The sequence below is a fragment of the Amphiprion ocellaris genome, chromosome 22, assembly GCF_022539595.1.
Source record: "Amphiprion ocellaris isolate individual 3 ecotype Okinawa chromosome 22, ASM2253959v1, whole genome shotgun sequence".
NCBI classification, from domain to species: domain Eukaryota; kingdom Metazoa; phylum Chordata; class Actinopteri; family Pomacentridae; genus Amphiprion; species Amphiprion ocellaris.
In genome coordinates this window covers 13,467,003-13,755,360 of record NC_072787.1, presented here as the reverse complement: position 1 = coordinate 13,755,360, position 288,358 = coordinate 13,467,003, and the positions used below count along the sequence as shown (strand labels likewise).

The following is a 288,358-nucleotide window of genomic DNA, read 5'->3' as shown; positions in this document are numbered from 1 at the left end:
TTCTTGTGCAAGCTGCTCATTTGTGATTTCACACTCGGTTTAAATGACGATACGCTGTGTAAACTGTGTTTCAGCGTTACGAACACGGCGCTGCAGTGCACAGCTGATCTCTGCTCATTGTGGTCCATGTCCCTGTCTTGTTTAATAAATGCAGCGTGCGGTCCTGCCTCCCTCCTGTCCGCATTGTTTTGCCAGCAGTGCCGTGTCGCTCCGACTGAAATGTGCATCTGCATCACCTGTCACTCACAGGGAGGCATGCCATGTGCTGCTTGATTGACGTCTGGATCTGCTTGAGGAGAAGGGACTGTCTCTCACACGGTTCAGTGCGCCAAAATATGTGTGAACAGAAATGAGGACATTTAGAGAGAATAAGAAACTGTGAAGACGAGAGAAGAAAAAAAAATGAAAAGGAGATAAAATTATATGAGTAGAATTCAGGTCCCCTGTGTGTTTTGGGGGGAGGGTGTTTATTTGACGGAGCGCGAGTGGCTGCTTATGTGTGCGTTTGCGTGTATTCCTGAGTGTATTCCTGTATGCAAAGCTGTGAGTGCAGGCGAGACTGTGAGATCTTTTTCTTTTGTGCCCGATCTAATGCTTCCAAGCCAGGAAGAAAATGACAGGTGTGGTTTGACAGGGCTCATCTGCAGGCCTTACATGCTCCGTGAGGCCACGGGGTACATTTACACCCTTAGGTCCGACCGAGGAGCACCGAGACACACACGTCTTCTCTCTACAAAGGGCTAGTATGTGCTCAGGCTTTGATGTTCTTCAATCCTTCACTGTCCTCTGTGGTCACATTTACCTTGTTGCAGGGCAGTGGCTCTTAAACCAGAGCACAAATCAAAGCACTGTGTGCTGCACTGATGTCAGTGAAGGTCGGCATGGCAATCTCTTTTGAAAAAAAAAAAAAATCTGATTTTGGGCAGTCTTCTGCACGGCATGCAATGAACGCACGTGCTCATGTTTTGGGTGAATGGTGAACATATCCGTTTGCAGCTAAAGAACAGGAACATGAGCGTTGTAGGGTGAACGTGAGCAGCAAAGGCTTTGTTCGCTCGATTTTTGGAATATCGACCATTTCAACCCTGTCAAAATAATTACGTCCCCATACAGCTAAACTGAATTCACAATTTTGCTTTGAAAGAAACTTATTTTCTCCCAGTAAGGCAACAGGATGGAAATGTTTCCACTTTCAAAGAGCCACATAGTCTGTGTCAGGAGGTCGGAGGTGTGCTGGTGTTTAAAGTCCGCCACACGACTTTCACTGGGTTTTGTGTCTCGTGTTATTTTTAGACTTTCATTTTCACTTGCTGTTTGGTTGGGTTAAAGTACCAAACAGACTGGTTAGGTTAACAAATACATCATGCTTTGGGTTAACATACAACCTTTCACAACATATTTGTAGCTTGTCTTAAATTTTTGGGTTAACAAGGTCTAGAGTACAGCCCTATATACAGTAATATATGATTGGAAAAACAATACAAAAAATGGCATGTTGGTTAGAAATGTTAATATTTTACAAAGAAATGTAATTTGGGAAAGCATACTGGTATGTTTCCATCAAAATGTAATTGAGAATCTAGTTTGCTTTTATAGAAATGTAATTGTTTGGACAGAGGTCTCCTTTTTCAAACATTTGTCATCATTATTCACTTCAACAATGCATCACCTCACAAAAACTGAGTTAATATTCTGTGACATGTAAAATAAGAGACCCGTTTCTTGAGTCAAACTAAAGCGAGCAGCTAGTATTATTAAACTGCACAACAACCACTGAGAGGTGACAACAGTTACAAGCTGGAGATGAATGGGAGCAAAAAGGTTGTATATTAATAAAAGAGAAACTAGTATTTTTTTAAAAAGAGAGAAATGGCCATGACCTCAGTTCAAACTTCAGAAATGTAAACCACAAATGTAAACTAGCTCATTTCAATCTGTGTGATGTGAACTTTGAGCTTTTTCTTGTGAAGTGTGAGTTTGCAAGTCACTGGTTTTGTGCAAGAGGCCAGTTGTGTTGCATCAAGAATGAAAGAGAAAATTATGTTTCTTGTGATCTCATCCATAAAGAAGAAGTTCCATCACTGTCAGAACAGTTCAGTCCATTTATCTGTCTTAGAAAGCCGCCACTTCTTAGCAGATTTACTTTACTGACATTTTAATTCGGATGGTTTGTGTTTCCATCTGTAGGACCGTTTAACAGTCACATTCTGCAGTGTAAGGCATAGAAAGCTTTCCAGAAAGCCGAGCGACAACTTAACAACTACTCAGCTGCTTATGTGCTTTATTTATTCAACAATCGGTGCGTTGGCATTCTTCGACACAGTGAGGCTGTGTGTTTTGATAAAAGGATTCACAAACTGGCTGAATTCACCGAAAATGAGAGGCTCACCTTTGAAAGAAACGATGTGCCGTTTGAAAATGTGTCTCTGACAGTTGCAGAACACCCCCCACAAGATTTTTGAAAGAGTGGAAACTTGACAGTTTTGTGACTGTCTCCATGGAAACGGTGAGAGGGTCTCATTAGGGTAGAACCAGAAAAATCTGTTTCGAAGGAACAGAACCCCTGACAAAAAAAAGCTGAGACGGGCATGATTTTTAAAGAAGTTAAACGACAAAAAAAAAAAAAAAGCTAAGAAAAAAACAAATTTTGCTTGGAAATCTAAAAAAAAAAAGTCAAACTTCAAAAACAGAAGACAGCAGAGGACTGCAGTTATTAAACATATTTGCTGAGCTGCAGATTCAAAATGGCTCTTGACACTATTACATCAGACAAAGCTAGTTTTCAAGGGCAATCTCTCTTACATATCTGATGGGGCTTGCCAGCTTCTTCACTGGCATCACCATCATCTACAGTATTTTATCCGCACGTCTCTCTCCTTCAGCCTCGCAATGTATTTTACCACACTTAAATTTTACACCTCATAATAATTTCACGCCCACATACAGATGTAACTGGCATAGAGACTTTTTTTTTTTTTTTTTTGCTTTATGCAGATAATAAATATCACTGCATTGCACTTTCCCTGCACGAATTTGGTTAGAAATTCATATTCTTCTCAGCAAACACGTTTAAGTCTTAAGCACATTTTGCTGAAGCGCTTAAAAAGACATCCAACGACAGCATGATGCAAGCTGTGGCGTTCACAGTAAGATTTAGTGCAGATTGGGCAGAATAAACTCATCACTAAGTATTCACTCTTATATTCTGCCCCTTTATTTATTCTCAGATAATGAAAAGACAAAATCATAAAGAATGAGTGGCTCTGTCTTCAGTGGCTTTTGGCTTCTGGTAATTAATGATGCTTGCATTTGATATGCAATCTTATGCAAATCACATCAGGATTTTAATTTTTTTTTGTATTTATATAATTATCACCATACAATAATATGTATTGCAGTTGAGGAGTCAGTGTTACTAAATAATGGAATGAAATTCAACTTGCATTGCATATTTCTTTTTTATCTCTGTGAAATGCCCCCAGGATGTAGCATAATGTAAAATAATGACAAAACTATGCCAGAGGAGGATGTGTGGGGCCACACAGAATGACTTAGACTCATCATTAGTTATGAAATATTGAACTTGCTTAATTTATGAAAGTTAGGGGCAACTTTTCACCCAGTTTTAGTGGAGCAGATGGACTTTATGAGTAAACGTTGGACAAAACAAATGCATCTAAAGGGCTCTGCTATTATCGCTTTGTGCAGTAGAAGTAGCATATAGAATCCCATTCAAACCAGCAACAACAAAAAGATTATATAAGATCATATCTTGTTTTTGAATGAGATAAATAACAAATACCGAAGGTCCAGACGACTACAGGGACTAGTGTGCTTATATCCTGGGAGAAAAAAACAGTAGGATGTTGAGATGCTTCCTGTGTCTTCGGCCTTGTATGCAAATGACCACTGGGTTTGCATTTTGATTTGGCCCCATTTTTATTTGCCTAATGGATAATAATGGCAACATGTATAACCATTATGTTTACTGCATATCGTAAAAATCAATAATATGAAAGTGACAGCACTGCTAATGTCGCTTCTCAAATATTTTTAGTGAACACACAAAGGCTATTTATGAGCACTCATTAAAGGCTGCTTTCCACGCATCTTTCATCTTCATAACTCTATGTAAAATCATTAATGTTCAATTGAAAGCAAGTCAAAGGTTTGCGTTTTTGCATCCGGCTCAGGAAGCTTACCACAGCTAAGCACGGAGCCGGCAAAAGGGCCACAGCATGCCTCGTGGAAAGCTGGGAATTAAGATGTATTATGCCAGGAAGAGAGGTCTTTATTTATGGGAGCATCCGGAATAAGCAGAAGGAAATATGGTAGCAATACCTGGGGACACTGCTAAATAGCGTGAGACCGTTCCCAGGACAGGGATACTGCAGAAAAAAACCAGGGGAAGAGCTGGATAATGAGAGCAAAGCAGGATCCAGTATGCAGAGACTTTATGCAAATGCTGCAAAACAACTGACTAAAATAAATGAAAAGTTAATGGTTACAGTCCGCCTTGTCACATCATCATGCACCTTTAAGCTGCGTGTTTATACATCAGCTGGCAGCATGTGTGTACCTCACATATGATATTAATTACTGTTCGCGCCTAAGCAGTGGAGCTTCCATCTCATTATCAACACACTACTCGCACCGTGGTTCACCGCAGGAGCTCGGAGGACGGTGTCTGTACTGTATGTGTGATTAAGTGCGCGTACATCTGCATTTTGTGTACGTGTGAATAAGTGTTGTGCTTTTAAGTGTGTGTGTGTTTGTGTGCATTTATCACATGGCACTATTTCTGGAAGGGGATGACGCAGTGTGTGTGTTTGGCAGGTATCCACTGATTTAACGGTGAAAAGAGAGTGAGCGCTGAGAGCCAAGTGAGGGGAGGGTGACAGGAGAGGGGGGGGCAGTGAAGGCATGGAAAGGCGACTGTGAGGCGAGTCCAAGAAAGAAAAGAAGCCTTCCCAATTTGGAGACCCACTCTTGTCTCTTTCTTTCTCGGCTTTTGACGTGGCCTTCACCCCCGTGTGTCGGCCCTGATGGCCTGCAGTGTGCAGGGAGCAGGCGAGCTTGTTCTAACCCCCCCATCCTCACCCATCCTCAGCCTCTCCTGAGAAAACATGACAGAGAGCATCGAGCAAAAGCAGCTAGCCTTCTAGAGCGAAATTCCCCAGCCTGCTAGGGCCCACCCTCGCCGCTGTCTACTTTGGAATATTTACAATCAGCAGAGAGAAGGACAAAATATTTAGTAATCTCCACAGCTGAAGTGTAAAAGCAGGGAAAGTAGAGTATGAGGCTTGACAGCAAATTAGTGCCCTGCCCTGACACGTGTGGTGGTGTGGCTCGACAGGTCCCCTCTTTTTCCATTTTTATTATCATCCATGCTTGAATTATTCAGTGGCATCCATTAGCATAACAGCAGCCATTTTATATTTAGTTCCCCCTATGTTGACTGCGTCAACATTTCACTCCAAATATTCCGCTAACATGCTTGACGCAGGGAAAGAGGCAGTGGCTCAGAACCAAGTGCAATTAGTGACCAAGAAGAAGAGGAAAAGCCTGATTTCCTTTTTCTTGGTCTTTCGATTCTGAAATCACAGGCCTAATGTCCTTTCAGTTTCTAACAGGAAAAAAAAAAAAAAAAACAGCCCATAATTTTGATTAGCATGGCAAAACTGGCAGATTCTAATGGCATTTGCCAAAAAGAAACTGCCACACATTTATAGATGTGCTGTAGCTATCACCCAGTCTCATTTGTCACTATTAGCTGTAATATGAAAGATCCCTCATCTCATCTTGGAGGTCTAATTTGTTGGCTTGCAATGGGAGCCGGACTGAGCAGACCGGAGCTACAATGATGAAAGCGCTCAATGCTCTTCTCCCTTACTGAGTGTGAAATTAAAACCTTTGCATAGCAGTTAAGGTTGATCTGTATGAGTCACTCTGCACTGTTAAAGGAGATTTAATTGAATAGCATTTAATTTCTGGATGTGGTATGTGCAGGAAGACGGTCATGCAGAGACAGTTTTAACTTGGGTGTACGTGCGAATGTGACTGCTTGTGTGCGACTGTATGTCCACAATATGCTTGTGACTGGCATGTGATTCCGTCCCTTTGCTGCGTTTTGTGCTCTCCTCATCCCCACCAGCTGTACACTTTGACCTCCCACTCATCTTTGATCCACTGTCAAAGAGCTCGCTCTCTACCGTCGCTCAGCTTCACTCTGCAAACCTTCACTTCTTGCTCCAGATTTGGGCCTGGAGTCACTCAGTGTGAGCTTCTGACAGTCTGTTTGAGGCAGCTCCCTGGCTAAGCCCTTTAGAAGAGAGAAGATCCATTTGTAATTCACTCAAAGCAGAGAAACCGGCTCATGCAGCAGCCGAGGCATCACAATATATGCAGTTTGTTAACTTAATTAAACTGCAAAATGTTATGGAATCAAGGGAAATAAAGCTGTCACTTCCACTGCGCAGCTGCTTTGACAGAACTGAAGCCCGCAGTGATTGTTTCTCATAAATCTTTTCATATAGTGTCGTATCCTCTGTCTTAAAGTCGGCATATTGATCAAATACATTCAGAAATTATAGTTTATTTTTAATGATCTTTGACTCAGAGCTTCCTGATCTCCATCTATACATTAGTGAAGGAATTTCTGATCATGAGAATGTATATATGGTTAAATTGTTGAAAAAAAATATGGTGTTTATGTTATTTATGTGCTGTCTGAATGCGTAATTTATCACTCATGCTGAGACTGTTGATTTTACATTAATCACAATGCAATGCAGTGAGCAGCCTGGCCTTCTGAGAAGAAAACATTCAAATCTTTCTCTTCTCTTGTGTTTTTTTGTTGGGTACATGTACAAAAAAGAAAGCTGGGACAGGATAGGACCAGAGTAAATTAAAGAATATACATGTTGCCGACCTTTTTCACACTTTTAAACAGCTTAATTGGATGCATTCATGTTCATTTTCAGCTTTTTTTTCTTTTTTTGTCATCCAGGATCAAACACCTTTCAGTTTGAATAGGAAATAACACAACACAATGTAAATTTTTCATAAATAATTACTGTTTTTTAAAAAAAGACCTTGTAATCATAAAAGCACAAGTGCCGCAGACGCGCACTGAAGCTTTGCATGATTTAAAAGGATGGGTGGAGGAGCTGTTCATGTCCGTTACTGTAGCTGCCTGATGCAGCTGAATGTTTTTTGAAATACTGTTCAAGGGAAATATTTAACAAAACCCACCATGAAGCAAATTAATCCCAGTCTGTGGCTTTACCAATTAATAAAATATGGATAACTTCACTTTTTTAAAAAACCCTAGTCAGCAAATCTGCCATTTGGAAGCTAACTTCATAAAAATGGCCTCTAACATAAAAGTAAAAGAACAATAAAATAAAACCCTCCTCCTCCTGATCAGGAATTCAGCGGTGACTGTCACACCGAGGCCTCTGTGCAAATTTGGACAGCGACAATACCCACTGATCTCACACTGATCCCGCCGTATATATTAGCGAGCATTTTCCCTTCTCCTCAGGACAAAGCTGTGTCTTTCTTTGAACTTTCAGAATTTGATTTACAGTGCACTCAATACCGGCGCAGGACCTGATTTTCACTCCCCTTCCCCGCTATCTGCATTAGCATAGAAAAGTACTGCATAAGGATTCTCACTTCCTGTGCTCGCTCTGCAATGTACACTAAAAGTTTGCCTTAAACTTTTTAACACCTGTGCCACGCTGTTACAGGATCATTGTTTTCTAAGTGTCTGACATTCTTTGCTGCAGATTGTATGCGGCACACATATTTATGTGCTGGAGGTGAGGGAGGTGGGGGGGACGGGATAAGCAGAACATGCAGCTTAATACTGACAGTCAGTCCCATCCTGAATCTGATGAAACGTCGCCGGTGCTGGAGATTGAGGCGATGCATGTCACTGCTCCTCAGGCTGTGACACATGCCTTGTTGGGCAGGCAAAAGCTCCTCTCTGTCTCCCGCTCTCACTGTATTTCACAGTGTCGGAGAAGGAACATGCTCTCTTTCTATGCGCTCCACAGCCTCCTTGTTCTCTCCTCTCACTGTAACACTGCAGTATTGCAGCATACCAATAACAGGGACTCGGGAGGGGATCCTCTCCTGCACACTGTGCTGCCAACCACCCAGGTGTGACTACATGTCAGGGAACAGTCTCACTATAGCCACAATTACACCCTCCTCCTCCTGACTTTGCAATGCTGCCCCCTCTTATTAAACCACGACCCACAGAAAGTGTTGTGCATACATTTACTTCCTTGTACTAAGCATTACTGTCCCTGTAGGTAGATAATATATGCGTTTAAGTATGCCAGTTTTGGCTGTAAAGTTAACAGAAGTGTAGCGGTTGCATCTGTAGCGACACACAGAGGGATTAGGTGCACATGTGAAGGTGAGGACACGTTTGATGGACGGAGAAAAAATAGGTTTAAATGAGAATATTGGTGCCATTTACAGTCACGGCCCATTTACAGACTGCACTTTGTTTCTGCTTTGACACATGCAATATTCATTTTTCAGCATTTCCTTGTTTCCTTTTGTCATTTTTAATACACAGACTTTACACTGTCAAATCCATCTTCAAATTACCTGCTGACAAGCCTTCCAAAATACAAAGATCTGATAATAAACTTTGCAAGTTTGTGAGTGTTTTTTTTTTGTTTTTTTTTTGTGAGGGATTATTTCCTGGTGGAGACTGAAGTGGGTGTCAGGTGATTGACAGTGAGCAGAGTGTAATGTAATGTGCGCACTGACATGAAAACATTCCTCTCAGTCACAACACAATAACAATAAAACAGAGATGAGATGAAATTATGACTTCATACAGACTGATGGATTATCTCACCAGGGGGAAAAAAAATTCAAAGTTTGAGGCTGCTTTTTTTTTGTTGTTGTTTTTTTCTACATGCACAAAAATGAATGGCAGCAAATGGCAGCTTCTATATTTAGGCATGTCAGCCCTGACACCACCAACTATGAGGTGGGTGGTAACCTAGATGACTATGTGGTACAAACACACAAACACACACAAAACTTTGAACTAATGAATTCAATATTCAAGCAGCCTGTGTGTAAACATGGAAAAAGGTAAAACCCAGTCTGAATTGGACGTTACCAAAATATACTGTAAAGTCATTTTGCATTAAAACAGTTTCATGACACTTAGACTCAAACAGTTATCCAGGAATGTATGCTGGGATTCTTATGCAGTTCATGCTTCATGTTATATAGTATTGTTACTGTCCTGTGAGAACCATCATCAACACAGATGAGCAAATAAAAAAAGCAGTTTTTACTTTGGTGATGCCTCTTTTTTTTAAAGCATAAAAAAGGAATTGTCTTAATCCTTTAAGGAACGCTTAATCCTTTTATTTATCTAACTCACTAAATTTAGATGTACGTGATTTTCAAAGGTACGTGACAACATGCTACATTTAATTCATTGCTGTAATGTTTTATACTAACGGAAAATGATATCATACGTGTACTGATGGATACCATTCGCAACAGTGACAGTTAGTGTCCATAATGACTAATTTCTTACCTTATTTTGTATCTTTTCCACTGCGCATGCAACCAAAACCTGCTTTAAATTAATGTGGAATTGGGTCACTATGTTTGTGCATCAATGATAAACTGTGTGCCACCTACAGCACTTGTGTAATCCCCTCCCTTTTTACCCAGAGTTCATTTCTGTCACACCAGAGCTGCGGTCATTCTCAAACTGCAGGTGTCACACACGATTCAGTAGGTCAACAATGCATGAGATGTACAGTGTAGAGTGAGCAAATGCGTTTTCTTTTTACAACGTTCATCGGATGAATATCAAACTCTGCTGTGATTGGGCCAAAAATCTCATTTTGTAATTTATAATAATTCAAGAGATAATAAGTTTCCTTCCCTTTTTTGGATGGTTATTGGTATATGCTTAAAACACAGACCACCTAGGCCCGGTAGGATTTGTTAAGCTGCTGGTGGGGAGTATAAAAAAAACACTCTTCAATTAGATGAGTTTTACCAGGAGAATTAGTTCTCCAGTCTCTTTGATTCCACCATAGTTAATAGCAGCAAAAGGAGCTACAGTCGGGATAATGATGCTCAGCTCCTTCAGTCATCCCGGGAATTTCTCTGGAAGCGAGAGCAGGTAGGCAGTCGGTGGCTTGCTGAAGGGCACAACAGTAGGGTGGATGCCTGCTCACCCAGAAGTGAAGGGTGGTCCCCGTTGCTCACGCATAATTTTTGGAGAAAAGGTGAGAGAGTAGCAAGGAAAAAAAAACAATGGGGGAGGTTAAAATGCAAATGAGGGGGAACATAAATCAGGAAAAAAAAGGGAAGAGGATGGGGAGGAGGGAGACGAGGGGGCTGCCTTCTGGGGGATGAGGTGAGGGTGGTGAGGGGTGAGGGTGTGGTGGGGGGTAGGGTGTCTGACATCGCCCCCACGGTCATAACAGCAAGGTCTGCATACGGGAGCAGCTGCTGTGCCCTCTGCTTCCTCCCTGGAAAATATGGCCGGAATATTAATTGCGCCGCTAATTCTGCTTATCGGAGCTTTTCGTGATGCTCAGAAGGTCCAGCGAGCCCTGTTATGTTTGTCTATTAGCAGCGATGACTGTCTCGCCCAAGCGTGAGTGGGACTACCTGAAAATCAAAGCTTTGTGTCTGGAATAATTTGGTGGATTAGACTCTACAATGAACAGTGACAACTTAAAAAAAAAGAGTGAGAGAGATCAGCTTGTTATTTGGGGGGAGTATTTAGCAATTTGTTTCACTGTTGGCTCCTATCTGTGCAGAATTTATTTTAAAATAACAGGAGAAAGGGGAAAAAAAAGGCTCTCCTCACTTCACTTTGATGCAACCTGTTTCGGTTTCTACCTTTGGCATCACCTCCGTTTGTGTCTCACGGTGTCAGCTCATTGTCTGACAGCTTGATTGGCTGCGATGCACTTATACAGGAGTTGGGCTAATTTGAAGTAAACTCTGCACAAGTGGCTGAGTCGTTGTTTTGTGACCCTGTTTGTGTTGGATGAGCGCACCGTGTCTCTCTTGGGAGCAGCCTACAGGCATCCCACAGATCTGACACGCAGCTCCGCACACTCACAGAGAAAGGGAGAGGAAGGGAGAAAAAAAAAGGAAAAAAAATACAGTTCCCCAAGAATCTTGGCTGAATACATTACAGAGAAATAAAAACTAACTTTATGAAGTTTTTTTCCTCCAAAGCTGAGGTCAGAATAAGTAAAGATGAAACATGCAATATGCTCGAGAGCATGGCAAAGGAGCTGCAAGGTTTCCCGAGATCGTAAATTTACACCTTCTGTATTTCAAATGCTTTTCACGCCATGTTGCGTCTGTGCACATAATCTTGTGAAGAAAACAGAACCTGAGAAAAATCCACAAGCCAGCGTTTTGTGATTTTCATGAGCGGAGAAAATTTAAACTCCCCTTCTCAGGGACAACACAGGGATGTGTTTGCAAGATCAGAAAATATTCAGAACCTTTGTGAATGTACACATAAGGGTCTACAGGGATTTTTTTTTTTTTTGGGCTCCCCCTCCTCATGCTGCTGAAGCACCTCATCACTCAGCGGGACCTCTTAGATGGCAGAGGGAGCTGAAATGTCAAAAGAAGGATAGAAGGCGAGGCGTTGGCGAAGTAGGAGAAGGGAGGGTATGTGGATCCTGGAGATCCTGGAGTGGGGTGGTGTGTGGAGGGGAGGGGCGGGCAGGTCAGAATCAGTGAGTGCCAGTTTAATCTGATATGAGTTCATCCATGCAGAGCAGCAACAGTGATCTGCGCAAATTATACACCGGCTAGAGGAGGAAGACAGACAGGGGGAGAATATATGGACGTGTGTGTGGAATTTAGATGATTTGTGACAGGGGAGGCAAGACGGAGGAAAAAGAGGCATCATAAGGTGCTTTGAAAACATGACAGCTGGAGTCATGCGCAGGTAAATGTGCGAGGTATATCGCAGCTGCTTAACACAACTACACGTTCAATGTATAGCAACAGAATGTGGTGTCAGCCGAGGAAGAGGAGGAAGGAGTGTGACAGGCGGAGATAAAATGGTTGATGATTTGTGATCCATACAGGTGAGCACACTCCTCCTCCTTCCTCCTTCCTCGTCAAACAGCGTGGGTCGCCCCTACTTTCTTCTCTCCTTCCGCTCCACCGCATCCCCTCGTCATGCACTGTAATTAAAACCACAGGTGGGACGCGTAACACTGCCTGGCTGCTCCCAGCATGCAACAGGCACCATCTGGTTCAGAGGAGGGCTGGCATTTTTTTTTTTTTTAAACTCCAAACAGCCAGGGGTTAAAACATCAAAGGCTCGGATCTTTGATCGGACCTCAGCGGGGTCTGGAGCACAGGGAATAATATCCACTGTCTCTTGAATCATTCTGCAACACAAAGCATGAAATGGGAACGCGAGTTTGAGCTTGTAAGCCACCAGGTCAGCTACCTGCTATTCCTACAGGGACCTTTTGCCGTCACCTATACCTCCTTTCTTGGTATCATGTCCTCTTAAAATGTCGGCCTGCAAACCCGTTAGAGAGTATTCTCCAAAGACTCCCGCAGTGCTGATTACTTTTGCTTCGGTGCATGCTTCGCTAAGGCGAACATGCTCACTACACCTTGAAACATGGCAGAAGTCGTGAGAAAACATGCACCGTCCAGGTCACAGCACATCACAGAGCTTTGAATATGATGAAATCTCGTGTGTATTTGTATGTTTGCAATGTTTTTTTGAGCATTTTTTTTCCCCCAGCAATTGTCAGATGTGGTATTCATTTGTTTTATAACGTGTGACTGCAAGCTAGGCTCCGGTTAAAAGAATCTTGCTTTCAGATCAATACTTGAAAAGTTACGAGGAAGACAAAAATCACCTCTCAAAGCCTTCACTCTTCCTGCCAGAGTAATCGAGCCTTTAAACAAAGCATTATACAGCTGTCTCCACACACGGGATGACAGACCAGTTTTTGAATTATTTTCACTGACAGGAAAGTGTTACAGCACTGGATGAAAAAGCTCATTTGAGATGAGCATAGAGGAGGACAGAGTTTTACCTGGGGCGTTGGCAGATTGCAGATGTCTGCCTCTGCTTGTTCCAGTATGCTTGGTGTGAGCACTGTTCATAGAACAGCCCCCCTGGTAGCGAAATTCACTTAAAGTTTGGTCTCTGAGGAACAATAAAGACCCCAGACAGCGTGCCTAAATTTAAGCTAGTGTGAAATCCCCCCTGCTGCTCCTGGGTGGCTGGTTTGCTTCCTTCCCTTTTTTCTTTCAGTGATTTTGACACGACGTTTCACATGTCGCACTGCAATTTGTATTTGCATGTTAGTTTTATGTACTGGGAGGCTTAGAGCAGCCGAAGTGCCATCCGTCAGTGTGTGTGTGTGTGTGTGTGTGTGTGTGTGTGTGTGTGTGTGTGTGTGTGTGTGTGTGTGTCCTGACGATCTGTTGTAGAAAAAGATTTAATGGAGGTGGGTTTAGAGCTGATTGAAAACAAGAGCAGCATCAGTACATAATATAGCATGCTGGACGTTTGCAGCAGCAGTGACTGAAAAGACTTGTGACACAGTTTATTCGAGTGATGTATGATAAAAGAAGGTGGCACCAGCATAAAAGCCAGTTTAAAAAACATTATCAAGAGACAACTTCTTTCAGCGACTCCTGCCTTGAACAGTGATCGTCAGTCAGCAACAGTAACAAGGCCCAAAAAAACGTAAATGTCATTCAGTCAGCATCAATGCAGACTTACAGCACTAAAAATCAACTCCCCCTCTTTGCATCTTCTTCAAAATGTGGGATTACTTGTTTTGTTTTCCACTGGAACGCTGCATCCCCATGTCAGTGCCATTAACGGCATCATTAGTTTCTGTTAGCAAGCAATAATATCAACCCACCACCCACTCGTGCTTTGCAGGGCTTAAAACAAGCTCACAGGTAGACTCTCAGTGCTGCTGGAGCTGCTTTCATAGCCTGCATGTGACATCTTCATTAAAAATAGTAGCCTGTAAAATGAAAGACTACATGGGGAAAGTAAATGATTTAAGGTTTAAAGGGAAGATGAAGGAAAAATAAGACAGAAACTGATTCAGAACCAGGCAAGATAGCAGACGATAGAGAACCATGTAGGCTATAAACTCTGACAGGGCAGAAACACTGTTATGGTTGAACTTATTGATCTGTTAAGTCATAACAAAAGACTGGAACCTGATAAAAGTGACATATCTTTTAATACAGGCACTAACACGTAATTGAATGTTTTCGTGTATTGTTTAAGGAATGTATACATTAAGGTTTGTAGAGACAGGAGCAAAATGTTTAAATAATTTGATCTGTTCTTATCAAAAGGACAAACTTTTCAGTCAGTTTAAACAAATGACTTCCCCATCAGTGTGTTTTGTTATTTCACTATATGCCAGACACTGATCATCATGTCCTATAAGTGAGTACCTAAGGTAAGAAACTGCTTTCTCATCCTTGGTATGAACACTACAGCCCTGATAGTAACCTAAACCATCATTATTTACAAGACCAGGATCATTTTATGGTCTGTAAAAAAATATTTTTTTTATTTAGTTTTTCCATTATCTATTTCCCTTTTATATCAATAAAATTGCAAGAAATAAACCATGAATTAAATGTCTAATGCACAATATTTTAAAAACTGAATTTTGTTGATAGTTGAAAAGACTACTAATATATCTTCTTTATCGTATTATTATCATATTTCACAAATATTTCATTTTTGTTTGTTAGATTAGAATGTTAAATTTAAGTTTAATAGTATAAATACATTTCTAAAATCAAATACAATTTGTGTCAATCAACAGAATAAAAGGTAGTGGTTCTCTATTTGTCATTGATTTATTTATTAAATGTCCTATATCTTGTATAATGATAGTTTTCACAACAAAAATGTTGAATGAATGTTCTTCATTAGTGTATAATATCAGTAAGCATTGGTAATCAGTCATAATTATCTCTCTCCATCTGTCTCAAAAAGCTTCAAAGTCAAAAATATGAACACGATCTTATGTAAAATTCAGATTACAAAATGTATTTTAGTTATAGATATTTACTGTATTTTTATGAGATAGTTATTTACTCTACAACATTTTTTTTGGCAACCAGGTGCCAGAACATTACTGTTTTTACAGTTACTTTAAGCTACATACATAGGCTGTATTTTAAAAAAAACAAGTCTCTGGGTGTGAAAAGAGAAACAAATGTGTAACTGTCTTTAACCAGCATTCTTTCTTTGTAACGGCCTGCAGGGGGCGACTCCATTTAGTTCCAGAAAGAAGTCAGATTGTATGAAAAAAATAACAATAAAAATAATTAATTGCTCACTTTTATTACTTCAGTAAACATTTTCCTAATTACTTTTTGGTCTCAATTGCTAGTTTCAACGGTCCATCAATGCAGCACAGTTTTCACTTTGTAAACGATGTCGCAATTTAGAGTGAAATAGACAATAAAGCAGAGACTACATTGTGATAAACACATCTCTACTGTGTGTGCGTGCATCGTGCTTTTGGGATCCAGAACAGGACCCCTCGCTTATCACATCGAGTTCCAAAGAAATAATATAAATAACAAGGTGGTGAATGCCAAAATTTAGAACTTATGGCTTCAAAAGTGTAGTCAACACAAAGTGGGTGACATCACTGTAGTGACGTCCATCTTTCATACTACATTAACCGGTGGGTTTACTGGTTACATAGAAAGAAAAAGAAGCCCTGTGCCGTATTTCATCACTGTGTGGAAACCAGTCTTTGATGTTATGATATCAAAGTGAGGGCTAATGTTAGCTCTGTTCTCCTTTTTACTGGATTTGAGGAGGCTTTCATTCCAACAGTTGATCTTTCAAGATAGCATGAAGTCGCCAGAAACACTGGCCATCCTCTCTTGTGATGTTAAAAATGAAACATACCAACAAAACATACATCTTTGCTCTGTTTTTATTGCCGTGTATATTCTAATCAGCTAATCACAGCTATGTTAGTATACAACACCAGTATGGTCATACACTTTTCTCCAGATGACTAATACCAGCTAGGTACAAAGTTGCTCCACTGTAAAACCAGATTACTTTTTTCACTTCTATGCTTTATGGATCATGAGTTGGTGAGGATTGTGACTGTTTGCTACTGACCCATACTCTTCTTTTAGCACAACACCCATCAAAATCATAAAAAGGTTCTTGTTTTGCAGCTTCAACTTTAAGCAGTCAGCAATAAAGAGCATTTTTAACCAACTCATGACGCTATAATTATTAACGAGCTAAGTAAAGCTATAGCACATGACATCAAGTGGGGGCGGGCCTTTGCAAATGGTCAGTTACAAAGCTGCTGCTGAATTAATGCACCGTATATGCTGTGTTTAAAGAGATGCAGGGACATACTGAGTATGTAAGCAAAGAGACTGCCTTTCCCAAGGCAAAGTTCTTGTTAATATGGAAGTGAAATAAGTTGCGATTTAGCCTAAGGAATTTTGAATTATGGAAAGCATGCTACACCTGTGGGAAATCTGTGAAAATTATTTAGAAAGAGCAAGCTTTTCTGTTTCACCAGGCGCTTAGACAGAGCATATGTATATGGAAAGTGAGGGCCACTATTACTTTTTATGTGATCGCTGACCTTGATCCAGGTCTCTTTGTGGAGTGGGACCCATTCTCTCTGGTATTTCAGGGGAAGAGTAAAAGTGACGCATTCAACGGCACACTATCCATTAAGGCCAGGAGCAGCAGGGGTATTTTTATCAAAATGCAGCGCTTATTGATGGATTGAGATTCATGTCCCGCAGTTCAGATATGATAACCCACGCTACTTGGCCTTCTATTCACATCTTTTTTTTTTTTTTGCCTTGCAATTCATCCCTCTCCTCTCCCTTCACTTGTTCCCCCTCCACACTTTCACCCTCACTCCATCATCCCCCATCTGTTCTTTACCCCATGTGTCATATCTCTTTCCCCCCACCCATCACCTCCACCGCCCTCCTCTCTTGCTATTCTCCTCCTTCTCCTCTGTCTCCACCATTTCTTCACCTCTCCTTCTGTGCTCAGCGAGAAACTGTTGGAGCTAGCAGCTCCAGAATTCTGATCAGCCACTTTGTGGTCTAAGAAGCCTCGCCAAACTGCCTTTCCGATTAATCAATACTTCCATTGGCTGCGGTTAACACCTGTAACCTCTGCATTACATGGAGGGAAATGTTCAGTCCTGGAGCAGAATAGCAAACATCTAACTTATCCCGGCTCCAGCTAAAACCTGGCTTATTGCAAAACATTTTACCCACTGAGCAGATAAGTTTGGCAGGATTAGAAACATGGAGGTGTCTCTCTCTTTCTATCTTTCCTCTCTCTCATTTATTTTGAACGAGCGGGTGAACAAGTGAGTGAGTGAAGGAGTGAGCGACTAAATGCTGATCAAAAAAAAAAAAAAAAAAGGTAAGCGTACCTGTGGGCTGTTTTTGTATCCGCTCCAGCTCTATGGTTGCCATATGGATGCGTAAGGAAAGTGAGGTACACTTAGATGCTGTGATAGAGGTAAATGAAATTCATACTCAAGTATCTAGGTCATTTGTAAGGCCCAAAGCAACATCTCCTTCCCTGCCTGCCTGCCTTTCCCGTGTGCTGCTTGAGTCTGTGGAACATCAAGGAGATGAAAACACTGCACATCCTGTATATGCAACAGCTCACACAAGAATTGTGTGCTGCAAGCATGCCAGCATGGCCCTTGGAGTTTCTTTTGACAGATTATAGATAGAATAAGCTATTATTGTATCACTGATTGCATCAATGTACATTTGCTGGAATGAGCTGCGTAAATATATCAGCCTCCTCACGCTGAGGTAATCAAAGAAGTTTCTCAACAAATCAAGAAGTAAATAAACTTTCATCTTGTTAAATTAAATTGCTAAATTGTTAAATTCAACTAACTTGTTAACGTGACTGAAGCTACTTCACTCATTTTCTTGTGAATGTCTCTGAGAAAAATATCCTGATTTGATTTTGTTGTTAGCAAACAACATAATGTGTGCAAAAATATTCACAGCAGAAAAAGACGCTGATATTTAATTATTGTAGATGAAATGCAATATATAAAGAATGAAAGGAAATCAACTTTTGCACATTAAATTAAGACATGGGGTAGGATTATCCAACTAAAAATAAGCATCATTTGGCAGATACAAACTATAACACTTACACATTATTATCTTTATATGCTGATATAATGATTTTTTTTTTTTTTTTTTTTTAGAAAAATGGTGGCTTATTCACACATGCAGAATATAAGATTTCATTGCAGAGACACTTTTGAACATTTGACAACTCAAATAGATGTTCCTTTTCTACACTACCTCCAAAAGGAAATATCTGCAGCTGCTAAATGCTTCACTGTGTTCATCAAGCCCAGTCTCACTCCCATCTCGTCACTTGGCAGGACTCACTTTGGCAGGACTCACATTTAAAGACCCTGAGTTACCCTTTAGCATTGTTTTTCAACATGCGACGTGGTCCGATAGACCTATAAAACTCCCTGAACATCAGAGAGAGACGGCATGAGTGTGTAGCCAAATTTTGTCAGCTGGTGCCATCACTGTTACTCCTTTAAAGGCAGCAAGAAGTTTGTAACATGCTTGACATTGTGAAAGGGTGCAAACCATGATCTTTTTGGAAACCTTACCAAATAATCTTGTTGTCTAAACTTGAGCAGATAGCGGGTAAAATTCTAATAAATGAAAAAATACTAGTTCAACACAGGCCCTCCGTCTCTTGGAGTAAAGTCCAATTACTTATGTCATCAGCAAACCAAAGTTCTGATAATGCTCTTTAAAGTTTAAAAATTTCTGTGTGTCTATCATCACTGGATATTGATGGGGGTGGCACATATACCAAAAAAGAAAAAAACTTTGAGCATATTGCTTCAACAAAACAGCAGTTTTTGACACTCTGGAAATGACAGCGAGCTGGTTCAACAGCTGGTTGTTAACTTTGTCTGGATGGTGCTGGGTAGGTGGCACACAGTGGGCTTTTAAGAGCTTTTTCACTGAAATATCTGCCTGCTGTGGTAAGTTACAGCCAGAAAACCAAAAATATTAAATGAACTAGAAAGGTAAAACTCTCTCTATACAGAGAGCTGAGGAGGACTGCACAGCACCACCATTCACACATCCACTGTTAACAGTAAAGGCCCTCCATCAATGATTAAACCCCTAGAAACTCATCAGAGTTACATTATGAGACATTTTCTTTATGGAAACAATCAATCCCTGCCTTGGACTGGCTTAGATATAATTCTAACTCTTCCTCTAGAACAGGGGTCTACAGTCCAATTTGATCTCAAGTGGGATGGACCAGTAAAATCATAGCATATAACCTATAAATAACAACAACTCTAACATGTTCTCTTTGTTTACATGCAAAAAAAAGTACAATCTGAAAATCTTCACATTAAATGAACTACCCTTTTACCAAACATTGTGAACAACCTGAAATTTCTGAAGAAAAATTTGTGCAATTTCAACAATATCATGCCTCAGTTTGTCATTTACACATTACAACTTACAGGTCACAGTGTACCTACAAAGGCACGAAACATGCAGTCACAGGAATCTGGAGCTCAACAATGTGATATTTTACTTTATGATCAAAACAACTTGTCAAGATCTTCAAATTATATTAAATTTACATTCATTTCTACCTCTGCGTAGTAATCCTGACCACCTGAACTGACACAGCAGACAAACCTAAATGGGAACTATTCATGAAGTAGGTTAAGTTATCCCCCTGCCTTGTAAATGTAGAAAATTTTGACAAAAAATGTTGTGGCAGTACATAAACAACAGGGTTCCACCAAACCAAACCCTATGCCACTGAAGCGGCTGACTGATATTACATTGCACAATGTTAAATGTCTTTAAATATTTCCACACTAAGTATTCATTCTCACACAAATATATTCTTCAGAGTGCAAAAGTATCTGAAGGTTCCTCACTGTTCAGTTTGCTCCTGAAACTTGCCATCTTTATTTTTTCACATTTGCAAAATCATCTGCGGGCCAGATCGGACCCTCTGGGGGCTCAGTTTTGGCCCGTGGGCCGTATGTTTGACACCCCTGCTCGAGAAGGTGCAAACCAATGAAGTCTCTGACTTTCGCTCGAGCACACCAGTTCACCTTCACCTGTAATTCAGACATTCATGTTCAAACCAGAAACCAATTCTGGAGAGGAATAATGATGCAGAAAGCTACACCCTGTAAATTAACAGGAATCATTGCTTAGGTTTGTGACATATGAAACCCCAGATGTCTAAATTTGTGCTTTGGAAAACATCTTTACACTGCAGTTCCATGGTGAAAAATCCCAGTCATGGCTTGAACGTCTTAATTTGCGCATGTTATGTCCTCTAGCACATACAAAAACATCACATGGATATGTTAAGAATGCTAAAAAACTTTCCACTGCTGCTATCGGTCTTTAAAATGTTGATTATTGCAGCTCTGTAGCAAAACCACTATAAACCACTTTAAGGCAAACATTTCTCCCTGCTGTTATCCTTTCCATTGATGTATGGCACTACACCATGATGTGTATGAGTTCAAATGTTGCGGCGATTCTGAGGAAATATCATAAATTTTCTAAAAATGAATTGTAGATCAGTGTGTTCCAGCAACTACTTCTGTGCAATTGTGTTTATAAAACCAAATTCACAAGCTGTGAGTATTCAAACCCAAAGAACTCAGATCCATCATAGCTTTCCACTACTCCTTCCCACCTATTCAGGAGACATTTGTGTATCTTCTTTAAATTTATGATTTTACCTCTTTCCTTGGCTCCCTTTGGACTTTTTTCTGCCTCTGTGAGGATGGAAAGGGAGCTGGTGGGGGAACAATTGGAAAGAAATGTATCAATTAGAACAATGTTTAAACAGCATAAAGATCACAGGGTTGTCAAGGAAGGTTGTTTAGGAGCTCTTCTGTTATTAAAGTCACAGCTACATAGGCTACAGTTTATTTTTCAGCTTGTTACTGTTAATAGACCAACGGTTTTTTGAATTAATTTTAACTACAGTGAAGTAAATCGAATTTTGGCATGTGAGAAGACAGTAATTTGTCAATGCGAAAACTGAACCAGGGGATGATCTCTTGTTTGTTGATCTGCAGCCTCAATAGTCCACAATGCATTGCAGCCATAAACATGTTTTACCTTCCGTTATTGCCTCTTTCTCTGATGTGTAAATTTTACTGGAATGCAACAAGTCCATGCAAGTTTCTTTAATAAAAGCCAAGCAGGGAAAGTTATAGGGTAGTTGATGCGAGTGCGTACAGCATCAAGTTAAATTATGGTACTTTATCATAAAGATGCTCCGAGTATCGCCGGCTGATGATGTATAGTGTGAGTGAATCTCAGGGCGGAATTCTCCTTTAATGTCAGTGGCATAAACCTTGTGGTTCTCATCCATTTAACCGCATCTGGGCTGCTTTCGCTGCTTTCGCTGCTCATAGATCACGGTTGCCTTTCTGCATGGCTCCTCTGCCTGGATGAATTCCTATCAGATTAAAGGTTTCAGTGCTCCACCCCCCACCCCAACCTCCTCCATATTACTCCTCCTCCTCCGTCTCCACTCTCACCTTCCATATTCTCACATCGGTCCTCACTTCATCCTGAATCTCCAGGCCTACACTTCCCTACTCCCCTCACAGCTCAGCGCTCATAAATAAATACAAACATCCTCCACATACGCATATTTTACACCCCAAAAAAATGGACCATGACCCGGTTGCCGTTCATGTCTCAATCACACCTCAGCAGTAATTAGTCCTTGGTTGGTTGATTACGACGCCATGAGGCTGACTTTGATGAAGGACACAACATGATAAGCATTGAGCTTACAGTTCTTCATTTCACTCGTTACAGTGTATACATTATTAATATGCATGCAATCCACCATAATGGCCACTAATTATGTTAAACAGTACAAGGCGCCACACTGGAGGTTGAAGGATCACGCCGTGTTTGTATCACGTCCTCTGCGGTGACTTTATTCCGACAGAATCACTTCCCCACTTCTGATGTTATTTTTACTTGCATTCAGTGAATAATGCAACACCACGAAAATCACAACCGAAAGTTACTTCACAGTGTTTTCCATTTCCCAAACATACCTGACAATAGCTCAGTAGCAGGTAGCTCAGCCTGGGAAGCAGATTTCCAGCCCAGACAGCGATGGTAGCTGGAAATAAAAACAGATTGTGGCAGTTGACAGGTGGAATGAAAAGTGGGTAGTTTCCTTGATGTGGGAAAGGCTTAGAAGAACCCAGATCAAAGTTTGAAGTGACTTTTAATATTTATCCAAGAAAAATATTTCTGAAAAACATCAGTAGTTGTTTTTCCCCTTTCATTGTAACTGTTTACTTTGCTAAGAGGCCAGAAAGTGTAGTATAATTTTAAACTGTGTTGACTAACACTGGTTCTTCTGAGCCAGTCAGCTCCCACTTCAGGAGATTTCAATTTTTATATATTTAATACTCTATCTAGAGATTTTTTTCTGGCAGATTGTAAAATTATGTACATGTCAGTTTATTGGTTAAGTAAAATGCTATGTCTTTCAGTAAATGTATATACCTAAAACATAAATATATAAAAATAAATACTTAAAAAATGCTGATATGTGTACCAGTATAAACAATATATATGGTAGATGATGGATACAAGCTAAAATAATTCCTGCAGACAGTCTATTGACTTTCTGAACTTCGATTATGGCTGCGATGGGGTTGAGCGGGAGGTGTTGGTGGTGAAGTGAAACTTCATAACATTTACATTTTTCCCTCATTAGTCACGCATTTTATCCAAACCTTGAGAATAAATTATGCTGCCAACTAAATCTCATTGATTTCCTCCCTTTCCGCTGAAATGATATAAATTGTATCACTCAAGCATAATGCAGCGGCATACAGCTCTCAGCAGATGTGGATTCACAATGCATATTTCAGAGTGTGTATGCACACAGGAGAGGAAGGAGGAGGTGTGTGTTTGTGAGCGAGATCGATAGTTTCGTTTGGCTGTGGTTTAGATTCTGCCACTGTGAAAAATCTGGGATTTGCTTTCCGACAGACCCTTAATGTTTTAATGTTGTAAAATTTATGATCGCTACACATTTGAATGAGCATGCTCCAATTATAACTAATTGATGATCCATCTATAATCAGAAGGAAAAAATACTCTGCAGTATACTCTTACTCTAGCATTAGGTGGGGAGTAAACTGATGATGAGATGTGTAATACAGAGCAGATACATGTCATGTTTGTGTGTCAATAATTCAAATTAAAGCGTGAAATCTTTGGTTTTATTCTCCGCTCTAGCAGTGCATTTTCTCCTTTTTCTACTTTCTCTCACTGCTTTCCATTTCACATCGCAGGTGATATTCCCTTGTTCCCGGCTGGATTGTCATCAACTGTCATCAACTGCAGCGGACCTTGAACCAGATACAAGATGAGGGATTTCTCTGCCCGGCCTAAGCGTGTGCGTGGCAGCCAGATTGAGAACGTGTCTGGGCTGCGGACGGGAAGCACTGAGCACCGTGTCTGAGGCCTACCAGGAGACCTCCGATAGCCAGCACACCGTGTCTTAAATCTTTACCCCGGTGTCATCTGCCCTCATGTTCCCACATGCAGCCTGGTCCAAACAACAGCCCATGCAGACACAGAGGGCCGAGAAGCAGCTAGTAGGCTGTGGAGGGAAATATTGCGCTCTATGCTTCATTGGCATCAGTGGTTTGCTTCAGTTGTGGCTCATTTTATTTTATATTTATAGGTTTTAACACCATTTTTTCACCCAAACAATACATTTTATTGGAAGAAATGTCTTTGAACCTTCATGTTCTGTTTGTGCTTCTGGGACACCAGGCCCTCAACATAGTTTTTCATTTTATCATCTTGTACTGTACTGACTTTGCAAGTTTCTTTTTGCTTTTCTTCTTTTTATATAAGGAATTGATGCAAACGCGAATTTGACATGACTACAATCAAAATCAGAATTACTAAAAAAAAAAAAGATAAACTTTTGTTGTTGCCTATGGTTGCTTGTTTTTGGTTGTTTCCCCATCAGAAAAGCCCAGAGCTAAAAAAATATGGTTGGAAAAACCAAATGGGGGGTTTCTCACTTGAAGTGTGAATGACAGACTGCCCACTCCTGCTCAGTGATTGGCCAATTAGTTCACATTTTAAAGCTATAAACAAGAGCAACACTATGAATATCTTCCATGGTGTCATCTCCATATTTAAACAATATAACCTCTCTCTCTCTTCCCTGTGATGGACGTTTTTTTTATCCCGCCTTCATGTGCCATGTGGAATGGCTATAAAAGCTTTTGATTTCTGCCACGATCAAATAATATGTTGTATCAACCACATCTCAAGACCTTTATGTAGTCAAATTTAGCTGAAATGTAAGTAACATCACTATGTAAAGTAATAATAATAATAATAATAAATTTTATTTATAAAGCGCTTTTCCAAAAACTCAAAGACGCTGTACATAAAATACAATAAGATAAAACAAAACTGTTAATTAAAATCAATAGATAGTAAAACAAGTTCAAGATAAAATACAGAATCACTTAAGGAAAGCAGATCTAAAAAGGTGAGTCTTTAAAAGGGATTTAAATGTGGTGAGGTTGGTGCAGTCACGGAGGGCATGGGGGAGTGAGTTCCAGAGTGTGGGGGCGGCAATGGCGAAGGCTCTGTCCCCCCAATGTCGCCGGCTGGTCCTGTGCGGGATGGAAAGGAGGTTTGTGTGGGAGGAGCGGAGATTCCTGGGGGGGGTGTAGGGGAGGAGCAAATCGGTAAGGTAAGAGGGGGCAAGATTATGGATGGACTTGAAGGTGAGGAGAAGCAGTTTGTACTGGATGCGGTGTGAAACGGGGAGCCAATGGAGGTTCTGCAGGACGGGGGTGATATGGTCGTGAGAACAGGTTCGGGTGAGGAGTCGGGCAGCAGAGTTTTGAATGAGTTGAAGTTTATTGAGAACTTTGGAGGTGGAGCCGAAGAGAATGCTATTGCAGTAGTCAAGGCGGGAAGTGACGAAGGCATGAATGAGGGTTTCAGCGGCTGAGAAGGAGAGGAAGGGGCGGAGACGGGCGATGTTGCGGAGATGGAAATAGGCAGTTTTGGTGATCTGATTAATGTGGGGTTCAAAAGTGAGGTTGCTGTCAAATATCACACCGAGGTTGCGGATGTGAGCAGAAGGAGATAGGGTGGTGTTATCAATGGTAATGGGGGGGGTGGGGAAATGGTGTGAGTGATTTAGGTCCAATAAAGATGAGATCAGTCTTGTCGCAGTTTAGCAGGAGAAAATTTTTCCTCATCCAGGATTTAATGTCGGCCAAGCAGCTGGAGAGAGAGGGGAGGGTGGTGGTGGCGGTGGTGTTGGTGGAGATGTAGAGTTGGATATCGTCGGCGTAGCAATGGAAGTGTAGGTTGTGGCGGCGGATGATGTTGCCGAGGGGGAGGAGGTACAGGATAAAGAGGAGGGGGCCAAGGACTGATCCTTGAGGGACACCATGGGACAGGGGGGCGGTGGCGGATGTGCAGTTGTTTACCTTGATGAATTGTTGTCGATTTGTGAGATATGATGTGAACCAGGTGAGGGCGGTGCCGGTGATGTTAATGGAGGATTGAAGGCGGGACAGGAGGATGGAGTGATTGATTGTGTCAAATGCTGCAGAGAGGTCGAGAAGAATGAGGATGGTGACTTGTCCAGAGTCTGAGGAGAGGAGGAGATCATTGGTGACCTTGAGGAGAGCAGTTTCAGTGCTGTGATGAGAGCGGAATCCGGATTGAAAGGTTTCATAAAGTAGCGTACAGTTATTTGTCTGTGAATTTCTGGCAAACAAAGGGATGTATTTGTTTATGCAGAGCCCAAAATAACATAAAAAACATGACATATTTGGTATTTTAGTCGGTGTAATAACAATTCTGTATGGTCATTTTCTTATTTTATTACCTTCAAATGTGCAGCCCTAGTTTGTGGCTGCAATTTATGCACTTATTGGATTTTAATAGCATTAACATTTCATTGTGGTAGATTTTGCAATTATATTTTCAGTATAATTACAAAGCCACTGTCAACAAAACATAAGTCTTATCCAAATATTTATCCAAACTGTACTGAAAATGTCACTGAACTGAAGTCCACACGAAATTCTGAAAGTCCCAATGCAATCACAGCGAAGTATGTAAAAGCTGCAGGATGGCCTCTCAGGCAAAAGCATGAGGTGGCGTCCTCTGTCCGGAAGGTGATGACAGAAGTCTGGGATGTGTTCATCAGTGTCTGTGTTTCCACTGCCGGCTTTCCCTGCACCTTGCAGCCTCTGTCTGTGCTCAGCCTGTTCCCTGAGCGCTGCACAGCTGTGGGTGTCGATGGTGACAGGTCAGCTAATTAGAGCAGCGCTGTGTCTGTCTGAGGCTGCTGCAGGGAGCTGCTGGGCACATGAGTCTCAGCGTACTCATCCAAGCCTCTGGGCTGTGTGGAGGCACCCATGCATACACGTACACACACAGACTAATGCATGCAGAAGTGTTCAGACACATGTGCGTCGACTTTGCATCAAATACAGTGGACATAAAGCAACATCTTCTGTAGCTTTTCAAGATTTCTTAAGGTGGATTCACTGGGTTGATAGTAAAGATTCATAACTTTTCCTCACATTAAATTTAGCACACAGCACATATAACAATGTGAGCTAGAAAGTTGTGTTTTTTTTTTTATTATTTTAACTTTTACTGTGGAATACTGAGGGGATTTTTCTAAAGCTCAATGTATTTTGAACAAAAATTTCATTTAAAGATGACATAGTCACAAAAATACACACAAAACAACAACTTTAATTGTAATTGTGCAAATTACAAACCTCATATTCCCATAATTGCTCACTTTATTATAAAGCTATATGTATCATGAATGAATAATGATTCCCCATTTTGACCTTCAGGGATGCAACCACAATCACAACCACCGCGAACCCTTCAATCTCTCGGAGCTCATCTGACCTCCCCGAGCTACGAACCTTCGTCATAACCTGACACCTCCCCATGTCACACAGTTTGACCTTTATCCCCAAGCAATGACCATACTGTAGAAACAGATGGAAGCAAGTACACACTGACACATACAAACAGAGTTCTTTAGGTAGTGACACACTCCAGAAGCATGTATGTGGCTATCTCTTGGGGGCAAAAAAGGCATATACACACATTGCCCTTTACTGTATTTTCGAATATAAACTGTCAAGCTGTGCAAAGTTAAACAGATTCCAGATGCCTAGATTAAAATTTCAGAGTATGTACTATCAGATCTGTACAAGCTCTACTTGGTGGGAACTATCGCCTTAATATTGTCAGATATGCCATTGAACATGGTCCATATGACAGTGGCGTATCTATATTGCTGCAGTATCCAGCTCTTTCTGAGTTGCTGCCAAGGGAGGTCTTAGAGGTGAGCTTCCTTTCTCTCGAATAAATTGCTTATTTTTCCTCCTTCTTCCTCCATGAAGTGGACCTTTTGGCCCGGTCGGCCCTTTGGTGACTCCGGAGTCATCTACTTTTATTGCAGTTAATGCTCCTAGGTACAAAACAGCAGTGACACACAGGGAGCTTCTAGCCCTGGCACCCAATGTAAGTGCCAATCAATTTTTAATCACACTTAAATCAATAGTAGCAACTTATTTTTTTAATAAGAAAAAGCAAAGATGGAAAAATGGAAAGCAAATATAAGAATTGACGCATTGTCTGTAATTGAATTTAGCCAACGAATATCTGCATACCCCAGATACCAGATCGGTCTAAATTGGGTCGTATAGCAAACAACCCAAAACGCATTTAATGGCCACCTTAGGTGAAATATTTAAATATTCATTTGCACATTTTCATTTGATATATGCAGCAGTAATAAAGTGAGATTAAAAGGTCTATTTGAGAGGGTTTTTTTCATTTGTGTTTAATGGATTGGAGAAATTTTTATGGCCTGCACTTTGTCCCTGTTGTAATAATAGCAGTGCTGCCTATTTTTTATTCACCATTTCATAAAATCTTGTTTGAATGCTCAATAGAGCAAAGCCTGAATGGACGGAAACCCCGATAGTTGTGTTATTATAACATGCATGTGCGAATACACATCCTGCTATAGGATAAACCCTCATCTCAATGGCATCTGTGCATGTTTTCCACTTTTAATCCTGACTCCCCAAGAGTGTTGTTGCTCCTTACAAAAGGTGTGTTGTGTTGATATACGACGTAATCGACCGTTTGTCTTGCATGCAAATATGTAAATGACAAGTCTGCATCTAAGTGGCTGATTGTGCGGGGGGGAAAAAACACTGCAATAAATGAGTGGCATATGGTTCCAGTCATCTCTTTGTTGGCAATTCCGATACACAAGGCAATATATATAGGTGGAACTGCAGAGGCAGCAGAAAGCTTAACTGGAGCCTTATGCTGCCTCCCCTGTAATGACAAAATGAAGTTTTGAGTTTGGGAGTTTTGCTCTGCTGCTTTTTTTTTGTTGTTGTTGACAGGAACAAAAAAAAGGTTGCTCTGTAAATAATGATAATCTGTGTTTAATGTGCTGTACTATGCTCCTCAGCCTGCAACTTCAAATTAATGGAATTCTTATTTTGTTTGTCTACTTAAGTGTACTAAGCTCTACTATTACTGTACCTCGACTGTAACCTTGTGAGGCTGCGGCCCACTGAGTGCCAAGATGTAAAAGCTGTCCGATGAGTCTCAACGATATGCAAAGCTCCACTGTTAATAATTCATGTCTGAGTTTACAAATGGCACTGTTGCGCAGAGACGAATCAGTCGAGTCGTTGAAATGCTGTTTGGAGGAGATGAAAGTTTAATTCCTGTCCTAGATTACTCCTCCTCGTATCTAAGCAGGCCCATTATTTTGCCTCCACCAATGTTTTCCCACCCGCTGTAATGGGAAATGAAGGCAGACGTAGGCTGCAGTGGTGGGACACGATGGGTTATGTACTCACCGTGGATCCTCCCTGATAGGTGACAGCTGGGGCGGCTATTTGCATCACTGTTTGAGGAGAGCATCCTGTTAGGCCACAAGCTGCTGGAGGGAAAGCAGGGCCAGAGTACTGTAAATGTAGCACTGTACAATGAGTGTGTGTGTGTGTGTGTGTGTGTGTGTGCAATGTATGTAATGTAGGGAGGAGACAGAAGGAAAAGAAGAAGGAGTCCTGTTGAGGGACAGAATTATAAGACATACACTGAAAAAAATGACACCTTCTTCACTTATAAATCACAAGAAGTGATCAGTTGCTTACAGTTACTGTTGTTACACCTCAGACACTTTCCTCTGTAACACAGCACATATGATAAAAAGATACTTGAAACTCTTATTAATTTATAAGGCAATTGCACCTTCATCTTTAAAACCATTTTTTTTTTTTTTTTTGCTGGCAGCCTCCAGTTTGGCAGGTTTTTATTTATTTACACACACCTTCTATTTCTTTCATCAGCTATAGCTATGTAATTAATAAGCTTAATGAGGCACTGAGAGCTGCAGCTGACTTTTTAATGTTTCCAGGTGACTGCTGAATAAAAAGAACTTTATAAAACAGGTCTTAAATATGCACATCCCAGGCATTGTATTGTTATAACACAACCCTGTTTGGCTGCTTTCATTTTAACACAACAACTAAAGGTCTGTACGATGAAGACCTTCAAGTGATGAATGTAACAAGTAGCAAGCTGAGTTTTGGAAGTTGGATAGACTAAAGAACTTTATAAGAATTTTGACACTTGACAGAATTTTTGAAATCGACTTAGCAATTGATTGATTAATCTGAAATGCTATCTGTTTTTTTCATTTTTTTCAGCTAACTTTAGTGGCAGCCCTGCTCCCCAGTATACTAGATAAACTGTTTTTACAGTACCAAAGAGCTCTGTTGGGCATTACACACATCATCCAAACCTTGAAGAGATTTCTGTGTGCCTGTGCGTGGGCTCCTGTAGATCAGTATGCTGCTGTTGCGAGTGAGGAAGCGTTGTCAAAGGCTCTGAAAAGCTCTTTGATAAACGCTGAGGGCCACCACCCCAACTCTCTCTATCTCGCTCCTGGTTCCTCTCTCTCTCTCTCAACCTGCAGACTTTCGAGAACTGAATCAGATGTGATCAAAGGTTTATTTGAATTGTTTCTTTGCCTCGAGGTCTGGGGTCAAAACATTTATAGTGATACCTGTGTTGCTGATAAGAGAGGGTAAGGTGAGAGTCTCAGCACTCCAACCCCCATAACTGACCATTTTTCTTCTAATACTCTGTGATACTGGATTTTTGGATACATAATCTCTACTTCAAATAAGTGTTAAAGTGAAACTTTAAAGCAAATCCAAGGCATCACTTCACACATAGAAGTGCAAATGCACACATGCCACTTGGCTGCACAGCCACGTACACACTCACACTTACACAGGGGGATCTATTTTGGGGAAATCATTTAAATTGCAGGGTTTAATATCACAGGATTCTGAAAGCAATTTATTCATCTGGTATATATCATAAGTGATAATCCATTAACACATGGGTGTATTCTTAGCCAGGTTTCATACTTGATAATGTCATTCCAGTCTGGGCCAGCTGACAGCAGGTCCATCAACTGATTACATTAAACTGAATAGGACAGGTTTGATGTAATTCACCTCGATGCAGATAAATAAATTGATGTATAATGATTCATAGTACATTGATACTTTTCAATATTATGTTTACACATGTTAGATGTATTAAATACAGACACAGTAAAACAGCACAACTGCTGTACGCTGAATTTGTCTTAACACATTCCGAGACAGAAAACAAAGTGTTCACACTGCAGCTGCTGAATAAATGCAAAGCAAGCTTATCTACAGAAAAGTGTTAACGGTAAATAATGTGTTATTATAGATTTAAAAACAAACATATTCCCACCAAGACATAGCACATTGTATTATATTCTGTTCAGCAAATAAATTCCTCCTATTCTGTTCCATGTTTTATCTCACTGCCTATGTGTTGCGTTGTATTTTTCCTCAACAAGAGGTGCAAGGGGTTACAATTTAAAATGTACTACTATCACAGCTACTATCACAGCTTTAAGATGAGCTCTTCTGCTTGCTGCCTTCAATGGAACTCATTGCGATTACAACATGGGTAGTTGTGTGCACAAAATGTTTGGCCTTCAAATTGTGAGACTGGCCTTAAATTGTAACATGACGGGCATCAAAAGATTCTTTCCATACATGAACCCATTTAAAGCCCTCTGCTGTGTTAAAATTGGTTTCATAGAGGGTTGGCATTCATTTCTTTTCTTTGCATTCAGCGGATAAACTGGTTTGACATGCATACATTTAGCACAATGGCAAATGTGTGGCAAAGTGGTTACCCTTGGAAATAATGCCCCTTCAAACCTTTAAAAATTACCCTACTTCTATATTGTGTCTACTTAGGTGGTAGCCAACGACCAGCTTTGAACCAATGTGAAGCTAACAGCTGAGCTTTACTGTTAATGGTCAGTAATAGTCCAGCTTTAGTTCCCCACTTTAAATAGGCCATCACTGTGGGCTGCACATTATTTTCACAGTAAGAGTCCAATCAACAAAAGGTTTCCAAGCTGTTATTACTCCACCAAGGAACACGGCAAATTTATGTGACGATTGGCGTACGTTTGTTTGTCTGCGCGCAACATTACTCCAAAATGGAAGAAAGGATTTGGATGAAATTTTCAGGGAAGGTCAGAAATGACACATGGACCACCTCATTAGATTTTGGCAGTGATGCGGCTTATAGTCTGGATCCACAGATTTATTAAAGATTTCTGTAGCATTGTGAGATAATAGGCGTCACTGTCACTATGACAACAAGTGAACACTATGTCAGCTGCCTGCTGACGATCACATGATTGAGATTCTACTACAAATCCACCGCTGCAGACTTATCGGGATTTATCCATCGGAAATGATACAATGACTGAGTAGTCTTGGCAGAGTGCTGCGCTCTCTGAGTGCTTCTCGTTTTTTTAAGTTTTTCCTTTTTAAGTTTTTTTTAAGGCATCTTAGATGCTGTGTCATGGAAGTAACAAGGAAAGCACTAATTACTTCTGTTGCTAGGTAATCAGTAGTGTAGAAATTCGAAAAAATATATAAAGATTAAATAAATACATAATATTTTTCACACTGTTGGATTATTATTTTGTGCTTCATTCCAGTCTCATAATGTGCAAAGAAGCTGTATATCAACAGCAAACAAGCTGTTTGATTTGTATTCTACCGTATTTTATTTTAATTACTTACTGGCATTACAAAAACTCAATTTACCAAGGAAGCTAACAGGAAGCACATTCCCTATTATTTTATCTGCCTAAGGGTTTCAACACGGCAGCGTTCCCATTCTGTGGGAGCGGCCCTTTATTACCAGACACTTGCCACTGGATCTTTGGAAGCCTTACATATGGACACTTCAGGAGCAGTTGTTAAAGGGAGGAGAGAGTGTTGTTCACTTGCATCCCCCATCTGAGATATTCCCAGATGGTCTGGGGAGTCAAACTGGCAACCTTGCAGCCACAAACCCTTCTCACAAGCCTTCAGGCCACAGCTGCCTTCCTTGCTGATTGGTAATTTTTTCCTGTGGAAAACTGGATGCTTCAAAACATAAAGAGCACTCCAGATGTTTGAAGTGTCATAACATAACAATGCAGGTGGTAGACTGACAGCGAGGTAGATTTTGCTGCTCACCGCTGCCAATAACTATCATACCAAAAAAGGAGGCATTTTTTCATTTGGTTATTTAGTTGTTTAAAAAAAATCACAAGAAGAACTTGTGTTTCTGCACATATCCACTTTATTTTCTCATACATTTTCAATTTTTATGCTTTTAATGGCCTGCCACAGTTGTCATAGAGACCACATATTTTACAGGCCTCATGCCATTATATGATTTTGCAAATCTTCCACAAAGCTGTAACTGAGAGTGACCTCTGAAAAGGCCGATAAACTGCTCAAATACATTAAGTACTACAGCACTTTTTTTTTCCATCAGTGAAAGAACTCTTTATTGACTTTTTTTTAATTATTTTTTTTTATTTTTTATTTTTTATTTTATTTTATTTTTTTTTAATTGTGATTTCACAGGTCCATACATTTAATGAAAACATAAATCATACATCTCATTTAGATATCTCATATCCTACTACAGAGTACTACAGCACTTTTAAAGCCATGGCTCACTTCTCACCTCGCCCTTTCCTTACCATTTGTCATGACTCAGCCAGTATTGTATGTTCATTGAACACTGTGCACTTAAAGGTTCTCTGTGCAACATTCAGAACCACTGGCAAAAACACAAGCATTTCAGAGGAAAAAAAATAGGCGCATAACTTCCAGAAAGGTTGTGTACACATGACAACAAAATATACCTCTAGCCCACAATAACAGTGTTGTTGTCAGCTCAGGTAACAATAACTTCACTTCACCTGCCTCTCCTTTGCTTTGCTTCTGTCTGTTCCATTCCATATATGTCTGTTTCCACACAGTCTGCTAAACTGGATCAGACCCATGAATGGACTGAATCTTGTTGTGGATTAAATGGAGCGACCCTGTAGACAGACCACATCTGCTCATGACTGGACTGGAGCTTATCGGTGTGTGGAAATAGATACACCAAGACCGGAGTGGAACAGACGCAAACAGAGAAAAGGGTAATGGAGAACCTCAGAAACAACACCAGAGATTCTGGCATTGAATTGAGATAAAATAAGTGCACATAAATTAGGTTGAAGATATAAATAAAATGCTTCTTAGAAACATCTTTGGATTTTTGAGTCACCAGCTGAACACTGGTCTTCGTTTTAGCTTTTGCAGTGCTGTGTGGGAGGTTCCACTCAGTCTCTTTATAAGTGCGAGGAGGGCAGTTTCAGAGGGAGGGGCTCACATGCACTAACAGAGAATCTCAGATTCACACAGAGGGGGTGTAACTTCATTATCTGCTAAAGATGCCATTACTCTGCTGTGTACATAACAGATAGTTGTCTGCTGCATTTATATATTTAAAATCTTGCATATTACCCTTTAAATGTTATAGCAAATTAGTGCGCTCATGCACTGAATCAACACGTCAGGTTGTTCCATGTCAAATGTGGCCATTGTCAGTGTCAGAGAGATAGCCAGGGGGAATAAAAGACATTTATCTCGCCTCTATGTAAGTCTCTCACAATTAACCAAAGGCTCAGACAGACTATCACGTCTCCATCTATCTCCCTGCAAAACATTAACCCCTCTGGACCATAAATTACTACAAAATTAATCCACTTAAATTGGCAAATTTACATTTATTGCCATGTGGGAATTCGGGTAATGAACACAAACAACTTGCTAATTGATCACTACTTTTTGTTTGCACAAGAAAATATCGAGTCACACACTTGCATATTTCATTTGGTATCTCATTTGCTTCACACGCTTATTGTGATCGTAGTGGCAAAGCACTGAAGAGGTTCTCATTTTTTACTTGCTGTGAAGCTGTCCTCCTCACCTCCTTTTTATAAAGTTTTATTTCACATAATGAAGTGGTCCTTGAGCCGCTAAATAAGATGTTACATTGCTTTCAGGGAGGTCTGATGACTGCTGATGGATGGCAAATATCTAATAATGCACTTGACACAATGATCAAAAACAAATGATTGTACTGTGTGCCGGTGTTGAAACTGTAATTGGACCACTAGTACAGAACTCTCTTTCATCATAGAGGGATCAATAATCCTGTGGAGGAAACTCAAGAAATTATCCTGGAGATCAGCCTGTAAGTTTCAGTGCCGATGATGCCACAGGCGAACGCCGGAGAAACACCAGAGCCTTGAATTTAATGAAAAGATTTCACTCAGACCACAAATACTCCTGCATTTTAGCATATAACGAGCCCTTGAAAGACAGTGCGCCCTCGGTATGCTAGAGGAATACACAGCTTTGTCTAGACATGTTAAAATTTTATGCTTCAAAATAAAATTCATGCTCTGTTCTGGAAATAAATATTCTTCTTGTTTGAGTAAAAGAGAGAGAAAGAGATGAGAAAAAGGAGGAAAAACCACAGATTGTTTGAGAGTGTTTAAAGAATAACTGCCAAGCCATATAATTTTTATGATTTTGTTTTCATTAATATCCACGAGGAAACATTAAATTTAGGGTTTGACTATGAAATGTAAACTTTGGAGAACTTGTGGGACTCTGGGCAACTCACTGTTTAGGTTATATTAGCAGCCATATGTCGTGATGTTGTGCTGTGTGGGGGTTATTTCTTTTTATTAGTGTCTGCAATCATGTTTAAACTGCTCCACCGGTCAGTTTCACAAAGTTGGATTACAGTAAATCCAAGGCCTAAGCCATATTTATGATCCGGGACACATAACAGTTCCCTTAAACATGCCTAACATGCCTTTAGAAGCACGTGAATCGTCCTCTAACTGCAAAGTGCTAACCACCAAGCCCTCCAGAGACCAGTAGTCTCATATTGTACGTACCACTTCGTCTTTGTTTCTGATGAAAGTTCTTGTCTAAACACCCGAGCACCCCTGTTATATGAATTTTGGTGATTGATAACAGGTGAATTGGCTCTACGGTTGAGTTTTCCGCCCACTTTTTCACAGCAGAAATACTTCTCCAATAAAATCCTGCAAAGACCAAGTTGTTGAAGGAAGTAATTCCATTGGTTCAGGTGGAGGAAATTGATATAGTCACACTGTATGTGGATTCTAATCGAACAAAGTGGACATGACAAAACTGAAATTACAAAAACGGGGAGATTGATGGCATGAAAAGAAATGAAACGATCCTTTAATAGGCTTCAGGAGCTTGTTTCTGACACAAACACCAAACATTTAAAATCATTTATTCAATATGTTATCGGTATTAAATATCCTGCCCTGAGGTTGTGCCTTATTTTGTGTTAATTTAAAAAGCAATTTTTCATGTCGTCATCAGACCTTAAGTTTTGGTTGAAATTATTAAAACGTCAAAAATATCTACCAGAGCTTGTTTTGGGGGGAAAATATTAGGTTGCAAATCTGTTTTGCAAAAGAGAGATTGAAATGGACTCAAGTAATCTTGTCTTCAACCTAAGGTGAAATGCTGACTATGATGCATGACTTGACAGTTTCCTCATCCCTCAAATCTATTGTTTTAAATCGACTGTGCTTTCACACGATTCAATTATACAGTCAGTATTGCAGGGTTGGCTTTCTACTGCAAAAATATTTGACGATATGAGAGCCTTGTGTGACCCATTTATTTTGATTTGGGAATACAGTTGTATCTCATCCCTAATGTCTGTCGTGGGCAGGGTTCATAAATCACTCTGCCGGCTGTGTACAAATGTATGATAGGTGCCGTAAATTCAGACGTATCAAAGGAGAGAAATTAACACAGATTATGTCATGTATTCATCAGTGATATGTTTAAAATGAAGCAGCTACACAGACTGTGCCTCATGTGCCACCCCCTTTTTTTGATATTTTCACCATAGCAGGAGTTGAACGTTCCTTTACACAGTAATGCTTTCAAATCAGTATAAATTCCTCAGAAGATCTTTGAAGTTATTTTTTTCTCTCTAAAGAGTCACACACCGTGTCACTCGGTACATGTTTTATGCAAAACAGCAGAGAATAAGGGCATGAGCTTTAACACTGACGATAGATCAAACCTCTCAGTGTTACCAATACACTGCCTACTATTTTCTTGCACTGTTGTCTTTCCTTCCCATGAAAGAGAATTATAAAAAAGACCTCCACGACTGCAAGAGCGCAAGAGAAAGTGAGTGCAGGGAAGAAAGTGAGAGGCTGCGGAGAGATAGTGTTTATTGCTTGTGGGAGGTGAATGATGGCGCAGCATAAAAACCCGACCAAACCGAGCAGATGGAGCCTATGTGACAGTAAAACCTCAAACGTCCGCTGAAGGTTTCTACCAGTGACTTATGAACGCTATCTGTCAAAACAAAGGCAAGAGTTAGCAGGATGATATGCTAATGAAGCAGCGTTGCTCTGGTGACAAATTATGTTCAAAAAGTAAATTGTTTCTCATAAGAGCCCTCAGTGTGAGCAAGGACAGCAGTGAGTGAGAGATTATTGGTCCGGGAGGAGACAAGTGGTTAGTGAAGTTCACGGTGAAACGGAAACAATAAATTCTTGCTTTTTAAGGGAGGGCGTGCTACAATAAACTGGATGAGACGGATATAAAGCAAATTAATGAAAAATGAATAGTGTTAAAGTGCTGTTAAATCTTCTGAAAATTAGCAACAAGATAACTTCTTCACACATTGCTGCAATTTTTACATCCAGGCTTAGATGGAACAACTTATTTCAGTACTGAGACAATGGTGGAAGTAAAAAAACTTCACTACTTTTTAAGTAACTGAATATTTATATTTCATGCTAAGTTATTACTGTTACTCTGACAATGGTATTCAAAGGAACAAATGCATATAAAAGTTATGAAACTAAAAAAAACCTATGTGGAAAAAAATCTCTCATAATATTTAGAATCCAGAAAAACAAAACAGACAGCAAGTTTCTTTTCTGTGATCAGGGCTGACAAGAAAACTAATTATTGCCAAACTGAAAACATGTAGAGACATTCTTATTAAAGCATCATGACAAATACACCAGGTTTTGGCAATGACTGACATTTTAAGGTTGCGATTACGTTACATTTTTGGGTCATTGTATTTTTTGGCATGCTGATTTATATTGCTCATTAATTTATGCATCATTATTTTGGGATTATTACATTAGATTAGTTTAGTTTATCATGAAGTCTATTATTTTGTTCACTTTACTATTTCATATGTGTATTTAAATGTGTAACATTTGAGTAACTAATTTACTACCTACTTGGCTCAGAGTTACTTTGTTTCCCACCTGCCATTGTTGATGGTAGGACAGGTTTAAGTGTCGGAGTAGCATGTGCTGCAGAGGTTAAGGTGAAGTGTAAACCATCTTGCCTGGCTGGTATTGATTAAAGAAGATTATTTCAAAAGAGCGTATAGACTGTTTTATCACAGAGTCTAGATAGAGAAAGACTCACAGAAATCAATGTTTCAATATTGTTTCTTTTTGTTTTGTCTCGACTGCATTTTTCTAAAAAATACAATTAAATTATTATTATTATTTTTAGAATATTGTGATAAACTAGTGGTTACTGTTTTTTTTTTTTTTAAACCATGAAAATACTACAATTTTCTCCCAATACTTATGTAATTATGACCATTCGGTGGGTTCTGACTACTAGGTCCTCTGTGCTACATTTAACTACAAATGAAGTAGTAGCTTTAGCTTGACCAAACCTGTCAAAACGGTATAAGATGCATCAGAATGCAACAATTCAATGCTATTAAACAGAACTAATACTTTACCAGTGAAATCAATTCAAGTCAAGTCCTATTTGTCTTTCCAGATGTAGAAATGAGAACAATGAGAATAAAATGTTGTTTCACCAGCTCTGCAGTGCGGCTTAAACAAGAATAAAAAGAAAATTGATACTATAACAGCAACTTTACGTAGTACAGATACCTAATAAATACTACTATACTAATAGTTTACTAAGACATATAAAGAATATTACTAAACAAGATAAAAATTAACCAGAAGACATAGAATTTTTTGAAAATCCATGGGAATAAGGTAAACAAATAGTGTACACAGTTCTCAATCCAGAAAATAGTTTTATACAGTAATAATGTAAAGCCTATCTGCTGTGTCGCTGCATGCTGCCATGTTAAATCATACTTTCAAACATATTTTGTTAATAATACCTTTAATAATATTTATACTTGAAAGCATTCCTTACGTGACTTTTATTACTTTTCTCTTTCAGTTTTAAATCACAGGACAATAGGTGAGCAACTGCATTACAAAACTGCAAGAGAAGTTGACAAAGTAGGTTACACCTTTAGGAAAACACGTTTCAAGTAAAAGTAAAGTTTAGAGGAAAAAAAATGAGGTAGCAATGAACAGAGGGGGCATTGTGTCTGCAGCCAAAGCCTATGAAGGTAAGAAAAGGGCAAACCTGCAGGAGGTTTTATGACTGAGTTATTGTCAATGTTTACATGCCAGGTGTCAATGGTGTCACAGATTGCCATCCCAGTGTTCTCAGCAAGGCTTCGGCTTGGTAAACAGACTTCAAAGGAGACGGCTCTGTGCTGAAACAGAGACACATATGCATGCATGCACGAGCTCACAAGCGCACATCCACATACACACACACACACGGTATGCAACAAAGCACACATTCTCTCACATATATGAATTGTGCTGCACTGCAACCAACCATAAGACCAGTGTCAACATTAGACATCCTGCTGGCTTGGATACAGAAAAATCACATAGAAGCTGCACAATGCTGCAGAAAGAGTCACTTGAAATGTCATGTTGTGCTGAAGTACAGTGACAGGGTAGATGATTTGCTGTGTGCATGTGTGCCTCTAAGGGTACATGTGAGGTTTTTTGTGTGCTGCGTGTGATGTTATGTGTGTGTGCAAGGCAAATATGCGAGCTTGTGTACACAGCCACAGTATTTGTTTATGAGGTATACCCAACTGGATTGTAGGGATTGTGTACGGTGCTGCATGCACTATTTAATTAGGATGAACTTTTCAAATATTCCATTATTAGCAAGAGTGGATCATAAACAGGAAAAAAAAGATGAGGATAAGTTTTATTATTTTCCTCTTGCCTCAAAATTTCTGCTTCTTTAAATTTAGATTCTATTTTATTATTGTTTACACTGAGAAGTTGCTTTCCTAAATAGGCAACAGAGCAAATAGTACAACATTGCATAGCATTGCAACAGTTTCTAAATTATTAATAAGCTCAAATGACTTTGAATTCTGTGCTGTCTTAGTACACTATAGGCCAATTGGCGCTCCAGTAGTATGCAATCTTTTATGAATGATGACGCCGATAGCTACTGGTGAGATATTTTCCACATCATAAAGGATCTGATCATATATTCACAGCAGTGGTGAGGACAAAGCTGAAGAATTTGGTGAAGCTGTAAAAGCTTGATGTTTTAGGGGGTTTGAAGGTTTGCAAATCAAAAAAAGGAAGAAAAGGAAAGAAAGAGGGAAAAAAAAACACCTCTCATCTCTTATGCAGCCAGAGTGGATGTGCCTTGAGATATGCGTTTTGCTGAGCCACTGTGGAGTGTTTGATTTCAAACCAATTTTTAGCTGATCATTATATTTTATTAAAAGCATCTCAGTTCATTATATGAAAGCCCTCTCCAGTGTTGGGGAAGGGGGGAAAAAGAGCCTTGTACCAAAAGCCACCCACGGAACTGGGGAGAGTAAGCATTTAATAGGAATCGGAGTTTACACATTTATGAACCAAACAAATAAATGTTACCACAAGAGCTGCTGTAGCTGTCAGACTAAATGTATTATCACTGTGATATTACCCAGTCAGAGATTTACTCTTTCTCTTCAGATATTACACTCTATTCTACTCCTGCTTAGGTAGCTCTTCAGTTTGTGGCTCCTTTTCGCCGATGGATGAACACTGAACGTGGAATTTATTTATTTTCATCTTGAATTATGTTCTTTGTTTTGAGAGAAAGACCTCAAAACACTGATTGCCTTCTCGCCGTAAAGCCTATCAGAATTCAACTTGCACCTCACCAATGTGTCCCATGAGGCCATGCATTCTGAGGGGGACACTGTTATCTACACGTCTTTAATATTTAATCATGACAACACAGCAGCAAATCACATCAGAGGCAATGCATGTGAGATCACATTGTCTGATCCAATAGCATGCTCCTTCCTTGCTATCAATTACAACTTTGGCACCCAACTAATTTGTTTGAGGGCTGGATTGGTAATTTGATTCTGGGCTCACTCACTTGATTTCCCTCACCCATTAATTTCATTTGCACTTGCCCATCAGCGGCACCAGCACATGTTGAGTCACCCACGTCCCAGAGCTCATCTTAGCCCAATCTTATTAATACCACCAGTTGTGGCAAGTGCCAGCCTGACAGTCACGCAGCATGCAGCCGCCGCTCTCATTCCAAGCCATCACGGCCTGCATCTCTCCTTCAGTGGCTTGGAACCTCTTAACCTGTCCACTCCTCACCTCAGCAGCAGGCTCGCGTTCGTGGCTCTGCTGAATATGAATTTGAAGCCTGAGCCACCCTTTTTCTTTGCAGCACCTGCCAAATAATGCCAGCTTAAAATCATGTTTTATTCTGGGCAATGAATTCCAATTAAATTGCTGCCTTCTTAAGAAAAAAAAAACAAAACTATTTTTAGACTGAGTCGTGCATGTACAGCTAGATTTAAAGTAAAGAATAACCAACTGTGTGATTTTAGGGTTAAGTAAAGAGGTTTTAATCTGTTTATGAATGCAGGATGATCAAGGAGATGACAGGGAGATAATGTCATTATTGTAATGAGTCTGTTTGAGACATCAAGATAAATTATAGGCGACATATTTGTGTTATAATTTATATTTTGAGAAAACAGTGTAACCAATTAACCTTTTATGACACTGCCATCAGAGTAATCCAATACTGCCTTTAGCTTTCTGTATGGTGTGAAAATGAATTAACTAGAGTGGGAAAAAGGCACTATTTTGATAGCTTGTTAATCAAGAATGAAACACACACATAAGGAAAGCCTTAAAAAATGAATGGTATATTAGGGTAATATTCCCTGAACAGTTAAACTCACACAAATCCCATTTGTATTGATAATCCCACTGAAAAGTATAATGTGCGAGAGACTTGTGTTATTGAAATTTTAACGAGGATAAATGGCAGCGACACAGTGGCACCCTCTGGGGAATCTTCCACTCGTTCAACGCTGGTGTTACAAGGATGTCTTCTGTCGTAATGCGTAAATGAACTGGGCTCTAATTTGAGTCCTTCTCTATATTTCATATCTCATAACATGTCTTTGAGTGAGCGTAATTTCTCTTCCATATGGGTGCTCAGTGCTAAAGAGTGAATAATAAAGGAAACTCAAACAATTATGCGGCTTTAGTCACACATCGCTGGCCTTGGTAATGTCACTTGTCTGTGAGGGGAAGTGTTCTGTCTTAGTTAGATGCTCTGTCACCTCAGGCCTTTGGATATCTGAGGAAATTGTTGCTATATGGCCCTTGCGGTTTCTATTCTTTTTTTTATTTCTTTTGACACCATGCAGATGCATTCTTTTGGTCTCCAGGTCTCATGAGGTAAGACAGTCACAAGAAAATATTGCGAGCACACATCTGTCGACAAGAGGCAGGCAGCGCTGAAACACACAACCTGCACTCTTGTTTTGTTTGTGTCACATATAGCAACACGTAAAACAGAAATACAGAAAAAAGAGCACTTTGCAAGCTCTTCTTCCCCTCTGTTTTCACTGCCGTGGCCGAACTGGGTTGTGTGCAATGCCGTTGCCAATTCCCTAACTACCCGCCCCTCCTGGTAAATTATCAGGCCCTCTTTCATAAATAAGAATGAACAAAAACACATTTGTGGTGTATAATAAGATGCAGTAATTAATGTCATCGATTCACATCTGTAAGGATACTGACTGGGAGAAATGTGATTACTTTTATCACATTTCAAAACTTGGAGTTAGTTTCAGAGCCCTGTAACTCAGTTAGCGTATGACTGTGGAGAGAGCGAGAAGGCTGCTCTTGCTCTGTGATTGATGAATGCACACCGGGCAGGCTATTAAAAAAGCTGCAGCGTATTCCATAGACAATGGCAATAAAAATATTCAGGGTGCTGAATTCAAAATGACTTATTTAGGGAAAGAAAATGCAATTTTTGCACCACCCATAACCATAAACCTCGGATTAATGGGGAATGCCGTATGCACATTTAAATGCGTTACTTCACAAACACACACACAGGTACGAGTGCACTTGTTTGTATTTGCTCCTTTGTATACTATAAGTTACCCATTGCGATTATAATCAACAAGACTTCAAGATAATGCGAGTAATCATGTTTTTCAGGCACATTTTAATAAGATAGCCTGACATTTTGGGAAACAAATTTATTTGATTTAGAGATGAAGTTGCAATCATCAGCTGGTTAGCTTAGCTTAGCACAAAGACTGGAAACAGGATGCTGTCGAGTGGTGCCTACCAACACTGCCAGAGCCCACTATTTATCTCATACAGCTAACTAAAACTCATCTGTTCAAGACTATTTGTTCTTTCTAACCGTCTCTTTCTTTATGTATTTTTTTTAATCTCTATGTATGTTTTTTTTTTTTTTTTAAATCTTTTTGTTTGGTTTTTATCTGTTCTGTTGTATTTGTTTTTCCTGTAAAATGACCTTGGGTGTCAAGAAAGGCACTTACAAATAAAATGCATTATTATTTTTATTTTTATTATAACTACAGTTAGCCGGGATGGTTAGCTTAGCTTAGCTTTTCCCACAGAGTAGTCCACAAAGATATTTTAGGCCTTTTGTTTCCACACTTTATGCTAAGCTATGCTAAGCTAAGCTAGGCAAACCATCCCAGTTAGCTGCAGTCTCACATAACCAGATCATTCTCTAATGGTGACACAGCACTGTGTAGAATGGTCTGACTTGCATCCCATCATCCTTCTACAAGAAGGGGGAAATAAAGCTCTGGTGTATCTCATGAAACCAATCACAATTGTATTGGGCGGAGCTAAAGCGATGCCATTTACTCAATAAAGTGAGCTAATTCACTGAAAGAACCAAACAGGCCTCCCTCGAAACTCTTATCAAAACTTGCCATTTTCAGCATACATGTTGCTGCTCAGAGGTTGTTGCTGTCGTTTCCTGTTGTAAAGGAAACGGTAGCATGCAGATAGCAGAAGAGAAGGAGAAAGTCACATGAAATTTGCAGTCAGTAGCATGTTTATACCTGCAATCTACTCTCTAGTGAGTCACATTAAGCTAGCTGCAACCTAATATTTACATACAAACATGCAAGAAAGTGAAATCACTGTTCATTAGAAAGCAAAAGTCTCATTGCAGTTTATATTTAACACCAAAATATCTGTTACAGTCTCCCAGAGACTTTGAAATCATCCGGCAGCCATTGCAGACTTGCACCTATCTGTAAAAAGGTTCAGATTAAACCGGTGCTGAGCAGAGGATGATATAATAGCCTCTTATTCACAAAGAAATATCTTTGCATAGATCGAGCAGAGCAGGTGATTAGCAGTAATGTAGATGCAAAATGGGGAAGCTGCCGGGTGGCGGGAGAAAGAGACAGAGAGAAATCCACATTGTTACAAATGGATCATTTATAAATGTGCCGTTCATGGTGATATCTCCAGAGATGACAGAGTACATACGTCTGCAAATTGTAGTAGATGAGAGTTTAATAGCAAAGTAATGAGTGTTTTTGCTCTACTTATAATATGCAGCTCAAACAGTCAGAAACCTTCAGTAAACATCTAAAGTTCTGTGTGCGTTTGGTCTTGTCCCACAGTCGTATGACTTCACCAAACACAGAGATACACCTACTGTACACACGCACATATGTGGCTGGAGGTGTGCATGCATGTGCACTGATAGTGGGTACAGGTGCTCTATTATTCAAAGTATCTCCTTGGGCTTTAGAGCTCTGACAGAGAAGCAGACAAGGCTTCTCTGAACACACTCCCCCTCCCTGCAACACCCCTCCCCACCGCAAAAATATTACCAGAGCTTCCCTGGGGAGAAGCAGAGGGGAAACGTGATCTGGAAGAGAGGGGCGAATCCACCACAACAACAGCTGTTTCCAAATCACAACAACCTGGGGAAGGGTTGTGGGTTATATTTTATGGGTGGAGAGGGACCACGGATGTTCATTTATTTATCTCCACAGTCAGCATCGAGGTGTGTGTGCATGTGTGGGTTTGTGATGCGATACCTCATAGCGCACTTCTTACTTTTACAGGAATATGCCTAAGGTCACTCGTCATTCTGCGGAGAGCCGAGACCCGTGCCACCGAGACTCATGTGCGCAAATGAAGAATATGTAAAAATAATCAATTTCATGCGACAAAATATTATAATGAATGTATGGAACGTAGAAAATCTTATTGAGTCGGTCAGACGCCATTTACTTTCCTCTTCTCTCGCTTTCATGGATGCCACTTTTCCACGGGTACAATTATGTTGAGAGCAATTTCATATTTCAAGTATGCAAATATCGATGTGGTGTGGCCACAAACAGTCCATATGAAGAAAATATGTAGGCTGCGGCATGGTAATCCGTCTGAAGTGTCGAGCTAGCTTATTATTTAAAGTCTAAATTAACTTGCATGTGCATTTGAACACATTCATGCTCGCACACACACACACACACACACACATACACACACAGACACAGACACACACACACAGAGTGAAATTAGTCTAATGGTTCTCGGCGGACCTAACTCCAAACACAAATGCCTCTGGTGGGGTAAACTGTGGGGCATGTACTGCAGCTGAATCCAAACATAACCATTAGCAGGTGGAGCAGGCCAATATATGGCAATGACCTTGCACATGTGTTGCTACCTGCTCTCTCCTTTGCTACATGCAGTTATTAATTGGATTATCTCCTTTTCTACATGCAGAACAATGGCTCATCTGCTATTAGAGGCGTCCAAACCAGGTGTTGTGACGCTAAATCACCAGGAATAAGTGATCAGAACCAGCCTGGATGAGATGTCAGTGAGGAGAGACACCTGCCACCTAAATATTGTGTTCATGTACAACTACTTGCTTTGCTGCAAATCTAATGCTGCTTATTTCTAATAGTTTTGTTCATCTCAGCAGAATGATTTGTAGTCATCGACTGTGCAGTTTATCCGCTTATTTCACAAGCTAAGCAGTTACGTCACTGTTTATACCCCTGCAACATTTGGCGCTGATTTTTGGCTGTCATTCAGTGGTATGTTCAGTATTTGTTGCCCGTTCCATCTGTTTTTTAGGTAACACTTTGTAGTGCAGCCCATGATTTACAGTGCATTTACAGTGTATGCAATGCATCCTTAAATATACTAACTAAAGGTTCATATACTGGATGTATCTGCAGATGTACCACTGCCAGCGTAAATTCTCAAACTTATCAACTCGTGAGTCTCTCTGTCAGCTCATTTCTTTTCCCAAAAATATCCATTGAGGTTCTTCAGATGCCACTGGTTAGTTATCTTTAAGGCCAATTCATGGCTTCTGCATTCCTGTGCACCTACTCATGCACACGCAAATCTATTCCTACTACATGAGGTACATGCCAGTCTGCAACACAGATGGTTGCATTGCTTCTCACATTGAATAAAGAAAATAAACCTACAGGGCTCCAGTGGATGTTTCTGAAAGGCTGGCTGTCACTTTTGCACTTTTTATAGGATACAGAAGCTAATTACTGTTTGGACTGTAGCACTGTGTCAGTGATTATTCCTGAGGTGTGCCGAGCACAGTGGGCGGACATAGCACAGGATTTGTGGTGAATTTAGAACTTCCTACTGTGTTTTGGCACTAGAGCCAAAAATCCATGTCTCGCCAAAGTCCGACAGCAACTACTTCCCTTACAACTCTTTACATCATGAATTTAAACATTTCTTTAGTTTTCTTGGCACATGTGTGGTTGGTATACTTGGAGTGTGTACAGTCCACATGGTTATCAGTATGTAGACATCCACAAAGGGGTCTGCACAAACCCTTGCAGATATTTTCAGATGAAGAAGGGTATTAACAATTCATTCTGAAAGCATGAACTGACCTTGAAGCAGGGATATCCCAAGATGATTTCAAGGATCAGGATCAATTACATCAGTTTAACACAGTGTACATAATACACTGAGATGCCCTATTTAACACATTGCAGCTCTGGCCAGAGAACATTAACTCCTTGACACCTATTGTCGCAAATTCGTAACATACCGCTTTCATTCAGACTGTAGCCGAGATTACATATTCAGCATGTACCTCGAAACCTTTTGCAAGCACTGATTTCTCGTGGGACCTAATTATTATATATCTGTTATTATTATTATATACTTGTTCTATGTGTAATAGACAAATTAACAATCTCTACTCATTTTAACATCACTTGGAAAGCAAAAACACAGAAGTTTTTTTTTAAAATTGTAAATAAATTCAGGCGTCAAGGGGTTAAGTGTCACAGATGTCACTGTCAGGGTGTCAGTTAACTATTTAAACTCCCACAATCCTCTCTGCTCAGATTACTACAGTCTTAAACGTTAGGAAGCTTCACATGGTGGTGCAAACATGTACTACAGCTAATGTATATAACATGTTTTGGCATGCATGTGGAGGATAGAGGGTTTTGCTGTCTTTTGGAGTTTGTGGAGCAGGTGCAGAATTGCAGATTTTTTTTCTTTATGCATTGCAGAGGTAAACATATACAGTGGGTTGATTTTAATAACTTGAATGTACTTAAAGTATGTATTATCTGGGGAAAATGGTTTTGGATTAGGACTTATTGTTGGCAGAGACTAAATACTAAGTGACTCAGATTGGATCAGGCAAATAAACTTGATCGGGACATGCCTACTTTTCAGAGAAAATGAGGATTAATCTCTGTGACCTGAATGTTAATACATGGGTAGTACAATCTCTGGCATTTTTTTTATGTCAGGATTTTGTGTGTTTAGCATTGTATTTTGAGCTACACTTAGATGTCTGTATGGATTTACATCAAATGGCCCCATGGAAGATAAAAGGGAGTCGTTTTCTAAACACTTCCTGCTTATGTGTGCTGTGATCAATAATGGCACAGGTTTTACCAACTATGGGGATTAGGATTAGATTTAGTATGCTATGTTGATTAGCTGATAACAATTGTTTTAAGATTTGTAATGATTAGAGTTTTTGCCAAATGGTTCATGTTTAATTTTCAGTTTTCTTCTGACAATGCGAGATTCACTCTAAAGGGTTATTTGTGTGCTCTGTGAGATGGGACGACGTGGTTCTGACTTGGGCATTGTTGTCTTGCAAGCTGCATTTAAGTCGTAGGCAAACATCCAGATGGATAAACTGCGTGTATGTGATGTTAGCTTAGGTTTGATGAGTTCAGTTAAATCAAAGATTTTGTTGTTTTTTTCTTTATTGCACATTTGTTCCCTCGTTAAACATGTCTCAGGCCTCATCATCAGGGTTTCCCATCAGGCAAAGCAGACCTGGCATCAAAGATCTTTGCATCATGGACATGCAACATTTTGGAGACACTTTCAACTATAACAAATGCAGCAAGTGTACAGCTCACTAGTCTAGCTCACTAGAGAGAGTTTACAGATGTCACGGCATCTCTGTAGTTAATGCCTTAAATCTTTGTTGAAGTCATCGGTTGAAGTCTCCAGAGTTTCCATAACATCCTGCCATCATAGATTACTGATGAAAAATGTACTGCATATCAAGAGGTCTATGTTTCCCCTTTCCTGTTCTGAATCACAACTTTTTAACCCCACCGAGGGGGGGTGGTAAATTTGATGACAGATCAGGATAATGACAGTTTCCAACATTTGGAGACTGTCGTTTGCTGCTATTCCTGCTATATTTGAAGATGTTTTCTGGATGAGAGATCTGAGAACTGTGGTGCACAACAACTTTTCACCAGGGGGATTCTCTGCCATTCTTTCTCTCTGATGTGGGCCTTCTCACTCTTATTACCTTTTTTGTTTTCCCTTTTTTCCTTCTCCCTGTGTTTTTGTTTCGCTACACCATCTGTCTGTCCTGCGCTTGTTAAATCAGTTTGCCCATTCACGGCGCCCTCTGCCTCGATTTCACCCCTGGCACTTTCCATTTACTCTCCAAAACGACAGAATGATATGCAAGTCTGAGTCAATCTACCCCAAGTTCTTGGATATTTGTCAAACAATGCTAGAACAACAGCATGATTTGTTCTCAACCCAAATCTCAACAGTCTATACCCTCTTGGCATTGTTAAGGGAAGGCAGCAAAGGCAGAGACAGACATGGAGAAAATATCCTATCAATCTACAGGATATTAGCTGCGAGGCACCAGTTCATACTGCCAATGATGTAACCCTCTGTGCCAGTATGAGCAAGTGCCACAGTAAATTACTTCACATCATCCAATGCTTTTATCAGATGATAGCGCTCTGTGTGGGTTGTGTGATTTCGAGCTTAAGATTTTGTTGTTGTGGCAGTGGTAGCGTGGTGATTAAGAGTGTGTGAGGGGGAGAGGGAATCAGAAAACAAAACTGAGTACAACACTGTAATTGTACAGGGTTTATAATTTATGCAAAGGATAATGTTTGAATCCCAAAGCCTGGAGACCCCAGCCAATACTCCCCCAACATGTCTTATTGTTAAAATAATACACTTATTCATCTGACATCCTTTTTAAGCCCAATTGGCTGCGTTTAGTCTTTTTTTTTTTTTTTTTTTTTTACTTGGCCAGAATCATGTGTTGTTCATTTGTAAAGGGTCATTTTGCTCACAAGGGGAAAATGCTCTTGTTAAATTATGAATGCGGCTCCCAAACACACAACAGACACACACACACATTAAAAAAAAATGCTGTTTATATTTACTTTGTCAGTTTAGTGGCTGTATTTGTTCAGACTTTAACCCGTCTCAGACACTAGTTTGCTTTGCAAATATTTACTGTGAATTCCACTTACTATTCCACCATAAATTCAAGCTCTTGCCTCATTACAGAAAGCATCTTTTTAGATTTAAAATTTTTTTTTTTACCTTCCTACCTGTACCTTCAGGCTTGTATTAGTGAAGTAACAGCAGTTTCATTGCATCCAAGCAGAGTTGGCGAAGGATAAGAGGAACGCGTGGGTGGTGGGCACCTTGGCGTACCTGTGCAACCCTGAACTAGGTGGGCCAGTGGGTGACTGTGCCAGACTGCAGACCTGTTGGCAAAGGCACCCTCACTTCAGGTTTCTGTGCTCATGTGAAATTCTTCAGCAATATCATAAGAAAACAAAACAGAGGATGATATTCTCTTTGGTTACAATGAGGAAAAAAATATGTATAGATGATAAATCTAACTATATGAGAGGGCGTGAGAGACACGGGGAGGTGGGAGTGTTGAGGGCTACAGTATCTGGTTGCTGACTAGGATCAGCCACTGTCTGGCTGCCAACATCCAAAAACAAGTATTTGCCAAAGAGATGTGAATACCAGGCAGCGCATCCATCTCTGTCCCCCAACATAAATCTGCAATGCAATCCTCCAGCAACATTTAACAATAAAACTCTTGCTAAACTATCCATTTACTGGCTACTAATTTTCTGTCGTCATGGCCCATTAACCTTAAATTTATCACTAATCTCACATTACAGGCAGACAGCTACGCAAACAGATGCTACACTAAATAACTTGATTATTTACCAGCAATTACTGATTTGTTTACTTGTAACGTAAATGAGACAGTGACAAGTAGATGCTTGTGTTAAGGAGGAGATGAGACATTATTCTGAATCCGTGCTGGAAAAAGAAAGATTGAATTATTTAGCATAGTCTTATTAAAATTGCAGGGCCTATTTAGGTCAGTAATGATAATCACTTATTTGCATATACAGGGGCTGCATACAATTAGAAAACAACAGTGAAATATAATGCAATCCCAATTACAGAAATAGCCCTGCAGTAGTTGTAGTGGTGGTAAACAGAAAGATGGGATCATTCTTTAACTGCTCATCTCTTTCTGCGTGATCTTTAAATTTAGGGTAACCCTTCAATTTCTTTCGTTTGATTGTTAGTTTAGTATTTATTTATTAATTTTTAAAAACGTTCTTAATATTTCTAATTTGGGCCTACATTAGCACCAGAAGGTTTCGAGCCATTTTCCCTCTGTAGAGAGTCTTAATGTCTAAATGTATATGAGTATTTTGAGTTTTGTATTGAACTGGATATAAACAATGCACTTCATTATTCTCTCAAATATGACTCTGTGGGCTACATAAAACTTATGGAATCATTTTATGTTTAAGCTCAGCCCACTGTCATCATGCAATGTGTTTTTGCAGTTAAAAAAAAAAAGTTTACTAACTCATAATGCACATGTTGTATCACTAGAGTAGCAGAAATAAAATCAGACCTGAAGACATTTAACCTGCTTAAACTAAATTGCAAAGTAATGCTTAACACAAACTGGCACTAAAAGTATTTTAAAGGACTAGTGTGATGAATTTAGGTGGATGTATTTGCAAAAGAATGGTATATAGTACTCAAAATTATGTTTATGTTCATGTAATATGTCTTATTTCAGTGTGAGAGGTAGGGTTAATTAACTCATTTGGACATTTCTCTGAGGAAACAGATGACAATTGGACTAGACATAGTAGTTTTTTTGTTTGTTTGTTTGCTTAGAATGAGACCTTTCATATCTACACAGGGAGCAGATCTACTTTCACGGATCCTGCTGTGCTGCATTGGCATGTTTCTACAGTAGCCCAGAAGGGAAAAACCAAACACTGGCTCTAGAGAGGGTCCTTTTTGTTTTTATGTTGAAGTGTGGGCCACTGTACTTTCTCCTACACACTTGGAGAGGAGGGGTTGAGGGATTGGTGTCCACGAGGCTGTAATTTGCAGTTTCACTGCTAGATGCCACTAAATCCTGCACACTGGTCCGTTAACCAAACTGCAGCAGTGAGTCAGTCCAACGTGCAAGTGACAGATAGAATTAGCCATGATCAGTAATAATAGCCACAGGTTAATGAGCTAATAGTCTAGAGCTAGTTATATAAATAAAGCTGATCTGATCTGAAAGTATGGGACTTATGAGACTGAGGATGTGGCTATTTCCTGGAGGCAGTATATTTACCATTATCGGCTTGATTTGTATAGAAAAAAAGAACTAATCAACATCATCCCCTGTGATGTCTTTTTTTTCTGCTTGCGGAATATAAGGGAATAGTCATTCTCTTTAACTATATGGCATATCTCATTCTTTTGCCGCAAAAAGATTAATTTTGTCACCAGTCAGTGTCTTACTCTATCTGTTTGCTGTTTGATGCCTAGCAGTGGGTAGTCGATAATGTACAGTGGGTTATTAGAGCTTCTTCACCAAAAACAGCTGCCTGCTGCAGGTGGAAACTATGAGAACAGTGAGAGGAAATCAAAACAGTAAATCTGAGAGCTGGAAAGCCAAACAATGAGATGTAACTCACAATAAAGCCGTGTAAAGACAAGGGAAGCTGTAGATTTAGGTGATAATTGCATGCATTTCCTGCAGAAAATTCATAGACACCATTCATCCTGCATCATGCTTTTGCCAGGCATATATAGTATTTATGTATGCAAACTACATTTCAACTATACTGAAAAATTCAAAAGACTAATTACTACATTACTCTGTGTAGCATTGCTTAATGAGTAGCTAACCACTACTATCTGCAGGTTTGATAATATGAAGACAAGCTTTAAATAACGTGAGTGTGGACTTCAAATAATTACTTTTAGGCTCATACTTAATGTGAGGATAACATGTTAATGTTAAACAAAAACTACTACTGGGTCATTTTGACATGCACACATGGAAAACTACAGTTTCATGTGATCTGTTTTTTTCTTTTTTACATTTTTGGTTAAGTTATGTCAAGCCACGGATGGAAAGCAATTTACAGGACCTAGGAGGAATTCATGCAGCTCTCTGCAGTGACTCTTTTGCAATAAAAATGCCAAGCATTATTATGACAACTGTCAACGATGTTGTTAATACAAAAGACAGGGTAATTTTGCCTAATTATGTTAAAATATGCAACAAATCTGAAATGGAAAGCGTGTTGGCATGTTTGACATGCTTTCACTGTGTTAAAAGCTGATGTATTATACTGGTGCTTTCTCTAAATTTGTGAACAGGCAGAAAAATAAAAAAGCTGAGTCAGGAATTCAAGCCTGTTGAAACAGAAAAATAGAAAATAAAAAAGGACAAATACGTTAAAAAATAGTGTTATCAGCTTCAGCCTAACATATATAAAAAGACATGCAGCTCAAACAATAGAAAACAGATTAGTGCTCCATTTAACTATGATTTTTAGTTAGGTTAACAATGATGTATAATAAAGATAACATATGAACAAACACATGGTTATAAAACATAAAACACTGGCTGAATATACTAGATGAAAAGAAATCAAAGCATGCATTAAACCTCCAATTTGTTTTCTGCTTGCTGCTGTTTCATCTCGAGCAACACCATGTTTACTGACCTGGCAACATGTCATGTTGTGTCAAGTCCTCAGTCCTAAGAAGACTCGCTGAACAGAAAGGTCAGAAAAGCATGCTCATAAAGGGATGTGGACAGCTTTTAGCCTGTGGCATTGCTTTAATCAAAGCCAAATGCGGTTGCAGTCAGAAAACACTTCTGATTTACTCAAGCAACAGTGAACACTGGCTCTGAGTAAGACCTGTAGGATTTGAGGCAGCGAGGGCATTGACTAAGAAATCCTAACATTTCCTCAGAGGTATGAGGTGCGCATGTGTGTGCCTGTTTGTGTGTGTGTGTGTGTGTGTGCGTGTGTGTGTGTGTGTGTGTGTGTGTGTGTGTGTGTGTGTGTGTGTGTGTGTGTGTGTGTGTGTGTGTGTGTGTGCGCAGGCTGTCCTTGTGGCCAGTCTGCGCCCTGGGCTGTTTTTCCCCGACTTTGTCAGAAACATGTTGCATGAAGCAATACACCTGCAAGTCATGGTGTTAAGTCATTGGTGCTGTGCACTTCACAGTCCTTGGGCCAGTCCATGGTTAACCAGATTTATTCCTTATCTCACAGAGAACAGCTTCATAACAAAAAATAACCTCCAATAAAGTCCGAGATGCATTTCAAAACCTCTCACTTTATTCAAAATTACTGCAAAAACAACCCAACAAGTCTTGTCTACACCTATTATTATTATTTTTTTCTCATCTAATTACGCAGACGAAGGCAATTTTCTAGGACTCTGACTATAACTGCACCACTGCTCCTATGGCAACAAACACATTGAGTAAGATTGTATGTTTTGAGGGATAGCATTGTGGTGTGTGTGTGAGCAGCAAGCGGCCCATTTGTGAACAGCTCTTCCATCACGATGAGAGACAGCCCACACGGCTTCAAATTGCTGATGAGCTTATTTTTAGTCGAGGGGCTGCCCCGGTGTCTGGTTTACATGTGGGACTGACAGAAAATGTAGAGCAGATTTCCCAGTTAATACTTGTATAGCAAGCCTTCCTGCTCCGTAATTAACCAATTAACAAGCAACACGCCCCACCAACACCATACCTGATTCAGTTTGCAATCAGGAATGCTCGTCTGCAAAGTTTTAATTGTGCCCGAGGCAATAACTTACTGTTTGTAATCACATTCTCTCTCTCCCTATATTGCACCATGGTGCGTTTGGGAGGAAAAAACTTACTGGCGCAAGCTAATTCGACAAACCTCCATGTTGGAGGTGAGCACAGCGCACATTACCAGCAGTGCTTCGGGTTTTGCTGAACAACAGAATGAGAGTTAATATGCTTCCCAAATTATTTACACATTGTGCATTTATAGCCTCAGATGAAGGGTGAGAGGCAGGCAGGGGAGCTTTCATTCAACATGTCCCCCTTACGGCAAGGCTGTGTTGAGACCACAGAATGCAGACACATGCAAAGAAGAAACTCCCTGCCTACATATTTCAAAATGAGATATTAGGTTAATAGTCGTTTTTTTTGAGACAACATCACAGTCTTCGACTCAGGAACCCGCACAGGGTGCTTGTGTGGTTGAGGCAAGCCCTGTGCCAGAGCCAATCATCATTCGGGAGGCAGACATGGTGCACGGACTAAATGAATCACTAAGCTGTCATGTGTCTGTTTCACATTCTGACTGTTGGAAAGAAAATTATAGGTGACTTAATGTTCCTTTTTTCTCTGCTTTCTGGTGCTCTGCCAGGCCATACACTGAGCTAAAAGGCAGAAATATGGTCTGTCAGATGGAAGCTGCCACTAATTGTTCAGCTCAAATCCCTCCATTTTCTTTAAGGAGACCACAGCCACCCACCACTTTTAAAAATACATGGTTGATGCTACTGGCTACAATAGACTTCAAGCAATTACAAGAGTCATGCATTCTAATATGATAGACAGAGGAGAGACTGGGATTAGCTTTGCACTCTTGATGTTACGTACACACACCCTAACTGCAAAACACAAACAATCTAGGGCAGCGATTCCAAATCCAATTGTTGTGAACATGAAGCCAGCTAGTTTCAGGCAGTGGGGTGAGTTTGGCCCACACATACCAATTAGGCCCGTTTCCAAAGCAATACTGCACAATGCTGCCCAGAGGACTGCAGCAGAACAAGACTTTGATTTCCCTCAATGTGATAGTAATTTCATATTCCTCTGAAAAGCAACATGGCTACTGAGGCTTGAGTCTCGAGATGAGCAATGAAGAGCAGTTCACAAGAAGATGCTCGTCTGGTCATTTACATGCAATTTCTCAGACAAATACGCAAATGTGCCGCCACTAGTTCGGCGGTGCGGTGGCATCGGAAGACTCTCGTGTAAACACAGCAGCCTCTGATACATCCTCAGACCAGGAGGAGGCCTCTTTTATTGGACCCGTAGCGTTCCCCCAGTAGCTTTGTTAACCGCTCGCGTTTGATCAGTAATTGTCTCTCGCTGCCCTCCCACACGTCTGAGAGTAATGCTTGCATGTGAGATCAAAAAATCAAGGCCATAACTAAGAATGCAAGCCTGTGGTCTTCACGACGACTAAACGCCGTTGAGCCCGAGTCCCACCAGGGCGCATCAGACAGATTGAAGAATAGAGAGGGAGGAGGCATGTAATGAGAGCCAGGAGAATTACTACACTCTATTTATAGGGAGTGCAGGATTGTTTACCTACTTGTTTTGACGGGCAGTGAACTGCTAATGAGGGGAGGTATCTTTTCTTATGCTGTATTAATATCTTTTTTTTTTCCTGATGTTGGTTTTCACCTCCGAGAGCTTTTTCCATGATAAATCTTTAGGGTCCTCCTCATTCAATTCTGCTCTCTTTTCCTGTCATAAAATACTTTTTGGAGTAGCAGCAGGAGCAGCGCAGATAGTTGGGTGATTTCAATGTAAGACGGTGTGGGAGAACCCTATTGTTAGAATAAATCTTCACCCTCTCATTTGAATCACTGGGAATACTCGACCATTTGTCACGGGGGAGGAGAGGAAACCAAAGTACTCCAAAGAGAGCAGAGGTGTAACTGCATGGAGGCGGCCATATTAGCAGAGATATTCTTCAGGATTATGTGCCCCTTCAACCCAGGCCAGGAATTTGTCAGCAGAAGTGCAGATATGGCTCTATCAATAATCCATGGCATTGTGTATTTCCCAACTGATGCCATTATATGGCTGGGAGATGACAGCACTCACCAACTCCATCATCTTATCCACGGGGACCAGGATCTCATAAAGCGCTCTCAACATAGACATCTCATATAACGGGTAATAACTCCAGCCAGTTAATACAGGGGAATTATCAGGGAGAGGAGCGATGAACCCAGCAAAAAAAACCAGGGCGGGCCACCACTGTGTTACAGTCGTGGAGCGAGCAGAGAGGGGAAGGTGTAAAAGGAGGGGGAGGGATTAAAAAAAAGAGAGAGAGAGGTATGAAATAGAGAGGGGCAACGGCAGAGCATGTGAGATAAGAGGGGGAGGGCTGGCGAAAGATAAGAGATGGAGGAGGAGAGAGAAAAAGGTGGCGGGAGGGAGCGAGGCTGTCGTGTTAAACAGATGAGCAAAAGTTAGAGAGCAGGAAGAGAAATGAGTAAGGGGGTAAAGAGGAGTAAGAGAGACAAATGAAGTAATGATTTAACACAATGCAGCATGAATGTAGAGCTTCAGCAAAGCATTTAAGTCCTTTTTTTCCCCCCTAAAAAACTCCCCACGGTCGAAAAATCCTCCCACAGTTTAAAGATCCCTCTTTCATACTACTGCAGTGAAATAGAATGTACCTTTGCTAAAGACTCAATAATGAAGAGCTTAAACTAGTAATCCTCCTAATCCAAATCAAAGCTGCCTTTAATTGTTTTTATTATAGTATCATTTAGAGATGACTTCACTGACTATACCAAAAGCACAGGATTGTGACACCACAGACTGTATTTCACATTGAGTATTGGATATTGTTGTAAAATTAACGAATCTCGTGCTTTAAATCAGTGAATTTTTAAAGACCTCCTATGGTGAAAATCTTTTTTTTTGTTTTTTTTTAACCTTAATGTGTCCATCTGGTGTTTTTTTTTTTTTTTTCATGCTTTAAAATATCTCATGAGCGAAGTAAGCAGGAAGTCTTGGAACTGCAGTGCATTGAAGACATTCTCAGAAATACAGATTCAGACTTACGAGGTTTCAGTTGGAGTCGTGGGTATTCGAGCTGCCATGAGTGGTCAGATCTGCACATCTAAGCCATTTTAGGGACAGTAAAAGATTAAATGTCTAATGTCTAAAACCGTAATTTCAGATGTAGAGTTTTCGGGAGTTAAATCAATGACCAGAGAGGGACTTTAAATATTTGGCCATCTGAAACCAAGTGCTTTGAGCACAAAAAACATTAGTCAAGCTCAAGCTTTGTTGGCTTCCACCTTAGAGAAAACAAATTAAGAGATCACATTGCAGCTTTGTGCATACATTAATTCATATTATCTAATTTTATTGACTAAATAAACTAAACCTGGGCAGTGCTACATCTATTCTTCTTGTAGCAGATAAGCAGTATTGAGCATAATTTCAAGGAGGCAGGCTTGAAATTCCCTAAGAGTGTGAACCATATTGCGTGATGTCAGTGTAGAGTGCTAATTGTAATTGTCTTGAGGGTGTAAAAATTGAACTTTCATTCCCTGAACACGAGGTAGCCGGGCCTGGTGAGCTTGTTTGCAAATTCATCCCCGTGGACAAGTGAAGTTCTTTCACTGTGACCATGAAAGATATGCTTTTAAATGTGTTCGGTGACAGCGTTTTGTTTATACACCCGGTTTATGGATTTTAGCGCTTGCAGTGATTGAACCAGATTCAAAAAATCATAATAGACTGAGAACACAATCGGGAGGTTTTTAATTTTGTCAGATGCATCCTGTCAGCAGCTTTCTGTGTCCTAGGTGGATACTGGGTAAACAAAAAACTTGTGTCTACAGCACAGAATTTTGTAGCAGCTCAAACATAAATGTGGTGTTAATAAGAACTTAATATGAGGGGAAAAATGCTTTTCTGAAGCCAAACGTCACTTATAGATTAAAGCCTGATGTCTTTGCCGTGTCTCAGCCTCATTCACATCCCTCCATCATTAGCTTAAATGACAAGAAGGGAATTAAGAATTTGGACATGCAGCATCACCATAATCTTTCAGCCAGTGTTTTGGGTAGCAAACAGCAAGAGATTTTGGACAAATTCACGCTGTGATGTTTTGCTGTTGTGCGTTTTGCATATGCATGCCCTATGTGTAGCACACACTTATCCAACAGCTTGGACGTTCGTGCCACCCCTTGTCATCTTTGTTCTGTGTCACTGCCCATTAAATCTTAAGCAACCAATAATAAGCATCTGGCTCCAACCCCTTTATCAGGCCTTTTAGTCTTAAATGTGGGTGGGTGCCAGCCACCAGTGCTATTAGCGGGGAGAGGGACAGGAGGGAGAAAATAAATATATAATGATGCCACCCACCAAGCAAAGATATTCAGTGTTTGCATTTCAGGGGACAATAAAGAAGGCCATCTGTTCCTGTCATTCGTGCTTTATTGTTTTCCTCGGCGGGCCACTCACTTTGGAACACCACATCAAGCCCTCCCCACCTCGCATTCTTCGTAGTCCAGACCCCTCCGACGTACACGGACTACAGTCAAACTGCGCAATGGCACATAAACACTCAGATGCATACATGCCGCTTACTTTTAGCCCCGTACAGCTGTAAGACAAGGAACTGGTACAAAAGGCCATTTTGCATTTTGTATCTTTGGTAGGAAAATCATGACAAATTTAAAAAAAAAAAAAATGTTAAGAAGATGCTGAGGGGGGGCATGGCTTTGAATAAATTCTCTGTCCTTGTCCCTCGTATTGGCACCAGTGGTAGTACGGCAAACATTGCCAAATGTTTTCCTTTCATTCAGAGGAGGGGAGAGGAGAGGAGAGGAGACTAGAGGAGAGGAGAAGAGAGGAGAGGAGAGGAGAGGAGAGGGAGATACAAGCCACACTTTTCTTCTTTGTTTTCCTCCTGGTTAGAGTTTACCAAGGAGAAAGTCTGCAATATGGGCTTAGGAAATGAATGGCTCTTAGGGGACATTTCTACAGAGCTCCCAGTTTCTCCTCATAGCACGTCTGCGATGACTCAAAACAAGATGACTACACAGGATGAAGGTCTTTTCTAGTCAGGTTATGAACAACACGTTTCTGAAAATGGTAAAAAAAAAAGAAAAAAAAAGACCATTATACATTAAAATTTAAAGATATAGTATGGCATTTGTGAACATGTGCTTATTCCCCTGCTTACTACAGAATAAATAAAGGTTGATGCAGCGCTAGCGTCTGTGCAGTAAATATCTACCTAGAATCAGCGGCTGGTTAGCTTATAGCTTAGCCTAGCATAAAGATTAAAAACAGGAGGGAACCACCAACCCACCGCTGTCAGGTTAATATTTCCTGAGTGGGACCAGTTGCCAGGCAACCACTGGAAATTGTAGGATGTTACTGGTCCCAGCCAGGAAGCTGTAGAGCACATGACCCCTGTAAAATTGTGAACTGTCAGTTTTACACTTGTACAGATTAAACAAGAAAGATATAGCATGTTAATTACAGTGAACTTTCGAGGTCCTGGTCCAAGGATTTTTGCCAGTTTGGACAGGCTCACCGTTCCAACCTTTCTCTGTTCTTTATTTAAAGCTATGCAAACCAGCTGTGGGTTTTAACGTCATGTTTTGCATACACATAGATCAATCAAGTGTATTCCTTTGACATTTTTGAAATGTTTTTAGGATAATCACATCCTATGTCATTTACGAAGCAGTAAAGTCAAACTTGCAGGACAGATGTAGACCAACAAATCCTGCCAATATTTTTCACAAGGCTGAGCAATAAACATGTAAATGATTTTTTCGTTCACCACATCACACCATGCAGATACAATGACAGCACGTTAGTAAATTATGTATTAAACTTGAAACATTAATTCTTAACACTGAATAATATGCATGTATCACAATTATGAATTAGTTATACCCAGAGATTGATGAAATATTTTTCATGCTTTTGAGACAATGACATTACACATTTATATTATTAACATATATGTAATATGATTATAAATATATCATATGTAAACGCCTTCCATGGATATACATAATATCACAGACTCTACAAGAAAGAAAACACTCACGAGCTGTGTTTTCTCACTGGTGATCTGGCTGAATGTAAGATTCGCAGGTGCTTTTCCATCACAGTCAGCAAGGTTAAACTCCAGAGAAATTAAACAAATTGCTCCTCTAATGCAGAGTAAAACAAATGGAGAACTTTAGTGCACATGTGGAACCCTCTTGGGTTCTAATTATGTAAAACTATAGACATCAGAAGACACTGAATTCTTTAATGAGCACTTGAGAGAACAAAGGGAATTTAAGTGCATGTTAATAAGAGAGGCAAGACAACAGGAGGAGGCAAAATGCCACAGAAAGAATCCCTACACATTACCACATCTTACCACCATCCAGCAGCTTCCGACAGTTACACAGGGTGCCATAGAATAGTTGAGAGGAATCTATTTCTCACTGTGATTTGTGGCGTTTGGAATGAGCACACAGCTAATGTACTAATAGGTTCTCCATGGAAACAACATACTATAAATTGAGATGAATTGAGTGTCAAGGAATTGAGATTTTGCTATTAGTGCAGGAGAGGATGAGCCCATTAGAGATTTCTCTCCACAACCTGCAATCAGTGAACTGATGACTTCTGTCTGACCAGTGTGCCGCAAGTAGGCACAAAATTACAGGTTAAACTCTCTTGTCAGATCTTGGGACTGCCGGTGGCTACAACAGTGCCAGAGGAATGGTACCATTTGGATTCACTCAATAACAAACAAGGCGTGATGTGCTAGGGAAGCTGTGTTCCACTTCGTCGGTCGGTACGGCGGCCAATTAGCATTAACAAAGACTCCCGTGTGTATAGGCAGGCAGAACGCCACCCAGATAGCACATTTCTGTTGTGGAGCCAACATGGATCACACTGTTGGGGGTCTTTTAAATCCTAATATTCCATTAAATAATGTCTTAAATCAAGACACAGCAGGGCAGGTTCCCACCTTCATGGTATGGATGCTCTCTAGTTACCATTGCACAACTTGCTAGATTACCAAGTATGCAAATTTGGATGCATAAGCTACTGTGGGGACTTTATATTGTGAGAGAGAATGCATGAAAATTCCTGACACCAAGGAACTCATTGTCAATTAATTAAGAGCAAATGATTAACTAAGAAGTAGTTCCCGAAAAACTAAATAAGGATTATAGATAATGGTGATGCTGATGATGAATAACACAGATTATATAGTAAATGATGACATTTTTCAGTATTTCAAAGCCGTGAATGTGAATACAGAGCACGTTTTAAAAGCTGAAAACAATTTTCAGTTAAAATACTAAAAAAAACTGCATGGTCCAGTGCCGGTATACATTATATTGGCCCATTTAGCATATCTTTGACGCCGCTTGTCACAATCTCCTTCAAAAGTTAACATCATAATGAATGTTTTCACCAGGTGTTTCAATTTAAACGCAAAACACGGATGTGAAATGAAAGGAGCAATTTACCGTTTCATGATCCTGACATGCACATGGATTTTACTGTTTCATGAAAATGGCTGTAGTGTGTTGATTGAATGCACTTCCATGTGTGCAAATACAACTTACCGGCTGACTGACAGGTTGAACTCATTGGCCAGATGTTTTCTTTTGCATGGATTGCTCACCCAGTGGGCATCTAGTCTTTATTATAGTCTCTCTTGTCATCTTTTGAAATTTCAGTTGAAGCCAGACGCCAACACGAAGACCAGAGATCTGACTATGACAGGAAAACAGTTCATCTGTAAGAAGTGAAAACAAAAACAATTATTGAAAACCATGGCACAGGAAGTGAATATATCAAGTACATCAGTGTGAAAAGTTCTGAGGAAAAAAAACAAGCAAGTGGTGGACTCCAAAATAAAACAAAGCGCAGGTTGCCCATGGAAAACAACTGCAGCTGATGATGGAAAAATCCTCCGAGCTGTGAAGACAAGCCACAAAACAACAGTCATTGACTCCAGTCTAGAGAGTGTGGGTGTGAAAGTGTCTCAAGCCAGAGTTTCTAGGAGACTTCAGCAGCAGAATTGCAGAGGCTATACTGCACAATACAAACCTCTTATCAGCGGTAAGAATCAAAGGCTACACTTGCCAAAAAGTACAAAGACAAACAAAAAAGGTTGGGGAACAAAGCAGTGTGGGCAAATGGGACCAAAATGGTATTTAACAAAAGTGATGCAAAGCCAGAAACGTGGAGAAGTACAGGACTGGCCCACGATCGAAAACATTCCAGTACAAGTGAAACATGGAGGAAGTCTTGTCATGGCCTGGACACATATGGTCATCTTTTTATGGATGATGTAATGGAAGCAGGAAGAATTCAGAATGTGCAGACAAATTTTGCCTGGCTACGTTCAAATATGAATGCTTTGACCCTCAAGCTGCCATATGTCAAGGACCTTAACCCTTTCAGACCTGATTTATTTCTGTTGAGCCAAAAAAAAAACCAAAATTACCCAGTTGCTTTTTACTCCTCTCCAATATAGAAATGCAGGGTAAAAAAGACATTTTTCCCAAGTCAGTTTTTTTTATTAGTATTTTTACATGCCCATTACAAGGACACCGCAACTGAATGGGTGTGAAATGTCATTAAAACTTAAGAAAAACAGGATGTGTTTTTAACATTTGGAAGTGAATGACAGCATGTGTGTTTATGTCTGTGTGCAGGTCTGATCTTGAACAACTTTACAAGTGTATGGTTTTGGGTAACATAAATCAAGACATCAGTTTTGATGTCTTCGTCAGTAAAACATCATGAACATATTGCCATATTTTTTAACATTTGAGGCTACATAATTGATCACAAAAACAACTGGAACAGACATCCGCTTGTGGATACTTTTCTCGAGTCACTCATTTTCAATGAGTGGCTTTGAAGCAGTTTCTGTGTGGCACAAAGTACAGGTGGCTGCTGCATTTGTCACAAAAGACGTGTATTTCCCGTGCAGTAGGGCCTCTAGCATCTGGCGGTCTCTTTCTTCATCATAATTTGGCATGTGGTCAACCATGTCAAACTGCATGTTAAAAAAAAAAAGTGTCAATGTTTAGCTCAGATACTCCATTACTTTGCATACTGACACTAAATAATGTTGGCTAATATCACCCAACACCTGATATTCACACTGATGGACACTGAACTTTGAAAAATCCTGTACTTTACAGTTATGAAATATATTCAGAATAACTTAAAATGTCATCACTTTGAATTGTTAGAACTATACTGAGTGCAAATCGATAAGGCTACAATCAACATAAATGAATATTTACAAGGAAAAAAGATGCTTATGCCTCCTCATTTCAAGTTTCAGAGCCATGCTTGTCTTGTCTTGTGATGTCTGCAGCTCTCTCAGATTGGTCATAACTTCATTGTGACTGGATAATCAGGAACCAATTAGTAAAAAAGCATTATTTAAATGACGTAATCAAAGATTTTTATTGGTCTATGTCATGTCCATTCCAGTGGATGCGAGGTCTGAAGGCGCTAAGCTTCAAATCTCAACTATTTTGAGTATTTTGTTTTACTTTCTCACACACACACACACACACACACACACACACACACACACACACACATATATATATATATATATATATATATATATATATATATATATATATAAGCTTCTTAGGTTTGTTACTTAGATTAAAGTAATCATATTCAAACCACCTTTACTTTGATTTGGACACCCATATGTTGCATTCTTTTCTAAGCTGCTTGGTGATAGTTCAAGGCATTTGTGTACTTTATTGCCAAGTGTTACTAATACATGCACTTATATAGTCACAGCTCCTCTGTCTACATATGTATGAGTCTCTCTAGTACGTAAATGTTTCAAGTAATTGGAGTGAAGGGTGCCATACGAGAGCAAAGTGATTCAAAGTCTGTGATCCAAACTTGTGCTCTCTGTGGTTCTGCAGTTCAGTCAAACTACGGGTCTGTGTTTGGCATGAATAGTGCCAGATCAGTTATGTATTGTACAGAAGCCTGAGCAGCACGATGGCACTAACACTCCAAGGATACCACAGAGATGCAGAAAGATTCTGAACCGCAAACTCATGGCAATCCTCAAAAGGCGCATTCAAAAAGGCTTTCTCCCCAAAAGAAAGGAAAAAAAGTCCTCCTCTGCAATATTCTAAAAACATTTCAGTCGAGTTCATCCCTAAAGTTAAAGGGCATGTGAATTATCATGATTTTTTACTCCCCCAAACCCACATTTGGCCACCTGTGTTACATCTGACAACGCCATCTCCTCATTTACGCAAATTTCAGTTTTATTTACACTCACAAACCTCAAAAACACACTGTGAAGTGTCCTGGCCCTCACTCGCTGATTAATCATTACCACTTCAAAATGCTCTAAGCTTTTTTTTTTTTTTTTTTTTTTTACCTCTCTTCCAACAGCAGAATTAATACTGAACAAAGAAAAAACCAACGTGACTATTTCATCTTATTCTATTCAAATTTCACAGCACCATCTTTGATTTCTGCGGTCCAAAGTAAGGCAAGCCCCAGGGCGGTGATGGACTGTCATCCCTCCCCCGGGGGCAGGAACTGCACTCTTCAGCTCCCTAATGATGTGGCTGTCTTTTGAACGAAGAAGCCCATGCCACAGCCTATCACTTAGCAAGCTTAACTAAGCAGGGGGTGGTGGGTTAGACAGAGACAGAGACAAAGACAGAAACAGAGGGAGACAGAGGTGGGATGGTGTAGGTTTGACTTTTGGCAGATGAAAGCTGCCACTTTCAGAATTTCAAGCAGAAATGAAACAGGTACATAGCAGGATCTCCCTGACAAATACAGTATTACACCTCGACTCGCTGCAGCAATGTGGCACGCGGGTCAATTAGTTTGCCACTCAGAGAAAAATGAGCCAAATCAAACAGAAAACGATAAATGACAACGGTGCTCCTCCTGAAAAAGCCCTCAATCTATCAGGTTCAGCAGCCACAATTCACTGCATTGTGCTCCTTATAAGAATTAGGTAACTGGAGACATGCTGCAATGAAATACATATTGCATAAATGACAGCTGTTGTTGTCCCAGTGTCACACTGTAAATATGAACATTTTCAATCTGGAGGGCTCGGCATAATCACTGTTTATCCATTATATCCTCCTCTATCCTGCTAAATGGCAGCACACACAGTCGGATTGCCCTCAATCATTCGGTAATTGATGCTGTGGCATTTCACGCTGGTCTTACCCAAAACAGCATTGGTTAACGCTCATCCCCCATCACCGCCACCCTCCACCCTCCCTGTCAAGATCTTCCTCCTCTCTCCAAATATCCTAAGGCTTCTTTCTCTGCAGTGTTAACTTTAGATTGATTTAAGCTCTCCTTGAAGCCAATTTGGTCCGTTATGAATGTTCTTATAATCTCCTGATTTGATTCACCAGGGGACTGTTGTTGGTTGAACAGAGAGCAGCCCATACAGCAGAGAAGTAAAGAATAGCATCACACACATTGTGCAGCAAAGGAAGTACAATCTGCGATAAAAGAAGAGCCGCCTGAGGGTACGGGGAGTGGCCGCGAGGACTCCCTTTCTTCCTAGGCATTTTTTTGAATTATTAAATCAAATAAACGCACAAACACCTGGGATAGCCCATGAAGGAAGATGCAGATGAGTGGAGGAGAAGAAGAGGTGCGAGTGGTTGAAGCACCGCCCTAAACATCCTGCTATTCTGAAGAGGATGTGAATATAACAGGATTCTTGTATAGTCTGTAGCAAGGATTAAATGCAGCCCACACTGTCGAAACATGGATCAAGCGCTCTTTTTTATTCTTTCTGCCCACTGCTAACTGAACAGTTTTGCTGTGTTCTAAGAAACGAAGGGGTTCCACGCAGAGAGAAGGAGCAGATCTTTTGATGCAGGACATGTTTTAAGGTTCATGGATGGTGTCTTGTCGCCCCTCCTCCCTTTATTCCCCAGCATATGAGGTTTAAAGGAGGTTAGAAGTGACAAAAGCAAGGCTGCCTGTCCTTTGTCAAAGAATGCCAGAAATATGCTGCTGGAGAGTTGTTTTTTTTTTTCTTTTTCGATTGGCTTTGCATACATGTGCATATGTCCTGTGTATCCGTAGGTTCAGGTAATGTTTGACGGCTGTTCATTGCGAGGCTTTTTTGCTGTTTCAATGAACAGAAGCTCCGACTGAGCAGCTGCCTGCATCCTCCTCATGCACATTCACTTTAAAGACAGGAAAAGGTAGAACCACTTGCCTTAACGCCTCTTTGAAGTAAGTCAGAACCCAAAAAATTATGTGTGCCGGGGTGGGGAGGAGGGAAGAAAAGAACGACGAGGCAGTGGTATCATCTGGTGAACCTGTGGGAGACAGAAGTGTGGGGTGAAAGAGGACAGAGAGAGAGAGCGTTGGGTGAGGGGAGGGAGGGAGGGAGGGAGGCGGCGGAGGAAGACACAGATACAGAAAGTGTTTTGGGATGGGAATGCACTTGGGGAGTAGAAAAAGCACACCACCTTTGCATTTAAAAACACTCCAAAACTTTGCAGTATAAAAGGGAGGAGTAGGAAGGCAGGACACAAAAGAATATTCACAATGCCTCTGCAAAAAAAAAAAAAAAAGAGAGAACGCTGTCTCTTCTGCTTCCTCGCCTCTCTGCCTGGGTAGAGTCTCTCTACGTTGATCACGATTTACCGTCTGAAGATGCATTGGCAGTTGTTGACAGAGACAGAGTTTGTGATGGTAGTCACAGTTATTCCATAGAGATAGACAAGGGAGGGGCGATGAGGGGGAGTCGACTCCCCTCTCTTGTTTTCTTGCTGACTCTCTTAACTGTGTTTACTCTTTCAACACTGACATCCAAAGGTATGCAGAGCTGATAAAACTTTCCTGCCACTGGAATTTAACACAGTTTTTATTTTGGTGCATTAACGTGTTATTCATTTGGCATTATATCCAGCCCAATAGCAAACAGGCAAAATGAACAGCTGGCATGGCTAATTCATCAGTTTCATCCAGTGTTTCTGACTCATGGTATCAAAAAAGAGGAGATTTAAACTGCTCCCCTTTTAAAGAGGCTACCTTGTCACTCACTATTCAACAGAACAATAAACTCCATCTGTATTTCAGAGAAAAATAGATAACATGGAATAAAAAAAAGAATACATCTTCTATCTCCTAAAAAGATCTACAAGACCATTAGACAGACTAATGGTCTTGTGAGATGAAGGAGAAAAAGCAGCCTGAAAAAAAAAAAGATTTTTAAAAATTAACAGATGGTAAAACAGCTCCTTTTTCTTTTTTTTTTTTTTTTTTTACAGCCGCATGGAGACCTACCACTTCAATTTCCATCTCAATATACTCAGAGTCCTATTTTAGGTGAAATTTAAGGGATCCTATTGTACAAGGCCCAACTCCCTCAGGGTTGGTGAGCAATGCGAGGCACTGGTGGCGATGCTGGAGAGGCTGTGATCATGCCCAAGTTTCATCTGAAGCGTCTGAGCCATGATCGCAGGGAAGCTTCAAGTAAAAACTGCAAGAGCAGCGAGTGGAGATGAGAGAGGAGAAAAAACAACTGATTTCCATCAAAACAGATTGTCAAACCAGATGGGGACTATTCGAGAACTGGGGCAGAGTGGATGGGGAGGGAATCTGATTGGGCAAATCTCAACACAAACCAGACAGCAGAATCAGAACAAAATGGATTTTCTAAGCACTCGGCTGCTACGCTGTCATGTAACTCTAAATGGTTCTAAATAATTCCGAATTAAGTTTTTATTCAATATACTCAGTATTAAAGCACTCAAAAAGAGGATTCTAAATTGAACTGTACACACTGTAGCCCGCACAGTTGTGTTTGTGATTTGTGGAGAAGATTCAGCTCTTTGGAGTTGCAATCTCAGGGTCAGCCATGATGGCTGCGTTTAATTTCCTGGACAAAGAAGGTGTCCCTGACCTCCCACCTGTGAGTATGACGTCTCTGTGTTACCAATGATGAGCTTGAGCACCGTGTAAGTTTGTGTGGTTTGGTGTGTATTTCATTAATTCCTCCTGAGCTATCAGTGCTCCTGCAGTGATTCTGCATGCTCTGACCATTATCATGCTGCCTCTGGCAACACCTGAGCAAAGCTCATCAGCATGCCAGTGTTGATCCCACACAAGGTTTTCCCCAAAGTGGATTGGCTCGTACGTATCCTTTAAACATGTTATCTGAGCCAGCGCACGCTTGAGCCTCCAACAAGAGGCTCTTTCTGTCAGCCACAGAGTAAACACACAAGCTCATTCTCAGGTCAAAGGACAAATGCGCTACACATTGTGGGATATCAGTGTTCAAACGACCAAAATGTGATTTTGAATCAATTGCGTTAAGAAAAGCAGCACTCTGACTAAACAGACATGAGGACAGCAGGCAAAATTTTGTACAAAGAGTCATATTTAAACACAAATATATTGGTTTAATCCATTTTGGAGTGGGGGAATGTACTAGGCTATTTCTTCCTAAAGTCTCCATTGTTGTCAAGAAACAACTCCCTGACAGAAAGTAGTCCAGCACATAGCCTCCAATAAAATGCCAAATTGCAGGTATTAGCCCCTAATGTTTTGCAAGAAATAGACAAACAAGCTTATTCACTGCTTGCTGTTAATTAGTGAGCTTGCTGGAAACCAGATTGTTACCTTTGAACAAAGTCAGGTTAGCCGTTTCCCCATGATTCCAGTCTTTATGCTGAGCAAAGCAAATTGGTTGCTAACTTTAGCCACACATTTGCAGTATAGACATGAGAGTGCTGTTAATCTTCTCATCTAACTCAACAAGAAAGCAAAGTACACTCACTGGCCACTTTATTAGGTACACCTTGCTAGTAAAAGGCCCAATTTTGCCTTCAGAACTGCCTTTATTTTTCATGGCATACTTTTAACAAGGTGTTGGAAACATTCCTCAGAAATTTTGGTCCACATTGACATGAGAGCATCACATAGTTGTTGCAGATTTGTGGGCTGCACATCCATGATGCGAATCTCCCATTCCACCACATCCCAAAGGTGCTCTATTGGATTGAGATCTACTGACTGTGGGGGCTATTGAAGTACAGTGAACTCATTGTCATGTTCAAGAAACCGGTTTGACATGATTTGAGCTTTGTGACATGGTGCATTATCCTGCTGGAAGTAGCCAATAGAAGATGGGTACACTGTGATCATAAAGCGATGGACATGGTTAGCAACAATACTCAGATAGGCTGTGGCGTTTACACGATGCTCAAATGGTACTAAGGGGGTGCAAAGTGTGCCAAGAAAATATCTCCCACACCATTGCACCACCAGTATCCTGAACCATTGATACAAGGCAGGATGGATCCATGCTTTCATGTTTTTTACGCCAAATTCTGACCCTACTATCTGAATGCCACAGCTGAAATTGAGATTTACCAGACCAGGGGATGTTTTTCCAGTCTCCTATTGTCCAGTTTTGGTGAGCCTGTGTGAATTGTAGCCTCAGTTTCCTGTTCTTAGCTAACAGAAGTGGCACCCGGTGTTGTCTTCTGCTACTGTAGCCATCTTCTACAAGGCTGGACATGTTGGGCATTCAGAGATGGTATTCTGCATTCCTTTGTTGTAACCAGTGGTTATTTGAGTTACTGTTGTCGTTCTATCATCTTGAACCAGTCTGCCCATTCTCCTCTGTCCTCTCACATCAATAAGGCATTTTTGTCCACACAACTGCCGCTCACTGCATGTTTTCTCTTTTTCAGACCATTCTCTGTGAACCCTAGAGATGGTTAAGCATGAAAATCCCAGTAGATCAGCAGTTTCTGAAATACTCAGACCAGCCAACAACCATGCCACATTCAAAGTCACTTAAATCCCCTTTCTTCCCCATTCTGATGCTCTGTTTGAACTTCAGCAAGTTGTCTTGACCATGTCTACATGCATAAATGCATTGTAGACATGGTCACATTGCTAATCAGTCAATCAGCAATGTGATTGACTGATTAGCTATTTGTGTTAACAAGCAATTGAACAGGTGTACCTAATAAAATGACCGGTTAGTGTATATTTCCCAAAATACCAAGCAATTCCATCCATCAATCCATTATTTATATATCACTTAACCCTCTGTAGGGTCACAGAGAGGCTGGAGCCTATCCCAACTGACTTAAAGCGAAGGCAGGGGACACCTGGACAGGTTGCCAGTCTATCGCAGGGCTGCATATAGAGACAAACAACCAAGCACACTCACATTCACACCTATGGGCAATTTAGAGTCATTAAGTAACCTCAACATGTTTTTGGACTATGGGAGGAAACCGGAGAGTCCAGTGAAGACCCATGTTGCACAGGGAGAACATGCAAACTCCACACAGCCAGGGATCTAAGCTGTGAGGCGATGATGCTAACAACGGTGCAATTCCTGCCAAGCATGGAATTCCTTTATATTTAATTGTTGATTTACAGTAATTACATATAGCTCATGTATTTGGAGTGAGTGAGTTTGAATGCACCTATGAATAATATCCTGTTAAACAGGTGTTCTATCATCAAAATGACCTTCCTTTTCCTGCGTATTCCCTCCTTGAGCTCCTCATGTCAAGAGGGAGGAAATGAATGTGATTATTGACAGTGAGGCGAATTTCCTTTTCTGCCACATTGGTCTGATCACAGACCAGCTTCCACTTTCCAGCCTACCAACTTTGCTATCTTTTTTCACCCTTAAACACGCCTGTAGCATTCCTCAAGGTCGCCCGCGATGCCTGAGGCGGTGGAGAAACTCCGATGAACACAGGCTCAATTCAATCTCTCCACGAAGCCGCTCTACCCATATGTTTATGATAAGATGAGATTGACATGCTCAGGTTATTTTTTCCTTTTCCGTGGAGACATTGATCTAACCTGCAGCAACATGCAATTTGTCAATACTGAATTTTTAAAAGGTATATAGGCAAAAAATAATGACACAAATTCAGTCCGTTGAAAAGATGTGACACTTACCCTCTTGAAATGTATATTTCCCCTATAAAACCTTTTATTGAAAGACACAGGAGCTCCTTAATTCCATCCTATTTCTCTCGCCACTAACAATCCCTCTGAGTATAGTGTAATGTACTGCACTGTGAAAGGAGCACTGTGGGTTAGGAGCTAAAATCTGCCAACAAATGGGTTTCTGCAAAAAAATAAAAAACAAAAGCACTTGTATATTTAACAAGTTCCAGTCCCAGGACATGGTTAAAATTTCTAACTTTGCAGGAGAATCGCTGTGACATTTTGAAGAAATATTTCATAACAGTGTCTAAAATATTGCATATAGCTGTGGCTGTCATTGTGTCCAAAACAATCCCGAAGCAGCAAGTGGAAGCAGTGTATAGTGAACACTATGAGATGTTATCATTATTAAAAGGCAGCATCATCCAGGACTCCAAGACAACAGCTTATTAAGGAAAGAAATAATGATGCCCGAGTCTTTTCACATGTATGAGGACATATTTTTTCTGCCCTGTTCCTGGTCACAATATTGGTGTGTTACCGTGAACCGGCAATCCACTGTTGTCTTTATTTTCTTGTTAGCTGCTGAACAATAATTATGCAAATATGCAGTCTGCTTAGTTTTGTCACCATAACAGTGTTCAAACAGCAAAACAGTGTTCAAATACAGTTCTGTCATCAGAGCTGGACAGTCTAAAACAATGAACTGGCATCTTTCCACATAAGAACTTTTCACTGTTTGCTTTACTTTATATCTTTGCCACTAATGGGAGCCGGTTCTTCATTCTAATGATGAAAATGCGATGCTTAATTGCTTCCCCCTCTCTACCAGCATTTTTTTTAAAATTTACTGTCAGATATTCGGATATTTACGCAGAGTTTGCTTGCAAACCTTTGGTTCATTCTAAATGATCATAAAAATGTTTTTATGGTAAGAAATAAAAGTCCCTCGCCTTCCTAGCACCATAAATAAAGCAATAATGAAAACAATGCTTTTCAGCGAATATTTGAACGTGTTTATGACAAACTGATGTAAAGCCCTGTTGTCTAAAATATTTACCTTAAAAGTTAAAGTCAACACTTCACATCCAATACAGTGATTGCCAAATTTAATTCTGACTTTGTAAATGGGAAACAAAGTGGCTTGAAGCGATCCACACAACACCTTTCCAGCTTGCATGTGCAATTCAAGCTTGCACAGAAGACAGAGGATAAAGGAAGGGAAGATGGGTGCAAAGGGGTTCAGCAAATCTAATAAGCTAAGCTAAATACCAACAATCTTTCTTCAGAGTCATTAATTGCACCTTTAATCTATAAAATCAACTTTGACACCATAGTATAATACATGTGGACAAAGGACATTAGACATGTAACAGTTTGTTTATGAGGTAAATGTAGTGTAAAATGTATGCAGAGAGTTTGTCCAGGTTTTTATTGAGTGCATTAGCTATAGCTGTATTTAAACTCTATGAACTAGGTGCCCCCCCTATAATAACTATGACTCATCATAGGGTGAGAAATCTCCTTTTCACAGACTGATAGAGTGATCTAAGCTTGGCTCCACATGAACACTTCCAAAGTCGAGAGAATAGCAACTTTTATATTTGCATAAATATATACAATTTCCATTATTTAATGATGAAGTTCTCTCAGATTTTCATGCATGAGTCCAGACGACATCAAACTTGAAAAAACAGCCAACTCCATCCAAAGGGATAAAATCAGTATTGATCCCATACCGTGTACGCTTGTTACACTAATTCTCCAGATACTTATTATCACTGCTCTGTGTGTTTTATGAAAAGGCTCTGTTATTGGTTGTATCATGCAACCTAGATAGCTGGTGTCTGTCTGCTCTGTGTATAAAGCACTACAAGAGAGTCATAAATAAACAGCTCACGCCTCTGTCAGAACAAGAGAGCAGAAAAAAAAACAGGTCTGGGGTAGTTGTGGATACTCCACATGCCATCACAGAGCTGGGCAAATGCAATAATCTACAGGAAAGTGTGCTATTAACATTTGTAGGGTGACAGGAATCACTGAAAGGCTTTATAGCATCGTTTGGCATGCTTTTGATGGTTTGACTTTTCAGATCTCTTAGTGATTGTGTTTTTATTTATCTTGTTTTTTCTTCTTTTTTGTTACGGTGGATTTAAAAGCACACTCACTATTTTTATAAAGCTGCGTGCGTAAAAATAAAACAGACAAAAAAAGACTAACAGGTGACATCTGATTGGTGGTTTCTCTCTGCTGGTCTTATCTGCTTAGAAAAAAAAAAAGAACTGTGGGAGCCTGAAATTCTGAAGGTATGTGTGACTTTAAATTAGCAGTAATATGTACTGGTCTCTTTGCTGTGGTTGGTGATAGTCTGTTTCCATTTACAGGGGCAAGAAATGTAACCTTATTAAACCAGTTACTATATCCCGTCCAAATTATGTATAAAATTACCATAACCACAATCCACACCTACACCTGTAAATATAGTCTCTCTGCCGCTGCGGTGTTGTCACGTTTGTCACTTTGCACATGAGCACCACACAAGTGTGTGTATCTCTGCGCCTGATCCAGGGGATCAACAACTCACAGTGTGCTTTGTCTAGTTGTGCTGAGGCACAGCTTTTCCCATTCTAATGAATGTAGTTAAACTGGTTAGGTGCTGGGTCCAGGATACTCTCTCTCAGGCATGCTGCGCCTGAATCTAATGTGTAGACAGATGATATATTGGAACCATCACATCAAGGAGTTGCTCATATGAGCCGGGGATGCCTGGCTCTGCGCTGCCTACTGCCTGTGCAGTGGTGGTGGTGAGGGTGGGGGGTGTAAGTGGGGGAAGTGGGTGGGATGCCGAGGGGGTGGGCTTGGACGAGGTTGTATTTTCTTTGGGGAATTGCATGTTTCAGCAGTATGGATATTGCAGGCTGTGGCAGAAGGAATAAACAGACTTTCTCTGTACCCCCCCACCACCCACCACCGCCGCCCCCTTTTCTTCAGGGATGGGCCTGTTCACAGCAGCGGTTCGGTGACTGATGTTTGTCTGCGTTGTACGTCTATTTATTTGTTTGGCAAACAAATGCATTATTAACAAGCCACTGCCACATGTTATCCTTTCAGCGTATTCTCCGTTTGCATCAGTGTCTCTCCATTCAAGTGCAAATTAGGTAGGTCACCATGCAACTGCAATAGCAAAGCCTGAGGTGAAAGTTCTGACTCAACAGGACGTGTGACTTCAGTGCATCCATATAGGATCTGATGTCATTCATTATTAGGGCTAAAAAATATCCCAATCTATACAAATGTGCCTGAGTAGAAGAGGGCACAGGTGGTTTTATCTCTCATGCAGGTTATGTCTCCATGCTTTGCTGACAAAATGTGGCCATTATTGTGACCCATGAAATTGGCAGGGCTCATTTGGAAGGAAACCTATGGAAAGAGGTTTTAAAAATGATATAAAGCGGTCTGGACCATTAAAACTGGTGATAAATCCTGACATTCAGTATGCATTTCCCCTTAACTCGGAGTCCCATTAGATATTAGACTGAGTGGGCCCCTAAGCGTCATTTCAGACCCGAAAGGAACTGCCTGTAGGTTTGCCTGGGAACAGCTTGAATAAAAATAATGCTGTGAAAGGCTTATTCACACTCACAATCACACTTAAGGCAGTTTCACCCATAACAGGGACTAGGACTGGGAGAAAATGAGTCTATGGCAAAAGACACGTTTTTCTGAAGGCCTTTTTTCCTCCATGCATACCAATGCATTTAGCTCATCTGCAATCAAAAGGAAAGGTTGAAAATCTTGTTAGGGTCTCTCTCCTTTGGCAGTGTGAGTCTACAGAAAGGTACAATTCACATCCACACACCGGAGGACAGAAGAATGAGGCATAGAAATCCAGGAAATATCCAAACACAAACTGGGCATCAAACTTGGCCTCTGTGGTCAGAAATGCGGAGATAATTATCAGAAAACTGTTGATACGTATACGCACTACAGAGCACAGCTTCTTCTTATATTGCTTTCTGCTGCTTTCAGAGGAGAGGAGGGAAGCAAAGTGCTCAACTCCTCTGCTGTTAAACCATGGGTTGGGATTCAAGATGGGTCAGGAAGCCATTTCTTAAGGGTCTCACAGTGTGCCAACAGTATCAACATGTTTTCTTGACCTTGGGTCTCTGAAAGGAAAAGTAAATGTTGGATCTGAAGAAGGCAGCTTTTCACTGCAAGAGGAAAAAAAACTCGAGCCGAGGTTAAACTTACGCTCAAAATGTGCTTTTACAAGAATCTGTTAATACGGAACTCTACAGAGGAGTGAAGAGATGTTTCAGGGTGAAAGCACCAGAATTATTTATACAACTGGATTCTGAAAAAAAAAAAAAAATCAAAAAATGACGAACAAATCTCAAATCAGTCACTGTATCAGTTGTTTTTTAGTATATTTAGCTCTGAACATGATACTAAATAGTGTGTTATATATATAGCATTTTTGATGTGCAAAAGAAAAGTATCAATGATGTGCAGCTGATAAAAAGAACGGTGTGCATAGCAACAGTGTTGTGATCCAAATGGTGCATTATATCAGAGTAGAGGAAGAGTTGGAATTGGTTTATGCTGCGAGCGAGGTTGGGGAAGGGTTTGTGCTTCAAGCAAGGGCAAGGTTTCATTTTAACAGCTTTTCTCAATAAAAGATTTTGGAACTTCGTCATTCACTACAGATAAATAATTTGTGGGAATGTTTTGATGCGATGAGGAGGAGGAGGTGGAGGGTGGCATTCATCTTGTTTGCACAAATGATGCATTAATTTTTCTTGTTAACATGTTTTTTTTGTTTTTTTTTTAAAAATGAAAAACAACCTGACAGATGACATTTCGCCTGCCAACTATCATTCTTGTTAAGATCGAACAAATCACCCGCTTAAGATATGCAAAGGCAATGTAATTAAATGTTTAGACACTACAAGAGGTGCCGAAATGAATGTCAAAGCCATCTTGATCTTCAGAGGACTTCTGCCTGAGACAACTTTAATTCTTATTTCTAAAACGGTTTTAATGTTGCTTCTCTACAGTGGATTGAAGATATGTTTAGATGTTTCCAAATAGGAGCCACTTTGTTCAAGGCTGAATGAGCAGAAATTAAACTCTGTGATGTGTGTGTGTGTGTGTGTGTGTGTGTGTGTGTGTGTGTGTGTGTGTGTGTGTGTGTGTGTGTGCACGCATGTTCAGAATGCTTATAAGTGTAAAAGGTGAGTGTGTGTGTTTGTTGTGTGGGTGTTTACTCATTAAAAGCACCTCATTAGGAATAACTGACATTACATAATTTAAATTCCAATGCATAGAGCCTTGCTGCACCTCTCCAGTGCGAGGGGCCCACGGTGCAGCCGGTCTTACTGCGTGTGTTCTAGAGTCAATTTTAAGAGCCTGTCCTCAAAGGATGTGTGCCAATGAGGACATATTGTAAAGACACCACAGAAGAAGAAATAAAAAGCTAAAAAAGGTCATCTGAGTTCAGGACGTTTTAACGGCATATGCAAGTTTTGCAGTTATCTGCATGTGTCTTGCAAAGCACAGTAAAATGCCATCTGTTCTTCAATAAAAAGCAGACCCAAGTCTGTCGTACAATGAGTGCGGACCGTCTGATAATGTGGCAGACTGTATTTACTGCTAGAAACAAAAAATGCAGTCACGATGAGCTATATTTTGCAGTTATGGTAGCATTATGTAGCATTTATCCTTCATTTTGGGTGCAATGTGCCTTCTAAGTTGAAAACTAAAAAAGGATTTCAACAAATATGACTACACTTTAGTTATCACATCTATCGAAATTATTAACATGAGAGCAGTGATTCAGTCGGACTTATTTGATAGTATGCAATAACCAAAAAAGGTTTTTGTTTTCCTTTCTCATTAGCTATGTCCAAGCTTAATTATCTAAGAGGGACATTTGGATACAGACTTTTCATTCCAGTATGGGCACAATTATCACTTTATAGGCCAGTTTAATATGCTCTCCAAATCACAATGATTTGCTGGCAGTTTCTGCTGCTTTGTGCAGTGCTATTGCTGGCATCAGCAGGCTATCAGCAGGTCTTTTTTCTTTGTTCTCAGCTGTTGTTCTGTTATACACAAGATGAAGGTATGTTAAAAAACAAACAAACAAACAAACAAGAAAGCAGACATCCACATAGAAGAAGCAAGAAAGCAAACTTAAGATTCCAGCTGCTCACGTGTGTGATATTGCCAGCTATAAATACTAATGTTTTCCAGGCCCAGACCCAGCAGCTGCTGGTGCTCGTTCTTAACCTCAGTTGAACAAACAGTTTGCTTTATGCTTTCTTATGTTTGTGTTTGAGGCAGAACAACAGTGGTGTGTCAATATGTTTAAACAAGCTCAGGATTATCACAAAGTGCCGCAATGTGGCGCTTAACTCTTCTGGCAGGTTTTCTGCATTACTCATAGATGAAAGATTTTTTTTCCTGCCAATGTCATGCTGGCTTTATTATAAATGGACATTTCCTCGACAGAATAGCTCTCACTGTAACGATGAAGACTGGATTTATGATGCTCAACCAATCAGACAGGTTTCACCTAATCACTTGAGAATCTTGTGGATTCAAAGTCTGAAAAAATAAATAAATATGGGGGTTTGTGAAGCTTTACAGCTTTAATTCTTAGCTGTTACAATGAACAGATATGTCCTTATAATTACAGACGCTCCAGCAGTGTAACCTTCTCCCCACTTTCTTTTTCATGCTTTTTTCAGATCTTTCTTGTTGACCTTTATAGATCATCACACGTTGTGCTTCTCCACTTAAACCAATATAAATGCTGCTTTGAGGAAGATTGTTTAAAGGTAGAACCAATGTTACCCTCCATAAGAAGTAAACGTTTACGTTTACTTGCAGAGTATCCATATTATCCATGACTGACAAATCTAAGCAAATGGACGAGGTGTGACAACCATATGTGCTATTTCTTGCAAAATAATAATAATAGAAGAAATATATGTTTTGTCTTCACCAGTGATTGTCCTTTAGGGTTTTCTAGCCCAATGTCCTCCAACAGATGCACTTGTTTCAGTAGGGACATACTACATGTGAACACACCACAGCTCAGCTTCCATACAGGATGTTTCAAGGTGTGTCTCTACTGAGTGAACACAGCAACCTCTACAACACAACCGCACTAAAAAAATAAATGTCAGCTTTCCCAAAATATGCTTAACAAACTTTTACCCAATGGATTCACACCAGTGAGATCAGTTATCCCGACCTGCAAAATTAAACACTCAGGGCGACTTGCAACTTCTAAGATAGTTTAAAACAGCAGCGACACCTTTGAGCTGCAGCGCTCTCCCTCAGTCCACAGCTCATCTGCAATTGGCACAGATTTAACAAAGAAAATCAATAACGGATAAAGGCTTTCACCTGGGTTCACCTAATACACTGTACATCATTTTAAAAAACAGCACGGCTCCTCATTTTTGTACATTTGTCATATGTCTCTACTAGAAAGTTTCTTTAGTCTTTTCAGAGCTCTATGGTAAAATACTAAAATGTGTCTGTTGAATACATTATCACTGGTAAATTGCTCTCAACCTTCCCAGGGGGGAAAACAGGCATTTTTCTCTTCAGCTGTATTGTTTGATTAGAGGACAGATTACAATTTTTAAAATCACTCATTTAGAAAAAGCTGATTTTTTTTTGCACTTTGCTTTGATTAGTCTGAATCACCTGGATCATTTTGGTCTTAAAGTTTAGAGAAGAAGGAGGAGTGGGAGAATGATATGACTGGAAGTATGTGTGTGAGAGGGAGAGAGAGAGGGAGGGTGAGAGAAACAAGTGTGTGTGTGTGTGTGTGTGTGTGTGTGTGTGTGTGTGTGTGTGTGTGTGTGTGTGTGTGTGTGTGTGTGTGTGTGTGTGTGTGTGTGTGTGTGTGTGTGTGTGTGTGAGCGCGTGCCAAAAAATATCCAAAACGGTGGACTTTCCAAACAAGATGGCATCCAATTAAGTGAAAAAAGCCAGACTTGCATCACAGGATGAGGAAACTTTGCGCACGTTAAATACACTTTACTTCGAGTGATGCTTTAGTAGTAGTAATTCATATCAAAACGAGTGTCTCTTTGGAGAAAAGACATTGAGTAGTGCGTAAAGGCGCACCAACATCCAGCCGCGCTGTGCTGCAACTTTGTGTTCAGGGGTGCGTAATAATGAAGTTCCAGTAATTACATCACAGTTTCCAATCAGCAACAACAAGAAACTGTGTCTCAGTATAATAATATTAAAGTCGGTTTGCATTTTCTATTTCCTTTCCAGTTGTGTGGATTCATTTTTTAAACTTTTAACCAATTCGGCTGCGTTACTTTTGGATAAGAAGCTCGTTGCTGTATTTCAGCACCTCGGACAGCGACTCTGCTCACAGTGAACTCTTGTTTCCTTCTTTAGGCCTCTGCACTTGCCTGACTGCATTTACAAACATGTTTTCTTGTATAAAAGCCACATGAATAAAAAAAGTGATAAATGCGCTTAGCCTATACAATACAATATCTTTTATTAAGCGGGACATATAGGGATTCTTCTATTATTTCCACAATGTACATTTGGTGAGCAACGTCACTGAACATTAAATCAGTCAAAGCTACGCAGATTCTGAACACACAATAATGTGAATATGTACTTTATAAATGATATAATTTTTTTTTTCTTTTTTAATAAAAGGGCTCTAAGTCGTCTCTGGTGGCTGAAATATGTCGCCTTTTTTTTCTCTTTTAATAAACTCGTCGGAGGCCTACATTTGGCTTATTTTCAATATGTTCAGCATCCAAACGCAACACCACTGACAGCACAAAACATAAAAAAAGAAAAAAAAACTTCCATTCGTGCAAAAAAAATGCCTTGGGCGTGAAAGCACTTCTTCTCTGGTTGTCCATAATTCCATATACTTCACTTGGACGGAAACCATATATTCTTTAAGGCTATACAAACATAAAATAGAGCATAACACACTCGGCCTGTCCAGGACATCAGTTCCTCCACTCCACATCTTCTCCTTTGTCCATTTTTGCCCACGTACACCCGTTTGTCTGTCGGCAAAGATTGTTTTCCAAGTAAGGAAAAATCCACGTCCCCGACAAGCACACGCCATTGGCCGATCAATACGTTTAATCATCCAGATTGCGTAAAAGTTGATTGATGGATGTGAATATATGAAACTCCAAGGAAACGTTCATATTTGACTAGATAGTGGACGAGTGTAGGTATACAGATATTCGTCGGCTTCCTTGGCTAACAGTTATTTAAGTTAAAAATAAATGGCATGTGTTTTTTTGTTCCTCAACATATGCAGAGTCCCGTGCGACGTGGATCATCGCCGATTAGATTATAGAGGAAACACTAGAAAGCCTGAGAAGGTGGAGTATTTCCATCCGCCCATTAGGGTGCCCCGTTCCAGCTTCAGATAGACACGGTCCTCCCGCTCAACCATCAGCAGTACTCCGTTGCTGGCCGCCTCCCTCGTAACGTCCTGGTCACCGGCGAATGCTGATATAACCGGATAATCATTCTGCATCAGGTTCACCTGCGGGGAAAGAGCGCAAACAACCTTGGAGTTGAGTCTCATGTCCGGTCACTGAAATGCCATGCCCATTAAATGCAGATCAACCATCTCCTAATTGCTTACCTGTATGGTTTGTCTGTTGTAGACTTTGACCACGTGAAAGCTGAAACTATATATCCCCCTTCTTGGTGCCTGGAAAACACTTGCTTTGAGATCGAAATGGTTGCCGATGTTCACTAAAACCTGTGATCACAAAAGGCGCACACTGAGACGGTGCACTATTTTTCCATTTGCATGCTTCACTCAACACAACAGCTGGTTTTGTTGTAATGCATTGTTTGTGTCTGCGATGCAGTGACTGCAGAGAGGCGTATCAGAGAGCGTTGTTCTGTTTTTTTGTCAAACGTTTCGGCTGCGCTTCAGTAGCAGTTTGGGAAGGTTCCCAGTTTGATGCGTAGCTTGTAACAGGCCGCTGTCCAAAGACCTCAGCCGTGAAAACTTACTGGAACATCTAATCAAAAGCTACACAAGGCATATGTAAATGCGACCGAGGCCTAGGACGCATATGTGATAAATGATCCTGCATGGATGATCATTCGTTTTGGCGGCGCTTCTCCAAATCACGCCAATTACGCACAGTATTAGATGAATCCCTTTCAAAGGAGAAACAACACTGTGCTCTTTAATTCAGACATACTCGTCACTCAGACCACACAAAGCGTCAACAGTGAGAGAAAATCAAGAAAAACGTGACCTTAAACAAGTTCTGCACACCAACGGCACATAGAATGCACCAGGAGAACATAGTAATTAAGAACACAGTGTTTGGGAAAATCAGAGGTAATTTAGATTTTTGGTGGACTGTGGTGGTGCTAGATTCAGTGAACATCTGACCTGGTCAAAATAGATGGTCATAGACGTGTTGCTCATCTCTGACGGCTCGTGGTTGGTTCCACGTACGGCAGAAAAAGCCACCTTTGCCCCAGCGGAGCGGACTGATATGCCAAGTGAGGAGGTGACTGCTCCATCCGAAGAAGGGTTCGAGTCGCACACCACAAGACACTTCCCTTCGAGAACGATGGGCTCCGTGTCGTTCTGGCCGAGGCAGAAAGCCACGCCGCATCCCAAGAGGAGGGCCAGTGCCAGGCTGGCACAGGGTCCCGGGCAGCGCGCTGGCACCATGGTTGGATCGCTGATCCCGCGCACACTGATGCAACCCAGCAGCCCCTTGGAGGTTTGTTAGTACTCGATCACCTGGTCCAGACTTAGTCCCTTCTCTCTTCCCCTCTCTCTTCCTCTATCTGTGATGCTCCCTCACTCTCCCAAACTGACACACAGACGCACTCAGACTCTCTCCGGCTGAGACTCCCCTCCCTCCTGTGCGTCTTAGTTGATTTTTGGAGAGTATTCAGACAACTGTTGTGGTAAATCCTGATGATATGAGAGAAAATAGTGGAGTTTTCAGATGAGACAGTAACAGTAATGGTATTTTACACAGTTTAATCACTAAATTTGACAGGGTACATAATCTAATGTGTGCGTAAAATGACTATTGTGCGTAAAATGGAAAGCAGTCACTACCAGCAAATGGCTTAATATAAACAAAAATGTTGCAGAGATTAGGACTCGCTTTCTTCTCGTTCGTTTTTAATCAAACCAACTATTTGCGAAACTGCGCAGTGTTTACTGATAGAACTGTGCACCGCAGCACTTTCCATCAAATTAAAATGTCCAAAATTGTGTTATCGACTTCTATTCTCGTTCAAGCGAATAAATACGATAAAACAAGCACTTTACCGGCATTTCTTTAGAGGAAGAAGGTAAAGCACGACCTACCTGTGCTATCCATCCCGCTGGTGTGCTCACTGTCTCTCCCAGACTGTGAACTGAGCGCTCAGATCGCTGATGCAAAAAAAGCAAGAGTCTCTGGGCTCCCTTTCGAGGGACAACTCACGCCCATTCTTTATGTGTAGCCTCTGCAACAAGAATCCTTAGAAGTGTCCCGCAATTAAGAGCACACGTGTGGACTAATGGTCTTGTTTACATATTAATCAGCTCAATGCTGTGAGCTCAGGGGCCCCTAAGGACGCAAAGATCAGCAGCTCTCAGTGTCTGTCATTTATATGCTGTGGTTTTCTCATGTCTCTCCTTGATTAATCCGAAATGAAAGGGCTGCAGCGGATAACCTTGCTGTTGCATGGTACATTCAGCATGCATGTATATGTTACGAGTTTGAGACTTAAACAAGCTTTTTATGAGTCCAATAAAGATACTTGTGCGCCATCCAGTGGCAGATTATAAATTTGCAGTATGGGTTCCTGCTTACAGTATAAGAGGTACATAGAAAAATCAATGTGCAAGACTGACCAAAACAAACAAACAAAAAATGTTTGGTATCCTGCTTGTTAGATATGTGAACTGGCATATCAGCAAATTCTTTTACTTTACAAATCAACAAAGAGTTCATGATCACGTTGAAAGCAGTTAACACTTCAGAAAATGCTCACTTCACAGAGAATAACCTGCACCTCTCTGTCCTACCCTTAGCCTTTTTCTTTTCAATTCCTGACATGTCATCATCCTTTGAAGAGCTGTGTAGAGGGTCCCTATCTCTGCTTCACACCTCTGAAGGGTTTGAGAGTGGGCTTCACAAGTGACGAACCCTCACGTCAGACCTTTAATGAGCTGTCATTTTCCTACTTAAAGATATGCTAACTGGCCACATTATAGAGGGCACTCACATTTACACAGGGAGGTGCTGTATAGAGTGTCTTTATCTGTGCAAGAAAACAGTGGCAGGAAAAATAATGTATTTCTTTCAGTTTAACAGGAATGGACTTTGTATTTTGAATACATGCAAGCTCATCGATGGGATGAAGAGACAGAAGAGATGCAAAAGGTACAGAATGTCATGAATTTGCATTAATAGCTCTGACACACATAAAATCTGTGAATTTGAAGTGTTTTTGATATTCTCGTATATATGTAATATATGTATAATCTTCTACCAAAAAGAAAAGACATTATTTTAAATCATACTTAATGTTTCCCTTCATTCTCAGTGTGATTTGACAAACATAGCACTGTCAGAGCTGACTGACAAACCATGCGGAAGAGTGACATCAGGTATCCAAGAGCTACAACTGTCCCCAGGCATTCAGAAGGACACATAGCTACAGAAAACATCAAATGTCAAGTACGGGGAACATGCAAGGAAAAGGGATGTGGCCTACATGGCATTACCATACCAGGGGCTGCTGTTGCCCTGAAAGGGACTTCACTTCCATCAGGCAAGCTGATCGGCTAGACTGACAACAGTGTTATGGTTATTTTCCCTGACAGCTAGCAGAGCCTACTGGCTTCCAGGAACGGGGAGGTCGATTTTGTGATGGGTCTTAAAGAGAGCCATCTGCTTTTGCAAAGCCAAGGACTGCTTTGTTAAATGCCTTTCTTCACACACCAGACATGTATTTCTTTTAGCACAATCCCTCTAATGACTGAGATGATGGAATTTCTTTAATGGCTTTTCTGTCACACGAAAGTAGGTCCACGTACCTACATAGCTGTTTAATATCTCTGCAACATAATTCATAATATCAAATATGATTAGAGGAGAACCACTGTGTGCTCACACCGCCATATGCTTCATCAGGTCTAAAATATCCACTTTAAAATAAATATTTGCATGTCCATCTGTCTGCCAGTCCATCTGTCTGTTTGCAGCTATTAATGAGTCTGTATCTTCAAATTTGAAATGAGGTCAGACACTCAAACTGCTTGATTTGAGACTTCTCTCTCACTGCAGGACTGACAAAAAAATCTGAAGAGAGAAAGAGAGAGGGGGAGACTGTGTTTTGTCTTTCTTGTCTTACATCAGTAAGATGTGACCTCTATTTTAACATGTGTGAGAAGACAAATAGCATCAATCTAGCCTGTCCCTCCCCTGCTAGTGCTGGGCTAGCAACCTGATGAGGAGTTATATGTAACCTAGAGAAAGGTGATAGCAGTGTGTACTGTGCCTCCTAAAGCTTACAGTAGCAGGTTTGTGTATGTCAGCATAGTGGGGATAAAAATCTGTCTATTCTATTTAACTTTTTGACAAAACCGGCTTCTCATCAGATAAGCCGCATGATTCACAGAGGTACGTTTTGAACCATGGTTTTTGGTGTAAGGTTTAGATGCATGAGGTTATAGGTAAGTCAGGAATCAGGAATTCAAAGTCAGACGGTGTACAAATCTGTACATATCCATATCGTTCAACAATGTATTTCACCCTTCTGCAGAACCTTGTTTTCTGACTGATTTCAAAAATAATCAATCAAAAGTTGCACTGTGTAGTTGGCTAACGAGTCATGAAAATTCCAAGCTATGTGGTCGATGGCTATTGAAATGAGCTGCAACTTTCACGCAGAGTTATTTTGAAAGAGCAATGGCCAGTGGGAAAAGTCCAGCACTCATCACTCACTCAGTCAAGAAGGGTCCAGACAAACCACCTACACAACACTTCCTTACGCTGGACTTAACCACATTCATGACTGTGCTGTAGATGCATCTGAGTATATTAGACTCAGACAGACAGGGACAGACATGTGTTTATATGACTGGCCACACACAGTTGAAGTCCAGCCAAAAATGATGAGCTGTTCTACTGAAGCGCTCTTGGAAAGGAAAGGAACCATAAGTAAGATCTGGCTTCCTTTAAATAGCTGTAGTGACCTGTCAATTACAAGGTAGCCATTGCCTCATACATACCCCGCTTTATTGTCTATTTCACTTTAAATGAGATGACACTTTAGGAAATTAACATCACGCTGCTTTAAAAAGGTCTTGAAATGAGCAATTGAGTCCATCGACTTATTTGGAAAAGGTTTACTGGATAACAGATCAAATGAAATGTAACATAATTTTTTCATACAGTTCTATACAATCAGACTTCTTTTTGCAGCCAGAGGAGTCGCCCCCTGCTGGCAGTTAGAAAGAATGGAGGTTTAAGGCAGTTTCACACTGGTTTCACTGTGTCCACCTCTTACACACAATCTATAGTTAGTTGTGAATTCCTCCCACCTTTTTGGAAGCATAATTCTAAATTCATTGAGTGTTCCTTTCAAGGTCCCATATTCTGCCCCTTTTCAGCAAACTGATAAGAATCTTGCCTGTCATTCGATTTTCAGCTCAAATTTTGAGCTGGATGACTATGGGTTCATTGTGATGTGTAGCACTTTAGTCAAATTCTTCCTGGCTTGAGAAGCTTGAAAGCTATCTAGTTGTGGGGGATCTTGAGGAATGGAAGAAATATCTTAACAGCTTTTAGTTTATACCTCCAAGCCTATCACAATTTCAAAACACCACACAGGACCTTTAATTCAATGCCCTTTAAATCCAAGCTAAGCATACATAAAGCTGAACTTGTCATTGAAAGAACAGCAAACTAATTAATCATGATAATCTTTTTTTTTAAGTGTGAAAATACAGAATGTATACTGAGGAAATATAAAATTAAACCATCATATACCGTCTTCGATTTGAATAATGCTTTTCTCCGCTTATATTGCGATGGCCCATGTGCAGCTCCTCGAAACGGTTATTGATGTCACCATGGCAACAGGACGCGGAAGTTAGGAAGGCGACTACAGGCTTCGGCACAGAAATGGCTACAAAAAAGAGAAGACACGATATTAATAGAGTTAACTTGTTGAGCTTTTGGATATCTAACGTTAGACTGATGGCCTGTTTGTAAAAACGCTGTCAAACAAACGTGTTTTTTTTAACGGTACATGGCCTAAAAACTTTCTCCCAAGTATGAATTATCCGGCATCTGTCACAGAGTTGACACGACAAGCGAAACGAATGGCGACATCGAAAGCAGCCGTTTCCAGATTGCCAGCAGTAAGGACGTCTAGAAGAGCTAACAAATCACTTCCAGCGTCCACTCGGAGCTTTATGGAAAGGTAATCTGTCAGAACAAGCTCTTTTTTCCCCTTTTTTGGCATTTCTGGGATTCAGGACCTCAGCCAGCCTGTGTGCAAGTCAAGGCTTTATAGCTCTCTAAGTAAAAAAGATTTATAGCAGCAAAACACAACATCAGCAGAACACAAATCAATGCAGGTGGAAGATACTTCACCACATGTTCAAATTAGGCAATTTGATTCTTTCCAATTGAATGTAGGCAGCAATACAGCAGCGAAACACCAGCAGCAAACTGTTGCACTCCTTATTACAGAAACAATTTCATTATTTCCACATCTATCTATCTATCTATCTATCTATCTATCTATCTATCTATCTATCTATCTATCTATCTATCTATCTATCTATCTATCTATCTATCTATCTATCTATCTATCTATCTATCTATCTATCTATCTATCCATCCATCCATCCATCCATCCATCCATCCATCCATCCATCCATCCATCCATCCATCCATCCATCCATCCATAGATATATACAAAGAGCCTAAGAGCAGGGTTTATGGGTCTTCCTGCAGGAAATTTTGAGTGTCAAGCTCTGCATTTCCTGTGCTCTGGTAATTTTTTAGGCACCAATTTGTTGGCGACAGTTCAAAATATAATGGAGTATAATGCACTCAGGCTCGCAGGCATTCTGTATTGATTTCTAACATTTATTCTCCTGTAGAGGAGAATAAATGCTTTCTCATTTGCTATTATCCCTGCTGAGTCAACACTCATTTAGAAAGGAATTTCTCCTCTGCTCTCTTTTTGTGTCATTTATTTGGGGAAGCAACCTCTTTGAACATGCACGTGGCAACTATTAGGGTCAGTGATGAATTTATCTTAACTAATTTATAATTATATACTGAGGTGCACGTATCCCCTGGATACCACTCTGAAATGTGGGTATGGACACAACATCAAGCATACTGCAGTGTATCAATCCAGACCTCAGTGGCTACATAACTAAGAAACTTAAGGAACGAATCCTGACAACCTGCAACGGTGGACTTTCCATATCATTGTTTGTTTTCCGGTTTGAGCATGTATGACTGAATTAGCCCATATTACAACTTGTCATTTTGTCACATAGGGTAGTGTTGCAGTATATGAAAAGAGTTATGGAAGAGCTGGTGTGCTTGAGCTGCAGTAAACGTTAGAGATTCACATATTCTTGATTAAGCAATGGTGTATATCTAAGGCATTTTTTTTAAGCAGGAGGGGATTATTTTCATGAAAAAATAATAAATAAATAAAATTGAAAATGTAACTGTGATAAGCAGGCAAACAAGTAAGCTACATATTCATATTCACCAACATATTAATTTATTATTGAAATGTTTTTTTCAATTTTTTTTTTTAGAAACTGTCTTACACAGTTGTTCTAAAAGTGCATGGCATATTGCTGTAATATATGGTTTAGACTACAGTTAGAGGTGTAACATATTTCCACCACAGGATCTCAAACTCCAGTGATCCCTCCCTAGTTTTCTAGTATTATCATTTCATCAAAATTTCAGTTTCATCCTGCTGATTTATCATTAAATACTGGTTCAACATTCCCTTTGGCCTCAGGTGCACTTTGTGTTTACTGCTAATCAGCAAACATTAGCATGCTAACACTCTAAATTCAAATGCTGGACAGAGTATACCTACTTAGCATCAGCTTGTTAGCATTGGCATTTCAATGCATACTGATGTTAGAATGCAGCTTTAAGCACCATTGTGCCTAAGTAGTGTCTCAAAGAAGTACTGCCACATCTGTAAACTCAACACTTTTGTGATTGGTAAAAAAAAAAAAAAAAAAAAACAACTATCATCAAATTACCGCTGATGAGTAATTGATATTATGAGGCCTGCACTTTCAACATAGTGGGTCCACTTATGACTTGTGTTATCACCCCTCCTCTTTCTACACTATTCTAAATGCCAGAATTTACAAAAAAAAAAAAAAACAACACCTCTGCATGTTTGCAGCTTCATGTGTCAGTGAGAAATCAATTAATTGAATCATTTGAACTTTAAAGCTGGAATATTTATCGTTCCCCTTGTTAAAACATCAACAAATATGATTTATTCACTCGGTATCTCGTTCTTGGAGAAGCTTCATCTGATTTTTGACATGTCAGTGATAGACCAAGCAGCTAATTAGAACAGGAATATTGCTCACTCAAGTGGTTTAATTGGGCAGCAGTGGCATCATTAACCAGGACAGGTGCAATCAGACAGACCTGATCAATATTTCTCATTAGCAGAAATGGATGGCATCTCCAAATTGAAAACAATGTATTTTTTTTTCAAAATAATTTTTATTGTGATTTGCAGAGTGCTTTGAAAAACCAGTTATTCATACTTTGTTTTACGATATCTACCAAATGATGAACATAGGTAATTTCATTTTATCACCAGAAGTGTATGATAAGATTGCCAAGTAGCTTGTTTAGAACACATTTGTCTCATAGACCGCAAACTGAACAACAGGAGGTGTGAAGACACTGGTGTCACTTCCTTGTACTGATGTCTAATTACCTTTTCCGTAGACTGCCATCTGAGATCCTGATTAAGATTCTGTCATACCTGGATGCCTCCACACTTTTCAGCATCAGCCACATCAATAAACTTTTCCATCAGCTTGCCAATGATAAGTAAGTATCAACCAGGGCTTGTCGGTGCAAGAGAAGCATAAGCAGTATTTTAAAAACATGAGTATGTGTACAATGTCAGAGACAGCGATTATTTTGTTATAGATTGATCAATAATTAATTGTTTTCATCTGAAAAATAAAAATTGTAACATATTACTATTCACATCTTCCGAGAGCCGAAGTTGACCCTTTTAAATTGATTGCTTTGTCTGACTAACAATGATAAACCCAAATGTCTTCCATTTACTATCAAAGAAAACAAAAATTCGACATTTGAAGAAGTTTTCACATTTTAGTGACCAATGTTCTGTCAACTAACAAATCAGTTGTCCACAAATTGTTCTACCTCTATTGAAGTAAGTTTATTTATATACATTTAATGATATACCACTGACCATGATTAAACATTTAAGACCCTTTCCAAGGAAAATAAAGTTTTCTACCTTGTTAAAATCTCTTATATGGCATTTTTATATGCAATAAGATATCATGAGGAAAATAAGTGGTCAGGTGGCAATGATGTAGTTACATTGCAGCTATTCTAATGCACAAAGGGATTGTTTTCATGGGGGAAAACTATCTTAAAGAACATGCCCATTCAAGAGCAACTTTTTTTTGTGGTCTTGTCTACTTGAATGGCAGACCAGTAACAAATAAGCATAACAGACATATTTAAAGACATCCCCTAGTGAAAATCAAATCTTTTTACCTTGGTAACATGTCCATATAGCATTTTAAAAGTAAAATAAGCATCCAATACCGTGGCATGTCCCAATGACAATCTCAAAAACACAGATTCAAACAGCCGGGGTTTCATATGTAACACATCTAAGGAACTGATCCTGTCAACTTGCAGTTTGGGGCTTTCTATACCATTATTCATCTTCAGAATCTGGTCAAAAATCTATGGCTGAATTACTCCAATATTACAACTTGCAATTGTAGAGCATAAAGTAGTTTAACAGCATTTGAAAGAGGAGGGATGGGTGAAGAGAGAGGCAGGAAGGATTCAGTGGTGTACAGTTACATGTAAGACAATTTAGGACAGGAAAGGGTTAAATTTGTGGAAAACTTCTAAATGTGCAACTTTGAAACACTGCTATGAGTTTTTAGGGATTTAATCAATGACCGAGGGACTTTTGTATAATTTAGTCACTTGATAATTACCTTTTGCAGTTGCGTTCACTAACCACAATCTGTCACTCTTTTCTCTGCTTTCCAATACCATCAATGCAGTTCTCTGTGGAAAAGGATATACATAGTGAAGTTTGGCAAGGATAAACAGTGGAAACTCAAGTGTACTGATGAGCTGCTGCTGAAGATGGAGGATCGAGCTGCAGGCAGCTGGAAATGGCTGTACTTCAAGTCTGTAGCTGCACGTGACATGGACATGTGGAAAAGACATCTCAGACACACGAGCCGTTACACCGGGTTACCCTGCCAAACGGAAAAGGTCCTAAGGTGCAGTAAGAGATTGGGCAAGGCCAAAGTCGTTTTTGAAATCCAGTTGAGATGAAGTACATGACGTGTTTTATTTGCTTAACGTACCTGCCACTTGACTTCGCCTACCTCACACTTGAGTGAATTAAGTGTTGCTTGTTAGTGAAGCTAATCAAGTGCTTAGCGTGTCATTTTTCAAGCATTTGAACCTCTTAGCTACTGAATTCAGAAAAAAAGTCTCCTTTTTTCTTAGGATATCCTACTCTAAATATATTATATTGTCCACGTGGCTCTATGTATCATACTGTGATGTGCATTTGCCATCTGTTCAGCATGTCTAGCCTCTTTTTCAGCTGGGAGGCGCTCTGTGAGGCATCCATCCACTGTTTGTGGTTGGCAAACAGTAAAACTTTGGAGATCTGCCCTCACTGTCGAGAAAGTTCAAGGGTAGAGACTAGAGGACAGTTCAAGCTGCTGGCAATCAAAAGCAAAGTATGGTTTGTTTTTCATATCGCACGTAATGACACTTTCTTATTAAAGGTGAGCGAGGAGGTCTCTGTCTGAACGTGATGTCTGCTCAGGGGGCTGCCAGCACGCGTAGGAAAGCTCCCTCACCACCTCCACGGCGGTTTCTGCTGTGTTTTTATAACCTCTGATTAGAGACTGTGCAGCACTCAATTTTGAGTTCTGTGGCAGTCGCTGTGGTACAGAGGGGGAAGTAGAAATAATTGTGTTCCTTGCAGAGGCTGTCTGAATTGTTGAAATAAATTGCTTAGCCCCCCAACCCCTCATCCACAGCGCACACACACTTGCACACATGCACACCTTCCCCTTCCTCCCTCCTACCACCAGCTCAGACAATTCCCTATGGGGGGGTTTGTCTGTTCGAGACACTGAGGGGCATGCGATTTACCTTGGTAATAATCATTTCACAAGACATCACACATAGAGACGGTGCAGAGTAAAATCCCCTGGGTCATCTGAGGCCTCCTGGGCTGCTCCAGTTTTTAGCTTTGTTCCTCCACTTAATTGATATTGGATGGTGCCTCAGCGAGACACCGGCTGCATCACAGTAGGGGCAGCCCTGAATCACAGTTTAGACAGAATTGGATCAAGAGATTCATCACAACAGCTGCGGTTTCATTTCATTCGTTGCATATCATTTCATTAGCAAGAATGGCTTAAATGGAGCCATACTACTCCCTACTGCTGACAAATAAATCCAACAGCCATTAAACTCATAATTTTCCTGATTTAAAAAGCAACAGTCAGCTTTTCCAAATGCTGCCCAATTATTTCTGTTCTATTAAATTCAAATAAATGGATAGAAGATTAGATATTTGTTCAGTAATTCAATTGTTGTCTTCACATGGCTATTAAGGAGCATAAACAGAGCCATTTCCCACTCAAAGTGGAGAGCCTGTTAATTTCAGCCTTGTTTCAACCAGCAGCTAACCTCTGAAGCGCTCTCTCCTCCCCACCACAACACAGCTAACACGCTTTTATTGCAACCTCACCCCCCAAGCAAATCGTATTGCTATAATTCAGCTTTGTGTTTTCTTACTGTAGAAACTTGAACATCACCTGGGAGCTGACGGTCACCGATAAGTCAGGGCATCAGAACACTTTGGAGCTGAGCTGGTCCCAGTTCTTTGAGACTTCTGTGACACTGTGCTGGAGCGCAGGAGGCTACTTGCCCAGCTACCAGCAGATTTCCACCCTTGAACTCCACGGTGTCAGGAGGATAGCCCTCAACTGCCCCGGCCTAAAGAAGTATAGACAGCCAGCATGCCCCCCTACACCCTCTCTCTGTGTCTCTGTCTCCTCTTTTCTCAGAAAAACCAACAGTTTTCCTTGCTTTGCTCCATCAGACCTGGCTGGAGGTCCCTCATGGCAAAGTTAGACATGCAGACTCTAACTAAAAACGCGCAGGTCATCGGCCAGGACAGAATGGTGCAGCTGAAGTTGCTACCACCTGGCATCATCATCGGTGTCTGGAGGGTAATTACTTCACCAGCAACCATGGCATTTTAAAATTATTATTCATTAGCTTATTGCAGCTGAGCAAGTGTGATGGGTACTTAAAAAAAAAAAAATCTCATAATAAGTGATTCAGCAGGAGAAATTACATGGAATTTAAATGATGGCTCTTTTTGCAGGACCAGCGCTCCGTTGCCTTCATCATGTTCACCCTTCACTTCCACAAGCTGGTGGAAAGAAGCACTCAGGGATCCTCTGTTTGGTAGGTGACTCTTACTCACATGTTCACATGGTGTGCAGTGTATCACCATCAGATGGTTATGTCTCAAATTGAAAGGACATGATAACTGACAGGATTCACTCGATGCTCCTATTGTGACCCATGTATGAAGCACTGCAGGGTGAGATTTGACACGTCAGCATCACCGGCACTTGTGTTTCTTTAGAACTGTGAATAATGCGACTCTGTCAGGGTTTAATGTAAAGAAGGCTATTCTTGTCCTGTGTCAGGACTAGTTAGACCAGTGAGTTTTCTTCAGTAATTTCCCATGAGGAAGCAGCAAAATGCGGGTTTGAATTCTAGCCAGACACAACAGCAATTGAATTTACTCATTCACAGACGTTAAAACAGCGAGCAGGTAAATAAGCATTTGAAGATATTTACTTTTGCATTAAAATTCATTGATTCCAAACCTATAAAAGCTTGAGATTAAAAAGACACTTTCAACTGAACTGCTCGCAACCTTGTGTTACATTCAGGCCATGAGTAGGGTCACCATTAGATCAAATTTTAAAGGCTCATAAGGAATAAAGATCCGAGACCTCTGGCCCAAACCGTTCAGTATTTTAGTTTCCATCTATCTGAACATAAGAACTAATCCAGGTTATGTGATAGTGTTTTCTTGGAAGTGCTTCATAGATAATCCAACAAAAGATTTATCAGATCACACAATATTCTTGATAGTGCCATATCTATCGCCTCAGCACAGTGTGACTATAGCTCCCTCTCCTGGTCTCTAATGAGAACACAATAGAGTTACAGTATATTATGACTGCGGTCCACAAAAGTAAATTAACCTGTGAATGCCTTTGTAATGAAATGTTCTTTTTCTTATTATTCTTGCCACTCACTGCAGTTTAATTTACTCTTACTTTCTTTTTTCCTTCTGCAGTCCCTTTGTGGAGCCAATGGACAAACCCCCTTTTGATGACATAGACCCTGAATACGGTCTCCATGGTTACCAATTACACATTGTTCTCCACAGCACTGTATGCAAGCTCATGTCTGAAAGCTTCTCTCAGCTATTCTGCCATAGAGGTAATGTATTTATACTCAAAATCACTCAGTCACAGAGTGAATGATGCTGACAAGATATGAACTCAGTAGAGGATGTGTGGACCATTTAAAAATCTGGTCTCTGTGGATAGAGTATGGTTCATGCATAATAACTTTTAGGTGAGTACAGAAAAGGTTGAAAAATATAAAGTGTTCATTTGTTTTATTTATTTATTTCTCATCCTGCAAATTTAGAATATAAAGCCTCTGTAGCCATATTTGTATATTTGCACTTAAGCATATAGAAAATGTTTTTGTATTGTTTGCCTATTATCTGTGACAAACTGTATGCACATTTAGCATTTTTATACAGCAAAAAAATTATCAACTCACCTCACACTGGGATACTATATACTCCAACATGTCTATACTAAATATTACATATATTTGTAATTTCTCTTTTTCCTCCATTTATTAACCTTGATTGCACACCAGTGCTCTTACCATAGTCTCAAGACTACAAGCACTCAAGAAATTAACTGTGTTTAAAGGTTGTTATACTACTCATAGATTTAAATTTAGGTTATACAAAAATGTTTTGAAAGTATCTCAGGGTTTTCTGAAACCCGATGATACCCTGATGCTTCTATATTTGAGCTTATACTAATCAAATGACAGAAATACTAATTATCATTGTGTAAAGACTTTCTTGTGTGTTGTTGTCTTTCACCAGCTCAGATCTCTGATGGACTGATCCAGCTTACTGCCATTAACAGTACAAACTTGTCGCAGCACACTCCTCTGTCTGGCAACGTCACCCTGCCCTGGCGGTGTGAGGCCCTGCAGGGAGAGGTGGAGGTATGACATGTACTGTAGGCTACGTCCACATTGTTTTAATTTGTGTTCAAGTAAGAAAGAAATCCACCAGCAAAACATACATTGCTCCGAGATAGTATTAGCATTACCTCAGAAATACATAAATTATTTGAGGTTCAAATAATTTATGTAATTCTAAGAAGGACATAATTGAAGTTTCTAATTTTAACAAGAATTTTCAATTACTGCATGTATTTGATTGTAAGAGGGTGTGCCGGAGCAAACATTTTCAACCTGGAGTTGTTTTTATCGTTTAGTTTTTTTACTTGAAGCAGAATGAAATTGCAGAAATGACAGCGCATGCACAGAACACACATGCCGACACGTTTCCTTTTCCTCTTCTTGCCAGAACTGCTGCATCATGAGTCTAACGTTGCTGGATGAATTCAGTAAACCCTTCACCTGTGTCAGCTCTCCTGTTTCCATGAAGCTGGAAAAGACGCCCATTTCTTATGACCATGATGGTGAGCACTACCTGATCCACTACCAGGACTCAGACGCTCAGGTGAAGATGCGGCTTGTGTGGATGAAGGAGCAGCAGCAGTTTGTCCTTGTCAGTTTAGTCATCTATCTGAGCGTTTGCAATGTCAACAGGCATTTTGGCAGAGACTACTGACCCTGCCATACTTCTGTTGAGTTGAAGTTGCTCATCACCACTGTTCAACTTGTGGAAAATTGTCGGGTAAAAGACTGGGTCAGCCACACAGCTGCACCACTCCATAACAGCAGGCTCTGAAATTGTTCACTTTTGTGATGTCAGTAAATATTGTGGTTGGAAAGCTACTGTATTGTACTGTGCCCTTTTTATTTTTCTATTTTCTGTGCCTTGTACATCAGTTTAAAGATGCTGTATGTCTGCCTGTTATTTCTTATTTGATAATACTTTTGCCTCTTGTTAATGTAATGAGAAACTTTGTCCACTCCGTTGACTGTATTTAAACCCTCTGTAATGTCATCTATAGATTACTTGAACAGTTCAGTGTCATGGCTCTGACCATTGCCCTCTTGGCAGAGCCTGACTCCTTTTAACTCCTTCTTTATGCAAAAATGAGCAAAGACATGGCGGTTGAGTAGAGTTGTGGCAGACCAATCAAATGCCTGTGGGCCATGTATCTGTCCTCAGATGGCCCTCCTCTAATCTAATTTAAGCAGATGAGTTACCTACTTTGCTTGTACAGTTGTTATGAATTGGGAAATTGGCAGTAGAGACCAAAATCGTTTTTTTATACTAGGCTATAAACATGTTTACTTCTACTGTAAAGCTGGACCTTTTAACATGAGAGCTATTGAGGACTGATTCATTTTTGAAGCCAGTCTCAAGTGGCCATTTAGGGATTTGGAGTTTTTGGCTTCATTTTTCATCCCCAATGGTTGCTGCTTGGTCTAAGTTTGTAAAATCACTTTACAAATCTTAATAATAATGAATGATTAACACGTTGCTCTCGATATCATGAAGAGAGATAGATAGAATAGAAATATTAATTGGAACATTTAATTATAATTTTATAACATAATTACTTAAAAGCTGTCTGAATTCCACAATCTAAATGTTCTAAATGTACATTTAATGAATGCTGCGCTGATAGTTTTCTCATCTGCTCATTAATTGATTGTAGTAGTATTATAATTAGTCAGTCTATAATTATTCCAGTGACACACTCAAGCTGTTTGCACACAGCCTGTGTGGTTTTTATACTTTGTATACTCAAACCTAAAAGAGGGAAAATAGCATTCTTTGAGAAAACAACTTGGGACTTTCTGTTCAAGGTGCTGAAATGACCTTCTTTCTGTTTTTATATTTTTAAAATGTATGCAGTGCAGAAGTAAATTTTAAAAATACAACCATTTTGTTAGAGTTTGAGTTATACCCATACAGATAAGGCTCTTTATCATGGTGAAACAAAGTAAATCTCTGTCCCTAGTAGAATGCACATTGAATATTTAATGCATAATGAAAACCTGAGCTTATATGTAACCTGGGCAAGGTTTTTGCAGCACCTTGTTTTGATCTGCTTTATGTTGTAATATCTCTCCACCATGACACATAGTGACTCAGAAGTCGTTTTTAAAAACACTGTAATAGGATATTTCAAAAGAGCACAGAGTTTAATGGTCCATTTACATTGGCTGATATTTCTATACCAAAACCCTAAGGTCATGTTGGAGGAAATAAGATTGCAGGATGTTGCAATTCATCCATCTATGATGTTTTCTTACATTTGGCCTGAAACACCTAAAAACTCCATGTTATCGTTGCCATCCTCTCTCATAGCTGATTTCATCACTTAGCTGGTCCCTTACAACTTAAAGTATCCAAATTACTGTAATATTAATTATTAATAATCCTCAGTCATTAAATATTCTTATTGTAGTGATGTCTTTCATGTATTTCCTGAATTTTACATTTTCCTTTGTTGTGTATGTAGACATTTGCTGATGTGAGCAGGCAGATTTTAAATGCATCTACCCTTTTAATTAACACTTTCAAGACTTAACTCTTAGTTTTTACTAAAATCAAGCAAAATTAGGGCATGCTTTTCATGTGTGTTGGAATGAATGTTTTGCTCCTTTTGTGTGTTTTATGCAAATCACATTTTGTTTCCTTTTATTGTGGTATGAATATGTTAACATCCACATTTCCTCAGTTACACTGTCAGACATTACGATCTCACTTTCAGATGAAAACTGAGCCTAATGTCCACACCCTGGGCAATTCTGGCTACAGCGATAGAATTAGTGTGGAAGCAATTGTTGGAAACTACTGCTGATGGGCCAGCACTGCTGATGGCAATAAAATAAGGCGGGCCTCTGGATAATAGGATTTCAGAGGCTCCCCTTCCTCCTCTCAGTGAGGGTCATCATCACCTTGAAAAGATGCTTATTTTTCCAAACACATCTCCAACATCTTTGGCAGTAGATCCAAAATTATTTGGGGAATGAGCCAAAGGGAATAAGAGGGGCAACAGTATGTGTGATAAATTGTTTTGGGTGTCTTTTGTCACAGGCTTCACAATTGAAATGAGACAAAAGCTGTGATGGGAAGAGAGACACTGTCTGAATCATAAGGGAACCGTGTGTTGTCATATTGTTAACATTTTAAAGCCATTTCCTTCTTATTTGTAATGGCAGAATGAACCAATATAGGGACAACATAGAGCCATATAGAATTACACTGGATTGCTTACTTGGACACCTAATACACTGACAAGTACCACAAATTGCCCATTACTTGGACTGAGTGATATGTATCATGGAAGATTTTCAGGTTATAAGCGTGTTATAACACATTCCCATCACAATGACCTTCAAACTACTGTTTGCTGTCACATCATCTGTTGCAAACTGCCAATGTTTTATTCCCATTTTATTAGAAAAACCAGGAGCCAAGGGCATTATGTGCTGGTAATGTACTGGAAAGAATATAAAGACATTTATTCAAACATTTGAGTCATAGTTATGGCTGAACAAAGGACCATGCAGCCTTGACAGAAAGCACAGTATGTTCTGTCTCGTTTCTGCACAAAGTATTAATCTCATGTACCTACTGTGATTTTTCTATGAGGAATTAGAATTTTAAAAAAAGACTGCAATTTACATCTATTTGAGCATAGTTTAATATAGGCTCTTCTCCAGTAGATGGCTCTCTTTAGTAAACAATGAGGAAATCTATAAACAACATTGTGTTTTCATTTTCTGTGTGCTTTCAATCAGCAAAAGACAGTTCTGGAGAAACAGAATACATAACTGACTTATGGAAATCTTTTTATCAGCACAATGATAATCTCTTTTCTGAGAATCATCTCTGCACAGTACAGGGAATTTATTATGCTCTCGTCTTTTCTTGCTGTTTCCCTTTTTTGCTCTTTTGCAAAGTCATTACAAGCCTGTGTGTTAATCAAAACTTAAAAGACTTAAACACCAAATAACAATTAAGAACGAATCCGCCGCCAAACTACTGAATGGGTAAATTTAGTGGCTTCATTAAACTCATCTTTCTTAGTTTCCTTGCAGGCTAATCTTGGAAGAAAATTGCTTCCATTTTTAGCCTTTAATTCTCTCCCATGTGAGTGACCAGCTGGGCCCGCAAACTAAGCCAATGACACAGTCCTTATTTTGTCCTCTCATTGGAGAAAAACCAGTCAACTAATGAAATTCTGCATGAGGGAGATTGATTGCGTGTGTCTGCCAGCATACATGTTGTTTTTCTTTTTTCTTTTTTAATTTACAATGACACACTGAAAAGATTGTTGCCTTAAAAGAAAATTAATACTCAATGTCCATCTTCCATCTTCCCAAAGTTTGGGAAATAATGACACTTTCCTTCCGCACTGATGACTGCTAAGTCCTCACAAATCCTGACCCGTAATATTCCACATTTATGACCCTGCTGAGTATATGAGGCCAGCGAAGTTAATTATGCTTGTAATGATCAGAACTACATCAGCCCAAAATGTCTTTGCCAAAAATCTCCCATTAGAAGCTGTATAATCAAGCAAGAACTGTTTTGTCGAGGCAACAAAATAACAGATGGCCTGGCATGTACATTTGCTAGAAGTGAACCCTGCTACAGTAACATTGTAGTCACATTCCTCCAACTGTTCACCATCTTGTCTTCTGTAAGTCTTTTGATCCCTGTAGGGAAGGACAACTGGATAGACTGGAAAAATATGCTAAAAAACTGTCAATCTGTGAAATAATTATATTTTAGTGGATTTAAATACAGCAAAAAACTATGTAATTTTATGGTCAAATGTTACAAAGGGCCAAATTACTACCTGTAAAAATACAGGGGCTGGACAGCAAGACAGCTAAATACATGATTTACCCTTTTTCAATCTTTAGTATTTTTTTTTCTTTCAAACACTGGAAAATAAAGAAATGTTTTGCTGATTTAAATACATTAAAAAATAGTGACATTTTATGCTAAAACTTTGTAAAAATTAATTACCATGTGTAAAGATACAGGTTTTTGATGTGGACATTATTATACCGTTTTCTGCTTTTTTGTTTTTTATGTCATGTTTTTTGTCTGATTGTACTAGTTACTATCTGTAGTTTCAAAAAACAGGTCAAATCTGTAAAATGAAAATAAATTCTTGAAGAAATTACAGTTAAAAACTGTTAGGCTGTAACTGTAAGGAAGACCAACCAGTTAATACAGTCACAGCCACCGCAGTCCCAGTGATGCACGTTGGGAATGAAGGCCGGCCGGTGCAGTACTACTACTGCGGTACAAATTGCTGAAAACCTTACTGCTGACTATGACAGAAAAGTGTCGGAAACCCATTGTGCACGGCAACTTGCTGTGTGTGTGGCTATAGACTGCTCAGAGTGTCCTTTCTGACCCCTGTACCCAACCAAAAGCACCGACAAAGGGCACATGAGCATCACAAGTGGACCACAGAACACATTTCTGCTGAGAGATCTTGAGTCCTTGCATTCATTTGGGTGTTACTTTGGCACATACCACCTACATAAACGTTGTTACAGACCACGTACACCCCTTCATGGCAACGATATTCCTTGATGACAGTGGCCTCTTTCAGCAGAATAATGTGCCCTGAAACGCTACAAAAATTGCTCGGGAATGGCTTGAAGAACATGACATGAGTGTTAAAGGTGTTGACTTGGCCTCCAAATTCTCCAGATCTCAAGTCAATCTCATAAGATAGTTACAGAGAGAAAATAAAGTGGCTCTGATGCTCATTCATTTGAATCTTTTAGTGATATTTCACCCTATTTTGACCAGATCTTCAGTTTAAGCATGAGAACCAGGTAGAGCATTTAGATGATGTTTATTCTTCATCTTTAAACTGGCAGAGCATGATAGAAATCAATATTTCAGACAGGACACCTTGTCAGATTTAACAATTTATTTCAGAATGACATGCATTTGTGTCTGGCGGTGACTCTGCTCGAGTGATGCTCTGGAACAATCTGAACAAGCATGACACAGAAAGTCTCTGAGATCACAATCCACCAAAACTGCGATCCTAAAGGGAGCAGATGGGCTGAGTCACCTTGTCATGAAATAAAATTTAATGGAATTAGCTTATGTGTGCGTGTTGCACTTCCTTTGAATTCGTGCAGGCATGCACAACCTTCTCATCTGAATGCAGGGAATCAGCAGCATGCTGAATGCAAACAGATGAACATCTGGTAAGGCACTGTAACACTGGATACAAAGGAAATATCTTTCCATTGAAAAATGAACAATGGAATCATCATGAAGCCATGGCCCATTTAAATAGAAAAGTTATGGCAGATTACATGTTATATGAACTATGCATGGCTTTTGAGCAAGCAATATTTGTTTGCATTCAGGGAGATGAATCACTCATGCTCCAGAGGATGAGTGGAAAGAATGGGTTGTATAGCTCGGGGGAGAGACCACAGCGTTGGTATGGGAAGTGGAGGCAAGCAAACTGTCTGGGAAATGATTCATGTCGCAGGGTTTAGGTGCCCTAACAAAGACCATAACTCATATTTCATCGTAGATGGAGATGATATAACATCTGCAAAACCTTAGTATCTTGATCTAGCTTGTCCTGGGGCAGAGATACTCGTATCTGCTGGAAGGTAGAGATGGAGTACAGTTGCTTTTATTAATAGAGCATATTTAAAACAGCAGCCATCATGCCAAAGTTCTTTCCAGTAAAAAGAATATGATTAGCGATACAAATCCCCTGACAAGTGTAAATATTGAGGTCAAGTCCCTGTAGAGTTATTTATGACGATAATTTACCTAACTAATAGTAATAATTTAAACCCCAGAAAGTTATATAAAATACTACTTTACCTTACTATGTATATTACAAGGTTAGCATGAGACCCTGGAGTGTTAGTTATAGAGATTAACCCAACTAATTTAATAGCAGTAGTATAGCTAAGACACCAAGGTTTTATTAACTGTGGAGAAAAACCTCATTAATATAATGACATAGATAAGAGCCTTTGGTAGTATTGATATCGGATATCAATGTAAGGCTGAGAGCCAACAGCATTAATAAGTATGGAAATTACCCTGACAATTTTTTAAAAGTACCCTACAAAATATGCATAAAAACACAGAAAGACAGTCTGACTGCAAAATGTATTTTCTTTCTTCTGAACTATGAAGCGATGACATGGAGAGGGTTCAGAAGCTTCATTTGAAAGCACCTCTACCTGCTATTTTAATTAGTACAAAGAAGTAACAACAGTATTTTACCTCTTAAGCCTGATTCAGATGAAATCAACAGAAATTATCTAGACTGATGTAATTACCTGCCAGTGTGTGGCTAAATAGGTGAGGTCACACACCTGTGACTGGAGGCTCCACCCAGCAGAGGGCGAAGGCGCTGCAGGTGTAGTGGATCGTCATCGTGGTGGGCGGAGACATTGCCGCGGACCCGGTAGTTGGGCGCAGGTAACAAGAGCTGGAGAAAATTTGGATTTCGGGGCTTGAATTGCGAGTCTGTGTTGCTTACATGAGATAATATAGACAAGAACAGTAGGGACATCTGGAAGAAACGTGGAAGAAACGTGGTGAACGGAGGTTGGCTGAGCTGGAGCAGGGTTCAGGTGTTTTATATCTTGGCTGCTTCTGGAGATGGTGACCATGATCAGAGGCAGAAGGTAAGAACAAATCCAAAATTACTGAGTTTTATAACCTGCATGAGAGATCTCTGAAGAGGGAGGAGATAAGTAGAAGTGATGGTTTTGCAGATCTGTAAATGCGAGTGTGTGGCTGGCAGACTGACTGCTACCTCCGTTATAAAAGTTGATAAAATAGTTTAGGCTGCAGCAGTTTGCATTATTTGTTTTGAGTGATGAAATTAGGAAATGATTGAAATTATGACCAAGCAACAAACAACGTTGTAAACAACAACAAAACAAAACATCTGGCAGCAAGGGTACCAGAATAAAAAAAAAAAAGAAAAAAACTTAAAAGTCGATTAAATATTGTACCCTTCAAGATCTTTAAAAACAGTAATAATAATGGCAAATATCTGCAAAATAATGATGTTTTAGCTGATTTACATAACGTAAAACAGTCTAATTTTGCAGTCACAAGTAAAAGAACAAAATAACTATTTATAAAAATACTGTTTTTTATGGTTTTTGCGTATTTTCTTAAAGTTTACATCTAAGTTAATGCTTATTTTCTGAGGTTTTGCTAGTTATAGTCTGTACTGTTCAGGCATATGGATTCTGTAAAGCGTCTTGAGACAGTTTGACCTGTAATTGGTGCTATTTAAATAAAATTGAATTAAATTGAATTGAATTGAACTTGAACAAAACAGACATTCTATAAAATTCTTTTTTTCATAGTATTCATTCAGTAAGAGGAGTTAACTTTTGTCTAAAGTCATATGTATTTTTAAATACCACTTTTTAAATGTCTGGTGCCATAAACACAAGTTATTTAGCTGATTACACCTAAAATTGTGGTCATTCAAATGAATATTTCCACATTTCCATTTACTTTCTTCCACTTTTCCAGGATCAGATTGCAGTGGCTGCAGGCTTAGCAGGGCAGGACTTGCACTGCATTCGCACCACTACACCTATCTCAGTGAACGGTGGGCCCACTGGGTGGAGACTCCGTGTCCCTTCTTCAGGCTGTGCCCAGCTGAGCACCATGGATAAAGTCTTGAACACCAGATGCTCCTCGTGGACCTGGCTCCAGAGAGGGCCCCCAGTCTCCATGTCCCAGGTGAGGTGTCGAAGCTCCATCTTTGCTAACTCATAGGGATCTTTGCATCGCTCTTTGTCTGACCCTTCTCCTAGCATCTCCCACCATCACAGGGCCACACAAACCCCACCACTGTGATAAGCAAATCTCAGAGGGAGGCACTCAATTTTCAAAAATCTGCTAATAATACTTTGGTGCTTCATACTGTAGGACACCTTTAGAGGTCTTGCTTGGTCCATACCTTGACAGGTGAAAACTGTTTTGGCAGCTCAAGGGGAACTGTACAATACTTGGCAGGTGCTTCTATTATTATGGCTGGTGTGTGTTTATCAAAGATACCGCTTGCTGTGGCTCCTAAAGCCCAATGTACAGTGTGACAAGAATAGCATCTGTGGTATGTGGTCCAGTGTGGCATCAGTCTGCAATGATGGTAAACAGTAGAGCAAATAAATGTTCCTGCATATTCTTGAAATATAAGTAATAATAATCACCTGCAATTCTTCCAGTTGAAGTGTTATTGTACAGTACAGAGGCGCTGCTGCTAACTTGAGTATTTCCTTTTTTTTATATTTGAAACTTTTACTTGAGTATCATTTCTAGAAAAACATACTGCATTTTATTATACTACATCTGACATCTTTATGCACTTTAGATTAGCATCTTACTTACAAAACAAATGACCATCAACTAAAATATGTCCATTTTCTAGATTAGAATGTATTAGGGGCACCTTTATAAGCTACAACATTAAAATGGTGTAAGTGTGTTAATGCATCAATGAAACCCCTCATTTACTTGTAATAATATTTTTACACTACGTTAAAACTACTTGTTCTTAGGACAAAAAAAAAAAAGATCTGTCATGTAAAAGAAAATCAAACATGTAAATTCAAAAACCAAACGTGTGTTGGCCCCTGATTGTCTCCACTTATCACAGAATTTATTTAAAGCAGCTCATTTGTCACATACCATTCAGTCCCATCGCTCTGGTGTTCTTTTCTCATCTTTATGTTGTCTATAATTTAAGACAAGTAGATGGTGCCATCTTTTGTGTAAAAATAAATTACTCACCACTATTTCTCCATTAACCCATGACAAGTTAGTCTATGTGAAGGCCAGAGAGAAGAAAAAAACGAGATGGCATGAATCAACACATTATTTAGTATACTATAGAAGCACATTCCACAATTTCCCATGGTTCACTGGTTTGTATTACCCTCGCAGTAACATCCTGTGTGTGTCTGGTCTCAGAGCAGATGTTTAGTAGGCAGGTACTGTCCAAACTGCTTTCTGATCCTGCCACAACTGAATGTGGGTTAAAAAAAAAAAAAAAAAAAAAAGAGTTACCTGTTTACTCATACACCGAGCTCTATTTTCAGGATCAAATCTTCTGCTAACAGTCTGGGAAATATGCTTATTCAGTTTGCTGCAGAGACTTACATGACAGGAATAATATCGTTCTCATTTCTGTGAGGTCTATATGAAACTACAGCCTGCAGTAAGTTAGCGTAGCATAATATAAAGACTTACAACAGGGAGGAACTACTTACCTGACTCTGTGTAAACGGGGAAATAGCAGTGTAGCAGCACTTCTAAAGCTCACTGATTAATAGATCTTGACATTTATTTCCTCATCCTACTGACTGATAGTCCCAAAACATATTTTTTGCCATATCCCACAGGTGCTTTGTTCTGTTGTACCAATTTTCATTAAGTTGTCAATCATTTTGTTTCTAATGGCTTCGTATCATTGTTTTCTGTTACTGTTTTAAGTGAAAAGCATATAATTTCATCTGTGCAGTTGGAATACATGGAGCTTTTTGTCACGTTCATGTTTGTCATTGTTCTTTATTTAGAGTACTGCCAGTGAGAGTAGGGGCAGTCTGTCAGTCATTTTAAAGGAAACGGACTGAGAATTAAATGTGTGACCTTAAATGCTCCACTTTATTCAAATAAGATTAAGTTCCAAGATGTGCTTGGCTTTGGTAAATCCAGAATATATCTCTGGAATATAGTTTTAGATGCCATCAGTGGTGTTTTCTTTGGCAACAATGGCAAGCAGATCAAGAGAGATTTGGTGCTGCTGATATTTTTAGACATGTAAATTTAGCACAAATAATACCAGAATCAAAGGGGCTTTAAAACAAAAATGGAGATAGGGCACGAGCTGCAATTTTCATTAAAGAAAAGTATCTACTTTTGTTTTACATAATATCCAAATCAACTGTAATTTTCCTAAAACAATATTTTTTTTTTTCAGGGAACATTAAATACACAACTAACTGATTTCTTATTACAGTTTACTCTTGGGATCTCTGTCAGTAGTCCTGATCTGCTAAATATATTTGATAGAAGGTTGAAGGCCACAAGTTGTGACTTTACAGATGCAGGTTGATGGATTTTATTCTCTCAAATCAGACATGAGCAGGCCAGCTGTTTCTCAGAGTTCAGTCTTTATGTCAAACTATCCAAGAGTATAAATACTGAGTTGAAAAATGAATTGCAAATCTAAGTAGGGGCGATTTCACTGGGAGTTTTGTGTGGGACTGTTTCCTGGCGCAGCGACTGAGCTAATCAGCTCCTGGCAGATTTACTGTACAGACGTGTGAACAAAATCAATCCTCTCACCTGTCTAAAGTAAGGCTATGCTAAATATAAAGCTAAGAATTCCATATTAATCTACTAGCTGTATGTACTGAAATTGTTATTATTTTGTACATTGTGTATTCATGCCTAGATTGTGACATTAAGCAAAATGAACATGTTTTCTTCCAGCATCCAGCACATTTTGTGATATGCAAAAACCAGACAGGCTTCGTAGAAAACGGTCTGGGCTCTGCTGGTGCAGAGTTCCTGGAACAATTGGTTTTAGTGCAAAGGTCTGTGCCTGAGGCAAACTCTATTGATCTGAACCACTATTAAGAGGGAAAGCAAGAGGCAGGAGGAGAGCGATAAAAACACAGAGGCAGAATTTCCAGACACACAAAGAGATCCTCCTTCATTATGTTGTGGGGAACAGATGTTTTCTCGGTGAATGTCAGGGGTACAAGCACTGAACATCTAGCGTCGTGGTGCAGAATCCATGTATATTAAGTGTCGGTGATATTTTCGGTCATCACAGCCATTCCCCCACATTGTTTATTTCCTCTGTAAACTCTCTCTACAAGGCCATGAATTATTGAAAACCCAGCGGTTAGTTGTATCTGTGTCATACTAGCATGATGTTTAGACTTTTGACACTGGGAGATTCCCAGGGGAACTTTACTCATTGCTTGTGTCTGACTTGTTACTGTGAAGTGCCACGTTGAGTTCTTCATCCCACTTACAGCTATGATTGAAAATGAAAAATGAAACAGAGATGGCTCGGGGTCACAGGGCGTCACTGCCGCAGCTCTGCTCGGGAATCAGGTTGGTGAAGCCAGCGATGCCACAACAGGCATTTGACTAAGCAACACAAGGGAAAACTATAGTCAGATGTCCACTTATTTATTCCTAATAAGCTCTTTGTTGCATCTCATATGAATGGGAACAAAGAAGTCGCCGCTACAACTTGTCCTATTACACACGTTGAAACGAGGCAGTCAGTTACGGGGTGATTACATTTTAATCGCATCTCTGCAGTGAGGCCACCTGTGTGTGACACCCATTAAAGATGATGGCAGTCACTGTGGCTGGCATAACATTTCCACATACTTGCAGCTGTCACAAAAGCAAATTAAGACAGATATGGCGGACAGTTTGCCACATTGACACCTGGGCATTTCCCTCGGAAACCTGCCAAATCATCGGATTGTCGCTGAGTCATAACATTTTGTTTCAGTGCAACAGCTGCAACACACAGGCCACAAGCTTTTATCACTACACTGCATGTGCGTATGAAACATCCAGGACTCCACGTGGCATTATAAACTCAGTATTTGCTTTTGGTGCTGCCAGGGTCTAATTTTATGGAGCATATTAAAGTGATGAGATTCTACTGTTGCTATGACAATGACCCTTGCTCTCGCTGGCCATTTTGGCTGTTACACAAGAATACATGAAGCACATCTGTTGTTCTCTTACAGCCAACAGTTCATTTACAAACTTACATGCTCTCAAATGTAGAGTGGAATTGTGAAAATAATGTGCAAAGTTAAAACATAATATCCAGACTGTGTTCAGAGGTTGTTTCAAGTTTAACAGTGGGTCAGTATGAATGATGAAAATGTACACATTTACAAAAACAAAGGTTCGAACAGAAGTTGTGAATAGGTTCAAGGAGTAAGTTAGTGAAATGGTTTTGAAAATCACAAAATAGATTCAAAAATACCTAAAAATAAGATGACTAACAAATTATTAACAACGGAGTATGGACACTAGTGCGTTTGCATATTGTTTGAGAGTTTTGCATGTGAATAATACATATTTCAGTGGATAAATCTAAAGGAATCTGCACAAAATATATTCATAAAGGGGAGATGTACAAGCTAACCCTTCAGCTTACACCTTTTCAGACGGTTCTTTAAACTTGCCTTCTTCAATGGTTTGATTTATGATGAATTCTTCATTATTTATTTACATGTGGGGTTGTTGGGTTGAAGAGAAGGAGATGCACAGTTGGTTTTTAGCCAACTGCTAGCAGCACAGTTGTTGGTCTGCCTGTCAGTATCTCAACATTTACCATGTGAATGCAAATTTTGTCTTGTTCAGAAGACAGAGCCAGCTGACACTTGTGATCCTCTGACTTCCTCTACCACCACCAAGAGGGAATTTTAGTTTTTTAGTGAAATATCAACACAACTATTGACCGGATTGGTATGGCAATTAGTTTGGCAATTATACAATGAAATATTATATTAATTATGCGTGGAGATGAAACTCTTGTGACTTGACATTTTGTGCCGGGTCGCTGTTTTTAGATCCTCTGTTGACAGGATAAACATTTTTAATTAATGAGAAACTGACCCAATTTTTTGTACTACTATTGTTTCTAGATCCCTAATTTGTCATCTAGCACCATCATAAGCATCACATTTTTAGGTATTGACCTACTAGCACGATAACATGCTAAACTAAGATGGTAAATATTATACCTGCTAAATATCAGCATGTTAATATTGTCAATGTGAGCATTTTCAGTGTGCTCACATTAACAGTTTAGCTCAAAGCACCACTCACTGTGCAGCCTGAAGGAATAATACAACCAGTGTTGCAGCATTTGAGGGAGCATATTCAGCCCTACTGCAGTGTACAGTTCCCCTGAATCCTGATTCATTTAATCCTCTACCAAAGTGGAATGGATGTGAAAGGTCAAATATGGTTCATTATGCTGTCATCGTAATCAAAAGTGTTTCTTTTTCTCTCTCACCCACTCTGTGATTGAACGTGTCAGCTCTGCATGGGACTGATGAATGTTATTTTCCCACAGCAACAATCCCGGAGGCTCTGTGTTAAATAATGACCACCGGAGCTGACTAATGAGTGCAGTTAGTAGCAGTTGAAGTGAGAGATTTCGTTTGTCTCTCTTAACTTGTGTGGTGTCCGTGATGAGAGATCTTCATTTGCAGGCATGATGATGATTGATACTATTAGGTCCCAACTTCCTCACCGAAGTCTCCACACTTCATGATCACTCACCTCTGGTATTAGTAAGATGAATGGTCCTCCGTTGTCTTGAAAGGGAGGGGTAATTTCCTCTTACTCTCACGTGCGAGCATTTGTAAGGAAAAGGGGGAAAAAATATGACACCGAGGATACACAGTTTAATCGTGATTGCTGGAAATGGTAAGGATCATTTTTCATGTTTGCATAACTTGTCATGCTGTAAACATCCTCTACTGCTCTCAAAGCTGTGTGGAGACTTTGCATTGAGATAAGAGGCTTTATCTTTAATCACTGAGTAAGTCATGAGCATTACAGAGGGGGAAAAACACTGGATTTGCCTGTCTGACTAAAAATAACCTTTTAAATTATGTTACATAGTATTTCTCAAGGGGTTTAATTTTTAATGTCTCATGACCACTGACAGTTACACACTGGTGGGCAGGGACACTGAAAGAGAAGAAAGAAATGGAGAGTGGCCACAAGAAGGCACTGAAGCGCCTTGTGAGTCAACTGTCACTGTCTTATAGAAAGCAGTAATGGCAGGTAGACTTTCTGGTTTCTATATATACTACAATGATCTGTTCATGTCTTTGTGTGTGCCCTTTTTTTAAAAAAATTATTTATAGTGTATCCTCTCAAAAGTCATGCATATATCCTTCAAAATACAAACTAACCTTCATACTATTTGAACAGTTTCCTTTGGAGTTTACAGGTCATAATCTGATGCTGTTGGCAGACATTTAATTTAAAAAAAAATCTGTTTTCTTTTTCATCTTGGAAAGTTTGCTTTACAATTAGTTGTGTTGTTTTCTGTCAAAGCCTATTTTGAGTGATTTGGCTGTCATGCTCAATACATCTGCCCGAATACTGACTCGACGCTTGAGAAGAACGGTTCTAACAGCAGTTCTGTTTTTAGAAAAATTGATTTGCCAGCCCAACAAAGTTAGGTCAGAACAAGACAATAATGATTCACAGTGTTTCTGCTCAGATGGTTTTATTTGCAGATAAAACCCAATTAAATCTATTATTATTTCAGCATATGCCAAATGCTATTTTCTAGCTTATTATTGGAAAATTAGGCAGCTGCTCTGACGTTGTATGTGCCATGCCAAACACTAATCTATTGTCACTGATTGTTTTAACTGATTCATAACATCTTACACGATGTATACATCCCATTTCTTCTTACACACTGTTTAGTAGCCTAGGCGTCTCCACAGCTTTCCTCCCTCATCACAAAGATGACTCCCTCCATACTGGAAAACCACTTTAAGTGACTCTCCATCCACCCTAAAGTACGGTGCTGATCAGCTGTCACTGCTGTTAACAGACATCTTGAACATGTCCCTTGAGACATGCCATGTGCTAATCTGCTTCAAGACCTCTACCATCATCCCTGTCACCAGCAAACCAAGAGCCACAGGGCTAAATGACTACAGAGCTGCCACACTGACCTCCATGGTGAACGGTAATTTTGTTGCACCTTAAAGCCATTTCAAACCCTCTCCTGGACCTCCTACTGTTCAGCTACAGAGCCAACAAACGATGCAGTAAACATGGCATCCATTGTACTGCCAGCAAATGGACTCCTCAGGAAATTACTCCAGGTTCCTGTTTGTATATTTCTACCTTCAATACCCCATCGCAAGTAGGACAAGCTCTTTCAGTTTTGTCTGCCTGGATGTTGCATTTGAAGCTGGGAAGCACATCTTGTGACACAATTCAAGGAACAACATAGAACTCAAATCTTTGAGGAGAGTGGAGGTGGTAAAAGATTTCATGAAGAATCCAGCCCCACCTGCCACTATCATCCCATATGAGCTCTTAATGGACAATGTGGAGTTCATCTCCTCTCTGGGAAACATCTTCTCCCAGGACCTGAACCACAACTCCCTGACCTAAAAAGCTCAAAAGTCTAAAGACAATGATGGCACACCTCTACACCTTCATATAATCTCACTTCCTCCATCACCATCTGGTACGGTGCCGCCACTGCCAAGGACAAAGGAAGACTGCAGCTTGCCATCTGATTGGCTGCCTTATCTCCAGGACTTGGTCACATCAAGGTCCCTGAGGCAGTCAGAAAAGACTGGAGCCAATCTCTTCCACTCTGGACACAAACTTTTTGAGATATTCCCCTTCAGCAGGAGGCTGCAGTCTAGCCAGAACAAAACGTCACACCACAGAAAGAATTTCTTCCCATCTGCAGCTGCTATGACCAATAAAAAATAGACCTCAACCTGACACACATTTTTATCATGCCCCCATAGATGGTAGATGTTGCATTACTGCATAGCCTCCACATATGTTTACATGCATAATGTGAAGATGTATTTTTCTGGACTGTCATTCTTGCATACTGCACAGAGTTTTATGCTTCATACTGTGAGCATTTAGAGATTTCACTGGTGTATACTTTCCACATCCACAAACTGTACCACTCCTGCATTTTAAAAACAGACATATTTTATGTATTTCTTAGCAACTTTATATACTGTTTCTTCTTTTCTTATTGTAAAAGTTTCTGCCTTTTCAATGTATGCTTTTTGACTTGCAGTACCTGCTTAAATCTATTTTTACCGTTATGCACCAAAATACCATGACAGATTTATTGTATGTATAAACATGAGCCCTTTACAGACATGGGATACGTAACATTGGGGCTTCATCAATTTGTTAAAGTGACGGCAGTCTATCATTTAGATGTACATCCCTTTTATGTTAATGTTCCTCCTGGCTTCATGCATGCATATCCACAGCAGTGACAGAGAGCTGGGATACAATCGCAATATTTGTCATACGCGCAAGATTGGACTGTACATCAGGTGCATAACAATGCACTTTGTAACAAATTGATTATAGCCAGTCTGGATTCTCGTAACTATAAGGAATTTATTATTTGTTCCCCATTATCCATCCATAGTGAGCTCAACATCAGCGTTAGCAAAGTGCAGTGTTCAGTAAATATTTCTGTATCCACGATGTTCAGTGGAAGAAGAACACCTGAAAATGGTCCGAATCACTTAATGTGGTTTTTCATGTCAGATGTCCAGGTGAGGTCTGCTCTCAGTCCTCCTCCTGTGGCCTTGCTGTACTGGCTCACACACCCTCACGTCATCACTTTCTGCCGTACTCGCAACCTTGTGGGCCGGAGCACACACTGCATCTCATCAGAGAATATTACCTAACACTCAGAGGACAACATTCATCAACGTCAGGTTGCTTTTGCCAACAGTGCATTTCTTTCTATGGATGCCCCGAGTCCATTTCAGTTGTTCCAGCAGCACTGCAGGGTATGTTGTCTGACCTGTGATACTTCAGCAGCACACGCTGCATCTCTTTCAAGGTTCTTTAGTCTTTAGTTTCTGCTGGTATGAAATAAATGTATGTCAGATTGTTTTTTTTTTTTTTGTCCTGGTATCAGTTTTACACTGCGAATATCTCTTATTCTGTATAACTGAAGTTTTTTTAAAAAAAGTTCAAAAATACTGAGATGTCAGGTTTGCTATTTTTTGCCCTTTTAAACTGTATTTAAGGAAGTCATGTCCTCCATTAATACAAACTCCTCTAATGATGACATTACGAGGCACACAGCATTTGCCAAAAACCAATCCAGCCCACACACAAATCAAAAACATGGCAAAGACGAAGACAAAGTTAAATGCTTGATTTAGAAAAGCTGCCTTACACACCAGAAATAACTAATTTGACAGTGGCAATAAAATGAAAGTGAATACGGCACAGCAACACATGATTGCAAGCTGTTTTTACTATTAGCAAACAAGCAATAAGTTTAGTGCTGATATGTACACTGCAATCAACTACCAACAACTAACACTTTGGCATCTCTAAATAGTAAAATATCTGCATTATCAATTTGTAAGGTAACCATTATCCACTTGTATCAAATGACACCTAAATGCAAACAAGTAGAATCACAACCAAAGAGAGAAAACTTTCTCATTTGAAAGTTGTATTTGAAAATAATCCAACCCAAAAGGACCCAAGATCAATGATCAGTGCACCAAAAAGGCCCAAACCCAGCACAGGACCAATTCTCTGCATCCATCAGGTCCAGTCAGCTTGCTGCACACTAATGTAAGCTAAAAAAAAAAAATACTCTTCTGAAAATGCAATCTAGACAGCTTAGTAAAACTGCATTTTAAAGCAGGAAGTGATTAATTTGGTGTGAAAACATTTGGTGTGAAAACATTAGGTGTTTAATCAATAACCGGAGAAGGACTTTAGCTAAGGAACTTGAACGTAGTGCAGGTTTACAACACTGTGCTTCCTGATGATCATGTTCATAAACTTTAACAGTTAATAGTCAAAAGTACTTAAAAAAAAATACAAACGTCTGTTAATGTGAAGAGTCCCACATCTTAAAAAACACCAAAGCAGCCTTAAAGGTTCTGAAGTGCCTATAAACAGACAGGTGAACTTATCACCTTCTTCCAGATGGAAAATCTGCGACAAGCGCACCTTGTGTCAGCGGTTTCCAACATACACACTGTAGATATGCAATAGATGTATGCATAATACAACACCAAACATGCCTAAAGGCAGGTTACTCATTAATTTTCATGAGCAGGTACACTGCAACTTAGTGTTGAGTGGCAAGTCCACTTAGTTAAAAGTCCACATAGTTTGCAGGCATTGCATCACTTATTATATCAGTACATATGCAGGCATGGCATAAGTACAGCTCTGGGGGCTGTATGTTATTTAGAGCCTCTTAAGAACAACAGTCGTCCAAAAACACCCTCGGGAATTTACAATGATGCCACTATCGAAGAGAGTCACGTAAGAGCCACAGCCAACACACAAATGCAGGGAAAATCACATTAGCCACTAGAAAGCCTTTTGATTTAAGCAGCACAAACGCATAAGCCCTGTCGAGGACGACGGCATGTGTGCGCAAATCATGGCATCTGATTTATTATTTGAAATTTAACTAGTGAGCACTGTCCTTGCTGTTTTGCACACTGTAGGTGTAAATCTTAAATCTAAGTGCTCTGAACAATAGGGATGGAAAGTGTTTGGACCATGATAAACAGAGGGAGCTTAAGTATGACTAAGATATTCAGGCAAGCCTTCCAGCCTATGCAAATGAGTTACATGGGGATTTTTTGAAAGCACACGAGAGATGAAGATAGGAGATGAAAATACAGTAGACATAAAAAGAACATATGCATTTCCATAGCAGAATCAAGAATGAATAGAGCTGTCACGTGAAAAATGGCTACCTTTGTTCATCGACATGAATGTTACACTTGATTAACTTGACATACGATTAAGATAATCATCACTGTGAACCACCATGACAAAGCATGCTGCTTTCCACTACAACTCGTCCCCCTTTCTGTCCTTTACTACTTTGCCCTTTCTTCTCGCTGATCAGGCAGCTAAAGGTCGACCTGGATCCCGATGTATACACACAGGTAGACCAAAGCCAATTTCAGATATGTCAGTGGAACTGATGCTGCCAGCTTCCTGTGACAGCTTGAGTGGAACAGCCTCAGTCCTCATCTCAAAATCACCTCTGCTTACTGAGCGGAAACCGTTTGTCACATACGCCTGGAATGCACTGTCAAGCCCTGTCAGTGTACATCCGTTATATTTATTACATCATGATTGTTATTAGAATGGAATTCGAATTATTACTATTACTATGCAAAACTATTCACATGTGCCAGAGTTCCAGAGATCTACCAAGTGCTGCACTTATATTTTAAAAATTCTAGCTGGTGGTATCTGTCAATATAGTGTTTTCTTGTTTTCATTGTTGTATATATATATATGAGTGTGTGTGCGTGTGTGTGTGTGTATACTATATATATTTTCTATTATATTAATTGATGAAGATCCTTGCTGACTAAGACATTCAACTTCAGCTTCAGTCTTGGCCTTTCAGTACATTATCATGCATGTGAGGCTTTTCCAGTTATTATTTACTCATTCATTTTAGGCATTTTTGAAACAATTATTTCAGACGAAGGTTGACAAAACCAGACATATATATATAGTGGATGTCACTGGCAGATTTTATTCAATGTAGTTAAGCTTCATAATTTGATTGGAAGATAATTTGTGTTTTTTAAAAAAATAATAAAATTGGTCTTAAAAACCAGGTGGATAATGCTAAAAGATTGAGACTATAACTACATGTTCCAGTCAAAAATTCAGCATCCTCACTAGTTACGTTATCCATGAAGGAAATGGAAATGGAGAAACAGCATCAGCTGTTTATCACAGGGTAGAGATAGTTAGTCCAAGTATAAATGTTTACCACGTAACGTTGCTGGAGCCATTCGTTTATGGATGACAACTTAGCTAGGTGTTTGGCAAACAGCATTCTCAGGCCGTCAGTGTCAACCTCTGTTAAAGAGCCATTAACATTAAAATAAGCTTTAGTAGTATTAAGGACAGGTGTCCACACAGAGGGGAAGTACCAAAGAGTGGATTTAGTAGTCATGAATAGGGATGTATTTGATGTCACCTGTCACCCTACAAAGTGACATGATTAGCTAATGAAATGTTCCTCAGCCTTGATTTAAACACTAAAGAACTAGTGAAGGTAGTATGCTAGTTAGCTGAATATACTAACAGTTGTTCCTTAAAAGCCATTTTAAGCATTTTGTTTCTAAGCATTTGTAAAGGTCCACAAACATCCAAGTGGCATAAATTTCTTCATCTGTCTAAGTCCACGATTGTCTCTTTTGACCCCTCTGCAGACCAATGTATACAGCACAAAAATTGTGCCTATGTTGATATTCCACACTGCAAGTGCACAGAATGCACATGTGACAGGAAAACAAAAGCTTCCTAAGGAAAACATATGTGCAGGAGATTTAGCATTATCCTCCTCTTTGGATATCATCATTAAAAAAAGTTGTAGTTAAAGTCGTGGCTGCTGGACTTTGGAGGTGCTTTGATTTGTATATGCGTTGCATCGACCGTAGCAAAACACAGTAGGGAGTTCTAAATTCTCCCAAAATCCTGTTTTATGTCCACCCACTGTGCTCGGTGCAACACAGAAATAATCACATTGACACGGTGCTAAATCTCAATGTGTAACTAGCTGTTACATCCTGTGCAAAGTCACAGCCTTTCTGAAACATCCAGGGGAGACCCATGTGTGTCTTTCTGTGTTTGATGTCAGGGAATGCAACCATCTGTAGCAGACCGGTTCCAGTATAGATCGACCCATGTGCACGTCTGCTGTATGCCTTTAAAGTCTGCAGTTGGTCAGCACATGGGAATACGGAACACATCAATCGACCATAGGCTAGAGTATAAACCCTACTTTTAATGACCACCACTTCAGTGTGTGGAGACATTGAAACATTGATTGGCCTGCTGTCTCTTGGGTTTGCTAAGCTATGTCTGGACAGCTGAGCGAATGTCATGTAACCTCTTTTAAAGCAAATGGTGTGCGGGTACATTGTGTTTTTCTGCCTTGGCTAGGCTCTACAAAGGACTTCACCATGTCTGTCTCACTCACTTGTTCACACACGCTCACACCAATGGCGGCTGAGATGACTTGCGAGGTGCTCACCTGCCATCGGGAGCAACTTGGGCTTCAGTGTCCTGGCCATGGACTCTTCATGCGGAGGGGCTGGAAGTCGTACCGCAAACGCTGCGATTAGTAGACAACCTGCCGAGCCACAGCTGCCTGTAATAAATTGGCTTGCTCTTTTTTGCCTCGCCTCGGCATTTCCTTGATGGATGCAAACTGTATTTATTAGTTTCACCTCCCCCACCAATGCTCGACAACATTTTGCATGCTGCTTTCCCTCCTTATTTAATTTCTGCATTCCGGGATCATTGAAATCAAACTTGTCAATTTAATTGGATCCTGACAGCACCCTCCAAACCTCAGGCTGAGTGCGTACTAACTGCACTGAAGTCGTTCCCCTGACTTAAAAGAAGGGGGTTACTGAGACAAGCACAAAGTAAACTTTAAAGCGTGCAGTAATGTATGCAGGCCCCTCTGTATTTGAAGCTGCTCTGTTGCATTAAGATCCATCCCTCAATGCCCATATTTAATGTGTCGACTTGGAGCTTTTCTGTGGCAGAGGGCTGCTGCAGAGCATGGCGGGTGTCACTGGGGAGCTGTGATCACACAGTCGCACTACAGAAAGCATTCTGCGTTGTCCCCGAAGGAGCTCATTCAGCGTATTCCTGCATAATTACCTCAAAGTGATTACAGAAATCAATGGAGTACTGTCACTGCTTAGGGCACTTTATCCAAAGCTTTGGATAATCACAGCATAAGTATCTGTCCAGCTTGCTTGCATAAGATTTTGTAAACACTCAACAACATGCTCAACACACTACAACTCAAGCAGACATTTGTACTCCTGCAACCTGTTGCCCTGAGTGCTCCTTGTGCCTCATATGGTTATTGGAAGTGTAAGACTGGGAGTGTTTGCAGCATTTTATGAAGCCCTGGAGACAAGTGTCAGGATGCAACCCTCCATGAAACCAACAGCTTTTTGTTTTTGTTTGTTTGTTTGTTTTTTTTATGAGATTTGGTACTGGAGATAATGTCTGAGAGCAGAGAGTGTGCTAAATCATCTATCCTGGGGCCCAGTTGGCAAAAAACACTCAAGTTGCTTCCTTCTCAGGAGCACACACGACACGACCCAAATACACCTGATGGTTCTTTAATTTTTCATGCTGTTGTGTTTACTATAAAATAAAGTAAACCCAGGATTAAAGTGTGACCTTGAGAGAATATGCTCAGTGTAGTGTGTGTGTGTTTGAGAAACTGTGTCTATGTCTAACTCAGCCCATGTCCTGAGTCTGCAAATGCGTAAAAATTTCTTACCTTTACTGTGCCGAGTAGAATTCAGACACACATGACATTATGAACCAAACTGCACTGGCGGTTTGTATGTGCCACACGGTACAAGAGCTGAAAGGTGTAATCTGTGATCAAGAAATCAACAAAGTGTGTCACTCATGTGTTTCTTCTATTTTCCCTCTGTTCAAGTGTGTTACTTTAAATGGACTCTTAGCTGATGCAAGGCATATTGATTTGAAGTAACTGCTTCAATACCGAGCAGTTTGGGGAAAGCTTTGAAATGTTTGTCTTTCCTGACCCATCCTGACAAAGTCAGACGAGAGAAATCTGTTCTGCACATGGGTACATTATGTCAGGTTGTGTGCACGCCTTCTTGTGAGAGATTTACAGTGTACACCGTGTCCGGACAGTGCAGCTTTTAACTTCTCCAACCTGTCCTGTCCTTGAAAAAGGGAGGCATATTAAGGCACAATGCATCAGGATGATAAAAAACCTGGGCAACAAATTCAAAAAATATCCGCAAATCCATCAGGAGCAACGCAGGTATGCACACGCAAGGTCATAAGAGATGTTTTCTATGTCAGCATCAACACCAAACCAATTGCGATGCACATTAATGAAAACATACTGTAGGTGGTTTGGTCCATAAAAAATAGTCTTACCTGTTGAGATTAGGGCAAAATATATGATTTTCTCCGGCTGTAAACCAATGAATTACAGAAATACAACCACAGTAACTTCACGGCATGACAGCATGGAGACATTTAGACTAAAATACCTGACTGTATTTTACTCAGCAATTTTTTTTCTGGAAACATCCACACACTGGTTCATGAGATGCTTTTCGCTTTCACAGCTTTTCAAGGCTTGGAAGTCACGGCCATTCAAAGTGGTGAAATTGCTGGTTGGCAATGTGAACAACTGAAAAGCGCAAGTGCTAGTTTTTTACCAAAATTACTGAGAAGAACATGAAGCAAAAGAAACACTCTGCCTTGAGATGAATGAAAAGAAACATGGAGGAAAGGAGGAGTAAGAGAGTAAATAAGAACGGAAGCATTCAGGATTTCCATTCAGAGCTTGCCAACCTCTCTGCACAGCCTCCCTACAAGCTGCTTTTACTACAGGGTGCTGACGGTAATATATAAAAATGAACATGCCCACTGATAGCTGAAGGCATTCATAGCGATGCTTTTCAGTAAAAACATCACAGTGAAATTGGATCATTCATTTATTATATGTGTGTATCATTTGCACGCAAAATTTAGTTTTAGGACGACATAACCCAGTTATGTCTCCCATATTACATCCCCATTATTCCATTACAACCCATTTACGAACACCTATTCATTTGGTAGATATGACTAACTTTGCATTCACAATAATGTGACGTTTGTCAGGGCGGCCATTCATAAAATGAAGGTTTTCGCCTCAAGCACTGACAGTGTCGCTAATGCTGCAATGTGTTTGATCTACGATAATGACTGCAGGCTTGATTGTGTTGGGCCTGTCAAGGACTCCTCACAACACGCTTAGAGCAGAGGTCAAAGCCATAATTGGAATTGAGGAAGCTGAAAGGCTCGGGTGTGTTACGCTAACCTTGGACTGAAAAAAACTGCAGGGGAGATGGTTGGGAATCTAAACAAGTAGGAAAGCAGGAACAAAGAAAGAAAATGTATCACAGGTATCCATTGTTGATCATGTGTTTGTGCAGTTAAAGGAACAAATCCAATAGGATATGTTGGCCCATTAACCCTTATCATCATTATTCCTTATAATCCTTTACGTTTTCATGCAATCATAGTCATGCATTGCATTGTTCCAGTACAGTACCACCTATATAGTAACTTTTATTGTTCGATACCATACCTGCGTTGGATTCAAATCATCTTTCCATGCACAGTGAATTCACAAGACGTACAGTGAGCATGTATCCAGTGTTTCTGTCTTTATTTTTACGATACTGGCCTTCTTGACACCATATCATATCTGTATTAAGTTGCAGATAATTAAATGATAACTGAATTTCAGGCAGAAATTTGAGCACATGGCAAGTAGGAACTGAGAGTGCTTGACAACTGAATTGCATCTGAAGGTTTCCTGCCTGCAAAAGTCAAGTGACTTCTGGCACATTGCGGTTTGAATAAAGTGATGTCAAAAGACTCACAGACTAAAAATATTCACTGTACAAGGCTGCACAGTGATTTGAATTGATCTATTCAAAGAAGAAAGTAAAGAAATATCAGTTTTGTTAAAAATATCTCTGACTTGCTCATAGTAAAGCGAGCATGAGACCAAATCCCCTGAGATATGTGGACACATTTGCTGTTATTCTTGCTACAGATCAAGTAAACGGGCAATTTTCCAACCTGGTTCATTTGTCTCTAAATTATTGCTTCAATTATTGGTCAGGAGATCTTAGGGAATTAACATGAGTCATAATCTTATATTTGGCCATAAATCAAATGCATTATATTTTGTTGACCTCATGGGTTTTTTGCAGTATGTTACATTTATAGTTAACTGTAACAGTTGGATCTTGTAAACAATATACATTTAGGAGTTAAATCACTTCTTGCCAACACAGTGTCCTCTCTAATGCTTCATTATTTGTTCTCTTCCGTCAGACCTTCAGTTCCCGGCTAATGCACACAATAAGTGAAGACGGCGACTTGACAAACACATTGTGATGTTGCAAAAGCACTCTGTCATTTTACATGACACCTTATGAACACTCTCTTTGTTATTTCCTGCTACAACAGCGGTACATTATTTTAACCTACCATTAATTGAATTCATAAAAGTATTTCACTTTGAAATGTAGAACACATTGTGCCTCAGCTTTCCCCTGAGCATAATTATTAACATGATTTAGTGTAAGTCTATTTTTTTCCTGTTTGGGGAGCATTAGCAGTGAGCAGTGCTGAAGGGGATGCTATTACTTTCCCTCCATTCTGTCAGGGCCAACGGAGCGGGATTACATGATCAAATTCTTCAAACTTCAGTAATCAGTCAAGAACATTTGCTTTGCATTTCAGAAAATCTATAATTCCTGACAGGTACAAAGGAAAATGGCACAAACACAGAAGAAAACACCTTTGAAAATAGGTGAAATGCCATTTAGCTGCATGTGTTGCACAGTAACATTGAATGACTGCTGGGATACGTCCCCGAGGTATTGTTTGAAAGTTTCGTAATGGCTTTTGTTAGACTGGAAAGAAAACTGCTGAACAATGTGGCATCTTGTTGATGGAGAGACTCTAGATTGAATTCTTTTTCTCTGAACCTGGACATATTTCAGAAGAATATGTTGCAGAAGACACTGGGTGAATATGATAAACACAACGTCTGTCAAATCACATGTTGAACAAGCTGTGCAGAATCAGACAAACCAGATCATGTTGTTTCCTGACAATCTGATACATTGTTTTGATAATTTACTCCAGCTACAACACACAGAAGCTCTGAATATCACTTTGGACATACTTTATGTTAAAGATAAGGTTTCCTTGGTTTTGGGTGTTGAGCAGCTGAAGTGCCCCTCCTGTTTTAGAGTGTGTCCTATAGTTGAACCTGGTGCTAATCTCCCTCGAGAAATGGGATTGAAGATTTCCCTCCATAGGTAAATAAATGGCAGAGTAGTCACATTATTACAATTCCATTAAACCCCACCACCGGGGGAACACAAGACGGGAAGGTTATTTAGGATTTATTTACTGAACTGCTGGAGTAAGAGCACAATCTCATTTACCTAATATTCCTTATGTTCTTCACTTAGTCATAGCAATGTAGGTTTTGTATTTACAGCATATTTTCACTGTTGCCAAATTGGTTTTGCACTTGAAAATGTGCAATATTGAATTAAGGATCTATTTTTAATAGTTTTTCTTACTAAATAAGCTTCCTGTAGTTTGTTTTTACTTGAAGATGTCAGAATGTATAATGATCAGAGGGAATCAAACTGGTTTAGTAGGTGTCCACAGGTCATTTTTGCAAAGGGCGGCCATATTGATAAGCTGTTAGAGGCTTTCATTGTGGCCTTGTGTTGCATATCAGGTATGAACTACTAGGTAATGTCGCAGAATTTTAAAAAAAGAACTCCAGTGTAGCAATGAGTAGACAGTGGAGTGTGGCTCATGTGTCTCACTAGTTAATAAATGCAAAGTTTTACTTCCCTCAAATATGTCTTATTGCAAAAATAAACAAAATCAAGAAACATCCAGTTCTTCAGCTGCTCAGTCAGTCTAGCAAATTAAGAGTGTGTCTTACACTGATTGTGGAATGACTATTTGCAATTAAATAATCAGAGGCTGTTATTCCATTGAGCAAAACACTCCATCAAGTTAAAATAACAAAGTGGCTGCCTCCAGTGGCACAAAAACACTTTTACATGGTTCTTCTAAATAGATTAAAACTTGAGTCAGCATGAGGCAACTAGTTTATAATAAAACCTGCTCTCCAACTGGAGCAGTTACATTGGTCATTTATGCCTACACTCTAATATGAATTATACATACTTCAATTCCTGAGTAAGTGCCCCAGCTGGTGCCAGGATTTATAGCATGGACATTTTTGCCTCTGTTTGGTTGAGATTAGACACAAAAACAAGGGAATAATGGTTTGTGTGATGCAATCTTGGTTAGAGTAAACAAATTTTGAAGGAAAGAAATATGATTTTTTTTAAGGTTTAAATAGGAATCCATTAAGTATCCAGTATCTCCTTTTTGTCCAGTGTTTTATTGACCCATCCATCCAGCCCAGCCTCCTCCCTCCACAGACTTTGTGGCTATATAATGATAAGCACCTTTCCACTAAAGAACTCAGTGAATGTTCATCGGAAGGGACTCCAAACTGACTCTATTAGCCTTTCCATTTCCATTGCAGTGCAAGAATCCCCAGACACACTTGTTGACGAAATAATTTTACAATAGCTTCGACTGGGACATCACTTTCTAGTGTGCCAAAATAATGAAGGGAGCTGCATATGCTGTGAAATATGGTTTATTTAATGTTGCTGATTGAGATGTTTGAGGAGTGAGACTGCTACAGTGGCTGTTTTTTTTTTCTTTTTAATTGACACTTCATGTTGTCTCTATCAATCAGAGTCGAGCCAGTTCTTTTTCAGGGTCGCTCAAAAACCTCAAATAGGTGCTTTTTTCTCCCCTAAAAACAGCCCTGAAAGAGGTTCTATGGGGACGTGCAGATCGCCCTAAAATGACCCACGAGTTTCCGCAGTGGAAAACGACCTTATGCCACCTCACTTCCTCCTTTGCTCCTTTCATAATTACTACAGGCCCTAGCAGGTAAAATGAAACTTTAAAGCCATAATAACCTGCTTGCGCAAACAACAAATGGGGTTGTTTTTGCATTATTGTGAGTATGACGGCATATATTTTCACTTCTCAAATCTGTTTTTGGGAGAGAAAAAAAATCAATGTTTTGCAAAGTTTGACAGTAGCAGGTTGGTAAAAGTGTGAGAATTACTGTCAGCAAAACACCTCTGGAGGATGCAGTCTGCAGATTTGCAAGACAATCATGATATTCAAAAGGCAGAGGCTGCGAAGGAGTCTATATACATTTAAAGCAACACATGCTCAGCAAAGTCTTGTGGCAAACTAAATATACAATTGGCCATGGCCGCATGACATCTGCCTGAGTTTATTTGTATCAAAAGAGGTGTGCTGCTGCTTGACTGACTGATGATTACCTTTAACGCTTGAGTAAGCCCGATGACTGACTGCCTACTGCAGGCCTCAACATTTTGCAGCTCGGGGGTGGTCTTTGAATTTCACATGGCTGACAGTGAAATTGAACCATTTGAAACGTAAACAAGATTAGATCATTTTTCTTCTTCAAAAAGAAAGCAAAGATGCCTCCCTGTCCATTCTCCTCTGCTGGTTCTGCGGTGATAACGTGACTGATATTGATCGTCTGATTATTTAATAATGTTACCTTGCTGGTATGACATGGTGAGGGTGTGCAATTCACATAACCTTCTTAGGAGCAGCAAGGAAGAAAAGGTAGATGACAAATATTAGTATATATTTTTCAATTCATTATATCCTGTATAGATAGTATAGTTGCTCAATCAAGTGATGCTTGATAGGAATAATTCTTCATAGGATAAATTTGATCTTACATGTGTGATTTTGATGTAGACAAGCTATTTTATTCGATGGAATATCAATATTTATGCATTAATACGACCTCTATGGCAGCTTCTTTAATTTGTGATCTCCAAAGTGAACATTTATTCCATACCTACATTAATTTATGTATTTAACTGCATTTTTTCTAACTTTCTGATAAAGGGTCACCAAAATGTTTATTAAAACTTTCACGACAGAGCATCACACAATTCCAAAAATACTTGACTCACATTGCACCCTTTCCATCACAACAAATCCAATGAGCTAAGCCTTTGTTTGGTTCACTGGTGCCGAATCTCCAGCTGTGGAGCTTCTGTACTAAAAATAATGTGTGCATGCATAAATACGAATTCAACCTTTGTCAGAGACACCATCTTTATTTTAAATCAGACTTTGTTTATCTGCCAGTTACTAAGCAAGATGAGTCACTGCTGTTTTCCTCCTTTCATTTCCCGTCATCACCCCTGCTTCTACAATCTAAACAGCACTCACTAAAGCAAAGACTGGATATGTTTTTGTCTCTGTGCACCCTTTTGTGTAAAACTATGAGGCTTTGTCCTGTATTAAATTGTGATTTGTATCACAGTGGACTATAGGATAGCATGTTTTTTACATTTTTCAAATGAAGAGTATGGTATTAAAATAGAGCGTTTAGCTTTATGATACCTGCTACATTAAAAAAATCTGCATGTACTATTTACTACATAACAACATTACCATGACAAAGCATGTAAAGAGGCTTCACATGCATGCTACCGCGCTTAAAATCCACTGATCTCTCTCTCATGACCTCCCTCGTAGCATTTTGTGGATGCAATCTTAACTGACAAGCTCAACTGTTTTGCATGCAGGGTGGAAACATTAAAGGCTGAGTTAATCCTCTCTGAGTCCCCGCTGCTGTCACTCACACAGTCTGGGTAAAAGCCACAAAATGTTCCCGAATCAAATAACTTAGCGTTATACCTTTGATCCAGCATGTAATTTAAGACTAAAATACAGTAATATGCCATCATTTGAAAGGATTTCAATTGTTTCCGTGGTAATCACCTTAGAGATTAAAAGGGGGAAAAAGATGGATAATGTAGGGAGCCCTGTACTAGAACCAAGAGCCAATTAGAAGACAGGGATGTTTTGCCTGCAGCACAAGAAAGATAATTTCCTTACAGCATAAGATTGAACTGCCTGCAACTTAAAGGAGGCATTTTTTGGTTCAAAAACATGAGGAAAAAAAGGGAGAGAAGGCGGAGGAGGAAGAAAAAGCAGAAAGCTGACAGGGTGCATTCATGCTCCTTGCTGAGCTCTGGATGTGATCAAGGTGCACATTTCAAAGTTTCACTTGATTATTGTGTTGGTCATTAATCTGATGATTAATCATTTCAAACCAGTTGGGAGCAACTTCCAACTTAATTTGCCAGCAACACTCTGGTGCAGCTCATTAGCATATCGTGTTCCATTTCTTGCCAAAGAAACTTGTCCAATAAAAAGATAACAAGCCAGTGTACATGCAAATGCCCCAATGTGATTTTGACACCTGTGCAGTTATGGAGTAAAGATTATTAGCTTGAAAAAAAGGACCTGAGGATGGTGTAAATACTCTAAAATTTAATTTCACAGTTGCGGTAAAATCTATACAATAACAATGATTAAATGCATAATGGCATTAATCTTAACTCTAAGAAATGGAGATAATTATTGATTTCTTGCTACTTTGGTCATTGTGAACTAAATTTTATTCACTGCATGGAAATAAAGATGCTTTACTCTACGTTTTATGCTTTTTCATGGACCATCATTTTTATGCTTCTTTTTTTGCACAGCTATGCTCTCTAACCTTATGCAGCAATTACAAGCAAGTAATCAAAAGTAATCTGAATTCTGACATGTTTCTTATTTAATCCTCTCCCTTAAAGATCAACTAAATCTTTATTGTTCTCCACGAATGAGCAGACTATGTTAGATGCATATTGCTATTTTTGTAACACTTCTGTTGCTTTGCTCTTTTTTCTTTTCTCTCTTTGAATGAGGACTCCACCCAGCGCTGCTGTTATTTATTAATCTGTCCATAACCTGACTGCCGTGAGCAAATTCTTCTCATAGTCATAAATTTAATGATCTGTCAGATCAAAAGGCTAAATCCATGCCGCCTTCGCTTGTTTGCAAATTGTCTGCAGGTTGATGTGCAAATAAATCAAAGTGAGAGATAACGTCAAAGTGATGTACACCGTGTGCTGCTTGATATATCTTAGAAACTTGATTATTCAGCATCAGATTAGGAAAGGACACAGACAAGCATCTTTACATTCATATGACATTTAAGTGGACTGTATCTCACACTGCATTTCTGCTAAAATGTTTGTGGCATGTATGTGTTTAATATTACCATCATAAAAACTCCATTTCTAGTGTCCAAAATGCAGTGTCTTTGCTTTCTTCTGCGTATATTTGAAAAGAAGTATCCACTTTGAAAGGTGGATGCGAATTTTTAGACACACTTGTTTGCTTTCTTGTTGAAACTTGGATGAGAAGATTGATACGTCATTTTTGCACAGTTAATATGAAGCCAGACTTGTCAGCCAGTTAGTGTAGCTGAGAATGAGGACTAGTGACAGGAGGAAATTGCTTGCCTCGCCAACACACTCACACCAAAATATGTAATGGCTACAGTGATCCACAGGGCAAAAACAGTGTTAGTTCTACAATAAAGGCTGGAAAATTCTTCTTTTTTTTAAACTTTTGGCCCTGATCCACACTATGTGACTTGAGTGTCACGTCATAACATCTGCGTAAGAAAAATAGTGTATTCTGTACAAGAAGACTGGAAGCTTTGGCCACTGGACTGGGGTTGGGGTCTCATAGTATTGTTTTCTAGTATTGTTTTTGCTGTTTACTTTTGTTTTATGCTGCTTTGTTTAGTGGCTGTTCCCATTTCATTTTCTTACAGTACAAAAAAGTCTCAGTTGTCTCAAAGCTACTTAGTAAGGTTTAGGAAAACTTCGTGGTTCCGGTTAAAATACATCTATCACTTCTCCGTCGCTGTTTAGTTTCATTTTCAGTCCCTGTTTTCTGTTATTTTCTGTAGCTGCATGCTTTGGTTTGTGCTACAGAAATACATGGTTAAGTTTAGGCACCAAAACTGCTGGTTAAGTTTAGGAAAAGATCATGGTTCTGGTTAAAATTCACCCATTCAAATGTTTTTGTAGTAATATATTTTTCACTGTTTACTGACTTGGCAATTAATTTTTTTGGTGAGACTAGGCTGTCCTTCAAAACAAACTCTGCTAACTAGAGCATCAAATTCTCATAAATTACATTGTTTGTCACATTTGTACAAAAACCAAGGTCTAAAAATGATACTGGTGCTTGTTGATGTATCATGTAACCTTTGGAGAGAACCAGGTTGCCTTCTTCCTCATTTTCAGCCTATATATAAAGCAAGGCTTACCATTTTGTAGTTTTATTGCTCTGCCTAGGAGGTAGAGTCTCGACGGAGTTATGTGATGATCGGCGTTGGTTTCTCTGTCTGTTTGTCTGTCTGTTACCAACATTACTCAAAAATGGACCAACGGATTTAGATGAAATTTTCAGGGAAGGTCAGAAATGACACAAGGACCAACTGATTAGATTTTGGCAGTGATGTGGCTTATAGTCTGGATCCACGGATTTGTTAAAGATTTCCATATCATTCCAAGATAGTGGCACAGTGTCGCTATAACTATGACAACAAGTGAACACTACGTCAGCTGCCTGCTGACGATCGCTTTATTGCCATCCTACTACAAATCGGCCGTTGCGGACTTATCGGGGCTTATCCATCCGAAATGATACAAGGAACAATTGATTAAATTGTGGGGGTGTTTCCGAGTCCCATCAATTCCTGCCACCCACTACAAATTTAGCACATGCACTTCGGTATCCGTACATAACATACACATGCATAACCCACGCCTGTGCTCAACGCAAGGTCATCTTGTTTGTGGGTACATCTATGTTAAATGGCCACATTCTATAGTGCCGCGATTTCTGCCACTAATTTTTTCAAGACTTCAGTCATTGGAAATGATACGACTGAGTAGACTTGGCGGAGTACTGCACTCTCTGAGTGCTTTTCTTGTTACATATTTGGTGCAAAGACACATGATCTAGTCTTTTCATTACAGTCTCCTAGCTGCTTTCCAAAACCTCAAACTGTTTCATTAATTTAGTATTACAGATGTGCAATGGATATTTGTAGGTATTTTGCTCTTTAGTAGTAATCTACTTGCTTCATTTATCAGAAAACCTTACTGAAAAACTAATTCTTATAGCCCTCAATAAACACATGTAACCATCCATCCATTCATTATCTATATACCACTTAATCCTCATTATGTTTGCGAGGGGGCTGGAGCCTATCCCAGCTTACTTAGGGCAAAGGCAGGGAACACCCTGGACAGGTCGCAGGGCTACACAGAGAGACAAACAAATACACTCACATTCACACTTACGGACAATTTAGAATCATCAATGAACCTGAGCGTGTTTTTGGACTGTGAGAGGAAGCCTGAGTACCGGGAGAAAAGCCACACATGCACAGGGAGAACATGCAAACTCCACATGTAACCATCACGTTATATTTTTTTGGATAACATAACTCTTCTAAAACAGCATTTTCTGCCAGTGAAAATGTTTCAAGAACAAAATTTTTGCAACGTCCTGCTAAATGATGTCCAATGGACAGTCACATCCAAAACCAGAAGCAGTAAATTGCAGACAGTGACTCCACCTGACATTTGTTTTGTTAAGGTCAGCTCTATAATTTAAAGACCTTATTTAATTGCCATATGTATCTGGTGAAAGGCCAGTCTCTTTCAGACAAAAGACATGTGCAGCGCTGTGGAAAAGCAACAGCCTGCATTATTCAAGGGATGGACCATCTATCCTCTCCCTGCTCTGTCTCCCTTGTGGGTGCTGCATTTTCAACCTCTTTAAGTCTCAGCCGTGAAGAGCATCCCACAAATGCAGAACTGGTTGTGTGGTGGTTCCTAAATTTGAACTATTCTGTGTAATTCTTGAACAAATCATTGGTGGGTCACATTGAAAAGGGGAAAACTGTTGAAAAACTCTGAATAAATACATTTATAAATTAATATTCCCCCTACATGTACTGCATGCTATCTACATCTCCACATCGAGTTCATGTAACTGTTGGATTGTAGTAAACATTTGCAATAGAATGCTAAAAGCTTGCAAGAAGTCAGTACAATCAGCCATCTTGCTTGGTTTCCAACTAGAAATTGGAGGAAATATGGGCAGGTTTGTAAGGCAGCACTCTGTTTCCATGATTGCAGAGTTTACTCAGTTCTATAAGTAGATGTTTGCCTGTGGAAAAGCAGCAATGAAAAGGTGAAAGTCTTCAGCAAATTCAACTAGCCATTAACACATAATTGTTTACTGCCAACAGTTATCTCCTATAAAACATCTACAGCTGCAGTCACGCCTAATTAAAATGTATTTGTACGCATGTACCTATATATCATTCACAGGTGGGTGTAAAGCTGTTTATGGATGGCATTAAAGTACAGTATGGTGATGTTAAAGTTTAATTTCTGCTCTCGGTTTGTAAAAATAACTCAGTAATTCCACCTTTCCTCTGAAGATTTTAATGATATCTCGTGTTCTTCTTGGGCAGACCGAGTTTGTTCAGTTGCCATAGTGAGTAAAGAAAAATATACACTACTGTTCAAAAGTGTAGGGTCATCCAGACAATTTCATGTTTTCCATGAAAGTGCACACTTTTATTCATGTGCTGACGTAATTGCACAAGGGTTTTCTAATCATCAATTAGCCTTTCAACACAACTAGCTAACACAATGTAGCATTAGAACACAGAAGCGATGGTTGCTGGAAATGTTCCTCTGTACCCCTATGTAGATATTCCATTAAAAATCAGCCATTTCCCTTTGCTAGAATAATCATTTACCACATTAACAATGTCTAGACTGTATTTCTGATTAATTTACTGTTATCTTCATTGAAAAAAACAGCTTTTCTTTCAAAAAAAGGACATTTTTAAGTGACTCCAAACTTTTGAACAGTAGTGTACATCTGTTATATATAAACAATATATATTGAACACCTGAAATTCTAACTTTAAACTGCTATTATATCCTCAATTAACCGAATGTAAAAATCTTCTCATTTTCTCAGCACAAGATTTAATGTATAAAACTGCACATCAGCAGTGTATGTTTGTATAATGCCCACTGCTTACCCTTTGATTTTTAATTTACAGCTATTTCTCTTTGGTATCAAATCACTAAGGGTTAATCAAAAGTATGGCCCTGATTAGCAGTTGCCAATAGTGAAGATTAGGGTGAAGATAGATGCTGCTGCAAGATGAACAAGCATGCTCAGTCATCATTCCTGCAAATTAACAAGTGAAGCAACATTTGATTGCCTTTTCAATCTTCTTTCCATCTTACGATCTCGCCACACTCCTCCATAACAGCCTCACTTCCTCCCAGGGCCAGAAAAGTTTGAAGCAACTCTTTGAAATGTCTAAATGTAGACTCGCCCAAACATGCATCATCTTCATTGACCTTTAAAGACAAATCCTTCGGAGTCTTCGACGCCGAGAAGTGGTTCAATAGTCCCTCGGAGAGTGTGTCTCATGATGGGCAAAATCAATGACCAGTTTTCGCACAACATTCATCTTGGTGTTTACGTGTGCTTAATCAGCAATAGAAAAATCACTGACACTCTGTTCAACTCTCGTAGGCCCCACTCAGTAATAATACTGTGTGCTAATGCTAATCTGTTATCTCGTGTGCTCTGGCATTTTCCACTGCAGAGTGCCTGTTAATTGGTTGTGCTGCCCTGATGTTTGCTTATTGAAGCTAAAGCTTTGGTCTTCCATCTCTTCTTCATGTCTTTAATTCTCCCAGACCCTCTAACACACTTTGTAATTACCATATTCGTGCAGCACTGTTATGAGCCTGTTATGCAATCATCATTTTAGATTCTCTATATTTCTTTAAGGCATGGATGCTGGATATACTGAGGCTATAATAATTAATGATCTTTGTGTCGTCGCTTCACCTTCATGTATATTCACACACATGCAGTTTATGTCTTTACGCTGCAGTGCACAAGGCCTGTATTTGGTAATTACTTCAAGTATTGTATGAAAAATTGGATTCCACTAATATATTTCCTACATGCTCCTGGCAGTTACTGCACATCAGACAGACGTTTACAGGGAAAATTTGCCGGGTGCATATAAAAATTCAGAATAAAAATGCTCATGCTCCTAATTTTCTCCAGTGCATGTCTTCCCTGGAAAGTGGCATTGAAACGGGAGGTGTCAGAGACATCAGCCTCACCAGGACTTGTTGACAACAGACAAAATTGAACAAGGAGCAAAACATGATTGGAAGCATCAATGCTGCAGACAGAAAAACAAATCCATTATTGAGAATGATACTGCAGGACTGTCTGCACACCCAGGGATGGAAAACACATTTGACCTGACAGGGCTGCACTGAGACGGCCTTATTTGCATTGGACCACAAACTATGATTCACATTTTAACTTGTTCATCTTTATCTGCACATCTGTGTCTTTTCATCTGTTTGCCATTGTGCTATGAGCATCAAGCCCTTCAAATATGTCAGCGCAAGAAAGCACTAGATTTCAGTTTTCAATCAGTTCTTAATCATTAGCGTTAGCAGTGGATCACTGGTCTGTCAACCTCAAGCATCTCCAATGGCTCCTGTGGTCACAGAGCAACACATGATCGATGCCTCCCGCTCTGTTCCTGTTGCAGAGGCTGAGCGAAGGTAATAACCAGACCACGACCTTCTCAAAAACATTTCCCTTTGTCTTGAACACTTTCTAATTCCACAAACATTCAGACCTAAACAGCCACACGCATAGGAAAGAAATACAGTACATTAAAACAGATACGCCTCTGTCCTCCGGCAAAGCAGAGCTGTGAGTCAGCTATTGGAAATGTGGCAACTAAGGCAAGCACTTGATATGCAGGCATCTGCTGTGTGGCTTATCTCCACTGCTCAACTGTGCACAGCAATTGCTGCTTGGCTGGCCCTGCAAAAAAGCTTTTCTCTTTTCTTTTTTCTCTCCTTCCTTTACTCATTCTCTCTGCCCTCTCTCCCAGTTTTGGTTTTCCTCTGGTTGCCTTTGGCTTCGTTGCTCCTAATTGCGATTTTGGAAAGGCATTATAAGAATCATTTCCAATTATGTCAATTGCAATCAAATGGATGATTTAACCTTAATGCGAAAGATGGTCCAGTGCCATTCCAAATTATGTTAGCGTTCAGGCAGTGTCGCTGATAGGAGAATGAGGGTAGGATGGAAAGCATCCAGAGAGGAAAAAACAACTTCCTAATCTGTTTTTACAACAACAATATGACTAAAACACCAAGGTAATCTAAAAGCAGACATCAATGCCAAATTATCCCTTAGTGCAGTATATCTCAGTGAGATAGAGCTTTGCAAGGCCAAGAGAGGATGCAGGTGACTTTCACAGTGTTTTCACATTGTTATTTTATGCATGCTACTATAAAAAGATCGATTACGGGCACTTAATAGGGTCCAAATTGGAAAAACGTTCATACATAATTTGTGACATAATAACAACCCCTAATTCAGTCAATGTTTCCCACATATGTTGTTAAGACATAACCTTTAAGGGTGAAATATCCTTCATATGCTCTGGAGATCGATTACTTCTTGCCAAGAATCAGCCAAAGAAGTTACATTGATAGGATAATGATTATCAAGTTGTAATCTTTAAAATCCCTCTCTGGACTTCAGATAAACCCTAAAATATAATTTCTGTTCATCAAAATTACATATTTTGTCTTTCCATCATGAAAATAAGCCCCTCCCGCTTAAAGATGATTTAGATGTGGCTCGATACTGTTGCTGCCTTTAGAACATGTGGACCTATGAAGTCCACGCCTCTATCTCGACCCATCCCTCCACCACTCACTATAGCTGGAACACACCAGCTCTTCTAAGTGCAATACCCCTCACCCTGCAGTAGTTGTTCAAACTGCCCTATCTTTAATAACTTACTCTGTTATGCTACTATATGCAGTCAATCTTGTTTTCACACAGTGCAATTGCATCTTTATTCTTGTTCTTAGCACAGTGCAATCTTAGTTTTTGAAATGGCATTTATTTTTGTCTAATGTCTAATGCTGCTAATCCAAAGAGCTGCTAAACTGACTTTCATTGTTTAACAGTGACAATAATGATCTATTCTATTCTATTCTATTCTATTCTGCTCATGCACTCTATGCTACATAGTGGCAAGCTGTAATATTGGAATAAATCAGCCATACCTGTTGGAACTGAAAACTAATTTTGAGGAAGTTTAATGATATGGAACTCTCAGCCCCACAAGTTGACGGGATTGGTTCTTTAGGATTGTTACATATTAAATCTGACAGTTTGAATCTGTGTTTTGGGATTGTGATCTGTACACTGCAGCTTCAAGAAGGAAATGTTCAGCCATTAGGCTGCGTTACCTGCATATTTCACCCATGATATTTTATCTAGCATGTAATTGACTGATTTGGCACCTGTGGTTATTGTGATGACTGTTTACAGGTAACACAAGAACAGAAGAGCAATTCTTGCATTTGATAACAGATCAATTAATTGTTTTTCAAACCAGAAATGCCGCAAATAGTTTTGCTCGCGACAATGAGCCACAGTGCATATTGCTAAGGAGTCAGAAGTTGGCATTTTTTTCTGTGATTGTACCTAATGTGAAGCCAGTTGATGGCACATTTTATAACTGCCATTAAGAAAAATACAATAATTACTGCAATGTAGATGCATCAAATGGATATACTGAAACAAATGCTGAGAATAGACCATGATAAATTGTGTCAACATGGGCTTTGACTTCATGAAAATCCAGGGGATCCTAACATTAATGACCTAGTTAACATTACATATATTATGAAATCCAAATCAGAGGACAGCATTAATAGTGAGTGTGAAAATTTATACTTCCAGTTGGTTTGCTGCTGTACATCATTTACAGTTCAGCTTTTCCTCATTAGGAAATATAAGAAAGTAAGTACTTTATAAGTGCATGTAGTGTTTGTCTGGCTGGCTCTTCTTCTTTAATGGAGCACCAGTCCTTTCATCCCATTCTGCATGCATGGAGCACATCTGAAATGTCACTGGGAGGGTAAGGAATGACCCAGCTCAGGCAGTGGCTTAAATGAGAGATTAAAATATTAAAGTGAAGAAAAGAGTTTAAGATTTTTCCTGCATGGATGAGACATGTTGAATGTCCAGAATCTATGGAAATCTTAAACCAGTTTCGTATAATACTTTCTATCCGCTAATTGAAAGAAACAGGATCATGAGTAAACATGACCTCTGAGGACACAATGTGTTTCTGTCCTGTGCAGTGTTTGATCTTCACACAGCTGTGGACTTAACACCTGTCATATAGAATCAGTGAAAACTCTATTTAATCAAGCTGTATTAAGTTAGACATGAAAGAGTTCAAATCAGAAATGCAATAAAAATCACCAAGTAATTGTTCTGCACTTGACGGTATTTGACAGAATGAATAGATGCCATAATGCTTATAATTGCACTTTGGCATGAGATACAAAAGGTAATTATTTTAAAGGAACCCCAGGGAAGTGATGAAGAGCTGGTCATGACATTTTGATGAGTTCATCACGAAGCAAAGACTGTCTGATGAGCTTAATGCAGGCTGAGAATCACATCTCCTGCAAATATGCTTTTACTTTAAATGCATTTGCACCGAGTTTCTGTGCTGCTTAATAATCTTTGCTGTGGTTTATTAATTCACTCTCAGCTGTGACTGAATTCGCTCTGAGGTACAACTGATCACTATCATTATATAGCTCTACTGAATTATTTTGTACCACATTTTCTGCTTAATTTCCAACCTGGACAGTGTTTATCTTTCTTCCAGTAAACTGCACAGCGGATTCTGTTATTACTGTCCATGTTCCACCTTTTGTATAACCTCGGAACACCTTACTTTGTTATTCCCAGGCCTGTGTAACAAGGAGAAAGTAACAGACAAATGATAAGGCCTATTTGTCAGTTATTCCCAGTTCACTACTATCCTATTACTTTTTATGAGGGCTTCTGACACATTTGCTTGTGCCCACATCTATCATTTACAGTTTTCTAATGCTCTCCCAGCAATAATCAGGTTGCTTCCACTTGCCTATATTTAGTTCATTCAAAGTCGAGTAAGGACAGAAAGAGATATCCAAAGTGTAAGCACGAAGTGAAAGTGGGTGTTAAAGCTGGTGTCTCTTATCAAGCTCTGTAGAGACACTGAAGCATGTTATTAAAAGTATTTATAGGGTCATAATATACTTCAAATTGTTCTTTTCATGCCGTGTGCTTGTATGAAATGTAATTAAAGTCCCCTCCCAGTCCTGTAACTCCTGTATTTCTATCGTTTTGTGTGTCACTTGTTTGATGTCAGTTACACTTTGAACTGTTTGCAGTGCTGCCCCTGATTGCTCATTCTGCCTTAATTATGCACAGTCAGGGGACAAATTAAAAGAAAACCCAACATAAAATGTCAAAGTGCTGACCCACCACATGCCCTGAGAATATCTTCAATGCACCTTTGCATTGATTTTCCAAGTCTCTGGTACTCTACTAGAGGTATAAAACTGCAGTCTCGCAAAAGATATTCCCTCATTTGGTGTTTTAATGATGGAGGTGGAGAGTGTCGGTCCAAAATCCCCCATGGGTCTTCATTCAGGTTGGGATCTGGTAACTGTGAAAGCCATAGCATATGATTCACATTATTTTGATACTTCCCTGTGCCCTATGGTTGGAGGTATTGTTTTCCTAGCCATCAGGATATATATGTGTCATCACAGAATAAAGGTGATCACTGTATTGATTTACAATGACCCATCCCTCTAAGGGGACTAATGGATCCAAACCACTCCAGAAAAATGCTGCCGACACCATAACAGAGTCACCAGATCCTCACGGGAGGGGTGAAGTACGTACACCTCACATGTATTTGCCCACCAGTCGAGAACATAGTGAAGAATGATTCATCTGACTGCATCACTTTTTCTACTTCTCTGTGGACCAATGCCTATGGTTTCTGCACCATTCAACTCTCAAATGTACATTCATGTTCTTAATGAGGGTTTTATGCACTGCAGCCCTACTGTGATATCCCTCTCTATGTAGTAAATGGACTGTTCTTGTTGACACAGTCCTGCATTGACATTCTCAGCCACCTGAGTACGTCTGTTTTTTCTGGCATATTGCACTAATACATTAGCACCACGGTCATCAAATGTGCACACTTGACCCTATTTACTGATATCTTTTCTATAGATCTGAATGCAGATGCCACTTTAGCAATAGAAGCACTACCCATTTGAGCAATCTCTGTGACTGAAGCTCCTGCCATCTGTTCCCCAACACTGAACCCTCTTACAGAGGCACTTAGATCTTGTCCTCTTGTCATCTTTATGCAAAATCAGATACAGTTTTTGTACATGACACAGAATGATTAGATGCTAATTGCTTATTTGAACTATGCAGTGCACCTGTTTGGAAGCACCTGCATTCCTCGTGCTTCTCTACTCAGTTATTCATGTTTTTTCAGCTCACCAACCTGTATGTTTAATGAAGAAATCAATGCACAGACACTATTACCGTCTCACATTCACCCAAATGTAACTCCGCTAATTGAAATGGTGATCAAATTACACCATATTAGGGTAGCAATTTACCCCAAAGTATTTTCCCCTCTCCCTGTTGGTAGTGTACTATCATACAGTTATCTACTGTCAGACCTCACGGTTGGTCCAGGAAGACAAGTGACACTGAGTACCTCTCTGGAGTCAGATAGAGTGCCTTGGGGAGACTTTTAAGTGTGGGCCTAGAGTAGTGGCTGGCTGAAAAAATGTTTGGTAAGATATGGTCAATATAAGTGAAGCTGTCATACTTAATGGATCACATGTCATGTTTCACATGACATTTGTCAAAAAAACAGAAGAGGGTTTTTTATTAAATGCAAAGATACAAACCACGGAGATTTACGTGAAGATGAATAAGCTCAGGTTTTTACTGCATATCAATCCACCTGCTTGACATCCGTCCCGTTTGACAATGGTGACATGAAATACGAGCGCAGTCCAGCAGCGTGTGTGATTGATAATTGCTGTACTGTGGCTGCCCGCCTGCCATCTCCACTGTGGCCTGCCAATTCATCAGGCATCAGAGGCAGATTGGGCTGATGACTAATGTCTGCGTTTGTCTGACAAACCACGGCTACGCGCTCTCTGCTGCAGCCAGACAGCCTGCAACTTGCAAATCTGGCTTATTAGTGAGGTGACAGTCCAACTCTTGAACCTGGCATCAAATAATGATATAAAAGGGAAAGGAATTGTTTGAAGTGCCTGACTTCTGACACTTCAAAAGTAGTCCAAATCATAGTCTCAAAGTTTCAGCTATTCTGTGTGCTATTAGGATTTTTCAGCCACATACACAAGCCCTTTTTAAAATAATATTCTTTAACATTTTAGGTTTGTTGCAATGAATTAGAAGATGCTATCACACTGACACTTTCTACACACACCATCCCTTGCGGTAATGAGGCAAGGATACGCTCACTCTCTCTGTTCTTTGCTGATTGACTTCCTCTTTCCATCCCTCACTCTTAGATAGGGTCTGTTATTAAGCAAATGAGTTGCGGCTCCAGTGGGCTTTGCCATCAGATAGCCGTGACTGAAGGTTAATGACAGTGTTGTTCAACGGGGGAAACAGGAGCTCAGGGGGGACCGCTCCTAGCATGGCTTTGTACATGTGTCCTTTGACCCGCTGTCACCTGGCTCGTGCGCTGGGTCCTGACTCCCATGGGTGCCCGGTCTGCGAGAGCAGGCGGTGCCAGATGCTCGATGCAAAACAGAAACAACATCATTAATCAGAGCAGGTAAAGGTGTCCTTAGTTTGCTTACACTTGTGTTGTTTATTACAGTAATGCTGTCATGTAGTAAATTAGCTGTTAGTCAAGTCACCCAGAAGCAGAGGCTGACTTGAGTTTGCCTAAGGTTGTTTGAAGTTGAGCACTTTGCTAAACTGTTATTTACTACACGGTCTCACGTCATAAAGTAGGTCCCAGGTTTGTGTTTTTTATTATTACCATATGTTAGAAGTGAATTTTTGTGTAAAGATGCTTTGCTGAAGGCAATAGGCAATCAAGTGATTGCTGTTCTTGAAATATCTTTTACATGGCTTAAATTAATTGCTTTCCCTGTCTGATTTACTGTTACAACCCTGCAAAACTTCCCCCTTTGTGCTAGTATGTTGTTTAACTCTATCTAAGTCCTCTGTGCTGTTAAAGCCATTTGCATCTGCTCTATAATTAGGTTTTCTGCTTTTCTCCGTCAAAGCAAACCAAGCAACCAGCAGCCGAGGAATTTAGCTTCCTTCTGACAAATCCAAAATCCGCACCAAAAATCTTTTGCCGTAGGTTAATTGCCACGTTTGAAAAGTCGACCTCCTTTGCCGGTCTTGAATGAATCCTTTCTTTGTCTCCTGTGTGCCAAACATAAAAAGGAGAAAAATAAATAGCTAGAATCCTGAGGGCTGGCAGTGCCAACAGACATTGTGCTTGGCTTGGTGCCTGGTATCAAGAGAAGATTCTTTCATTTGTAGCAGGCTTTCCTCACTCAACAGGGGGATAGAAGGGGGGGATAGAGGTGGATTTTCCTGTAATACTCCAGAAAATCACTCTTTTAATTTGAAATCTGGGTGTTTTTTTCTGTCACTTTTGTCTTTCGCTTTTCTTAGATCAGAAGCCAGATACTGTATACAGAATATTCAATTTCTTATCTCAGTATACTAATAACGGTGGATTAACCCTCTAACTCGCTATTAGTCTCAGTATGATGTAGAGCGTTAACTAGTAAACTAAGCTTGAAAGCCAACAAAATCAAAATTGTCCTTTAAAAAACAGCAGAAGATAAAAAAGGCAGATGTTTCAATGCAGAGATTAGCTGTTGCACTGCAAAACATTACTTTAGGCAACATTTCTGATTTCATCAAACTACATAAGCCATGCCTTAGGTAGGTATATGCACAAACATTTAAGTAGAAAAGGCATTTTCCAAGATGAGTCTCTTTTCACTGACATGAATATGTGGATTAGAAGACACTGTCTTATCCAGATCCAGATATTCTTTAATAAACATGAAAGAGTTTGCATTAAAACATGGGTTGCCATCTGTAGAACAGAAACTGAAGGCTATTCTATATTCTGTAGAATACGCATTTCAGCAAAGGACATCAATAGTGGATGATACTTCATAAGCCCAGAACATATTTATTGACAACAATATGTCAGAAGACAAAGCATATGCGGTTTCCTATCTTATTTAATTTCCCAAAGCTTAGCCTTTTGTGTTTGTGGGCAAGTAGCTCAGTTTTAGTCTCATCTGTTCACCATGTTACTTCAGACAGTACCTTTTGTGATGAGGTTGCAGGTAAGGTGTTCTGATCACTCCTTTGTGTGCATCCTGTTTCTGTAATAGTGTTGCACCACCACTCTTGTGCCAGCTAAACTTTCCTGCACCTTTCTGTCCTGCAAATGTACAGTTGTATTTGATCATTTTCTTTGGTCTTGCAGAACTTGTTGTCAAAGCTGGCTTTAATTGGCATTTTGCAATGACATTTTGAACAGGATTTTGCAACATAATGACTGCAACATAATGTTACAGGGTGAGGGAACACATGCAGTTGTATGTAATCTGTACTTAGATTTGAATGTTAAAAGAACAAACAAAGAATCAAAAGTGCTTCTAATAACAAGATGGACACTTTTTCTGCGAGATCTAAAAGTCTGGATGTGTGTGCATGCTTGACTGTTTGCTCTGCAAGGTTGGCAGGCCAGTGTCTATGGAGGGGTTGGTACAGTAAGGATGAAAACTGTGAGAGTAGCACTGTTGCAATTGCAGGTGCTGCTGCGGCACTAATGCACCAGAGATGGCTTCTGTGTCAAAGAGGCAGTTGTTCCGCTGGAAGAGGTCAAATGGGATCCTCTTTCCCTTTCTGACTTGCTTTCATGCTCAACACAGCCGTCAGCCAACAGCCATCCCAGTCAGTCAAATGACATGATGCTTTTCTTTTGCCGTGGGAGGAGGGGGACTGGGGGGAACATCTTCTCCTGGGCCTTGAAAAAAAATCGACTGCCTTGTGTTCAGAGCACAGACATTGATTGCCAGTCAGAGATGAGGCTGCCAGTCAGTCCTCATCTCCATATCCTTGAGAGTGTTGACATTTCTAGTGTGATGGGAGCTTTTTGTCGTTCTCTTGCTGTTTTCCATCTGCAGATCGTAGCTTTTATCTAGCGTGCAGGGCAGAGTTCGCCAGCTGCATTATTAATGACTTGCTCACTGGTTAATTACAACAGATTAATAGGTATATAAAACAATTTACAATGTGATTAAGTGCAAATTTACATGGCACAATCAATAAAGCAGTTAATAAACAAAATTAGCAACGCATTCATTAATTAATCAGTTAATTAGTTATTCAGCATTCTTGCTTTGAGCAGTGAATAAATTTCACAATGTATGAAAAGATTGTCAAATGGGTTTTGCGGCCTAATATTGCCATTTTAATTTAACTATGCAAAACACAGTCGGCAGTTACTTGTTCAAAGCTGCCTTTATTGGATAAATTAGAAATGTCCTGAAGTATTTGCGACGGCATTAGGACTTTAATGGGAGTGAATGAAGATGAACTGGCTGCAGAATAATTAAATTACACTGCTTGCATTCAAAAAGTCTGATTAAAGGGATAAAACATTTTTTAAAAGTTACAATCGTGAACAGCCATTCAGACATGCACTTTATGTTTTCTGTAACTGTGACACTTCTGACTACGCCCAAAAATTAAAAAAAAAACTGCACAAAGCACCAATCCAAAGGTGCATGCACTGCTAATTCTCTAAAGATAAAGGTACTGAAGGAAAACATATTTTTTTCATCAGCAGTTTAAATCAGTTTGATTTGTGGATTACTTGACACCATCTGTGATGTCATCAGAAATAAAGTTAAAATGACTGAAACGTGGCAAAGATGATTACTGTTGTTTCAATATCCAGTCTCTATCCTTGGGGATTATATAGGTATTTCTACATCTGATTTTCTATGTTAAGAAAAAACTAAAAGAACAGCTTTATTTTGGTAATATTCAGCCAAGCTTAATCAAGTAGTGACAAACCAGTGAACGCTCAAATAGCTAAACAGGGGCAGAGATCCATTTTGAAGGGGCCACATATTTTAGATATGAGTTATGACTGCAGTCAGCAGCTGTTGTAGAAATATATAGAAATGGGTCCCAATAGCCTGCACCTTGAAATGAGTACTATGATTAAACCATTGCAGATTATTTTTTTGGAATCATATTCTTGATTTTTCTCTCCATTTACTTTTTTTATTACATTCTTATGATTAATAAATGATGTACAGGGGAGGACAGTTCCAATTCTATTCACCCACTTCAGTTTGTAATTAATTATTTAGCAAGCTATCTCAGTTAACTGCCATACTTTGCTGTTCAAATGTCTTTCATTGCCCATTTGATTAGTGATCATTGGTTCATTGGCTTGATAACATTAAACAGAGAGCGTTCTTTTTGAGAAAGAAAAGCCCCAGAGTAATGATTATGTCACAACTTATTGCTCTTTCTTTTTTTTCTTTTCTTTTCTTCTGGCTTTTCTTCTAGCTTTTGTTTTGTTTTTTTTGTTTTTTTTTTAGCAGAGTTTGCCAACACAACATAAGTTCAAACATTTCATCTCCCAGTGAGAAAGAGGAGCAAGCAATTAGACCCATAAATAAGGAAGAAGCCCAAAACCAAAGGCAGCCAGACAGCCTGTTTTTGTCAGTGCAGTAGGTTCACAACAAGGTCGAATATTAAATATGGTCTATCATCCTGAAATAGCAGAACTGTGGTGATGATGTCAAACAATTTGTGCACCAGAAAAATCCTGTCAGACGACACGTCACAAATACCATGTTTAATGATTTATGTATATGTTCCCATGACAGCATGCTTCTTGCTGTTGGAGTTGACCTATTTATCACGCACACTGTGGGCAATAAATGATGTCTTGTATTATTAACGCTGTATCCAAAGGACAGTTGTCACCCGTTGTAACCCAGCATGGCACGTTGTTCCCAATGCATAATTTATGTTGTGCAATTAAGTTGGATCAAGCACAGTAGCTTGGCTTTTCCAAATGTCTGATATTTGTGTCTGCATCCTCCATGTAGACCATAAATCAGCCTCAAATATAATTATCTGGGAAAAGATGGTACTGGAAAAAAAAAAATCACATTTTCTTCTTGTGGTCTTGTGGTCATTTTAAAAGGGAACTTTTTTTCTGTATCCACTTTGAGTCTCTAAAGCTGTACTTACCGCCTTCCTGAAATCAAAACCGATTTATTGCACAACTTGCAAGACAAATAAATTGAACATCTTCAACTCTTTTTCATGTATTGTCCACAAAATCAGTTTCAGCACTTACAGCCACAATTCCTTCAGACCAGTCTGACAAGATGCAGCTGTAACAATGACTAAAGTGGACTGAAGAAGAAAGTTAAGTCCGTGCACCATGAGGACAGGTTCAGCTTCAATTTGGCCTACTTCTGTCTCACCTTTGTTGCCATTGCGTTGCATTTGTCTGTACAGCAGGTTGACTGTGAGCTACAACAGAGTAAAGATAGAGTCCCTTTGGGATACAGATACAGCATCGTGAGGGTCGCAGTTGAGGAGGAATTCAAGAACTCTTTATCACCATTGATGGGAAAGGACAGACTGGGGGGTTGTACAACTTCAGTCATAGTTTTTCTCCTGCTTCTGATTATTCTCTGGTCTGCTCTATCCAGTACAGATGCCATTAGTCTCCGGGTAAATTTTCATATTCTTTCAAACTGATTGGGATTTTAGATTTTGCATTGGACAAAGGTAAGGCAAGATCTTGCAAGATGAAATATAAGCAGAGTGGTAGAATTATTCTTTTAACCTGACGTATCACATTATATCTGGCTATTTACATGTTGAGTAGATATAATGCAACACTTTAATTCATTTGGAATCTTATTTGTGTCCATCTGATGAGTATAAGTCTAATATTCACTCTCATTTTAGCAGTGTTCTGCTGTCCACCTCCTGAGGGAAATCTATGGCTCTTTAGCTGCTAAATGCTGCTCTATGTTCACCTGCTAGTCTCTAACTTTGTTATTTGTTGCTGAGCAGGTAGAATGCAGTGGGTTTTTAGAGCATTTTTGCTGAACATAGCTCCCTGCTGTGACTGAGAGAGATAAGAGGGAACTACAACAGTAAATCTGATGACCAGAAAACCAAAGTGATGAGCTAAAAGATGATACACACAGATGGGTATTACTTCTGTATAGTTTCACAAGTGAGGTCATATGATCCAATGGTATAAGTGACTTCAGCAGGTTTATATTTACGTGACTAGAGGATTTACAGTAAGAAATGAAACAAAGATGTTATTTCAATTACATACTTCACTGTAACACAACTTACAGTGGCAATGACAAGTTCTTTGTTTTGACTCATTATGATGAGGTAAATATGTTATGTAAGGTGTCAGATGAGTGCCCAAATACAGGACACACAAGGTGGGCAGGTTGTGGCAAAAAAGCAAACTTAAACACCTATGTATGGGATAAATAGAGACTGACAGGGAAAAGAACAAAAGATGCCTGGGAAGTCCAGGTGAAGAAACAGGTGAAAACTCAAAGTGCACAAAGGATCTGAAACAAGGTTAAAAAAAAAAAAAAAAAAAAACAACAACAGCTGTGAGACATGTAGGAGCACACGCAGGGATACAGGATATGAAAGAACACAGACTGGAACTCAGGCAGGTCAACAAATTACCTGGCAACTAAAAGGGAGAGAACCAAGACTATGCAGAACACAAAGGAGCTGATTGGGTTCAAAACTGACATTCAGCTGTTACCGATTAATACAACTGGATGCTTTACTCTGCCATCATCACAACTCTGACATCAGGATATTCCCACAGTCAAACTGTTTTGGGCTTTGGACAGTAGTCAAGGTGTCAGTGGTGGCCATGTTGCTAAAGCTTCTCCTACTTACTGCTAGCAGCTATAAATCATGGACTCTATACAAGGATAGATCTCTGTGACAGAAACCATATGTCTTGGCAGTGCCTGACTCTTCTTATTTCAAAAATGAGCGAAGAGATGGAGCTGAGGCGGGACATGCAAGTGTCTCTGGGCCATGGATTATCCTATGGCAGCACCCATCAATCAGTCGAAGCAGCTATGCACTTAATATGCTTTATTTTAAGCTTTAACACAATTGAAACAGGTGAGTTAGATAAAAATTTTCCCGTAAAGTTGGATGTTTTAAATGGGTGTCTATGGGGGTTGACTCGCTTTTAAAGCCAGCCTAAAGGGACCATTCGAGGATCTGCACTTTTTGGCATTTCTGCGCCAGCTTCATGTTTTAGCAGACCAAATCAGCAACTTCTTCATTCTCTCTTACTTGTTGTTCATTTCTTGTCCTGACTTAGTTGTGTAGTTCCAAACACTCTTTAAAAGTCGCCACTTTGATAATACTTTTTTTGACCTTGTGCAGTTTCTTGGAAATATCCCTACATTAACATATTCATGTCCTTACTCACAGTCACTTCGAACCTCCAATATCACACTAAATACCTAGAGAATATGCTGGCAGTCCAACATGCCTCTCCGATATGACACAGTTACTTCTTCTGAACATTATGCATCCTGGTAATGGAGGCATTTCCCTTCCAAGCAGGGAGTCTATTTATTTTTTTCCCTTGCAGATCAGAAAATAAATAGACTGACTTCCAAAATAACTCATGGTGAGGTTTCCTTTATGGGAAAATATATATCATGCTTAAATGTAAACTGTTTTTATAATGTTTTACGTTTATGCTCGCTGTCCCCCCCGTGCCTCCATTAAGATTGCAGAGTGAACAGAAATACAATATTGGACTGTCAGTTATGATGAATCTATGACAAATTAATTACAAATTTCTCCAGAACCAAAACACTGACTTCACAAAGATTCAGTGGTGGAAGAAACTCTCTGTGTTACAAAAATGTATTCATGTCTTTCTCTACAACAATCAATGGAAGAATGGAAGCTGAGAGAGGCTAAGATGAAAGAAGCGGAGGAGAAGTTTAGAACTGCAGCACAGATAACCATCCTCAAGGAGAGAGCAGCTTGAAAATAATGACAGACAGCAACTTCTTGAAGAAAATAAAACATCGCAGGAGAAGCTGTCTGCCACTGAACACGAGAGCAGAGAGGTAAAGGGTGACCTCCACGAGGCAAACAAGGAGATCGGCTCTCTTTACCGCCTCTGCAGTAAAAAAGAGAGTTGGGAAGATCACCTCTCATCAAAAGAGGCTCAACGCCCAGAAACAGAGCACTGAGAACCTCTTCTGTTGAATATAAAGAATCCAGCAGGATGATGAGCATCGGAGAGAGGTGGCAGATGAAAGTCGAAGAGCTGTGAAAAAGACAACAAGATCAGCAGGGCCGAGGAAAAAAGACGAGCACACACAAATGCTCATGTGTACACTTTGGTCCATCTTAACAAGCCGAAATCAGAAACAGGGCAAACTGTGAGACACAGTTCTGGAGGAAAGACTTCAAAAACGGCCAGCTGGGGTACAGGAGAGCTACCGGAAGGAGCTCCTACAGAAAGGAGAGCTTTGAGTAGACTCTGTACGAGAGAGAGAGCTTGGAGATGAAGCTCTCATCACTTTGCAAGAGGCCAGAGAGGCACTTTCAGATAGCTGGGAGAGAAGAGTCCAGCAGCGTTAGAAGGAAAAATTGGGCTTGTTGCTTGTTTTGGATTGGCAGTGATTCAGAGAGGAAAGACACCTCACAAAGCAAAATATTCAGCTTAAGGTGCGCTGCTTCGGCTGATTTTTCTAATTCAAACAACATATTTCAGATGCATTTGGACCTCTGGAGGTAAAATCAAAACATGAGGCCTTTTTTTTTTCTTTTCAGAGGCTCACAACAGAAAAGAGGCAGGAGAAGCCGTAGTCTCAGCACAGAAAATATCAACAACAAGTTCATCACAGCCTTACAGGTTATATTTGCTTCTTGATTCCAGGGTCATGTTTGATGGTGTGATGCTGGAAAACAATCATTATTCAGTGAATTATCTGAATTTATGTGTGTCCGTGTGTCGGACTGGTTTACGCTCTCATTATTCTCAGCAACCCCAACAAAACAGCATGTGTGCCTCCAGACACAGGATTAGTGGTCGAGGAAGCGTAGCTGTGTGCTGTTGTTGTGTGTGTGTTGAGTGATGACTTCTATTAGTTAGCCAATTATAGGAACATCTGAATGAACAGCATAAGGATAAAGAAAGCTATTCATCATTTAGAGCTACAACTCTGCAGGTAATAATGGAAATACTCATTCATCTTATGAACTTACTGAGGAACGGTAGTGTGCCCATTTTAGTCTGTTGTCAACTCTGATTTAACAGTGCTTTTAACAAGGATTGCGGTTGAATGATTAGTTGAGTTGGCAAATACCATTATTACAATGTGATGCCATATAATATTGGAGTGGACCATAATTCTCTATTAATTATCAGCTTCATCCATCTCTTCTGTTCAAGTCTTCAGTAGCTCCTCAGTTCCAGTGAAATCTACGTATCCTATTGATTTGTCATTACACACTGAATTACAGTACTTCCACATAGTTTTTGTATATTTTTTGGTTGTACTTTAATATTTTCTGTTGTTTTTTTAGTTTGTAATGAGTTCTTTCTTCAGCGTAAAGTGGTGAGTCACCAAGAAAAGCCTACATCTGCACTTAGATTCAGTTTCACTGCTGACCCTTTTTGTTTCTGAGTATGTGCATTAAGGAGAAAATAAGTTGTGAGAGCAGGGTGACAGGCAGGAGATGGAAAGGTAGCCTCACATATATACCATTAGCCACAGAGATTGTTTCTTGTGGTTAGTGGACAGCTATGAGTCAGCCATCATAATGACCGCAGACCTTCAAACCTCCACAGCACAGAGGTGTTTGTGTTTGAAACCTCGCTACCAGCAGGGCCACGATGTGTGTCATTTGTCCAAGACTCCCAGTCCCAATGGCCTACTGCACGCACACACACACACACACACACACACACACACACACACACACACACACACACACACACACACACACACACACACACACACACACACACACACACACATTACATTACAGTTGTCATAGTCCTCATGGCAAAAAAAAATAAAAAATAAAATACTGATCCAGTATATTACACTTTACATAGGGATCAGAGGCAATGATTCATTGATTGGTTGCCAGCTAAATTAATAGCCAACTATTTTGACAGTTTATTAATCAGTTTGCCAATTTTTTAAAGAAGAAAAGTCAAAACCCTTCTTCATATTCAGGCAAATGACAACCAAAGACTGTATTGTTAATGGAAAATACGGATACTTCCATAATCATATATACACTTACAGAAACCTTTTAGGGCCACAATCCCACTTTTGTTAGAAAATGTTGCACTTTCTTCCATTTTCAAGAGCCATCCATCCATCCATTATTTATATATCGCTTAATCATCTGTAGAGTCACAGGGGGGCTGGAGTCTATCCCAGCTGACTTAGGGTGAAGGCAGGGGACACCCTGGACAGGTCACCAGTCTATTGCAGGGCTACACAAAAAGACAAACAATCACACTCACATTCACACCTACAGACAATTTGGAGTTATCAATTCACCAATTCAGCATGTTTTTGGACTGTGGAAGGAAGCCAGAGTACCTGCAGAAAAGTCACACATGCACAGAGAGAACATGCAAACTCCATGCAGAAAGATCCCAGGGATCTTCTAGCTGCAAGGCAACAGTGCTAACCACCGATCCACTGTGCAGCTTTTCAAGGGCCAATATATTAAAATATAGCCTTTGTTGGAGCCATTCAATCATTTGAATCTGCTGGAAACAATTTTGTCTGCGTTTTCAGTTATATTTCTAGAGACACTAAACACATAAAATGACATCTCAGGTAAGACTCAGTTTTTTTCAGAGTGATATTCTACAGAGCTTAGTTTTTTGGTCCCAAAGAATAAATAAGTAAACTCTGAACAAACTCTGGGATAGTGGAGTAACACCCCTATTTGAAATGACACAGACTGACCCCTTAACAATTAAGCTATTAAGTTCTTTATATGCACAGTGCTTAGTTTTGACAGACTGAATGGTATTGACAGCGGCCTACAAACGTCATAAACAGCACCCATTACTACATTAATCTAAATGAGCATTGACCTAAGCCTTTGTGAACATTGTGTGTGAAGTATTGCGTTAACAGATGCAGCTTTTGCAATTATCAATCAATGACAACAGCATTTTAAGATATAAACATTTTCACGATGTGTTAATGTAATGTGGAACTTGCTTTATACATCATATAGCAAAAATAAGTATACCACTATGCAATATCAACTAGATGTCAAATGATTTTAATTTGTATCACCTCTCAGCAATGCATCATTTGTAAGTTGACTAGCTGACTCCTTCTGAACAATTAAAACCAAATGTTTAAGAAAGACTATACTGAAAATACAGCCCCCAAAGTAAAAACCCAATACAACAAAAGTGATCACTGACACACAAGTTAGAAAACCAGTGATTTCCAGTTAGTCTAACTGCATGAACGTGGTTATATAATGACCTGTCAACACCTAAACTTTGTCCATTTTGGACACGTCTGCATCATGGTTCCAACTGAAATGAATTGAGGAAGGAACTGAAAAATCGAATTGTGTGACTTCACAAAGATGGAAAAGATACAGGAATATCAGTTACTAGCTAGCAATCAGCTGAACAAGCCTGAGGACCACTGATCAGGAGCTGTAGTGGTCGTCCTCCTGAAAATGACACTGCTTTCACAATCTAGCTCTGCAAAATAGACAGGCAAGTGTTTCAGACTTGGCACAGGGGTTATCAGTGGAGATCAGAGTTTCTGTGACAGCTCACACAGTGTGAAGGACGTTGCATAACATCAACCTTTATGGATGGCATCCAAGAAATAAAAAAAAAAAAAACTCATTTGCTCTCTGGTACAAAACTGCAAGATGACACTTTGTAGAAGAACATGAAATGAAACCTGATGAATTTTGAGTGCATTCGCAGAGACATTCTGGGGTAAAATGAGCTCAAGAAAGATGTGTGATAAAAAGAGATTTATTTTCCTAATGGGTTATAGTTGTCACCTGGGGAAGTTTAATGCCGATATCCATTAGTTAAACATTTTCCACTGTTCACCTATAAAGGAAAAGAGAAAACAGTAAATCCAGAGTTTGAGTTTCATTTTCTCAGCAGTGAGGATGTTATTGTGTGAATGGTGTTGCAGATTCAGTACATCTGCCAGATGTGGATCTAAGAGGAGATGGGAAGCATTTCATCCTAAATCGATGGCCTTGCATGTTTGTGACCTGGAACAAAGATGTCAAGGTTCAGTTCAATGATAAACAAAAACAATTATGCTGTTGGGGACACTTGTAAAGGTGCTGATGAGGACTTTGTTGAGGAAGACCTGGAAGTAAATCATCGTTTAGAAGAAGAAGAGTATCAGAACCTTCTACCTGGAGGATCTAGGTGAAATTCCAAAGAAAAAGACAGTGATGAAGATTTAGACTAGGTACCCAAGTATCGTTTCTTGTGGCATCCCTTGAACATCCAATGAACAGTAAGAAATATCAGTGCATATGTCCAACATACATTTTAATAGTGCCAATAACCCTAATAATGCAGATGAATGAAGTGGTTTAGGTCTTATCCATAAAGCTACTGATCGCCATGATTCTGTAGTGTGCATGTGACCAGTCATGTATGATTTAAGCCACCTGTGGAGTCATGTGAATGCAAATTACAGATGACTCCATACCAGGTTCATTGGCCCCTGTAATTTGAGCTTGATTGTGTGGCAGGTTCACTCAACACGAAGGTCTGCAGGGTAATAAATATTGTTAGGAAATGTGAATGGAGCCACTCGAACAGGTATGTGTGAAAGAGCAAACACCTGGCAGCTCAATTTCAACTTTAATTTGTTTCCCACGTGGCCAGAGCTATAGTGCAGAGGCATTTTTTTTTCTTCATCCGTTGTCTCCTATAGCCAGGCAAGTTTATTAGCAATAAGCAATGAGATTTGGAAAGCATCAAAAGTGAAGTCTCTTCATTTCCTTTGCGTTTTGTTGAGGGCAGCCAGAGACGGAACAACAAAGCCTAAGATGGTTTGTCAAAGCCTGACACACTTGCAGCACCTACTGATTGCTGTTTCAGCTGTTATCTGCTTCTATTTAGATAGCTCCTCTGTGCTGCTCGGTGGTGCTATCAAAGGACTGTCTTCCCTTCCTTTTAATCCCACTGTAATCACATATTCCACATCATACATAAAAGGTGAAGTGCAAAAGGAAGCATTCCTGACTACTGATGCTGGTAGCTTGGTGGTGGGGTGATGTGCGCTACCTTCCGGACTTGAACAGTGGCTTATTGGCTGCAAGTGACAGCAGAGTGCTGTTATTCAAGGCTGTCAGGGCTGGAGATGCGGGGTGCTGTTTAATATGCATGGACTCACTAATTACAGCCCTCTTACTCTAATGATGTGGCCTTGAGACCGGCATGCAGAGGCATGGGGCTCAAATATGCATGCATGCACACACACACACGTTTGTGCTATTTGCCACACAACACAACACCCTGGTCTGGCAACCTTTGAATCAATCTGAGGAACCCTCTGAGCAAATCGGTATGCGAGTGGAAATTTGAGATGGTGGTGCGTAGGTTGGCATAGCACATATGCCATAACAGATAAAATATAACACCAGCCTGTAAACACAAATTAAAAAAGCAAAAATGTAATGAAATAAAGTAAAGATAAAAGCAGAACAAAGGCAGAAAAGGCAGTTTTATGGCACACTGAGAAATTCCCAAAATACGCCCAAGACGGACTGGCGCGGAGAAAACTGTAGTTGTCAGTTGGCAAATCAAATGGGTAATCTTGGGTTTTGGTACATGCGGTTCTCATGCTGTTAACCTTCCAAAGCTGGCAGCAGGACACAGGCCGGGGAAGCTGCCTAACCCACTGTCACACAGTGTCAGTGAGTATTCTGAAGTCTTCCCTCCTGCCTCCCTCATCAACCATCGACTATGCTGCTGTCTGCAGCTCTCCAGCAAAACGCAGCCACAGCTCACATGTGCTTTCCACCCGTTCTGCTCACACTCAACCATTTATCTGCCCATGTCACCGTTCGCACACGAGCCCGTGCGCAAAAAGCCACACACCTCCCCCCCCCGATGCCTTTGTTTTTTAGTCGCCGTCTCTCTCACACACAAAAGTAAACCCATGCTCTCTCTAGCACTCTCCAAAGGCACCGTGGAAGCTTGCTGTGGCAGAGACTTTAAACACATGGAAGCAAAACCTCCCGTTTGAGCCAGGGCAGACTGACACAACACTGCAGCGACGCTCTTTGATTTGACACCCACCTGAAATTTAGAAAAATACATTTCAGCAAAAAACAAAACAAAAAAAAGTACTGTGCATTCAGACGCTGCCCAGTGTCGTGGGAGGTGATTGCATTGTGTTTGTGAAATGCAAATTAATAATTCACACAAGACAGAAGACTGTTTCCACACCATGAGTTGTGCCGGATTAGTTTTTTTTATTTTACCTTTCTTCTTCGTCTTTCTTTATATAGCGGTCCGATGTACTGGCAATTCCCTTGGGAGAGCGCAGGCTGAAATTGCAAGCAAGGCATCCAAATTATTCCTCAGCCCTCAGCAGGGCTTCTGCTCCTGAAATTCCACAGCTCCGTGCCGCACCGTGGCCAGCACAGGGGGAGATTACAGCATCGTGTATGCTTTCTGAAGCCGTATCTTCACCCGGCTCCGCGGGTGGTTTTCACACCCACAAAATGGATCAATTATCCAGTCACAGACACCCATCCACACCACTCTCACACAATTAACTGAGCCAGACACATGACAAGAGCACTGGATGATTTGGGAACAGCTTCCTCAGTCATAAAATCGATCTAAAAGCATACCCTTTCAACCTTTCCAAAAATAACAAATCTGTTCTTTTTTTTTTTTTCCTGTTTTATTCCAGTTCCCCTTCAGTCACAACACAGCCCATCTGTGGTTTCCTCAGCAGGAGAGGCAGCACTTCCTCAACTCTGGCAAATGCGGCAAGTCCAAACAGTTTGCACTTAATTAGACATGAGTAAAGCTCCAAGACTGAGGATGCACAGCAGTTTGTACAGTCTCCAGCACTGACCCAATTGGCAAAGTCATATTTGTAACAAAAGTGATATGCTCTGAATGTGAATGTCCCCCGTGGTTCTTCTCATGTGCCTGACATAAAACACAATGTCGCTTTAATTGCTGTTTTGTTCTGCACTGACATGTGGAGGACACGCAGGCCGGCAGGACATTTCACAGAGCGATGCTTAGACAGTGTCATAATGTTTGCTTATCTCCCTGCTTGGCCTACATTAAACTGTAATCACATGAGGGTTTTTTTTTTGTTAGAAGCGAACAGAAGAGCAGGGGAAGGCATTTTCTTTCTCAAAAACACTGACAAAGCGTGGCCTTCAGTGTCGGCCCAAGCCAGTAAACATGCACCCACACAAACAGTTTGGATCAGTGTAAAGCATTGCTGACACATTGCATGTAACTTAACCCAGTTCATCAAAGTTGCAAGTCTGATATGCCTAACTGCATCACCACACACCAGAGCCAAGAGGGAAAAAAAGTGCGTATATGCCATACTTTTGTGCAGTTTTGCCCAAGGAACTGCTTTTGATCGCACTTAAGTAAACTCAAACAGTTTTTTTAAAATGACAAGTTGTGTTTACTGTTTCATGTGTCATAGTTTTGATCATTTGACACATAATTTAGTGCTTCAACACATACTGAAGTTTGCCCTGTCAGAGTTCATCAGTATAAAGCAAGTTAGGTTTAACTGTCAGGAGTCACTGTCAAGACGATGTGACGGGTGTTTATGTCCTTCTTCAGCAGCAGTAAGCGTTTCTCTAGCCCTGCTGCTAATACAGTCACGCCGTGTGTGTCGCAGTATTTAATAAAACGTGTGATACAACAGAATATGCCAAGAGTCGGGGTGACAACAACAGTGAGAGGTCAAGTTAGCCCTCAAGGTGAGACGCTGCAAGTGAATAGGGTCAATTTTTTACTGAACAAATATCATCACAAATATTTTACCTACATTAGGACAATTATTTTTTGTATTACAACATTTCTGAAACTTGCCATTCCATGTGTAAATTACATATTATATGTCTACATATGCACTTCTTTGAAAAAGTTTCAAGAACAGAAATTTTAACAATGGATGAGGCCAGATTTTTAGCTTGACCCAAAGGTTCTGACAGAGGGGATTCCGATATCTCTTTTTTTAATCACTGCATAAATCATGAAATACTAGCCGCCAGTCCAAAAAGAAAAATCTATTTTTACTGTCCTTTTAGGAATAAGATAATACATAAATCAGGCTATGACTGATATGAATAAATCCCCAGTTAAAAACCTTCACAATTTAGAGAGGAATAAAACTAGAAAGTTTGGCAGCCTTTAAAAATATGTATCATAAAATTCCATACATTTTTATTTAAACCCACTTCTTATGGAATATCATGGATCATGGGACCTTCCCAGTTGATTACTTACACTGAAATATTTATTATTGTTTTGCATTACAAGTTTTGTTAAATTTTATGTTTATAATATGCAGATGATTAGGGAATATTACTAGTTTTCATAAACATTCAAAAAACAAAATAAAGTCACATAAAGATGTAAATTTGCTAGTCTAAAAGAAAACATGTTTGGCAAGCAGAATAGCCCAAAATTGGCCAGTGGTGTCTACAATGTCATACCTTGAGTCTCCTAGACTTACGGTATTTTCCAGTGTCAGACTGGTTGGTTAATTTTCAAATAAATTAGATTTAACTGTAAATGGCTCATCAGACATATGAGCCAAAGCAAGAATTGAAGGAAATGCAGTGTGTTAGTGGGCTGTTATACATTAAAAAAAAAACAAAAAAAAACTAAATTGTTGATTGCCAGGCCCTAAAAATTACGTTTAAATTTTTTTTTTTTTATTAGGATAAAAGACATAATATGTTTGTATTTGAAGCTTATACCGTTGTGTTAGTTTTGACAAACATATATTGCCTTTTTCCAAGTTGATGACATTGAAAGTAGGAAGGCACATCATTTGTTTAAACTTAAATTATACTCAAGTTGTTTTATACTTGGACAGTATAGCACCAAGTACTGATAATAGATCACACAGGTCACAACAAAAATGAGTTTCTGCCTGCAGAATTATCTTTTAAATAACGTTCATGTGTTCATCTGCTTTCCTTTATTTACTGGCTGACAGCTAACTTAACAATAGCCCCAGTGACTGTAAACAAAGTTTCAAAGATCGTGTTCTCACAGTAAACCTGCAAGGTGACACACACACACCTATACATTATATTTATCAATAGATTTTTAAGAGTAGAAGTCCTGTAATAACATTTTAATTAAGCAAAATGTAATTAATCCACTTATCTTGCCAAACACTCTTAAGTATACACACAAAGTTATCAGCGAACAAACACTCACCTGATAAATCGCTGTACCTTTCAACCCTGATTTTGCAGGCAGAGGTAAACAGCGCACAGTCATCCATCCCACCACGAACTCGCGTGTGCTTGTGTTGTTTGTGACTGTGTGAAGGTAATGAAAAGAACAAAAGGTACTGGAGGAGAGGGAAAGACAGAGAGAGAGAAAAATCCTCAGAGAAGGACAAAGCTGCCTCAGCACTCTGAAACTCCAACAACCTCAACTAGGTAACCTCATCACGCCTCGGTGTGATCATCACACTGCACAGAAAGAAATAACAGCGTTAGATTACATTCAATGATCCTTCGAGTGAATTTATAAATGACATAGTCATATTGTGGCAATTACTTTGGGACAAACTTTTCAGAACAACTCACATTTCCATTAGCATATGTTCAGCCAGACATTTTATTGCCTCCCTCGATTTTTTTTATTGCTCCAGCAGATGTTCTAGTGGGTATCATCAAAGAGATTTATGCAAGCTGATTACAGCCAAAGAGTCCACAGAACTGAATAAACATATTCAGTCCGGAAATGGACCCAGGCTCCTTCTGTAGCTAAATAAGGTCTGGTCTCCTTTGGTCTGTAGTTTAACCTCCATGTGGACTGAGACTGGGTGAGATCTGACATGTAGGAAGTGGAAATTTTAGAAATCCTGCTCAAAACTTGGTCACGTTGTGCTTTTAAAGTAAAAGTTATGCTCTCAGAATGAACGCCCCAGCAGTAAGTGCAGGAAAAGTGCACATTAAAGAGTCATTTGCAGGCTAGATTTTTCACTAAATGTATTGTTAATATTTCTTGAAAATGATTTTTTGAAAACTTAATGCAGGTTATTAAGTGAGGCATAGTGGCAGAAATTCGGATTAACAAGAAGGCATATTGAGCAGTGTTCTTAAAACTGCTTTCATTTGATTTAATTTCTTTTTCACGTGTTCTATGACTATAAAGGAGCCATTGTACACTGTGCAGTAGTAGGCAGTCTGAGTGGTTGCAATTTAGTGAGTTGACCTTTTTTCTCAGTTTAAATCTTGCATTTCATTATTTTTCATCATGATGAATTATTGCGTTTGTGCAAATTGCAGAAACTCCAGCCTCTCAGGATATCAATTCCCCACTGTTCCCAACAATGGAGCTGACTTTTGTGCCTGGGTGCATTTTGTGCAGGTGAAAAGAAAAGACTCCATGTGCAGCGCTAATTTTAGACTGGAGGATTATATTCCTGGAGATAATATGGCATTCTGGATGGAATGTCAAAGCCAGGACTGTAAGTGACTTCAGTGCACACTTCCATTTCAGTTCCTCCATCAGCAGCAGCTTCTGCTGGTAACAGCAGGAGCAATGGTCACAAATCAATCGGAGGATCAGCTCGGAGAAAACGTGAACTGTGCACTGTCGATCGATCCTATTTCTGAAGTCAGAGTTTAAGTTTGATCTGATGTACCTACCCTGGAACATCAGAAACTTTTCCTTTTTCACCATAGCCTCCACCACATTCCTTGTTGCTGTAGCTTCACCGTTGCTATAGTTGCTCCTTCATTGAAATTCATTGGTATTAGACTGCTAAATTTCTAGTATCTTAATCACAACTAATTTGTGATTTTTGAGGCAGGTTTAAAGCTACTTAAAACTTTAAAACTCTACGATTTGTTTTCCCTCTCATTCTGTGTTTCTCTGTCTTCTGATATTGAAGCACTTTGATGAATCTGTTGTCATTGGCAGTCTCAGAATATATGCATTATATGCAAAACATTACAGTTTTGTCCTGTCGTTGCTATGTGTCTGCAAGATGTTAGCAAGCTTTACTACTGGTCTCTGTTTTAAAATAACCGACACCACTATCATAATCACACAGCGAATAAAGTCAACTGTGACATCAATAAACCAACTCCCTTGTATTTTGGAATCAGAGTTAATTTCCTCCTAAAGCAGGCTACTCCAGCAGTGTTTACTCAACCCTAACCCTATAACCTCCAGCAATCCACCCACACCTACACTTCCAATCTCAAACACCTAAAACATCCCTGTTTTATTTATGAAATTTATTGAGAATTGAACAAGACTTTAAAAAATAGGAAGCACCTCATGCCGCAGAAAATTTAATTCAGTTTGGGGCCAAAAGAGTCTCTTAGGATGATCAGTTACTGAACTGACAATACCTATCTAAAACATTCTGCTCTCAAAATGAAGACGATAACTGGAAACTGATTAATTTCCTGTACAGCTTAATGTTTAAAGGGGGAGTCTGTCTTCTGGCAAAAAATTTGTTGATATTAAGTTGCTGAATTTAGTTAGCATGTGCCAGATTAACCGTCCATCTCCCCCTTACTGCCTCCTTAATCCTGCTGTCCTGCACGACCACAATCAAGTTGGAGATATGCTGGAATAGTGCTGTATGGATCAGCCCAAGCTACTTTATTTGTTTCCCATTTATTGAGCCAGAACTGTGTACAAACACCTGATTTTTTTAGCTCACACACAGGATGGACAGCCAGCAGACCATGACAAAGCATTCACTGAATTTGACAAAAACTGTATTGGCACTGCTGACATTACCTTTAAACCATTCCTAATTCCATGCCAAAAAAAAAAGAAATCTATTGTTAATTCAGTCTGAACTGGGACACAATACACTGAATGTTAGGTGGGGTTATTTTGGGATAGTGTGTGTATTCCTGTCTGTATTTGTGCGTCTATTTCCACAGGTTCTATTGTGTCCTGGTTTACCCACTGCCAATGTTGGAGTCAGTCACTATGAACAGTCCAGGCCAAGAGTCGCAGCCGACCATGTTCTGTGTTTGTTCCCTCTCTTGCTCGCATCATTGAGGGCAATGAATTAAGCAGTAAACAGGTTGTTTGTCTATGACTGAACATTTAATTAGAAACTTTTGACTGCATGCCTCCAAATAAGCATACAGTCCCAGATGGCCTGTGCAGGCCTGTGGCCCGACCTATCTATCAGTATTCACTACTGGAAATGGTTTTAAATGACATTAATTCATTATAGACAGACAGCACTGGGGACCACAAAGGCCACTGCTGTTTTCTCCTGGGTTCTGAGCTGTCAACATGAAGGACGGAGACACAGAAACAATCCAAATCAACAATTAACAAATAACTTTTTACATTAATTTAAGGCCAGCTCCTAAATTTGAACAATAAATAAGATGCACTGTATTGCTCTCATGAGAGTGAAACTTCCTGTTACTTGCAGCACAGCGGCATTGATTTAATGGACTATGCTTTGACACCACAAGGAATTCTACAGTAATATATGTGAGGAAGGGCGGATATTTGTGCAAAGCCGTATCTTATATACACTCATATCAATAATGCTGCAGCCATATTATATAGGCAAACTTTCAGTCACATAATGTGCCATCTGTAAAGAGCTTTATATGATTTGGCCACATACAGATGCAGGTGTTTAGCCAGTTTCAGTGACTCAAAGGGAATATTACAAATACGTTTGCTCGTTTATGTTGAAGATTTTTACAAATGTATTTTGAAAATGTTCATTTATGACCAGAGTGATTGCATTTCAGAGAGGATAATAGGATTTCTGTATTACATTAAAAGCATAATTACAAATGGTTTCCCCTTAACTGCTCAGATGTTCATTAGTTGTCTGATGTGTGGGTTTTACAACATAAACGTTTTGTTCTAACGTCAGAGGACCCTTTGAGCAATTAACATCTCCTATTAGTGAGTAAAAATCTTATCTGTTACTGACGCAGCACAATCTTCCTCTGGTCCGAAGGGATTCAGTCGCTTTCATGATGAGCTTTCATTGAATGCTGAAAAGATTGATGAAAACACCAGAATTATGTGTCTCACAGCACAGTTAAAGTCATTGATTTTCTGGAGTGTGGTTAAAGGGGATTTCTGTTCTCATTGATTGTTTGACCGTTCCAATTTGTTGATTATTTCAGTTCATTTGAAACTCAAGTGTGATGACGCCTCACCAATGTCAATCCAATTCTTGTATTAGACTCATCAAATTTTCACACGAAAAGCCGAATACTGCCAAGATTTTTAGCAAAATAGAGATTTAGTTAGAAAATAAAATTATATTTTAGTCTTTTCAAAGCCAAACGCATATGAGCTAAAGTGTAAACAATGGAATGAATAGTATGTTTATCTGCTCTTGTCTAAATTTGTCAGCCTAAGTAGCATGCCGGTCATTCAACACTATATAAGCTGGATACAGTAGCATTAGCTATGTTAACATTGCACAGTGTTACATCTAAAAGTGAGCTGCATATCATTAGTTAGCAGCATTACTTTGTGATTAAGGATGGGGACATCAACTGTGTAGTACTTATTTATTGTGGCAGCCAGTTCAGGTATATTTTAATTTGGGACAGTTCAATAATCCCTGTCCAATTACAAGTCAAGCTAGCATTTTCCATTTGTTCCATAAATCCATCCATAAGTCCATCCATAAATCCATCCATCCATCCATCCATCCATCCATCCATCCATCCATCCATCCATCCATCAAGTTGGGTTGCTTTGTTAGCAGGCCAACCAGGTCATTCCAGATGTCTCTCTTCCCAGCATTGCTTTCTACTTCCTCCTGTGGGAATTCCCAGCCCAGATGAGATATATAATCCTTCCAGTGAGTTCTTGGTCAAACTGGGGGTCTCCTCCCAGACATAACCAGAAATCCTCCAAAGGAAGGCACCCAGGGGACATCCTAATCAGATGCCTGAACAACCTCAGCTGGCTCCTTTTGACATCAAGGAGCAGCAACTCTACTCTAAGCTCCCTCTGGAAACCCAAGCTTCACACCGTATCTCTAAGGCTGAGCTCAGCTGCCCTACAGAGGAAAGTCATTTCAGTCGCTTGTATCCGTGATCTCATTCTTTCGTTTGCTTCCCAGAGCTCAAGCAAAGCTCTCATAAATCGAGAGCTTTGCCTTTCGGCTCAGCTCCCTCTCCCTTTGACACTGTGGAAAGATGCCCTGAAGTAGCACCACTTTATCGCCGTGGACGGGTTTGTGTGTCACTGTGATCCTGGGAGCAATGCTGTCATGGGAAATAGCCATTGGTAGGGTTTTCCAGAACACGTTGACTGATAGGGGAGAGACCAGACTACAGTAAGTGCAGTTAATTGGGAACCAAGGAGTGGGGAACCTCACTTGGAATATCTAGACCGGATCCCCGTTCTCACCAGTAAGTGGGGAGCTCATCGGTGAGTGTCTGGTGGCTCAGTCTTGGAGGCCTCGGTTGGGTACAGTCTGAAGAAGTAACATAGGACTGCTGGCTTGTGGTCCCACCATCTGTCGGAATACGTGTTGGCCGGATGGCAAGAAACAGGCAGGTACTCCTGGTGGTGCAGACTGCTTCCAGTGTTGTGGAATGAAATTGTTGTGCTCATGAAATACATTTGCTTTCATGATCATTTTATATTTTTGCACTCCCTCGTTTTCTGACTTTTTCCCATCTACTGACAACTTTAGCTTTGTGTCTTTTACTATAATGATCACTATTTAATCATCATATCCACATTCAAGGCCTTTGTACTAGGTTCTCATCTTGAAACAGCTTGTTTGGACAGAGCTGTCTACCAGCTCATGACACTAACAACAGTTAGCAACTAGCAAGTGACAGTTATTTTTCAGCTGACAAAATTTAAAAGGCACTGTTTTTATCATCTTTATGTGAAATCAAGGACATGTTTACAAAAACTACTTCATTTTTTTTATAGCAAATGTTCCATGTACAAGAAAGTAGGAGGATGAGCAGTCTACTGCTATTTGGTATTTTACAGACTGTGTTAAAGCTGCTACTTTAAATTGCTGCAGCACATATGCCTTTATTTGCATTCAACTGCAGGGGTGTTCATGAATACACAAACATAGCTCCGCACACACACATGCACTCTTGCACACAAGTTGGGTCTGACTTGCTATGGGCCTATGAAGCGCCTTCTATTCCCTGTGGTCTGCTGCTGGCTAAGCCTCTGTTAATTTCACTAACCACCTTGGCCATCTTCTCTACAGTCATCATTAATCATCTCTCTCTTCTCCTTCCCTTTCCTCTTCTCTACTGTGCTCCCAACCCTTCCCCCACATCCTCCCTTTTATTTTCCTCTACAGTATCTCCGCTCCTTTGCTGTCTAGTGCTCCAGCGTTTGTGTAAGAGCTGCAGTGATGAGATAACACCAATAGGCCTAATGCAATAAAGTTGACAAAGAATCTACGAAGTACAAATTACACAGATAATGTGCCGCTCCGCTGCTTTGGCACATTGTTAGCATGAAAGTGCTATAAACCATCTGCACCAGAATGTAGCGTTTGAATTTTATTACAAAGGTCCTTAGAAGGCTGCAGACGAAAATGTGTGGACCACTAGTCAACCTAAGCCTCCAGGATCTTTCCCAATGACAGTAAACACGGATAATGATCTTTTCTAATACATAAATGATAGAAGTCAACTCTTGCATTGAAGTCTGGCACAAGGTGAGAGTAGGACAGACCTTAAATTAGACATAAATTAGACATAAGATCAATTTACCACCCATGATGGCATAACAGAGCCCCATCTTACTGAACAAACTCCATGGAAAATAGCAAAAGAATGGTTTAATTTATATAAGAGATCACAAAAAGTATTCCTTACCAGTATCTTTTGAAGTCTACATGGTTTTAGATTTGGGCAATATGGCATAGCCCGCCTCTGAGATGAATTATTTAACTGCCATATTGCAGCATTTGGGCAGGCCTATGATCCACTCATAGATCCATATGCTACCATGTTCTTTTATTTCTTGCTGGTAGAAACCCTGTGGAAACATTTGTTATGAAACTGTCTTCTCTTTACAGGGTGACGGACCCATAGACTGCAGTGATGTGTGTGACACCTTAACTCCTGGAAATTATGTATATACTTTTTGGAAGGTACGTTATGCCATCCGAATTAGATATTTTTATAAGCATGAGAAAACATTTTTGTGTTTCAACTGAACATTCTTAGCTAGTAGTGACCACTACAATGTTACAGCAACCTCTCTGTCTGATCTGTGTCCAAGGTAACATTACTAGGGAATAGTTATCTATTGCATTCATGAAGTAAAGGCCTTTATTTTAAACAATGAGACTGAGCTTTTCTGCAAACTCTGGTAAGATGCATTTGCTGGATGAAGGCATTGCTAGCAAGCTGTAGGCTGCAGTAGTAACTTGCAATCAAGTAGTACAACTCTTGACACTAATGCATTGTAGTTTTTATTACGTTATATTGTTGGGAAGAGGAGTAACACTAAGTATAGTCCTAGTGCATCACCGAGCCATGATTTCTGGCCCACCTAAAAAGTCCTGAGCACAAACCTGATGAAAAACTGTTGAAATAACTCGCGATTGAGTGGGAGAACCACTGGTGCTAATACATTCTAGTTTCTATTACGTTGTGGTGTTAGGGAGAGAGGTTTGAAAATTATAGCTCCAGTGCATCATTGGCACCTGATGTCTGGCCCATCCAAAAAAATGGTTGAACTCCATAATTCTGCATTCATGTCATTACTTTTCTGTGTTTAGAAACAAATCTCTGGATTTATTTTACATGCACTACAGGTCAGAGAGAGTACGTGAAGCATCTTTATTGACATTTAACCTGTTGCAAAAACAAGCCACATGTAGGACTGGAAACTTTCTTTAATATAAACAGGAGATTAACGCAGATCATCTTCTTGTGTCTTAGGTTGGATGTTGTCAAGATTTTTTGTTAGCATTGTTCTGATCCAACCTTTGCACACACACTTTTGCCAACACAATGTGTCAGTTTCTACTGAAGCCTAGTTTGGTTGACTCTTAATTGATTCGACTGATATACGTGCATAGTGTAACAATACATGTAATGTTCCTATTGAATACTGGATCTTGCATTACCTCAAATTGAATTTCCCAGTTTCTTATTCTTCTTAAGATAACATCTCCACTAATAGAAAAGGACATTTTATCTTTGTGCTTTCCACTACAGGAGTTGAGATGTTCCTGCCCTCAAAATCAAACTTGTTATATTAAAGTTGAAAGTTTGTATAAAACTTTCCTTCCTCTTTCATTTAGACAAAATCATTTCTTCCATTATAGACATTAACTGCCGCCCTTTGCCCCAGAAAACTGAATTTGACACACATCGATGGCTTGACTACACATGTGAATGAGGACTTTTTCACATCACGCAGCTTCTACCCCAGCAGCGCCTGTAAGGAAGATGAGAAAAGCTCTTGTTGGACAGTCAGGTAATCTTATGTAAGTACAATTCTCATATTCCAACCCCATGGTCATGTCCGCTTTTTGGTTTGAATAAAATGAAAATGTCAAGGGTTAAAATGACAGAATCATGTGCGTCATTGTGAATGACAAAGGCAATGGCAAAGTGAATGATTAATGCTGTAGTTAATTTAATGGATAATTTCTGATTTAATGTCATTTTTATTCTTCAAAAACCAAAGTCTTCTATTTCACCCTGACTTGCCTCACGAAAGAAAATCTATACTTCACTGTGACATTTTCAAAAGAAAAAGAAATCGGTGGCTGCGGGATAACTGAGTGAAATGTACCATGTGCAAACACTGTAGTAACTGACAACGTGGAAATGAAGCAGGGATGTTTAAGGGTGAGAGGATCTCAGCAGCCACACTTTTTCTTCAAACACTGGGTCAAATATTGAAGGTCATCTCTCCCCAATACACAGAACCCACCTGGCATTTCAGCGGAAATGATTCCTCTCCCTGCCAGCTTACAGTGGGGCTCCGTGAACACTGAATGAGGGCGAATAACATTTTAACACTTCCACAGTTGGGAGTGACGGAGTGCGAATTAAAAAAAAAATACTCAAAAGACATATTTGTGATGGTTACTAACAGAATGACCTCTGCATGCAACGTTATTACAACTGACACTTACAGGTCACCCTTTAACACAGCACATACTGCAGTTTGTAATCATAACAGTAGCATGTTTATAACTCAAAATTTCTAGCTTTTACCATAATGGATTTTTGATTTTATAATAGTTAAAAGGTCAGGCTTCTTAATTCTAGCATGGATTTTGTCAGCTGAAAATTTATTAACTGTAGGTAGTTAAAGAAAATTAATGCAATGACCTAAACCCAATGAGTCAGGCAAAAACTATTTGAAGCTGCCTGATTCATTTGAAAATGGGTTCTTTTAAAAGTCTTAAATATGCATTTGATAAGTATAGATGATTAAATCCTAAAAGAGTAAGGCCTAGTTCACATCTACATGGATGTTTCTTGAAATATGTTTTTTCCTTTTTTGTTGTTGTCCTCAAACAGATAATCTCTGTCCACACAAAACCCCAAAAGAAACACGAATGAAGCAGTGTCTAGAACATGCAATATCCTGATCCTGATGTCATGTTGGTCAATTGGAACAATGGAAAAAGGCTAATGCCGGTTCTGTGAGGCTACCAACAATGGCACATCAGGGAACGCGGGAATTATCTGTGTTTTCCATTGCCTCTGTTTCTCCATGTAGTGGGAGAGTAACATTTATGTGAAAATGTGAAGCCCTGCCTTCCTATTTGCATGTCAACATTGCAAACAGAGTTTTTGAATGTCCAAAAAGGAGTTCTCCATAATAGCTCAGTTTCCAGTAACCTAGAGCAAAAACATTAAAAAAAAAAATAAAAAAATAGTTAAGTAATATTCATGCTCCTTTGGACAAGGTTTATTGGCTAAAGCAACACCCACATGACAAAAAAAGGGTAATAAAAAAAATCTGCATCCTCAGTAAGTGACATTTACAAAATATGCTAATAGTGCTCATAAAGAAACAAAACAGTTCATTTTAATCCTCCTACACTTATTGTGACTAAAAATGTAGCAAAAATGCAGTCAGTTCTAGCATAGCCCTTGTATCAAAAATAATGCCTTATGCTCCAATGCTGAACATGTATTTTTTTTAACATAACCTGTAATCCCACAAAACTATATTAGCAATTGACATGCCACTTGTCTTTCAAAGTAATACTAGATTACTGTGTCCAGTGGAATTTGTAACCCATTCAAATGAAATGTATGCATCTGATGTAAACCATTGTTTGGATAGTATAAATGAATCAGGACTATATTGGTATGAACTGTGATTCTGGCTTTAATCCTACATCAATTCATATACAAAAAAAAAAAAATCAGTGTTTTGGTGGTAATGTGACATTGGTGACTTTAACGCCCCCACTGGTGTTACTGCCCACAGAGTGTCACTCCACAGTGTCCATGGCATCCCCCCCTACCAAGTGGCTAATGAGGTCAAATGACAAATAACACAGTCAGTTTAACCAAAGGGGCCTGGGACTTCATACACAGAACAGATTAGCCCAAATACTGTGAAACAGCAAATCATCGCTTCCTTCATGCCTGACAGGAAGGTGCAATGAAAAGCATGCAGAGGAAATTTAAAAACAAAGGATTTGCTGAAAAGTAGTTATGAAAAATCGCGCTCCTAACTCCTCTCAGTACTATAACTGGAGCAGAAATCTGCAGGCCAGGCATCGCAATTCAGCAGACATTTAGGTTCATAGACAGTGCAGCTGCCCCTCTTGGGCTGAGATTAATTGCTGGATGGATAAAGCCACAGTGATTGACAGATGAGTTGCAGCGCTGAAAAGACATGCGAGAGATGAATGTGGAGCAGTTCAAAGAGAAATTAGCGTTGAGCGCCTGGAATTCCTCAAAAGAGATTTTGATAGAACCAAACATTTGGAGTTCACCGTGCAAAATGGGGTTTTAGCGCATGAACAGTAATCAACAACAGAGCGTGAGTTGTAGGTGTCGCAGGTGTTCCGGCTTTTTTTGTGTGTGCGTGTTCATTTGCCAGCATTGAAAACCAGTCAGAGTATACGCATCCATTCCCATAATAAGTATTCTACTGAGAGCGATGCTATGGGTCCAGCTTACACTTGTATGGTACAGGATATTGTAAGCTACAGCTCTGCATTTTAAATATTTCTTGAAGCTCATGTTCCCTCCATTTGTAAATGTTACAGCGTGCAAAGAGAACAAAGTAGTTTGACCTTCTGAATGTTCAGTATATTATGTACGTGCACGCAACTCACAATAAAGTATTTGTGTTATAAAGAGAAGAAGATAAAGCATCAATTGCACTTCATGATTCAGACCTATAGTCAGAAGACTGCAGCCATAAAATATAAAAGCAGCATTTCCACTCTGTTATATATTTAGTTTGGAATAATTTCTGATTGTATGCATTCACATTGTCTTCATACATCTAAAATGGTTACTGTAGTTGAAAAATAGAATAGTTGGTCACTAGAAAAGCTATTTTAATGATCCATCATTTGTTCATATGCCATTTTTAAGCAATAATTTTATTTGGCTGGATCTGAATTCAAAATATTACTTTATCCTGTTTCATTTTTTTTTCTCGATGACAGATTTGAAGACATTAATCCAGGCTTTAGAGAATTAGAGTGGACATTTATTCTGTTTTCTTACATTTTATAAAGCAAATAATGAATTGATTATTCCTGAAAACATGCACACAAATAACAAATAATGAAAAGAACAATAATGTCATTCCACTATTTTAGGATTCTACATAATGGTTGCTCAAGTGTCAAATAATTGTATTTTTCTGCTTTGTATTTTTGTGCCAAATAATTCCCTTTAACCGTTCCTATCTGATTTTTCACACCTTTCCTCATTTTGCCTTATTTAAAATGGTCTTTTACGTTTTTGAAGAGAGCGAAAGAGAGAGCTTAAAATGGCATGCTGTATTGCAAACTAACAAAAGCACCTCAACAAAAAAACGAAGCCACAGGTAGTTTATGGGGCTATCATCTGATGGAATTATTTTCCTACTAGCTCCAGGTGCAGGGCCAGGATAAAAACAGTCTATCACCAGAGACCCAGACAGCTAATGTAGCATAAAGAGCAGCTCAAAATTTGCCCGTGGTCGGAGCGACCCTTTCTTGTAACTGGGTCCTGCTTAATGAACTACAAGGCGCCTTGAATGACAAATAAATTGTGTTTTTTGGGCCAACACACTGCTCAATGCATCACTAATAAGGTTAATTTGAGTCCCACTGGGCAGAAGGCATTAGCCTAAGTGTTTATCCGCTTTAGTGCTGTCCCCTGTTAGACTGACAAAAAGAAACAGTGCTGGCAGTGTCATTAGAATGACACTAAGTAGAAGGTGAATGCCCAATTTGCTCATCAAGTCTGAGCCAAATGAACAGGATGCAATCATGAATTACTTGCAGTTTTGTATATGCAACAGAATAGTATGCTTGCTGTGACTGTACTTTTGCATGTTTTTGCATGAACCTTGGTATTTTTGGAGGAAAATAAACTGTTGGAATTACATTGCATCGAATCTAGACAATAAGAAACAATGAAATTTAACTGAAGATGAATCAGCAAATAGAGCAGTACATGTGTAATGAATTGCTCCATGGATCTGACAGGTTAGTTATAGTTATGCTGTAAGTAAAATATACCTTTCCAGGTGTGGATGTCCCATTTCCCTAAAGTGATTACAATTGCAAATTCAGGTGAGGCCGATACAGGACAATAGTCACCTCCAACCGAATGATAGACTTCCTTAATTAAAAATGACAGTCTTTGAGGCTGTTGTTGATTCTCCCACTGCCTCAGTGCTATTCAGTCAAAGAGACAGTTTATATAGCTAAACTGGAGGCTGCTGTTAAATTCACCAGGGCTACTGTTGCATACAGTGGGCTAGATAAGCCTCATTTGAATAATTCCCATATAGCTTTGCCACTTTATCTCCGAGTTTACCCATCAGAAACGAGTGGTGTTGTGCTTATAAAGTTGTCAGACGACACAGCACCACTGTTAATCAATAACAAGCTTTGGGCACGGCATTGTATTTTGGTGCAGATATTATTGACATCCCTTCAGACTGTAAGATCTATAATAGGCTTTGCCTTTGCAGAGAAATTGACATTTTGAAATCTTTTCAGTCCCGCATTTTGTGTTGTGATTGTGAAATTTTGGGGGAAAGCAGAGCGAGCTACACCATGCTATGGGTTTTCAGGCTCCATGGGAGTTTATTGTACAGTAGCAAGAAAAGTGAATGGCTAAGCTTCAGTTCTTGTGTGGGGGGTCTAAATCCCAAGTCCATTAAATCACTCTGTATAACAGATTAGCAGGAGCCTATTAGTTGAAAAGAGTTCTGAGATTTCCCACTCCCACACGTATTCTCCGAGTCAGTGTGGCACCTTCAAAGTCTTCATTACCTGCTATAAAACCAAACACTTTCAGAGTAGAGAGTAACAAGGCCAATCTGTGGGACAGGATGTAATTAAGAGGAGGATGTTAGAGACAATACAAAGTCTTTATCTTAGAAATCTCAGGAGGTGTTGTGCTCTACAAAGACACATATAGAGGAAGACAAAATGGAAACAGATGAAGTTGTTGTACTTAAGTCTGTCATGTTGCAGAAGATTTCAGACAATGCGTCCACTATCATTAACAGTTAATGAAGCCGTTCCAAATTGTGGAGAAAAACGCTAACTTGTACCATTAAAGTACACACAGAGGGAGCGGGTCCAAGATTGCCTCTGCAGCAGGAGTATCTGAAGATGGATATTGTCTACTGGGTGCCAAGACTATTTTGGGAGCCTGAGCCCCTGAGTTGTCCCTGGGCACCCTCTGATCAGCTTTGTCATCAGGTGTGAGAGCGACTACACACTCAGTAGGAGAGTGTGGATACATCCCGACACTCACACCTCAGGAAAGTAATGGGTGTTTGTCGCTTTTTTTTAGATAAAAGAAAAGAAAGACAAAGAAGTGCAGCATCTCTGTCCACATCATTTTACTCCTCCATTTCTTGTAGAAATTGGAAACACTGAGAGGTAGGGAGAATTTCTGAAGATGCCATCCATGATAGCTCAGAAGTAGGTGACAATTTTAGTAGTTACATCCCTTTGAACTACTGTAGTTGTGTATTTTTGAATGCATCCCAAACACAAGTGGCAATATGATGGATAATTTCTAATGCGTAAAAGCAGGAGTTGATTGTTTACACCGATGGCTGCTTCTGCTGGATGCGCTGCGTCTCTCCATTTGATTTCTCCTCTGCCTGCTTTCCATGTTTGATCATGCTGATAGAACATGTGTGCGCGTCTGCTTGTTTATTCCATTTCCTGTCTCATTGGCTTTTCTGCTTACCTTTCCATTTTCGCTGCGCGGCGGATCCACCAGCTGAAATGAATTCTGCAGCGCGTGCTTTATTGTTCACGCAGACACACACACACACAACACACACGCCAAGAAACACACATTAACACCTCTCTTTTATTTACTTTTTCCGGTGCGTGTGTGCGCACATGTACGCGTGGAGATGAAGTCTGCATCCGGAGAAGTTTTGCAATGCGTGCGTCAGAAGTGCGTGAGGATTGTGGCGCATCGGTCGGCTGGAGTCAGTACTGAATGAGCGGAAGGAGGAGGGAGATCATACATTAACTCCTGCTGGCTGCGGGGACTCTCCAGTTGTCAGAAGCCAAGACAGAGGGACACACTGAGCGCAAAGCTTTTTGAGAAACAAGGGGGCGACAAATGAAACCCAACCGAAAATCCACTTAATTTTCTTTTTCTTTTTTTCTCTCTCTCTCTCTTTCTCTCTTCACAGCACCCCCCGTGTTTTCCAGGAGATTTTTACGCAGCGCAAAAAGAGTAAAGAAAACGCCGCAGAGATGAGTGTTGCGTGGTTTTACGTGCCCCTGAAGGATCCTCTCTCCTGATAAAGGGACCAAAGAGGACAAAAACAAGCCTGCCCATGATATTTTCCAAAAGAAGATCGCAAAGGTGGAGCGATTAGAGAAGGGCTGATGAAGGGACTATTAATCCTTTCAGTGCACCAAAAGCACCAAAGGGTATTAGAAACGTTTGGATGGAAATCGGGCGAGTGTTTGGAATTGTTTTTGGTTTTATATGAAACTGGTGATTAGTAGTTGTTGTGACACACCTAAAGGATTGTTTTTTCCCCACTTAAGATTCTAATAAGGAGTAAAAAAAAAAAAAAAAAAAAACGTCTTTCACCGAAGGCTTGTGTGATATGAGCGGTTTCTCGGTGTGAATTTTCAGAAACTCTCTATCTATATATTTTTTTCTTTTCAAGTATTCCTAAATCTAAATGGAATTAGTTGAGTCTGAAGCCGTTTGTGAAAGGAACAGACATGGTACATGGGCACAGCTTCCATCACGGTAAGACATCCGTATTCATCAGTTGAAGCTCTTTTTGCATGCCTTACCCCAGCGCAAAAAAGAAGTATAATAATCCTTTAAGCAGTCTCGGAGGGATGCTAAATATCAGAGCAACAGATCAAACTGAAAATAGGAGTAAAGTAGTGATTTAATTGGAAAAATAAATGTGATGAGATGATACAGTGCATCCTACAACCTGTAAACTCACTGTTGAAGGTCACAATGTAAGTTTTTCTTTTTTAATATTCAGTTTTATTGTGGCAAGGGGTACTTATATACAAAAAGATGTATGATGTTTATGGTGCAGGTGTATTGGTGGTCCACTTTTAGCTTTTTAAAGTCATTTTTTAAAAAATTTAATGGTTTAGTTAAAAACTTATGGCTGAAAAATGCTTTAAATAGGAGTATTTCATGAGTTACATCACCACTCTATATATTCTGAGGGAATGCATCCTCATTATTTCAGGTATTGTGCTTTTTTATTATTCTTTATGGTCACGACAGGTTTAGCTGATGCACACTTGCACTCAAATACAAGAAATGTGCTCCTTGCTGACTCAAAAACAGAGAAAAGGAGCACAATCAGGTCAAAATCTTCCATTAAAATGTGTATTTATCTCTCTGTTCTTACAGTTGTTGCAAGTCTACTCATACTTGGGTTGTGTGGGGCAACAAAGAAGGATCCAGCAGGTAATCTCCATCACTATAAAGCCCATTTTTTCTGCCTAAACATCATCTCTTTTAAAGTTTTAATCTCTGACTTTACTGTCTGTTTTGCCTGTAAATGTGTATGTATGTGTTTTTAGTGAAAAACAATTCGGGAGTGAAGCCTGCAGGTCAATGTGGAACGTGGGTGAAAGAACCAGAAGGAGGGCTCTTCACTTCTCCCAATTACCCAAACAAATACCCCCCAGGCACAGAGTGTGTTTACATCCTTGAAGGTAAATATTCTCTTTAAGCACAGCAGCAAGAAAAAAAAGAGAAGGAAGTGAATGTGATGTAGCTATTTATTCTCAGCTAAAGCATTCCTGGAAGTCTCCTGAGTAGAAAATCACAGTAACTGCTCAGTGAATGATGAGATGTATTGGTTATTAGACAGCAAGTGGCTACTTCTTTTCTCTAGCGTTCAAAGATGGCGTTTGATGACTCAGTGCACATAATGTGATTAAAATATTACCAAAGTGAATGTGGAACTGACAGCTCTGGTGTTTTAGAGATGAACTGACTAACAGTCAGGATTGGAGGTCTGTATTGACTGTGTGGGCGTGCTGATAATGAAACAGGTTGAACGTTCATCAATGAAAATAAGAATGATATTTTATTTCACGCTTTCATGATAATTATTTTCATTGTGTCTCCCAGCTCCCCCGAGGCAGTGTATCGATCTGCATTTTGAGGAGAATTACTCGATCGAGTCCTCTTGGGAATGTAAATTTGACAACATCGAGGTTCGGGATGGACCGTTTGGCTTCTCCCCAATGCTCGGACGCTACTGCGGTCAACACAGCCCGCCTGACATCAGGAGTAGCGGCCGATATCTGTGGATAAAATTTGTTACAGATGGTGAACTGGAAGCAGTGGGATTTTCAGCAACTTACAACTTCACTCCAGGTATGTTTTTATTTTCTGTCGCTGTTTTGCCTAACTGCCTCTGTCAATTCGTTTTTATCCCCTTGTAAGCGTACCCATGCTTTATAGCTCTAACAGCAAGGCTCCAAATGAATAACAAACATCATCCAGAGAACTCGGCCTTGTGGGAGCCTCTTGCAGCCTTATTGATTGTCTGTCTGCACACTCTCTCTATTTCCATTGGCAGTGTGCTGTCATTGGCTGGGACACTCTTGTAGCTGGTTAGCCTGTTATTTCTTCTCTCTCTATATTTGGACTGAACAGTGTCATCAACAGCCCTCCTCGGTTTATGGAGAGCAGCAAACCAGTCTGTGCTGTCGAACACCACCGTCGTAATTGCGGCTATGTGTAAAACCGAGGCTTTGGTAATTTGCCTCATCTTTCGTTGAGGTCCCATTATTGAAGCAGCGTGAGGATTGATGACAAAGAATCAGGGCATAACAATGATTTAATATTCCTTCACCCACACTTGACTGAGTTTAATAACACTGTCAACTTTTTTAGCGTGTTTGAGGCTGGAAAGGCACAGTGCGAGGAAACATAAAGGGTATGCCGATTTGTCTCCACATCCACTGCACCTTCAGAGTCATTTCACTATTGAATATTTGAGTGTGTCATTGTTTATATGATGAACATGTTTGGAGTTCAAAGACCTTTCATCCAGGAAACATGACACAAGCTCAGGCTATTGAAAAGAGAGCTACTGAGGTGAACAGGGGCCTCTAGATTTATGTTTAAAGACTTTGTGTATGTTGTTGTTGTTGAGAAATCAGAATGGTGAATCTCTACAGGGGTAATTACAGTGAAGAAGTGCAGCTCGTAGTTATAAAATCTGGAGGGATAAAGCAAAGGACTGCACAGCATTGACTGTGAAATAGAAGGCAAAATGCTCATGCAAAACTACACCAAAGGAAAGCTAGTGTAGCTCAGTTGATTCATGTAATCACAGTGAAAGTTACAGTGTTACAGTGGCGAATATGATATTTTCTGTATAAATCAGAAAAGGAGCTTGAAAGAAAAAATGAAACCAGAAAACACACAAAAAATAAAACATGAATTGACACAATTTCAAGTGCATGTCAGGCAGAGTGATGTTCTCTGCTACGGAGATGCTGTCTGCCGAGGCATGAATCTCTTATCCTGCAGCTGTGCTTTACACATCAATTGCTCCATCAGCTTCATTTTAAGTTTCACTCTTTAGAAATCTACTTGTGATTTTGCTAATGTGTTATTTGGGGCTCTTCAGCAGCAACACCAATGAGTAGCTAAACATTTACCAAGTTCTAATATGATGGGTCGCTCATATTAAGTGAGCTACTAATAAAGGATTAATTCATCATTCTGCGAACAGTTACAGTTTGTGAGGCAGGAAAAGATAATAGTATCGTCCTACAAGCATATCTAGATGCTTTAAAACAGACAGTAGACCAAGTTTTCACTTTGCATCAATCATTGGCACAAATTTGATTATTGGATCTTTCATGGAGTTTGTCTTCATTCGTCCCAAACCGCCCATTGCCAGTTTTAAGCTGCGTTAACTGGAAATTCACGCCCCCAGTCTGAGTGTGACAGTGTGTGTGTGTTAGCTGAGCTTTTGGCTGATCTCAGAACTCCAGTTCTTCCTGTTATTTCCCTCCGCTTTCTCTCCCTTTTCTTCTCGTCTCTGTATATTGATGAGGTAGCCCGGGGAAGAGCACAAATTTCACTCACGGGGAAACATTTCCATTTCGTGCTGACGTATCGTCACCTCAGTTCACACCTCACCAGGCTAATCTTGCCCGTTGTGTCATTCTGTTGACTTTGCATCACAAGTGAGCCATGTTTGTAATTTGATTTGTGTTTGTCTGCATCCGAACACGCTATAATGCTGAATAATTAACACTATGGTTCTTGTTAGGATAGTAGAACCAGACTTTGTTTTTCGTATATGACTAACTGTCCCAGTTCACCAGCTGCTGGCAGTATGTCTTCATATTAACTGCACAGAGAGAGCTACAGGTTTTTTCATCTCTTGACACGAAAGCCAATAAGCACAATACATAGAAAGGCAAATGTTTTCTCTCATAAATGTGAGCACTAAATATAACCGCATTTTAATGGTGCCATTTAAAGTATGTGGTGCTCTGATGCAGTGAAGGTTGTCGGCAAAACTGTCTTCCCTGTTGGGTGTTAAAGTACAGTATAAAATCCAATTACCAGCACTATTGCAACACCCAAAAATGTTCAAAAAAATAGAACTATACACCAAGGATCATTTGTCTTTTTTTATTCCATCCTTGATACTCCAAGATAAAGAATCCAGACCTCTTTTCCTGTAATGTGCAATTGAAGTATTGTTCCTTTTTTCATGCTTCTCTCGGAAATCTCATTGAAAATTTGCTGAGAGCAAAGAAAAAAAGCGTTGCCTCTCGACTTGATAGGAAATATCTGTGGCATATGATTTACATAATTAAAGAAGATAAAAGTCTTGAATTCACTCGACTTGATACTCTGAAATCTGGCAATGTGAATAGTGTCTCACATCTGCAGCTGCTCTGCTAACCATGCTAATTCACACAGCCCTCCTCTGATGAATGGGAAGGAGAAAAAAAAGTGGCAACAAAGGTGAGATGAATCAGCTCACCTTACTCGCTTTCCTCAGTAATTTTAGGAGCAGGAAGATAAAAAAAAAAAAAAGAGAAAACTCACATGCCTCTCCTACACATTCTGCCAGTATCCTTTCAGAGCTTCGTGCTCTTGATGACTAATGCTGTTAGTAAAGCAGCCAGTGAATGAAGAACCATTGACGGGAATCTCACAATATCTAGTGTCACATGCAGAGACTCTTCAACGTGGCCCTTGACGTGTGCAGATAGTGTTCAATCACACGTGTGTCTTCAGAGGGAGTCATAAACGCTGCTGTATCAGACGTTGGAGATTCAAACAGAGCAGTGACTAAATGAACTTGGCTGGCCCAGTGATGTGATGCACAATTTATTTGTCAAAGAAATTACACCCTGATGCCTCACTCCGAGTCTCTTCTTGCGTCACAGAACTTTTACAGCAGGCTTTGTTCTTTTCCACCTCTGCATTGTAGCCTGTTTTTGAAAATGTGTGTAGGAGATTTGATAAGATACATACATTCATAAGTATGTATATAAGAAAATCACATGTACAACTGATCCCTGGTGAATTAATTACACTTGCAATGACGCACTTTTGATGACAACATGGTGTAGCGTCTGTATAGGGTTTATTATAGGAAAGTTTACGAGGACGTGGCAAGCTGCATTGTGTGAATCACTGTAGTTGGGTGAGCACACCTTTGGACTGCAGTTAGGGAATACCTCTGCATATACACAAGTAGGGTAGGGCAATCTGGTGATCTTGTACCAACAACAATCTTAGTTTTGCATCTGCTTTTTGGAGGAATCGCGCACATTGTGTCTTCACTAACCAGCTAGCACCGTTCCATTCCGTCTTGTGTTTTCCTCCCTGCAGGTTGACCAGCCTGTCACTTCAGCTCAGGATGCTATTGAGGCGCTCCTTGATGTCAGTCAGCTTCCTCCCCAGTGAATCTCTTGCCCTGCAGACAGATTCCAACTCTACTGTCTTGGACTGCAGCTGGTGACTGTAGTCCTTGTTCTGCCCTCCAGGACACCCGCTGCGAGATGGAGGGTCACTCCAACCAGCACTTGCAGCAGATGGAGAACTGGTTCATGTGTCGCTATGCCAAAATCACCAAGGTTGCAGAGCAGAACAAAGACGTCGTAAAGTCGGTCTGTGATGAGATGACCGACCATGTTACCAATTGCAGTCCAAGCCAGTGTAAGACTAACTAGAGAGGCAGCTGAGTGACATCAAGGACCACCTCAACAGCAACCTGGAATGAAGTGTATCCAGGCAACCATGTGCACAACTAATCATCATGAGTTCAAATACATTTCAGAAAAGATTCTACCCTAATAGATTGTGATGTGATCTTTTAACCAGATCATCTATCTCTACACTTCAGTACAGGAACAATTTAAGAGTTAGATGAGAAGACTGATGCTGCTTTCACCGTGTAAACAATAAAAAAGCAACAAGAAGTGACTAGTACGACTCCAAAGGTAGCAAGATCTCCCTACAGCACCTCTAAAGCGCACTAATTAACACAACGTATCTCATTTGCTTAATCCATACAAAGTAATTAAGTGCAAAAACATGTTGTGGTTTAAGAGAGGGCTATTTCTCTACTGGTGCCCTCACAACCAGACTCCAAGAATCCACCAGTTTGCAGTCTTGCACGAAGTTAAAAGGCAGTAAGTGACACCGGTGGTAGCATTAACATATAGGCATGAAAGTGGCATCAGTCTCCACGTCTAACTCTTAGAAAGCAAGCGAAAAAATCAGAGTAATCATCAAAATGTCAAACTATTGACAAAACACAGTGTATTTAATATCTTAAAATATAAAAGTACTTTGAAACAGCATGCAGATCAGCTAAAAGTGTATCCCAGAGATCATCTGCTGAACAGATGAAGTCCATATGTAAGTGCTTGTTCAGTCACTTCAATGGGGAAAGCCTGAGACAAGAGTAAGCATAAACATCTCAAAACAGAAGTGGTTTAGGAAAGGACTGTAAGCCTCTGGCTTGTAAGGCAAGACTGTGTTTGATTTTGCAAAAAAAAAAAAGTAAAATCCTGGGATGGCTTTTATTTTTTTTGTTGTGTCATCTTTTCTGACTTTTTCATTATTCCCTCCAAATACGTCGATGGTGGAAGAATAGTTGTGAAATAGTGGCGAAATGTGAAAGTGTGATTCTGAGCTATTGTGTGCGTGCTCATTCTTGTAGTCTGGAGATAGAAACGGAAGTGGAGCATAATGATTAAAATTCCGCTGCCATGAAAAGCCAGCGCTATAATAAGCTTGTTATTTTTCATAGCACATGTGAAGTCGCTTCCACTAAATTCACATCTTCTCTGGAAGTCACCGGGAAAGTAAATGTGTTACACGTTGTGAGAGGCAGCCTTGTAGTAATGTCATATAATCTAAAATCGCAAGTGGAAGAGTTGAATATAGCATGTGTAGCAGAGGAAATTACTGTGTGGAGGAGCTATGGTGTGTGCTTTTCTGTGTGTTAATGTGTGTGTGTTCAAGGCTGTTGGGAGATTTGAGCAGCATTCTGCTGTTCAGGTCGTCCTAGGGCACCGTGACCTTAGACCCCTGTGGACTGGTAGATTAAGTGGGGTTTCAGCACCTTAAGCCAAAGCCAGAGCAAATAAAAGCAGCAAGTTTCCCTCCTCTCTGCCTCCCTGCACGCCGATCATTGGCTGTTTGCAGAGTCAAGACCTTGTGCTGAGACAGGTGCTGCTATATGGACACTCAGGGAGAGTTTGTGATAAAATAGGAAGAACTTTCTGTGATTCTTCCTGTGTAATGATATCCTGAATTGGGTTTGTTTAGTTTTGAGTTCATAATGTCTTTTTTGTCCGAATATATTTTGCTGTGTTTTGTTTGTGTGTGTCCACTGAGGACAGTGGAAAAGGCTTGATGAAAGTCCTTTAACATCTCTAATTTAAAAATGATTATATGTGCCCGAAACACATATTCATCATTGTGGAAAACATGCAACAATATAATGTTTCCTTCAGTAGCTCTTCCGCTTAATGTTTTCCCCCATTTAGACTTCAGGCCATGACTAATAGTCAAGATGACACTGATTGATCAAAGTGCCTCGAAGCCCAATGGAGCTCTAACTGGACTGAGAATCATTTTGGGACGAAATGAGTCAAATGGCATTTAGGATTAGAGCTGGAATAGGATATATGGGCCCATCATAAAGGAGGCAGGGTCATGAGATTGAACCTAGATGGGCTCGAAGTGGAAAATTGGAAATTGAACCATAGAGATCGACTCGTCGCTCTTGGAAGGAACTGACTGCGGCTGGACAGAAAGTTCAGTGACTTCTCAGTTTCACATCTGTCTCCAAAGGCATTTGCCAGTGGCAACAGCTGACATTTAAATGTTTGAATCGCATTTTGTTTAACTGCATCCACTAAACTCTCAGAATGAAGATTCTAAAGACACTGACATTCAGCAGACTGGGAGCGAGAGGCATGTAATAATGCATGATAATTGTTGTTTACTGTATTTCAGACATCTCATTGGTGCTGTGATGAGACAGAAGGGGTTTTAGGGAGTTTGGCTAAAGTGTGCAAATGGAGATATCTGCATGGGGTTTGATTGTGGGGATGCAGGTGTTTAATGAACTATGAAGACCTGGGGACACGTGCAGTGGAAGAAGTAGAAGAAATACAGCTCTCAACTAGCAAACTAGTACTTTTGGCATACTTTATATTAGCATATGGAGATTCATTGTATCACGTCATTCCACAGTGTGGTATTCACTTTGTATTAGATAAAAAAACAGAACTGTCACTGTATTTTTGAACATTGTTGTAGTCTGAGCTGATAGCTCTCTCCAGGTAACCTATTTTATTCCCACTACTGAGTGGATAGATGGAGCTTGTTGACTGACTTTCTGAAATGAAAAAAGATTTTTTTTATTATTCTTATTTTTATGTGAGGAACATGCCATCCAGGTGCAGAATGAAAACACTCCATTCAAATAAATTTAATTCTCATAGTGAAAACTGAGGTTAAAAACCGAGTCTACCTTTTGTATTTTAAAACCTCCCAACATAAATAGAATAAAACGTTGTCAAAACTTTGTCCCACACCGGCAAAGCACCTTAGGGAGTGGGAATAAAATTTCATTTTCCATGGCCCAGCACTGGTAGCGTGTCAGCTTCACAGAGGAGGACAGAGGTAAAGTAGATGAAATCCAAGAGCAGAAATGGAGAGAGAAATATCCTGTGGTGCATTTTCTGATATTCTCCTAAGAGCTCAGTGTGTTTTCCTGAATGAGCTGCTTGCATAAAGTCACTCCTAATAAAGTACAAAACAAACTGAAAAAATAAAAAAAAAATCTTCCTTCCAGTGTTTTGCTCCAGTGCGTATTACCATTAGTGTTCCCTACAGTGCAGGCCACATTCTCTGGGAGTTTTCTCCCTGATTGTTCAAGGCTACCTACTGTTTCTCTGATTGTTAGGGGTCTGTCTTTTCTCTACTGGGAAAATATGTATATGTTACTCATATGCTGCTCATGTGTAATGTCATGTCCCTGAAGTGATGTTATCAGCTAAAGAGAAAAGATCTGACATGTGAAGGGAGTCTGTGGTTTTTCCTGTGGGTCTCTTTTCTTGCTTTGTGTTTTTGAGTTCTGCCTGCCAACACCAGTCTCATTTCAGGAAGAATCTCCCGTGCTCGTATGTGGTGAAGAACAATGACAGGTGATACATTTGAGCTCTGCTGAAGACACCCTTTCTTTCAACACTGTTTTAGCAAAACGAGATGGATGGAGCGATTTAGCATTGCAGGCACACCTCCTGCAGCTGTGGAAGAGGTCAGGCGTCCCCTCACTCTCCTCACCCATCTCTCTCTGTTTTCAGCTAACACTGCCTCTTTTCTTCTCTCCCGTCTACCCTCACTGCAATGCTTGGTTCATGCTTTCTGTGTGAATCACACCAGATTTGTGTAAAGGAAGAGGTGTCTTTCACTTACCTTAGCGCACAGGTTTCTTCTGCTTTCTGTGGTGCTCAGCTATGCAAATTTACAGTAATTGTTAGTTATTCCAGCATCACAAGACATCTGATTTTTCACAGTTTTGACCATCATTCCTATTTGTTGTGATAACTTCATATTCACCAAATTAAAACTGAGATATGGGAGCATGGCCGCATTGCCATAAACAAGACAAACTAGACGTTTAGGCAGCCAGTAAAAGTATCATCTAATCTTTCCATTGTAGTGACTCATTACAGTTTGCAGACAGACTTTCCAATTCCACTTCAACAAGCTCAAATTGGAGTTAACCTGCACTTAGTTGCAGCTGTCAAGTAATTAAGATCGTTTTGCTAAAGGATCATGTTACTTGTCTTGTCAAACTTTGTTTATAGTGATGCTGTCAGGTCCCTACTTCTTAGCTTGTTGCTTGTTGCATGATGTCGTTGTAACTGAGATAAATTATGGTCAAAATAATAACAGTAAGCCACAATTTGTAGCTGTTTAATAAGGAATTTTATGTTAAGCACAAAACAGTTGAGAAGGTCAAATTTGTGCAACTGATAATCACAAAAGTACCTTGACTAAGCTGATATTTGAGGTACCCAAAACAGGGAATGGTTTTGTAGTGTTCTTCTAATCTCTGAGTTTGGTTTGTAAACAGAAAAAGAAAGGAGTCAGACTGACAACTTCAAGGCCACTAGATCGGAGAGCTGTTGTGACATGCCGATAGTCACTTCATCGCAAAACTTGTAAAACTAAACACTTTGCAAAATCGTATAGAATTTTGCTGTCCCACTTTTTGGTGTGACTGGGACTTCATTCTGTTCCTCTGCTGCACTCGACTCCTCTCTTCTGATATCACACCTTGCTTTCTCAGCAGTGGAGTCCTGGCACAGAGTGTTCACCGGCTTATCAGGCCGTGAGCCTTCACTCAGGGGACAACCAGTCAGAGTTTATCGCTCCTGTGGAACTTAACTCAGTATCCAGCAGGATAGCTGATATTTACCTCCTCTGGCTGATTCAGCCGCACCTAGCCAATTAACCCGCAGATCAATCAGCGGTTTGTCCTGCCTCCTGCTTCCGTTCTCTGTGGCAGTTTGTTAGCCAGGCCTGCTGTTCAGCTGCAGATGCTGTGGGGGTCAGGGCGGCGCTCTGTTGTAGCCGAAAGTCTGCAGTAATGTAAAGCATGCTGGGTGTGGGGGTTTATTTGGAGCCAAGTTTGGGGATTGGAGCGGGTGGAGGGGGGTTGTTTGTGTATATATATTTACTGTATATACACACACCATATGTATCAATGCCCTTGTGTACATACAGGATGCTAAAACATGTGCATTTGTTTGTGTTTGTCTACACTATGCATCTCTCCAATCTGTAACAGCATCTTGGCTGCTTTCCTGTTCAAACCCCAATGCCCTTCCTGTGCTGAATCCACAATAGAGTGATCTATTGTGGATTCACACAGTGTTTGCTACATTGTACACATAATGCATATGGTCCTTCCTCTCAGAACTGAATTGGAAATTAGTCTGTTTTTTTTTTTTTGAGCTTCCTCTGTAGGCATAACAGCTCGCCTAAGGCTCTTTGTTTCATTAGCCTATCACCGTGGTGGATCCTTGGCTGTCATGCTGAGAGCCTGACTCTCTCCATTATGCTGTATTAGGCAACAATGAGATTGAGCTGTGTGTTTTATCTCTGCACACATTAAGGTCTCAAGCTGTCGCAAACGTCTTAGAGAATTAATCTCTTAAGAATTGATTGAAAAGGTCTTTTCATTTTTGGAAGGTGAATGAGCTTTGTTTGCTCATCGGTCCTGATTTGTACCTCTGATTTCAGAGGGCATCGCGGAGCAGATTGCTTTCCATGCTTGACGGGTTTTACTTTTGTTTTCATCTTCTCACCAGGAGGATGCTTTCCTTAGAGGGTTGATATATTAACATACAGGAATGAATATTCTTAATAAAAGGTGGATGAATGATAAATGTTCTGTTTTCATTACTTATACTTTGTCTCCCATTTTCTTACATCCTGTTTGGCAGTGGCTTGGAGTCCCAGCTTATCATCTGAGAGCAAATGTCTGATTCGAAAGGGACCTAAATCACATTTGGCATCAGGGTAATCTAATAGGTAATGGCAAGCTTTTGTTTTGCTGCTCGGAGAATGATGTAAACATTCAACAATGAATGAGGGCAAGCCCATGATGGGATTACGTGGAATGTCAGTAATCCTCACAACACATCAGAATGATAAAACATTTGTGGAGTCAAGCAGAAGGCAATATATAATACTCCCGTATTGGAAACGACTATGAAATGAGTTGGTGGTACATTTCATGGAATAACAGTGCAGCTTGGGTCATATAGCAGCTGTCCTCCTCTATATACTGGTGGGACTGTGTTGGAGGTTTAATGCATATCATTACCGTTTGATAGGCTTACAGAAAAGCCATGACAAGTGGTTTATGGTTAACAACTGACGCTAATTCTGCCGCTCCTCTCAGTCTAACATATTTTTATTTATTCTAAGGTTTCCTGGGTTCAACCGAGGCCCAGATTTTTCCATATAGTAATAATGGAACAAAATTTGTATACAGAAATAACAGAATAGTCTATATCAGTCCGTATCTGTGCTCCGGTTTGGAGTGGTGATTGAATGGTGTCTAATTTGCAGCTCATTCATAACCATAATGGTAGAATTTCCAAGCAGGCTGACGCTAAATATCCCTCAGAACGACCTGCTTGGTTGGCCTTCCTTGCCCCTGTTTTCCCCCCATCTGTGTGAAAGATTGCTATTGCGCCCAAGGGAACCATTATGTGAGCTCGGAGGCTGCTAAACAGTTCCTGCAGGAAAGACCAGGTTAGATTTGAATGTTTACTGCTTGTCGTCCTGAAGGTGCATGTTGACATCTGGTTTCCTGGAGGTGTGAAACGGATTGCATGATGTTTCTGTGCAGTCGTTTCAGTTCACTTTCAGCCATTTTGCTGAAGGTGTCAAACGTTTGCTTGGCTCTGGATCCTTCAGGCGCGAAGGCTGAAAGAACTGTCAGAATGTCAGCAAAGCGAACATACAGGCGTCCTCAGCGAGGTGATGGTTTCCATCAGCTTTCCGCACACATTCTGTCCTCTTTCATCCTTGTTAAAGCTCAAATTGCTCATCCATCTATGATTACTGAGGTGCAGAGGGGTACGAGAGCATTTTATCCCCCCCCTGCTCAGACCATAGACTCTACACCAGTGGAGTCCAGCAAGTCAATTAAGACTATCTTCTCCCGGTGAACAACTGAAGACTTCCTGGCAGATTGCCAAGAGCAAGGACCTGGAAAAGTCAGGAAGTCGATCATGTGTGTTCATCTCTGTTTCGCACTCAAACAAACACTAACAGCCCGCTGAACAGCATGGCCTTGCTGGCATTTCATTTTCCATTTGGCAAGCTCGATTAATCACAGCACTCCTATACAATGCGACGCACATGACCACCCACCATCGCTGGCTCTCATTATTCCCCTACGCAGGAAAATGTACAGCGAGGGGAGAGCGAGGCAGAAAAGGGGCAGGAGGAACGCTGTACAGTAGCAACGCTGCTGCAAATACTGTGGGCCAGTGATAAAAGTAACAAGCAGAACAGAATAAGGCAAAGACGGAAGAAATGACAGAGGGATTCTGCGATACAGAGAAAGATTTGGACTGCTGCGAATAGGTTACAGCCATGCTGGGAGGAAGACTGATAAAAGATTGGGGCTGCTCCATGTCCCCTGAAGGCTCTGCTTCTATCTGAATATTCATTGAGCTGACACTGGCTTTTCTTGCCACCATCTATAAAAGATGCCAATTGGCTCTTACCTTGTGGCTTCTAATAAGCCTCTGTGCCTAACATGCATACAAATGACTCTTCATAATACACAAACACACATAGCAGCTCCCGTTCCCCCTTATGAACAGCCTTGAAGCGGCTTAAAGTGCTGTAACAGTTTGCTGTGAGTATGTTTAAATTGCTGTGCATGAAAAAGGCATTACTAGATAATATTTTTTCTGTGACAGTTGTTTGGCTTCATATCTCCAGGATTGAAACTGAGACTTGCTGACTTTATCTTCTTTCATGCATGCACACTGATTGTTTATTCTTTCTGTATAATGAAATATCTGATCTCCTGCAGGGGGATGAAATTGTTTTAGGAAATCCTTCAGTTTGTCAAAGACGTAGATTATTCATCCGTTCGGCACATTTATATAATTTTTATTCAGTTATGATCCCAGATAGTCAGCTATAAAATTCTTGTAGTGCACAGGATAGAGGGAATATTTTCCTCCCATGACTGTCATGATATCAGTTGATTTTTTGCTAAATATTGACATGTATATGGCCATAAGCATGCGGACACAACACTGTGCTCTTATGTTTGTGTCCTGATGTATGAGAGGGACATTGCTCATCCAAGACTCAAGTCAAGCTGGATTTTAGCTGGAGGAAGCTACTCCAATCTGTATGCTGTTCCTAATCCCTGCGCACAAACACAGACATACACTCTGGACCTCCACTGAGCGGCTACATCTGAAGCCTCAGATCAAAAAATCCTTTTCATTTTGTACTCCAGTTTGTTTGTTAGGGGGATGTCGGTTTGTGTGCTGGCAGAAAAAAAAAAAAAAAAAACAGCCATGATTGCGAGAAAGAGGGACGACCGCAATAATGTGAACTCGCCGAGCAACGGAGCTTTATCTTCATGTGGAATACAGTTCATGGCGGCACACATTTTGCCCAGATCTCTCAAAATACTTAATCATAACCAACCTCACCGTGTACATTGTACATTCTTAAATATGCATGCTAAATCCTTTTGGGGCTCTTCTGGTAAGATGTAGAATTCAAGTGAGATTGAAATCACTGTCCTTTTGCCTAGATAACTTCATGCCACGAGGACATAATTTTCTTTTTCTTAAATTAGAAAGGATGAGGTTGAATCTGTGGAGCTCGGCTGAAAATTTTGTCGCCCTCTGGGCAACACTATATCTCCTAGTATTCCAAAAGTCTGCCAACTTCACCTTCTGATTTAGCTGATACTTCACAGTCTCTCTTATGCTCTGTCTCTTTGTTATGGAAGGGGGAACTATGTGTGTGGGCTGCTGGACTGGTGATTCATAACAGAGGAAATAGTTATAAAAAATGAACCTTACTTAATATTTCAAAAACCATGGACTTGCTTGACCTTGTTATTTGACATGGATTGGAATATTGTAGTAATACTTCCACCCAAAACTACATAAAAACGCTAGTTCCACCTCACACAAAGCATTTCCTGTCCTTCTTATTACACATTTGTGACCTAAAAATCAGCGACTTATGCATTCAATCACCACCTCACAGAGCAAAAACAGAAGGCCTGAAGTGGCTTCTCTAGGTCATAACATCAGGCAGAGAAATAAAGAAAAGTGTGGAGTGGAAGACAGGATTAGATTTAAACCCCCGTAAAAAACAACAAACAAACAAAAACCCTTATTGTGTGTGTTTGTAGTTTATAGGAGAGATTGACTGTGATCAGGAGGGAAGGCTGAGTCATTGATTTTATCGTGCTCTGCCTCTGAAGAGCGAGGCTTTGTGGAAACTTAGATTGTGGTAGAAAGAGCTCAGTGAAAATGCTTAAATTGAGTGTGTGGAGAAGAGGGCTTTGGTGTGGCTTAAAATATTCATTTGCTGGTGGCAATAGCTCTAGAGTAAGGTTTTAGCTCCTAGCGGTGGATCTCTTGATACACCATTTGTCAAACATCTGTGATTTTGCCCTTTCGGCTGAAGTAAAGCTGATTTAGAAAAAAGAAATCTGGGGGTTTAGTGTTGAGATGCAAAACATTTATTGTTGTCCAAATGTGAATGATAAGGGCATTTTTGTGAAATCTTTAGCTTGTTTAAAAGGATTTTTCCATTGAACCAAAGCAGTGAGCAACAATAAGTGGTGTGTTTGTCGGTGGGTGTACTTTTTCTTTTACTTAAACTGAGGATTGTCACTAGTCATCTGTGTAATCGTTAGCAGACATACTTTTCTTGTTAACAAAGTTTAAAATTGCAGGGACGTGTTTGCTTTGTTTATGCTGTATGAGTAAACCTACACTCTTCACCTCTGGTTCCAGTTGTTTGAATCTAGTAATGAGCTGCCAGATACTTTACAACAGATAGTTTTGTCAGCAGTTCTCCCAGTTGGATAAACAGTTCTTCTGCACTGCCGTCCCTGCTGCTGCTCTTCATTTGGTGAGGATAGATGTGATATATAAAGGGTTAAAACCATTCCTCAGCAGTAACTTGATTACTAAAAATCAGGGCTGCAAATCCTTTGCCCTGAACTTTTGTAATGACCATATGGATTGCAAAATGAGGAAACACTGACAAAATAATGAGGGTTGATGCAATACAGAAGAGAGAGCAGGAGCTGACCTGAACCTCTGTATGTGTTCAGACTGCAACAACTTTTTTGGGGTTAAGAAAAAAGTACCTATTCTAGAGGAGATACTTCTAGCCGGCAAAAAATTGCTGTTCACATCTTGACGCTGATTGTATGAACTTGGAGAAAACGAATGCTGATTAGTTAACTCAGTGAAACCCAAGCAGTTACTCATTGTTTTCTGCTGCTGTCACATTCTTACTCCCTTGGGATTTATTTGCTCTAATGCCATAAAACAAAAGAAACAAAAAAAAGAAGTTGAATTTCTTTGATTGCTTATTTTACAATAATTAATAAAAACCTAGACTCAGTATGTACATTTTTTTTCCAAATGCTCATAGATGTTTCCAATATTGTGAGAAAAAACAATAACAGAATATACTGAAGATATATTACTACTGACATTTGTCACTGGCTTCCATACTCTTCCTATGTGCTATGTCAGTTCATCCCAGATCAGTCAAAAATATCCTGATTTTTTTGTCATGTGACTGTTGATCTCAGCTGAGTCAGTAATGACTTCCTGGTTGCAACAAAGAGCACCGAATTTTCGTTAGGTACAGAATCTGGTTAGCGCTAATGGTTAATTTTTGGTACATTTTTAAATGAGACAGAAGAAATACAGTGAATTTGATGAATAATGATTTTAAACTGAGGTTTTGCTAAGTTTCTTGACCAAACGATGTCATACATGATTAGTTAAGGGACTGTCAGAGAGTTAAAAATCCAAAAGAAATGGTGTAATTTTTTGTGATTCTTTTGTGGGGGAGGGATTTTTGTGAAACCAACATGGCTTTAAAACTCGACAGTGGGCATTGGAGTTAAAGTGGTTAAACTCCAGTCTTTTGCCATCATCTCTTAATGTCCTCTTCAAATAGTAGTTGTCTCCTCTCAGACATCACCATCAACAACCTAAAATTTGCCATATAGGATAATATGTTAAACCAAAGGAGCTGAAGTTTGAATGAGTTGATTAAATATCTGCAGCATCAGATGGCAGCAGGATTCATATGAGCATCTCCATTGAGAGAGATCATTAATACCTTATAATTATAAAATATCTCCAACATGCAGGCAGGATTGATCAGGATCTAACAGTAAATGTTTCTGTATATTCTTCTTCACCTCTGGTAAACAAGCTGTCACACACAGTTACAGTTTATCAGCTTGTTCACAATTAAATTCTGAGCTCCATCACGGCTGGATGTTATTTTAAGGTAGAAGTCTGCTTACTAAAGTCAAAATACTTTTCTGTCAAATCAAGTTTTTGCTGTCAGGAAGATTTTAGATACTACCAAAATATGACAGCTGTAGCTCAGGAACAGTAAAAATGCATATTATTGTAACCTAAGATTTTGTAGTTTGGGAAACTATGACACGAGTAAAATTTTCAATACTGATGTCATGAATATGAACTATGGATGTGAACTTTTTCCCCTCAAATAATCCACTCCATCTCTTCTCTTGGGGTATTTGAATGGTGGTTGGTCATCCTAACACCCAAAATGTCCTTTGTACCTGTATTAGTCTGCACATATCAGATAAATAGTAACTGTGATTTTTCAGTTCTCATACTGACTTAGTTTTTAACGCCCCTCAACACTAAAACAGTATAATAGAATTTGTGAAGTTTAGTTATGGCATTTGATTAAGGACTCAATTCAGCTGTGTGGGTATACATACTAAATTAATTACTACAATAACAAGAGAAGCTCTCAGAGAATGTAGTACTCCACCAAGGCTGTTCAGTCATTTTATGATTTCCAATGGGTAAGTCCTGATAAGTCCGCAGCAGTCGATTTGTAGTAGGATCGCAATCATGTGATCGTCAGCAGGCCCCTGACGTAGCGTTCACTTGTTGTCATAGTTACATTGAAGCCATGCCACTATCTCGCAATGCTACAGAAATCTTTAACAAATCCGTGGATCCAGACTATAAGCTGCATCACTGCCAAAATCTAATGAGGTGGTCCTTGTGTCATTTCTGACCTTCCCTGAAAATTTCATCCAAATCTGTTGGTCTGTTTTTCAGTTATGTTGTACACAGACAGACAGATTCACAGACTCACAGACAAACATACGGCGATCGTCGCTGTACTCCAACGTGTTCCTTGGTGGAGTAATTTTAGACATGTATACATGTGTTCTAAGCTGCTTTCTTTCACTTGTTCACACATACATGCTCAAAGGAGCCTCCTGTCTCTTGCTTCTCAAGTCTGTGGATGTTTGGTTGAGTATGTAATTCATATACTGTATTAAACATATACATTGTGGCTCGGGTGGTGGAGCCAGTTGTTGGCGGTTCAATGACCTGCATCTCCACACGTCAAAGTATCCTTGATCAAGACATGGAACCGGATGTTCCCATTGGCACTTTGCATGGCACCTCTGTCACTGTTGGTGTGTGAATGGGTGAAAAAAGAACACACAGTGAAGCCGCTAATGTAGAAAAGTGCTATATACGTGCAGACCATTTATCATATACTGAGCTCTGATCCCATTGTTTCATTACTGGTGCACGCACAGTACTTCACTTCCCAAACACTGTGTCTATGCATTTCAGCTCAGTAAAGTTCCATCTTGTGTGACTGATTGTTATTGCAGCACGTTAGAAACCATTTCATGAACCTTCTCAGCAACTTTTGAATCTAGTTTGTCATTTCATTCCATTCATATTTAATGACAGTAGCAGACACCACTGAGGACACGATCCCTCGCTGACCTCCCAGTGCACCTGTTCGTACCTCCACCTGTGTTTGTTAAAATGCAAAGCCTAACTTCAGGTACTGCTGTTTGAACAGCACTCTGAGTGTCTGTTGTGGTGGCAAGAATTTCCCCTGTGAATCCCATACAGCGCAGCGTTTATCTGAAGGTTAAATACATAACTTTCCTCTCGTAGTTGTTTTTTTTCCAGCAGGAAGAGTAACTGTAACAATGTTATGGTCGTATTATTTATTGTTAGTAGGGAGTAATCTGTAGATGTGTATTTGAATCAGCCTCTGCTAGAACACATGCCAGCAAACGAAGATCAGAATATTTTCCTCATGTCATCAATTTTAGTTGTTTTAAATTAAAATAATGTTGATTTGACACAATTACTAGCAGAGTATTATGGTGCAAACATGTCAAATTTGCCCTTTTGTTGTCCACCATACAAATAGTCATACTATAGCAATGAAAAAACATTGCAAATACCAGCCTTAAAGATTAGCTACATCTTAGAGATGAAAGTGACACTGTTTTGTTAACAGCGTAACAGTAAAATGTTGATTTTTTTTTTTTTGTTTCTTTTTTTTTGGCACAGCTTACGTGTTTCCAGTGCACTTTAAAATCTCTTTTGGGTGTTCTCAGTGAAATCCTGATTGGGCCCGGGTTTTTCATTTCATTAAATGCGATAGGGATTTCATCAGCCGGAGGGAACAGTTTGCCTGGGGTTTAGATGTGTGAAGCAACAGAAATTATAGTATTTTCCACCCTCTAAACTAACAGATGGGATTATAAGAGCGGCATTAGATACAGAGCGACAAAAGAGTTTACGTGAGGGCAAGACATGCAAACCAGGCAGCACCACTTCTGTACAAAAGGTTCATTACGTGTGTTTTAGCAGAAGGGCAGCGTGTTCCTAATCACTTTATCACTTTCCCACCTCTGTCATTGCAATATTTTTTCTTTCCTTTTTTTTTTTTTTTTTTTTAGCTGTGAGCAATCTGTGCTGTAACTTGGCCGGCATAATTAGCCAGCTCACCAAAGAGCAGTGTTTCATTACATTGGAGTGAGATCTTTATTTGATCCTACTCTTTTAGCGCATTTCCCTGTTAATACCCCTTCTGATGTCTGATTAAAACTCTCACAGTAATGTGCCGACAACCCCCACCCACATACACACCAGCACACACAGCCTCTGTCGGACACAAAAAGCCAATTTGAGAAAATTAAAAATCTTTTAAAAGGATGTAGTTATCTCACCCTTTTCCAACGGACATTTTTATGTAACTCAATTGATGCATGACTGCTTCCATTAACTTCTGATCCCTAAGTTGGTATAAATACTCTTTTCAATTTAGATAGTGGCAAGTGGTGAATGGGGCATTGCTTTGGCGTGCATGTGGAGTACCGACCTCCGCCAGACTTCTTGACAAATCATTCATTCTTTTTATGATTAAGCTGATGTTACTACTGCAACTCCGCCTGCACATTCGTACAACCAGCTGTCTGTAGCTGTGATGCTCAGATACGCATCTCTCAATCTTTTGTGGTGAATAAAGCCTGAAATTGCATATGTAAATCTTTAGTAACACATCCCTGTGTCATTATCTGATATTTTCTCGCTCATTCTCGGTCATTTCAATCAATTTGCCTTCCCCTCTTCTGTAAGCAGATTTATCTTCTCTGTTATTCATCTTCACTCACTTCCCCAGGTTTTATGCACTGTCAGACCAACCTTGTATTTTTGCCCTCAAACCCATTCCTCTGAGGCTTATAGGCTGTAAGTGTTTGCGGGAAAGAGAGAGGGAGAGAGAGAGGGGGAGATAACGACACTCTAATGGGGTTTATCAAAGTCAACCTGAATAGTCTAACAGTCTGGGCCTGAACATCAAAGCCTACTCTCCACTCCACTGCCAACTACTCTGGGCATCCATCAAACACCCAGGCAGGGGAAAGCCTAAATTGACTAAATTGGATGACGGAAATGTTTGTATTGTAAGGACAGATACTCTGATGAAGGTCTAATCCCGGCCTGTCAATGCGACTGTGAATACGACTGACATTTTGGAGGGGTTAGCTCGCAGGTTGTCGCAAGAAGCTCCTCTCTGTTTGAAACTGCGCGAAAGAACCAAGAAGAAGCCGTCCTCATCTGCAGAAAATGCCAGAATGCTGCGAGGTCTGCTCAAACATACTTTATGACATGCTAGCGATTCGAGAGAAGATGAAAGGAAATGCTGTGTGATTTGATTTCTCATTCAGGGGTCTTAATTCCCCCTGACACGCATTGAGAAACAGACGGTCCTTTTGATTGCAGTGAATCTGACCAACAGGGTTATTCTCTCTGGGAGATCAGAGTGGTTCTTCCCATTTTTATTAGACTTCAAAGGTTACATACAGAAATAAATGCAGTGCATATACAGTATATATATTCATCTCCTTCATAGCTGTGGACACACTTTAATCCATCATGGATTTGTGTGTTTTTGCATGTGAGACTGTCCATTTGGAGACTCACGCAGAGTAATGTTTGCATACTTTCGTGGCAGTGACGAATGAAACTGTATATTTTATATTTAAAACTGACGCTTTTCTCAGTAAACCCATGTAAGGGAGGAAAATGCATTATGTGAAGTGCACTTTGTGTCTTTCCACGTCACAGATATTTGCATGAAGCTGATCTTGCTTCACTTTGAACTGCATAGTGTCAGATCATCGTCTCAGAGGCCATATTTTGCCCCCTTTAAATGGAGCTTTCTACTTAGGTTTGGGCACCAAATAGAAATGGATTTGGTGTTATTCAGCTGCTCTGTGAGATTACAGCTCCCCTTCTTGGATGTGTTTACAGCCGTGATGTTGTGAAAGGAGGGGTTACAGATGAGACAAGAGGGACCATACTGACCACGCGCTTCAATATGTGGTCAAGCAGAAGAATTAAGCCGAACTGTCGTAATCAGTTAAAATGATTTCCAGTAAATGCTACAAATTAACATATTCACTGTGTGTGCCAGCATTGAGGGTGCTGTGTTCTTTTTTTTCAGTTGTCTGTGTCATTATGCTTCTAGTTTAATCAGTTAAGCTTGCTTGTGTTTTGTGGCACTTTGCACTCAGAAACACACACTGAAGAACATAGTTATGCGTCAGAAATAGAATTGAAGCATTTCTTTATGCAGCGTCTTCATTGTAGACAGTCTTATAATTTGTGTAACATTTGCTAATTCACTCTAAATACAGCGTACATCTGAGGTAAATGAGAACATCATTCAGTTTTTGTGGGTATTTGGTCGTAAGTAAATAAATAAATAGAAATTTTGATTAGACAAAGTAGGATGTAGAGGTTATCTTGAAGGGAGTGTATGTACCAAATGTTATGACACATCCGAAAGCTGAGGGGATGTTCCACACAGAAATTCATTGTAATTCATGTTTGCCTTTCGGAAACATGACTTGCAATCAAAAAGTTCTGAGAAAGGGCAAGAAATCATATTAAAACGTGGCTTCCGTTCCTGTCGAAGTAATCTTCTTGTGCAGAGGTACACTGCTCCCAGTTCTCCTGCCACTCTTGGAATGCTTCCTGGAAGTTTCCATTCTGTAAGCATGTCAAACACATGTCTACAGTGTGGGCTGGGTCCTCTTAACTGTGTCAAAACAGCAAACCTTTAATTCACATTTGAGAAAGAAGAGGAAGAAGTCATATGCATCCAGATCTGGTGAATAGGGCAGCTGGAGAGCGCTGATTGTGTTGTTCTAATCAGTGTGGGGTGGGAAAGCACACAGTTCATCACAACGTAGTTAGGATCATCTCTGCTGAATGTTCTCCCTAAGGTTCCTCAGGATGCTACAGTTGGACAAATTTATGGCGTCTGACCCCGTGAAGGTAAAAAAAAAAAAAAAAAAAGATCGGTGGTGCACTCCTGATCTTGTCTACTCTTGGAAACTCTCCTCTACACGAGGTTAGTCCAGTTGCCATAACTTATGCTTGCTTGAGACTTATCATGACCTGGATGACTGAGAACATCCACAGATTTCTCCTCTACTGAAGTTTGCTGTTTGGTCTCTGGATTGTAGCCATACACCCAGCTCTTGTCAACAGTGATGACCCTCATCATAAAGTTAGTTGACTGGCGTAGAATGTGATTGCAAACTTGACTCATGGGAGTTACTTGACTATGCTGCACTCCATGTGTCCACAACTAGAACAGTCACTGAAGTATTGGATTGAACCTCATATATTGGTATTGGTGTGTATACAAATAAAAAAAAACAAACACTTCATAGTTAGTCCGCTGGAGACCACAGAGACAAGTTAATTTTTAACTGTCCCACTTGCTATGTTACCGCTAAAAATACAAAATCTAAGGCATCTACATCAGTTTTGTTATTTCAGAGGGGAGAAAGAACATTGACTAGTATCTTGTGGTCAGATTTTTTAAACCCTTTAACCCTCTGAACACCAAAACCCATGTGTGGGTTTGAAAGACATGTCATATTTAAAAAATCGCCCAAATGACACCATTTATCAGAGCCTGTAAAAACAGAAAGAATCAAATTTTCACCTTTCTAGCAGTCATTAATCTGAAGTGTGACACACCATTCCAACAGAAAACTTAACCAAATCTAAGCTTAAAGTGTGACGTTTCATCAAAATTACTTCATTAATATCATTAAAAAATTGCCAAAGAGGTACAGGACAGTGAAACATGAACCTACAGTGAATAAAAATGTGACAAGAGTGTCACATTTTAGAGGGGAAACACTGATATCGGTATCAGCTCCAAAAATCCAGCATCGGTCAGGCTATCTCACCCACAGAGGTAGCCCCACTGACACACCGTCCAACATCACCAATCACAGACCCAGGCTTCCAGCTTAGCTAAAAATATGGACAAACATGCTCACCCACAAATTCACGTCATTCACATATTTCTGTCAAAATATGGCGACATAGTTGCAGCGTAAGCACAACTGCAACGGCTAATGCAGGAGCAACATACAAACACATGCCCCCGAGTGTGCACCCACAGCTTAACTGTATAGTTATTGATTGCTGCTCTCTATTTTGCTGAGACAGATGCCGTTTCTCCCAGGATGCTACCAGACCACTTTGCTGGTGGCCTTTCTCTCGCCTCTCTTCCGTTTTTTCTTCTTCCTTTGCTAGAGAGCTATCCTTCATCAGCAACCACATGCAGACACACACCCTCAGCTCCAGTCATCACATCACCACTAATCACCTGTCTCTCTCTTCTTAATGTAGACAGCTTGGAGTCTTTCATGTTTTTTTCCCATCGCATTCTGTTTTTTTGTCAGCCGTTGTTTTTCCCATTCCCCCTGACTAGTTTTTCCCATTACTCGCTTCAATTTAATAGCCTGTATTATTTCACTTCCCTCCTTCGCTCTAAGCCCCTGCCGTTACCCCACGATCTGCTGTTTCTTTCTCCTCTTTCTACTCCAAAACCCTGAGTGTCTCTCCTTAAATCTGTCTCTTGACACCTAGGACCAGTTTTTCTCGTATGTGTCAGTCTTTGTGTGTCAGCCTGTTATTCATGTCATTTTTCATTGGACAGTTTCTACCCTCCTTCTCTCTCTTAGCACCATGCTGGGCAACTCGCTGACTGTGTCATACTAGAGGATTTACTAAGCTGCTGCAATGCTTGTCTTACGTTTTTTTTTTTTTTTTTTTTTACCATGACACTGATGCTTGATTGATAGTTGACCAAAAATAATTCTCCACAAATCAGACTGTTAGCATGATTCATTATTGACTAGTCTGTCCATTATCATTCATTCATTATTATTTTTTTCAGTTAAGAAATGAATTGTTCAACCTACAATCTAAAATGATGCCGAACAATAATGTCAAATTTATTGGGCTTTTTTTTTTTTTTTTACATCACTTTTTGTGTCTGACCAAGATATTCACAGTGCATATTGCACATAACATCACATTTTACCGAATGAATCAGAATTCGGGATGATTCATTTTCTGGTAGCTGCCCATTCGATTAGTCATCCAAGCATTTCAGCTCCAACCTGAAATCAGTGCAACTGGAAAAGCTGAACGACCTTCACACACATTTCCATGAATAAAACAACAACAGTTTATTATAATGAACATTACTCAGAGACAGGAGAAAAGCTGTGAAACTTGGAAAGTTGAAGAAGCATTTTTTTCCCCTGTGTTGAGCCAAAATAGGATAATCCAGATTTGTAAACAGCAGATTTGTAAATACTAAATGAAGAGAAAAGTCACATCTAAATGTCGGTGTAGTGCTGTCGTCTTCTCAAATGATGGTTGTTATGCTTATGTTAATACTTCTGATTATTATTATACACTGACTGTCTGTATAGAATCTTTATATTGTAGCATCCAAAGCTGCACTGACTAGTTCCCCACAGGCTGCACTGTAAGTCTCAGTACTTCTCGTGAAAGACATCCCACCAGGACACCAGCATGTGAATCGCTGATTGCTTGGCATGCTTTTGACAAGCACATACAGACTCAGGTGTAGCTTTCACTTGGTACAACAAGGTGCTACTGAGCACTGCTGTGTCTTTGACATTTTATATATATATATATACATACATATATATATATATATATATATATATATATATATATATATATATATATATATATATATATATATATATATATATATATATATAGAGAGAGAGAGAGAGAGAGAGAGAGAGAGAGAGAGAGAGAGAGAGAGAGAGAGAGAGAGAGACATTATATTCAGCTCAACCTTCCCCATGATTTATGACAAATACATAAAATATGTAGCTTTTTGTTTTTAAAAAACAGAGGCAGCATACAGGTGTGTTTCTGGCAGAGGAGCTGCTGATGAGCGAAAACACCTTTGCTTTTGACTGCCTTTAAGGAAATCAAAATTCTTAAGCAACTCATATGAATATTCATTTTTGAATTTGACTATAATCCTTACAAATTACCAGACAGTATTTCACCCTTGGTGAAAGAATCTCCTTAATTCAGAAGAAGTGCAGCTGTATCCATTTTATTGAAGTGATAAACCACGGTGCAGATGGCGTCATGCCTTTACGCCTGAACTTATCAAGCTCCAAATGAAAATTATTTGTTGAACTTAACCACTAATCGGGCAGTAAATGATGTTTTGGGCATCGCTCTCGTCTCCCCAGAAGACTCTCTTGTTGTCTAACAAGTGAACTGTGACCTGTTGAGTAATTTGGTTGTAGGAACTACGGGTGGAACAGCTTAACCAGCAGTAATCTCCTCATCTGGCACTATCCGTTGTGTCAAGCACAAGTGGGCTTCATTTCACTTATTCGTTGGCATCCATCAAAAATAGATAGAGCTATTTTTAGCTTGGCATATGTGAAATAATGCATGTGAGGAAAGGATAATGAATGATCATAGCAGGTGTCAGAAGTATTCTGGTTTAAAGCCTTGGGGCTGAAGGAAAATTGGACAGATCTCGTTGCGGTTATTTATTCATGCTGGAATCTGGCAGACATGTAGCAAAAGCTATGTTGTGGTACAGCTTCCCTGCTGCTTAGACCCTTTACAACTAGTGCTGAGAGCTAGTGCTTGGCTAGCTTCCTGTTGCCTTCTTATTGTGCTGGTGGCAGGCGAGAGCCCCACTGCCAAGTAGGCCTTATCCTTCCTTAAAGCTGCATTTATTATTTGGAAGAAAGAAAAGCGCCATCACTGCTGTTAAATGAGGCTGAAGAAAATTTTAACTCCTTCAGATTCAAATTGTAGATGAACAGTAACTCTCAAAGCCTCTAAATGTTACACTTGTTAAGACTGCAAGTTTTCCTTGTTTGTGTTCTCTAAGCTCTGATGAATTTTCATTACAACACAGCACATCCCAAGAAATCAACATCTCCGACTTCAGTAGTGACTGCAACAGATTTGAATTTCTAATGATGCTTGGAGGAAAAGGAGTCTAATTTGAATGTAGGAATTAGAGAAATGTTCAAGAAAAGCCTAAAGAGGAAAAACACTTCAGTTGTACTAAACCCATTAACTTTTTTTAAGCTGTCAAGCAGCTGCACTTTTTTTCAGTTTTACAAACTACTACTCGCCTCATAAATAAGCATTCCCTGTTACATATACATTTGCAGTATTACAGACACGGAGGAGATACTGTCATCAGAATCTGCACCATCAGAAAGAAGATATTTGCAGAGCTTGTGTTAGTAATACTAAACTATGTGTTTCTCTTAAGTGAAGGAACTCATGTATAACTTTAAATGGTTTTCCCTGTTATCATCCAGTCCAGTGGTGTGAACAAGGTGTTCCTCTGTGTGTTTTCGGCAAACTCAGAGAAGAAACCTTAAACTTTAAACGACTATTAATCTCTCCTGAGGCTGCAAAGACAGCTGGGAATGCATTTAATAGAAACTCATCGTGTAAATTTATATACAAAGCTGCAAGTATTTACTGTACCTTCATGTATACAAGCACAGTGTATGCGTACTATATGTGCTGTAACCTTACAGTCAGTTAAAGTCAGACACACTAATCTAATGCAACACTGCTTTTTAAATGTGCCCTCATAAAGCTCATAATGCAAACACATAAACAAGCACTAACATAAAGTCACTGACTGTAAAATCTGTGTCATTCTGTAATGTAATTTTCATAAGGGAAAGAATATTCATTTCTATGTCATATCTCAATGTCCTATTGGACTTTATTGCTCTTTGAGATGCACGTGGAACAGTAATTTACATATTACCACTGTAAACTATGCAATATAAATGAATCGATAGTGCTTTGCCGTAGCAGGAAATTTAAGATACTTCCTGCAAGTCAGCGCACACGATCAGTATATCTCACAGTAATATGAAGATATACAGACTCGAAGGCAATGTAGAAGAGTCTAAGTGGCTTTAGAGGTCATTTGGAAAACTTGTTGTCGACATAATCTGCTCTGCAGCTTTGATTCAGCTTTACTGGTGACCGTCATAGTCATACATCTGACAGCGTGAAGTATGTGACTTGAGTCAAAAGGCTTGGCTGCAGAGATCTTACAAATGAAACTGACATTGGCGGCTGAGCGCTGCACACTGGAAGGTATGAAACAGTTGAGCTGCAAGTTATTCACTCAGACATGAAGCATGTGAGGGGCCACCGCAGGAACAATCTGAGGAGCATAATTACTACATGGAAAGTGCTATCAAATGTGAAAAAGATAAACTCATTGAATTAATTAGAATTTCAATGCGCAAGATGTTGCTTCTGAGCTTGGGGTAATTTTGACTTTTATTTTTGTTGTGTGCAATTTGTGTGTGTAATTGCAATTTTTCCTTCTAAACAAAGTGCAAACAATTTAATTATCATGGTCTGCAATTCTGCCACTTGCAGTAATGAAATGATCTTCACTGGCAGACAATATTAAATTAAATCTACCCTGAGTATCTGACCACTAGTAGCACTTCGGGGCAGTGTTTTGATGAGTGAGTGCACACCAAGTAGCAAATTTAAGCCTATGCAGAAGTGCTAAAAAAAAAATGAAATTCTTCAAATGGCCACTTAAGGGTGACTCCAAAAACAAGTCTCCAAACTATTGCTGGACTCTCGTCTCACTACCTGTCCACCAGACCCGATACCATCCAACCTCTTACAAACCATTTCCCTAGCACTTAACCCTGCAGTAACACACACCATCAACTCCTCACTTTCTATAGGTGTGTTCCCTGCCACATTTCAGCAAGCTCAAGTCACTACAATACTCAAAAAGCTAACCCCTAGCATTCAGTCCTCTCCTCCTCTCAGTATACACAATCTCACTTGGTGCAATAATACACTCCCATAGATTCTCATACCACTGATATGCTGATGATACCCAGCTCTTCCTGTTGTTACCCCAGACAAACACAATGTCTCTGCCCAGATCTCATCATGCCTTGCAGATATCTCAGCGTGGATGAAAAAAACGCCACCTTCAACTCAACCTCTACAAGACTGAGCTCCTTGTCATCCCAGCCAGTCCCTCTGTACAACAACAAATCAACATCCAGCTTGAATCAACCCAACCTCCAAGGCTTGTGTGGACTCTGTAGCTCGGTCTTCTTGATTCTTCACGTACAACATCAGGAAGATCAGACCCTTCCTGTCCGTACAGGCAGCACAACTCCTGGTATAGGCTCGTAATATCACACATCGACTACTGCAGATCCTTGCTTGCAGGCCTCCCTGCATGCAGGGTCAAACCTCTGCAGATGATCCAGAATGCAGCAGCACGTCTGGTTTCCAACCAGCCACATCGCCCCACAGATCACTTTACTTTCTTTGAGTTCCTGCATAAAACTCAAAACTCTGACAGTTGCATTCAAAACTACAAAGAAAACAGCTACTTCCTACCTGAACTCTCTCATTCAGGTCTACACTCCCTCTTGCTCACTATGCATGGCCAACAAAAAGTGCCTGATACAACCACCACAACAGGGCTGTGCTTCCCCGGTGATGGATGTTTGATATGCAGAGTCCCTCTCAGTCTTTAAGAAAAGACTGATGACTGAGCTCTTGACTGAACACTTTTGCACTCGACAGACTACAAAAAGGGAAAAAAAAAAAGAGAATTCCTCTTACCTCCTGCACTGCCTGTACGCACCAAGGTCCTATCACACTTGAACTTGTTTTATAACACTTATCCAGGTTGTTTTCTCGTGACGAGATCCTTGCTTGTGTTGTGTCTACTCTCAGCTGTATGTTGCTTTGCATAAAGGCATCTGCTAAGTGGAATTGTAGAATTGTAGAAGATTGCAATAGTGCTGACAAAGAAGACAATGCACCAACAAAGGCAGTGAACAAGACGAATGCTAGTAGGCAAACATCAAAAAATAAAAAGAAGTAAAAATGCATTTAATGGATTTAAATTTTTTTTAGAAAGTCCATTTAGGAAATATTGTACAAGGAATGGAATTCACTTATCATATTTGTTAGACCTCAAGGATGCAAGCAAGGCTTTAGTAAATTTGTAGCACTTTGTGTCAACATAACTTTTGTTTGTTTACAAGAAGACTCTACAGGGCACCATTAAGTTACATAGAATTTTTGTGCTAAAAGCAGCGAAGAAAACCAATGTTATTTTGGGAGCCGACCATTGACAGATAATGAGAGGGTTCAGTGAAGTTTGTACACAAGGATCTGCTCCATTTGGTTAATGTTTGAGTACAGTATGTACATAGGCTTTATTGGGTATATCGTCTTATATGTGAGTCAAAGCGTGAATGGAAACGGCTGCTACATCAAGTCGGGTGTCTTGACACAGATGTCACACTACTAACAGAGCAACACTCAACATCCCTGATGCAAAGTGAAACAAGGCATGTGTGTGACATGTTGAAATGATGCAAACCTCTGAGCCTGCTGTCTTTGCGTCCGGGTTGTCATCATTCTCATGAGTCAAAGTCTACTGACCTTAAACCTTCACAGAGACAGCGGAGCACAGAGACAACAGATCTAGAAAGCTACACTAAAGCTGTTTGTGTCAAACACATGAACTCCGCGATATGGAGCTTGGATGTTAAACAGTGGCCAATGCGACGCCTGCATTGGACACTCGGTTTGATGGGTGAAAATGTTGACAGTGTGTCATACAATGGTGCGATGACTGTCTGTTTGACATTTTCAACTCAAAAATGATGGGCAAAGGCAGAGAGATGAAGGAGGAGAGGGCGGGAGGAGAGGCTTTCCTAACCCCTCTCTGTTCTGCACCATGGGGTAGAAAGCACAAGCAGGGAGAGGTTGACGGGACGGGAAAGAGAAAGGTTGGCATGTTGACAGCTGCAATTTCTCTTTTTCTTTTTCCCTCTCTCTCTCTCACACACACACACTCATAAGTATGCATATGTATACATAAACAGAATGGGGCGGATTCTAATACAAAAGAGGCATCTGTGTATGAGGGTTGAATCCATTTGTACTGTCTCCCTTCTGTCAGAGGTCTGGCATATTGCTCCTCTCATCGTTTTTTTTTTTTTTTCAAAAGTAGGTGCCCTGTCAGCTATACTATCACCTTGACAAGTGAACTATGAAGTTAGGTTTTAGGATGCAAAGTGTGCCAGCAGCTCCCTGAAGAGGACTGTTAAAATATTTTAGCAGCATAATAATAAAAGTGTACTGTGGGAGCTGAGAGAAGGCAAAGCCATCAAAACTAAAAGTACACAGAGCCAGGGGTTAAATTGGGCTGTCTCGGCCTCAGCCATAGCACAATCATTCTTCAGTGTCATCAGGGGACGCTCAACCGCACTACATCTAACAACGTATATATTGCTACCATTCTCGGTCCTCATAATTCAAACAGAGTCTAAAATAAGTTTTTACCCGTACCCCTAGTTCTGATAAGTCTAGACTAGTGGCAGCTGTGAAGAATATGAAATGTAACAACTTGCCAATGTAGGTCGTTTTACCACATTTCCTTCATACTATTACTTGTTTTCCCCAAATGCCACGCTGCAGAACAACCTCCTCTTTGGTCAGTCAGATGGTGCAGATGGTGTGGATACATGGATGGCAAGGTAGGGAAAGAAATTAGCCAGAAACAGACACAGAGGCCGCATATTATATTGTAACTGAAAATAAATTGCTCTGATATTCTGCTTTAACATCACACGTTTCAACTTTTTTCCTGTTACATTATCCTAGCTTGCAAGCTCAGGATTATTTTTTTAAGTTAGCCAGCGTGGTCTGAGCAAAATGTGTTTAGTACACTGCCACATTCAGAACAGAGCAGAGAGGGCTGTCAACATAGATCACAGATTGTAGTAGTTTATATACTTTATTTATTTATTATTTGACTTTTGTCTGTCAAACGATATCAATCATGAGCCTACTCTCTAATGTCGACAACTTCTTTCTGATTCCGAGGCAGGATGTGCACATGCTTGTATACCAGTAGCAATGCTGAAACCACAAAGCCCCTCTATATTATAAATCACAATTTAAGCCCTGCATATAGAGCCCATAGATAGGATCAAAATCAATCAAATCCTTCCCGCAATGCTGCAGATGACAAAGGAGCAGTGTGTGTTGTTTCACGCCTGCATAGAAACCCACATAAAAAGCAAGATACAGCTCAAAGGACAATTATGTATTGTCCTAAAATGAATACCCCCACAGACAAGGCAGTAGTAAAAATCCTGCAATCTTAAAAAGATTACTTTATCAATATCCATTGAAGCATTTCCTCTCCTTTTATCCGAACAGGACATGGACATTTTAGTGGGCTGCCATGGGGCTGAGTGCAGCAGCTTACAGTAGAGACTGGATGTAGACAGGTACTGAAGGAGAGGTGCATGAAGAAAAGAAATGGAATAAGGTGCAGAGCTACATTCAGTCATTAGACCTTTCCCCCTTCTTCTCAAGCCCCCTGAGTCCGGAGTGTCCAGGCTTGGCGTCGCTACGTTTCATGGACATCTTAAGCACTAGGGACACATATAGATTAGCCCTCAAGGGCAGTCTCACACTGAGCCCATTGGTACAGACTGATTATAGATTCAGCTTGACTGTTCTGCTCCCACTTCGACAAAGGATATCAGTACCAGGGAAAAGTTCCAATGAATACTTGGCTTTCTAAAGTCACAGTCAAGATTGTAGTAAATATTCCACCAAAAGCTCTCACCGATGTCCTGAAGAAGCTTTAATTCACAAGTCATTTTCTTTTTCAGTAACATCCTATTTTACATTTCTAAACTGTTATAAAGGGTTCCTCCGGCAAAGTAGTTGGTGATGTACAAGTTTTAGCTTCTCCCATTTTTCTCTCATATCTGAAGAAGCAGCCCATATCCCTTCTTTAGATTAGCATCAGCCCCCTTTGTTCATTATATGTCTTCATGCAAACTTGAACACAGACACCAAAATTTCATGGCAGTTTAATAGTTGAGTTGATATTTCACTCAAATTTACAAAACTGCACCTCAGGATGGCTCGAGAGGAAATGTCACGTTACCACCTAAGTCGTTAGAATTCATTGTCTGGGCACCAGGGATATCTGTGCCAAATTTCCGTATGAATCAAAGTTTAGGTCAGATTACAGGGTTAGCAAAATGACAGAGCGTCTTAAGAAGCTTACTGTAAATCAACAACATTAACAGTATATTTTTAAACATCTGACCTGCGTAGTTATACATACCTATTCATCATTACAGTATGAGCTTCTGCAGATCACTTGCAATGTCCAAAGAACTGAGAAAAGTAGAAAAACAGTTTCATCCACCAACCAAAGGGTTTTTTTTTCATTGTGTGAGTGCTTACCAGACTGCTAGGATGAAAACACTGAACAGGAATGGATGTGATTGTGCGTCGCTGCGATCTCTGGCAGCGGTCCAGTCTTATTAGAAGGCATTTCAGTGGCCTTCGCTGACTGAAATGATGAGCCTGTCACTATAGATGTGTCCATATGGGAGCATGTCACAGCAGTCAGAAAAGAAATGACAGCATGCAGTACGACAAAATGAAACATCTGGACACTTAAAGCAGGGGATTCATGCAAATCTTGAATGCACACATGCAGCCACGTAATTGGATATGTGTACTAATGCATGAATCACATTCACGTATTTGGACACATAAAGAAAAGCGCAGGATAACGCCTGGAGCCTGTCTGCGTTATTTCTTAACTACAGTTTGATCGAGCACAACGCCATAACAGCCACATATCTCATCCTCTCCTCAATAAAATCCGTCAGTTCTGGTAGTGATCAGTCATGAGGCTGTAATGAAATCTGGTGTGTGACACTCAAGCATATCTGCCCTGCAGCACGATGATGGTGAGAGTGGGGTGTGAGGAGAAAAGATGGACTCTGTGGTGTGTGGGTGGCTTTTAGTTGTTAGTTCATCAGTAGTTTCTACGTACGCGCAGATATTTGTTGCTGTGCCGACAGCGACTTAATCAAGTGTCACTGCAGTGAGTGGAGTGGAGCAAAATTTATGTGTGCAAACCTATTTGTGTCTGTTTGATAAAGTGGAAAGATTTAACACCTTGTTTAGTTGTAGCGTATAAATCTTTTCTACTGTGTAGGTGTTGATTCAGAGGACCAGTTTGACATTTTGGGAAACACGCTTATTCGCTTTTTTGTCTTGTCTTATACAGTAAATTTGGAACTCCAGCCAGCAGCCAGTCATCTTGTTGCCATATTTTGTTACCTTTGGACAGAGCCAGGCTAGTTGTTGATCCTTGTTTTCAAGCTATGCTAAGCTGAGACGCTCATGGAGGTGGCTTCATGGACTGACTCTCAATTCTTGGAGAGGAAAATGACTGAGTCGTATTATTCCTTTAATTTTGAGACAAAATCTTTGTGAGGTTTCCAGGCGAGGTCCTGCCTTTGTAACTTCTGCTGAACAGTCACTTACATGTTTCAATTTTGGAGCTTAAAAAAATATTTAAAACAAATTCAATGCATATTTAAACTTTACATCAAACTCCAAACAATTGTATTTGACACATTTGTCTTTACAGTATGTGCACGTGAATGTTGGAGCACACAGGCTTTGAAGTGCTGATATATCATCGCTGTGTCATTGATTTTTGGCTTTCAGTGAGATGGCAGTCAGGCCAGATGAAAGCACAGTAACCATGTCTGTAAAAGTACAGAAGTGCTGAGCTTTTAGACCTTGATCAGTATGATAGAGGGATTGACAGATAATCAAACATTCAGACCTGCTCTGCTGCACTGTGAACCCAGCAGGAACTGCTTTGGTCAGCTTTTTCACTCACTGCTGCAAAAGACCACCCACTCTATATGTATTCTTTCCTTGCAGGGCAACTGTAAGATTTTCCAAACAGGTCTTCATTCGGATGAAACACGTAAGGCTAAGAAGCCTTGTAAAATATGAGATTTTGAAAGGAGTTTCTGTGAGAGGGTTCCCAGTGGACATTCAGTATTTATCTCAAACACCTCAAATGAATTGATAATATGGTGGATTCATGCTTGAGTGCTCACTGTTGCTCAGTACCTGCCTGCATGGACAGACAGATCGTGCACAGTTAGGTGAAGCTAGAAAAGTTCCTGACATTTACTTGTACACAAACTTTGTTGATCAGCTCATTTTTCAACCTGTTATTTCCATTACTACCCTTAAAAAGCAATAAAATACAAATAATGGATGAGTTAACATTACTGAACCATTTAAAAGAATGAATTTCTAAAGTCATCCTCATTTCAGTTTGAATTCCAGGCATTTCAGCTGTTTCATTGTTCCCAAATTGCTGGCAAAATGAAGTCCAACACTGCGGTCACCCTCCATTACCTTCTAGTCTGCTCCGTTGGGAGTTGTTTGGAACAGCAAAACCGGAGGTTTCAGCATGCATTTAGAAATTTAATTTCTATCAGTATGTAACTACAGTACCTTCCCACCCTGCACCAGCATCCATCCCTCCCTCTCTCTGTGTGTTGACTGCATTTACTTATTTGGATGTAATGACCATGACTTGAAAATACGCAGTGCTGCAAGAAAAGCACTCAGGTTGGATATTTGCCATCTTTATGTTTAACCACTCTGGGTGATTACTTATCTGGCAATTTCATGCGATTTCATACCTAATGAGATATTTTGGGAGAAGTGACACAATCTATGTTTGGTGCAAAGTGAATTCTCTTTTTCCTCAAATAGCATTCAATGAAATTATCATTCCAGTGCTCATGAAGCCGGATTTGGCCGTTTGCTGCTGTTGGATAGTAGAGCAATTTGCTGACTAGTGTAAATATTTTCACCTTGTTAATGGCCTTAATGCACAATTAATGTGGGCTGCTAAATTTGTCAGGCTTCAAGGTGGAGTGTATGAGTCTAATCCAGTGCACTTTATGTGACGTATCTACTTGTGGCCCGCTAGCTATACATTCTGGTGTTTCTTCATAGTTGTGACTGTAAACGGCAAACAATCAAAGTGGTTTGAACCAATCAATATAACACTATTCCAGTGTGCCCCATTTGTGCTGGTAAACATTCCTGTTTGTACGTAGGACAAGCAGCAGTGGGGGTGATGGATGTTAAATCTTTCACATGCTATCTAATTATGTTACCTAGCTAAATACCAACACTCATCCTCTAAGATCACAGACTTCATCTTCAAGTGTTGTGGAGATGCAATGTGTAAAGAGAGTTAGGGAGAGTGAGACCAAGACATACAAGAAGTATGGTATATTACTTTTATTATGAGCTTATGACTTTGTGGGGAGGAAATGAATCCAGCTAAATCCAATTCAGACTGATCAAATTTACCTTTATTGTTTATGAAATAGTGATTATGTAAAAGTTCTGTGCAGAGGGAGGAAATTAATCCAATTTAGTTGGGTCAAATGTGGGATGAATTAACAAGAGGATCAAAAGTGGCCTTATGTGTCCCCATACCGCTGCTGTATCCAACACTGGTTGAAAAGACACCAGCTCTGCATGGATTATCCTCCAGGCTCAGTGGGGAGAGACTCACTCAGACCTAACACAGGTTGCCTACAATAGTGAAAATTTCTATTGTGAGTCAGCGAATAGAACACCTGGTTTATCCCAACAGACAGAGGTCAAAGTAAGGAAGATCAAAGTTGTGGGATTGTGCATGTTACGGTCTAGTGGCTTCACCTTCCCCATGATGCTCAGTTGATCTGGTTAGCTACAGTATTTTTGTTGTCGGAAAGGCCAGAGTTGGGCTGTAATAAGAAGCAGCATTTCCTTGGTGACAACAGACAGCAGCAGCTTGGAGTAATAATGTGAAGCTAAAGAAAGTGCGGTGGTTATTAGTTGTTGCTGAGGGAAAAATCCATAAGAGGTCTCATCACAGCGTAGCATCTGTTCAGTTAGGATGAGGTTTTTTGGGAGAGTTGGGACTGAATGTTGCAGCTTGTAGAGCTTTTGAACTGATTTTGTGCTCAGGTGACTGAGCCTGTTTTATCCTGTCGCTGTTAGGAACTGTGAGTTTGGAAGCATCCAGGCTGAAAGCTACACATAACAAGCCACTTTTTTATGTGCTGTGTGATAATAAGCAAAAGGATCAGTTGGAGTCAGTACTTAAAGCTGCTATAATGAATCCTTTTATATCAACAATCGCATGACTGAGCGTAATGAAAGATGTAGTTTGGTGCCAAAACCACTTTTATAGGAAGTAAAAAATCTGATATTATTATCTTGGACAACATTCTTTATATATGCAGTATATATGATTCTCAGGGAATATCATCCAGTAGCATTAGCCACATAATACACTGGTTAGCTTCTGTGTTTGAAGTGGTGAACTGACAAATTGTAGATCTCCACTGAGCTACATGGAGCATTTTCAGCTCATGTTTTCTTTTCTGACCTTCATCTCTATTGTTTTGTTTCACTTTCACAGCTCTTAACACCTGCAGAAGCAATTGGCAGCTTTTAGCAAAAAAAATAAAAAATAAAAAATAAAAGTAAATAACTAGCTGAGTATGGAACATTTAGCAGCTGGAAAGATGGTTAACACAACTACAGAGCTTAACTCAGAGTGAATATTGAACACTAGATACTACTCACATAGCTAGAATCACAGGTCAAATTAGTGATATTGTGCACAGAAAACCACCTCTAGCATTTTCTAGCTCCCCTCATGCCACCAAATCAGTCTTGAACCATCCGAGCATTGACAAGGGACCTCTCGTGCTGACCTGTGGTGTGTCTGGTACCAGGATGTTGGCGGGGGATCTCTTGGGTGCTGTGGGTTGCAGGGTGGGTTAATTGTGGATCAGCACGTCCTGCAGGTGCTCAGTTGGGATCTTATGGAGTTTGGAGGCCTGAGCCAATGCCTTGGGCATTTTTTAATATTCTTTGAGCCGTTCCAGTGATTTTTCCGGCATGGCAGGACACAGGACAGGCTGCTACCATGGGAGGGTCTCAAGGTTTCAAGAAGATCAATGTCATTCACATCTCCTATGAGTGTTTTTAACATTGAGGTTGATTTGTGTAGTTCTGTCTCTGTTGAATGGGTAGATTGGTAAGTATTTGCTAGCAAGTTCATCTTGTCAAGCTTAGAAGTGACAATATGTCAGTCATGCTTTTCTCTGCTGCCCTAAGTCCCCAAAAAAGATCAGTTATTGCACTTTGAAAAAATACTGAATGAGTTATTAAGCATTGCAAAATTTGGGGGGCTCTCAAAGGATATGTTTTTGAAAAAGAAAAAAAAAGAGGTCAGAATTAGTGCTGAAGAGCACAAGATAACTCAATTTGAAGTTCTGTTAATGAGTAAAGCTACACAGACAGGGGATTCTACATTACTCAGACTGTAACTTAATAGCATGTTTTCCCAAAAAAAAAAAAAAAAAAAGTTTCCATGCATATAGCAGATACTGATTATATCACCAGGGTTTCTCAGACTTGACAAAGCTCCTCTAGAGCCACAGAACACATTACATAAGAGTTTGCGTCTCTGTGAGTCTCTTTGATGTGTACGTTCAGTGGAGAACCATTTTTAATGTTCTAATTGATTGTAAAATTCCATAGCACATTCTTTTTAAATGGATTCCCCTGCTCGTATCAATAACTAATTTAGAATATTCAAAAAGTTATCCTCCACTGGTGCAGAAATTACAGTAATACAGTTGTTCAGCCATAAAAGTAGATAGTAGTTGGCATTCTTCAAAGTCAGTGTCTAATTCAGTTATCTCCTTCTTTATTAAATAAAGGAGGAGAAATTCTTTGAATCTGTTTCCCGTAGTGCTCAGTGTTCTTAGACTCTCTCAGATTGCTCCACTTGTTTGCACTCGTGAAGCAGTAAACTGAACTCCACACTGCCAGTCTTGTTTCTAAAAACAAATATTAGAAGAAGCTGGTGTAGCTGCTGGTGTGTTGTAGAGATTGTGTTCTCAAAGGGAATATAAATGTTGGAAAAGTATCCAGCACTGCTGACACGCGTGATTGTTATAAAAGCAGTAGATTTTCTTGCTCTGCCTTTGGTCAAACGGCCAGCTCCCTTTGGAGGTCTTGTTGTGCAACACGACTGCACTGTTGGTGTAATGTTCTTAATGCAGCTGTAAATCCTTTATGGTCCTTTTCAACACTTTGCCTGTCACTTTACTGATGGAAAAATGTAAGAAACCATAGCGCTTGGAAAACAAATCTCAGGCAGCGTCTTTTTCTGTGTTTCTTAATCTTTCTTATTTTTACTCTCTCTCCATAATTATTGATTTAAATATTCTCTACCCACCTTCACTCTTTTCCCCCACTCTCTCCTTACACTTTACTCCAGTTTGCTCAGCACTTCTTCCTTTAACCCTGTAAAGCCTGACCCATCAAAAAATAGCCAGAAAATTCAGATTTTTTGGAATTGAGATGTTTATTACCCCTTTAAACAAAATCCTTTTTTTTCCCATATCATTTTGTTTATGATATATTTTTTGCATCATATATTATACATTAGGCATTTTTGGTAACTTTTTGCTCACAACAATCTACAGTAAAACTCCACTTGCTCCAGTCTACTGATAGCATTGAGAGATCTGACACACTTCATAGCAAAAAATAATGTAATAATAGATAAAATTAAAAGAAAGAACAGAACAACAAACTGCAGGAAGTTTTGACTCCATCTCCCAGTAGATTCTCACACTGAACACATGTACTAATCCCATATGCATTTACATGTCTAGAACTTGCTCTATCTTCTCCTCATCCTCATCTTCTGCTCCATGTCACTGGTGTTTCCATCCAGTATCTCCTTGATGACATTTTCAATCTACTTTCTTTTTCTCTCTTCTTCCTCTAGTCTTTCTGACATTTAGAAATAGGTCAATATAGTATAGGGATTATGATTTCAGAGGAATTGTTATTGTAAAAATACTCAGAATGCATTTGAAGATGATATTTCATTCATTCATTAAGTTAACTAAGTTAACTAAGTAATTAAAGTAGTATGTGTTTGTATTTTCATAGGTATAATGTGGATTACATTACAAAAATGGTATATGACAATTCAGGAAAAAAGTACATTATAATCCTTGAGTATCAAATATGATATAGACATTTTAACACAAGTTATTTGAAATATAAACAATGAATTACTTAGTAAATATGCATTCATCCAATGCAGAAAATACTTATTTTAAAAAAATGAGTAACAATTTGGATGTTATTTTTACCTTTACTTCTTGAAAATTAGCAATGATTTTCCCGAAAAATGTGTGTGGACGATTTCACGAGAGTAGTCATTTTGAAAAGGGGCAAAATACGACTTCAGCTGCCAGTAGTGGAATGATAATCGACAAGGGGGAAGAATACATGTATCAGGTTACATACAATAGGTTTTTAAGGAAACTATTTATCACGTTGATGAGATGGAAGTCTCAGAAACTCATGTATCATATACGATACAAACGGCTTTACAGGGTTAAATCTACTTGTGTTTGTATTGGCTACTAGCTAAAGTGTGTTTGCTCACAGTTTATCAGCCCACTAGGTCAAATTGTGGCCTGTTGTTGGCATAGAAAAGTCTGTGAGCCATTGATTCCCCCCTGGGCCCCTCTGGGACAGATGCAGAGTGGCAGTGAAAATTGAAACAGGAGTCTGCTACCTCTCATAATTCCATGACAGCGAAATGAAACACTATCTCAAGAAAGCAATCAGACTTTCAAATTACCTTTCTTGGGGGGCCATTGTTTGCAGATCAGCAGAACTATCGTCGCTCTGTCCCTTTATGTCACTGTATCTCTCTGTCTCGCTCTCTCTCTCTCTGCCTTTCAGACACTCTGTGTGCGGTAATGAGTGGCAGAGTGGCGATGTTGTGTTGATTTATTGCATGGCTGCCCAAATGGAACCTGGATGGAATGTGTCTGTCATTGGGGCGTCACTTAGATAGAAACACCTGTGATGCCTAGGGACAACTAACTGCTCCATCAGGAATGGGCTCCCGCCTGAGCCATCAGCGCATTTTACACACACACACACACAACAGTTTACACAAATACACAATCGACTGCACTACTACTGACAACAAAATATGCACTCTGTACTGACAAACCTGCACAGTCATTCACGCAGATTTGCTCATCATCAGATGCAGCTGCACATACAGTGCACCTGAGGTGAGGTGGTGTGCTGGTATATTTACATCTGGCCAGGGATGGGGGGATTTACTGTATTTATTGATAAAATAACCAGAATTGCGTATTAGTGTTAGTCTCACAAAACCAGGCAGTGTTTAATGTAATCAGTGCTACGTTCAGCCCTTAACGCTCTGAATCTTGCAGTTTTTGTGAAATTTTTGTCACTGTGGGCTACTTTGTCAAGCATGGCTAGAAGTAGCGAGAACTTAGAAATGTCTTTTGTGCAATATAGCAGAGATGTAATGTCATAAATCATTAAAAGTAAAAGAAAACTCACAAATTGAATGTCTTTTTCTTCTTTTGAACAGTAATTAAAAAATCCTGGAATCACGATGCACAGCTAATTTGATTGAATGTTGTAATTTAAACCTTAGATTTGATCAAGTTCTCTGATGAAACAGCACCACACAGATGAGTAGTTCAAAGACCCAAGTTGAGAGCTGAGTTTCTTCTTCACAGTTTCTGACTCTGATAAATGGTGTAATTTTAGCATATATTTTTTTTTTTAAAGATAAAATGCCTTTTTAAACATGTTTGCGGGTTTTGGGGTTCAGAGGGTCGATCACAGGGTCACAGTGGACCGAGGTTTTAAGAAAGCATCGAACTGACACAGCAGAAGTGAAATTGTCTTTTTTTTTTTATTCAGACATCCTTCCTTCTGCCTGCATCACCCACAATACAACCCAACCCCCAATAGTTGCATCATATAGTAGCAGTAGACATTACTTGAGGCATTTTTTTTTTCTTTATGTGTGGAGCTCTCTGGAGCCACAAAACGCTGTGCACAACTTTTATTTTTTTCATATATGTACTAACGCTCCCTAAGAATTGTAAACAGACTTTAACCATCCAAGGGAGAGTTTTGCTCCTTGACTTTGGCCTTCTAGGCAGTGGATACGCTATAGCGAAGCACTGCCTTCCAATAATCTTACTGAGTTTTCTTGCCCTTGATGCTGATCCGTAGTGTAGTAGCTTTGGGAAGGGAAATAAAATGGATGAATGAGGTTGAAACACTACTAGCTAATAGTGTACACGTGCATATAAAGATGAAGACAACAGACCAGAAGGCATTATTAAACATTACTGAAGCATTGTCTCACAACAAGATGCACCAGCAGCTGCTGCGTCACATGGTTCCTAAGTGTTGTAGAACTAACTTGCAATAGAAATTATATTTTTCTGTGAACATAGTATGGAAATGCTTATCCTCCACCCTGCAAGAAGGAGCGCTATCGCAGGTCCTTCATCCCATCTGCTATGACTTTACAACATCATCATCACTGGCTGATGTTAACATAAACTGACTCATATCATTATCACCCCAAACCATAAAATCTGCACAGACATTCTTGCACTGCTACATCTTTGCACTTTTTAAACTTATTTTTTCAAGCCACTTTATACTGCATTGTCTTACAGTGTGTCAATACTGTACTATTTCATCCTCATTTCTCATCCCTGTACACACTGTAAATATTATTACTACTATTTTATAATTATTTTATTTCTATTACTACGTCTATTGCTACATAAGCTGCTGTGACAATGTGAATTTCCCCTGGCGTGGGGAGAAATAAAGGACTTATCTTCCTTTATGTCTTTGACAAGTCACAAATACGCTGATGCTGAATATATTAGTGATACAGTCTCCAACAATGTGTTCTTTTGACAGCGTATCTAAATTACAGTATCAACGTGTAGTGACTACAACGTTGTTGTATGGTTACGTTTAGGCTCTCACAGGGTGGTGGGTGATGTTAAGTAAAGATTGTGGTCTGGTGTAACCCCTTGACACCTCAATTTATTTACAATTATATATTAAAAAAAACAATTATTTGTGTTTTTACTTTCCAGCTGATGCTAAATTAAGCAGAGATTGCTAATTTTTCTATTACACATAGAATAGATATATAATAATAATAACATATATATAATAATTTCGGTCCCACTACAACCGATCCTACAAGAAACCAGTGCTTGCAAAAGGTTCCAAGGTACGTATTGAATATGCACAAACCGGAATTGGGGGGATGGATATGCTATCTTGGCTGCAGTCTGAATGAAAGTGGTATGATGCGAATTTGCGACGATCAGCATCAAGGGGTTGATTCAGAAAAAAAGTTCACAATGAATTGTGACACTACAGGTTTATTTACATTTCAACAAATGCATGGTCTTTTTTTTAACCTTTAGCTGCCTAAACCTAACCACAGAGGACGTTTACCCTAATTTCTGATATACTAGTCCAAAGACCACCTCGGGGTGTTTCTGAATACACACGAAGCTTTATTCATTCAGACAAAACAAAACCACTGAATGTAATCCAGCTAACTGTTATGGTGACACCTAAATGTCATTGGTAAAGCAATTTAGCTGTATAGAATTCCATATAAATTACTAGGACACAGAGCTGAAGCAGGTGTTGAGATTTCAAGCTCTCTAAACCATGTAACCATCCTCTGTTTTGCTCTGTGAAGATGCCATTTGTAATACTTGCAGAGATTGTCCTATAAAGTATGATGCACTGTCACAAGATCAACTACCAAACAGTAAAGTGGTTAAAAGCACTGTAGCATGACCATCTACTAGGACGCCGCTACATGTACCACTGCTGCATGTCAGTGCTTAACAACACACTCACGCACACACATATTCACACTGGATGGGGGGACATTGTTCGCGAGGTGCTGGAGTAGCGTTGTTTCGGTATCAGCTTTGTGTCCTTGTCATTGTTTCCCAGTAGGCATTCGGGGCGGAAGGAAGGAGGAGAGAAGGAGGAGAGCAGTTAACAGCTTGATCAATGGAAGAGATGGACGAACACACACACACACACACACACACACACATAGAGCTATCGGTACACACAAACACACAGCCATAAACAGATTTCTCAAATCCATCACTATGAATAAAGGTGCAAAATGAAGTGGAACTCCATCCCAGTGACCAAATTCCCCAGTGTCCTCTCAAAGAAAAATCTTGATGGACACTTTTATTCAGTGTGGTTTATACACTGTGCGAATATAGGTGACTGCAGTATGTACCAAACTGCTTATAGTACATGGGCTACAGGAGCAACATATTGAGGGATGCAAGGATAAAGAGATGGATGAACGGACAAATGAGCAGATTCATTAACAAAGTTTTCTCCTTCAATGCCAGTGTGCTCAGTAGTCTGGAGAGAAAAATGACATTTCTGTCAGTAAGATCAAAACTTATTAAGAAAGTAAATGAAGAATGCACATAATTCATAATGTTGAACACCACAGTGTATTTTCGTCATACAAAGTATCTCAAGTAGCTCAATTTAATGATAAAACATACATGTTTATATACTAAGTTGTCTGTAATGTGGAAGTTGATATTTAGCTAATAGTGACGATGAAAAAGCTGATTTAATGTGGCTACAAGTATCAGATAAATAGTTGAAATTGTGCCCAGATTAGTGCCACTTTTAGTCGTTGTATGACTCATCTGAAATGTCCACTTTTCTATAAGAAATACCATCCAGTCGGAACATGAGGGGCGGTGTTCATGAAGGGATCATTTGGCTCATCTGACAGGGTTGTGGCAGTATGTCAGACAAAAGGAGGTTTGGGAGCGCTGCAGTCGAGGTTAGAAATGAACGAGATGACCTCAGAGTCATGCTTGAGGTGCTGAGGTGTCCTTGAGCAAGATATTGTATCCCTTTCTTCTCCAAGAGCTTTTCTGTAGCTGCGTCCCTTATGGAGATCAATAATGTATCATGTGAATCATTAGTTCACGCACAAGGGCAGAGATCGCACAGTTCTTGTAATCTATATGCCTCTAAAAATGCTATAACAGTCCGTCCTCCAAGCTCTGACAGAGGATCTCATTTTTTTAGTTGATATTTCTGGATACTGAGCACCTCCACCAGAATATACTGGGGTTAAGTGCTTTGCTCAAGGGCACTTGAACCATTCACGGTTGAAGTAGGGGTGAGGATTACTCAGTTGCTTTCTTCCCCTGGAGAATATTCCCGTTTACAAGCTCATTCCCCTTGTGTTACAGACCATATTTTACATTCAGAGGTCAAGGGCAGGCTGTCTGTATGAATGTGAAACAGAGGGAGCTCAGCTTCCTGGGATAAATAACACAAAAATTGTAATTCATATCACTTCGTGCACAAGAGAAGCACAAGACACACTCCTTTTCATTCTCTTTTCCTCTGCAGACTAGATGAGTGCAGTTCTCAGTGTGTAGCTAGTGGTGCTTGTTGCGTGGCATTGGGGTACACATCAGTGCTAATCGCTGTTTGGGGCACAGACCCAGCTCACTGGCCATGACACCCAGGGTGTGGTGAATCCTATCAGTCCCCAGCAGATCCAGTGGCCTCCTCTTTTAACAGCCACTCTTCTGTATAGTTGGTTTGTCATCCGCAGGGTCAACAAAACACTGTGGAGTGTGTATTAGCTATATAGCTGATCTTTCTTGCACCGTTTCATCCACAGAGGTTGTCACAATGGCCTGTTGTTTACTCAGGCAAACAGTCCAGTATGTAACCTGTACGTTTGTTTTGGGAGGTGAACGCTGGCTGAACCGCACGTAAAACGGAGACAGTCATCTCTGCCTGAACTGGTCTTTAGCTCTGATTGAAAGTACTGGAAATGATCAAACTGGGGGAAATCTTTACTTTTCCATCCCTATCTCTTTCTCTCTCTCTCCACCTTTTCCTCTGTCTGTCTCTCCATCCACAGCTGTGCCTGGTGTGATTAATGGCAGCCATTCATTAACTTGATCAACCACTTTAACAGAGATTATTAATCAGATGCTTATTTAAATGTCACCGCTGAGCAACTGGGAGGAAATGAGGCCACTGGGAAATTGAGTTTTTGTGTGTGGGCTGCTTGTCTGCATGTGTGTGTGTGGGCATGTTCAGTTCCTGGATTATTGCCTCACAATGATATCCATGAACTCATTCATATGCTGTTTTATGTACACTGGGTGCAGCAGCTAATACTGAAGGGATGTGTAGCAATGAAGCTTAATGTTCAATTCCAAATGAGACGTATTGTGCCTCATTAATAAAACATTGTGTTGTGCCTGTAATATGAAGAGCAATACGATACTTGCGGGACTGTACAGTTATTAGAAATTTACATCTCCTGACAGCTCTGCAGTACTCTTTCATTTCGGCGTGTGGGCCTAAAGGATGTATATATATATATAAATAAATGATCTCCCACTCCACAGCCAAACAAGGCTAATCAGGAGCTCCTCATCATTTGTTTGCGAATATTTTCACTGGAACAAATTTGTTGCAGGAATTACCATCGCCACTCTGCTTGTAGCATTAACATGTTTTTGAAGAAATGTAATGAGCAAATTTGAGCTGGCATTCTGGGGGCGTCTGCACAGGCTGTACATATTTGTACAGCTGCACATTTTTTGTTCTTCCGTCTCTGTGCTTCAGCACATTTAGTTTGAAATGAAATAATGGATACATTAAAGTCTCTGCTTAAATTTGACTAGGATTACACCAATATGGAAAGAAGTGTGTGGGATGTATAAGCCTTTTACACACATAGTGCAAAGTTTAGGGGTGTGAAAGTGAAAACAAGTCAAACTAAATTATCATATTCATTATTTTGAGGAGAAGCAGTTTGTTGATGACTATCAGTAGTGGTCACTGTGGGTTATCTTCACATGTGATGCACTTCCAGGCCTTTACTGCAGCTATCTTCAGTTTGGGAGTTTCTTCACCTTTAGTCCAGTCTTAAGCAGCTGGAATTAATCTCAGATTGAGATCAGCTGACTGATTGGCCAGTCGTAGATATTCCACCTCTTCACGCCAAACGCTATTTGTTTGCTTTGGTCATATGTTTAGGACCGTTATTCCTCTGAAAGATAACATTCAGTGAGTTTTTTGGCTGAGTCTGAGCACCCAGAAAACTACCACATAACTCTGCATTCATCCTGTTGCCTCCGTCAGCATTGAAATCATTAATAGTGTGCCAGTTCCATTGGTCATACATTCTGCAAATGTAACCGAGTCATCGCCATGTTACATAGATGAAGAATGATTTGGGTCATGAGCTGCTTGGCTTTTCTTTTTTGTTCCTGCAACTCCATCAGTTTCTCTTTGTACATTTTTGCAAACTGCAACCTGGCCTTTCTGTTTTTAAGGCTTGCTACTGGTTTGCATCCTGTGTTGAGTCCTCTGAGGTTCTGATTGTGAAGTCGTCTACTGATCGCTGAAAAGGGGACATGTACGGCAACATCCTGGGCCGCATTCTTGGTTTGCTGTCTTAATGAGATTTTTTTGTCATCGTGCAAATGATATATTGGTCATCAATAAGACATGTGCTCCTTGTCCTAGCAGCTCATTTGCAATTTTCTGTTTTTTTTTTTCCTATTTGCACCTTCTGTTTTAGAATGAACTATACCTTGGTGTGCTTCATTATTTGCAAGGTCACCTCTTGGTGCCTTGTATTCACAGACAATTCTACTGCCATCTAAATCATAACTCTAAACTCTTTAATAATGTCATGTGAGCTCTGTAGCCATGTGTTCAATTCATTTTGAACCTCTAGACTTTGGATATTGTGGGTTGAAAAGTGTCTATATCATGCAGTTCTTTAAACAATTGTTGCACACTGACTCAAATCAAAGCAAAGAGCCGAAAGTGTCTATTGTTTTATTTACAGTTGAATGAGAAGCCTGATGTACAAGAAATGTGTAACTGTTTGCTCTATTTCTGTGCATCACTCAGGCCTTACTAGCATTGTATTTATATACACGTTCATGCCTGTTGTACATAGGTATAGTACAATATAGTTAATTCAGTCAGGATTATGGGTTGGAGGTGTTTTGATCTTCAAGTAACTCAATGTGTGGACGGCGCATGTAGGGCAACTCAAAGTCTGTGCCCCGGGTTTTGAAGTAAGCATTTCTGTGTTGCAAAGGGCAAATACAGTAAGCCCCAGAAGATTACACTCTTAGTTGAGCTTTATGAAGAGAGGTGTGGGTGTGGCCATGTGTGGATGTGCTCTGAATTCAGCTTGCTCAGGCAAAGGCATTTGTACAATGCAGGGCAGAAAGCTGGCACCATTGAGAAGCTGCAGTGAATACAATGGCAGCCGAGAACACAATTGTCCCACATGTCGGCATGCTGTGCTCCCTGTGGCATGTTAGATATTATGATATTTTTTCTTTCGTGTTTCATACATATGCAACATACAGCATTTCATGTTCATGCCGCAATCAGATTCTAGCGGTGTGCCTGAGCTGAGCGGTGCAGCTTATAAAACACGGGGTTAAATCATCTGTTGTTGAAGGAGTGCACCTTCTTTATGCAGTTCATCAACCATTTTATCATTCCATGTAATTGATTGGATCGATTAATCAAGGAGGACAGAGAAGGAAAGGAGGTGATGGATGGTAGGAGAGATGGAACCCAGCTGATTGAAATTCCAGAGCTGTAGTCTTAAAAGGTCAGGGGTCACATACAAGGCATTTATAGGCAGAGCAGCCTCTTAGCAGGACCTTTGTTACCATGTTAAGAACAGCCTTCATCAAAGGTGCATGAATGTGCATTAGTGTGCACGTGTGTGTGTGTGTGTGTGTGTGTGTGTGTGTGTGTGTGTGTGTGTGTGTGTGTGTGTGTGTGCACCTCCATGCGTGCATGTATTCCTCTTGGGTTGCTTGGCCTTGTGATCGTGGTGGGGTAAGTGATGCCAAAGCCCAATAATAAATCTCTGGTACAACCAGCATAGATGACCTGAAGGTCACTGTTTCATTAACTGTCTTCCTCTTTGATTTTCTCATCCCTCACGCCTGTCTGCTTCCCCGCCTGCCTAACTGCCCACTGCACTCACCTACAGATGCTCTGAAAGGCAAAATAGACGTGGATATAGAGGATGGAGGTTTTGCTAAGTAGTACAGCTGGACATGCTTAACCCTTACATAGTGTTCATATTTTATGCTTTCACAGTATAGTCCATGTCAGTTTTGACCTCATAGTAAGTGTCTATACCAAATTTTAAACTATAGATCTATTTAGAATGTCTAAATAGCCTATGTCACATTAATAAATGTATGATTAATCCTTAATAAATGTTTCAGGGAGCAGGGAGAATGTTTATTTTAAGTTTTACAAAACTTGTTTTTGGAGAAGAATATCTACTATTACACAGTATTATGTCCTGTTTTACATAAGACATAACGTCCGTGTAGTTTCTCATTCATCCAGGTCATGGTTATCCAAAGTTGTTTAAATCAATCCAACTGGACTTTAAGAAGGTTCCTTGAAGACGTTTCACCTCTCATCCAAGAGGCTTCTTCAGTTCTGTTCAGAACTGAAGTCTTAAAGTCCAGTTGGATTGATTTAAACAACTTTGGATAACATAAGACATAACCTGTTTTGGATCTGGGTTTTACTTTGTTCCAGTCTTAATGCTAGGCTAGTTTTATCATCTCTTTGTAGGTGCATATTTAACCTTCAAAAATGGGAGTGTTTTTTCTTTGTTTTATTTCTAAGCAGAAAAGAGGAACAACATTACACCACATGCCTAATATTCCATAGGTCCCCATCATGCTGCCACATCAACTCTGACCAGTGGAGCCATAGATGTGGGACCTCTAGGGTGTCTGAAACTGGGACACTGACAGGGGATCCTGAGGGTCCTGTAATTTATGGGGTGGGGCCTCCATAGAGGTTTTTTATGGCACATCCTACAAGTGCTCGATCAAATTTGAATGTGGGGAGTTGCTCTTTGCACTCTTTATTAAGGACCATAAGCCGTTCCTGGGCAGTTTTTGTGGTGATGCAGGGCACATTGCCCTACTGGTGGTGTTTCTGACTGGGTATGCGTGGTCGGGATTAATCTTTAGATGGGTGGTAGTGACATCCATGTCACTGCCAGGACTCAAGTTTCCCAACACAACTGTGACAAGATTATCAATGCCACTCAGATTACGTGTTAATGTTGTGGCTCATGTGGAATTACTAAAATGTCAAACTACTGATAATTGATTAACTGTGTAAGTCTTTTTTTTTCAAGCAAAAATCTCAAATAATGCTACTACTTCCAGCTATTTATAGTTTGTTTTCTTGGTGTTTCTGAGGGGGTTTGACTATGAGAAGAAATCAACAAAATTAACATATCAGCTTTAGTTAAACTGTGATTTGTGTTTTTAGCTCATTTCTAACATTTTATAAAGAAAAAAATAATTGATCTGTTGAGAAAACAAGATTAAAATGATCATATTATCCATTGTTTTAATGGTTGTGGCTTAACTTTTTCCTACAAGTGGCAACTTCTGAGGCTAAGAAATATATGAAATCACAAGTGTCCAACTTGACAGCACAAATTAGCATAGTTAAAGCCTATTAGGCGCTGCCAAGATGGTGATGGGTAGAGCCACCATCCCAACTTGCAAAACTGCTGTTCGGGTAACTTATGGGTGACGCCAGGGATGACTTGTTAAACTTACTACACAATCAATGGTTTTCAGACTTACATGTACAGTCACAAGTGCAAAGCCACATAAAACAACACTCACGAGTCACATTAAACTGTGAATGAAACCAATATTGTCTGTAAATTTGAAAAAATAAAACAGTCTTGATTCAGTTCTGTGGGAAATAATAGAGAAGGAATGAATGTCTGTGTTTTTCTGTTTGAAGAAAAAAATCACTTAGTGTTGAAGTACACAACTCCTCTCAGCCCCTCTTCAGATGGAAAGTGGCAGCGTGGGTGGATTTGTTTGAACTGTACAAGCAAAGCAATGTTTTCCCCAAAAGACAAAAAAAAAAAAAAAAACTTGTTCACTACCACTTAGCTGTCCAAGGTCAGAGGAGCCACTTTTAAAATTGCACGGTATTCCCCATTCAGCTTTTTATAGATTGAATCATTCGAGCCTTAGTTGAAAGCAACAATTAATCAGGAGAGAAGTGTAGTAAAAGCCTCGAGAGAAACTCTTGAGTACACTCTAAGCACGTCTCCTGACTGCGGCTGTGTTGAATGCTTTAATGTCCCGTATGGTGTTAAAGCATCAAGGAGAGAGGGCTTTCTGCAGCCCTGCTAGATTTGTCACCGGTATTCAACAGGCTCTGTTTCTTTTCTCCATAAGGGCAGGTTAGTCTCTTCTGAATCCCCACGAGAGCACGGCTAAGATCAGGCCAAGAATCTTTCTCCTTTGATTATAGGTTTTATCCAGCGAGTGTCATCATCAAACACACCAAATGCTTACCCCGCCTTATCCACCATTTCATTCACTTTCTTTTTTTTTTCTCATCTGGTGTTTGTTGCCAGGTATACGCGACGTGTTCTTCGTGTCCGGTGTACACACAGTGAAGCTCTGACTCACGTCTAGACAGAAAAATTAGGGCATACATACAGACAAGAGAACGGTGACATTTAGGCACGGTGTTCACGCTGTGCAATCAGACCTCATTTTCCACACTGAGCTCGGCCAGTGGTAGCCACGTCTCGATTTGGCAAGGAACAATCAGATTTAATGTGAAGCCTTTTTTTTGTGTTTCCTATTTCTGCAGGATCTGTCCTCAAATGAATGCAGCCCAGAGATCACAGCAAACGGCATATCTTTGAAAGCACAACTGCTGGGTCTCCAGGCAGGAACAGAATGAGATCAGCAGGAATGTATTTAATGCTGTGGAGGGTTTGTTTTTTTTTACTTCAAAAAAAACAATGCTGTATTTCATGGCATGGTGACAAGGGGACGTGGTGCCATTAGAATGGTATGCTAGCTCTGAAAAATAGCCAAAGAATGGTTGTCCTCTGGCTACTTCAGTATTTGCCATCATTATTTCCTTTTATGTTATTGAAAAGTCAGACAGATCTATTTGCACTAAGCTCCTCATAGGGCAATTTCATTTAAAATTGAATTCCGATCATACCTCATATTAATTTGAAAGTCGTTTATGCTGTACAGGGTTTTGTATTTGAAAGTCTGCTAGACTGTGATGGGCAAAAGCACACAAACCTCCCTCCACACTGCACACGCTCACAGAAATGATGATGATGTGAAAGAAGAGCGAGATTGTTTAAGAGTCAATTTCTTTCTTGTGTGAAGTCATCTGAAGAGTGATATTGAATCTTTGGGGATGGGAGACCAGACTGTGATGTTGCACTAGCAGGAGGAGGTAACGTACTTCGGCGGGGGCAGGCCTGTTGATGTAATTTATTGCAACATTATACAGAAAAACTGCTTAGTACCTTTCGCTTCGAGCTGACTTTCAAAACTTTACCCGACACTTGCCTTTCCATTCAGCTAACAAAATGAATTGCTTGGCTTTAAATTTATTTTTGTGTTCTGAATGTGCAAAAGTTTGGATAAGGATTAGATTCATAGTCCCTGATGGTCTGCTAAAATTTTCTAAAAGGACATTGTAATGTCTTTTCTCTCCCATTTATCTCTGTTAAGCCTCGGTTCTGTTTTGTTCTGACTCCTAAATGAAACAAAGATAAGACTTAAACTTATGTGGGTAGCTCAGCAGAGTTCTTACTTATATTTAATAAGTCAGATTGAAAAACCTAATCCCTTCTGCGTTGCTATTGAGACTTACAGTGTCATCTGAACTGTAAGTAAATACTGACACGACCTCGTTGTCACGGCTGCATAGTTGGAAAGGCCGTTACACCTCCCAAAAACAACAGGTGTCTTGATTTCAAACCATAATAGGTTTTTCACAGCTACTTTAAATGAGGAAAATGGATCTGGTGTTATTATGCAAAACATAATTACACCAAATTACTGTAAAGCACAGCTGCAAATTTGACTGGCTAAAATACTGAATGTAACCCCAGGAGAACAGCATGAGGGTTTGACCTTGATCCTCTAAATTTGCTTGGAAAGGCTTTATTGCTGTAATTCAGGCTGATCCCATATTTTGGCCAATTCAGCTCTTATGAAGGAATTTTACATAATTTTAGATGAGTAGAGATACTGCAGTGAACTCATTCTCTTCATTTGTTTAGCGTTAAAGCGACTGAGAGCTTGTTTTTGCATTTTGCTCTCTCTTTAATGCACTGTCCTTCCACAGACATGCACATCATTGAGGTATATTTTGCCACACATATACAAAACTGTAAAAACCCAAGATAAATAAAGTTTAATTAATCTGTTTCATTTGTAGTGCATGCATGTAGCATGTCATACTCTGGTAGCGTTTTACCAAATGTAGTGCCACCACTTTGGTCTAGACTGAAATATGTGATTACAATCAAAAGCAATCTAATTGTCTTGTATGAGCCATTTTAAATAATTTGGTTCTCTGTGATTGCCCTACACTTTGGTTTATGAGTACATTCATAAGAATAACCCCATTCTCTAGCAAATTCTGGGCAGGCATAATGTTGCATGATTGTTTGCAGCCCTGTAATGTGACCCTACAGCCTTTGTCTTTCTATTGCGGTGTAGGATCCAACAACTTCTATCATGATTTGAACTCCTAGTGCACCAAAACAAATAGTAGTTACTGGATGTAAATCACTTCTACTAGCACAAATACAATGGAGGGTTTGTTGTCTTCTCCTATATGGTGAATTTTACATTGTTGACAGCAATGTAAGAGTGGAGCAGAATGATACTTGACCAGAACATCAAGAAGGGAAAAAAAAAGATCTGTGCTGTCTGAGGTTAACCAATCAGCATTGTCTTCTCTGACTTTAATCAATCAGCATCTAGTCCTGCACAGCAGTTTTTCAGGGCTGTTCAGGAATATCTTCCCATCAAGTGGGAACTTTTTCTACATGGGCAGTTTTTGCAGTCAAAACAAGCAAAAAGGTTCAGGCCTCACTAAAGAACCCAGAAGTTCCTATTTTGGAAAATGGCTCATTATGAGCATGTTAGCATTTAGCTTGAAGGACTGCTGGGTCAAAGTACAACCACATGCAGCTATTAGTATGATGCTATGCTCTTAGGCTTGTTGGTCTGCTCATGCTGATGTTTTATTTTTTTTTATAAGTGCGTGAACATGTTAATTTTTGGTTGTGGAGAGACATCAGTCTACTGAATGGAAAATGGTGGTATCAAAGTCACACTGCTCAACTAATGGTCTGGTTGTAGGTTTAAGCAGCAATTAGTAGGTCATTTTTTCTCTGACTTATTGTCCATGATTTGTTGCATTAATAGCAGGGGTGTTTGGAAACGCAGAGTGCAAAAGTCTTTAAAAATGTTCAACAATCATAATAATTAGAGGTTTCCTACGAAGAATCTCAGATTCAGGAGCTTGTGACCTTCAACCACCAGTTTTGGTCCAACATGACAACAGCTTCCAGCCGCAGAAGGAATCCTTTAAGGGTGCCAAAATAATTTAGGAGGGAGGACAGTAATTTGTTATCTTCGCAGGAAGTTCCCCGGCACATTGTTACACCTGGTTGTTTTTGCCTCTGTGAAGATTCTGATTTTGTAATCATGTATTAAAAATGAATGCCCTCTCTTCCCTCGCCCCTCTTCTGCTCTCTCCACAGATCCAGACTTTGCAGACTTGGGAGTACCCCCACCTCTCCCCTGTAGGTATACTCCCTCTCTCTCTCTCTCTCTCTCTCTCTCTCTCTCTCTCTCTCTGCCTCAGTTTCTTCTTTTGTCTCTTTCTGTTTTGTTTGTATTTGCATTCACTCTTCCTCTCAGCGCTCTATTTGTCTCACTAAAACCTATTTATACTGTGTTTCTTCCACTTAAATACATACAGATACATATTGAACTTTGGTTCTCTAATGTTTGCAATGTGTCATATTTGTGAGTCCATATGTGTGTGCACGCATGTGTTTGTGTGTGTTTATGCATATGTGTGTGTTTCAGCCTGTCAGTATGACATGGTTGGTCCAGAAGGTATCGTTGAGTCTCATCAGATCACCAGAGACGGGAAGGCGGGTGCCGCTGAGGCCGTCGACTGTAAATGGTACATCCGTGCTCCGCCGCGCTCCAAGGTTAGTGACATCAGCCGCGCTCCCATCCAACTGTGAATCTGATTTAAAGCCAAATTCTGAAATGTCACATAAAATAAACTGAAAGTGAAATTGTGTTCCCATCAGTTGGGTTGATGACAGCTCAACACGGTTACATCAGAAAGGTTGTTATTTAGCTGACAAACACTGTGGGTCTGTCATTACCATTCCTTGTGAAATTTTGTGCAGCTTCTGTTGAGATATTGACTATTTTTTTCTGTTTAATTAGCTGTTTCCATTCAGTATTTCTCCACGCATGCGGCAAGATCACGGGTTGCATCAGGAACCTTTGATATTGCATGTGGGTTTGTCTGCAGCTGTCAGCACTAACCCGATGTGAGCGTTTGTGGCTGCGGGGGTACGTGTTCCCCCCCGCTAGGGTCAGACAGATAGGCAGAAGGGTTTACTCGGGGTCAGGTCCATTTTTTTAATCAGTGCACTGTTGCCAAGAGGAATGGAGGGATGGAGGGAGAAAGAGGGAGAGATAGAAGGAGGGGAGTGAGGGTGGACTGGACAGACAGAGAGAGGCAGGGAGTGTTCATGCTGATAAAATAGTGTTGCCATGCGGTTTGACCCTGAGGCCGGCAACAGCCTGCATTTGTTTTCTCTGCCAGCGATCTGGACGCAACGTCCTGCATGCATATTCAAATATAGCCATGCATGCTCACACATTCACATGCACACCTTTGCTCCAACCCCTGAGACATACCAGACATGCTTCCTTATCTACCACAGGTACCTGTGCCGCATTAATGCTATGGGATTAAACATTTCCCGAGGGCAGAGCAGCAGTGCAGAAAAGGCCACAATTTATAAATGCTACAACTCCCCCATATGAGTGTATATGGCTTCATCCTATACGCACTTACAAAGTCCAGTCCATGACTGCAGTATATCCGCTGCTCAAGTAGTGTTCTGAGTCCATTTGCAGGGTTTGATTAAATAGAAAGAGACCACAACTTTACTTTCACTTTTATGGCAAGAACAGTTCTTTGAAGGACAGAAAATATTATGAGGTCTGCGTTTTTAAGCGCTAAAAGGTTTGGTCTCATTTGTAACACTGTAATTGTAAATGCGAGGTTAAATAGACCTGTGTTTTATGTTAAAATGGCTTTGGGATGCTCTTAAAGCCAGTATAACATTCTATTCCGACATTTTAGCATATGTGAGAGTGTATTTAAAATTTAGATTAGAATAGCTTTCTTTAACCATAAGGCTGCCATTGGCTATTGCAAAAGTGACTCAGTGTATAACTTTATGTTAGCTGGGTTCATCGTCTTGAATGCGTTCTCCTGTTATTCCTTTGAGTGAGTTAGGGCAGATGCAGTGTCAACTTAACTGTATAACTATTTGTTTCACTAATTCAGTGCTTGTTATAGTTACTTGATGTTATTTGTCTTACTTTGTGGCCACCGTAGAGCTCTTTTTAAAGTTACACAGTACACATTAGCAAAGCTATGAAGCTGTGTTCCATCCCAGATGAAAAGTGTGATTCGGCTCGTAGTGTTTTTTAATTTATTTACACACACAGGTTTTTCGTGCTGAGCTGCAGGCTCTGGTACTGTACACACACACTGGTTTACAATGTGACTGGATGATAACACTAGTGTGACTGTGATTCATGGTCACAGCACTTGTTCTTATCTGGCATATTCTTTAGGTTGCATATTTCCTCGTAATGCCCTTGTTTCCCTTCAGAAATGACCTTCAGACTCAGCTGCTTCAAAACCCAAGGCCACAGGATCTATAAGACTGTCTACCTGTAGACCTTTTCTTATTCATCAGGACTCATGTGAAGCCATCCAATAAGTGTTGCATTGAAACAGGCATTAGGAGGGACCTTGGCCCCAGTTAAATGTTACGGTCGATTCAAATATGTGGCATTGATTTCTCAGTCCCTGTAAGTGGAGTGCGTATGTCTGCCAATATGTTGCATATATTGTATTTTGCGTGCATCCATGTGTGTGTGGCTAAGAACAGGTTTGTGCATGAAAGAGCGGCAGAGCGAGCCATCCTGGCAGTATGATGTATTTTACTTGGTCTGAATGAGCGTCATATTTCACACTGCAGAAGAGCCTCACAGGGCAAGTCATGGGCCAAAGGCTGACAACCAATTGGCACTGACGGACAAGGCAGAAAATAAAATTTTTAGTACAAATCTATCTTCAGAGACACACAGTCCTGAAGCTCTCACCTGCACTGCAACTGTTCACGCTCAGTTACACATGAAATATGTAAAACCTACAGTGTCTCTCTTTGTCTGCTTTGGTTCCTCACTTCCAGTCGCTTTCTCAAACACACACACACACACATGCAAACTCACATGCTACTGTAGTGAAGGCGATATAGAGAGTGCCGCCACCACCGCCGCTCCCCCAGTACTGTGTACGTGCATGCGTAAGGTTGCACATTGTGCAGAGCAGGGCGTTCATTTCCCTGTGCTGATACAGTACTGCACTGTACCCAGTGTGCCAGAAACAGCAGAGAGATAATGACATCCTATACCGGAGGCTCTAATTAGACTGCACCGGAGCACTCCAGAGAGAAAAGAGGAGAAGGGGGTACAGAAGAGGAGGAGGAATGAGGAAGGAGGGGATAAGGGAAACAGATACTTAATAATGCATGTTATCAAATATCTAAATGTATAAGGATGGAGTTTAGAGGTGGGGTGGCAGATGGCAGAGAGAGGGATGGCATTAAAGGTAAAGACAGAGGAGACATACCTGCAAGTAAGCAGTTATGACCATAGCACTGCACCAGTTTTAAAGTCATGACGTTTTTAGTTTACACCACCATATGTCATTTATTTTTAGCTTGTCCTGCTAATGGATTTTTCAGAAACTACCTTGAAAAAACAAGTAATTAGCTTGCACTGATATTCAAAGCAAAATGCGTAACAAAATGTCACCTTTCAGATATAATAGTGTACACGTGTTTGATATAAAAATAAAAAAAAACAAAAGGTAAGTTAATTTGGAAGGATAAAGATACGATCAGTGTTTCGGTGATGAAAATTGGACGCTAAATTTACAAAACTGTCAACTTGTCTGCTTTTCTAGTAACTCTTCCTCCTCTGGTTATTATGGTGTGGACAGCTGTCCAAACTCGGCTGACAGCTGTTAGTTGTATAGAGGAATATTTTCAGCCGCCTAATCAGTTAGTGTTACTTTCCACACACCATTTGTGTCCTGTCTGTTTTACACAGTTTGGATTTTTCCACCACACTTGTCTGCACTGTCAGACACCTTCCGCATCTTTTCATGAAGATAATGGTCAAAATATAGGCATTCATTGTGACTGTAATGAGCAGTGCGCAGTATTACGGGCACCTTTTAGCAACAGACAGAATATACTCTTCCCCCTTCAATGATGGATTCTACGTCATTATTGGGTGCAGCAATCAATGAAGAGGCAGCCTATTTTCCTGCTGGAGCCAATCTCTCACCTTACAAATTGGCGATTGTATCTTTCTGATCCATTGCCGTCATTTGGCTTTGTGATGCCATCTGCACTCAGATTTTTCTTCATCATTGATCAGTTAGAGTTCACCAAAAGAGACCAGAGGAAAAAAAGCATCAAAAGCTGTTTGTATATTTGTTCATTTCTGGTATGGTTTTTTTTTGCCATATAATGAGGCAGTCTTTTTCACCTTCTAGTCTGTGCAAACAGTAACCTGTATCTGTCACGCAATGACTTTGTGTATGTAACAGCCGATCAAAGACATTATAACCAAGAAGAATTTCACTTATTTTTCCATGCTCAAACTCAGCAGGATGCACATAAGTAAAATGGAAATGACTGCAGGCTGTGATACCAAAAAAAAAGCCCCATTTCATTTAATAAAAATACCCGAGACCATAAGGCCGTTATCTTTTACAACATAAAAGGGTGTGTGTAGCACATGCGGTGTTTCTTTTCCTTTCAGTTTAGCTAGACAGACCATGTATAGCCTGAAGTCACAGAGCGAGTGATACACTGCATTATGGCAAATGTCTCAAGTGCAGCTCTGAAATACAGTATGTCATAGAATAATAACAGGACTGTGAGTATACAGTCATGTAAGTGGCTCAGTGAAGTTACATTAAGGTACTGCAATGCCTTGAGCTAAGTGCTAAGGTCAGCGTGCTAAGATGATTAAAATGATAATAATAGCATGTTGATGTCAAGGTAACATTTTTACCAAGTTTGCTATCTTAGTTTAGCAGCTGAGGCTGATAGAAATGTCATTAGCCTTTCAGTATTTGGCCATATACCAAAGTATTAGACAAAATAAAGTGCTGGCTTGATGTTGCTGGATTGGTGAGCGATCATGTACCAAACATGGCCCATGTTTCTCTGCAGTTCACCCAACAGTTGTTGAGCCCATGTGATAAAAACCACTTATGTAATTTGCATTGTAGCACTGGAGGAAAACTCACAGGTTCCCCAAAGTTAACAGTATCCATTGTCTGAAAATCATAAATGCCTGTGTTGAATTTTGTGCCAGTCCATTCTGCAGATGTTAAAAATATTTGACATGATAAAGTCAGTAGAGGTCCTCCTCAGGGGACCATGAATGTGGGAACAACATCTCTGGATGCACAGCTAAAAGCCGGCCACCACCTTCCCCAACACCACCAGCATTCTGCTTTTGTCCAAAAACAGCTGTGATGGTCAAGATTGGGGGATTATGCTCTTTAATGACTGCAAGTTCGTTGCTTTAATTAGCCATTAGCACTAGATGAAGTCTATGCAAAAATAAAATGTAATGTTTTTATCAACAATGTTTTGCATTTGCAATTAGTCTCCCCTGGCTGAAATAACTTTTATTGGTTACAGATGGCTGCGTTCAGTGCATTCTTTGTGCTGTGGGTGGAAAACTTCTCGTCTAATTTGCTTTGTACTCGCTGACGATGGAATGACTGGGCCAAGTGTCGTAATTATCATGCTTATTGGGACCTTTTCCAATTATTTGCCTCTTGAACTCTAAAACAAATGGACATAAATTTGGCTCAGAGCACCTTACCATAACCTTAACCTTGACTATAACCTTAACAGTTCCACATTAAATCTGACGTCTTTGGCAATCTGTCAGATGGAATGGAGCCATCATCTACTCTTAATAAGTACTTTGTTCCTAGAGAAAGTGTTTTCTGACTGTTGCCCCGTAGCACTAAGTTTTCCATGTTCTGAAAAACTGATTTTAGCAGCATTTATTTTTTGTTTTATTGCAGTGTCAAGTGATAGTCCTCTTAGAGGACTGACCAAATCACTGCATCATCCACCATGTTGAGAACCCAAATTTTAGACACTTGTAATACATCACCAATCTGAAGATCCAATCATATTTAAGGCACTATATTGGAAATCTATGTAACATTGATGAGACCACAACAACACAGCATGAGATGTCTGCAAAAAAATAAAGTCCTCAGAGCCTTCTCCAATCCCCAGTTCTACCTTCAAAGATTAAGTCCACGCAGTCCTAGAAAAGTCACAGTCACACTACCCATGTGTTGTGTGTATATGCATATGTATGTACACATATACTGTACATATATATATACAGTATGTATATGTATATATATATATACAGTATGTATATGTGTGTTGTATATATACATATTTATCTTTAGATTGCATTGTAAGGCCTTCAGTGAATGAATCAACTGTAACAGTATTTCATTCCACTCTGTCCGCATGGCAGACAATAAATGTCCTGTTTCTTGTGACAATGCCAATATAGCCAACAAAGTGGCTGAATATGACAATTTCTATTAGATAGAAGATTACTGACATCAATATGAGACCTCAGGGGAACTGGCTAGCTTGTTTTCCCTCTCCGATCCATTTCACTTGTCATGTTGTTGAAGCCAAGTTGACATTGCAAGGTCCATTATCCTGCTCCATCTGCAGCTTTCGTCTTTGGCCATTTAAAGCGTCACATTTCCCTGTCACAGTTCGGGAGCGGTCCGCTCATTAACCGTAATGATGGCGAGCGCTGTGCTCAGCGGACCAGAACCATAGCTGTGATTGGGAGATCTCAGTCTGATGGATGAGTGACAGACAATGATGCGGAGGCAATCGGGAAGTGTTGAATAGCTGCTGAGACGAGTCAAGGTGGATAGCAAGGTGGATATTTCACTCACCGAGATTGTTGGGATAGTAAAATAGTGCATTATACTGTATCTGTCATAGTGTACTTGATGATTAGTTCGACATAAGGTAAGTCTGTTATATACTGAATATGTTTGGAGCCCACTGGTCCAAAAGTACTTCAAATTGAAAAGAAAGCCGGTGACATTTTCGCTCTTGAACATCCAAAGCTTGTGTAAAATGGCCAAGGTCTCCGTAAAGTTTAAGAAGGTTGTAGGTTTTGTGTAATGTTTTATCTCAACAGATATGGATAATGAGTCCAAAGCTAATAGACCCTGTCTGTCTTTGAGTCCTCATTTGATATGCGTATGTAATGACTTTGTACTAGCTGCAGTCTGTCAGTCTTATTTCATTACAGGGCTGCTATATCAGGCACTGGGATAATGAGTAAGATGCACAGGCAATAATAGCATGGAGCTGAAACCTTTTTTCTCACTTTTCTGTCCTCCTCTGTTTTGCTCACTTCTTTCCTCTGTCATGTCCAAATGTTACCGCATCCTTTGATTTTTTGCCACTTGATCTCTTCTTTCTGTCTTTGTTTTCTCAGATCTACCTGCGTTTCCTCGACTACGAGATGGCAAATTCCAACGAATGCAAGCGCAACTTTGTGGCGGTGTATGATGGTGGCAGGTGTGACTTTTTGGCATCTTTAATTGGACATATCATACAGCAGCCTGTTATCGCACATTACTGTATTAGGCCATTTGTCTTTTAAACATGACTTAAACATGCTATTTACTCTGAGATAACTTATAAAATTTGTCCTAATATGTTGGGTTGATCTTAGATCTACTCTGTAACAGACTCTTTTAATCACAATTGATCAACACATTGCATTTCACTTAAAAGGCATCAGTTTGTGACAGAAGCAAATGGAGTTATCATTTTCTAGTCCAAACACAATTTAAATAGTTTCAGGTAATTAAAGGAAAGTTTTTAGTTTTTATTATGTTAATGAGAGTTGGACAGAAAAGCTTAGAAATATCACATTTTTCACAGTAAATATGGGTGACTTTAATTTAGAATAAAGACTAGAAACTGCAACCTAGACATAGTGTGGCATATAGCTCAGGTAGCATGACATTTTGTCTGCTTCTAGTCTTCACAGTAAGCCAAAAATAACCAGCATTTAGCTGTAGCTCACATTTTAAGGACAGATGTGAGAGTGGCATTGATCTTCTTATCTAACTCTCAGCAAGCCATTTGTTTCCTACATACTTCACATGAACAGGTCTGTTAATATAAATAACTAGTTTTTTATCTCCAGATAATAAAATATTAAAACCCCGATTAAAGCAAACAAAATTTGATACACTAAGATAAGGATATAATTGAATCATTATCGACAATGCACTTAAAAATATAATCTCAGGAGTGTAGTTTGCTATCTTGAGCTATCCAGACTTTATAGTTGTGATCACAAGATAACCATCCTGGAAAAACTGCGAGCACCAAAGACATTCTGTGCAACACGGTGGATTACTGAGATGCGCATTGGACGCCCGTGTTGCTTGATGATAAAATATGCATTCTTATCTCATCCTGTCTCGACTCAGTTCGGTGGAAGACTTGAAGAGCAAGTTCTGCTCCACGGTGGCCAACGATATCATGCTGGTGTCGACGCTGGGAGTCATCCGGATGTGGGCGGACGAGGCCAGCCGCAAAAGTCGCTTCCGCATCCTTTTCACAACCTACCAAGAACGTAAGATGAGAAAACAGACACCCACATTCATGCACACGGACTGTCGTTCGCCGGTAGTTACTACAATGTGACACACTTACTGAGGGCAACCCATTAGCTATATTCATCAGGCCGCCACTCCATGAAAGTGATGTCAAAATAAAACAGGCCAAGTCTTGACTGGTGGCCATTAAAAGAAGATGGAGGCACAGTGACCGCATTTATGGCAAGTAGCAGATCGTAGGAAAGGTGCTGTCAGAGATTTCCATTTAGTTTTATGACCATTTAAACAGCAGGAAGCAAGACACCAGGAAACGTGATTCCCATTAAAGGAAATGTTGCCTGTGGGTGATTACAGTACAAGTGGAACTGAGCTCAACTCTGTCACACTCACATAGGAGACTCCTTTGTGTACAAAAGCTAAAGAGATTGAAATAAAGAGCGAGGCTGAGCTTGTGCTGAAAGAATATCAGGAGGAGCTACAGTGTGTTCGCATCTAGCTGTTTTCTTTGAGTCAAACACCTGGGAGAGATTAAAATTCTCTCACACACACACACACACACACACACAGTCTTCCTCTTTCCCATTCACTCGCTTGTCATCTGATGGAGCTTGTAGTTTGACAGGGGCTGCAGAGGGCATTCTTTGTACTACTGATGTGAATGAAGTGGGTCTGAGCCTTGTGAGTGTACAGTATGTCAGTGTCATTCACTGCCTTTTAAAGGCACAGATACATGCAAGGAGGAGCACACACAAACACACATGCACTGGTTCATTTTGTGAAGAGGATCTTTCTGAATGCAAAGAGGAAGAAAGAAAAAAGGTTTATGACAGTTATTCAATGGAAGAACTGAATTCATTGACTCAAGTGTTGGAACCATCGATTTTTCAGTTATTGAGAAGAAAAATGAATGTACTTTAGATAAACCATGTACCACAAATGATTATTTGAAATAGAATGAATCATAAAACCATGAAGCACAATATGCTGATGTTCTTTACACAGCTGCAGCCTTTATATGTTGTTTATCATAGCGCTGAGATAGTTTAGCACCTAGCTTCATCAGTAGAAGCGACAGCAGTGGCAGCAGAATTGTTTGTGTTGTGTGAAGTCAGTGTCCCTTTTTAAGGCCTTTTCACCAAGCAGAGCCAGGATGTGCTGTTGCCGGGGCAACGCTTCTGCCTAAGTCACTCAGGCGATCCCCAGCCAGACCTCAGCCTTTAGAGCAGCATCCACCACAGCTCAGCAGCGCTGCACCAACCCCTGTCAACAGTCAATGTACAGATGTAGCAGAGCTCTGGAAAGCACGAGCAGCAGAACAGTTCAGAGTGTGGTCTTTGCCTGCTTACAGCACAGATTAACTTGTTTAAGACATTTTCAAACACTTGTGTACAACATAAGGTGAAAATGTCATGTTTAATACACCTATGTATTCTGTTTTGGGTCACTTTACCGTATAGTTTGGACTGAGTTTGATTTGTACACTCAGTTGTATGCTCGAGCTTTCAGCCATATGCACAAAACACTAGTATTTTTCATTGTTATAGTTGGAGTAAATGTTTAGAAACTCCATAGTCTTTCAATACGAAACATTTTTAAGGGAAAATGGTAGAGACAAATAATCCAATTTGGCCTATTTTCACCCAATAATTTGTCTTCTTTCACAATAGTTCAAAGAAAATGTGAAAAATAAACATGAAGGTGTTTTTTAACCACCTTTTGCCTCATACCTGCATGCACATTAGTGTGTATGTATGTACTGATTTGCAAACATTTCTCAGGAACCTAAACATTTGATAAAATCATGTTCAACAGTCTTGTTTCATTTCATTTATTGGAGTTGAAGGTTTTTATAGAGAGGATAATTGATACCTCTTTTTATCACTAAATAAATCAGACAACACTATCAATAAATGCAGTCAGTTTTCACCATGTTTTGAATACAATGTTCTCTAAATCAGACTGTGATTAATATATCAGCAAACCTATTGGTGACAGACAGGGAAAAAATGTTTGGAGATTTCTGGCTCAGAGTACGAGAAAAAAATGGTCTTTAAATGCACATTTATATTCAATACATTTTTACTGGAAACGGCCTTTTATGGGTATAAAAACAATTAAATCAATCAAATTTCTCCAGTTGATTACTTAGATTAAGACAAATATTGCTTTTGTATTTAAAGTTTTCTAAACACCTCATTTGCATATTTAAGTATAACATTTTAGAAAACTTGAAATACAAAAAATAATTGCCATGATGCATATAAGCAACTAGGGAATTTTCATGTTTAAATCTATTAGTTAATAACTGTACACAATTCCCTTGTAGTGCCTCCCTTTTAGTAAATATTGACAAGTTAAGTGACTTTATTTCTTTGTTGTAAGTGTATTTATATCCCAGCAAAGTTTGTCTTGACTTATGTGTTTATACTAAATATTAATCCAGTGCAAAGAGTGCACCCACTTTCACCAAATAGTGAACTTTGTCAATAGACATTTATTCATAGTCTTGGCAGAGACGCTTTCTCTGTAATGCATTTGGAAAACTTCAAAAACAATGTTGTTTTAATCCAAAGGGAATGCCATAATCAAAGCAAAAAAGTGTTGAGAGTAAGCAAGTCCAGTTAGTAGAAGGGAAAAAATGAAAGGTGGAAATCTAAATAGAGGTTCCATATGCACTGTGCCCTACAAAAAGACTGCAGTAGGTTATTTAATTCCCTCCCTGAGGAAAAAAAAGAAGATGGTGTGTAACTACTACAAGTGCATGTGTGTGACTCTATTACAGGTGCACGCATCTGGATTTGCAGCTTTTAGGGCTGTTTTTACAATAAGTGTTCCCCAGCCGCAGTAGATCTGAAGCCTTTGCATGTTTCTTCACAGCTGCAGGTTCCCAGTGGAACTAGCGGCTCTTAGAGAACTGTTCACAGCTGCTGACTCCCAGCAAGTTGCTCCACTGGGGAGAGCAATGTTCCCAAACGCAAACATCCACCTTTATCGTCAGTGCAGTGCCTTTACATCTGCTGATATTACTGAACTCGCTCTGTTTCCAGACCCACATACGCACACATGCACCGTCCCGCTATGTAGAACTACGGCTTGTGATTACAAATGTGAAGTATAAGAAAGTGAAACCTATCTTTACCCAAGAAGCAATTACGTCTTAGGTGATAAATGTGCTTGTGTGACATCTCAGCTGTCAGCATTGTTACGCCTCATCTGCAGCCCGTCTCTGGGGTTGCAGATGGAAATTTGCTCTGGCTTCACTACACACATCACTTCTTGTTTCCTGCAAAGCTTCTTTACTGTATGCACGAAAGCATCTGAGACCAACACAGTATGCTAATGCCTGTTAACATATGGATCTTTGCCTGGTCTTAGTTTGGATTATATCAAGTACATGTGTCTATATGCACTTGATATCTTGGTTGCTGTGCGATTAAATAGAAAGCAGTGGGGATGTTGTGGGAAGATTGTAGCATTGTAGGCAAATAAAAGGAGATATAAATCAGTGTTGGATGGATGATCTGCTCCTGCAATAACCAGGATTTATGATTTTGTTATTAGTCAACAGTAACTGGAACTTAGTTGACGAGCCTAGTGTATTTACTATCTAATTTAAAGCTATATTAACATGTATATATGAATAAGTGTTGACCAAAATTCTTCACAGATAAAACTGAAATAAACATAAACACTAGAATGAAAATAGAAAATGTGTAAATAAATGTATCTGTTCAAATGGAAGCAAATTGTACATGTGTATTAATATTTAGCAGGACCTTACGTTTACTTAGTTGTAAATAGATGGGCCTTTAGCCAGGATTTTGAAATCATAAATAAGGAAGCTCAAACAGTGAAGGATTAGCTGTTTCATAATCTAGGGGCAGCAATGTATTGGCTAAAATTGCATATAGTTGAAAAAATATTAGGTAATGGGAGCAGGAAATCAAAATATAGCAAGAGTAACAAAAGACAGCAACTTTACTGGTTTAAAAACAAGAATGGTATCAGTACTGACAGTAATCTTCCAAATTTAGAGCAGGTGAGAGGTTAAATTCTTGTTAAAAAATATCATTATTCCAAAAAGAAAGCAATGTGGACAACATCAGGCATAATTCAGGCAAAAACACATCATCCTTGTCTTATATAAGTAGCCTAACTACATGCTAGTAAATAAATAAAACCACACAGATCTACAGCGGCTGTTTGACTGTAAAAATTCATGATAACCAGGTGTTGCTTATTGCACTCCACTGCTGAAGCCTCTTTGCTCTTGGAGCCCTGCTCTGCTGAGACACCCAGACTATTTTCATCAGCCTCTCATTTAGGAGTTAATTTATGCTTCCAGCAGTGACTGTGAACACTTCTGTGTGGTCAAAAGGGCACTTTTATTACAGAATGTCTTGAAATTAATTTTGCAGGAGATTAGTGTGGATCGCGCTCTTTATAGCGTCTAGTCTCACCCTGTGCTGAACGATGGAGCCGGGAGGATTCGGTGGGGAAATGAGAAGGGGCGGGCTCCCTCTGGTGGCTGTTAGCAAAACAAACTGTTACAGGTTTGGCATGTACTGTACTGTATGACAAAAAGAATGAGAAAAACAGAAACAGAGGTGGCGGACGGGGGGAGAAAATGAGAAGAGGGGTAGTAGAACACACACAGAGAGCCAGTATGACTGAGGAAACGCTGGCAAAGGCCCAGACAGGATGGGTTACAGAGAGAGATAGAGATAAGTCACTCTAATTTGGTGTGTTATTATTCACTTGGGACGGGAGCTGGGATGAAAACAGCCATACATCACAGTGGTAACACTGTCAAATAGTCCCCAGCTCTGCCATAGCACTGGCAAGCTGCTTTAGTAGCAGTGCCAGTGTTGTGTGTCTGTGTGTGGAGAGAGTGAGAGATAAAGAGAGACAGCGAGAGACATGCGAGAGGATGACGACTTCTTCACAACCAAACAGCCTGCAGCGCAACAGAGTCATCCATTATGTTCACGTCAGGCAGAAATCAGGAACATCTGGAACATTCAGGAACTCAAAGTAATCTCAAATACTTCGACCTTCCTCGTACTTTACTACAAATGCATGCACATAGTGGATAGCATACAATCTAACACATTATACTGACTATTTGTGATTCTTTGTTTTCCGTTATGTTGGAATGTAGCTGTAAGTACACGTACTCTGCAATTCTTCACTCAAGTTCAGTACTAGCATTTCTATTCTGTGCTGCTGTATATGGTAGCTTTATTGCACACACTTGAATGCATCTGCAGTAATAACACACTCGCATACTCCCATTACACAGTACATTTTCTTGATAATACTAAGATACTTGTGCTTCATGAATGCAGAACTTTTACATCTGACGGATCTTTTTCACAACGTATTATTGCTTCTTTTTGTATTTCTTTTACCTCTGCTTTTCTGATGCTATGTGTGGTTGTACATCTGTAACCAGCGGTGTACATTGCACACATTTTTTCCAATTACATAAGTTACTGTACCTGCCAATATTGATATCCAGCATCTTCACGATATCGTCAGTTTTCTGGCAGATCAACTGAGAAACTGTTTATAGATAAAATACCCAGATGAGAATAGTTTTGACCAATAAAACAACTGAAAAAGGAAGGGACTTCTTTATAGTGAAATCCAATGACACTATTGTTATCATAAACTTGCTGCTTTTGTTAAATTTAAAAGATTATAAACTGACAAATTTGAGTTTCTGGTATGTTGACCAGCCAAAAAAGACAAGTGAACACGCCGCCTTCTGTTTTTTGGATGCTGCATTCACACCTTTTTCTCTTATTTGATGGAATAAATAATCAGTAGAGAATAAAACCAGCAGCAGTTTAACAAAGATATTGCACAGATATTTTTTCAAATCCATTTTTATTTTTATTTGTACTCAGCGTGTATTAAATAAGCAGCTATAACTGTGTTAGCCCTCATGAAACAATGAGAGAAATTACATTTGCCCTCAAATATATTCCCAAATCAGATGCATTCTTTACTGAAGACTTGAAAACATCGTCACTGTGGTTATATAATTCACTTTCCCCTCAACTGAACGCTGCCAAAAGAGCTGGCCCATGGTTTAACCTAATTACTGGACTCCACTAAATACTAGCTTTAGCTTGGCGTGCTGCTATCCCTCACTCTGACTGACAGTCGCATGCAATGAATTGACCATTCAGCTGGCTCATGCATTAGTATGATTGGTTGTTGAGAGCAAGGGCACCTTAGCTTTAAATTCTATAGCTCCACCAGATACATATATATGTCAGCGGAGCCTGTAACATTACCACATTGATTTTATGACCGTGTCCTGGTGACAGATGGCTCTGCCTCATACTGTCGTCATAAGAAGGCGGAGACTTTGGATACCAGTGTATCAGAAAGACTGCAGTAGGAACGCAGGTGTCATGGAGGATCATGTGTTTGGTGGTTGTGGTTGTGGCCTGGTTTAGATTTTGTTTGCAAGAATCATGCACTGTAGACAGAACAACAACATCTGGCATAAATAGAAAAGGATTTGTTCTGGGTTTGTGTGCAGATGATTGTGAAATGTCATGGCTGTCTCTCCAGACACACATGCACAGGACACACACATACACACACATGTTACAAGAAATTCATTCACATCCACAAGTTGTCTCTGCAAATGTTTGAAGAGGGGGGTGAGGATGAAAATTCATGAAGAACAGATGGGTTCAGGGGAAACAGGACTGAAGCGAGTAATGCCCATCCAAATTTATTTCCTCAAAATCTGGCACCAGTGGTGCTTCTCTTCAGCTGTACCACAAATACTGATTTGTGCTGTAGCATATTGAAGTGTCCTTCAGATTTATTCTTCTTAAGGATGGGGAATTACAACTTCGTACTTATCTCTTTCTGTGAGCAAATAAAGCTAAATGTTTCAGGTGGGACAAAGTGGGCGGATTTTTGTAACTACTTTTATTACAAGCTGTTAGTGTGATAACTCTGTGCTCTCTCCTCTTCCAGCTCCATGTGATGCAGATGCCTTCTTCTGTCACAGTAACATGTGCATAAACAACACGCTGGTGTGTAACGGCATGCAGAACTGTGTCTACCCCTGGGATGAAAACCAGTGTAAAGGTGAGATGCCACCTCGTGGCACAGGTTTTTTTAGACTATCCATCCATTATCGATCCGCCGCTTAATCCTTATTAGGGTCACAGTGGTGCTGGAGTCTATCCCAGCTGACTTAGGGCGAAGGCAGGGGACACCCTGGACAGGTCACCAGTTTATCACAGGGTTACATATAGAGACAAACAATCACACTCACATTCACACCCACAGACAATTTAGTATCACCAATTAAACTCAGCATGTTTTTGGACTGTGGAAGGAAGTCAGAGTACCTGCAAACTCCACACAGAAAGATCCCAAGCCGGGATGTGAACCGGGGATCTTCTAGCTGTGGGTGACAGTGCTAACCACAGACACGCTGTGTAGCCCCTTCTTTTAGACTAGACACAGATATATGATATTTCAGCACCATGGAGAGCGACAGAGACAGTGAGGCTCAGTTCTCATTTAAGATTCAAGTTTTTATTTGTCACATGCTCAAAGAGTATGTGCGGTGAAATGCAGACTGTTCTCAAATAACAATAAGATATTTAAAAAATACACATTTAAAAAAAAATAGAAAATTTGAAAAAAAAAAGTCACAATGTCATAAATAGTGAGGTAGAGAATTCAAGACATTCATGAATTACTGCTTCTTCTGTAACCACTGATGCATTAAACTGTTTAATTTAAAACAACAAACAATCTAAAACAATTCAAGTGTTTTTAACTGTAACATGTGACACCTTGGATTGTAGGTTTATTAGCAGAAAAGGCTCTACATGCTATTGACACTACTTTTTTCTATTCAAGTTTGGAGATTTTAAAGGAAACACTTATAATTAAGACACTCTGAATGGTACAGAGTAAATATTGTACACTATATACTAAAAAAGACGTGTAGCTAAAATTCATACTTAGATAATAGACGCAAACAATAAACAGCTATATAGTTCCTGACAGTAAACCCGTAACAGGCACAAATTTGAATTGACCGTCAAACTGCTCCATGTTTTGGTGCAGATCGATGCCCGAGAACTTGACTCTTGTGAAAATGTCTTGCTCCCCAACTTCCTGATTTTGAGATACTGTCAGTTTCTTCCTCCCCGCTGTAGCTCGACACCTCACTCAGAATTTTAAAGCTGCTGGATCTATACATTGATGAAGTGTCTCCTGCTGGCAGCTCTGTAATTTACACCTCTGAATTGACATTTCCTTCCTTCAATGTCTTTGTATATGATGCCTTTCAAATAATTAGCCAAAATGTGTGTGGCTTGGTAATAAGCTCATTTTTCTCTGTGTTAAATCACCTATTAATTAGTTTTATGTTCCTTGACCTTTCATGAGCCATCACTGGATTCTAAATGCTTAAAATGAGATCTGAATTGAAGCTCCCTGGCACCCTGTCTGCAATAAAACCTCCCATATCAATAAATGCAGTGTTTCTGATTATGCTGGGCCTTAGCTTGCAGTTTAAGTGTATTCTTGTTATTTTTTTAAACACGTTTTCTCTCTCAGATAGAAGCGCTGTACAGAAAAGATGCTTGCGTATTCTGTATATGCGCTGTAACTCTGAAGCTTTAAGCAGAACCGTTGACAAATTGCATCAATTAGTTAAATCCTGCATGACCCATTCCTCACTCAGATGAAGCTACCTTTCCACCCTACAGTCGGAGTTTGAAATCGTGCTGAACTCAGCAAGAAGAAGCCATGTTCCTCATCCTGTTACTCTGTCTTCCCCCTTCTCCTTGCTCTAGTAATGCATGCTGCCCACATTTGTCCTCATTAGCGGTAAAATGTCAAGTTTTATTCCTCTCTCCTTTACACATCTGAATGTAACCATTTACTGTCATTGAAGCTCAGTGCACGGTGCTACAAGTTCATCCAGCATTTAAATGTCACAGATCTCCCCACAGATTGGCTCTCTACGCACTGTTTGTCTCTGCTACTCTTTGTAGATTCCCCTGTGATAAATAGACTACAGCTGTGACCCAGTGTGACCTTCTTGTCCATCTGTTAGATGGCTGATGGAGGTCGTGTTCTTAATCTTGTACATGATAAGGTCCATTTGTAAGCAGATATCTTCACACATGAGTTTCTCCTTCTTTGTGCTGCCGCTTGGGGAGTACGTGGCTACTTGCTTAGCCCAGCTTTCCACTCTGTATATACAGTTTTCAATGCTAAGAACTGGACTTGGACCCTGTTTCCAGCCAGAGGTAGACAAAAGTGAGCTGCTAATTTCATGCTGAAAGACTGAAAACACCAAGCAGGCAAAATATCAGCATCCTCATGAGTTGATGATCCACGTTAGAAGACAGAAATAAAGATATGCTTTATGTATTGCAGTTCAGATGCCAACTTGATGATTGCAGTGCATAGTGTAATCCAACTGCATAGGTTTTCTTTCTACATTGGGGGGCACTCTTAAGTGGGTAGTCTTGAGAAAATCTTGAGCATCAAACACTTCATTTCATGCTTTGTGATGCATTTTCACGAACCAATTTAGGACTTTTCTGCATCAATTTATGGTGGCAATTTGTTTATTCATGTAAAGACAAACACAATATTCAGGCACCAGGTGACAAATCCAAGCATAATGGCCTGTAATGCAATAAAGCTCTGAGGCATTCTGTATTGATCTTAAATGTTTATTCTCCCAGAGCTCAGTTTTTCTCATTGAATATGCCTGAATCATCCCTGCTGAGTCAACACACATAATATAGGCAGGATGTACTATTCTGATTTCTTTCTTGTCATTTGTTTGTGGAAGTAACCTCTTTAGATGTGCATGACGCACCTTTTCAATGATAAATGAACTATGTCTGATGAGTTTCTAAACCCTAGAAGCTCATATGTGTTTCAGATTTCTGCTCATGTTCAAAACTTTCCACACATTCAAAACATATTACACATATCTACATTTGAAAACAAGAACACAACACACCTAAGATTTCGATTGTCATTGCACAGAGCACAGCAAATTAAGTCTTCACATATCCCTGCTTGTTAGGAAGCTGGGGTCAGGGTGCATGGTCAGCCCCACTAGTCCAAATTGCAGCACTTTTAAAGTTTGGGATATGTTTGCATGTCAGATTGAAAGCCATACAGTAACCTGATTTGTCAAAGAGGGATATGCAGCTATACATATTGATGTCTGTGAAAAGTCGAATGACCCAGGTGGGACTTGAACCCACAATCCCCAGTTCCGGAGGCTGATGCCTTATCCATTAGGCCACTGGGCCACATCCATACACTAACTTTCAAGAATATGGATCAAACCATTAGAAAATGGGCCCTTGGTAGAGCCTGTTAATAATTCTGCAAAACAAAAACAACACTTCTAAAAGTAAACTCAGAAATCTAACTACTACTTACTTGCTTTGAGACTTATTGAGACAAAAAATATCAGACCTCCTCCCCCTTTTTTTTCAAGCTCCTCCTCTGAAATCAACATGCTTGCATGGCACGTTAGAGAGGAGGAGATGCTCTGTCACTGCTGACTAGGATCACAGCGCTGTGTGTGTGGCAGCGATAATTACATTTACCACCCAAGACTCAGTGGTTGTATGAGATCGTGATTCATATTTTGGGAGTATTAAAAGATCTGGCCCTGTCGGAGTCATTGTTGTATCTATGAGTAACGTTACAGCATTTTTTGAAAATAGAAGTCTTCTGCTTCTTTCATGTAGTGGTTGTGCTAGTAGCCATGGAAGTAACATTGGGTTAGTTAGGTTGATTATGTAGGTAGAAAGCTAAATTGTGTGGAATGAAAAAAAAAAAAAAAAGGTTTGTTGGCGTAGTGATGTTTTCAGTTTAAGTCCCTAAACTTCTGCTCTTGTAACTTTGGATGTGCTCCAAAAAGCACCACCCAAGTTGATTACCAGCATGTCTTTCTTACTAAAGTCCACGAAAAATCCAGAGTTCAAAAGAAGGGTGTGTTTAAAGTTCCACTAACTGTGAATAAAGTTGGTAATTCTTGTCTCATTCTTTCTCATTGTGATAGTCTTACAAGGCATCTTTTAGGGCCTTCCTGGTTAATTTCTCATGAACTTCTCCCCTCTCCTCTGTTGTGTCTCTGCCATCATACAGAGAAGAGGAAAGCCAACATCCTGGACAACCTGAACAACACAAACGGGACCATAATTGGCGTGACCTGCTGCATCGTCCTCATCCTCCTCATCGTCTCCGTCATCGTCCAGATCAAGCAGCCGCGCAAAAAGTACATTTTGCGGCGTGAGGACTTTGACCCCACCATGTTCCAGGAGGTCTTTGAGCCCCCTCACTATGAGCTGTGTACTTTACGGAGTGCCACCACACCCACAGCGGCCTCAGCAGACCTAGTCGACCTGGCGGAAGACTTTGAGAACTACCACGCCCTCCGCCGTGCCTCCTCACGCTGCGTCCACGACCACCACTGTGGCTCCTCATCCAACCCCGGCTCCGCGCACATATCCCAGCTGTCGCTCAGTGGACGGGGTAGCCGTGGCAACCTGAGCGCCCGTGACGCGGCGGCCGCCACTCTGCTCACAGATCTCCCACAGCCCATGGCGGTGCGGCCCTTGCTGCCGGCCACGGGAAACCGCAGGAGCATCTTGGTCATGAAGCACAGCTACTCACAGGAGGCAGCGGACAATGAATGTGACCTGGACGACGACCTGGAAGAAGTTCCCACCACCAGCCACCGGCTTTCACGCCACGAAAAGGCAGTACAGCGGTCAGTATCCATAGATTTCTGATGAGGGAAGAACAGCAACCCTAGAGTTAACTATGGGGATACAGTTTGAAAATTTGTTTGGGATATTTACATTTATTTTTGTGTTCCTCTTATTTTAGCTTTGCTCTTCCTCTTCCTCTCATGATTTTTTTAAGATTATGATAACCTTCATTTTTGCATTGATCCTTGTTATTTCCCCCTTTTTCTACCATTTAAAACTTTTCAGAAAGGGCTAAAATCAAACAAACATGTTTCTTCTTGCATGCTCATCCTTGAACATGTCAAACGCCCCCAGTTAGTTTTCCTTGAAAGATGATTTATAGATAACTTACCATAAATTCTACTGCACTTTGAGGTTTGTCGGAGATCTTTAAGCAAATACAGACCTCATTTAAGTAGGTGTTAATTCCACTTTTGACTGTGACACAAGGGCTTGAATCGGTGCCTCATAGAGATATCATTGACATGAATGCAAATTATTCTAAAATATGCATTTGTATTCCTAACTGTGATACTGAATATATATTCTATAGCTCAACATTTTGGCATGACTAAGATTTTCTACAGAAAAAAAGAAGTATTTTACTATGTACTTGCACCTTGACTGCTTGAAAGGCAACTGTATATGTTTACAAAATCGCTATGTGAAGGTATCAGAGTACAGGTTTTTGAGAAAATACTGAAAATGCAAGATTTTCCTGCATGCACTTTCTATGTGCCCTTTCCAGAGTGTTCCTGACTGTATTCATTTTCTACAAATCTGCATGCGAGGCTCTTAGAGGCCATCAAAGCACTAATGAAGTTTATTGCTGTTATGTAGCACATTATGCATTCTGACCTCTCTATGCAAAACAAGTTTGATATTAAATGAAAGAGCCATGACATTTCAGGTTCTGCCTCATTGGCTCTTTGAGCAAACATGAATCAGAGTACAACACAACTAGGGTCTAAGAGACAATCTCAAGGTAAGCACCCTTATCCAACAATCAACATCTTTATATGTTGTTGTGTAGTCATCATTTGCCCAGTCAGTATATACTTTTATGTAAGTTCTTTTTATTTTTTTCCTTTTCTGTGATTTTTGCACAGGTTTATATTTTATTTTTTTATGTTGTTATGTTGTGTTTTTTTTTTTTTTTTTAATCGTTCATTTTCACCAAGATGGTTTTCTTGCTTGCAGCCATCTTGCCCTCTTAGTGAGTTTGTTTGAAGTCTTTGTGATGCTCAAGTTTACTGTATGTCCTCTTCCCTTGAAGACATACATTGTGTCACTCAGTGGATATTCATTAGCATGGACCTTTCCAATCATCTTTAGTTGAAGCTGTTATCAGTTAATATGTCTAACCCCTTCACGTTTCTCCTAGTAGGCCTAGAGCAAATCATTTGTGTCATTAATGTTAAGAAACTTGTCAAGTTCACATAAAAGCACAAGTAAAAGCAGATGTAATCCCAAATGTTTTCATTAAACTACATCAATGGATTTTCTTTTGCACACACTAAAAAAGCACATTGAGATCATTTAAATCCTTAATCTTTACTCAGCACACACTTATACAGAAGTCCTCTGTAGACTTGCATGATTTGTGTCAGTTGTTGTATTTGATTTTATGTTTGGTTAATTATGAAGCATAGTACTTATGCCTGTGTGTAACATTTCATGTGTATATGCTCCATGACTGTGCTTTCATGAAGTTGCAAAAAGCACATTAGAAAATAATCAATGAAATGCATACATTTTGGATGTATGCAATTGCTGGCATTTAATTTGTTTGGTAATTAAGAGTTAAATTTAATACAAAAAGCAATGCAGAGCTACACAAGGCCATGCTTGCAGCTTCATGCCTGCATATAATGGAGAAGTCACATAAAGTGCTACCCATTGTTTTGTCTTTTACTGTGAAAAATGTGCCGTCTTGATATGTGTGTGTGTCTGCTTATGTTCTACATTATGTTGCATTGTCTCCATCATGTAGACTTCTTGAGAATAGTGCAATCCTGGATCAGTACGAACGGGCCTCACTGACATATGAAAAAGCGGAGCGGAGATTTACACCAGCATGATGCTGATGATGAAGGGACGCTTTGACGAAAGGATACTGAATGTGTATTCATGTACAAAGATGAACACAAAGGACTAGATGAAAACACTCCAGCTGCAATGCTGTGAAGCGGGAAGGTTTGGGAAATCAGTCAGCTCTGTGCTCTACTCACTGTAGTCAATCCAGATGTTTTGTCTTGCTGTAAAGATATGGACCTTTACAATGAACACGATTACTGAACTTTAGATTTGGGACGTCACATACACGTTACATATCTGCCATTGTCATAGAGTCCTCACTGATAACAAAATGAATGTGATCAAACATCTTCAAGTTAATTTTTAAGCATGTATTTTTCAAATTAGTAGCAAACATATTATGATTTTAATAGCAAATTTTAGGTGCTTGCAGTTTGTTAAATCTAGAAAGACTTATTTTAGTGAAAATTGGAATTAAACTGAACTAATTACTAACCTGATTGAATTTAACTCTGTTGGAGCAACAAGAAGCAGTTTAATTTGGATAACAAATCAAGGCCGAGTTGTATGGCTTCTGCATGCTTCTATATCCATTAAAGCATTAGCATACTAACATTAAAATATGGAAAACAGCCATCTACTAATACATAAGTCATATGGGCATAAGATGGAATTTTAAAAGCATCTGCATGTTGTTGCTTCGCTAAATCATTAGAGCATCACGCAAATAAATTCCTGACATATTCATTTTAACTCCGACTCCCTTTTGAATATGCTGACTAACTTTTTGACATGTGTTTTTATTTTAATAAAGACTACTTGCTTTTTCGGGCAAACATATTTACTTCAAGTCTGTTTGACGTCTAACTCTCTTTTACTGTAGGAGCTTAATATCTTTGTATTAAAACAGACTTTTCTACTAAGGCAAACTGAAAGAATGACCGTTTTTACAGTTATTCAAATTATCTTTCAGGGCTGATTTTACTGATGCTTTATAAAATAAATAACAATAAAGCTTCACCTTCTTCTTTTGTTTTATTGGCTTTTTGGTCAGCAGTTCCTCTGTCCGTTTAGTGTGTCCTCAAACTGTCAGCACACACCATCCTCGTCTCACAATCATACGTTTTTAGATGTTGCTGTTTGTTGTGACTGATTTGCTGCAGAGGGAGACCAGACTCAAACCAAAAAGGATTAGTTTCATCAAGCAGGACAATAAAATCAGTTCCAGACGGTTTAAATAATCCCAGGTAATCGAGGCATCTGACAGACAAGTTAATTGACTTTTTGTGTTTTGTCCTGATGAGATTTATCCCATATATACTGCAGAGGAGCAGCAGCAGCCTTGCATTTTAATTATACTCTGTGCTGGCAGGCTGGTTTTATAAGAAACTGAAGGAGAGAAAAAAACAACCTGCATTATGTGGAAAGTGAGATCAGCACCTCTGAGCACAATGACATCAACACACACAAATCACACACTCTTGCATATCTTGTTTCTTACTGTCATTGTCTATTTTTTTCTTACTGTGGCGATTTTAATGGTATTTACCATCTATGTCTACATTATTTTTCTGTGTTCAATGTCATGTATGTATTATTTACATCCATGCTATCCAGTCTTCTCTTCTCCCATATGCACACAGACATATATTCCTGCAAATACTGAATAAAATATTTTTTTTTGTGTACACACATTGTTCTGTGCGTTGTCTCTCTGCTTTACATTTCTGTCAGCACGTAAATTTGAAGAATGTTCAGCGCAGCCAGCACATATACTCATCCTGCTTTCTCTGTCTTTCTCCTCTTTACTCTTTCTCTTAAACACACACACACATACACACACACACTCAAAGTCACAAATTCATCTGCCACTTTCTAGATGGAGGCCGACACACCACTAATTAAGTAAGTCTGAATCAATTCGATCGCAAGCAGCCCAGGCAGTAGATGAGAAAAGTGTAGGGCCTAGAGCAGACTTAAAGTAATAGTGTTTTCATTTCTCTGCAGATACATCAGACAGATGCATCATTCCTCTGCATCTTGCCAAGTTTGACAGGATTCGGAGCTAAGGTTTCTCCCCCATTTGCATCTTGAGTCAACCGTTGCCCTGAGCAACTTTACCAATGTAGAGTGCTGTGATGAGAAAATTCTTTTTTTTTTTAAAAAAAAGGTTTGTGATGTATGCATTAAGTTTTCTTTGTCGCTTTGGACTATAGAAGGTGAATTTCCCCCAACCTGTGCTCCATGCCTGCCTAGGTTTGAATGGAGCACTGAAAATTTCAGACGCAGGACTGAAAGTTTGTTTGTTTTTGTTTTTCTTTTTGGAAAAATAGAGTACCTTTAATGTAAAGTTGTTCATGGAGAAAAAAACAACAACAGAATCAGGTTTTTTTAAATCATTTTCATGTAACGATTAATATATGAAATTGCATATTTCAGCTGCTGGTTTCACATATTTCCTATTTTGATGTCATGTCTTTACAGTATAGAGTATCAGGTTGTTTTTATATCAAACAGTTATTGAAAGACCTGTTGAGAAGACAACAGAACCGGATGTATGAAATAAAGTGACATTAAACCTCATTAATGGGTGCATTCATGAGTCTACTGGCCCACCAACTAACCTTTATTTGTTCACAATTTTACTGATACTTTTACCCTTTTGTTTTTTGCCTTCTTGACAAAATTCATTGCATTGTGTTTTTTTTATATCCATATGCATATTTATTTGAAAACACATTAAGAAAATGCTGGAATGAATGTTTTCAATAAACCAACGTTTACTGATTTTATTGTGATGACTTTTTATGAGCCTAAAGATTTTCATTGTCATGTGTTGTTTCTCTCGCTGGAAATTAGTACAATTTTTTATAACCTTGAAGAGCATATATTGAACTATTTCAACATTTCACACAAGAGGCAGATATATGCCGTTTAATATATGAGATTTGACAAGATGAAATGCATCATACTTAGATGCAACTTATTTTTGACCATAAAGCAAATGTGTTTTCCAAAAGCAAAGGCATTATTACTTTTTTCATGCCTTTTTGTCCATTATATTGAAAACTGTCTTACACACTCACTTTTTTGAGAGACGTTGCACATAGTTTGTTTGAGCATCTTGGAGATTTTGCCTCAGTTCTTCCGTGGATTCAGGCTCTCTGTGTCTTGTGTCTCTTAATGTAATCCCACACAGACTCCAGGATGTTCAGATCAGGGCTCTGTGAGGATCAGACCATCTGTTGCAGGACTCCTTGTTCTTCTTGTCGCTGATAGAAGTTCTTTATGACTCTGGCTGTATGCTTGGATTTGTTGTCATGCTAGTTTGGAACTGAACAAATCCCTTCTTGATGTATAGGAATCTTTACATCAAAATTACCTAAACATTTTGCACAGTACGCCCCATAAAGCAGCTACATTTAATATTTGTATGACAATAGATTAGAGATTGGCCTGGCTGATTACTGGATATGATATTTAGCATTCTTACATATACCTGGCGTTATTTTTTATTTAAACTCATAATTGACTAAAAGAAATTCATTTAAAAATGTGCTACTGTGGCTCTGATGCAGCTACCTATAGCCATCTGTAGTCACATTTCTGCGATCTTTGGCACTATCCCATGGTTAAACAGCAAGAGCAATAGCTTATCAATTCTAATAGACTGAAGCTTAAAAGTTCTCTATTAATTCAAATATGTAAAACTTTAAAAAAAAAAAAAAAAAAAAACAAAGGCATTTCAGCATAGTTTTTTGTTGGTGTTTGTGTTATTTTGAATTTTGACAGCACAATTTATCACAAGATTTAGATTTTTACTGCAATTCTTTATCTGTACCCAATTATCAGTTATTAATGTTATTGATTACTAATTTCAAAATTAGTCCTGAAAGTAACATTGGTTATTGGTCAACCTCTGCAACAGATCAAACAACTGTGTAAAGTGAAAGGATGCTAAACATACAGATTACTCAGGTGTGGTTCTCTTTTCTCTTTCTTTAGTTTTTGTGTGTTGTTAGTTTTGTAGCAGGATAGTTGGTTGTTCAATTTCATATCGCCATGTGTTCAAAGCCTGTTGCCACAGTGGCTTTGAATCAGTTGTTATGGCATAAAACAGTTTACCAACTTTCAGCGGTAGTTGCTGTGCTAAGTTGACCTCCAGATCCAGTTTCCATTTAGTCCTCCTTATTAGGTTAAAATGTTTTTTAAAAGATAAAAATAAAACGTTTTCAGAACTGAACTTGATTATCAGATTAGTTTGTTTCATTTAAAAGCCTGAGTTTTCCCCCATTCATGCTCTAGTCAAGTTTATGTTATTAAAAACTAATAAAAAACAATTACCAGGACTTGGTGACGTAGAATCAGAGCGACTGATATTTGGTGCTTCGTCTTTAACTGTGAGTGACGTCAACACCATGCGCCTCTGTGGCACAATTTGATGACAGACCGACCTGCTGCAAAGTAGGTTAGGGTTGTAAGTTGGTGTTGTACATAATAAACCACTTTCATGTAATTATACCGTACTGTAGGGTAGTAGTTGTAGCTTTTCTAGCTTTATCTATCTGTTGACCGTGCTACAGAACAAACTAGCTCTGTTTGCTAGCCGTAATCATGGCTTACACGCAAATTCTGAAAGTCCTGCACCGAAGTCTACAACACACAGCGACACAGCTCTCCGTGCACAAATGCAAACTGGCGCAGATCAACGGGGTCATCCACCCGAACAGGACGGTGTCTACAGTGTCGAGACTGGCTTTCCACAGAGGACCAGAGGCTCCTTTATCTGTAGTGAGCTGCTTCATCCAAGCACACAGACGGAGTTTCTCTCTGGACTTCACAGCCAGAAATAAAAGCAGCCCCGAGGACAGAGACAAGTCGGTCTCCACGTATCAGAGTGGAAGCCCAAAGCCTTCAGCTACACAAAAAGGTATGCAGGGCAAAGACAAATGATTTGAGTTGTCCCTTAATCTGTGCACTGCTTTCAAAGAGCTTGATTGCATGATAATGCAAACACAGAATGCAAATGGCCTCTTTTCTGCAATATATAGAAAGTTTAAAGTTTAATTTCTATCATCATCATTAGGAAAAGGTTAAATTTAGCCACACAAAGTTTCTCTCCACTGCTGAGTTAATGCACACCTTTAAAGGACAACACCAGCAGCACACAGACACTCTTTTGACTGGTGATTATAAAAGGCCACTTTAAAAAGCAACTTTATTCAAGTAATATGATGCCACAGTTGACTAGGTAAACTTGGCATGTTGGATGCAAGCATGTCAGTACAACTCCTAAGAAATGGTGCATGGTTTGATAGATATCCTGCGACATGATGCTGTGTTGATGTGTCCGAAAAAGCAGTCATGTCCCCCACAATGTCTGTTAACTTCTCCAAGCCCTTCAGGCAGAGTGGGGAAATGTGTTGCAGATCTGTGACCCAGTACTGACTTTTATTTTCTGCTCTATCACCCCACTCTTCATCTGCCCATTGTCATTTCCAATACAGTGCATGCTTTGTTGCTTCAGGACGCTCATTCTGTTGTAGAGATGTCACGTGTGGAAACAGCAAATAAGTATTCCTTTATCTTAAAAGGAAAGAATGAAATTTATCAAAATATTGCATACTGTGTTTATATTTTTGTTAACTGTATTTCAGTACTTTTCCTCTGCAGGCAGTGGTGTTATCAGTGATTAATGTAGTATTTTAAAGATCAATTAAAATCTATAAATTGAATGAATCTGACAGAAAAATCCATTGAACGAGGCGATGTCTTCAAATTATCTGTCTGGTCTACATGCCAGTTATTTACTGAATAAAACAAACACTTGTTTTCATTTGTTAGACTAAATGTTCAGTAATAAATGTTTATAATATACCAAGCTGTTGCTGTTGCCTGACTCCCTAATAACCACCATGCTCAATGTCTTGCAGTCAAAGAGGCTGGCAGAGACTTCACCTACTTGATAGTTGTACTCATCGGACTTGGCGTGACAGGTGAATATAACCATAAACAGCCCCAAACGTTCCAATTAATCTTCAGTAGATATAGGTACAGACATGCTTTGTTGTTGTGTTGTGTTTTAGGTGGGCTTTTATATGTGGTGTTCCAGGAGCTGTTTTCTTCCACAAGTCCAAATAAAGTCTACGGAAAAGCCTTCGACAAAGTCAAGTCGCACCCCGAGGTAAGAAAGTGTTTAAAAACTACTAAACAGCATCTTCCTTCTGAGCAGTATGATAATCTAAGGACAGCATGTGACTAAAATAAAAAAGTGCAATTCCAGCGATCTGTTGATGAGTAACATGCACAAAAGCTTTTTTGTTAGCTGAGAGTGCATAATTTATGAACAGTTTTGTGGAGTGCTGTGAATTAGACCACCTACAACTAAACATCACAGCAACTAGGGAGTTGATGATAGAGTTCAGGAGGCATAGGGCCACTCTAAACAAAATAAGCATCAAGGGAATAGAGGTGGAATTTTACTTTGTATTTATTTTTGGTAACGTATCACGCTTACATTCTATTGCTTTTTCTATTAGGCACTTTATTATTCTTATGTTGTTGTGTTTCTTCTGAGCAATATCTGGAACAGGAATTTCCTTTGGGATTAAATAAGTATCTTGTGTAGGTGATTGGTGCATTTGGGGAACCAATCAAGTGTTATGGTGAAACCACTCGTCGAGGGAGGAGGCAGCAAGTCAGGTGGGAATTTTGCTATTCTGTTAAACAAGCGCTGGAGTATTAATAAATTCAACAAAGACACCCTCTTATGTTGTGTATTTGAGCTTTAATTAGGCTTTGCATAAGTAAACATCTGTGTGGTGGTTGTACTCGGCATTTTTAATCTGTTTGTGTTTCCACCTCAGTCACCTGGAGTACCTGAAGGATGGACTGAAGCACATGAGACTCAAGTTTTACATCGAAGGGTCAGAGCCAGGCCTGAAAGGAACTGTGCACTCAGAATCTAAAGAGGTTGGTGTTTTTGCAATCCAAAATGCAGCTTATGAAATACATGTGACTTACTAAGGGCCAGTAAAAGCAGTAAGCAAATATGATTTGTACATTTAACGAGTATGCCAAAAACTGCAAGTAATTTCATGTGGGACAGTAGAGATTACATGTACAGAGGAGAGAATTAAAAACTTTTTAATAATGATTTATTTATTTTTTTATTGTTGTTGTCTGCCAAACTCAGATGGTGTTTAATCATTCAGCTTCCCGTTTGTCATTTTTCAGAATCCTGAAACTGGGAAATATGAGTTTCGTTATATATTTGTGGAAATAGACACCTACCCAAGACGGAACATCATTGTGGAAGATAACAGATAAGATAATGGCTGATCTCAAGTGTCAATTCACTGTCTCAGTATTATGAAAATGTGATAAATGTGTGTCTAAAAGGAAGGTGTGTGTGTTAATAGAAAAAAATGAAGATTTTGATTTAATTTAATATTAAAGGTTGTTTTGTTAAACATCAGTAATTATGGTTGGTTTAAACTTTGTCACAATAATGTCCTGGTCAGCAATTGGTGGAGAGCCTTGCAAAGAAAAGTGTCATTCTGAAATATAAAAGGATCATTTAACTCTGATGTGCTATTGATTTATAAATGGTACATGTGCTTTAAATAGGTATTGTTTGTCTTTTGACCAAAAAAAATACAGTGATCAGAATTTTGAAAGTATTTGATGCTTTTAAATTGTAATAAAATGTTGTTTTTTTCTGTCACATGCACAGAACAGAAATGCAAGAAAAACAGCGCTGGTGTTTTCTTTGACTTCTGATAATATTTTGTTGAAACGGGATGCCAACTATGATTGAATTCACTGAACTGGATTTATGATTTAAATTGGACAAGCATTTTTGTCAGAAGACTGTCGTTTTAGAAGTTTGTATTATGAAACAGTGACCACTAGATGGAGGTAACGAATTAAAATAGGAAGAACTTGATATGCCCTTTAAGATTTTTTTTTTCGTGTGTATCTTTATATGTATTTGAATGCATTCTTGTAGGAGTAAGTGAAAGAGAAACCGACCTTCTGAATAACTAACCAGGTATCTCACTTTACACAATGATCCGTGTACGGATCTGGTAATTGGATTTTCCGTTCTGAAACGGGTATTGAAAAACAAAAACCGAGTGGTTATTTGATTTTCGTTTTAAAATACTAAAATTGACATTCAAGGCGTTTTTCCTTTTCGTGATCGACGATACGATTTTTTTTAAATGCTTTGATTTTCATTTTATTTTTAGAATAACAAGAAAGTAAAGTCAGTAAGAGACAGAAACGAAAAAAGGTCAGTTTTTTCATTTTCTGAGACCGGAAGTGGTCATCAGCAAGCGTGGAGCCAAACAGAGTAGGTGCATAGATTGTATATACATTTTTTTTTCGTTAGTTTTCATGGTCAAAATGAGAGATCAGGTGGCCGATCCTAAATAAATACTGAATTTTTTATAGAGCTTTAAAGTTTTGCAAAGCCAGGGGGCGGGGTTACTTGATTGACTGTCCGGTCTGGAATGATTGACAGGTCATATGGAGGAGGCAGCAGAGACTCTGCTCTCCTTGTTTGGATTAATTCTGATATAATAACTGTTGGTTTATTTATCGGTGCAGCAGCAGAACATTTTCCACAGACAGTTTTCCTGCCCGTTGGCTTGTTTTAACCAGTTTTCTGCCTTCGGCTGATTCTACCAGCAGACACTGACAGGACTCTGATAGTTCGGTAAGTAAATGTTTATTTTTGTATCGGTGCCGCTTTTATTGCACTTTATATGCAGCTTTAGTGTCAGATGTAATGTGTGCCATGCACTCCAGATGTTGGTGGAGTTTGTTTCAGTGTGTGTTGACCAGAGAAGAAAGTTAGCATAGTAAATATTAGCTTTAATGTTAGCGATGCTAACCGAGCTAGCTGCTCAGTCGTAGCCTGATTAAAGCTAACGTAGCATCAAGCTAATGTGTTGAGGTTCATGTAAACAGCTGAAGTGTGTTGTGTTCCTGTAATGTGGTTCATTAAGTTCATAAAACTGTGGCTGGTTGACATTAATGTAATGTTCAGGAAACTTAAATGTGATTAAAACAGTAACGTTAATGTTCTAGTTGTCAGTAATCAGCTTTAATTTGACACTAGACCAGACTGATAGTTTTAAATGACATCAGTTTCATTAATTTGTTGAAAATTGTCTCATTTGTTGTTGTGATGTTGCTGCTGATTCATTAAAAGCAGATGATCCGTGTTGAAGATACGTTTAGTTCTAGTATCAGAAGTACAAGAAGGAAAATGGAAGTTTAGTTCTGCTACGTCAAAGATTTCAGGAATAAAATAATTAAATGAGTCTTTATGCCTCAAACTTTATTTTACAATAAAGAAATAATGAAATAATCACAGATAATAAAAATATAAATAGCAGAGAAAACCTGAGAGAATAATTTCCTGAAAAGTCTGTGAAGGAAAAGCAGCTTTTTTATCCTGAAAGATCAGAATTAGCTCCAACATCTGCATCTGATAGCATCAAGTCAACCAGAAAGAAAAGAAAAAAGAAAATGACTTCTTTCTGATCACATCTGTTCCGCTGCTCACAGTCTGCTGCTGCTCACATTCTTCACATTTATAGTCCACTTTTAAAAGTTCAGCAGACAGGTGCACTGCTTTGGAGTGTGACGATGTCGTCGGTGATGTGGAGAGTGAAGTTTCCGTTTCACCCACAGCGTGCTTTAGGGCGCCGGGGTCAGACTTGATGTTTGAAATACTGACCGACAGCTCAGATCTAGCTGTCTGTAGTTCCGTTTTGATGGGTGTTAAACTTTCACTCAAAGCCGCCAGGAGCTGGGTCTTTAAAATAACCGCCGTCTCGTTACAGAGTGAAAGCAGCAGTTCCTCCTAAAGGTCAGAGATTGCAGCATCTGAGGGCCTCTTCAAAAGAAGACGTAGTTGATGAAGGCATTCTGGAGCAGGACCAGAAAGACCACGACCAAGCAGCCTTGAGATCTTAGGCAGCATCTCCCTGAGGTGGGTGTTAACGGTGTTCACGGTCAGGTCTGTGGTAATCCCGTCAAAAAACAAAACATAAAAAAATGTAGATTATAAATCAACATGTAACCAAAGCACTCTGTGTATAATGCCATAGTATAGGATGTAGTTCAGAAAATGTCAAAGTATAGTATACTTTTCAAGAATAACATAATATGGCCTGTAATTCATAATATAGCTTGGCAAAAAAAACCCAACTGATTATTGTGGTTCAAAAAGTGCAAAATGATAGGATGTTGCCGAAAATTGTCATGTATGATATGTGGTTCAAAAAATGTCATAGTGCAGTATATTGTCAAAATAGTATGTTTTTCAAGAAAACATCAGAGTATATGTCATCTAAAAAATGCCATAGAATAATATTTCATTGCACAAGTAAAAGTATAGTAATTTTTAAAACTGTTCAAATTCTTATATTATGTTGATAAAAAAACAAAAAAAATAAAACAAAAAAAAAACGTCATAGTAATATGTCAATTTAAAAAGCCTATAGTATAGAGTGTCGCCCAACAAACGTCATAGTATAGCATGTCGCTCTAAAAATGTCATAGTATAGCATGTCGCTCTAAAAACGTCATAGTATAGCATGTCGCTCTAAAAACATCATAGTACAGCATGTCACTCTAAAAACGTCATAGTATAGCATGTCGTTCAAAAAACATCATGGTATAGCATGTTGCTCTAAAAACATAGTATATCCTTCGGTCCAAAAAACGTCATAGTATAGCATGTCGCTCTAAAAACATTATATTATAGCATGTCGCTCAAAAAACGTCATAGTATAGCATGTCACCCAAAAAACCTCATAGTATAGCATGTCACTCTAAAAACGTCATAGTGTAGCCTTTGGTCTAAAAACGTCATAGTATAGCATGTCGCTCAAAAAACATCATAGTATAGCCTTTGGTCTAAAAAAACGTCATAGTATAGCATGTCGCCCAAAAAAGTCATTGTATAGCATGTCGCTCTAAAAACATCATAGTATAGTATGTCACTCTAAAAACGTCATAGTGTAGCATGTCGCTCTAAAAACGTCAGTGTAGCATGTCGCTCTAAAAACGTCATAGTATAGCATGTCGCTCTAAAAACGTCATAGTGTAGCATGTCGCTCTAAAAACGTCATTGTATAGCATGTCGCTCTAAAAACATCATAGTATAGTATGTCGCTCTAAAAACATCATAGTATAGCCTTTGGTCCACAAAACGTTGTTATGTCCCGGCTGTCTGAAGTAGGTGAGGAGCAACACCAAAACAGTCCAAACGCTGGTTTCCAGAGGGTTAGACGAGTATTTATTTGAAAGAGGAAGTTTACAACAACACAACATGTGAGGGGGTTAAAAGCAAATGGGTGTTAGTAAAATAAAAATAAATAAACAGAACTAAAAGTGAACTTCATGTTGACATTGATGGGCATTCCAAACAGGAACAAAGTAAAAGATAATCAATACGAAAAAAACCTCTTCCTGTTCACCTCTTCAAGCCCAAAAACACACCGCAGTAGCACCCTAAACTAAAACTACCAATGGGTTTCCTGTTTTCCTTTCTGAACAAGTCAAAGGTCCCTCTCTATCTCCCTCCACATCCGCCAACCACTGGAGCCCATCTCCAAAGTTCTGCCGGGCCAGCTCAGCTTCCCCTCAGAAGAAGTTCCTCCAGATGAAGGAGCCTTTTGAGAGGCAGCTGGCATCATGATTGGACTGTACTTTGGTCTGTTCCAATCCAGCTTCAGCTCCAGAGACGGCAGGCGGGACGAGTCAACGGAGGCCGGATGGACGAACGCATGCAGCTGAGTACAACCCAGAAAACAACAGAGGAGGAGTGCAGTGGCCCAGGGCCAGAGCAAAAAGAGTATGTCTCTTAGAAAATATCATAGTACAGCCTTTGGTATGAAAAAACGCCATAATATACATTGTATATTGTACAAATAGCAAGTCAAAGGAAAGAGACATACATTGTAGAATTGTAGTAATTGTGGGCTGACTGATTTACTGATTATCAGTATTTTATTTTTTACTGATTTACGGTAATAAATACATTTAAAAATGGTGCTACTTTGGCTCTGAACCTTTATCTACCTGTGGTCGCTCTGTCTTCTGGAGTGATTTGATTGGTTATATGTCACGAATAAAACTCCTTTAACTTAACATCTGTAAACAAAACAAAAACGTATCAACAAAGTTTTCTGTTAGAGTTTGTGTTCTTCTAAGTTTAACTCCAAGATTTTAAATACTTTCATTTACTGCAAATGAATATCCAAATGAATATACTCCAAATGTCTCACTAATAATCATTATCAGCCTTAAAAACCCACAAAACACCCCTCTATACTCGACGACACTTAGTACAGTCCGGTTCCCCCTTCTATAAATCTGCTTGGAATCTTCCACTTCCTGTTTGTCAAAGTGGCCTTCTACCTGGACAGGTTTTGTTGGAGCTCATGCAGCAAACATTTTGGGTAACTGCACTTTAATATGGATGGATGACACTGAATTAGAGTCTGTTTTAATGAGACTGAGTTAAGATGTGTAGCTCTGTCATTAAATAGGAAATTATTTCTCAGAATTCACAGAGAAAAGTTTGAAATGTTTGCTAGATTAGCATCCCACATGTTCTTTGGCTCAGCTAAAGCTAATTCTCGCCAACTTCTGGATCTCTTGAGTTGCTTGTTGTTAAAATACATTGCTGTAGGTGCTGAAGCTCAGAAAGTCTGAGATGTTTGTTCAAAATAAGCTCATTCTCAAGTCTTATCTGAACTGTCCTCTTTTGTTTGAACTTTCCCTAAACTTAGGAGTTAATGACAGAGCAGCACATCCAGACTCAGTCTCATTTATGTAGAGATTAAACTTCAGTGTCATTCATTGATGTTAAAGTGCAGTTTTTCAAATGTTTGTTGCACATGCTCCTGACCAAACCAGTCCAGGTGGAAGACGATGTGAAGAGAAAGCTCCAGAGGATGAATATCACACATTTACATTGGAAATAAATGTCCTTTAATTAGACATTGTCATGCAAATGATGTTCAAATCTTTGAGTGTTTTGTTGATGTTTGTTTCTAAATGTTTTTTGACACTCGGCCCCAAAGATTAAAACCTTCTACGGCTCACGAGCTGCAACAATTTACACATTATCAACTATCTTTCTGACTAAACTAAGATAAAAAGTGAAAAACTGCCTGATTCCTGCATCATGAATGTAAATCTTTTTGGTTTTTATGACGGTAAACTGAATATATTTGGGTTTGACATTTTATAAACCAAAACAAGAAATGAATTACTGGAGAAAACAATCAACAGATTAATGGTCAAAGAAAATGTGTTTTCCAACATATATGGCTGAATTACTCCAACGTTACAAGATACAGACAATTTGAATTCAATTTTATTTATATAACGCCAATTACAGGTCAAATTGTCTCAAGACGCTTTATTTTTATTTATTTTTTTGTCATATTTAAAATATGACAAAGTAAAATTTAAACCTCTTGACTAATCCAATTTCTTATTTGGTTTTTAAGAGACTAATCGACAACAAAAATAACTTTCTTCACTAAAACTAATTAACATGAAGTCAAATAGAAGGAACAGTTTTAAATACTGCAGTCCCACGACGACAAGAATAAAGTTTGTCAACAAAAACTAAATCTGCTGGTGGATTCCATTAAAGTCCTAATAAATGATAATAAAGTGTGATACTAAAGGTTTGTGGTACTAAAAATGTCACAGTAAAGATATCAAGTTGAACATCTGGATGGAGGTTGATAAAAGTTGACCTCCCTTCATTTCTCTGGAGCGACTCCATGGATTTTATGGATGGTGGTTAAAGACCTGCTCTTCTAGTGGTCTTCCTTCTAGTTGCTGTAAAAAGTCAGTCCATGCTGGCCGACTTCAGCACCTCTTCATGACAACTTGTTCTGCCTCCGACCTCGTGGAAACTCGAGAAACTTGGGAAAACCTGTCGAGGCTCAGATTTTCGAAAAACTCGTCGGGCGGGGGAAGGTGTGGTGGGTGGTGGGGGAGTAGAGGGGGGAGGCCGCCACCCACCTCCCCGCCTACTCTCCGCCCTGACTCCACCCAGACTCCGCCTTGGCTCTGCCCATGTGGTCACTTCAGAAACTACGATGCCAAAGGGACGACGAAATTATTTCTTTTTGTCTGATCTGTAGCTCAGTGAGTTAAGGATTTGCCTATGGAGCTGCAGGTCGCTGGTTCAAGACCAGACCCTTCTTAAAGTTTTTGAAAATCCTGACGAAGACAATGAAAGAAAAGTGCCAGTGGCGGGTCTCGAACCTGCGACCTTCCACTTGGTAGTCCTCTTCTTATCCCCCTGAGCTACTCGCTCAGATACAAATTCTTCTTTTTTTTGCGCATTTATCATCTATTTTTTGCCATTTTTGAGTTTTTTTTTTAACTTGAGTCTCGACTCGACCGTTTTTCTCAGGAGGTTGGACTTCAGCCTTTGTGCTGGAGGGTGGAACCCTCAGTTCCAAGACTTTCCAAAGCCTCCACACCTCCCGAGTCCTCAGGACCTGAGCTTTCACACAGTCTGAGGGCTGAAATTTTCTAAGTCCTACAGTCGTTCTCTGTTAGTTTGAACCTTCAGACAGTCTGAGGACTGAAACCTTCTAAGTTCCTGAGTAGTTCTCTGTTAGTTTGAACCTTCAGACAGTCTGAGGACTGAAATTTTAAAAGTTTCTCAGTACTTCTCTGTTAGTTTGAACTTTCTGGTTAACAGAAGCCTTAAAACTTGTGACCATGAGTCTTGATTTCACATTTAGACCATCCATCTGAGTTCTTCTCAGACCTTCACCTGTGGGTTTTTTAGAAATCCTCAACAAACTTTGATTCTCTTCACTGAACAGTAAAGTTTGTGGAGATCAGAAGGTAACATTAGTTTGATAAATGCCTTCAACTACTAGTAGACTTTATCTGGAAAGCAGTTTTCTGAAAATAGTTCTTAGTAAATCTATCCACAATCAAACCAAGAACATAGAATTTTATTGTCTCTTCTGTTTAATTTGATCTTCTAAAGTCTAACTGGTGTCTTTTCAAATGTTTTGTCTTTAGTTTGATTCTTCTTTTAGTTTTGCTCTTTTCTCACCTTTTATTCTGTTGTAATATCTGATTTGATTTCAAAATGTTTTGTCTTTTTAATATTTAATTGTTTTTTCAAATGTTTTATCAGCTTGTTTGAGTTTTTTTTTCTTTCCCAATATTTAATTTTTCGATTAAATCTTTAAGGTGTTTTGTCTTTTTAAAGGTTTAATAATCCAATTAAATGTTTTGTAATTTTTTAAATGTTTAATATTCTTCTTGTTTAATTGTATTTTTTAAATGTTTAATTATGGAAGATATTTTATCTGTAATTTTTAATATTTGTATTTTAAAAATTTTGTTTAATTTCATAATGACATGTATCTTGTTTAATTATCTAATTCATTATTTTGTCTGTTTAATACAGTTAAACATTAAATACAATTAAATTATATTAAAGACAAAATATTGAATTAGATAATTAAACAAGATACATGTCATTATGAAATTAAATAAATTTTTAAAATACAAATATTAAAAATTACAGATAAAATATTTTCGAAAATTAAACATTTACAAAATACAATTAAACAAGAAGAATATTAAACATTTAAAAAATACTTTTTAATAATAAAACTTTTTAAATGTTTCACTGTATTAATTTTTTTCCTTTAATTGCTTTTTGTTATGCAGTTTATTTCTTTAATCTTCTTTTTCTGTCAAGATTTTAACCCCAACCTTAAAAATGAAATAAACTCTTAAATCACAATGAAAATACTTCTGTTGTCACAATCATGAGTTAGTCAATTATTCAGTTTATCAATTCAACTTTATTTGTTTAGCACCTTTTACACAGATGACAAAACTAAACAAGCAAAGACAAAAAAAACTATGCTAAAACTATGATTAAAACTCAAAAACATTTCAAAAAAAAGATTTAACATGGTAATAAAATATGTTGTGTCCAGGGGATGGAGGGAGTTTATTGAAGTCTTCTTGGGCTCACATGGGAAATCATTTAAAATATAAACTTGATATTCAGTCTCAGGAAACTGCAGAGCGACAGAAGAACCAACAATATCTCCTGTTTTCTCCTTTAATGAGTCAACTCTTCTTGTGCTTTCAGACCAAAGAACTACAGACTTCACAACCTGCTCAAACTCTTGGTACAGGACCTCACCACACAGGTCAAGAAGGTTTCTGTCTTATTTCTACTCTGAAGCTCACCTTCTCCTGCTCAAACTGCTGACAAATGTTTCTGCTGCTCTAAAGTCTGCTCTCCAGAACTTCCTAAAAACTCTCAAAGTCTCTTCTGCTGCAGGTTGCTTTGTAGAACTGTTCCAGAAAACCTCACTAAACCACATGGAGGGGCCTCAAGATAGTCGTCCAAATTAAACCGTACAAAAACCAAACTAGCACAACCCAAACGCTAAAGTCTCCTGCAGCCTACCAGAGAACCTCTGAAAAAAGAAAATCAGGACAGGAACTCTTACCTTCTGGACAACCAAGAATACAGAATGTGTCTGACCAAAAACCTCTAAAGACTCACTATAGCCAAGATAAAGACACAACTCAGCTGCACCAAATCCACTAATCACTGCACACATTAGCACCATGTGCTAACTGTGGCTAAAGAACCACATTTACCAAGACAACTATCCAGTACAAAGCCCTAAAACACACCAAGAAACACATTAAAGATGATTTTACTGCTGGAAGCTGCAAGCCAACGCCTAAAGAACAAACACAACGGAGCCAAACCCGGTTCCGTGGTGAAGAGAAGCAGAGGAAATGTTTGCAGCTAAATAAAGCAGGAAGACACTGAGCTGCTCAGGTGTTCCTGATAACACCAAGCAGCCACCTGGACAGCCAATAGGAACACAGCTTACTGGAAGTCCAGAGGGCTGGGTTAGTGAAGGAAATTTAGTTTAAAGTTGAGGCAGAAAGTTAACAAAGAAAGTTGAAAACCACCTTCTGATACCTGAAATCTCTGAGTTTTCACACAAAGAATGCCTGAACATGTCAAACTGGTTCTATAGTAGAACCATCACTGTAAAAACGTCATAGTATGGTGTGTTGCTCAAAAAGACATTACGACCCGGCTGTCTAGGGTCGCCGAGGAGCAACACAAAAACAGGACAAATGCTGGTTTCCAGGGGGTTAGGCGGCTATTTATTTGAAAGAGGAAGTTTACAACAACACAACATGTGAGCAGAAAAATCACAAAGTCTGTCTTTAGTTCAGCTGAAAATATTAGTTTTTGTCTTATTTATTGACCAAACTTTTCAGGAAGTAGATGAAGAATAATTAAAGCTCTCATGTAAAAGTCCAACTTATTTTGGATCCTTGTGGAGAATTTAATCTTAGAGTTTGTAAAGCTGTTGGGTTTTTAGAGTCACATGGATTTTGACATTTAATAACAGAGTCCTGAAATAAAATTACAGTTGTGGACTTCTGTCATTTAGTCTGGACTAAACAAATAACAGCAGCATAAATCTCAATCGTCATTATGAGGAGTCTGGATTGAGTTTTCTCACTTGATAATGATCAAAACATGAAATTTAGGTTGGTTTAAAGGAATATTCCACCTTAAATCTTTGAATGTTGACCTAAAAGGTTGGTTTCAGGAAGTATTCCACCTACAAGGTCCTCAAACATCCACCTTAAAGGAAAATTTCACCAAAAATCCTTGGACATGCACCTAAAATGTTGGTTTAACCATGTATTCTATCCAAAATCCTCAAAGAGACCTGAGGGGCTGGTTAAAAGGAATATTCCACCTAAAACCCCGAATATAGACCCGAAAGGTGGTTTAGAAAAAACCCTTCAATGTAGACCAAAAAAGTTAGTATGGAGGAATATTCCACCTGAAATGTAGACCTGAGAAGTTGGTTTGGAAGAATATACCATCCTAAACATCCTTAAATGTAGACTAAAAGATGGTTTGGAAGAAAATTCCACCTAAAATCCTCCAATGTAGACCTAAAAGGTGAGTTTAATGGTATATTCCACCTGAAATTCACTACTGTAGACCTTGGAGGTTGGTCTGATGGTATATTCCACCCAACATCCTTGAACATAAACTTAAAAAGTTCATTCAAAGGAATATTCCACCTAAAATCCTTAAACGTAGACCAAAAATCTTGGTGTAAAGGAGTATTCCACCTTAAATGTCGACCTAAAGGATGGTTTGGAGTAATATTCTACTCTAAAATCTTCCAATGTAGACCTAAAAGGTTGATCTGATGGTATATTCTACCCAACATCCTGGAACATTTACCTAAAAGGTTGGTTTAATGGTATATTCCCAGAAGAACCCTTGAACATTGAACCTAATGGTATATTCCACCCAAAATACTTGTACATATACCAAGAAGTCAGTGTAAAGGAAATGTAGACCTAAAAGGATTGTTTAAAGGAATATTTAAATGATTATTTTCATTATTTAATAATCTGTTATCAGTCAGAACCCTGGCAAACTTATTTTCATCAGTTTTTTAGTAGAAGTCACAAATAAAGGAGCTCTTGGTTTTTACCAGCGTTACTGAGTCAAAAGCTGCTGTTTCAACACAGACACGTTCACATGCATCCACAAACCTCTCAACACTCAAACACCCACAGACAGGAGGCCGGCTGGGCCAAGGCTCGGTGGCGTCCTCAGACCCACGAGTCGGGGAGTCGGTGAACTTGTTGGTCCGGTTTGAAGGCCTCCGTGTGGTCCAGTAGAAGTCCACGTAGTCGGTGTTGGCTTTGAACCGCAGTGACTGGCCGCCATCAGGTGGACCGGCTCGTCCTCGTAGGGCTCCTCCTGTAGCCTTGAGGGAACCACAGGAACATTCAGTAGCTGTTGGAGTTCTTCCTGTCAGGCTCATGGTAGAACGGCTCTGAAGAATCTTGTACTTGTCTTATCTGGAACAATCTAACAGCCTAAACTGTTAGCAGCGATGTAAAGAAGCAAACACTCAGGCATAGATTAGGACTCAAACTAGATTTATTTTAGAAAACAAATCAGCTTCGAGGCATTTGTTCACACGTGGCTGAATAGGAGGCCGTCCAATCAGATTCAAGGTCTTCACTCTGTAGGTTGGTTGTTCGGTGAGACTCTTGGACCTCCATCAGCTGACGTGGATGTTTGATGGTCTTCCTCTCTAGTGCCAGATGATTCATCCATGAATTCAGCAACTACAGATTGAAATGAAGCTCATGCTGCCGTTATTGAATTCCTGTTCCAGATCAAATGTTCAGAGCTCACCTTGAATGCATGCCGTCTGCTGCCTGATAGTTTTTCTCACTGTAGTCTTCAATAAAGTCTTTTCCTCATGTCAGGATGTGGTGAGACTCTTTCTCAGTCCCTGCAGACGTCCCTCATTGTGCATTGTGAAGAAACAGAAAAACTGCTCACTGGTTCAGCATCACAAACGCTCTCCAGCATTGAGAGTGTTTTAGGAATTCATTCATTGTTGTGAACTTTGAAGGAGCAGAAACTTTACAGCTGCCAAAGATATGAGCTCAAATTCTGGATGTTTTAGGAAATGAAGTTCATCAAATGAACACTTGATTTTTGCTGATAACTCTCATTAAATTACTGAAGAAATCCAACATAAAAACCTGTAAACTCTCAGGCAGCTTTTGTAAAAGTTTGTCTATAATTCTATCATCATGTTCTGGAACCAGGACTCTGCAGAAGTTCCTTCAAACAGATACTTATGTGTTTCTATTTAAGGCCTCAGGTTTGAACGTACAGCAGAGGATTAGAAAGGAGTGAATTTAATATTGAAATCAGTCCAGTAAATGTTTGGCATGAAAATTATTAAAATTTTGATTTAGATAGATTTGTGTCAAATAATATTGTAGAGTCTCACTTAAATATATCCAAATGAGTTCAGTGTATTTACATTTTATAGAATATTTGATTTCTTAATCTCAATACTGTAGGGTCTGACCCTAAATATTATAATAATGATGTAAATTTAAATAATATTTTAGTGCAGAGTCATAAACTTTAATCAGCTAAACTTACATAAAATCACTGCACAATCTTAACCTGAACATTCATGTTACTGAGGTATATTTACATAAATCATGATATTCTGGAGTCTCAACTGGAATATTTCTAACATCAATCCTTTTGTATTGTGCTGATAAACAACAATAACCAGACTTTAAGATAATGTTTATTGTCTGTGATTGTGAGACTAAATTCCTCCACATTCTAGAATATACCCTGCAGCACTTGTAGGAATAAATAAAAATAAAATCTGTTAATTTCCACATTATGCATATTTATTTATTCTTAATATCTCAGACTTAATGGTAGCTGGCAGTAAAAACAAACTCATCTGCTGGACTGAATTTCCAAAAATGGAAACATGGACAAAATTTAACACTCATGTATCCATGGCAACGCTAAAGTTTCTGCTTCTTACCAAAGTTCACAACACAAGTAAAGATTTTAATGTAAAACTTCAGGGATGACTGCTGACCATAAGTATTCTGATCAATACTTCATGATCAATATCAGGACAGATGTTACAACTCCAGCTGTTGCATTAGACTGCAGTTATTCACAGAAATTCAAACATCACATTCCTCATAAAAACTAGATGGGACTTTTATTAAATAAAGTGTTGGTGAATAAACAGTGTAAAAAGTGCAAAGCAGCTCCGTTAAATCAGGAGATGTGAGACTTCCACAGCATGGATCACCATCTGCTGTGTTGATTCATAGCTGAATGTCAGAATGAACTGAGACAGAAAAGCTGCTTTGAGCTGCAACATTACAGTCTGACAATCCAACACCATCACAGTTTTCATCTGGTTGTTTTGCTCCAACATGCTGTGAAGTTCAGTTTTTACCTGAATCAATACAGAGATTCTATTTTCAACCAAGACTGGAATAAAAATTAGAATGTTATGAGGTTATTAATGCAACTAAATCCTTTCAGATGGAAGGATTTACTTCTAAGCTCTAATTCAAGTTTCAGTTGGAGCTCATTGCATTCACAAAGAAAAACAGCGACACCTTCATAGCAACATTTAATAAACCTAAAGCTTCCCTGTTGGCACATTGGTGGAGTTTGTTACTGAGCATCTGAACCTTAAATCCAGTGAGACGACCATCTTCAGTCGAGGCCAGTCAGAGAACTTCAAGACCTTCCATCGGCTGGACCAGATGTGGCATCATCTCCCTCTGAACATCTGGATGACAGGAGAAAAGACAGAAATCAAACACAGATCACAGAAATACAATTTATTCACTTTCATCATTTTATAAAAGTAGCATGAACTTTATTAAAACTTGACGACATCAGTAATGAAAGTAAATGTTTTTATCTCATGTTGAAGCTAAATTTAAAGTCAATTTTAATGACAGTTTATCCTGAGAGGAGTGAGAATGGAGCTTTTCTTTCCTGTTTAGAATATTCCCTCAAAATATTCTGTTTATTATTGGCTTTAGAAGCATTTTTCTTTACTTATTAATTTTTAGATACCTCAGACTGATGCACTTTGCTGGTTTGCAGATAATTTCATGTACAATGACAATAAAGATCTTCTATTATAACATATTTTGCTAAAACAAGAACTGCAAACCTTCTCAACCATCTCTCAGTCTGCAAAATTCCAACTGCGACCAAGAATTATCTGATGTAGTTATTATTATAATCTTTACTGAACCAGCCCTGGAATTAATAAAAATCTGTATATGGATATGATTTTCTCTGATGGGATCACTATGGAAGCTGTAGTAACAATTAACTATCCTTTGAAGGGAAAGATTGGGTGTTCATTCAGGTGGATAAAAAAAATGCTCTTCCTTAAAAAAAAATGCATCCAATTAAGTAAATCTCTTCTGCACTGCACACATACTACACTTTTGTATAACTCTGGATGTCAGAGTAAAGGCAGACAGATCCACCGATCAGCCACAACATTCTGACCACTGACAGCTGAAGAGAACAACATCCATCATCTTGTTCTAATGTAACGTTCTGCTGGGAAACCTTGACGTTCATGTGGATGTTTGACATGTACCACCACCTAAACACTGCAGGACAAACAACCCCCTAGTCTCCATGGCAACAGCAGTCCTTGATGCCAGCTGCCTCCCTCAGCAGGACAAATTAAAACTGCTCAGGAGTGGTCCGAGGAACACGACAGAGCTAAGCTGTTCACCTGGGTTCCACACTCCCCACATCCAGATCTGATTGAGCATTTGTGGGATGGTCCAGGATCAGCCTGGTCTAGGTAGGACCCACCCTGCAACCCACAGGATCCACAGAATCCACAGGACATCCCCAGAGGTTCTGATGAACCACTGGGTCAGAGGAGTTTTAGCAGCATAAAGGGACCAACACAGTATTAGTCAGGTGGTCATAATGTTATGTAGGCATGGCAACAGCAAATTTTGATTTCAGCTGAAAATGTTCGGTATACAATCTTCAAGGGGGGTCCAGGGGGGCACAGCCCCCCTGAAGCCGAGAGGTTTTCAGTAAAATAGGTGATTTAGAATGAAAAACATGCATAGAATTACAGAAGACTAGATTGTAATGAATAAGTTAATTTAATGAAACGTTAACTTACTTTTTCTTCAATGTTGTCTCACTGCATTTAGTCCTACAATTTTTACAGTTCTATAGGTCTTTTAACACTATTTACACTGGAGTTCTACACTGGTCACAAAGTCACTTCTAATGTCACAGTTTCCTCTATGGAGTCAGCTGTGTCAGTTTTTTTTTACATTTCCAGAACACTCTTTAAACACTATCAGGGATTCATTTTGCCCTGAGTCATGAGTCAAATACCCAATGTTTTGTTAAATGACTCAAATATTTTACTTATAGTGAGTACTTCTGACTCATGGCTTGAGAAATTAAAATGATTATTTTAAAGCAAACCGATCCACTCTGATAATATTTGACTCAAGGTTTCAAACTGTCATGTTTTCACCTTTACCGTCACTTTTCTCTCAAGCCAATTCCATCGGAACTGGTTTTTGACACTTTTATCCATTTCTAGCACCGATGACTCTTGTTCTTTCGATAAAAACCTCATGATTCCACCGAAAATGATCCCAAAAGCTCAAAATTCCAACACGAACATGCCGCCATGAATTGTAACGAAAGAATGCATCGAGCAATTTGATTGGTCCAATCGTTGGCAGCTAACCAATTTCGACCAATCGCAAGGCCTTTTACAATGCAGCAGGAGCTAGACTGGTTCTCTTTGTCTGTTACGCTGCGGGAGAAACGCCGAGCGCTTCTCAAAAACCGGGAGCAAGAGTAATAAAAACATACCTCACCCCCCCTAAAATTTTCTCAACAGATTTGGACGATTCACAGAAATGATCAATTTGAAAATTAAAACGGCGGATTTCTGCGGAACGGCGGAAAATTGCCATGCCTGTATACTGTTATATTGTCATGCTGATTATATGATCAGTAAATGTTATCATCAATTATAACGTCCACATTGATCAGGAAAAAAAACAAACCATCAGTTCATTCAGAAACTGTGGGGTTAAACCTAAAAACACAGACCTCAACAGCAGTTTGTTTCAAAGCAGAACACCAGCCGGTTTTCACTAAAGAAGGTTTCAAAGCAACAATTAAATGACAGTTTTGTTCTCATTAAGTTCAGAGTCAGCCAAAATAATGAACACACATCAGGAAAAGAAAAACTTTTATAAATATTTCATTTGTATAAGTACTTCTACACATATAGATACATCTTTCTAAGTTTAATCAAATCACGATAACTCTGTGTCCTGTTGTACGATGTTTTCCCAACAGATGGCATTACCCTCATGAATGGAGCATCAACAAGTGACGTCTACAACACAACAGAAATGTCTGGAAGCCAGTGGCCACCACTTTGAGCACCTCTTGTAATTGTAGAGGCCAAAGATAACTTTTATTAATCTCTTGATGTCTGAATAAATTTGGTATTGAAATATTTATGCAAGTTTTTCTTTTCCTGATGTGTGTAAACATTATTTTGGCTGACTCTGTATAATGGGTTTCTGACAGGTCACCAGGCAACATCTTTTTATAATAATGCCAAACATACCTGCATTCTACAGAAGTGATTTTCCTCGTGCAGGTAAAGATGTGTGAGGAGCTTAGAGATGACAGGAGCAGGAGTCATCCTCACTAATTCAGCTTCCACCTAGAAACACAAATACCACAAACAAACACACTGATATACTCTCAAACGTTCAACCTCACAGCCTCAAAATATCTGTTTAGGAAGTGTTGTGTTTTTAAATTCTGCTGAAAGCATTGACAGACATTCTCTTACAAGGTTGTGTAAAAAGCAGCCTGTCCTCTGAGCTACTGAGTAATTTTCCTGAACAAAGTTTCTACGTGTAAATCAGCTCAACAAAAACTAAAGCCTCAGTAAGAGATAACAGGTATCGCAAATTATAAAGAACTTTCTTTGTTAACTCAGACTTTCTGCTTCAACCTCACATAAAAAGGGGAGTTTAACTCATCAGGTGACTGAAAATGAACGGCTTGTGCAGTTCCAGATCCAAAAGTAGGATGTTTCAACTCATGTTTTACTACAAATACATACAGTAATAAATAAATACAATGGCTGGTTGTTAGTTTATTCACTATTAATGTCATTTTATATATTGGATTGAACTTGAGCAGTGGAAGAGAGAAGGAATTTAATGAAATTATGGAGATTCAGAGAGGTAATGTTGCGCAATGTTAAATTAAGCGTGGTTTAATTCAAACCAGCTGAATGTTGAACTTCAGCGCAGCTCAACGGGTTTCAGTTAACCTTAAAGTAAAATAACTTTTTTAAAAGCTAAAATACACAGCAGAGAAATACAGGTTGAGACGGTTATTCTAATAATGACGGACAGCTGCGACAGCAACTAACACAGGTGTTCAGCGGTAAGTTAGCCGCCTGTGTTAATTAGCCCGCTAGCTAACTTAGCCGCTTAGCTAGCTAACGCGTCCGGACCAACTGCTCAAACACGACAAAACACAACTCTTCACAAGTCGCTGACTTAACGAACAACAAGACAACGCTACTGGTTAGAAGTATTTATCTTCTTACCGTGTTTTACTCCAAAAACAAGATCAACAGCAGCCAAAGATGCTACCAGACGTGCCGACCATAGATATACATAGACTAGATACGCTAGCGCGCTGTCTTCTATATTATCTATGGTCTGACCAATCACTGCTCTCTGGCTCCGCCCTCTGAGAATCTTGTTGTCGTTTGGCTCCACACTTGCTGATGACAACTTCCGGTCTCAGAAAATGATAAAACGGACCTTTTTTTCGTTTCTGTCTCTTACTGATTTTACTTTCTTGTTATTCTAAATATAAAACGAAAATCAAAGCATTTAAAAAAAACGAACATCCCTTTTTGATCATGAAAAGGAAAATAGCCTTGTATTTCAATTTTAATTTTTGTATTTTAAAACGAAAATCAAATAACCACTCGTTTTTTGTTTTTCAATACCGTTTCAGAACGGAAAATCCAATTACCAGATCCGTACACGGACCCACAATGAACACCCTGATACTTTGGGGATGATTTTGCTTTATATTCAAATATATTTCTACGCTGATATCATACGTTTGTACTATTTTTTTTAATGAAATCGTTTATGAAAACGTGTTGCGTCCATTATCACCTTTTTGTCTCACGGATATGTGCTACCTTCCCGTTCTCTCGAAATTTTGGTATTCGTGATGAATCTGGGATAATTCCACTTCTTATTACCTATCTGTGTCAATGTTGCTGCTGATATTTGAGCTTCAGGTACTCGACTGACACGTTATTATTTTTTAATCTTTTTACAACTGTACTATTCGCAGTGTTATTTCTATATGAGGGGTTTTACTCTTCAGTAATAGAAAAAAAAAACATGAACCTACCTCAGATAACCTTTCTTGCTTCTATTATGCAATGAAAACACAAAATGGCTCTGTGCTGCTTGGTTTTTATAACAATGTCGATCACCATCTGACAGCACCGACGGCATTTAAACGGAAAAAACTAACCGTTTAATTGTAATCACTGAGTGTGTTTGGGGAGGGAGCAGCTTACGGGAAGCGTGAAAGAATCAGTTCTCCGAACACCGCCCACCGTGAAAGCAACGGCGGCTCCGGACGTGCTAAGTCAGTCAGCGCTAGCTAAAAACTCTGTAGGACTAATTTAGTTATGTCTTCAGTGTTAAGTTAACGAGTAGCTTGTCGAATAACTAGCTAGTGACCTAGTACAAAACACTAGAGAGGTACGTTCATAAAGCAGGCCAATTTCAGTCGTTGTTTTGTTCGCGGCGTGGGTAAATAGAGGCACGGCTGTTGTTGTTGTGGCCTGCTACACGATAGCTTAGCTCAACTAGCCGCTGCCTCATCTGGCTCCTGGAGGTTTTACTCACACCACATCGCCAAAACGGCCAAGGAAATGGCACATCTCGGCAGCTAACTCAGAAGGCCGAGTTGTCGCTACAAAGTAAGTTCACAGCCTTGTTCTTCTTTTCGCTTTAACAGAGCTGGGTACCTAAATTCACCGTTGAGCTGTCGTGCTATACTTACCATCTGTTTTAAGTTATACAAAGTGTTTCATCTATCTCGTGTGGTTGGATTATTTAAATTTATGGGTTTACGAACACAAGTTACTTCAACAATTACATCTATATTGCTACAATGAATTAAATGCAGTCGGTCATTGTTACAACAAATGAGTAGTAATGTTACTGTTTTCAGGGAGACTTGTGTTTTAACCAGGAATCAGCAAGTAATTCCTCAGCTATGAGACTCTCTTCCCAGTAACTGACCTCTCACAATAATGGAGCTGTACTGGTACATGTGAGTAGAAACTATTTACTTCCTCTTTGTCTTTTATTTTTCAGTTTAAGTGGAGCTTTGACCTGATGCATAAATCCACCCAACTATTTCCTCCCATTGTGTGTCTTACAGAGTTGTTATAATCTTCATCATCATAAAGATATTCTTCTACGTGTGCTGGTACCGGTCAAGGCAGAGGCAACTGGCAGCATACCTGAGCAACCCTCGTAATGCTCAGATAGTCATCGTTGGAGGAAGGGCTTACCTTCATCAGATGTGTGAGAGACAGAGTGTAAGTGCAGAGCAGCACTTACATGCAAACACAAACATGTCCTACATTTCTAATGCATAATCCAGCTGTAAACTTCTGAAGCGGTTCTGCGCCTCCAGCATATGTCTTTTTTTGCTGTTGGGCGTAAGTATACAAAAAGAGTCTTCATTGTAAAGAGAATCCCTTTATATAGGCATGAGTATGGTACACTGAGTAAGAAGAGTGAGCAGAAGAGGCAGTCAAATAAGATCATGGTTGTGTTACGTTTTTGCAGAGGAGTTGTTTGTTCTCTTGTAGAAGGCATGTGGTTTTCAGTCAGCTTTACTATGATAGGCTACAGTTCACTTTCAGTGGTGTGCTGAGCGAGTTTGTGGTCGGAATTTAATGGGTATATGTTCCTAGTTTACATGTACTTGTGTCCTGCATTTTTCAGCTAAGCTTTTTTGACCTCTGTGGCAGAGGTCTGTAGTGCAGGCCATAGCTTTGACAGTTGTGTGAGTGCATCCTTTCTTGTAAAATTTCCACCATGCATGTGAGAACTTGATTGTGCAAATATCAGCAGTAACAGGCAGACAGTAAGGCATGAGTGGACTGATTTACAGACTGCACTGTGTGCCTCCTCGAAGGTCTAGTTATCTCTGAAGATTTGAAAAAGGACCATTTTCATTCATTCATCTAGAATTCTTATTGTTTACTATCGCTTGTCTCATTTAATCGTAAGATATATGGGAGAAAAGGGGTAGTCTCTAATTTGCTTGAGATTGTGATTAGTTTATATGCTTTGTTTGGGTTGCTCATTTGATAACTGGGATGACCTTCATAGTTATCCTCATGTTTGGTTTGTAGCCTCTTGCACATGCTTTTCATGCTCATTTTGAAATTTGCAACAAAACGTAACCTTCTGTTTTATTATCCCATCCAAATGCCAGTTGAACTGCATTATATTTGTGTTGATTCTGTTTGTTCGGTCTAAAATAGTAATGCCTGTACTCAACATCAGTTTGTATGGAATCTTTTCTGTGGGCTATGCCACAGGTTTAGACATCGTATTCGTGCTTCCTCCAGGGTCTTACAGCTTTACTGCCTCACTAAAACACCTGGAAGCAATCTCCATGATTCAGAAGCTTCCCAAAATATTCAGTGAATTATATAAAACAGGTTTCTAACTCTTGTCTGACTCCAACCCACTAAATCCGGAACTTATTAGTTTTTCCAAAAGATGCTGTGTGAATGACAGAGGTATAAACACATTTTCTAGGAGATAATCAATGTAAATGGAAGTTTGCTTCAAAAGTCAGTTTAGTGTCTTTCGCTGCTTCAACTTCTGAGATATTTTTCATTGTAGTTACACGTAAGAGGCACAGTCCACGATATTTTTAGCACTGTTTGAAATATTTGTGCGGCAGGAAATGCCCTATTTGTAAAAGAAAAAAACTAAATAAATAAATGATGCAGTTGAAACTGCGCCATGCCTGGGGTTTTGGGTCTGGATTTTCCCAGAACACGTGTGATATCCTGTGTACTATATGAACTGTCTGATTTGAGAGAACATACAGTCCAGCACAAGTTGCCATTCTTGGTGTCTAACAGTCATATGTATACTGGCCACTTTTTTTGTTTGTTCGCCTTTTTGCCCCCCTTATTCTCCTTTCTAGCCTTCTCTAGTCTGTAATCTATCTTTCTTTCACATCTTTTTTTTGTTTGCTGCCACTTCCTCTCTTACACCTTTCTCTGTTCTCCTCTTCCTTTTTTTCCTGCTCCTCTTTGTTTCTTCTCTCCCCTTTGTTCCCTCTGCCGTCTCAAGTGTATAATGTTCCCTGTTTAGATTTTAATGGAATGTGCACTAGGGACGCCCCATGGTCATCCATAACCCGGTACCCTGAAAGTTTTCTGGAGAAATGCCAAGGCAACTCTGGTCCGGGGCCTAAATGATGCAGTGTCACTTTCCATACCTGTTCGACATTTTTACTCACAGTTACCAGTAGATCCATGACAAAAAAAACTTTTGATATGTAAAGGCTGTGGACAGAAATGGAGGTGATTAATCTCTTATTGATTGCTACATTCTCAATCTGTTTTGGTCTAGTTCTTCGGAACTACATAAACAGTAACTGATTTTTATACAGTATGTTAACTGTGGGCTGTTTTGGAGCCCATTTGATTTGGGCAAAATAGACAATAAGTATGCATCTTTATAGTCTTTACTAGGTTACTTGTGTGAACTTGCTGTAGCCTGTCTACGCTGCATCATTCTTCATTGTTTCCTATTACACCCACAACAGCAGGATGGTAATTTATAACTAATGAAAACATTGATCTGCAGGTTCATCAGTCTGACTGACTTACTTGCTTCATCTGTATGTACCTTCTATAAATCACTGATACAACTAGGTACCTGACATAAGTAAATAACGAGAGTTTAAAAGGAGGCAGGAGCGAAAAAAGTCCTTGTGTATTTAAATCATAAATACTGTTTTGGTTGGTGTGTGATTTTAATCTCATTTTACCGTGCCTCTTGTGTCTTTTAAAGGGACTGAATTTAAGTGTGATATTAACACTGGAAGACTCACTGTCTAATGTAATGTTAACAACAACTGCCTTTATATTTCTGTGATGAACTGGCAGACATCCTCACTCCTGTGTTTTGTGTAAACAATTTTACTTGGAGTTAAAAAAGTTAATCAGATTTGGGGAGAAAAAGTTCCATGCTGGTCATCTTTGTGTGTAAAAACATGTTGAGACACAGAAAAAAGGTATAAGATTAGGCTGACTAATGATGATTTCATTCTACTTTGAGAATATTCATTTGCTGTTTGCTTTAGGGTGTTTGTGCTTTGGTGTAAAAGAGTATAAAGGTTCATAAGAGGAGAGATCCGTACCACTAATATTAGCATAACCAGCAGCAATGTCACCTCCAGGCAAGTGTACAGTAAAACCAGTCCAGGTAGTATCATGATAGCATTAGCAGTGTTGACTTTTTACCATTTACTTCTGCTGATGTCTGTCTGAGCTGCATGTTCTTACTGTGTGTATATGCACAAGTGCTCGTCTATGTGTTTATGTATATGCACTTGTTTCTGTGCTTCTGCCCTTTTTGTTTCATTAACTCTCTGTGTATTTCCTTCCCTTTTAGCAAACATCCGTCTGGCCGAGTTGGTATGGCGTTCAGGATGACCTGTCGATAGAGGAGCCCTCCACAGCTCTGCCACCCGCTGCATCCTTCTCCCACTTGGACATGCCACCACCATATGAGGCAGTCTCTGGAGGTAGCATTAGCATACACCTCTAAAGGCAGTAATATGTCATGCATCTGTTGCTTCCTCATTCATCAAACAGATCCAATTGTGAGCCAGGAAGCCTGGTTATTTTTTCTGTTCTGCTTCTTCCTTCATAACTTCCCTAAAAGCTACAGCTTTCAGCTCCCTCCACTCTCACATCTTCTCTCCGTTCTAAGTTTGACTTGTTAAAAGCAGTTCCTTCCTGGTTCGTCCTTTTTGGTTGTCAGATTACAGCGTTTTAGAGCACCACTGTCACACTAGAATGAGTATTTCATACGTGCTTGAGATGGATTGCAGTTTGATTGTGTTCCCCACAGTAACTCCAATTGCATTGTTTCAATCACATTGTGTTACAAACGACTGCGGGAAAGTCCACTTTGTTTCTGAATATTCTGTGCTGTCGCTGTATTGACGAAGTTTCAATTACTGCAATGCAGAGCACAGGCCATTGAGAACAGAAGCTTTTGTAGTGGAAGTGGCTTCACCAGATATGTGACAAAGAGAAGATAACTGCTTATCACTTGCTTGACACTGAACAATATCTTTTCACATCAAAAATTTGCAGTAAGACACAAAAGCAACCTAAGCTGACATATGACGGTTTGTGTGGTCTCAACCGGTATCTCCATAGCTACTGTAGCTCCAAGTGTAATTACATTTTTGATGAGCAACACCCCAGCTTCAGCATAACTTAAGCATATATCCACTGTAGGCAAAACCATTTTACTTTGCTTGACTACAGTACTTGTATCTATAAACTAGTCTCATTATTCAGATGAGTTCTCACGTTTATATACACACACAAAATAGTCTTTTTTTTATACTTGCTTTATAACGTCAAAGAACACTGTCAGTAACTTAATCATACTGAAACCACTGGTTTCAAGCATTTCCTTCTACAGCAGTGTCTTATGTTGCTCACATGTTAGCTAAGTCTAGAGTTTGTTCATTTCTGGTGTCTGTTTTTAGCTGTGGTAGCAGTAAAGGGGAAAAAAACTAGTTGCCTTTCACTAACAGAGGCTCACATACAGAACACTACTGGTGTTATGAGAACTCTCAGATCTTTCCCACTTGTCGAGTTCTTTATTCCATATTCACATTACACCAATGCTACAAATTGTTTGATTTTTTTTTTTTTAATTTCTACCCCCTATCTCACTGACATTTTCCTATCTTAACAGTTATGCTTAAATATGTTACAAGCAGTGCTCTCAACATTTTCAACCTTGTCTGTATTTTCACAACTACCAACAGATTTGTGTTTTCTTAAACTGGCTTTGTGAGTTAATTATGAAGGGCTCAAGTTAGCCATTCTAAATCTTTGTATCAGGTTTCTGAGTGTCCTCTTTTGCAAATGGCATCTTATTTGATCTGAAGTGCTAAGTCACCCTGACAGCAGGATGCGGTTATAGAGGGTGGAAATGGTGACATTACAGCGCTAATGTTATTACATGATGCTACAAGCTTCCATTTCGCCCTCGCATCTGATCTTTTTTCCTATCACAGACACCATAGGGGTTTTCGGGGGCCTATTGTAATTGAACTATTTAATTTTACCACGCTTATAGATAGAAGAATACAAACTTTAGGTATGCTCTTGTAACCATACATAGTTCAACCATTTACTTTTGAATAATTTTCAACAAATTAAAATTTTGTGTACAAAAAATTCTCAACTAAACCAAGGAAAAGAAATTGAAAACAAAAAGAGCAACAGGAAGGACTCCGCTGTAGGGAGGATATTTGTCAGTACATTTATTCTTCCTCACTATATTTATGTTTTTCAGATTTTAGTTGTTTTTAAAAAGCTTTTCCTTTCACTACATTATAGAGATGTATTGAAATCAATGCACAGTTTGTCATGGTAGAATAACACGCTGGTTATTTATCGATGCGGACTGGGGATAAATTGGGAGCATCTGTTTTAATGCATTTGATCTCCTTGCAAATGTAAACCAGGCGGAGTCATTGTCAGATGATATGAGATTCTGTAGATGCATGAATCAAGATCTTATTGCTATTAATCAGACAGTGCTAATGTTGAAATTTATGACCCATTGCTTACATTTTTTTAGGCTGCGTGTTAACGAGTCGGTTTGTCATCTCCTTTCCTTTCAGAGGATGATCTGAAGCCGCCCCCCTACAGTGAGTGTGCTCAAGGCGACGAGACCGACGCCTCTCGCCCCGCCCATCACACTCTTCTTATTTCTGAGGGAGGAGATTCCATTAGCATTAACGAAGCTCCACCCCCATACACGCCATCTCTCCCGACACAAGTCAATCAAGCAGACAGCCCTGTGAGCCACAGTGAGCCCCAGTCAGAGAGCAGGTCCACTTAATCAATCCTTGATGCCAGTTTGCCTTTTCCATGAACTGCCTTCCTACATTCAACCTCAGTGATTGTTGCCAGCCTAACTCTCATCACGTGAGAGCAAATGTTTATTTGGATGTTTGTGTGCCTGTACGCGTGTTGGTTTATAGAGCCAAGTTGTTTTTTCTACTTTTTATTGTTTGGAAAAAAAGAGAAAGTGGTCATCTGATGAGTGTGGCAATAACAGATGACATCAGCAAGCCTGTGTGCCTCAGTCAGGAACCTGCCTCCCAGCAAGGATGAGGATAATACCTTTGACCTCCATGCTCAGAGGGAATCGGTGAGATAAAGGTATACACAAGAGACAGCGAGACTTTAAAGTGTGCTCTGTTTTATTAGGTTTTCTCCTGCTGTAGGTCTGAGGTCTCTTCCTTTCACAGAACTGAAACATTCGAATCATTCTAAAAGCATAATTGAGGAAATGAGTAGACACTTGACAGTTTTTGTCCCTGCTGCTGTGAAGCATAATATATGGCACGACGTCATTTTTGTGTGTCACCTCCGTCGACATTCTTATGAACACAGTGACTCAGTCCGTGATACAAAATTCATAGTGTAGACAGTCTGATTACATTTTTGGGGCATCTTCTATGTACCTGTGCATAATAAATAGTTTCATCTTCAAACTGTATACTCAGTGCTCCATTATTACTGCACTTGAGTACTATTTGATAATGAATGCCGTAATTGTCTTCGATAATTACCCAATTTTGTCACTGGTTATGTTTAATATATTGCGGTGATTACACTGGGACATTAAGCAATTCAAGTGACTATTAGATCTGTGAATGGGAGTGAATGAGGACAAGCAGGAAAGGGGAACAGGTTGATGAAATTCATGAACACTTCACAGCAGTAGATGAGAGATTTTTTTCTCTGTTAAACATCACTAACTGCTGGATTTTGTCTATTGCTGCTCTGCATTTAATCCTTTATGCCAGAACACAAACAGTGGAAACATGAATTTTGCTATTTCTTTCGAAATTGAGAGTTTTGAGAAGCATATAGAAGAATTTGCTGTGCAGTCCCTAAACGCAAATTAAATGTCGTTGAAATATCGTGAATACAGTTGTATGATAATCCGATTTGTTGCTATGAATTGTAATGTTAAGCTGAAGGCTTGACATGAAAAATATCCTCAAATCAAAAAAGTATAATGATCATGGAAATATACTCACAGGGCTACGAGCAAAGGCTCAAAATGTTCTTGTAGCTGAAGGCTGCATTTTACGTGACTCTTAAAAAGTCACCAACAAAACTCAGTTATTACGCTTTTTTTCATAGCAGTTGTTGTGAAATGAGGACTAACCAAAAAGTTTTTTTTAACCACAGCCTCTATTCCTTGTAATCATCAATCTGCCACCGGCTGGTAGAGTTCAGCCAGCTTTGTGTATTTCTTCTGTTGTATTTTCTCATATAGTATTGCTTTGGGAACAGTGTTTTTTATTGTGCTTTTTGCGTCACCGCATTTCACATAACCCGGAAATAACACTGTAAGAAGATGCTCTCAAATAATCCACTTCCGTGTTTGTTTAAGCAATGCTATAGTCTATGTATAGTTTCTGAACATTAATGGGAAAAAAATGACAAAGATGAAACAAAATGAATGCTGTATAAATGTATTTTGGGCTTTTGGGAAAATGTATAAAATGGGGTCTTTCTTGAGAATCAGAAGTGAAGATGTGATGTGTTTTATTGGTAATCCTCTGTTTTATGATGACAAATCGTCCGTCACTGATGCCTTTTACCAAACTTATCCTGTGGTTTTGCAATCTGAAGGAAGAAACAGAAGCTGCGAGGTGCAAATGTAAATGTAGGTTTGAACTCGGTTGAAATTACTAACATGGTGGCAACATGATGATGATTGACTCCCTAAACTATAGTGTTCCAGGCTTCCTCTGTAATGTACGTCCCGTCTGGTCACTTCATGTTCATTCCCATGGTGGTTGACATATCAGATCTCTCCTCTTAGTAGCTTTGTGAGTGAAGGGGAATTAACTTTTTTTTTCTGATTCAGGGGGGAGTGAATACATCTTCTGTATTAAACCGTTGTTATATATAAAATTGCAAGTTTCATTTCCTTCACTCTGGTGTTTCCAGTCATCTCTGAGTTGTGTTGTTTAATGGCAAGTACACACTGGTACCAAGTTGCACAGCGTTTACTTATTTCACACTTCATTATTTATTTATGTTGTTTCATTACTTTCCGGGGTGTTTGCCAGTTCTATTTTTAGTAGATGAGCCTTAAGGGATACTCAATTGATTTGGTGTTGCTCTAGTGGCCAGGATGCCTTTTTATTCTCTAGTGTGGGTCCAGTTGCAGAAACAGTTTACATTTGCCATAATGCAACTTGTCTTTCTTTAGATATTTTTTACCTCCTGAATTCCCACTGTCCTTAATCTCCTCACTTCTATTTTGTGTTGGAGGGATTTTCTGTTTATCTCTTAAACCCAAACTCAGACAACCTTGATAACATCATAAGCTCCCTCAGAAGACATTATGCAGTAGACTGAGTGGGGCTGCTCTGAGCAAACTGATATTTATGTGCAAAATCAGCCGAGTGCCCCTTTTAAAAGCATTGCATGAAGCTATTAACATAAACCTATATTTAACATTTGCAGGGGTATTTATCACACAGCAAACGGTGTATACAAAAACCCTTAAACATTAAGGTTCTAGACAAGTCTAAACTATGAAGACTGAGTCACATTTTTTAGTTTTGCATGTTCAGATTTCCACAAGTCTGTTATACAGGTTTGTTTTGTTGAGTGTTTTTAATGGCTAGTTACACATTCACACTGCGTTATCTTTAAAACCCTCCACACAGTTCTCTTAAGACCAACATGCACTACAGAATAGCAGTTAAATATAAATGGAAAAGATGACCAAAGTGCTTCATGCACCTCTCAGGATCGACTTTATTTTCTAGCTTTAGATGCAGATGCAGTAGAATGCACCTAATTTACTTTACGTCACAGCAGTGAAAGGTTATCCACAATTTAGTCCATACTGACTGCTGTTTTGTTGACTGAATGGTTTTGAAAAATCATCTCCGTACTCAAAAATATGTGTAACCAAGTGGAAAAAACTGAAAAACAACACACTTGCCTATATGCATTGTCCATTTGAGGTTTTTGTTGCAGTTTTGTTATACTTTCTGTTCATTCTGACTGTAGAGACCTCTTCTTAAAGTCGTTTGAATGCAAGGGGAAGAAATGTAAAAAGACAATCCCTCTCTCCTTACTCCATGTAAAAATGCAGTTTTAAGGTCATCCGTAGCCAATATGAAGCTTCAGCAGCAAATGTAGTATCTGATTCTATAATCTTTTTTATTATGAAATCCGTTCTTTGTTTGTGCCACTGGCAGTGTTTACTTGTTGAGCTGCAATGGAAGAATGCACAAATATAGATGTCTTTTGACTAAACGTATTTGATTTGTTTAACTCAGACTGCTGAAGCCTCAAATTGACTTCAGTTGAATTTTGGAAACAATATTTGCACGAAAGAAGGAGTGTAGATTGTGTTTTCTTTTACAACAATTATGAACTAAACTCTTCAGACACAGTAGGAACAGGAGGGGTGACTGCACTGACCAAAAACTGTTGAAATGTTAATATTTCAACATGTGTGCTGTTGTGAGATGAGGTTTTTAAAAGCAGTCAACCTATAATGTGCCACTAGAGAGCAGTCTTACACCACTGGTGAGCTTTGGCGCTTTTTCTTCCCTCTTTGAACACTCTGCACCTGTTGCCTTGCCCATATGTGGAGAGTCAAATCAGCCGAGCTGCTGGCTGACATCACCTCAGTACAGATTGATGTCTTTTATCGCACATTTAAGTGACAGAAAATAGCATTGACTTTTGTTCCAAACTTTCATGCTGTTAATGGAAAAAATAATTGGGCTCGATCAAGATCAATTGTAGAGCCCTCTCGTGGAATGTAGGTTCAAGGGCATTCATTTTTTATATCTTAGCCTCTCAGCTGCTGCCTCTCAAAGCTGCACACAAATGAGCCGAGTTGGAATCATTCACAATGCATGTTTACTTGATTAGCTTTTTTTTTTTTTTGCAAGCTAAACATTATGTTGGGACTGATACAAAGTTTGTAAGTGCAAATTTGTCAATAAACTTAAAAAAAAAAAAAAGCAACAACTTTAAAAAAATGTTCTGCAGCTATATGTGTTTTTGAAAGCAGCTCCTGTGTGCAAAGTCACTTTAAATAATGAAACCCATCCTTCACTCAGTGATTCATGTATCCATGCATGAGGGTCTATCTTGTGTCAGTTGTAAATATAGCTAGATTAGCAGTCTGTGTTCGTCACGCATTGCTTTAAGAAATAGATGCTTTCCAGAGGAAATATTTGCATTTTAGGAATCGGGCAACAATCCATCATGCATACTGCTTTACTAATCATTACATCTTGGTATAAACAGCTGTATAATGGATACAGCCCAAAACACTATTCTCAAGGATATCCACCAAACCCCTTTCAAGATTACTGAGGTCTTCAAGGCCATTTGAGAAACAGAATAGATGGCTCAATTATCCACTGTTGTCTGTCAAAGATGTATTGCGCTTCTGAGCCATGTAAAGAAAAAAAGGTGCTGTGCCTATCGGTGACAAGTATTTGGAGCGTGTTATGTATGCAGTGACCATGGAAAATACTGCACCTTTTGAATTCAGCAGGAAAGCACATTCCAGAAATGGGCGAGGAAGGATAAGATGTCAAAAATACGTCTGTTATTGATTTCCCACCTCAAAGTCGTTTCAGATGAAGAGACCCATCACTAGCCGGACAAAAGGGGGTTATTTTACACTGTTCATATTCTTGTCTCGCAATAAATTCATATTACATCCCCGTGCAACAACAGTGTATCATCACAAAGCCACAACAGAGGAGACGTTAATGAGTTTTGCAGGTCATTTAACTGCTAACAGATTTCTTCCTTCCTCCGTCTGAACACCTTCATCACTTTCTTTGTAATGTCTTTGTTTTATCATGTTAATTACAATTTGTAATATGCATCCAGAGCATATAAAATGATACGCCGTTGCTTTGATTGAAATTATTTATGGACAACTGCCTTGTTAGTTGCAGTTCTTCAGCAAACTCCTCTGGCAAGTTCCCATCTTGTACAGAACATTTGTTCCTAAAGCTAGTCGGTGGGTTGAATAGCAAAGATCCTGCAGGCTGTTTACAGAAACGCTCATTTCCAGTAGAGTATGCGTTAGACAAAAAGTACAATATGTTTTGACAGTTCCTAAAATATGTTCGATTCGCAGTCTTGTGTCGTGGCAGTTTAACTTATTGCGGGACTAAATTGTTTCTTTGGCATTTCAGCGGCACACAAACAAATTTACCATTACCGTCTGCTTGGCTGCCATGTGAGAAGTCTGAGTAATGAAAAACAGTGGTGGTTTATATTTTATTCTACTCCTACTGCAGTACAAATCTGTACTGCTTTTAACTGTATTTATCTGACAGGTGTGGTCAGTGGTTTGCCTTGAAGAAGTTTGAAGATTTTTGCGAAATATGATGCGTTGAGGCAGTGATTCTCAGCTTTCTTTGTATTTTTCTTTCATTGTGACATCTTACAACAAATGAGCATCTACTTGGAGCCTCTTGTCACTTAGTTGCAGATGTGAGTTGTTAACACTTCCACCAGGGAAATGCTTCTCACATGGTTTCATTAAAATAATTGCTCAAGGTCCAGAGTGGTAACACTTTGCAGTATTTCACAAGAAATAAAGATCGGAAAGTAATTAATACAAATTGGTGTCACAGAACTTTGTTTCTTCCAATTCTCATAATAATCTTGTGACACTTCAGATTTGTCTGTGAGCTTTAGTGCAATAAACCTTTCTAGGTAAAACATATGGACCAAAATGTTACCTCTGAATATTTCCAAAGGCCATGACCATTCAGCAGTTTAATACAATTACAAAGAATATCATCGGGTATTAAAAGGGCACTGATTAGTAATGAGGAAGGGCATTGAGTGGTTTGGTCAAGGGACAAAATGTGGTATGAGATGACGGCAAAGGACAGCCGGAGTATTCTCTCCTCATTAAATGGAGTGTGAGTGTGGGTTTGCTTCTCAGCGTTTTGAAACACTGCTATCCCTACTAGCTTTCATCTCCATCAAGTGTCAAGAGCATGATAAGCAGGTTGATCATTTCTCCTTGGCCCGCCACGATAGATATAATCTAGAGGGCAGGGACTTGCCTGCTCCTGTGTCTGTGTGATGACAGGATAAGTGAGGATGTCTGAATGTCAGGAAGGAAGGATGAGCACCTGGTGTAAACACGCATGTGTCTGGGTATAATGGCACGGCAGCCAAGATAGTAGGTGGTTTAATTTTAAGAATTTATTGTACCTGCTGGGTATAATCATAATTAATTTACTTTAAGACCTATTCTTGATGGCTTCAGTACTTTCCAGTCCTACTAAATGACACAGACTTGTGCAAGCCATGCAGTCTTCCCCCAGAGGTAATTTGTTGGTAACTGAAGCCAGTATGTTTTGCATTTTTAATCTCGCAGAATTTTTCCAAATGCAAAGTTGTCATCCAGGCAAGTGAGTTTGTGACTTATACCCACCATTGGCTTCATCTGAAGAATGAAAGTTGAAAATTAGAAATGCTCTCATCCTGGACGACCTGCAGCTCTCTGCAGTATTGGCTTATGAAGCAAACCATTCATCTAGCCCACTTTTGTTCCTTCAGCACTGGAAAAAATCAGCTCAGAGCTATAGCGCAGAAACTATATGGAAACATCTATCTGACTCCCTGAAATGTAGTAATTCTTATCAGTATTCAGTGTTCCAAAGTGTTGCATTTGCCCTTGAGTGTATTGGATTTGATGTGATGTGCATTGCTGACGTTTTTTGAAGCCACGGTGAGTCGAAGAAGTTTGTCAGCTCCTTCCAAACAATGTCTCTGCTCTTGTGCAGTTGGTGGAAAAAACTTTAAAGGAGCAGGTGCAGAGCAGATTGAGTTTTTCAGCGAGCTGTCAATAGTGCAAAGACCTGAAATCTGTGTAACAGAAAGCGAGAGCAGCAGTGAAGGAAACAGCAAAGACACAAGCAGTGTGTAAATACCTCCAAATGGTCTGAATCCTGCCGACCTTCCACTTTTTTTTTCTTTATTTCACCTTTTCCCTGTTGAGCCTCATCGCTCACCTGCTGGCCCAAACAAGAAAATCCGAGTCCCTCTGTACAAAGACGCCTCCTGTCTGGTGCCAGAGGAACTGTTGTTCCCGTTTATCAGCTTAGTGAGAATTTACATTTTAATTGCATCCTGATGTTTGAGCCAAACTATACTTGCTGAGTAACTGGAGCTCCTTCAGACAAACAACTTACAGGCTTGAAGTGTGAGTCCACTGAAGATGACAGGCAGTCAGAGGCATTCACATTGACTATGCAGAAATCATCTTCAGGTGCCAAGATTGCTCATTCTGCCATCACCAGGAATATCCTTGGATTTTGTTCGTGTAACAATATCACAAAACTACAGCTGGGCTTTGTGTGTGTGTATTTACACATCAGCTTGTATGTATTTTAATGAGTTTGAATGTGCCAAGATTTTTTATGCTGCCATTGCCAGGAATATACTTGGACTGTGTGTATAAAAACAGCAGGGAACTGGAGTTGGACTCAAGGTGTGTGTGTGTGTGTGTGTGTGTGTGTGTGTGTGTGTGTGTGTGTGTGTGTGTAGTCGGTGTTCTCAGATCACTCATAGATCAGCACTCTAACATACTAATTAGGATAGACGCGTCTACTCCTACACTCTCTTTGATGTGGCATGTTGGCCAACTGTGCTGATGTGTGAGATTCTGTCTAATAAGATATGAGATAAAAAAGATATGATTCGTCAGCAGGAGTCTTTGTTTGGCCTTTTACGTCTATTTAGAATACTACATTAGACAATAGGAGGGTGCAAACTTTCGGCCTGGAGTTAATTTTGCAAGGCCTGGTTTGTTTGCAGTGTTGCTTTAATTTGTGTTAATTTAGATCTGGTGAGTTTGAAGTTGTTGGAGCTCAAGTTGCAAAATGTTTAAAATAAAATGCACCATTGTTGTATGTCTTCGTAGAGGCTGGAACTAGTAATTGAGGAGCATTTTTATTCTCACCAGACCAAGAATCTGTAGCAATTGATGGCAGCTGTGTGAGGCTGTGCGGTGATGCTTAAAGCTAAATTCTAGCACCAAGGTGCTAATATGGTTCTGCGAAAATGCTAATTAGCCTACTAACAGGTATAATGTTGCAGTTTTTACAATCTATGTTTAGCTTGTGAGCAAGCTGACATTTGCTTTTCAGGAGTAAATCCAAAATGCGGTTGTCTCATGTCTGCAGGTAGTAAACCAAACTAGGAACTGCAATGAAGGTGCTGGGAGGTCAAGGAATCACCAAAGTTGCTACAGTTTTTTTCCCCAATATCATAGCTACCCTTCCTATAATAGGCAGGACTTCATAATCTGCACCTAATAAACAAAAACCTGATTTAAATTTCACCACAGTCCCCTTTGATAGTCTTTTTGTGCAGGGATACACAGCTCCCAGCGCTCCTGCCACACTTTTAATACTACCTAGAAGTCCTGTTTTGTAAGCACTTAAAGCACCATCTGCAACATCCACAGAATCCCCTCAACTCTGTCAAAACAGCAGCCCTTGAACAGTAATTTATTATGGAGAAGAGGAAGAATTTGCAGGGTGCCAAATCTGGTGATTAGGACAGGTGAAGAGCAAAGACCATGGTGGTGCATCCAAAAAACTTGCTCATAATTAATGCACTGCGAGCAGGAATTCATTTGTGACAGAGCAACCAGTTGCAATTGTGCTACAGTTAAGTTGTTTGTGCTAAATATTCTAACACAGAAACCTCAGGACATTGCTGTACTACTAGATGCTGACCGTCTGACCCTCAGAGACAAATTCATGGTGCACAATCCTGTGAACGCAGAATAAAACGGCAAGCACGCTCTTGGTGTGCTGTTGACTGACGTGCCTTCATCTGTGTCATTCTTCTACTGAAGACTGCTGTTTGATGTCTAGACTGTAGCTGTAAACCCAATTTTCGTCACTACCAATGAATCACGACATTAAGATTGGTTCATCTTGTTTATGAAGGTCCTTGCAGATTTCGACACAATGCTTCAACGTTTCCATGGTGAAATCGCAAATACTATCTGTAAGCTGTTATAAAAACACAAGAAACATACAGTATGTAGGTTCAGTGTTGACTGCACAATGCCATCTGCAGTCTTGATGCACAAGAGTTAGCATTTGCACCTGCTTGCACACTCTTGACTCTGTTCATGCTTAACAGCAACTGAATCCAAACTTTTTAACAGTACCTCATAGTTGTCGACACATTTTACAGCAAATTCATTAGGATTCATTTTATGGGCACCATGA

At 39.6% G+C, this 288,358-nt stretch overlaps 5 protein-coding genes, 1 long non-coding RNA gene and 1 other non-coding gene across 17 annotated transcripts; 4 read left to right on the top strand and 3 right to left on the bottom strand.

The window, feature by feature from the left end:
* Positions 1 to 79,816: 79,816 nt before the first annotated feature.
* cbln2b (cerebellin 2b precursor) lies at positions 79,817 to 83,009 on the bottom strand. The gene is made up of 4 exons (XM_023276074.3): positions 82,675 to 83,009; positions 81,733 to 82,269; positions 80,962 to 81,081; positions 79,817 to 80,859 (listed from the first exon to the last, which is right to left on the bottom strand). The coding sequence occupies exons 2-4, from the start codon at positions 82,018 to 82,020 to the stop codon at positions 80,662 to 80,664; spliced, it is 606 nt and encodes a 201-aa protein (XP_023131842.1). The 5' UTR covers positions 82,021 to 82,269; positions 82,675 to 83,009; the 3' UTR covers positions 79,817 to 80,661.
* A 3,438-nt stretch (positions 83,010 to 86,447) lies between these two features.
* fbxo15 (F-box protein 15) lies at positions 86,448 to 98,591 on the top strand. The gene is made up of 9 exons (XM_023276090.3): positions 86,448 to 86,786; positions 89,330 to 89,434; positions 90,670 to 90,894; positions 92,443 to 92,646; positions 92,745 to 92,874; positions 93,033 to 93,115; positions 94,026 to 94,171; positions 94,863 to 94,987; positions 95,355 to 98,591. Exons 1-9 carry the CDS (start codon positions 86,638 to 86,640, stop codon positions 95,619 to 95,621), a joined length of 1,434 nt encoding a protein of 477 aa, XP_023131858.2. The 5' UTR covers positions 86,448 to 86,637; the 3' UTR covers positions 95,622 to 98,591.
* A 3,811-nt stretch (positions 98,592 to 102,402) lies between these two features.
* Positions 102,403 to 248,736, top strand: neto1l (neuropilin (NRP) and tolloid (TLL)-like 1, like). Of its 8 annotated transcripts, none has more exons than XR_002746470.3 (17): positions 102,404 to 102,622; positions 103,491 to 103,703; positions 161,807 to 161,881; positions 163,067 to 163,228; positions 169,618 to 170,192; positions 170,826 to 170,882; positions 170,999 to 171,133; positions 171,555 to 171,803; positions 224,034 to 224,075; positions 224,365 to 224,492; positions 231,193 to 231,275; positions 232,202 to 232,347; positions 239,336 to 239,449; positions 243,512 to 244,136; positions 245,027 to 245,101; positions 248,007 to 248,058; positions 248,161 to 248,736. XR_002746470.3 is itself a non-coding variant. In XM_035950863.2 (16 exons), the coding sequence occupies exons 5-15, from the start codon at positions 170,165 to 170,167 to the stop codon at positions 245,085 to 245,087; spliced, it is 1,668 nt and encodes a 555-aa protein (XP_035806756.2). In that variant the 5' UTR covers positions 102,404 to 102,622; positions 103,491 to 103,703; positions 161,807 to 161,881; positions 163,067 to 163,228; positions 169,618 to 170,164; the 3' UTR covers positions 245,088 to 245,101; positions 248,161 to 248,736. The 8 variants fall into 8 exon arrangements, 3 of the variants coding, with proteins under 3 accessions (XP_035806755.2, XP_035806756.2, XP_054863230.1); XR_008600429.1 differs by having other exon boundaries at positions 246,110 to 248,058; XR_008600428.1 differs by lacking the exon at positions 245,027 to 245,101 and having other exon boundaries at positions 102,403 to 102,622; positions 163,067 to 163,218; positions 246,110 to 248,058.
* trnar-ccg (transfer RNA arginine (anticodon CCG)) lies at positions 242,592 to 242,664 on the bottom strand. The gene has a single exon. It is a non-coding gene; the product is annotated as a tRNA-Arg (tRNA).
* A 1,831-nt stretch (positions 248,737 to 250,567) lies between the features above and the next one.
* On the top strand, positions 250,568 to 254,101 carry timm21 (translocase of inner mitochondrial membrane 21). The gene is made up of 6 exons (XM_023276085.3): positions 250,568 to 251,083; positions 252,087 to 252,149; positions 252,240 to 252,337; positions 252,782 to 252,855; positions 253,020 to 253,125; positions 253,390 to 254,101. Exons 1-6 carry the CDS (start codon positions 250,768 to 250,770, stop codon positions 253,480 to 253,482), a joined length of 750 nt encoding a protein of 249 aa, XP_023131853.1. The 5' UTR covers positions 250,568 to 250,767; the 3' UTR covers positions 253,483 to 254,101.
* Positions 254,102 to 265,183: 11,082 nt separating this feature from the next.
* On the bottom strand, positions 265,184 to 272,245 carry LOC129348020 (uncharacterized). Of its 2 annotated transcripts, none has more exons than XR_008600432.1 (4): positions 272,108 to 272,245; positions 270,276 to 270,374; positions 265,463 to 267,407; positions 265,184 to 265,392 (listed from the first exon to the last, which is right to left on the bottom strand). It is a non-coding gene; the product is annotated as an uncharacterized LOC129348020 (long non-coding RNA). The 2 variants fall into 2 exon arrangements; XR_008600433.1 differs by lacking the exon at positions 272,108 to 272,245 and adding an exon at positions 271,278 to 272,064.
* Positions 272,246 to 272,546: 301 nt separating this feature from the next.
* si:dkey-118j18.2 (uncharacterized) lies at positions 272,547 to 281,027 on the top strand. 3 transcript variants are annotated; one of them, XM_055007261.1, is made up of 5 exons: positions 272,547 to 272,687; positions 273,005 to 273,043; positions 273,155 to 273,314; positions 276,427 to 276,559; positions 278,690 to 281,027. In XM_055007261.1, the coding sequence occupies exons 2-5, from the start codon at positions 273,024 to 273,026 to the stop codon at positions 278,908 to 278,910; spliced, it is 534 nt and encodes a 177-aa protein (XP_054863236.1). In that variant the 5' UTR covers positions 272,547 to 272,687; positions 273,005 to 273,023; the 3' UTR covers positions 278,911 to 281,027. The 3 variants fall into 3 exon arrangements, with proteins under 3 accessions (XP_054863236.1, XP_035800724.2, XP_035800725.2); XM_035944831.2 differs by having other exon boundaries at positions 272,942 to 273,043; XM_035944832.2 differs by having other exon boundaries at positions 272,548 to 272,687; positions 272,963 to 273,043.
* Positions 281,028 to 288,358: the final 7,331 nt, after the last annotated feature.

Coding starts and splice junctions, on each gene's coding strand:
- cbln2b (XM_023276074.3), bottom strand. CDS start 82,020: ATGGTGCCAGCGCGCTGCCCGGGACCCTGTGCCAGCCTGGCACTGGCC. Junction 81,082..81,732: donor TGACCATCTATTTTGACCAG/GTCAGATGTTCA, acceptor TTGTGATCACAG/GTTTTAGTGAACATCGGCAA. Junction 80,860..80,961: donor ACAACAGACAAACCATACAG/GTAAGCAATTAG, acceptor CTTTCCCCGCAG/GTGAACCTGATGCAGAATGA.
- fbxo15 (XM_023276090.3), top strand. CDS start 86,638: ATGAATTATCCGGCATCTGTCACAGAGTTGACACGACAAGCGAAACGA. Junction 92,875..93,032: donor TCATCATCGGTGTCTGGAGG/GTAATTACTTCA, acceptor CTCTTTTTGCAG/GACCAGCGCTCCGTTGCCTT. Junction 94,988..95,354: donor CCCTGCAGGGAGAGGTGGAG/GTATGACATGTA, acceptor TCTTCTTGCCAG/AACTGCTGCATCATGAGTCT.
- neto1l (XM_035950862.2), top strand. CDS start 170,165: ATGGTACATGGGCACAGCTTCCATCACG. Junction 231,276..232,201: donor GCGGTGTATGATGGTGGCAG/GTGTGACTTTTT, acceptor GTCTCGACTCAG/TTCGGTGGAAGACTTGAAGA. Junction 239,450..243,511: donor GGATGAAAACCAGTGTAAAG/GTGAGATGCCAC, acceptor GCCATCATACAG/AGAAGAGGAAAGCCAACATC.
- timm21 (XM_023276085.3), top strand. CDS start 250,768: ATGGCTTACACGCAAATTCTGAAAGTCCTGCACCGAAGTCTACAACAC. Junction 252,150..252,239: donor CATCGGACTTGGCGTGACAG/GTGAATATAACC, acceptor GTTGTGTTTTAG/GTGGGCTTTTATATGTGGTG. Junction 252,338..252,781: donor AAGTCAAGTCGCACCCCGAG/GTAAGAAAGTGT, acceptor TATCTTGTGTAG/GTGATTGGTGCATTTGGGGA.
- si:dkey-118j18.2 (XM_055007261.1), top strand. CDS start 273,024: ATGGAGCTGTACTGGTACAT. Junction 273,044..273,154: donor ATGGAGCTGTACTGGTACAT/GTGAGTAGAAAC, acceptor TGTGTCTTACAG/AGTTGTTATAATCTTCATCA. Junction 273,315..276,426: donor AGATGTGTGAGAGACAGAGT/GTAAGTGCAGAG, acceptor CTTCCCTTTTAG/CAAACATCCGTCTGGCCGAG.